The sequence below is a fragment of the Lutjanus erythropterus genome, chromosome 5 (genome assembly GCF_056507025.1).
Source record: "Lutjanus erythropterus isolate fLutEry1 chromosome 5, fLutEry1.hap2, whole genome shotgun sequence".
In the NCBI taxonomy this organism is placed as follows: domain Eukaryota; kingdom Metazoa; phylum Chordata; class Actinopteri; order Lutjaniformes; family Lutjanidae; genus Lutjanus; species Lutjanus erythropterus.
The window spans coordinates 26647794-26936151 of NC_139321.1; the positions used below are offsets into that span (position 1 = coordinate 26647794).

Consider the following 288358-nt stretch of genomic DNA (forward strand, 5'->3'; position numbering starts at 1 on the left):
CTTTCTTTTCCCAGCTGATAAAAGTACCAAGAGTAGCTGGATAAAACACTTCTTCATCTTATAAATTGACAGATATCATATGTGTAATTCAGGGCACAGTTCAAATGCAAACAAAAAAAAAAAATATGTGTTTCTCTCATTGACTACCATGCACACCAGAAGGGGCGTGACTTCAACTCTGTCATGTGAACAAGCTTAGTACCTGATGGAACCTCAGACAACTTTCTCATTTTCTGTTTCAAGTACTTAGATATGCCATGTGATAGGCTCATCTATGCTGAAAATAAAAGCAAATTTTGAAGACAGTAAAAGATGTTGCTGGTAAAAGCTACATAGCTATATAAATGCTAGCTAAATAGATATGTAAAAACATGTACATTAGCAACTAGTTAGCAAGCACTTAGATAACATTAACCAAATTTCTTGACTATACACGTCCCCCAGCAACATCTTTTAACCATCTTCAAAATTTGGGCTTTCTTTTAATATAGACAAGGCTAGCACATAGCTCAATATTGTAAAGATGAAAGGTGACTCCAAAAGCACAGGATCTTAGAAAGGGTCAATTATTACCAGTTTCTTTCACAAAGTTTGGGGACAAAATAAATGTAATGTACAACCTTTCCTGACACAACACATTTATATGGTGCCATGATGCTGCTGAGGCAGTTAACATGTAATATTACAGCCTACTATAAATATAGATGGGCATTTACAATGTAATAGTCTTAACACGTCAACTGGGATGTAGAACTGAACCTTGAAATATGTATAACACTGAAGACAAGGGTGTCATATTCTTACATAATGATGATGATGACGATGATCTCATATTCTTTTATTGTCAGCAGGCTTGTCAAACATTTCAAATCACAGGATCATTTGATCCCATATGTATGTCAAAAGCTTTAGTGTCACTTCTGGGTACACGTGACAGAATTCAATTAAAATATTCTCATATTCTCATTTTGGGAACGTGTCACATATCTGATGTGAAACAGTCATGAAACTTACATCAGCTCCCACATGTCTGATCCAAACTGGATGGTGAGAAAAGAGAGGGGTGGGATTATGTCTTCTTCCTGTCTTGGCAGCAGTGTCTGACACATTATATAACCATTGTTTCCTTTGGATTGTGTTAATTAAAATGACTTTGAAGTTGAGTCAGAGCTCAGATGCTAAATGAAGCAGCCAGTTGACAATGTAGTGAAACTGGCAAATGATGTTATGGTCAACTGACACCGACTTAAAATGTGAGGACATTGTAAGACATGCAGGAGTTAATATACAATGGTAGAAGGTGACTAACGTACATGTAGACATGTACTGAACTGAAGTACAAATCTGAGGTACTTATACTTTACTTACACTACCTTTATATCTCAGAGGCAAATATTATACTTTATACTCCACTATGTTTACTTGACAGCTATGGTTACTTTTCACATAACAAATAGATGAAAATATATTGACCTCAAACTGAAAAGGGGCTGCTGAATTGAAACTGAATCTACTGACCTACATAAGGAATCAACAACATGTGCCAGAAGATTGCGTTTTTGTGTAGGTTGTTTTATTTTTGACATTACATTTTGTGGTTAGTATGGTGGAAAGTTGCTTGTAGTAGCTTTGAGTAAATTATCAGAATATTTATTCCACCGCTGGTAATATATCAGACGGAAATTTAATCAAGTTTACATTTTCCTTTTTATGTGACTCAGTCAAAATTAGCAGTCTTGTTTCAGGATCCAGCACCTTGGCATTGTCTCACACCACATTCAGATTGTCTCACACACACTTAAAATCCTCATGCTTTAATGTCCCTGACCTGGCAATTGACTGAGGGCTTTTTTCCCCCTCATCAGATCATAAAAGCTGCCTAACGACTTTCACACACACACAGACACCCCAAAGCACACACTCCTGCCAGCCTCCCTCCTGACAACAGGGAATCTAAAGACACAAAGGCGGGTGGGCTGGTTAGGGGGAGGCTGGATGGGGGGAGTCACACATATGTCACCAAAAGCACAGCTTGTCTGAGGGAGCTGGTGAGGTAATGAATGAGCCTTTTATCACAGAGGCATCGTCACTGGTGAGGTTTTCTTTCAGAGACAAACATTTGCTTTGCTGTCAGATAAGAAGTTGATGTCAGTTTGAAGATTTTTTTTTGTTATGTGTAAGAAAAATCTGTGTTTCAAGTGAAATTGTTGCAAAAATGTGAGGTTTGCTCCCCCTAAATCTGAGCTCCACTAACTGAAGACAGGTTTATCTTGTAGTGAAGGCCTTGGGGGTATCATCATCATCACCTCTGTAGGAAGTTTTTCCACCTTTTTCTCACACCCCACCGAGGGTCAGAGCCAATGTTTTGGCTAATTTGCAACCCAAACATATTCCTTTCCCTTTCACGGCCGTCTCCGTCTCCACCTCCCTATTGGTGTGTGAGACAGGGGACACAAGGCCGGTGCTTGACTGAGCCCTGAATGCTCTTTAGTTGTCACACTTTTCCCAAACGCCTTGCAGCTGCTCCTATTGTGGCCGCAGAGGGAGGGCTCCTTGGCTGATTCTTTAGGCCTCCTGCTGTTGCCCCGGTCTCAGATGGGTTCATAGAGAAGGAGTGTGGCCTGAACAATGGCTGATGCCATGACATCATGTTTCTTCTTCTTATGTGGGCAAAATCCTTATGCAGATAGATGGTAGGATTCCTTTGCATGGAACGAAACAGGGGAGGATGTGCACAAAGATATCTCTGCCATGCCAGTATAGGTCAGAATTACATCAGCTTTGTTTAGGTCTGTTGCAAAATGTTTTTTTTTTTGTGTGTGTGTGTGTGTGCGCGCTCTTTTTCATCTTTAGAAGCATCAAAATATACTTTAAATTGCCCAACATAGATACATACACAGATCTTAATAAGTGGCTGTTTTTATAATAAGTATTTTTATGCAATAATGATAAAGGCACACTATACAGTAAAAACAAGGTATAGATTCATAAAAACAAAACCTTTTAAATTATTATTTATGACCCATAATTAGAGACCCTGCCCTATGCCTGTATTTTTTATTTGCTTATTAGTTTGCTGTGTTCGGGACACAAAGTGTTGGTATTTGACAACCTGGGAAAAAGGCACAACAATCAGCTCTTTTTCTGGTGTGTTTACAAAAGGCAGCTGACAGCTTATTGCAAAACTAAACAGCGTTGTCTAAAATTACGATTCCCTCTGTGACTCCCTGAAGAGAACTTAATGCTGAAAGACGTAAGTGTGTTTTAATGTCTAACATGACCTTGCCAGGACAATAAAGGCATTTACCTTGGAGTTTTCTTGTAAATTTTGTGTCTGCATTTTTCCTTTTTCAAAGAGCACCTCAAACAAACTTAATCTGAGTCCGAACGTTTTTTAATTATGCAGAGGTTTGAAGTTGCAAAGTACAAATACTTTGTTACTGTACTTGAGGAGAGTTTTTCAGGTATCTGTACTTGAGTGCTTATTTTCTGGCTTACACTCCCTACATGATAACACAAATAGTTGTACTTTCTACTCCATACATTTTAAAAACAGACATGTTACATTGGAGTGTAATTATTGATTATCTTTAGTTTTTAGTGCATCGTGTGCCACCATCCCATCATAAAGATGATCATTTTCACCCTAAATGGATGGGACAATAACATGTAGGAAAGACGATTTCTTGGTGTATCTATCAGTGCATCATGCACAAGAGAAGTAACAACATAAAAATGACGAAAGATGGAACACAACAAAACAGTCCATCACAGAGAAAAGGTGAGGATCAGTTAGCTTTACATAAAAACAGCTGCTAGAAATGTCCTACAGAGGGCAACTTTTTACTTTTATACTTTGAGTGCACCCTTAAAGCCTGTACTTTTACATGTGTAAAGAAGTTCAACTAGTACTTCTACTATTACCAGTCTTTTTTCACTCAAGTATCTGTATTTCTACCTGAGTAAAGAATGTGTGTGCTTTTTCTACCTCTGTCTAAAGGTATCATTTTAAAAGCAAAGATAGAGTGAATCTATCCTTTGTGTTAGTTACCTCAAGTTATTGGGTATTATTTATATATGGGTTGATCACTAAATATTATTACAAGATTAAAATTGGTGAAAAACATAGTTATTATTAAAATTATGAATTGGCCTCAATGAATAAATCTGTCTTATGTCAGATAAAAAAGAGGAAATCAGTACAAATGTTAAGTACAAAAGTCAAATGAGATTTATTAAACAGTATAAAAACAACATTTAAAACAAACATATGCAAAAATAGATATGATAAAGAAATATATTACTTTAGTTCAATAAATATGTCAGAATGCAGGCACTGAGGACTACGTGTCCCCATTTTTTTTTAGTAATTTTGGGGGTTGTGTCCGTGTCAGTGCTGCAGTACACAGTACAGAAACATGAGGTATTTAATGGTCCATTTCCCCAATGTGTCAGGATCGTCAAGGTTTCATGATGTCTTGAAAGGCAGGTATTTGCATTTGAATTGGCAACCATTCAACTCTCAAACTGAACATGAAGATTTCTGTCACAACTACTCTGAAGAGAGGGGAATACATTCATTGTTCGTCAAAAATGGAGGAGGAACTTCCATGCCATGTTGGGCATTTAAGTTGATACTGCTTTCTTTAACCAGCACAGAAAGCAAAATGGACATTAGAGAGGATAACTCAACATTCCTGAGACAACTGTTAGCCCTCTCTGTTTTGTTTGCTTACAAATGATTATGATTATCAAAAGCAGTTGCCTTCATTGGATTAAAAACAAACAAACAAAAAATTAATCAGTCCTTTTGAATAAAGATACTTCTAACTTCCTTTACGGGAATAACCTCAGCTACCCTTTCAGTCATTTTCCAAGTCATAAAACTGTGGATGACTTGTACATTTAGGAGGTTAAACATGAATACTGCCTGATGGTAGTTATCAAATCTCCCTTTGAAATGATGAGACCATCCTACACAGATTTGGCCAGCAGCTCACAGAGTCAAATGAACTGACCCCAAACACTAGTTTCCCATTCTATCCAGTGATACCAGTATCACCATAAAAATGGATTTCAGAGTCACTCGTGAGAAACAGTTCAAGTCCAAACAGAGTCTGTGCTGCTCAGCAGCTCGGAGAGGTGGTGATGGGACTGTGGAGGAAGGACAGCTGACCAGCAGAGGCATGCACAGGGATGGAGACGGGGAAGTTGAAGACTGTGCTGCTGTTGCCGATAGCCGGGCTGCCTGCCTCTGAGGAGCAGGTAGATGACGCCAGGACCTGCGACTCGAACTGGAGGAGCTGTCCCATGAAGCTGAAGTTGGGAGAGATGATGCTGCGGCGCTGCTTGACAAACTCGAAGGCCTCGTCCAGCTTCACACGGTTGGTGCGCATGAGGTAGGCGAGACAAATGGTTGCAGAGCGAGAGATGCCTGCTTGACAGTGTACGAACACACGGCCTCCTTTATTCCTCACTGAATCTGAGGGGGAAAAGAGACGAGAAAGCAACATTAGTACACTGTGGAACATCTGTCAGGTGATGAAATGTATTTGTAAAGAATGGAGGTTAAAACTGTCACAGGAAGTGTTTGCAACACTTTCAGTTGCTATTTAAATTCAACAACACTCATTCAGACACTGGAACACGGTTAATAGGGGTGCAGGGTGTGAGCTTGTGGGGGTTATTCCCAAAGGAGGCAGTATGAATAGACAAAGAAGGGGAACAGACCCCTGCTGGGGGGTATTGATCTGGGAGGAAGGCCGACAGTGAGTGAGGAGAAATTGCCTTTTGTTCAGGCAGAACAAAGAGCGGCATGGAGGGAGCTTTTCAAGCCCAGCCAGCCTACCCACTACAAAACTAGTTTGGGGGCCACTGGCTCGCAATTCATTAAAAGGGGGCATCCCTTTTTTCTACGCCTAAGAGATGGCGATGATGTAACCACCATTGTGGTGGAGTAGGGGAGCCTGTGCCGAGCCAGCTGGTCGGTTTTGGAGGGAACTTTTTAAAATTTAAATCCAGGAGTCAAAGAGTGGAGTGAAGGAGGAGGGGGGTTGGGTGTTTGTGTTCCCTGCCATCAACGGGCTCAGGAGGTAACAGCTGTGACAGGCGCTCACACTTGGCAGTTGAGGGAGCGCGAAGGAAGTAAAAAAAAAAAAAAGGTGGATGTAACTCACCAATAAACTCGATGGCCTCATTGAACCAGGAGCTGATATCGGCTTTATGGTTGTCCTCAACAGGGATGCTCTTGTAGAGGAAGGAGTCTTCGAAGTGGTTGGGGCAGTTGGCAGAGACGTTGATTAGAGCAGTGATCCCCAGCATGTCCAGCATATCTTTTCTTGAAGCGTGGTAGGCACTGCCAAGGTACAGGAAAGGCAAGATCTCCACGGGACCGCCCTGAAGAGAGGAAAATAAACAAACAACCAGATTCAGTAAACTCTAAAACATTATAGAGTGTTATGTCCTCCGTTAAAGCTGACACAATTAGTTGTCCACTATTAAGTTAATCAGCAACTATTCTGATAATCGATTAATCGTTTTCAGACACTTTTTAAGAAATGTGTGTCCAAATTCTCTTATTTCAGCTTCTTAAATGCAAATAGCATCTGGTTTCTTCTGACATTTCATTGACCAAAAAACTAATTGATTTCAAATAATCTATTAGTTTTTTTTTTTAAGTGATCAAGAGATTAACTATAATAAAAAAATAACCATTAGTTGCAGCCTGATTATATATCAAATAAAGCTACAAACCTGGTCATATAAAGGAGTATTGCAGGGACTACAGCTTGGGTCTGCACTCTCAGGATGGCTGGAGCTCAGGGGCAAACTGAGCCCTTGTGGAGGGGAAGGTTTGGTACACATCTCTGGATACTCTGAGGAAAATGTGTCAAAACCACCTGGAAAAGAGAAATAAAAAGGAGGACTGATCAGACCACAGGACAGCACAGAGACACGTTTAAGTTTACACATTGGTCTCCAAAATGGTGACAACTGCTCATGGGGTTATTTTGGAACATTGTTTACTCCAGCACCAGCTGGTATGGTGACAGCTGTAATCCACATTTGTTGCCCCGTTGTTAGGAGACAGTGAAACAATTGTGTGTGGCTCTTTTAAACAGTCAAAACTCGCTTGTTTCTTACCTTTGAGAATAAAAACTCTGGCTCCACAGGGGTCGCGACACAGGGCCGTAACAGCCAGCATCAACGTTCCGTCCTTCTTCGCCTGGCTTAAGTCCAAACTGCGGTCGTCGAGCAGCACCACGGACTGGTACTCCCCGGACAGCAGCCGGGTCCTGGTGTCCTCGTTGGGGACGATGTGCTCCAGTCCCAGCCCTCCCCTGGCTCTCCTGCGGACTATGGTGCTGAAGCGCACGTTGGTGGAGCCCGATATGTGAGACGAGTTGAAGGACAGGAAGGAGCGGCAGTCCAGCAGCAGGCAGCCCGGGACGTCGTCCTCCAGCAAACCACGGAGAGACGCGCAGTCGATGGTGGGGACCTCCATTATGACCATAGTAGGACGGCGGGATAGAAATGTTAAATCCAAATACATAAAGCTTGACCGGCGGGAAAACAGAGCTTTAGGTTGTTGTGAAAAAATGATTTCTCCCGAAGTTACAAAGTAACAGCGGCGAGTCCTTTGTTCCTGGTAGCTTGTTTAGAAAGAAAATAAACACGCAAACAAACACAAAAAAAGTTTTAAGACTGTCTAATTTGGTCCTTTCTTCTTCTTGAGTGTATCCGGTAGTTTTGATTCTTCTTTAAAAGTTTAATATATTCAAGTTTATAATGAGTAGCTTCTGCCTTTGAGCGGTGTGAAAAGCCTTATATACGACTCGTACTTGTGAATGAGACTAAAGCGACTGACGTCAGGCGGCCGCCCCTCTTGGCGTCCTGCCAACACTGCAGACGTCATTCCCCCCCCCCCCCCCGCCCGTCGACAGGACGGAGCGGGGCACGCGCTTGTAAAGAACATTTCTGTACAGGCGTACTGCACGTAAGCGAGCACGCGGTGTGAAGAAAGTTCTCACCCGAGAGATCTCGCGAGAGTAAATATTTAAATTCAAATCTTGATTTTCTCCTAACTCTATTTCAGTGTTTTTTGGTCCTTAAAGTTACCGAGATCTTAACCACAGCGTTGTCATATTATAAAACATAAATAGTTTGTACAATGAAGAAACAGTGCGCACAAATCCCGCGAGAGTTTCACAAATCAAGGGTTTCCTCCTAGACACGACTCAAGTTTTCATCTCTTTTTCTTATCTTTTACCGTACCTTTTAATCATGTTTCCTGATTTTAAGTGACTGTGTAAAATATCCACATGTCAGCAAATAAGGAATCTGCCAAACTTTCCATGATGTTAGTGTTTAATTAGATTTCTATTTTGCCTCTTCACCTGAGAGTTGACAAATAACAAGATAATAAGTAAATATCTGCCGAGGGGCCATAAAAGTTTATTCTTTGTTTTTATTAGTCAGAGGTACATAGTGTTCAATGCCCCGAGAGCAAAGGCTAACCATAAAAGTTAATCACTGTATAGAAATCTGAAGTCCAGTAAATTTCCACATGCTGAGAAACAAAACACTGGTCTACCAGGAAGACAACAGCAGATGGAGATCTCTTGACCTGACAGTTTTGTTTCATCTGTGACCTAATTGAAACAGATGGATGAGGTGTTTTTTCCCCTCTCAAAATTTGAGTATATTTTATTAAGCAAACATGATTACAATCACTCTGGGAAACCCTTTTCATTTGTTGGTGTGGTTTGCTGACTCAGACTGGCCAGCGCTGCTGTCATAAGGAAGCAGGAGGATCATTATTGACGGACAACAAGCATCTACACTGACAAGAGGGTGTGTTGAAACTAAAGAGCAGAGTCACACCAGGGTTGTTTTGTTGTGAAACAATTGTTTACTAAGCAGACTTAAAAACAGGTAGTGTTGTGACACTGCTTTCCATTCAAAATACCATTTGAGTTTCAGCTCAGCAGTAACTCATTAGTCACACTATGGGAAGATTATGTTTCCGTTAACATATAATTTAATTGCATGAGATTAAAAAAAAGCTCTTTATCAAAATAAACTGTAGGTTTGTAACATGTCTTGGTTGACAGTTCATTTGAAATGTATTTCAAATGTAATATTCTTGGTTGAGAGATTATTCATACTCTATATATTTTTTTATTTTTGTTCCTATATGTATTACTTGAAATTGTATGTTATGCTGTGTTGCTGCCAGGCAGTCTCTTTTTTCTATACTGTGCTGTTGCGTGTTTTTAAAACTTCTGTTATTTAGCAATATTGCTCCATTAATTTGGCCACCGAGTGTTTCTCAAAGAAGAGAAACTATATAACTTATTTGCCCTAACTAGGCCAACTGACTTTTTAACTATCAGCAAACAGTGTAATATTTTGTTAACCTTAAGCTAGCTGTTTTGTTAACTTTTTGGTGAACTATGTGACATTTTGTTAAGAACTGCAAAGCAACTCCTCTTTTATACTGAGATCCTGACGGGATCTTATTTTAATTTGGGTAAGCAAACATCTCTATATTAATTCTTTGTAAACTCTCATTTTTAAACTTGTATTTAATAAACAGAGTTCAGTTTATATTGTGCAACTGAACTCTGCTTAATTTTAAATCTGAATTTAGTGATTTTAAACCCACTTTTGCTAAACTTAGTTTTCATATTTACATTTACATTATTTTAGATTAAATCAATCTTTGAACTAACAAACAAATTAGCTAACTGCAGTTAAGTCTTTATAGCTGAATATCAGGCTGTATATGTTAACAGTTTTACACTGTATACTGCCTTCAAAGATCAGTCTGACATACACTATATGGGCCATGACATCATTCTCACTTTACTGTAACTTTCAGCCTGGTGAATCCACATCCATTCTGTTTTGACCCTCTGTTTTACTTCAAGCAAAGGGAAAATGGTTGTGTTATGTGAGAAAGGAAGAGGGGGAAGGGAGGGGAAGCTCAAACTTAACCAATCACAACAGAGTGCAAAAACTCTAACCTCACACTTGTGTGAGATGAGTCAACTGTGAGGCACATGCCACAAAGCAGGAATGTTACACTACACAGGGGAGGAGGAGGACTCTGAAAACAGTCTGTACCCAAACATTTTGTCCTCAGTGTCAATGCGTCTTCCCTCCAGTCACAATGGAGGTGATGGCATTATGTGCTAGAAGTTAGGAAAGATATTAAACATCTGATGAAGGGGTGAACAAAGTTAGTACAGATGAAGCAATTGTGTATTTCTTGTAGAAAGTGTTCACCCCTCCCCTCCAATTATCCCCTTTTTTGTTTATTCACAGCTGCTGTCTGTTTCCCGTCATATTGGTGCTTTCCAAAATGTTCTAAAAAAAATATTACAAAAAGTTTGACTGCCTAAACTCATGTAACATATTTTCTTTGTTGTGCTATTTCATCGTGATACCTAAGTGTGAAACCGAAGTGTGCATTTCAGCAAAACAAAAACAAAAACGTGTGTGTGACATAATATTAAAATTGAGGTTTGAAAATAGAGACTGAGTTGTTGCTCTGTTTTGGATTCCCATAATTATGGCCCATAACCAACCATTGCTCGCATCCAGAAAGAGAAGTGAAACAGAGGATGACAGAGAGGCATTTCCTGTGGTCCAGCCATGCTGTCACTTGCTGTCATCTCTGCCTGTTTACTGTCATTGTCACTACGGGCAACGGCCGAGCCATCAGTGGGAAAATACACGGCCTATCCTGAATTCTGGTGTCTCGTCAACCAACACGTTATTTTAGCCAAAAATCTTTCAGATGAAAAAATGAAAAAGAAAAAAAAACAACAACACTTGGAAAGGAAAAAACCTTCACTGATGGAGTTTGTGGATGTTCTTGTATGACAACATACAGTTTTCACATCAAAGTATGACGTATCGCTCTCTGTTTCCTGGTTGTGATGGTCCAAAATGCCTTGACAGTTATGTCAATTTAGTTTTGTTTCACAGAAAAGAAAACCCCCTTTTATTTATGAATATTGAGCCTAATGAAAATTAACTTAACTTCTGTGTAACAAAGTAATCAGTGTTAATGAAGTGCTTGCCTGCTTTCATGTCAGCTGATCAGTGTAGTTTATGTGTTTTGGGGACAACTGAGGCATTAGATTTTTTTTTTCATAAAGGCAATATGGGTTATGGTCTATTTTTTTGGCAACAAGATAAACAAGCAGCTACCAAATGCTAACCAACATACACATTCAAACAAAGGCTCATGGGGAACTGAATAATTTAATTTCCTGTTTATCTTGTTGTTATTCCTCAAATGTGATTGATCTGTTTGCTCAGGCTCAAAGTTAAATCAGACCAGAATACACTGCAGTTACTCAAAATGCAGATTAGTTGGTAACACTTTAAGCAGCAGTAGAGACATTTTTAGTAAGCATAGACTTAATGCATTATTTATATATGTATATGTATGTGTATGTATATGTATAAGTATACACAGGTATGTGGACATATTTAAGTGTTTATTAATTAATATCAACAGTATTTTATATAATCATAACTGTTATATTCTTAAATTGTTAATCACCAGTTACACCAGGTTTCACAGGAGGAGTTATGGTAAGAAATACAGGGTAAAGTTTTGTAGATTAGTTTAAGAGCACACCCAGTGGGCACACAAATGAGTACACACACAAATAAATAAATAAATGGATGGTTTTATTAGGATGTGTTATGCTGTTGTATTATTTATTGGAGGATATGTACTGTAGGTTACCATTTCATGCATATTAATTATTTTTGTGCATATGAATTTTTACAAGATACATTTTATAGTATTTGTAGGATTCCTTTTTCCAGGCCAGGGACAACAGATGGATTACACATATATTCTATTTTTTATGTAGATAAACAAACAAATGAACAATTTTTTTGTGCGTGTGGTTACAAGGGTACCTTTTACTGTATTATGCTTATATAATATGGTACAAAGGATCTCTTCTCTTAATATGATATTTATTTATGGCATGGTCCCAACAAAATGAATGCCATATAACTTAGGGGAGATAACATACAGTGCTGATCAGAATTATCACATAATATTCGGAGAATTAATTTGTTTTAAAAAAAAATTATATAATTTACGTACTAGTACATAACATATAGGATAAAGACAACATAAGATTTATTTTAGTTAATAAAACAATACAAAAAATGATTTAAAATAAAAAAATATTCCTTTGCTTCTGTTATTTATCTATTTTATTTTAAATATTAGGAGATTTTCAACAATGTAGTTAATGTGTCTTGACTTGAATCGACAAAAGCTATAATAAAAGTGACGCTACGCTCTTGGCGGAAGAAGAATCAGAGCAAACAGGAAGTAGTTCTCAGCCAATCAGCTTGTGCAAAGCGTCCTAAGCTGACGTCAGCCCGGTACCGATGAACAACCGGTAGCACTGAAGCGAGCTGTATGGTACCTGTTGTTTGTAGCTTTGTCCGCTAATCCCCCCGTGAACCGTGCAAACACCATGCCTTTCGATGTGAGGAGGTGAGTACGGGGTTTACTCTCAGTCCGGGGCAGATACGAAGGGTCGCGGGCGGCTGGGGTGTCTGTGAGCTGTGGATGAATTAACGGCTGGCAGAGCATCGCCTCCTGATGAGCGACTCAAAGTTGTAACAGAGGTGTTTCACGTTTGGCATGAATGGGCTGCATTGTGTCAGGGGGTGAGGAGTGTGTGTGTGAGTGTGTGTGTGTTGAGTCGGGGGGAGTGATGCTCAGGTATGAGTTTCTGTCTGGGCTCCTGCGCATGTGCAGATTTCTACGGTCATCCATATGTGTGCAAGACGTGTGAACCTCAGGGCAGTTTACAGTCAACACAGTTTTGTCATAGCTAGCCATACATGTTTTACTACACATACGGGATGACCTGGTTTGGTCTCATAAATAAAGGCTTTATTATTCTCCCAATACAAAACAATGGGTCAACACAATTAAGATGATTATCCACCAGTGCACAGTAGAAAACTGGCAGTGAATAGTGAGAAATTCACCTGACCACAGAGCCATTCAGCTAATCTATTGATGCTTGAGCAACAGAGCTAATAGTCACACCTACAGGCCTGTTGAAACTGTCAATAGAGCACACCCAAATCAAAATACAGTACAGGATGTTTGCATTCAGCTGTAGTGGTCGCTGCATAATGTGGACTGTGACTGGTACTGTCAAACACTCATGGTTACAACATGCTCACTGCATAGGTTGGAGTGGAAAGTATTAACTTTGTCCAAATTAAAACAATCTAAAACTGCAGGGCTGCAGCTAATGATTATTTCCATGATCAAGGTTATTTACAATTAATCACTAAGTCTATAGCATATATGTTTTCTGACATTTTTTTTTTTAAATATAATGCAGATTGCTTTTAATTTACTTTAGTTTTAGCTGTTGAGGGCAGCATTGTATGTATATTTGATCCTTAATTCAAGTTCTATTTGTGTTTTGTATTCATGGCTATTTATAATTATTAAAAACACCAGTCAAAGTTTACTGTTTTAGTGCCCTGATGTAATTTTTTGATTTAATAAATAAAGAATATTATTTATTTATTTATTTAAACTCCCCAGTGTGTGTTTGGGCACCGGCCCCAAAAATCCAGTACCAGTTGGGCTCGAAAAGGGAAACAGTGTCTTGTTTTCTTTGACCGAGACCCAAAGATATTCACTTTACAATGACATGACAAAGAAAAGCAACAGTCCCTGCCATTTGTGAAGCTCAAACAAGAGAAATTTCTTGTATATGTCCACTTCTTTTGCTTGAAAAATCACTACAGCAGTGACTCGTTCTTTCAAAATAGTTGCTCTTCTTTTTCCTGTTGAATCACTAATTGTGTAATGAATTTCTTGTTTTAGGTGTGTAAGGCTGAGATCAGGCACTAATCAGGACAGGATTTTCATCCATATAGTAATAACTGATTCGGGCCATAATCTAGTCAAAATATTGAAGTTCTGAGATGAGATCACACCAGAGCTAAAATAGTTGATTAATGAAGTGTTTTCATGGCAAGTTATTGATATGGGTGTCTGCCATTTTGGAGGTACATTTGTTTGTTTATTGACAAAAAATATAGGCAAATATCCTGATAAGAAATATATAAGTAAGTAATATAATAATTTCAGTCTTCACCATAGTGAGAATTTGCTGCTTTTTTTCTATATGATTGTAAATGTAATATTTCAGTTTTGGACTGTTATTTGGACAAAACAAGCCACATGCAGAGGTAGACTTTGTAACTGATAAAGAAAATGATCGTCATCTCCAGAAAACACACATGAGCTGTGAGTCAAACTCATCACAGTCGTCTTTCCTACGGACCTCAGCTGTGTTGTAATGACAGAATGGATTTACCAACATGGAGGGTCTGGTGTAACTCTCGTTTGCAGTACCGCAGTAGATGACCTGTGTGTGAGGATTGTCTGACAGCGGGTGTGTCATGGGGTTACTCAGTGGTCACGTCCTGCTCTGATGTTGCACTGTCTTTGTGTCTTGATCATACATAACCTGCGTTGCAACAGTTGGAAATAGCTCAATTGACCAACTAACCAGTTGTTTCGAGGTTGCGCCCACTCAGGGGGTTAGTCAGCGGTGAGAGAGTGTGTAACGACATAGATTACCGTAGATTACCCCATGGGGTTGCGTGTATTCCCAGAGGCTACTAACTGCGAAAGAGTTCATTGAAGATGTACAGTAAATCTTAAAAAAATAGATAACAACCGGATAAGCTGGGAAATGTCGTTTTTAAGCAAACATTCAAAAAGAGGGGTTAATAGTTGATTTGTTGAGGACTATTTTCAGTTGTGGATTAATACACATTTTCTGTTCTAGGGGGTATTTATGTTAGCAGAATTACATACATATATTCAATAACTGTTGTTATTTGATTGCTGGCTTTAGACTTTTCATGGCATTTGTTGACAAAAAAAAAAAAATAAAATATAAAATATCAGCAACAGCCTTATCTTTTAAAATGAAGCCATACAAATGCTGCCCTCAGTATTATTTACAGGACTTTCTTTGTACAATCAGAGGATAAAAGTTTTTATATTGTAAGTAAAGCCACAACTGTTCTGTGATTTTATTTTCTAAATGGTTTTGTTTTTGGGAATTATATTTGTGGGAATTTTTGTGCCCAATACTGATATTAATATCAATATATATTGGCTGATTTTCTTCATACAGAATATAATATAGGCTTACAGAATACAGAATGTATGAATTAACTTACATTTTTCAACACCTGTGTGTATAATGTAGGCAGGATATTTTACAGATACAATAAAGTTTACTGTCCAAAACGATATGAAGGCACTGGACAGTAAACTTTTACTGGTATTTTTAAATTTTATGAATATCTATAAATAAAACAACACAAGAGAGAAAAATCTATGTATATATTAAATTTGAATGAAAGAAAGAAAAATGATCAAATACACACACAATGCTGTCTACAAAGCTAAAAGCAATCTCCATTATGTATGGAGCGTATCAGACAACATATATGCTGACACCGATGTAAGTGTTATAGACCAATATCAGGCCAATTTTAACTGTTAAGTGATATATATTGATCTGGCTCCAGTGATTAGAATCTAATTCTTCATCTTTTAATGTAAAAAAGTGTTTATTATGTGTAATTATTACTACTATTTTGTGACTGTTATTTATTATTTTTTAATTTATATTTATTAGCATCCAAACTGAGTTGTAATGTCTCAAACAGGACGACTCTATTCCCATCCATAAAATTTGACGGTCAACCACTGGACATTGGTCAAACGGCAAATGGCAATAACACTGTGATGAGTTATAATAGAATGTGTTTTGAGTGGTGTGTCAAGAATAATATACAGTAGTTAAGTTTCTGCACAGACAAGCTAAGATCAGCTGCTAATAATAAGGATAACGTCATCGAGAATGACTGAGCAGCAGCTGTTCTGAATGAATGAACAAGTGAATAACAGAAAGGCTTTCATCTCCGAGTTTAATTGACCTTCACAGTATTTCGTTTATTGACACACGTAGGTTTGGTTCAGCCTAAACTGATGATGTAGTTTGTTTGCTCTTGTGATGACTAGATTACAGTGACTGTGTGTTGTTTGATACTTGACACACACGTCAATCAGATGACCGAACTGAAACCTATATAAAGTAAGACGTAGGCTGCCTATAGGTGTGATCATGTGTGAAAAGAAGAACCGTAACCGTCCGTAAGTGGGTTTACTCAGCAATTCAAGAAAGATATGACCTCCTGACTCACTGTGACTCATTTGCGAGATATGGTTTATTTAAGGGTCCTTCCTTGAAAAGCGGCCCTGCGGTGTCAACAGAGAGATGCTGGTACACCGTGTCCTCACTAATCACAAAACATCTGAGCCTCTTTTTACAGAAGAGCGAGCAGTGGGAAGTGACGGACAGAGATGTGTCGACTGTAATTCAGGAAATTACAAAATATCGGAGATGTGTCGAGAGATGAACTCTCGATAGTCAACATTAATATTCATGATGACAAAGTGTTCTGAAAGGAGGAAATTAAGTCAAACTGAGTGCTCATTCAACCTAAAAATAGGTATACCTGAGTTATTCAAAGGGGTAGTTGAAAAAATTACAAAATGATAAAAAATTTAACCAGCACAATTTAATTTATGCATTACAATGGTTTAAAGAAACACACATCACTCAGTGTGTTTCTCTACAAATCAGTGAAAACAAACAAAAAGTTTTAGTGTTATATTTAAGTGTATTTTAACTTATGTACTTTAAATAATATATTTTATATGATGACATCCTGTCATCTCAGATGTCACATCACTTTAATTAAACATAACTATGTGTATGACATATATGTATTGTCATATTTTAAACATATATTTTCAACTTTACTTTTAGAAATGAAATCATATCTTTTTTCAATGTGACTAATGTTTTAAATCTGTATTAAAGTCTAATAATTTAGATATCTATAAACTAAAGTAAACATTACAGCTAATTCAATTAATTCATTATCACATTAATATACAGTATTTGTAATGTAATAAACACAATAAAACCTATGTCAATGAAATCATACTTGAGTCTATTTCACTCATTTTAGGTGTCTCTCATGTTCCTTTGAAGGTTTAAGTCTCAGTCTGGCCTTTATTTACTTTGACATATGTGGTTGCACATAACATGAAAAGCTATGCTGGCCTCTCTGTAATATTTTGAATGTATTATATCTTGAATTAAACTAACTAAAAACTAGATAAATTAATATTCTCAATAATACAACTCAGTCAGCCTCCAATATCAATACATATTAACTAGTCTGTTAACCGGCAAATAATATGGTTACACAATCTCTGTTTTACACTTCTGGGACATGGTGCATCTTTGCCATGTGAATACTAATGTAAATATTTTATCATATCAGTTTGTGCAGTGCTTGTTCAAGGTGTGGCTGGTCAGAAAGGGCTGATGTCCTGTCCCAGATTTAGTGATGATTACTCAAAATTTGTAGGAGGAGTGGCGGAAAACAAAATTCAATGACGGAAAATCTAACTAGATGGAAATGGGCGTAGCTTGTATGGATAGATTGGGTTGAACCCACAGAATCGTGTCTCTGAGTCTCTGGTTCCTGAAAAATCGAAGGATAGAGATTCCTTCCTTTATAGTCAGATATAAAAAGAGTGCTGTGACGCCATAATATCAATTTTGTCCATATCTCCAGCCAATAATGTCAAGTGTAATTCAGACCCAGTGTCTTGTGTCCAGATATATCCAGACTGTCTACTGTATATCTGTCTGAGACTATTTACAGTTCAGATGCAGCGTCAGATTCCGTCTCACGTGAGTTTCCTTGCTCATATTCGAATTTAGCAGTGGGGAACTGTGACTGCTAAAAATACATATTTGTGGTTCTACAGCAAGAAGTGAGGATTTCTGTTACTATTTATAACCTGCTCTTTAGACTTAAAAACTGTGTTTCAAAAGCAGAGCTGCAACTAACAATTATTTTCTTTATTGAATAATCCGTCCATTTTTTTTCTATTTACCATGGTCCATAAAATGTAAGAAAATGGTGAAAGAAATTTCCCCAAAGCCAGTGTGATGTCCTTAAGTGTCTTGTTTTGTCCACAGCTCAAAGATATTTAGTTTATTGTCCTAGAGGAGTAAAGACACAAGAAAATATTAAATTCGACGAGGTAAAATAAGAGAATTGGGACACTTTTTTAAATTGATTAGCAAAATAGTTGGCAGTGAATTTATGAGTTGGCAGCTAATCGATTAATTGACTCACTGCTGCAGCTCTAGCACACTAGTAATAGTGGTACTAATGGGCTGTTATCAGTGGTGTCATGTTCTCATGATGTAGCTTGAGCATTTAGGAGTTTATTAAAGTATGTAAAAATGGCATGTTTTTAAACTTACAAATAAGTATATTAAGATCTGTAATTTTTGTCTGATATAATAGAACAAGTTTTAAGTTTTCTAAAAAGAAGTATTCACACATAATAAAAATCTAATCAAGTGAAAGTTTTATTTTGTCTCTGCCAGGTTTGAAAGAAGATGACAGTGATAAAATTAACGTTTCTGTAAAAAGAGTCAACAATTTGACAATTTGAGCCTGTCAGTGGCAAAAAACAAAGGCTTTTAATAGATGTTCTTTTTATAGTGTATGATATAGTGTAGACATGATTGGGTAAATACACCACATCTCACAAACATAGCAACTTCTTCTTCCTATCTTTGCCACTTTAACCACAAATGCAGTTTCGATTTGAACTCAAGAATTGCCAAAGTTTCCATTACAACAACGTATTTTCTCTACAGGGGATCGTTTAATTGTTGAAGTGCAGCCAGAGTGATGGAAAGCAGGAAAACTAGACTTTCAAGGTTTTCACATGTTGTCAACACATCACTGTGCCCCACCTGTCTGGTGGTCTCAGGTCAGGACTGTGGCTGGGTGGAGATGACGCGAGGAAAGAGCCTCTGCCACATTAAAGCTTAACATTCAGGAAGTGTGTGTTACTCTAGAAGTTATTCTGATCCTGATACAGAGCAGCCACACCCTGAGTGCCCCCACCCAGCCACCCTCTCTGTGCTGTCTGCCCCATATATCCTGCCAGGCCAGCTATTAGCACACAGTGATCTAATACTAATGGGACAGGGGAGCAGGAAGTTAGAGATGGATGTGGATCAGAGAGGGAAGCTGGCTTAGGTGTTGAGGATGCAGGGATGAAAACAAAGGAGTGAAAGCAGGAGCGAAACAAGAAGAGCAGCGGGGTCGGCGCTGGACAGGAAGCCCTCCCTCCTGCTTCCTCCCCCACCCCGCATTGCATCAGCTGTGATTATTTCACTGGCAGCTCGCAGTGGAAGAAAATGTGAGCAGATGTGAGCGCTTTTTGGACAGCGAGCAAGTGTGAGAGGGGAGATGGAGAAGAAGAGGGAGAGGGTGGGGTTTTGCGCAGTCAGTCTGCGATGGAGTTTGGGGTCGAAAATGTTTCACTGCCCAAAAAGGACATGCGCAAGAACTCATGAACCTAAATAGTTTTGGTGTTGAGCGGCGGATTTCTCCCCCCGGTCCTCTTCTCTGCTCCCCAAATAGGCAACAACAGTTTTTCACAAGCAGAGTGTTGATTTTGTCAGGTGGTAATGATCCTCCTCCGCTTCTGATTCACTGATTTACGCACAACCCACTTTATTTTCTTCTCTAAATATCACAAAATGTTAAGTTGAAGATTTATATAAGCATAAATCTGCAGTCTAACTTCCACTTACTGCCAAGACGATCAAACCAGAGTCTATAATTTAAAGCTGTAAAGCTGGAGTTGTGTTTTAATTCCAGCGTGTGTTTATGTTGCTGTTGTATTTTCTTGTGTGTATGTTGATTGTCAGAGACCTCTGTTGGGGTCAGGTCAGAATTATAGAGCACACATTCAAAAGGAAGAGGTGTAACCCTGTAAAAAGTGTGTGTGTGTGTGTGTGTGTGTGTTGCAGCTGGCTGTCTGGACCTGTTGTGTGTAATGGCGGAGGTCCAGAGCTAACATTCCTCCACTCTTCTGTAATATCGCACAGCCTTATGGGTACAGAATGTGCTTCTTTTCTCAGCACGTAGTGTTTACGTTTTCTTTTTTTTCCTCTCTCCCCTTTCCCCTTTTTTGTTTCTTTTTCTCTCCTCAGATTTGATATCTACAGGAAAGTGCCAAAAGATCTCACCCAACCCACATACACAGGAGCTTTCAGTGAGTAGTCCTGCACACACACACACACGCACACACACACACACACACACACACACAGCAGGCCAAAACTATGAGCTTCTATTTTTGGTTGTTGTTTATTTAGATGTTTTGCTTAATCAAGTTTTTGTTGACCAGTTGTCATCATATGTGTAAGAAATCCCTGAATGTTGCCTGTAGATTGAGTGTTTATTGGTCAATAAATATATAAAATAAGGTGCAAATGTGGTACAGCATTATTTCAGTCAATAACTAAAAATACACTTTCACAGTTGACTTTAACAAGGTTTCTTTGCTGAAAGTCAGCTTAAAGGATCGATGCTACTTTAATGTCTGTACTTCAGATATGAAACTCGTTCGCCAAACTCTGAGCTTTAAAAGGTACCGACCAAATTATAGCACTGTGACAGAGTATCACTTCATGTCAACTGGTGCCAAATTTGAGAGCACGTTTGGGTGAGAGAGTAGCTCACAGTGGTGGTTAGCTAAAAAAAGGCACAAGTGCTGTTACACTTCTCAAAACTTGACGCAGGCAATACGCTCTGCAATATGTGTAATGTGAAATGCAAAGGTTGCCCCGGCAACCTGTCAAACTCGAGGCAACACTCAGTCAACCACAAAATATATCTAAAATCTGAAGAGTTTCCTGTGTTTGATAGCCAGGAAGCCAATTCCCCCGTGGCAACTGCAGCTAACATTAACACACCTGACAGCATTTATGTCAGAGAGAGTACACTGAGGGAAAATAGTAACGTTGAGTATCCATATTGGTATTGGTTCAAATGTGAATGGTAACAAACCCTGTACTGGCCAGAGGCCCTCACCTTAGCTCAGCTCAAAGGTGACCTCTATAACTCACAAGTTAACAACAAAAGAATGTATAGTAACATTTAATTTAATGGCAACTTGTCATTTTTACACTTTTCTTAATGTACAGGTTAATCAAACATGTTAATTAGTAACCATTATATGTGCTGGGAAGCTGATTTGATCTTTGGACAGAGCTAACTGGCTGTTATTCCCTGTTTCTAAATTATGCTAAAGTAAGCTAATTCCCTGCTAGCTTTAGTCACTTATTTAGTATAAGAGTGGTATTGATCTTATCTTACTCATGGCAAGAAAGTGAAAAAGCGTGCACCCAAGATTAACTCTCGGTATAAATGTTTATGTTAACCCCGTTCATAATTAACTAATTGATTATAGCAATTTGTTTTAGCCTTGAAGGGTAATATGGCAACATTTGGTTTGAATGTCTCAATATTGTTGTTGGTGTCTTGCTGTAAATAACGTGTTTTTGCTTTAAAGTAAAAAAAAAAAGCTCACCTGGTAACAGAAGCAGACTCTTTAGATTATCAGTGAACCATTGTGATGCTCCTAAATTACAATAACTAATAACTTCAGAGGCAGGCTTTTATTAGAAGGTAATAGAAAGTGCTACCAGGCGCTGCTCAGGGAGGAGTCGAGGAACAGTTTAAGAGAGGGAGGAATTGACATCTGTAATTCAAGTACCTGCCTGTCCCAGATCAGAGGTAGCGTCCTCTTGTCCTGACAGAGTCATTCAGCACGGGGGGGGGGGGGGGGGGTGTACCTGTTTTAGCACAACTAGTATGTTAAGAATGTTAATGATCATGTTCTGTCATCGCCACGGGCACCTGAGAAGTCATCAGTTGAAATCTGCGTGCATGTCCTGTCAGGTGATGTGTTTTCCTGCCTGTCATCAATACATCATTGTGTAATCAGTGATTCTATTGATTATTCACTGCTTAATGGGCAACTAAGGACTTGATGACACATTTTTGGCTCCTCAGTGATTTTGCACTGTTGGTTATTCATTGGAGAGCTGATGACACAGGAGTCAGGGTAGAGCTAAATGTCAACTCCAAACCGAAGACAGATAGGCAGAGCTGTCATTGGGCAGTGAACAGTTTCGAACAGATTATAAACACCTCCCTGCTGGATGTCAGCGAAGAGAATGAGCTCACTAAAGATATACGCACAGTTTCCACCCATGAGGAAGTGGATGGAAGTTCTTCCTGTACCAGTCAACACCCTTCCTGTCTCCATCCACTGTCTAGGGGTGAGGGCGTTGGGTTGATGTGGATATTAGACAACTGTTATTGCCTCGCCCGCAGCCACAGCAGGTCAGCTCACATTTTGGCTTGTGTGGTTCAGAGGGAACCAGAAACTGACTCCCCCTCTTCACAAAAGGCCAAATATTTGACCCCGTCTGCTTTTGTTATTCTGTTTTAGGGCAACATTCCTTTGAGTTCAATTTTTACGGTATTTACTGTGTGAACGGTACCTCTGTTTTGTCCACAGTGCTTTCCGGAGCCATTCTAGCATTGAACCAAGATTATTATAGGTAACTAAAACTAGGTCTAAAAAAGTCAGTTAACTGAAATGAAAAATAAAAGCAAGACTTTAGAAATTAAAATATTTACTTATAGAACTAGCAAAAATACACTAAAACATATACAGGAAACGTCTTTAGTTTTGGTCTTAGTCAGTTTGGTCAATTTTGTCACCACAATAAGCATGAGGTGGCACTGATGCACACGTTCATCGAGACAGTGATGTCAATATCCCTCATGAAGTGTTGTGTTTGTATTGTATTCTGAACTTCTTAAAGGACTGATATGCAACACATACATGTCCAAAGATGAGATCTGCAGTCCAAATAGTGAGTTGGAGCCATAGTCTGTATATTAAACAGAATTTCAACCTATTTATTATACAGTCTATGGTTAAAGTGAGTTGTTTTCCCCAGCCCCTTCATTACCAGACTTGAGGAAGTTAGGCAGCAGGCCAAGATGAGGACAACATTGTTTGCATGTAATTTCAAAGGAGACCATTGGTGGCTGTAGTGCTGCTGTCAGAGGAGTGTTTTAACTTAACATGTTTCTTTAATCAGTGATGACATATCATGGTCATTTTATGATTTATTACAGTTAATACATTACAGATTTCTCCTTTAAATCTTGCCCCTGACAAATGTCCCCCATATTATTAAAAAAACACTGAAACTAATAAAAAACAAAGCTAAAACCAAATATCTTTAAGTAATAAAAACTAAAGTTAAACAAGCAACCCCCTCTGGAAATGAACTGAATTAAAAAGGCATTTAAAAAACTAATGAAAAACACAGAACTATTATAACTCTGCTTTGAACTCAGTGTATTTGTTGTTCGGCTGATTTTCTGTCATAATATGTGTTGAGTAAAAAGTTCAGATTTGTCAGTGTTTGGTGGGGTTGTTGTTGGAGCCACGCCCCGGACAGCACAAAAATAAATGGCGCATCTGATTACGAAAAAGTAGGGCTAGTTTCGGATTTCAAAGACTGAATCATGGTGTCATTGTATCTGACTCTTTGTGTCACAGCTGTGAGAAAGAAGCTTCCTCTCCGTCAGAATGAAGCAACTTTTGATCCCGTGTGTGGGCGCTGGGAAGGATGAGCTCCAGTTGAATAAAAAACCACTCATGTGAAGTCTTTGTAAATCATTTGGGGCTTGTCAGTGTTTCCATTGCGGAGCTATTGAAGTTTAAATCACTGTCAGCCCATTACTCTGATCTTTAATAATCTCTTTCCAGCATTTCGCCATTTAAAGCCGGGAAGAATTACTGTACAAGTCTTTTGATGAACCTGAATTGGTGACCTATGTGTCATAGCAACACTCCCCATTGTTTGTTGGTTAAACATTACCTTATGTAAAGCTTCAACTAACCGCAGGTTTGGCCGTGATGCTCTGCCAACCACAAGGTCATGTGACTGTGTGATCTAGGAGACAGTTGCCACGTAAACAGGCCTCACCTGCTGAGTGAGAGCTTTCTGACTGGAGCTCTCGCCATACTGGTTAGACCACAGTTGCGCAGACCCAGATCAGTTCCTTCCATATTTATCTGAGTAAACACCTGACCGTGTTTTATATGACCCTGTGGCTGGTTAGTTTGACACATTAAATGAAACAGACAAACCTGGACACTTCTTCCTTTTAAGCTCAGACTTTATTCTGGCACAAACTGAACAAAAATACTTATTTACTTACTTATTTAAAGCAGCTACAAGCAACTTTCATATTGTGTTGATTTTGGAGGTCTCTAGGGACAAAACATAAAAAATAAGATGGTTGATTTTGTTTTAATATAAATATATAAACATCTAAAAAAATGAATAAAACATTGTAGGCCCGGAATAAAAATTACAGGGCCTACAGATTACAGTTTTGAGTCTACATATTTAGTTTCAAAACCTGAAGTCATTATTATACTGGTAAGAAAAGTAATTAAAAAAGTAATAAGAAAATGATAAAATGAAATGAACGTTATATAAAACAAACAATAACAGTAGAGTCAAAAAATATGAGACAAAACCTTAACTAAAGCCAATTCTAGACTTTTTCAGTGACAGGGGCCTGATTAACATCGTTCCACAATATATGTCCTACATATTTTACAGAAAGCTGACTGGTAAGTGTGGAAAAAACGGCAGAAAAGCCAACCAGTGATGGATTCAACCCGTCATCAATGGACGATATATTCGTCCAATAGGCCGACCCTAGTGTACGCTTAAATTGATATTGATCCACTGCCATCTACTGTAGGTAATACACTGACTATAGATAATTATTTCATACAACCCCGCTTCAAATAATCTGATCTATCCTTTAATAGCTATATAGAAAAACAGTCAGTATCTGTGCTGATGGTCTTATGTATGTCATATAGAAACATCAGTATTAAATTGAGCCATAAAACTCTTTGTGGTACATTCAAGGTTAATATTCCCTATTTGGTTTCTGTCTAGCTTTTAAGTTAAATCCTTAAAGCTTCTTCTCTTCCTGGTGTGAGTGACTGTCAGTGTGTGAGTTTGTCTAAGAAAACCTAGAATGAGCTGTTTTGTAGGACTTGCATAGCATGAGCTCACCTCTCTTAAAGCAGATATGCTGTAATGGACGCCTGTTGTGCTGGTATTTCATGTGTAATTAGTGTAGGAGGGACTCTAAAAACCTGCGTAATGGCAGGCTTAACACCATCAGTAAAACAGCTATTTGGGGAAATATTTTATAGCTGCTGTGATTTCATTAAATGTCAGTATGTTAGGTCAGCCAGTCCTAGAGAGTGGAACAGGCCGGCTCATTTGGCATTCACCATCCCTTGAAATGCTGCTGTAATCTGAGATTAATGTGGAAGAAGTGCCGTAAGTAAGATCAACAGCAGCTTACGTTTGAACAAGGTATTCATTCTGACTCTCTTCCTCTCTGCCCACAGTTTCCATCCTCTGCTGCGTCTTCATACTCTTCCTCTTCCTGTCTGAGCTGACGGGATTCATAGCCACTGAAATGTAGGTATCACCGCATCAAGTCTTGTAATATCCTGAAGACACACTCATCTTGAGGCTGCTCTTTTGTTGCCACACAGGCGCAAGACCTGCTGTCTGAAATATACAAGACAGGGACTTAATTATAAAAGTCATTATGATGTATTCTGATCTGCTCATGTTGTAACCAGTGAATGGAGGAAATTGGCTCTGTGCATGCGTCAGCCTCTTGGCGATGTGCAATAAAGGATGACTTTAGGAGGACGTGACAGGAAGGAAATTACACTGACACAGATACACAGATGCTCTTTCCTCAGCTGTTAAAGTGATGCACAAAGAGCATGTTATGGGTGGAGATAATTGTCTTTTTTCTTTTTTTTTTGAAACTCCAATTGACTTTTTTTCCTCACATTAAAAGTTTGGTTTTGGTTTTGTCTTATCTAACCAGTTTTTCTCTCCTCTGTCCATGGCAGTGTAAATGAACTGTATGTGGATGATCCTGATAAAGACAGTGGTGGGAAGATAGAAGTGAGTTTAAACATCAGTTTGCCAAACTTACACTGTGATTGTGAGTATATACATAATATATATACACATATACAGATCTCAATTTCTTTGCATTACACTTCCTGTTTGTATGTTTTGTTTTCCACCTGTTTTTTTTTCTTAAGAAACTACACAGTTTGAAAGTTCTGCTGCAAGGGGTGACTCACATTAAAACAATAATTAAAGACATTGTCTGACGACATTGTGAAGTAGTGTTGGATCATGGGATTGTTTTCTTCACTTTTAAACAATCACTGTAGCCGATGAAAATCTATTTGACCTGACTCAGGCATGGTCATGGACGAGGTAATAGTACAGTTTTATTGATGTTTCATTTAGTCATGTTCTCCGACTTCCTTTCTCACTCTCTGTGACTGACGTATTCCGTTTTTTCCCCAGAAGTTATAATGCCATAATAATGCTGTTATAAAGTTATAATAACTTCAAACGAAAAAAAATCAAACAAAATAAAAGAAACATAAATTAAATAAAAGAAAAATTCCTAATAAAATTTAAAAAAGATCCCTTCAGTAGTTCAACTAATTAGATTTACAGCACCAATACATTTAGAAACTGAAATATGCTGTACATATAATAATAACTCAATTTCTGCAGCTCCTTTGAAAACAGGGTTTGTAAAGTCCTTTGACAGACAAAGCGAGAGCAGGATCTCCAGGAGGCAATATAATGACAGACAACCAAACAAAGAGGTCAAACTAAAGGAAGACAAACATCATGTGACAGGAAGAGCATATTTAAAGTTTTATATAGTCTCTTCATTAGAACAAATCCTTTCCCATTTCATATTATTTTGATCTATTTTGTAATGTTTGTAGCTATTTTTTTTTTTCAAAAGAAACTGGCTTTGTATAACAGTGGATTTCTTAGGTTCACATTAGTTCTCAATTGATCTTTAAATGCTCAGATTATCAAATTACAGATAATATTTATATTCTAAAAATACATATTTTTCCTTTTACCCATTGTGTTATGTGTTCATCTAGGTTGGTTTGGTGTGAGTTTTGAGAGCTGTCTGCCAACAGGACTAGAGGACTCAGTGACTCCAGATAATCCACAGGCCTTGTTGTGAGCAGTTTCAAATAGGAATTGTTTTCTTTCTGTGGAAGAATCTTCTAGAAGTACTAGAAAGAAAGTAGTTCCGGTAAATTCTGCTGCAGTAATAAAGTAGTTCATACATGAAACTGCTCACAACAAGGTCTGTGGATTATCTTGAGTAAACAAGTCATGATTTCTGGAAAGAGACATTTCTGTTGAGTTTCAAATGTTAAAACAGTCTAGATGGATAAAAACCACTTCAAGACAGAGGATAACTGTATTTTTGATTATAGTTGAACTGTCCCTTCTAAATTTGTACATCCTCTTCCTCATCACAGAATCTGCATATTGATGGTTGTTCAGTTTTTGACATGTTAAGTTGTTCTTCAGTGGCTGTAATTTTGAAGAAAGTCGTCAATTGAAAGATTCTGGAGTGAGAATCAGTTGTTGTTTTCCCAGGTTACACATTTTTTTATGGCCTCTTGTTTACAGTGTTTTCCCCTTATCAGACAGGATGATACTTTACCCTATCGTTTAACACGGCATATTGGCAGAAGATAAATGATGCCCCAGATAAAGAAGTGGGCTGAAAAATTAGATAATGGTTTGTTTGTATGTCCGTGTTGTGGCATGCCCCTAGATAACACTTGATTTTAGCCCAGCCTCCGTCCCGCGTCACCTCTGTTTGATCTCGTGCTGCCACACAGCTGCGATCTGAGTCTGACTTGATGTTGCCTCTGATGGCTTGCTTGTTGCACTTCAGCGTCAGAGAAGTGGGCAGGCCCGAATGAAGCTTGCCAGGACGGAGAGCAGTCACCGGTTATTTGCGCCGTATGACTCCCGTCCGAAACTATGCCCAGTGACAAATCATACACACACACACACACCACATTGGTGAGGCTTGGGCAACACAAAAAACACACACATTCATTGGATTCAGAGCGATATCCAAAAATGGCAAAGCTAATAAATGCTTGTGTGAAAAATGAAGCCCAGATTTGTGTGAGAGAGGCTCTGGCATGTGGACGCGCAGCTGTCGGCCATGTGTTTAGTCGAGCTCACTCATAGCATGCCTAAACAAAGGCCGTGCCCTGCTGTTTCCAATTAAAGCTCTTGATGATTGTATGTATGGTGGTTTTGTTTATTTGCTGATTTTTGTGGAGATGTGGGGCCCTCTTATATACCAGCTCAAACACATCGGTCTAACCACAGTGCAGCTGCATGTAATGAGCAGAAATGCTCCTCAGCAAGTTAATATTGCACACCACTTTATTTTCCAGGCCTCCAAACAGGTTATCATCCATTACATATTTACTTGGAGGCAGAAATCATTTCATGATGGAAAAGCTGGCATTTCCATCTCTTATTTATCTGCTGCGCTGGGCTGTTAAGCTGCATCTCCTCTCCTCTGACCTTTACAGGTTGCCAGGTCATGATTTAACCTTATAATAACCCCCCCTCCAACACAACCACTCCGTCTGCACTTCACATGAACACACTTCACTTCACAAGGCTGCATTTGCACCAACAAAGGTTAATTTCATCAAAGATGTTAACTTTTGGCTGCTCTTTATTCCTCATCAAAACATTGCATTGTTTGATAGCTAGGTAAAGAAAATTTTTTAAAAGGTCACATTGTTTGCTAGCTAGCTAAACAGTGAAAAAAGTTATGTTTGCTAGGTAGGTAAAAATGAAAATGCTGCATTGTTTGTTAGCCAGCTAAAATGTAAAAAAATGTATATTGTTTGCTCGCTAGCTAAAAGCAAAGCAAACAAACCAAAAATATATAATTTGCTAGTTAGCTTAAAAATAAAAAACTGATTGTCAGCTAGAAAAAAGAAAAAAGTTCCATGGTTTGCCAGGTAGATAAAGTTTTTTTTTGACAATTACATTGTGTGCTAGCTAGCTAAAAGCAATATGTATATATATATATGTATATATATATATATATATATATATATATATATATATATATATATATATATATGTATATGTATATATATATATATGTATATGTATATGTATATATATATATATATGTATATGTATATATATATATATATATGTATATGTTTGCTAGCTAGATTAAAAAAAGAAAAAAAACATGTTACTTTTTTCCTAGCTAGCTTAAAGGTTGGTTAGCCTAGTTAGCCTACTAATGATGGCTCAGCAGAGAATTATTTTTCTCAATCCATCTCCAAAAGGCAAAGTTTAGTGCAACATAATTTAAATTTAAACCAAGGTTTTAATCCGGTCTAGAAGTTTATCCTTGTTGGTATAACCCAGCCCAAATGTCTTAAAAAGGAGAAACAAGCAGCTCAGACGCTCTCACAGTGGCAGACTAAACTTATATTTGTGCACTGTATTTTGAGATCTGGATAGACGTGGTGGTGGGGGGTGGGGGGGGGGTCGAGCTTGTCTTGAATGTCAAAGGTCAGACAGACGGCGTGTGGAGGTTTTAGCACAGATTCGGCAGACGTCCCTCTCTGTGTTTGCCGGCCAACACACAGCGCAGGCAGGCTCTGAAAATAGGCCACTGCCAGTGTGCCAGCTCAGGACGGCCTGCAGGAGGGGGGTCAGTGAAGCCTAGATGGAAAAACACAGACAGAGAGAGGGCAGCGGGCAGGTTAGGTGGTCTGTTTGGACGTCATGTGTTTACTTTGTTGGTCAAACTCTGTCTGCAGTGATATTCAGAGCTTTATTCTTCTCTGCCACGTTTCTAAAAAATGTTATATTATTTAATTTTCAATATCTGCTAATCTATCACTCATTTGTTTGATTAACCAATGAATCATTTTAGTCTGAACAGAAGTCAAACAATCTGGAAAAACGCCTGTCATGAGGTGGTGACGTCCTCAAATAACTTGTTTGGTCTGACTAACATGCTGAAACAAAAACATGTCTTAATTGAACTTGAAAATCGGGATTATCCTGCGCCAAACAGAAAACAAGGAAATGTTTGGCAAAGATCAATTTCAATAATCGATTAATCATTTATGTAAAAAGAAATGTTCTCTGGTTCCTGCTACTCTATGTGTAACATCATTGTAAACTGAATATGTTTGTATTTTGAATTGTTAACAGTTGTTAACTAGTTGCTGTGACTTTTTTTTGGATTAAACTAATCACTAGAACTCACTGTATATACCTAGAAAAGTCATAAATTAAGGGTATTTCTAAGCAATTCATGGAACAGAAGTGCTCATCATCCATTAGCTGAAATATGCAATTCTGACTGGAATCTCCAAAAGTTTTTGATACCAAATCACTGCTCGATTTTTTTTTTCTATGGTATTCCCCGAGGTCTTGATGTCTCAATATGGTACTTTGAAGTGATTTTTGACTAATTTTAATCAATTATCTAATGTCAAAAATGGCTAAATTGTGTGCCAAATCTGTGTAATAAATGGTATCAACCCAAAAGCTCCATCATATGTTCTAAGCCCTTATATACTCTGAACAGATGCCTAAAGAAAACACAGTGTTTATAGCAGATTAAATAAAACTTGAGCTTAAACAGCATAAATTAATCTTCAAGTCTCCAGCTTTCAGATGATGTATAAAACTTTTATGTGTACTGTTGACCTGCCGTCTCCCCCTCTAAAAATGACAGAAATTGGTCTGTGGTGGGGAGGGGAGGAGTAGAAGAGGTTAATAAAAGTGAAAGATTAATTTATAATGAATAGCATGTTAGTTGCAGTTCTAGTTTGGTACTTTTGCGTAAAAATGATTCAAGAGATGAATCAACCATCAACATTGTTAATGAATTCTATTGTAGCAACAGTTTGGATGCAGCAGAGGAAACTGTTTCATATTTTGGCTCATATTCTTTCTTGTTCACTATGTATTTAATTTCTCTCTCATGTCTCCTTGCTGTTTTTCAGTGGTGGGTCTGGACATCCAGGATGAGATGGGCCGCCACGAGGTCGGTCACATAGACAACTCGATGAAGGTTCCCCTCAACCAGGGAGACGGTTGTCGTTTTGAGGGAGAGTTCACTATCAACAAAGTAAGACCTCATCACAGAGTAGAGTGAACAACACACACACACTGCATGAATTACTTGTTTTATGGCTCTTTTATGGTTCTCCCCTTTGGAGAAAATCTGTTGTTTTTGTGCTCAGTAATTACATCATGATGGATCAGATAAGAGGCCTGGTATTTTGTGCGACTATATGTTGTGTGTTTGTCTTGGACGGGAGTTTAAACTCAGACGGTGAGACCCTACTTTAGGTGGACAAGACCGACCTGCTTCCTCCTCGGGTCTAAATTGAGTTATGTTAAATGGGATCAGCTTCGGTTACAGTGTAGTCTGGACCTTGTGAAGCCCTGCTTGTCCTGCCGCCGTCTTGTGCGTCAGTCTTTCCAGTGCGTTTAAAATGATTAACCCAGCAGTTGTACATTTAACACTCTTGCTTGTGGAACATTTGGAAATACATGAAACGTGTTAAAGTGGGTCCATTTCTCTTCCGGAGGCGAGGACCATTTAGTCGCCGCCATCTGTGTGTGTATTCAGACCTGGTCATTAGTTAACTAAATGTGTTGCAGGTGCTCATTGTGTTACAGGGCGTCTACAAGCATCAGCAAACTAAATATAAGACTTTATAATGCCACTGGTTAATTAAATTAAGGCCATTTTTTCGATAAAAAAATGAACATTGGATGTGAAAAGAAATGCATACTCTTCCTGCGTAATTCCATATATTGTAATACGTTTATTAGTGTTAAAAATATTGTTGTCCTCAATGATATTAATCACTACAGATGTCCTACAGCCAGAGTCTGAAATGAGGTTATCTCAGGGTAGCTGTCAGTATCTCTGCTGAAAGTCATTTAGGCCCCTGTATTATTACTGTGGTTATGTTTTATAGTTTACACATGGATTAAAGTAAATATGTAACCAGCATCGTATCTCATTTAGTGTACAGACAGTCTGTTGTCATAATTAATCCAGTCGTCTTCCTCTTGTAGATTGGACTGATGATTGCATGACTTTTTACAGCTTGAGTTTTGCCCAAATACTGATGGAGTTGGACACCTGCTTACCTTGCAATGTTTCCTACACATTATTTAGCCAGTATATTAGCAAAATTTGAGGCAAGGCTGAGTGGTAATGCCATATCTATATTGATCTGCAGGCTAGCAAACTAACTAGATCCTCCATGCCTTACAGACAGACACTGTAGTGGCCAGGGACAAAGTTTGCAAACATGAATAGCAAAAAGACTGTAACAGTAATGGAACATTTTTAAATTCCCCTATTGTTGATATCAGCAAAGATTAAATCAGGGTTTGTACGGCTGCTGGAAATCCAGTTTTCAAGGTTTGAAAAGTGTCTTGGAATTTGGATAAATTCCTTGAAATTGCCTGACATTGTAAATGTATTACTTTCATGATAAATCACCACCCGGGTGAATAGTTTGCGTTTTAGATACAGAAATAAAATAAGTTAGATGCTGGCTCAGCCAGGTTGTATAGGACGCCAGATCTACTTACAGACAGGTGACACATTTTGAAACATGGAACTTTGTTCTGTTTTCCTTTTAATTTGTTGCCCTTCTGTACAATACTATCACAAAACATAATATTGGTTGTTTATAGCACAATAACATCTGATGTAATGTGATGAAGAAGTGAAACAGGCATTTACCACATCTGTAAGGTGCTGGAAAAGCTTGAAAATGCACCTTGAAAATTTTTGAAAAGTGCTTGAATTTGGGAAAGCATAGGAGCCCTGTTAAGTTTTGCACTTGGAGTTTAAATCATGTTTACAGCATTCAATAAATAAACAGAATTTAAGACTATTTAACACTTTTTAAGGCTATGGTACTGACACAAATTTACCTAACTCTGTCTGTGTGTGTGTGTGTGTCTTCAGGTACCAGGAAACTTCCATGTATCGACACACAGCGCCACAGCGCAGCCCCAAAACCCAGACATGACCCACACCATCCACAAGCTGGCTTTTGGAGAAAAGCTCCAGGTTGGGACACACTAACACACACACTCAGAAGAAAAAGAAAACAAAAGGACACAGATAAGATCTCCGGTCTGGAAGCTTAACACCGATCTCTTTTCTCTCTTTTGTCATGCAGGTACAAAAAGTACAAGGAGCCTTCAATGCGTTAGGAGGGGCTGACAGGCTGGCTTCTAATCGTACGTATTCACGCTGCACATGCACTCATCATAACCACTGTGTGACATTTATGTAAGGCTGCTCGCTGACACAGAATGATGCAATGAAATGAGACACCTAGTGGACGCACTTGCATCCAAATCAAGTGGAAACTTGATTCACACAGCTTACACTGCACATCAGGTGGAAAGAGACCAGCTGATTGCGTCATTAACCAAACTACATCCATTTTTGGGCACTAAAGTTGCTTTTTTTTTTAAATTGAAATAACTCTGTTTCTCTTGCAGCTCTGGCCTCACATGACTACATACTGAAGATTGTCCCAACGGTGTACGAAGATCTATCAGGCAGACAAAGGTTCTCCTACCAGTACACGGTAGCCAACAAGGTGCTGCTGTTCTCCCTCTTTTTTCCTCCCTCCTTTCCCGTGACATCACACCTCTGTGTCATGTGTTGTTTTTTCACTTGTCATGGGAGCAGTGTGACCAACCCAACATATGGCCGGAGCATGTATTGCCGTGTTAACTTGTGCACTCACCTGGAAGTGAAAGCTCAACCCTAGTGACTGGAAACACTCCTGAGATGTCAACAAACCATAAACACACTTCTCAGAACTCTGCTGACTGACAGCTGGGTTTTTTCAGTTTGGAACAACAACAGGACAGGTCGGCCGTGACGCGAGGAGGGGGATGAGGGCCTGTGTGAAGTCTTCCGAAATCTCCCTGCCAGAGCCTAAATACAGGTCCAGCTGAGGCACGCGTCACTGCTTGGATCTCTTTCACTTGTTAAATTTCTTAATGCTGTTAGATTTTTTTTCAGAAATGTGAGTTATATAAACTCACTGATATCTGTGTCAGTAACTCACAACACATTGTGGCCTCCTCCCGCTTACCTCATCCATTTAATTCAGCCAAGATTCATTTTTAATGAATCACTTACGACTTTTGAATGACTTTATCTGAAACCAATTCTCATAAATGACTCATAAACACCACTGCTGCCGCCATTAGAGATAATAATGAAATTACAGATTGCTCTGAATTGATTTCTAAACACAATGGGATTAACTGTCTCGCTGTTGATTAAATCGATTTCTCTCGCCAGGCACGGCTCTGACTCCCATTAAAATTTCTAACACACTCTCTTCTCTCCAACCCACACAGGAATATGTCGCTTACAGCCACACGGGCAGGATCATCCCAGCCATCTGGTTCCGATACGACCTCAGTCCAATCACAGTCAAGTACACAGAGAGGAGGCAGCCCCTCTACCGCTTCATCACAACGGTGAGTGAGCTCTCCTCTGGGCTAGGCGATATTGATTCAATTAGTTTTCATTTTTTTTCTAAAGTTTTAGTTTTTAGCTAATAACCTTGCTACCTGGTGACCATAGTGAAGCATTGACCATTAAAACGGCAGATATTTCCTTCAGGAATTATGGTGGAAAACAAAAAACTGAGCTAAAAGCAGAATGAAAAGTGAAGTTAAATTCATCGGGTGCCCAAAAACACGACTCTGTGTAAATTTTAGTGTTGCGATGTGTCTGCTGGATGTGAAACAAGGGAACTGTTAGCTTATATTTTCAATACTTAAAGCTGATAATATGTTGTGTTTACAGCTTGTGCTGCTCCCACCAAAAAAATCTGTTAATACAGGTTCATTGTAAAACTATTCAATGGACACAGATACAACTATGTTTACTACTATACTTCCTATACTCTTGTGGTTTTAGGTTTCTTCTTTAATAAATAAAACTTATTTTGGTCTTAAATGTAAAGAAAATAGTTTAACATTTTAGGAAATATGCTTATTTGTTTTCTTTCTGAGAAAATATTGATGTGTGTGTGGAAAATATCAAACTTCAGCCAGCGACTGCCAGGTCAGCTTAGACTAGCACACAGAGTGGAAACAAGGAAAAACAGTTAGCTGGGCTCTGTCCAAAAAGTCATACCAGCACCTCTTTAGCTATTTAAAACGTTATAGTTTGTTAGTTTAATCTGCACAAAGAACTATTCCGTTTACTTCCTGAATTCCTTTATCTTTCTCAGCCTCCACCCCCCACCTGACTTGTCAGTTGAGGAATTTCTGGCTCAGCCTGAACCACCTCATCAGGAAAGTTTCCTGCTGACTGATAATGCGGTCAGGATTAAATTGGCTGCCTGGCTGATGAGCTACACCATTATTTGTCTTGTGTGTTGTTTAAGTTCATCATGACTTAAGGCGCTGGGTAGGATATGACTGTGCTTATAGTGTGATTATGAGTCATGGCTCAGGATTGTGAGTCAAGCTGCAGCGTGGCTCTTTGCTGGATTGCAGCACATTCTGAGGTGTCGGTGTAATGTATTGTTCTGATTTGAACGGAATTAAAAGCAACTGATATCGCGCCATTTATGACCTGAGGTGAAAACAACAAAGCTTTTAAACAGCGAGACTGACAGAGTGATGTGTTTTCTGCAGATCTGTGCTATCGTTGGAGGGACGTTCACGGTCGCAGGAATCATCGACTCCTGTATATTCACTGCTTCAGAGGCCTGGAAGAAGATCCAGATTGGAAAAATGTCATGAGGACTGCCCCCGCCCCCTCCTCGCATCTTATTTATAAGTGCAGCGTTGCTAGCCTGTTAGCTAAATCCAATCCCTGCTCAAACCAGCTTCCTTCCTTGGAGATTGTATCACCGGCACTCGATCTAACTACCAGGCTACACCACGGCTGCGTCTCAGTTACTGAAGGTCCTCTCAGGCTCCGTCTGCTCCGATGACGTGTGGACACTGACTATCACATGTCCACTTCCTGCGTCTTCGGTGTCAGGAGAGGAGGGTAGAGGAGGTGGAAGCTCTTTTGTTACCGTGGGGATGAAGTCTAAAATACTGTGCGTCAAGGTTCAACCAATGTGGGTATTTGAAGGCTGCATCTGATTTTTTTTAATGAAGTAAAAAAAAGAAATTAGCTGATATTTGTGCTGATGATGATTATTATTTTTTTTTAATTTGGTGCTAGCACCGTGTGACACAAATCTCCACGTCTTGAATCACAGGGAAATTACATTTTATGGATGACTGATTTACAGACAGAGACATAACTCCGTGTTTAAGTGAATTAAAAAAATGAAAGTTTCTATGAGGGTGGAAATAACATAATAATGAAATATAGGGGTAAAAATGGATGTGAAATGAAAAATGGAGTGATAAATTATTATATAACAGTTGAGATATGTTGAAAACAGCCAGGTTTCATCATTTCCATTCATCATTCATTTTTCATAAAAACAAGACAAATTCGCAATTTTATCACAAATTCATCAATTTAATACTGATCCCTCCCTATGACCTACATAAGCAACAAGCCCATCTGTGAGGCAGTTGACTATTTCTGTGTAGTTACTCTGCCTCTGTGTCATACTGTCCTGAGATCCAGATGAAATGAGCCTGTGTTTACATTTCCCCAGGCAAAGTCACAGTGAGCAGTGCCTTACACGAAGCAGAGGGAGGTTTTTATCCATATAAATTCATTTTGAGCTGATATGCAGTGGAAATATTACCATTTTGGTCCACGGGGGCCTACAAAATCAACAAAAATAGAAAAGTTCCTCGTAGTAACTTTGAGGAAAGTGGCATCCATGGTGGGAGTGATGAGAAATAATAACTAAAAAAAGTGAAGTGATGAAAATATTTGTGAATTGATGAATAGAGTGATGAATTGTCCAGTGATTTAATAAACTTGATTTAAATTTTAGTTGACAATATACTGTCTACAAGACACTTCTTGTTACTTCTGCCCAAAATGTCAATCAAAAACTGTCGGGTCCAGCCAGCTCTTGAGTTTTTATCTTTCCATGGTGGCTGCAGATCGAGTTAGTCAGCGGGTGTGGTTTTGGGTAGAAGTGACTAAAATTGCTTGAAGTAAATGATTATTTTTTAATGATTGGTAGACAGTATATTGTCAGAAAAGCACTGTTTCAGAGAATGTCAGTCAAATTTATCAAATCAATTGACAACGTATCAATGAATGTGTAAATCCCCAGCATTCAGAAATGAGTACTGCCGTCCAAAGAGTGAACTGGAGCCATGAACAGTACATTAAATAGGTTGAATCACTATTTAATGTACAATCCATGGCTGAAGTGAGTTGTTTCATCCCTCCCCCTCCTCCCTGGACTTGAAGCACAGGCAGGTTGTCTGCAAGCTGCAGGGACGCACAAGGCGAGTGCAACATTACATTTTGACAAGCGACAATTTCCCTCCTAATTTCTTACAACTCATAAACAAACACTTACTCATTTGGGGATGATTTGAACTCAAATAAACAAGCTAAAACAGTTGTTCCAGCCTGGAATGGAAATCTCAAAGGAGAACACGCTGACTGTAGTGTTGTTGTCGGAGACGTAGCATGTTTTCTTAATCTCTGATGACATACAGGCATTTTATGATTCAGTGCAGTAAATATACTATGTATTTCACCTTTAATTTAAAGTATTTTCTATTACTTTTTCTTGCTCCCACACTTGAGGTCACTTTCCCTAAAAGATAAATGGCAGTTTTGTATTGTGAATGAATGTAAAACAGGGAAAATTCATCATATCACAAATCAAATCACTTGATAATTCATCAATTCATGTCCATTTTTACCCCTCATTTTTCAATTCACACGTATTTTCATTAATTGACTTCTGTTATTTCCACCCCTCGTCAGTTTCAGCCCGGTTTATTGATCAACCAGTGCCAAAGGGATTAATGATCATTTGAAGGAAGTATTCTGGGTTATAAGCCTGTGCTGACCTCTGAAGTATTTTGCTAAGTCACACTGTCCTTAACACTAGATTTTGTATCATGTGATATAAATTTTTTACAGCCCATCCATTTTATCCCCGGTGTTCTGTGTAACTGTGTGCCTTTAGGTTTACTGTCCCACCGCACAGGATCATCATCATCATGTTTGTCCGTCTGTCTCAGTGGCTGCCACTGTGGTTTCACTGTTCTGTCTTGCATGTTACGCATTATGGTATCTGTAGATTCAGTTTTTTATAGATTGTTTTCAATACAATACATTGATCATGGTTTACTTTTCAGTCCATTTATACCAAATATGTCATCAATGCTGATAAAGGTTCTTGCTTTTCTCTATAGAGTTTTTCCATTCCATTTTTTCAGTTATTGGAAAGGATTTAGTGAATGTCTTGTTTTTTTTTTCTAGGAGATAAACTGATTTAGTTAAATGCTGATTTACACGGTACGTGTTTTTGTTTACTCATTGTGTTTCCATGAAGCTGTAAAGAGGATTTGGTTTTGTAAGGGAGAGAACTCGTAGGCCAAGATGTTTTTCATCCTTGGTCATTTTTTCCTTTTCTTTTCTACTATGTTGTATAAAAGACCTTCTGATCAAGGACGACGATAGTCACGAAGCCTCAGAGCTGGTCTTTCTACTGTAAAGGTCATCCATTTTGTCCTGTTTCGTCTCAAATTACTCTGTAATGCTATGTGTTCCTCAAGTAAAGGTACCATAGAAATCACTGCTGTACGCTCCATGTGATCTGTGTCTGGACACAATATTCAGATCAGGAAAAACACATGTTAATGCACCCTGATCGGATCTGTCTGATCACATCTGGAGGTAGTCTGGCTCGCGTTTTGTTCAGATCTTAGGTGACCATCTGTACACATAACATTGATACAGATATTTGTTTTTAGCTAACCTAAAATATCAGTTGTTGTTGAAATTTAGACAGCGAGAAGGCTTAAAGATACACTAATTACACCTGTATTTACTGATTTTGTCTATTTTGTGCCTCGAAAGCACCAAAAGACGCATTATCAACAGAACTGTGTTGGAAATGAAAGCAATACAGGTGACAAATCAATGATATACAGTAAGAACTGTGTGTGTGCACTCGTCTGTGCAGCCGATCTGCTCAGCATAATTTATTCAGTCACAGCGGAAGACGACGCACCAGTACCACAACACACCAGGATAAACTGACACAACAGTTTTTATACAAAGAGAGAAATAATGTATTACATTTGTTGAATTTACAAGAAAGGGCAAATAATCAATAATCCGTTGAAGACAGAGTTTCACAAAGCTTATAAAGTTTCCTTTAACTAAACAAGTTAAGTGTTTTTAAAGGAGTCTTGGGCTGGTGTGCTCCCTCACTAAGATCTCTGTCCTCCTGACCAAAACCTGCACAAGATTGGATGGTTTATTATCTGGATAGAGCTCCTGTTTTAATACCACATATAAAAAGATGGTAAAACTGACTTTTATTATGATTTTACTTCCTCACTTTTTATCCATTCTGTTTGTTTTATGATAGATTTAGTTTACAGATCTTAAAAAGAAGTCCTCATCTACCAAATTAATGTTGGACAAAGAGAGATTTTATGTATCTGGCATAAAAAGATGCAAGAAATTGTCTGATTTCCCAATAAAACCTAAAGTAGTGAAGTGATGGAGTAAACTGTGTATGGAAGTAATAAATAAATGATGAACCAGTTTTAAAGATCATTAATTCAGTTTAATATATTTATATTATTTGTCAGCCTACACCCTTTTTACCAGAAACTGACAGCATATATCCAGGTACCCTTATCAACAATTATTCATAGGAATTGAACTCTTGCCTTTGTGATTTCGTAACGTCAACTACACTCCAGTGACTGAAATCGTTCTACCTGTATCTGTCTAACCTTTATTTGAATTTTACTTCTTCACTTTTAATCCATTCTGTTTTTAAGGGTAGATTTGATGTACAGATCTCAAAAGGGAGTAATCACCTACTAAACTGAGGTTGAAAAAGGAATAATTTGACATTTACGGCCTCTGCTGTGCAGACTTTTATTCTGATTTTAATTTGGTTTATTTTTAACACCTCACTTTTAATTTCATCCTGTGCGCTTTAAGATTCACTTAGTTCATCTCAAAAGGGGATACTCGCCTACTAAATTTAGGTTTAACAAGGAATGATTTAATACTTCTGACCTAAAAAGGTACAAGAAATCATTTGATTTCATAATAAAACCTAAAGTAGTCGTGTTATGCAGTCCAGGTTGTATAAGGCAGTAATAAAGACGTGAACAACTGGATTTGAAGACGTGTATTTCAGTTCAGATGTGTTGGCTTGAACTGTTTTTCAGCCGAAACTGACAGTTTACCTAAATTTATCCAGGTACCCTTATCAACAATAATTCCTAGGAAGTGAAACTGGAACTGTTGCACCTCTGATTTCATAACATGAACCAGTGGCTGTAACTGTGTTTATGAAGAGGACTTTGCACCCAGAACGCCGCTCATTTCCCTCAGCTGGCAGCCAGAGAGTCAACACCAACCTGCAGGTTGTCATCTGTGATGTGAGCATGTGAGAGGGTGTTAAGCTGTCACAGCTGTCATCATGCTTACGTCCAGTTCTGATAAGAGGTGCTTAGTGTGACTCACTCTTTTATTCGCCCCACATCCCTCTGTTTACCTCCGTCACTTATTCCTTGTTCACGGTGTCATGTATCCAAGCGTCTCCACCTCCTCCACAGATGACACAAATCCACAAATATCTGCTCGTTTCCCTTGATTGGTCCATTACGTGGACCATCACAGAGCTTGTGGCTCTAGCTCTCTGCGGCCCTGTAATTTATCACAGCATGACAAATGCAAATTAGCTCTCAAAACATAACTGGAGTAATGATGACAGCTCCAGCTTCATATTAATCACAGAGAGAAGAGCAAGCAAGAAGAAGATAAATTTCTTTATTTCTTCCCATATGAGTCATAATTTGTACAAATAAAGGAAGAATACTCTGCATATATATAAAAGATAAAAATATAAATGTGTGAATAGAAAATACTCAGGGCTTGTTTTTGTCATAATGCTGCCACCCAGTGGCTTAATAGAGGAATTTCAGGCACATACAGCTCAGTCTGTGTTGAGGGAGCAGCCCGAGAGGAGAGAGGTCAAGTCAGGATCATTAACGTGATTTTTTATTAATATATGACTAGTTACATGTCTACATTTGGACGTTACTAAAGCCTACACACCTCCCTCCGCTCAGGCTGCATCTTTGGTGAGATTACACGTTAGAGGAGGCCGGGCAGGCGGCGTCAGGCGAGGAGAAGAAGTCGCAGAAGCCTTCCTCGGACAGGTGTCCGTACTCGTTGTTATAGAAGGTCTGTCCTGACAGCTGGCCAAAGAAGTTGGGACGGTGCCTGGAGACGCTGGCGCCGCTGCTTCGACCCAGGGAACCATGGGAGGCTGTCAGAGGCTCTGTGCTGCTGCTGCTGCCCATACGACTGGGAAACAAAGAAAAATCAGTATTATTGTCAAGTACTGAGGGAGAGCAGCAATAGTAGATGTATAGAGTGTTTAATTAAGATACGCAGAGATGAACTGATACTACTAAGACGTGTTCTCTGTGAGACATGTTTTGTACGGCACAGTGTATAATTAGTCATGACACAATACAGAGTCTATATGAACATGACAGTTACTTTTCAGTTTCAGCTGCTGCTTTCAGCAACAAACCTGCAATTATATCTAGTTTTAAAATGTAATGTTTTTAAATGTGCCTTATTACATCTTATTGTATCTTTCAGTACTCAGTTTTTATTTAGCGTTATGGAATTTTACTGTACTCAGTTTACCATATTTCTGCCTCACTGTTTCAATCTCTTGTTTCTGTCTACAGCTCTTCTAAGGACGGGTGCTGATAATTAGCATCCCTGATTAATGACACTTGCATCGTAAGGGTGTTACAATTACAATTCTTAATCAAAAATTCATTGTAATAATCAAAATCAAAAGCAGGATGGGCAATTCTCGCAGTTTTTTCTCTCTGTCTACACGCGTGTGTGTGGTGCATGTCTTAAGAAAAAACAAAACAAAGAGAATTTTAAAATGTAAATGACATTTGTCAGGGCATAGTGCTAAAAAATATGTGGGTATTGAAAATGGAATTAAATCGTGACCTGAACATCAAAAGTCAAATAAAATCATGGATTTGGAGAATCATGACAGCCACATTGCATCTGATTGCTGCTTTCCATTTTCCTGTGTTTACTGTATCTGTCTTTATCAGATAAACCATAAATAAATAAAATATTCAGACAAACATTTGACAGGATGTTACAGCGCAGTTTTGTATTCCTCAGGACTGCAAAAACCTTGCATAAAGCTGACACTTTCACACTTTACATTACTCATGTATATGCATATTACACATTCCTAGTTATTGTATATAATATTTCTAGTTTTATCTTACTTTTTTGTTTCCATTTCAGTCAATTTCCTTGTAATTACATGCCTGTTTATATGCAGTTGTTGATTACTTGTTAACTTCACACGCAGGTTTCTACTGCAGACGGTGTATTTTTCACATAATGAAAATGAGCTCATTAAATTCATTCAGGCTTTTTCAGAAAACATCTCACTGAGTAAAATGTAAGTTTTTTCTTAAAGAAAGAACAGTGGGACAGAAGGAGGTTAAATCTCTGGCTGGCTGCTCCGGCTCTGAGTGTACATGTGATAATTCATGTGATCACTGGGGAGCTGCTCTTAAAGGTTACGCCTACACTCTGCTGGAAGTAGGACTGAGCTGTTAGATAAATGTGTCTTATTCTTTTCTTTTAGCTCTGACCTTTTTTTTTCTGCTATGTTGGCTGTTTAGAGCTTTTTTAAGTGTAGCTCTCAAAACTTTGATAAATATGGTCACCGGGTTTGAATGAGTCAGGCTGTTGACTCCTACTTCCCCATGCAGAAATCGAGACTCTGCTGATGCTCACTTCCTTTACAGATCTACTGTAGTTTCACTGCGTAGGTGACATTATGAGTGATGTTTTACTGCTTCCAAGCAAGACAGAATGACTGTTTTCTCATAATGGGCCTCGTGCAGCAGCATTCACTGAAATTTATCTTAGATTTTCTTTCAATTTTCTTTTTTAATTTTCTTTCTAATTTGCTGTTACAGGAAAATCAAAATTCTTGGAAAATGTGAGCAGAGTTAAGGAGTTAAAAATACAACTTTAAATTCAGTTTAAACTGGCTTGATCAAATGTTTTCCCCTGTTTTTCTACAAACTGATTGGAAAAGATTTATATTTCTTTTTAAACGTATATTTTAATTATTTAATTCACAGCAGGGATCACTGCTAATGTTTTTTTTTTCACTTGCTTGGTCAGACAAGTGGGTCAGAAATCTACAGTACTTGCCCAAAGTCAATTTTTATTTGCCTCTGTACAAACTGTCCTATTTTTAGTGGTAATCAAATAACAAGGCTTGGAGAGGGTTAATTTAAAAATGTACTCTGATACAGTTACTGATTACCTGTTAAAATGTAGTCAGTAACCTGATCCAAGTACTTTTGAATTACCTAAAGTGAAACTGTTTAGTCTAATATGATGTTTTATGTCTGTTCTTGGTTTATTGATTGTCCAGATATTTCTTCCTTTGTTATGTGCAAATGCATGTTTGAATCAGTAGCCTTAATTATGCGCTTTTGTTAAATTTTGTATTCACTCTTCACACTGAAACTAAATGTTTTTCACGTCTGGGGCTGATTGTGTTTTCACCCACACACTACCCTGGTCACCAGCTGTACCACCTACAGTCCCAAAATATTTCTCAGAAGTACTAACAGTAGTAGTAGCACTGACAGGTTAGCCAATGAAATGGATTTCTGTGTAGCTAAATCTGGTGGATGGTCTTAACTCTAAATGTTTCTTGAAATTCTTCTTAAAAACATTTTTACAGTTGGAGGCAGAAGAGGTCACTGCACTGTGATATTCCTCTTTTCTGAATTAAAGACAAGATAACGGTGAAATTTCCACCCAGTGAAGCATTTTGTCACTAGAGGCCACGATAATGAATTGGAAACTATGAAATTAGCTGTGTTTCACTGAGACCAGACTGGTTGTGAGACTCATGAAGTGTTATAATGCAGTGTTTCTCAGCCCTGGTCATCAAGTACCCCTGCCCTGCATGTGTCCCTGCTCCAACACAGCTGATTCAAATGACTTCAGGTTGTTATCAGGCTTCTGCAGACGCTTGATGATGAGCTGATCATTTGAATCAGGTGTGCTGAGGCAGGGAAACATCTAAAACATGCAGGGCAGAGGGCCCTGAGGACCAGTTATAATGTATGCATACACTGCATGATAGTATATAGTTATTTTTATTTTAAAATGTATTTTAATAATCCTGATAAATACATGTCCATCACAGTTTCTTAAAGTCTGAGGTGACGTATTTAAATGTAAAGTTTAATATGAAAATAAACAATGGGTACTAACAAAATAAAAATAAATAGTGGACATGAATAAAAAAAGAAAAATCTGTTAGTGATTCACGAGGCCCATTGACTCTGAAACACTCTTGTAAAGGAAACTTTTGTAATATATCTGACAGACTTGACTATAACCTGACAGTCACTGTGTTGTTTCTCACCGAGAAAAAACACACAGACACTAAATATAACCGTCTGTGTATGTCATCAACTTCACACAGAATAGAGATCAGAGATTGTTTTTATGATTAACCTTTTTGAGACGGCTCCCCTGTGCTGGTGTTCAATTCTCTCAAATTCTTCGGAGGCCAGAACCATCCCGCTGTCCGTCTGGTTGTCCTGGGAAGACACACAGAGAGACACCATGTGAATTAAGTGCCTTTGGTTGACCCCGCTGCTATTTCAGTCTCTGAATACAGCAACTATTTCTGGTGATTATCCGAGGAGAACATTCCCAAAGTCGGATGACATTCACAAAATGTCACCGGCCAGTTCACATTTTCAGCCACTGATGAGGAGATAAAGAGCTTTGTTTACTTGAGGAGCTTTCTGCGGGTGCATCTCCAGGGGCAACTCGTCAAATGTCTTCACCCTGGGCTGGCACATTTTGGAGGGTCCCACAAATACACAGCCGGCAAAGGGCACGCAGTTATAATACCTGAAAATATTATCAGATTAGTGCAAGATAGAGCCTCCTGATGATGCACAAATGCAAGGAGACAGATAAGAAACAGTCAAAAATCCAGAGCGGATAAAAAAAAAATTATGTTTCATTCAGAAAAAAATAACAGCTTATCCTTTTTTATTTTGAAGTCATTTTTGTTACGAATAGGAACAATTTCAGGTTGTCAGCTGTGAGATTTCCTCGGTCAGAGGTCTGACAATTATGATAAATGGAGTCGTGAACATATAATGGTGAACATTTTATCAGCACAATTATTTTCCTTTTTTCATTTTGTTTTATTTGATTAATTATCAGTGTGAGCCGAGAGCCTGAAACTGTTCAGTAGAAAAGACGGATCAAATGTCAGAGCAACATCTAGGTAATATTTTTTATTTCCATCTCATAATATACAAAATTACATTACGCCTCCCTGTGAGGGTTTGTGGCCTCTACTTTAATAATCACTCCTCGAGAACAGTCAACAACTCTAAATAACAAATCACTGACTGACAGACTGGAGATTGATGTAAACTCCAGGAAATCTGGATCCTTGCATTAAGTAATACCACAGGGATGGGAAACAATGAGCCTCACGCAAGAACCAGAACCACTCGTATAAAAAGATTCATCATGAAGTAAAGATTCATCATGAAGTAGCACATACAAATGATTTAAGCATGACAAGCTGCATGTACATACACATGTACAGTAATTTAATTTGTACAGCAATTTGGAAAACATAGGAAACAGCTGTGCTGTATTTTCATGCAGTAAATAGCAAAGCTTTCTGTTTCATTACTGTATATTCATGTGATGAGCATATAAATGTTAATTAGATGATAACCAGCATGATAAATAAGGAAAAGGGAAAAAAATATCAGCTGTCAAAATCATCTGCTTGCAGTGATCAATTTGATTTTGGACAGATGTGATCATTGTAAGAAGTTTCCACTGTAATTTTTTCGAGTCCTGTGACTTTTGCTTCATACACTGTTTTTCTCATCTGCTGATTTTCAGCAACAGGAACTGAAGCTCCGCTGTGTAACATTATCCTTTTTACTCTTCTTCTCATTTTTTTGTGAATGAAACTTGCCCACCAAAGCAACAGCCTTATAAGGTAATTTAAGGGTGCTGATTATCCTCAAAGGCACGAATCTCCACGTCCTCGTGAACAGGTAACATTCATCTAATTGAATCAGGCATCTTACGGCAAGCTTGTGCAGATGATCGATCTGAGTTCACACATGAGCAAAGCTTGAAAGAGAAAAGTGAGACTTGAAAATGTTCATTCATGAGGCCCACTGGGGAAAAAGGCTTTTTGAACTGACATAAGGAACAAAAGCATCAGATTTCTTGTCTCCCTGTGTGTGCAGGTTGACGTCACCGTTAAAAGATAAAGCTGGTGCTGTTCTACATATTTTGTTATTGCCAAGAAATCCTACGAAAAGACCAAAACCCACTTTGCAGTAGCGCCTCTCTCAATACTTCGAAACTTTCTTTGTCCGTCTGTCTCTCAACAAAACACCCTCTGGTCTCATTCGAGTGGGGAAGTGGTGAGACTTCAACATGGACGCTACAGTCGGCAGGGCAGAGTATCTTATAGGCTGAATCTCTTCGTAACTGACTTGTTATCAGGGTTAATTCTAACATATCTTAGTAATCCAGGAGACTCTACATGAACAGCAACTAACAGTTACAACCTGCAACACGTGAAATAATAAAAAGTTATCAAACAATCATTTACTTATGTCTGTTAAGTTTCTGCATATGTGTTGCTGTTCTGACTTGAGGGGCTGTTCACACAAGTTTTCCTAACTGTAACCTCATTATTCTGATTATTCCAACATTCCACATGAAGTACCATATACTTTTAGTTTTAAAATAGACAAAGAGGGGAAAAAAATAGAACAGCTGGGGTCTGTACTTGACTAGATAAAGCGTCTTTTGGGGACTGTTTTAAGCTGTAGATTTGGCACACTGGTAAGTATTTATGGCAGCAATATGATGTATATGAAGTCAGTGCAGAATAAACTATAGTGTGTGTTCAGGGTAATTAAGGAACATTTCGCACAGGGTAACTGTGTGGATTATTGATATGTTTTGATGGTAGTGAAGAATAAAATATATCAGACTTTGGCTACAAAGATAATACTTGATCAATTATGTCACCAGATGAAATGCTTTCAGTGTTTTACTTGCTGTTTTCCAGGTCCAAGTTAGTTTAGTTTAGTTTAGTTTGGTCATTTTTTAACTTACAGCTCAAATACACATGTAAATAAATCAAATCAATTCAAATCAAAGCAAGTTGTACTAACTGAAAAGGTGTAAGCTGAAGCCTTAATAGGCCTACGTTAATTATGACGGAGAGATTGCTTTAGATTTTTAGATTTTCATTCCCTTTCATGGAGTCTAGAAGGACAGGAGGAGCGTGCACTAGTACCTGTTGGGCAGAGTGTTGCAGGCCAGTCTCAGCTCCTCTTCAGATGGAGGCCGTGATGAAACCTGTGAGAAACCGTCATCTTCTGAGCTCTGCGAGTGGTTCAGAGGGACGTAGTCCTTCCCATCCTGAGGGGAATTTATTTAAAGATCTTTAAATTAAGCTCTTTATAAACTAAAAAACATCAACTTGTTATATTAATGTCCCTCAAGCAGCAGACTCACAGGTAGGCTGTTGTCCTGCAGCAGGTCTCCCAGGATCTGCACCAGCGCTGGGAACGTCGGCCTCTCTTTGGGCTCACCCTGCCAACAGGCCAGCATGATGCCGTATCTACCAGCAGAGGGCAGCACCATCACAACAAGAAAGACTGTGGTCTCCAACCTCTCAGATTCAACTATATCCTCTCTTAAATTCAAAAGTTAAGTATTATTTTGATACTTACGAGGAAAATAACGTTTGAACTTGAGACTGGCTTGATCAAATAAAGACATTTTTGGGCTGTAAATCTTATTTGACAGCAAAAGAAAGTTTTCTTTAAGAGGCAGGTGAGTAAGAAAATAAAATAAAATCTCACACTTACATTTCAGGGGAGGCTGTCTCTGGTGCTCTCATCCTGACGCCGTCTTTCAAGCGCTTGCAGAACTCCTCATCAATCTGCACTCCAGGGTACGGAGACGCACCTGAGGGCATACAAAGAGGGAGGATGAGATTTAACATGCCAAGATAAGTTATTGAGTTTTATTTAAAGAATACATTTCTTTCTATGCAAAAGACACGTCCTAAAAGATTAACTGAGTGTGCACCGGTTTATATTTACCCAGTGAAAAGATTTCCCAGAGGAGAACTCCAAAAGACCACACGTCACTCTGGCTGGTGTACACTTTGTCAAAGATGCTCTCAGGAGCCATCCACTTCAGAGGCAGACGAGCCTGAGTGAACATCAGAACAAAACACCAGACAAATATTACAAGACAGTCACATAAACAGAAACTGACTGAAAACAAAAAACAAAAAAAAGTAGTTTCCCCACAGTAAATGGAGACAGTGTGAGGATGGCGTACATTGCCTTTCCTGACGTAGTCGGGGTCTTTGTATATGTCTCTGGCCAGGCCAAAGTCACAGATCTTCACGATGTTGTTCTCTGACAGGAGAATGTTCCGGGCTGCCAGGTCTCTGTGGATACACTGCGGATACACACACGACCACACATACATCATAACCCTGCCGACAGGTGTGTGTCTGCACGCGTTGTTTCCATGTTGTTTTTTCTGATGAGTGAATAGCTGATATGAGTGACTACATAGCAAGTTTGCTATTTTAATAATTTATTGCCTTAAAATTTGTGAGTGTGTGCATGTGCACGCCTGTGTGTGTGTGTGTGTATGTGTGTGTGTGTGTGTGTGTGTGTGTGTGTGTGTGTCTGGGTGCCAGTTCCTGGGACTGGGCTATGTCTCGGCTCGGCTGAGCTCTGTTGAATCGCTGCAGGAGATCCAACATCACTCACAAAGCTGTCAAGTAAACGTGCCAACAGGGTCATGACTGGTTTGTTGAAGTAATTTAAAGACAGACAGTTTGCTTAGAGTCCTGTCACATGATTTATTATCAGTAATAACTACTTTTGTTGTCACCATTTTAACCTCCTTTGTCATCCCTTAACCAGTGGACTCATGTGTGAATTAGATATGTGACACAGAGAATTCAGTGTTTTGGAAAAATACAACAATGATAATGAAGCATATTTTGATGGTGGGTTCAATAGATTCAAATATGATATATAATAATAATAAGATATAATAATAAGGAGGGGGCACTATTCATTTGAATTCAGTAATGAAGTACATTTACTTGAGTACTGTATTTACATACATTTTTTGAGTATCTGTACTTTACTTGAATATTTGTCTTTTTTGGAAACTTTCACTCCACTGCATTTCAAAGACAAATATTGTACTTTTGACTCCACTACATTTCTAGGAAGGTTGTTGTTACTTGTTACTTTTGGGCGAAGCAGAGCTTTGAAGTCACCTGTTGATGTTTTTTCTTTTCTAAAATGCAACTGTCCACATGCTGTGTTCCTCACAGAAGGAAACCAATCACAGTACCCGCTCTCAGCTGGGACTGATGTAAAAGCAGAAATAAGTCATCCAGGCGCTCTGTAATAAGCCAAAAAAAAATTCTCCCTCTTTCATTCAAACAAAACTCAGCAATGGCAACAGCAGGAGAAAGACAAAATTAAATCTCAAGATGTTAAGAGAAATAATTCCAGGTAGCTTTTAAAGTTGGATTGTTTTTATCAGGGTGAAAAGTACAACATAATTCATGTATATATACTGCCTCTGAAGCAAAAATTCCAATTAGATTCAGCGTGCATACTGACATTTTTGTAACACGTTTATCTTTGTTCTGAATAAACACACTACATAGTTAAAACCTGCTTAGAAATAGCGTGAAGATTTGTGTGTTTTATGAGGTAAACACAGCTCTAAATTCATTGTACAACCCTGTTTTGTGTAATGATAATAAAGTACCTTGAATCCTTTATGGTCATGTGGTTAATTAAGAAGCTTGAAGGCCTGAAAAGATGAATGATCCAAACTACAACCTGCTGCCTCTGAGACCGACCTCTGGTAACAATTCACCACAGCTCTGTCACTAATTGTCTGTGTAATGCCGTCAATTAACCTTTCTGGAGGCCAGGAACTCCATCCCACGAGCCACCTGGAAACTGTAGCAAATTAGATCCTCTATCGTCAGAGGAGTTTTCCACAGGTCCTCCACTGGAGAGAGGAGATGAGACGAAGGAAAAGGCAGTTGTGGAAAGAAAAATAAGGAAGAATTATAACACAGTTATGACAAGTTAAATAATTAACTCTTGTGAGTTAAAAGAGACTCACTTTTCTCCACAGCAGGAGTCTGATTGGGCGTGCTGGATGATTGACTCTGAGGACTGGTGAGCGAGGAGGAGGAGGACGGAGAAGGAGGGTGGCGAGCCCTTTGGTCTATTTGTCCCGCCTCAATCATCCGTCTCACCTGGCTCTGAGTTTTAGGAGAGCGATCCTGAGAGGTGAAACAATTCAATAACTCAATATCTAAAACAGAGTTAGGAAATACACTACGTTGTTGAAAAGTCTGAAATCGCCTGCCACAAAAACTTAATTCAGTACAGTGAGATAGCAGGTGACTCTGTATTTCTACAGGGCCTTTCATCGTTTCAGGTTGTAGAGAAAGATTTGTGCTTTTTCATTCAGTTTTATGCCTTTAGGTTGTAGAAAGTCCACTTTACAAATAGATGTTATTTTGAATGTAGTCTCTGCAGAAACTGAAAACTGAAAGGGACAAAGACTCCTCTGAGAATCAGCTAAGTAAGAATATAAGGACCATCAGTCAGTGGTAAAATGAACTGTGAATTTAGCATCAATATCTATGCAGATTTAAACTGGAACAGCTGCCTGTTTCACCGTCAAGTGCACAATAATGTCTATCACAAGCTTGAATTAACAGACTTGCTTCTCTAGTGAGTTAGGGTGGCCTGGTAGCTCAGATGGTAGAGCTTTTTTGAAGATCATGGACTGACAAATCAGTTTAAACTTGTTCCAATCAATCAGAGGGCCCAAAAGAAAAATAAGTTCCCAGGTTTTTCCCCGAGGAGCTCTTCTCTATCATTGAGTAAACTGATGACCCCTGACTAACTGACATATTTTATGGATATTTTGAAATTATATTCAACACATAACAGTAACAACATGAAACAACTGGTAAACTGTTAAATTAATTTGTGTAAAATGAGCAGATTTGGATGAATTTTGAGAAGATTATTTCCTGTGAATGTTTCATCAGAGTTTTTCTCATATTTTAGGAGCTTTTCAAAGCTATTCTGTGTCTGTATTATGATTTCTTTTAATCTCTGACAATCATACATACTTATTAAGCTTCTTGTTTTTTTTGATAAATTCAGTGTTTTCTTCTCTCTGATGCGTGGCCCTTGTTCTGTTACCTCTTTGGTTGTTTTAACTGTATTCTTAGATGCTGGACAAGGCTGCTGGCAGATGTTGAAGACACTGTGAACATAGTTTGTCTTCAGGTGTTCACTGTGTCCTTATTGTGTCAGATTTTTAAAACTGATATAGAAAAAATAATAATCTAAATATTAAAATTAAGAAATAATATTTTGACTAAATATTATTCTAATTATTCTTATTTTGTGGCCAAAATGACTTTAAAAGTAAATATACACTTGATGTTTGAATTTTACTGCCTCTATTTATGTTAAAATGAAGGAAAGAGGAAAACAGGGGATTCCAAACTTTTGGAGTGGTGTTATTATGTGTCATAATTTCTGAGAGGAAAATAGTGCCAGTAAAAAAGAACAGAGCAGCAAAAATATATTTACTTGCAGTGCAATACAGGAAGCATTTCTGAGAATGAAGCTGCAGTCACATTATCACAACAGAACAAATATAAACTACTTCAGTGTCTTGGGTGTTTTGGATACCCTGTATGGGAGGAAGAACTCTCTCTTGGCTCGTAGGAAGTTGGACAGGTTCCCATACTTGCAGTATTCCACTATCACCATCAGCGGACCTGGTGAGACAGACAGTCAGCTGTTTTCTTTCGTTTATCAAGACAAGATAAAGGCTATAAATGTCTCAGCACACTTTACAGCGTCTTCTCTCTCCTTAAAGTGATTTCTGCCTCTTGTCAAGGAGCTTTTCCCACCATATTCAAAATAGTGAGAGCTGTTCTTCTTTAAGGAATTTCCTGCCTGAGGTTAGCTGAGAGGCTAAACTGCTGCTTTTGTTTAGGGCAAACATTTTCAGATGTCCACCCCTCTAAAATATGCTCTGCGGGTCAAACTGATGTACGGACATAAAATTAGGGGTGTCAGAGAAAAACAGAGGCAGCTGTTCCACTTTCTCAATGGGTTTGCTCTTTAAAAATAATGTGTGGAAGCTGCAGGGGGTAGACAAAATAATGTAAACACTTCATATAAGAGGCAATTCACTCAACAGGACAAACAGCAGAGCTGAAAGAGGTCATGTGTATCCAAACTGCATGTTTATGTCATGTTATTTGATCTCACAGACACAAATGCTGCTGTTTGACTTAACTCCAGATTACACAAATACATTAATGTCCTAGGACATTTATTAATTTCTGACTCTGTGAAAGTGGTAAAATAGTAAAATTCCTCAGTCTCTTTAACCAGATCTCATACATTTAAGCTACATTTAACCCCCTGGGGAGGCCCGCCTCTCACTTCTAAAGCCTCTGTTCTAGCTTAAAGGAACATTACACAACTACCTAACTACCTTAAAATAGCAGCTTCTGAATCATTTTGATGGTACAGAGACTGAGAACGGTGTGTCTTTCATTCCCACTCCACGCCCTGCATGCCTGTTCTTGCACTGTGTAACTTGGGCTGAGTGGGTACAATCGCCTGTGGGAATGTGTACCACTTTATAGCCCAATGTCACAGCTATAAGAGGAACCTAGCTCGGTATTCTCAGTATAGACATTATGGCAGACCAGAGAGGATGCTGATGAAAAAGGCTAAGAGGATTTGTATTTGCAGCAGTGGTTTAAAAGGGAATTTCACTACAAAACTTTAGTGGTGCTGAGAACCAAAACAGTACGAACTCTTGCATTATCAGGCTTTAATTTTTATTTTAATTTAATATGCCACAGGATACAGTCTCCAAAACATATCTTTCAAAACAGAAGAAAGAAGAATCTAGAAAATGAGCTAATAGGGAGATGATCAACATAAACAAAACAACAGTCATATTTCATGAGGTATTTACATTATTCAGTTAACACAGAATACTTGGGATTTCTGCACCTAGTAATATAGCATGCCTGCCAGTCTATCTATCTACCGCTTTATGTGTTTCTTGTGCTGTTTATCCTTTTCCTCTCCTGTCCTCTCGAGCTCTTCCCAGCTGTGTTTCAAGTGACCTCTCAGAGAGGTGCACCTGACCTGGGAGGGAAATGTTAAAAAGCTCCTGTGCTTATCTATAGACATATTCATGTCGATGCCACATTGGCTGCTTGGGCTTGTTGCTGCAATATGTGAGCGTCGCCACCATATCGGTCTGGTCAAAACCGTCCCGTGGCAAATACATGTCGACGAGGGAGTTTTTTTTTTTTTTTTTCTAACTTACTGTTGTAGATCATGAACTCTTGAATAGAAAAATGTCACACTGAAATCAGTGGAGGAATGAAAGTTAAAAAAAAATATGTTTTTCCATAAACCTTTGAATATAACATGGATCATTGGAATATAAAGATACGTTTTTATGCACAAAAACAGCAGCTCCCCCCATTTACATGTTTATTCACATGTCAGTCTTGACTGGACCAATATGGCGAGACGTTGGTATGTGTGTGGTGGAGATCACTGGTCTTGCTGTCTTTTTGTTAGTCTCGATTTACTTGGTTATTTGTGTGTTGTTGCTCTACTCCATCACTATACTGTTTCAAGAAAAGCCTGACAGATTTTCTTCTGTTCAAGGTGGAAACATCGCTCAAAACAGCTGTAGAAACTGTCAAGACATGCAGCTACACGTGGATTTGAAAAATTTGAATGGATTTGTCCTCATCTAGTAGTCTACTTTAAGCTTTTGGATCAATGGTGGGGTGAAGTTCACCCTATAACCTCTACCAACACTAATTATGATATAAAATATAAAATATATAAATTGATACATATAAATGTACACTAACCGTTTGGTTTGGTGCAGGCTCCTAACAGGTTCACTACATTCAGATGGTTCCCAATGTGAATCAGTATCTTTAACTCCGACATCAAGGCCTTATGCTCGCTGGCTGTGGCTCCATCTGAAACACACACACACGCCCACAATGTGCAATGTGCAACATCATGCATAAAACAAGTCTCGTAATTTATTTTCTCTATATTATTTATTCACACCCACAAGTCATATGTTGCACATACTGCTCCATACATCAGAGTTATCTATGATCAAGAACTTCAGAGACTTCTGACAATATTTATATGCAGTATACATATGCAGTACATACAGAAAAACATCTCACCCTTCAGCATCTTGACAGCCACTGTGTCCAAACTGTTGCTCTTGCTGATGCCATAGATTGATGCCTCAATTACTTTTCCAAAGGCACCGTGGCCTAAAACCTTTCCTGTGTCAGGAGAAAGAACAGGAACACAACAGAATATCCATGCTCATTGATCTGTGCAGACTTGGTTTCAGTCTCAGAGGAATACACAAACAGTTGTGGCTGGCAGCAGTTGCAAAATGTAAATGCATCTGGCGTCCATAGACAAGGGGGAGGAATCAGAATCTCAATTGCAGCGTTTGGAAATAGCATGTCACCATAAGTTGCTCTCATGGAACAGATGCTTTTCCTCCGGGCGTTTTTCAAGAGCTCTGCTGGGAATGAGCACATATTTAACATTGGCACTTTACTTGGCAGCACTCTGCCTGGCTGGCTGCGAACCAAACTCATGCCATTAAGGGTTCTGGAAATGGAAAAGTAATTCAGTTTCATCCATCTATTCTCTCTCATCCCTGCCAGTGTATTTCCTCACACAACCCCATCTCTCCCGTTCACCCGTCTATCCATCCTTAGCTTCCACCCTTCCTGATGGCTCACCCAATCGGAGTCTGTCCCTGGAGATCTCCCACTGCGAGGAGTCGTACGGCAGGTATTCACACTGCTCGTCCAGAGGTACCTCCCCCGGGTCCATGATGATCGACAGATAGCCGGTCTTTATGTCTGCCGGGTTCACCTGAAGTTCAGAGAGAGGAAGAGGTGATGTGAGGCGAGGAGGTGCTGGAGACACAGTACACACAATAAAACACAAATCACACGAACATGTAATTCTGCTTGTTTCCTCATATGATGAAGAGCTGGTCTCCTACATGTGGAGGAATTTTTTATGTTTTTTTTGGCAGATGCTATTAGCACCTACGCATCAGCAACCAACAATAGTATTTGCATGATCATAGATAGCCACATGGCAGAGACAAACTACAATCTTTTCCACTGTTGGGATGTATGATTAGGATGAAGGGTGCTTTCTTAGGAAGTTTTGCTGTCATCTCTTTGATAGTCCTATAATGATGAGACTGTAAGAATGCATGTGGAGGAATGTGTGCATTACATCTGCAGCCTCTGGTTTTGGATGTATAGTGTGTCATTTAAAACTCAGGGGTTAATGACCTTACATGCCTTTTCTACACAATTTAGAACTGTGTCAAACTTATTTCAAGTCTATAAAGTCTAAAGAATATTTACAGAGTAGTGAGTATTTCTCAGTTTATATGAGCGGCTGCTTGCTGTTCTCACAGTATGTATATAGTGGCATTGTGCACATGTTTAACGTCATATAACTAATGCAGCCTTCTAAATAAAAACACACAGTCAACAGACATTAACAAAGGCAGCGTCTTTAGATTTAGCTCCGATTATTTTCAAAAAAATCTTGTGCATGTTGTTATGGCTGTATAAGCATCCACGCCAGAAAAAAAAATCAATAATGTTCTAACATGAAACTTTTATTGTTATAACGAGATGATTTTCATGTTATCACAAGATATTTTCATGTTATTACAACATTCACACATATTATTTTCTAACATGTTATAACTACATACCATTTGTTATCACATGAAAAGTTTCATGTTATAACTTGATAACATATATTTTTATGACACGTTATAACAAGACAAGTGTCAAAACCAGATAAATTGCATATTGTTATAACAAGACGAGTTTCTTGTTTGTATCTTGTCATAATAATGTGAAAATATCTTGTGTTAAAAAAAAATCACATTATAACATGATACTTATTTGTTTTTCTTTTTCTGGCATGGCAGCAATATCATTACATTACCACACTGACAGGACATTCAGTCTATCCTCTGGTCAGAGACAAAATGATATAATGTAAGAGAGAGGAGGGAAAAGCTTAATCTCTGCTTATGAAGCCATCTCTACATGAATCTGTTAATAGCACAGCACACTGTGAAGCGCTGCTGAGCAACTGTGTGAGGGGATCTCATATGTGTCCAAATTACGACAAATAAAAGGCAATTTGAGCCTCATTACCAGCATGCTTGTTGTTCAGGCTAATAGCTATAAAAAGACTAATTGGACTGAGTCCCAGCAGATATCAGTAAGTCTCTCACCGACTCTCTCAAAGATCAAACAGGTTGTGCTCAAATGCTGACAGACATGTTGTGAGTCAGAGTTCAAAGTGTCTCCGTCACAGTCTGTCAGCTTCTCTCTCTCTCTCTCTCTCTCACACACACACACACACACACACACAGTGAAGAGCGGTGCCCTCTGACCCGTTTCACATTGCAGAAGATGAGGATGAGCAAGGCCCAGAAGAAAACAGCGATGACTCCGGTGCCGATGAGGATTACAATCTCCACGTTGGCTTTGTCGCTTGAACCTTGACACAAAAACACAGGAAGACAGAAGAAAGTCACTTCTTTTTTTTTTTTTTTGTTTGTGTGTGTGTGTGTGTGTGTGTGTGTGGATTGGGGTGTGTGTGTGTGTGTGTGTGTGGGGGGGGGGGGGGGGGTAAAGGAAAAAGAAGAAAGCAGCATAGAAGTGGAGAAAGGTGATGAACTGAGCATAGGTGAGGAGAGAAAGATGTACTACACTCTTCCACCACCAATGATTCTACAAATAGTAATAATAATAGTAAACAAATGACAAATGCATTCAATTACAGAAAAGGTTTGGGGGAGAGCCGCCCCATCCACTGGCAGCAGAGCACAATCATGGCACCATTAGCGAGCTCCAGAACAAGCAAGGTCAGACTGGCAGTTGTAGTTATTTATATGAAATTTGAACTTAAATGTTGTTATGATCATTTTTATACATGAATTATTCATGCATTCTAAATGTTTTGATTTTTTTTTTCCTTTTTGGACTGATAGGACCAGTTTTGGGTCAGCCCCAGAGCCTTGTAGGAGAGGAGGGGAATAAGTCACTGCATGTGCAGATATTCTGAATACACTGTTTCCTCTCACACCTCCTTATTTAATCTCTCTTTGCTAAAGTTGCTCTGTACAGACTGTAGGGGGTGCTGTATTACAAACTATTGGTTCCTGGTATGAGCTCCTAACATTAAATCTTTAGGTTACAGCAACATGCTCCTCGGCCATTTACTCAATCAAGTTATTCATCAGCAGAACACTTCCAGCAAGCCTGTTAAATTATTCATTCTGAATACAAAATGTCCCAGCAGTCGATGGCTTTGATTTTATTTTGAAGAGCAGAACATAACAAAGGCACAAAAACTCCAGCAGCAGATGCGAAGGACGAAAAACCAGACCTGTGGGGATGTACTTGCAGGGCAGTGGTGATTTAAGGCCTGAGTGTACTTCAAAAACAAAAAAAAAGCATGTCAGCAGTGGCAGTGCATGAGTGGATTCAGGTGTCACAGCGATTGTATGTTTCTGTGTGTGTGTGTGAATGCGTGCATGTGTGTGTACGTAGGGCTGTCTCACCGATGACCCTGACAGAGGCTGAGGACTTGATACAACCACGCTGGTTGCAGGCGGTGCAGGTGTAAAGCCCGGCGTCCTCCTCTCTAACTCGCTGGATACTCAGTGTGCGGTTCGAATCCTCCAGCTGGACCCCTGCGAGAAGGCACGGGATTATGAGTGACACACATGCACACGTACACACACACAACGCCGTGCTTCATTCACACAACATAAACATTTCTCAAATATTCGTCACGCCACTGGAATTCAAACTATAGTGCTCATTTATAATCCCATCACCTGTCAAGGAAAGCAAAATGTCCCATCAGACCCTCTGACTGAACCCAGAGCATCAGCTGTCACTCAGTATTGACTACCTCTCCTCCACCTCCCACCCCCTCATCTCCTTCAGATGTTAAGAAGAGACACACACCGAGAAAGCTAATGAGCCACGTCTATCGGCCCACAGGGTTGCGTGTCTGTGTGTGTGTGTGTGTATTCTTGTCACTGGCTTTATTTGATACATTTGCTCAATAGTATGAGTGTGTGGGTGGGCTGGTGGGTGCTTGTCTATCTGTGTGTGTGTCCAAGGTGGCTTTTTAGAGCTGGACTGCCATGTATCATGGAAGAAAAAGCACCAAAAACCTGCAAACATCTGCCTCTATGTCTGAGTAAATATTAAACTTTAACTGGGTTGCACCAACAGAGTTGAATTTAATCTATGATTAGTATCATAATCATATTATATATCATATATCATAATTTAGCAAAAATAGGTTTAAAATGAGTAAAACCAGATTTAAAATTCAGTAGAGTTCTGCTGAACAATTAAAAACTAATCTAAAAAAACCCCTCAAATTAAAATATACAAGTAAATTTGAATGCTTTCGAGACCTCTTTTATTAAGTATAAAAGATGGGGGGAAAACCATCAACTTTCAGCTGCTCTGTATTCCTTAACAAAATATTACATTGTTTGCTAGCTGGCTATAAATGTGAGAAAACAATGGATTGTTTGTGAGCTAACTAAAAAGTTTTAAAAAGTTATACTGTTTGCTAGCTAGCTAAACATTTAACAAAACATTAATTGTTTGCTAGATGGCTGAAAAAAGAAAAAGGAAAAATCTTACTAGCTAAAAAGTCAACTAAAGGTTGCATTGTTTACGAGTCTGGCTAAACTTCATGAGTAACTGATGTAGTGGTGAGAGTGTGTGCATGAGAAAGTGGTTTCCGCTGGGTCAGCAGGTGGGCGGCTGCACTGTTGTGTAAACGTGTGCATCACACCTGTGTAGGTGTACTCATGCACCTGACATTTGGTGGAGAGGCTGGTTGTCTTTAAACCAGGAGAGGCGCGGCAGGGGTCGGCCCTCCACGTCGCACTCCATCCGCAAAGACTCGGTCACATTCACCGTCTGGTTGGTGAGGCTGCGCTTGTACCGAGGCGCCTCCAGGGCTACAGAGAAGAAAGACAGAGAAGAGAGCAGGAGAAGGAAAAGGGAAATCAACACTACGACTTGTCAGCACAGATGTGAACAGTGTACATGATATTTACAGAGGGGGGTCTCACTGGAATGTAAAAAGGGCAAAAGTCAAAAAATCCCATTAAAATGTACATCTGTCCTCCAGGCAGACACTGATGCAAGGTTACAGCACACAACACGACTGAGGCATCAATTTGTTTGTGCATTTCAGCCCTGCAGCGCCTCAGCTATGTTTTCTGTCACTACATATTGATGGTGTGCAAACACCAGGTACTCTCTCCATTATGTGTATGTGGGTACCATGCTGCGTGGGCACTTCTTTGTGAGTATTTTTAAGCCTCCAGCATCTCGGCACCAGCCCCACTGTGACCCATGTGCATTTCTGCTGCCAAGTGTTGAGCTTCTCTCTATAATTAACTGAGCTTAGAGTGACTACTCTGTGTGTGTGTGGGTGTGTGGGTGTGTGGGTGTGTCTGGAGCATTCATCTCTCTTATCCCTCACCTTTGACAGAGATGTATGTGAACAGGCACTGTTTCTCGCCGCTCCGCCTGCTCTGAGCCTCGCACACATAATGACCCTCATCAAACAGCTGTATGGAGGGGATGGTGTAGTCCAGGACCCAGCTGTTTGAGGGCTCCTGGAAGGAGAGCTGCCCATCACGGGGGCGTGCGTAGAGGTGCACGCTCCTGCAGTCCAGCTCCTGGGGCTTGCCCTGCTCGTCCTGCAGGGCCTGGGGGTCGAGGCGGTACCACTGCAGCTGCTCATAGGTGTAATTGTCAGCGCTGCAGCACAGGGACACTTTCTCCTGCTCCAGAGGATTCTCCGAGGGCTGAACGTCCACGCTGAAGCCCTCAGGTATGGCTGTGAAGATACAGAGAACAGCAGGTGCGGCGGTTAGGTGACAAGACAGAGCTTGTGCACTGGACATTCATGAAATTTATTCCTTAAAGTGTTGGTTCAACCAAATTACATGAAAAAAGATACCACTTAAATCTTGTGGTATGAAGCCATGAAGATAGTTTTGTTTTTTTTACCCAATAAAATAGAAGAGAGTGGGATTTTGTGTGTGGTACTCCCAGCGGGTGAAAGTGATTTAAAAAATTCAGCGACATAATTACTCCTTGTTACACTGGATAATCCCTTAACCAACCAAACTGTTTTCATTAGGAGTATTTCTTCTATGTGTGCATATTATGAACAAATGACACCTTGGGCACAGACACAGAGGTCCTAACCATCAGAGCATCCAACCAACATTATTCATGATTGTTTTGCAGATTTTTCTGTTGGTTGAAACTATTTTGGTCATACAAAGACGCTGTGTAAATTCTATCCACTCAAAGTACTACAACATACTGTAAATTTGATAGAGTTATTGAAAACCATCATAATGATCTGATTCAGGTTCTATTGTCTTCAAACAAGGCTATTCTGCTGTCAAACATGTTTCAAACTTCATCCATCAAACTTGGATACTCAGTATAAAAGGATCAGGAATGAAAAACATGATCAGGACTTTCCTACAATGAAAGCTGCTTATAGCGGTCACTCTTCAAACAGCGGTTTTTGTTTAGACCCCCAACACAGTTGGACTAACACAAGACTGTTCATTGGGAGCCCCAGGAGAATTCACGGTGGCCTGGCAAGCTGATTGGCCCACACTGTCAGAACAGTGTTTATAATGCAAAATGAAATGGGTAAAATAAAGTGAAAACAACAGAGGGTCGGCCATTACAGTCGATTAATCATACGCACGTACACATCAGTGCAGGAAGCGTGTGTAGTCAAGCAATGTGGTGAAAAAGTGGACAGTACAGGAGGCAGAGAGAATGAGAGAAAGAGGAAAGGGGAGAGCTGAGAGGGAGAATATTAAAAGAAGCAAAGCCTCGGAGGAAAGTGCTTCTAAATGTTATAAATTACAGATATTTCCACAAGCAATGGACATGGCTGGTACTTAAAGAAAAAATATAGTAGCAGGGACACATCATATCTAACTACCTCTTGCTAGTTGTTTCTATGTTCTAAGAAACTTTAAAGGAATTATACTGTATGTACCAGTTGCACGTGCAAAAATAAATACAGCACAATGAGTTGGGTCCAAACATGTTTATTAAATAGGCTGAAATCCTATTTAATAAATGATCTATGCTTGAAGCAAGTTGTTGCCCCCGCTTCCTCCTCTCCAGACTCGGGGGAAGCCCTGCAGGCTGCAGGAGTTCTGCCTCTAATAAATGTGAGTACAATATAAATAAAAATACAAAAGGTTATTCCAGCCTGGAAAATATAAATTTCAACAGAGGACACTTATGTATTACAGATTTCTCCCTTAATGTGCTGATGGTTCTCTTCTGTGGGACAGCCATTATGAAACAACGTGGCCAGCCAGTGGCAGACGAAAAAGTGATACAACCAGTCCAAATTCATATTATCTACCGAGAAAATGATACGAAATATGATACAAAGATGCAAATGTGGTTACAATGACATTCCCTTCTTGCTCTAGCAAGAAATTAATCAGGCAGATGAAAAATTACCTATCCACACAGCTAATTTTAGTGAAATTAACTGTTAAATTGTGTAGTGTGAGACTTTGATTATTTTTTAATTGCTCTGAATTGAAATGATGTTTCATGCAATAGGCAGCCTGCAACTAGTTGCATGAAAGTTTCACAGTGTAAAGTCAGCCTACAGTCCATGTGGTGTGAATGTGGAGAATGGTCTCAATGTTAGATTCCCGGCCTGAATTATTATCTCAGTCTGGCCCTGCAATGACCTGTTGACATCGGCTTTGTAATGGGGCAAAGGCAGAAACCTCAGAGACAACTTTTATCTGTATGGCTAAATACTTGAGGAGGGGATTTTGGGGGAGTGCACTTAATTATTCTGTGTTTGGCATTCTCTGTCGACAAATTCAGGGTGAAATCTAACCCGACCCACTTACTGGTTACGTAGAAGTAGATCTGCCGCTCATCTTTGCCGGCTTTGTTTTCAGCAGAGCACTTGTAGATGACGGAGACAGTGGCGTTGCGAATCTGAAGCCTGCTGACTATCTGTGAGGTGAGACAAGGTGGGTGAGACTTTCATTCATCAGGAGGAAACACACATATTTTAAAAGGCAGTCTGCTGCCATGTAACTCTTTGGGAGCTGACACGAAGCAGATTTTGTGCTGACGGGCCAACAAGAAGCCCAAACTCATTCAGGTGTGACAGAGAAAACATCAGTGTGCATGTGCGTTTCTGTGTGATAATTTCCTCTTATGGCTGTGGTTTATAAATGTGCAGGCATGTGTATGTGCACATATGCCCCTTGCATGTGTGTTTCTGGATGTGTTTATAAGCAGTCCTCACAGGAAGTCTGCAGAGGAAGACTGTTCTAAATATTTCTACTGTGGAAATGGCTCTTGATTGACAAATTTTGTTATGGAGCTCAGAATTCGGGACGCTTACATAAAAACATCACAGTTCACGGATAAGTCCACTTACATAAATGTCTCCTTTTCTGGGTTACATCCTAATCTTATTCTGTCATTATTTTACAGAAATTACAATCATATAATCATATTATAACATCATTTGTGTCGCTCTATTCATGAAAAAGTGGGCTTTTGTGTAGAATGGAAGTCACAATCAAAACAGCTGTAATCAAACAGCTGTAATGAACCTTTTGTCGGCCGTCCACCACTTCCACTGACGTTTCAATAGCCTCAATTTCATTCACGGCATTTTCCGAGTTAATGTCCTGCCAGTTCTGACAGTCTGCGATCCTGTCACTCCGGCCCTTCCTGTCTCGTCGGACCCTGGAGAGAAGCACAGACACACTCATGACATCTCCCCTCATTGACATGCACAGCGGAGAGTGGGCAGTGGGGGAGAATTCAGAAGCACATCAAACCAGACATCCTGAGGTTTTATGATTTCTCTCCCCCCACACACTGTGGATTGCATTTCAGATTCAAACATCAGCTCACATCCCAAAGCCCAGGCAATTATGCAGAGTGTCCTGGCAACTAATGGAAAAAATATGGTATCAATTTCTATTATGACGATCCATAGTGTGAACATCACAGCAGAACTAATGAAACATGAAATGGAATTTTGTTTTGCATTTTCTCCTAAAGGAACCATTACACTACTCTGCATTTACATCAGGAAGGTAGACAGAGTCAGATTCCTTTTTATACAAACAGTATATATACGTCATAAATAAGTCATTTACCTAGTCAGTTATTACATTCATATATGTATAAATGACTTAGTTGAAAAATAAACTTGTGTGGTTTAAAGGACCTTTCAATACTCTTAGAACATTTTATTGTCAACAAACTTCTGGTCATGGCCATTAGGACACCATGCTATTGACTCTTCCTAAGTCCTGCCCCTTTTTCCTCTGCACTCCAATCACAACTGAGCAAAGTTGGCAACCTCAGCCAACTTTCTATTTTCCGGTTTTCTCTCTTAGATATACTCTGTACTAGGCTTGTCTACTGTGTGTTGAAAAGAAAACCAAATTCTGAAGATGGTTAAAAGATGTTTCTGGGGGAAAGCATAATACTAGCTAACTGGTTAGCAAATTATTGCTGTACACTAGCTAGCTAGTTAGCCAGCGTCTTGCTAAAATTAGCTATCAGATGTAACTAGCTAGCAAATGATTTATGTAGATTAGCTAGCTAGCTACTTGTCTGATCTTTTAATCATTCTCAAAATCTGTTTCTCTCTTCAACATAAATGTGCGTGGCACATAGCATAATGAAGTAGCCTTAGTAGTAGGAAAGGATAGAACTGACCGTAGGTCCACAAGGGGTGGGACTTAGGAAGGGTCAATTGCCAACATGATAAACATTATACTTGCTAAATATCAGCATGTTAGTACATCAGTATGTTAGCACTGTCATGAACATGTCAGCATGCTGATGTCAGTATTCAGCTCATAGCACCACTTTGCAAATTGCTGCCTCAAAGAGCCACAAGTATGGCTGTAGAGTCTTCATTTTGTTAGATTAAAGTGAAAACTGGCAATTCTTCAGTCCCCTGGTGTTTCCAACTGATATTATTTTGCCACTGTGGCAAAGACGACAGGCGCTGTTGAAATCTGTCATCTTGTTGTTGTTGACATGTGTTCCCCCTTACCTTACTCAGCTATGCTTAATCATGTGATGCATTCAAATGGAGCCTTGTTTACAGTGTCTAGCCCCCTCTTGTCGTGTTGACGACATTGTGAGCTGGACGTTTTCTGAAGGTCACAAGTTCCATTTGAACACAGCAACAATGTACCCCATAATTGGAGAGGACACCTCTATGGGAGTTATTATCTGACACCACTTTGGAAATAAGAGTAAGAAAAACGGACTCACTGAAGAGGTAAATTGAAATTGTCACAATTTTGTACTGAATTTGGGAACAGACAGAAGCTATTGTAATGATGATGATAAATAAATAAATAAATAAATAAATAAATAAATAAATAGATATAGTGTGAAATTTCGTGATTAAATACTCTTACAGAGTTAGCTGGAAGTGTGGAGTGGAAAGTCAAAAACCTCTTTGGTGGTTTCACTTTAACTGGGGTTACTTATAAAATGCCTAACCCAAGCCTGTACCACAACAATAAAGTTTAGCTTCAACATAATGCCTCTCTGACTCTCCTGGATGCCTGTTGATTATGCACATCTACTGAACTTCTCTCAACTCACCTGCTGTCCATCTACTCATCAACCCAGCAGCATTTCTGCCCTGGCTCTTCACTCAATAATCCTTTGCTCAGCTTCAGCTTAAATGTCCAGTTCAGTGTTTTTCTGAGTACTATTCCTGGTGGTGATTCCTTGTTAATATTCATCGTCTTTTCCTGTGTGCTATGGTGGATCATCTGACGCCTGCTTGTCTGCCTGCTAACCCCCAAGCTAACTCCAGTCTGCCCACACCACTCACCCTCATCTGTCCATCCAGCCTGGCCCGGTTCTGCCATCTTTTTCTTTTTTTCCAACTTCACCTCGCCTCCCTAATCTCCTGTCCCCCATTTCCTTACAATAAATCTTCCTTAACTCACTGTGCCCCCGAGTTGTTTGTTGCGTTTGGGGCCACCATGACATAGCACGTTATATTATTTCATGTGTTATGTGGAGATTTTCTGGATTGTCCATTGGTTGCCTGGCAACCTCACAAGGACAACCCTACTGTAGGACATTACCACTCCCAGTGTGTCATACTGACCTACTCACCTCCTCTGAAGACCGTCAGTAATTGTACTTAAAAAGAAAAAAAAAAAATCAAAAAAGTCCTTTAACTGAAAACACATCTTGTGGTGCCAAAATGGGAGAAAAGTCCAAACAATTTAAAGTGACAGTTGAAGTGGAGTTGTATGAGGATAGTCAGTGTATTACCTATAGATGGAGGCTGACACACTCCCAGTTTGGGGCAGCAGGAGTGCCAGCACGGAAACTAAGCAATGCACTGCTGAGGACAGGGTCAACAGCAAAACAGATTTTAGTAACTGTTATAAAAGCGTTATATCACTTTCTGTCAGTCAACCAAACTCCATTGGCAAAAACTGTAATTTTAACTCACAGAGTTGTAGTTGTAGTGTAGTGTAGTTGTAGTTGTTGGTCTACTGTTGCCTCAGTCTGTTAGTTTGTTTTTGTTATTGTGTGATTTTGGGTAATCTGAACTATCCATTTAAAACACAGGTGTCGCATAATAAGGCAGCGGAAGATCAGAATCTCCCAAGTTAAAAAGACTAATTTCACCTGTTGGATCTGGTTGAGTGAGAGAGAGCAATATTTGGCTTATATAATGGCATTTTCCTGTCAGAAAAGGCTGTCGGACAGCAAGGTAAAGTGATGAAAATATTCTAAATACAGTGCACAGTTAAACTGATAGAGATTTTTTGTGTGAACCTACAATTAAGTGGCTAAAATACCTTTTGTTGCTGACTGGTAATCCTGCTGCTTTAGCAAACTGTGACTGGACCGACCACCATCTACTGTAGGTAATACACTGACTATCAGTATGTGCCTCATATAGTACCATTATCCCTTTAGCTGTCAGTGTGTGAACATTCATGCATGCAATGTGATTATACAGACACTGTCCTCATCATGTGCGACCATCCATTCTTACAAAAGACATTTCTCAAGCTTTGCATTTTTCTCAAAACAAATTAAACTGAATTCACAAGAACACTTCAGCAGGCAGCTAGTTTGACTCCACCATGCCACATTACACAAGCTGTTGTAACCAAAGATAGATTCATCCTACACTATATGTTTGACCATCAGATTCACAAAAGGGAAATTCAATTCCTATATATCAGAAAAGGTCAACACAGCCATGCTTCAATCAGGGACCATGAAATGTCACATGTGACAGAGCTGGAGCTAAAAGTTGTGTGTTTTCAGAGTATACTACATGTACTGCACTCATGTTGCATGCCCACATGGAAAGGTCAAGAGAACTGCAATAACTTCAAAAATTAAGCCTTGGAGGAAGATAGAGGCAGGTGGATATTGGAAAGATATTCAGCAGGAGCGGCCAAACACTGGGAAGGAATAGAAAATACCTGAAATCTACTGTAAATGTCTGTCTAGAGAATCCATTATGTTGTGTTTGTGGATTCAGCAGAGATGGAGAAGAGGAGAAGAGCCTGGTTTGATGCCTGGCAATAAGAGTGTGTGTGTGTGTGTCAGTGTACATGTTTGCATTTGAGCATGTGTGTGTTTGATATATAGCACCCTGATGGCCTCGAACACACTTAGGTGGTTTATGTGGATTTCAGACACACGAATGAATGTGTGTGTTTGCTCGTGGATGTCAGAAAGTGAGACTGCTGTGCACGAGCTGAAGCATGGCGGAGCAGCTGCAGGGTAACAGGCCCATTATTACAGTGTGGGGGAGGACTCCGGTTGGACATTGAACAGACGCACACTTTCTTTTCGTCTTCTCTTTCCTCTATTTACTTCTCCTTCACCTTCCTCTTTATCTCTGCTCCTTTCATCCACCTCCACAGCTTTTTCTTCATCATCTCCTCCCTCTCATCCTCATTTGGAACCAGTGTATAATTTCACACTGACTTCTTCGTCTTATTTGGTCCCCACATAACGCTTCTTGCACTGCATCCCACTCCTCTCCTCTCTGCTGTCCTGTTAGATCAAACCTTATCTGCTCCCACATTGCTAACAGAGTTTCCTGAAGATACCAGCCCTTTGTGTGTTAAGTGTGTGAATCTGGGAGACAAGTTTTTCTTACAGTCTGCTCTGCGTGGTGTTGACAACACACGGGCCCCACGCCCTCCACTGCCAGCTGACGTTAGGAGCGGGGAGACCATAGGCAGTGCATGTTAGCGTCTGGCTACTGCCACTGGGGTATGGACTGGACGGATCTGCCACTTCTTTTTCATGGATCTGTGGGGGAACTGAGGAAGAGGAGGAAGAGGAGAGCCAATGCATATTTAGGGTTACAAACTTGTCCCATTAGGTAAAACAAGGAAACACTCTGCACTAGTTGCTGGTCAGTCACAACACAAACACAAACAGAGAGAAAATCACCTTCATACACAGTTACCACAGTCTCCTGGAAATCTGGTTTGAATGTCTTTGGACTAAGGGTGCATTCCAATACCTATTCTACTATTTAGTATGCCACAAAAAAAATTACTACAGTATCTCACATGCAGTATGCTAAAAACACCAGGACATCCTACTGCATCCTGGCTCGTTTTGTAGTGTGCAAGCCAGCATGCTGTTCTGGCTATTCTGACCCACAGTAACTGTGCGGAGTAAAATATGTCATGTTGACTGAGCTGCCAAGAGAGCTCAGAAAGACGACAGCTCACTGACAGATGACAGGAATTTCGCGCTACAGACTGTGATGGATGTATAAGCGAGAGGGTAGAAGTTCAAGGTGCAATGATGACAAAGTACTGTAGTATGTCTCAATTGTATACTGCATGCAACAGAATATGGTTTGTCAGTGCAGCTACAGTATGTATTAAAGGTAAAAAGAAAAAGTATGTGATTGGTAGGTCATTCAGTCCCTCTCTCTCTCTCTCGCTCTCTCTCTCTCTCTCTCTCTCTCTCTCTCTCCTCTCTCTCTCTCATTTTGTTAAGTTTGTTTAAATCCGTAAAATGGTACTTCTCCTATTTATCATGGCCAAGGACCAAATTAACAGCATATGATAGGAAACCAATACTTGGCCATGAGAAAACAAGAGCAAACCTAGGGTCTCATTTTTAAAATGGATTCATGATCAGTTTTGATTTATATATTTTATTTTAAATAGTTATTTATAAAACCTTATTTTGACATAGAAATTACCTTTAGGCAAAATCTGGGCTTGGTGTAAGTAATTTTTCTTTATGTCAAAGTATTGCAGTTCGGGATTAAATATGCACCAAATCCTGAGGTGAACTTTGCATTAGCTTTATGAACAATGTGAAAGGAATGATGTTGATGGCTTTGTTTGTCATTAAAATGTTTAGTGCATCAAATGATATGTTTGGCCGGGCGTCATCTCCTCTAACATCACCATGATCTTTTCTTCCAAAAGTTTACTTCTCACTTTTGGTCCATGGTTATTCATGACTAGTCCCTCATTGCATTATAAGAGGAAATCACTGATTATGAGGCAGGTGCCATCAAACTGATTTAAGATTTATAGATCTAAGGTGCATAAGTTACAAATGGGCCTCTCAAAACCTGTATAAGCAAAGTTTTATGCTCAGTATATTTAATGAATTGAACTTAAGCACACTGTCGGAATTTATCTTAACACTAAGTTCAAATCTAAATCTACTCTATCATTGTGAATGAGGCCCCTGATTGGGATAAATGAAGATGAAGATCTCTGTCAGATCCACTAAAACAGAGGTGGACCATTTGTTTGTTTAAAGCCTTTAGGATGTGCATCTAACTTTTTTGTCCTTGGGATGCTTCACACAGAATAAAGTATGAGAATCAAATGCATTTAGGTGTGATTTCTGTCTCAAACTCCACTTCAGGAGCAAAAAAAAAGAAAAAAAAAAGTTTTATATTTACCACTTCTGGTAAATAATTTAGACAGTAAGACAGTACAATAGTAATTATTAAAAACCCCATAAACTAACTTTCACACAACTTTAGGTACATTGTGGCATTTGATTGTAGGGCCCAATCAAATTTTTCATATGATGATAAACTAATGAAAAGCAAAATTTCCTTTCCATTTCCAGACCCTGCTGCTCTGTCATGCAATCTATCACCATCATCACTTTGTGCATCTTTTGTTAAATGATGCAACATTTCAGCTTTTATAACCATACATTAAGTGACATGAAGCCTTTTAATGTGAAGTGTTCATCATAATACTTCCATACACTTTCTGCTCCTTTCTTGGAAAACTAGTAAACCTCTCAAACCTTTTGTAGCAGGAATATTAACTGTGGCACATCCACTGCCTCATATGCAAAACATCTGGCCTGATGTCCACTGAGGATACACGGCCCTACAGACTGGTTACCGTTGACAACAAGCGTGATGTTGAGCCTCCTCTCCAGTGCGGCGGCACTGTTCTTCAACACCACCGTGTACAGCCCAAAATCGTCCTGAAAAACATCTTTAATCTCCAAAGCGTGGTTTAGGTGCATCCTCATCCTTTTCATCTTGAACTCTGGGCGCTGGTTTATCAACTTTCCATCTTTATACCTGAACACAACACACACACACACACAAACACAGACACATAAAAGCACGCCTAGTACAGCACAGATACTCTCCAGCTGAGATTCCCTGCCCCCAAATTAATTTGTAAATCTAGGATGTATGAAGCTAATCATGCTTGTGGAAATTACCCACTATGTTTAATGAATACACCAGGGAGTCTTGTCTTACCATTGTGTTTCAGGTGCAGGGAAGGCAGACACATTTACTTGCAATTTGAATGACTTCTGGCCAGCAGTTACCTCTACCACTGGTCCACTTCTGTAGTTAAGGCTGATAAATGGTTTTTCTGGAAAAAGAGAAACTCATTAGTTTACATAAAGTAGTTGTTGTTGCAAGTCTGAGTCTCAAAGCTTAAATGAATAGTTCAGATTATTTGAAGTGGGGTTATATGAGTATTTATCTATAGTATAGATGATGGTCTTTTCATCGCTTTACCTCACGGTCAGACAGTATACCTTTTCCAGCAGAAAGCCACTGTTATATAAGCCACATACCACTCTCTCCAAACTAACCAAACTCCTTTGGCAAAATCAGCTATTTTACCTTGCAGAACACGGGACTTGCTGGTATTTTGGTGTATAAAATGGTAATTTCCTGTCTGAAAAGGTTGCCTGATGGCAAACTAAAGTGGTGAAAAAAGCGTACTCTGATAACAATTTTTGCTGCTGACTCTGTCCACAACGCAACATTGCTTAGCTTCTGTGCCTGTGCCCCTCTCTGCTTCTCTAAACTGGGGGAGTGTCCGCCATGTCTACTGTAGGCAATACACTGACTATGGATAAGTACCTCATACAATCCCATAATCTGAACTATCCCTTGAAAGAAATCTCCATTATGAGTTATCAAACAGTTAACTCCCTGTAGGCTTGAAAGGTGACTCTGGCAAGTCCTTTGTGGAGCATGGCAGCTGTGAGTCAGCTAAGACATAACAGTTACTGTGGATTCAAACAGTGACCCAGCGTCATGTCAAAACTTCAGTCAAGATATCTACAAAAGCTTCTAAAATCGTCCCCCTCAAGGCTGGTTCGTCTTGCTGTGACTCTGGGTCACCACGGGAATCACAGCCACCTTTCAAGCCTACAGCACTAAATATTTTATAGATGTGGGGTAGAATAGTCCCCCAAAGGAAGACTATATCATTCTTCATAAAAGAAATTATTAATTCCCCTCAAGTTTAATTTATAAGCAATACAATGCACCCCGGCTCAATTCAGTAACCTTAGGGATTTTTCCAGTAGAGCTTCTCTCGGCCTGACACATGTGACCAATAGTTTATGGTGACTAATGTAAGCTAATGGTAGCAAAATACATTGATATTGCTCTATAAAGAATGAATTTTAATGAATCCTTATAACGTCTGTGATCTCTTATCTTTTCCTCTAGTGCCATCGAAATTTTTACATTTGTCCAATACTTCAGTTTAATATCCAGTACTAATTACATTCCATCAGTTGTACTGTGCGTTTAGTACTAATTAGGAAATGCTAGCATGCTAACACGCTAAACTGACATGGTGAACATGATAAACATTATAACTGATTAACACCATTAATTGTTGCAAAGACTGTATAAAAAAATGGATGAAGCCACTGCAACCTCACTCATTAGTTTGTGGACTACAGTTTCGCAGCCTCAAGTCGGCATTTTGACTGTCAGTATTTTTGTTTTTTGGACCCAGAAGTGACCACATTTGGATAATAGAGTGGAGGTAAGGAAGTGCAAGGGGTAGACAGTCTATGGTCAAAACTAGCCCAGAGGACCAAGTACTGTTGGCATAGCAAAGATTAAGTTATCAACTAATGTTAGCATCACTAGCTAGCTAGCTTGGTTAGATAGGTGCATCCATTATTCATATGAGCTTTGATAATAATTGGGATTATTAAATTCTGGATAATGAAAAACAGGCTTGAAGGGACAGTTCACCCCAAAATCAAGAATATAAATTTTACTTCTGCCCTGTAGTGATATTTATCGATCTACATTTTTAAGCATTGGTTGCTTAATCTCTCAGCTGTAGAGATGTCTGCCCTCTCTCCAATATAATGGGACTCAAAGTACCAAAAAATACATGTGAAAAATTCAAAACCAGTGTTTCTTTCCAAAAAAGTTACTTGAGATAATCCCTACACCTTGTTGTAAGCAGTTTCATGAAATAACTATTTTCTTTCTAGGAAAAAGAGAGTAGTTCTTGTTGAAAGAAAGTAGTACATACATGAAACTGCTCCCAAAAATGTGTCTGGATTATCCTGAGTGACCAGTTCGTGATTTTTATTTTATTTTAATTATGATGATTATTTTTTGGTGCTTTGAACGCCACAAGCCAATTGCCAATTTATCTCTATGGCTGATATCTCCAAAACTCAGCAACTCACACCAAAACCATCTAGATGGAAACAGCGCTACATGCAAGGGGAAAAATATGACGTCTTTTAGTACAACCGGACACTGAACAAGACATTTTTAGGTGACCAAAATTAACTTTCATGAACTGAAAACACATTGTGAACAGGTCAAAGTTCTAAGTCTAAAGCACAGACAACACCCCAAAATAAGTTCATAGTGTACAGAGCCTGACTGACAAGTCACAGTGGTAGCCAGTTGCCAATGACAAAGTGACGACACCCTAAAGCATACAATTGCTTTATTGTCTTTTCTACTCTAAATGGGACCATAATTTACAATATAAGCTGTGTTGAAGAGAACTTGAAACTAGTGATTGAGGCCATAAACCCATTAGGAAACTGTTTACAGGTGTAGTAAATCGAGTAAGAAGTAGCCTCATTTTCTCACAGATTTCTGAACAATCAGACTTCTTTTTGCAACCGGTAGATTTCCCCCCTACTGGCCATTAGAAAGAATGAATGATTAAGGCAGGTATTGGCTTCACTTTTCAGACCCACTATGTTAATGTTAGCATTTATCTCAAAGCACCTCTAAGCAGAGCCTGACAGAGCTGCTAAGATGACTCTTGCTCTTGTTATTATATACAGATTGAGCTATTGAACAAGAGGAGGCCAAGTGCTAAACGTGCACTGTTCTGAGCTGGAGCTTACCATAAACTATGACCTGAGTTTGTTGGGTTTTTGTTGAATCGATGCTGGTGACGTTGCAGACGTATGGGCCAGTGTCTGTGACGTTAACACTGTGGATGGTCAGGATGCTAACAGCCTCTGTGGCGTGAGCGAGAGCTTCACGGTGGGTCTTGGTGTCCACCTCACTGTTCGTCTGGTGAGAAGAAGCAGTCTGAAATATCAGCTTTTTATTCATCGATTTCAAACAACATGTGACCAGCTTTCACTGCTACATACCAGTTTGCCAGGGTATGACCACTGAATGTCCACTCCAGCATTGAACTCCACCAAAGCTGTGCAGTTCAGGGTGAGGGCCTCCCCCACTATCAGCTCTACCGGGTCCTCAGGAAACAGCTTGACATCGTAAACCTGACTTCCTGTCCGGGAAGAAGAAAAGGGGGGCAGAGAGAAACAGGGGGACAGAGGGAGGGAGACAGTGAGAGAGGTCACGGTGACACCGTCAGCAGTTTTTCCTTCCTCGCAGGACCAGAGGAAATGACTTTCCTTTGGACCAGAGGAGCCATCCTACTATAAAGAAGCTGTCTGTCACAAGCCAGCAGTATTTCCATTCATGTGTCAAGCTATATATCAGTGAAGGAAATTAAAGTGGAATACAGTGAACCCTCAATTAAAGATAAGAGAGAAAAAGCAAGAAAGGTTTGAACACTGGCCAGCGTCTTTGATATTCAAGCCACCGCTCTCTGCAGTCACTGGAAATGACACAGAGTGTAAAAAAAGATTATGTATGCTGGTGTGATGTCTGTGCAGCAGGCTGTGATTGCCTGATTGTTTAAACGCTCCATTAGTGCTCAGAGTGAAGACTCAGTTTCTGATGCTGCTGTTACTTTTGGCCCAACAGCTTATGTCTTTCCTTTCACCCTCTGAAGTGAGAGGTGAGTGATCTCACACAACATTGCGAAGAGTCTTTGGTTCCTCTGCATGAAATCTCGCCTCTTCATCTCGGTCTCCTAAAATTTAATTATGCCTTTCCTTCTCTTCCTTTTCTCCCTTTTCTTTTAATTCTGCTAGCATAATAGCAAATGTCCGCACATAAAAAAAGGGAGTTGTTCTCAAGGAAATTACATAATGAAATAAAATCCTTCATATTGTCAGCATCAAGGCATAATTGGCTCATTAACTGCCACACAAAATTATGGCGACAATGCAGTCATTCTGGCACCACCTTCAATTTCCTTGCAAATTTCTTTTTCAACAAGAGTAGCTAGAGAATCAAATCTGATTTAAATATTTCTACTGGGTTGGCATTGTTTTTGCACTGTAGCTGCTGAAGATAAGGGTTGTATGATCCTCAACATTCAGGAAGGAACACCAGAAGAGACTGAACTCTTTAAACCTTTGGAGTTAATACAGACATAATATTTGGTAAAACTTAATTTGAAGGGGTGTGCATAAGATTCAAGTCATTACACTGTAATAACCATGTCATAGAACCTGCCATGCCCATGAAGGAGTCTTTATGATTGTTGTCATTAAGTGTCAATCAGTGAATTATGTTATTTTCGAACAATGTCGTTGACATTGTTAGAGATGTCTTTGTTATGACAACCCAACATTAATCAAGCCAATAATATCTTTGTTACGTGAATTTGACATTAACCAGGAAAAAATGTCTTTTTCATGGCAACTTCACATTAACAAGCTTAAAAAAACTGTTCAGCTTTATGTTTCAACATCACATTAAACTGTCATGTGTGGATGGTTTTGTCACTGGCCGTCATGAGAGTCTATGGTAACTTAGCTTAAAGAGTTACCTGATGGACAGATAGCAGTTAGCTAGTTTACTTGTTGCTAAAGTAGGTAAGTACACTATTGGGAAGAGAACCACCTCAAACTGGCCACCGGGATATTTTACTTTCTTCTGCCATTCTAGCGTTGTCAATATCCAGCTGAGTACAGCAAAGTAGCAAGGTGATTTAGCTTAAAGTGTTACCTGATGGACAGATAGCGGTTAGCTAGTTTACTTGTTGCTAAAGTAAGCTAATTGCTGTCTGCCATTAACTGGCTTTAGCTAGTTAGCTTGGTTAGCCATAGAGCTAGCCACCTAATTAGCTGACTCAGCCCCAGGCTGCCAGGAGCCAGACCTTGACAGCAAACCAACTTGGTACTGTATTCCCTGTCGTCAAACTGGCCACCTCCGGCTTTGTTTGCTGACTGTGTTCATTGAGATACTTTACTTTCTCCCTCCGTTCTAGCACCATCAATGTCCAGCTGAGTCTAGCTGGACTGGAGGTCACAGTCTGGCTGGGACATTAATCGAGCAAATAATATCTTTGTTATAATAACTTGACTTTTATCAAGATAAAAATGTCTTTGTTATGACAACTTGACATTAACCAAAACAACATAACCTGTCAATAACAGTGTTGACAGTGGGCAGTTTGATGACAGGGAATACAGTACTGAGGTGGTTTTCTTGCTGGGTTTTATTCCTGCACCCTGCAGCTGAGTCAGCTAATTACAGCTGCAGCTAACCACCAGCAGATGACCAGAGGTTAGGTTACTCTGGGACCAAGTAAACTAGCTAACTAAGTCATCTTGTACTCTGTCATGAAACTGGTTTTAACATTACATTTAATTACATCTTCGTGACAAATCTGAATGTACCATTTTAGTTGAAGTCCAGGAGAGATTTATGGCACAATTGCAAAAGGATTTGACAGTCTAATAAAACTTAATAACATTTTTATGACAACTCTAAAATTTACTACTGTAGATGAGCTCAAAGAAATATTAATGACATAATTATAATGGTCTCATGATGACCAGTGTCAAAAACAAACACATATAACAGTTTAATGCAACATTGAAAGCTAAACAGTTTTGTTTAAGACTGATAATGTCAAGTAGTCATGAAAGAACAGATTATGTTGTCTTGGTTAATGTCAAGCTGTCACAATAAAGATGTTTTTGTCTTTGTTAAGTCAAGTTGTCATGACAAAGACATTATCGGCTTGACTAATATCAAGTTGTTATAACAAGGACATCTAAAACAATGTAAATCTTGCATTGAAAATGACATAACTGATTGAATGACACTTGACAACAATCATAAGCATTTTTAAAGACCCCTTCATGTTCATGAAAAGTGTTATTACATAGTTATGACAGTCTAATGTTAGTCTTATGCCCACCCCATTCAACTCAAGTGTTACCAAATGTCTTTTTTACCTGTATTGTGAATCAGGTAGTTGGTGGATTGATATTCTTTGCCTCCGAGTGTGGCAAAACAGGAAACCCCAATGAGCATCGGCACGCTGTCAATGATGTGTCTTGGAATGGACCAGCCTCGCTTGTTGTCCCACGTCATGCCGCTCTTCTCCAGAAGCGGAGGATACTGAGACACACATAGAATATAATCACTTGACTTCAAATCTTCAATTAATGCATCACTTGACAGCTTCATTCTGAACAGGGGAACGGGTGATCTGCAGTGATTAATACAAACCGCGTGGAGAGTGACGTTGAGATCAGGCACTGTGACCAGACACGGCACTATGACGACCGTTGAGAAGCGTGTGATTAGAATGGTGTCCAGGTCATTCTCTGTGCCCTCGCTGGAGCTGCCTCTCTTGAGGAAGGGCTGCTCGGGGTCTGGATGCAGATAAAGACGGGGGAGCTGTTAATGGGTGACCCTGATACCAGCCGCAATAATGACAGCTATTAGGGAGCTAACTTCATGTACGGACAGCCACATATCTCACAGCCCGATAATGACCCCCAAAGACAGGCAGTATGTGACATTTATCATGATTACATGTAATGCAACTGTTCGGTCTGTACCCACACAGTAAATATCATTATGAACACCTATTACATGTCAGCTGAGAGACAGCCGAGGGGTTTAATCGTCCTCTAAACAGTTGCTACTATTTCACCCCAAGCTGTCTGTGAATGGAAAATATCGCTCTTGTGTTTCTTCCACAGCACCTTGATGTTTCCCTTTTTATAGTCTGTGACTCACAGCTACTGCTGCAGGGAGACATCATAGTAAATTGTGCCACCAATTTACATTACAGCTGTTATCACCACAAAACCTCATATTCTCACAGCATGAGCACACACTATTATAAAAATGCTTATCTCTTAGGCTTTTCTGTCAACACCAGTGACTTTTGTAAGTCAGCCAAAGATGTGTGACTACAAGCCTCCTCGCTTCTTTTATTTCTTTTTTCTTGTCATGATAAGCCTTCTATTATTTTCACACTGTTTTTTGCAGCACTCAAAGCTATGACTTCAAGCTGCTGCAAGGCCAAACAATGGGTCCTATCAAGAAGCTTATATTTCTGCCCCGCTGTGGTCTAAATACACACAGGTAACAGAAATAATACACAACGCCTCGCAGTTTAAGTTCTTCACAATAAATCCCTGCAGGTATTAGGCTGCAGTCAGTTTTGGAGGTGGAGATGTCCCGCCCAGGGCAAGACGAGTTTGAAAAGCACCAGGGATATGAGTGTGAGAATGTCAATGAAAATGTGTGCGTTTGTGTATTTTACATGAGGCTGTGTGTGTACAGTACGCTCATGCAGTCAGGTCATACTGTACGAAGTGTGTTGTAAAGTTAGTGTGAAGCAGAGAAGGGGTGGAGGCGAGACATCAGCCTGTCTAACTCGATCCACATGCGTCCCTTCTCATGCCGCCACACGCTGGGTCTAATTTATGGCTGCGATTTCATCTGCTTCTGATCAGCCCCCCGGTTAGATCTGTGGAAACTGTTTTGGCACCTTGTCAGGGGGGATAAACAGGCGTTTCACATGAGTGGACTGGTCAGCAGGATTCCCCTACATGACAATCATCTGTCTCTCCCACTCTCCCTATCCATGCCTCCTCCTACTCCTCTCCCACAGCACATGGAGCGAGGCGGGGGGGGAGTAGAGAGGCTACCCTTCAGGCCAAGCTCAGAGTCCTGACGTTGGTCTAACACAGAGGAAGAAGAGGAGATGGATCTGCATCTTAATATGATGTGAGACACAGTGAAACCGAGAGGGAAAAGACTGGTAGAAAACAACCACACTCTTAGAAACAAAGGTTCCAAAAGGGTTCTTCATGAAGGGCTGGGGTTCTACCCATGTGCTTCTCAAGAGCCCTTGTTTGACTCTTAAGAATAAGGGTTCCATTAAGAACCTTCCAGTATTTCAGGGATTGTTGAAATCTTTAGTCAAAGGTTCTTTGTACCATAATATAAAAGGGTTCTTGGTAAAACCCCCTGAGTGGGTCCTGAATAAAACCACTGGAATACAAAGAGGTTCCCCCTGGGAAGAGGGGGAAAGAACCCCCTGGGTAGGTTTTAGATAAACCCTTTGGAATATAAAAAGGTTGTTAACAGAACCCTCTGGTTGTGTCCTAGATAAAATCTGGGGGATATAAAAAGGTTTTCGGTAGGATCCTCTGAGTGGGTCCTAGAAAAAACCCTTGAATATGAAAGGGTTCTCGGGAGAACCCCTTGAGTTGATCCTAGATAAAGCCTTATATAAAGGTTCTCCATAGTTCACAGATGGTTTTACCCTTTATGTTGGGCTCAAACTCTCTGAAAGGGTTCTGCCAGAGACAAAAAAGGGTTCTCCTAGGTGGGCAAACCGAAGAAGCCTTTACGGTTCTAGTTAGCTCCTTTATTTCTAAGAGCGCATTTTATTGCGCACTTTGTATCACATTTGAAAAGTCTAATGAGGAGGCAATTTAAATATTGGAATATTAATGAATGATTAAGATCCTTTTTCTAATTAGGAGAGTTAACAAGCTGTTCATTCCTAACTTAAACAGACATTTTTCACTGCTAATTTCAGAAACATCAATCCTGCCAGTTTCCATTGTGTTACTGAGGCAAAGTCAACAACTCCCAGTTCTAGTAATGCAGGGGCTGCTTTGATACTGAAGTTACATTCAAACAGCAGATCTGTTACAGTAGGACTTCTATGGTTTTCTTGTGAACCTCCCAAAGAAAAGAGAAACTAAAGACTAAAGGCTCCACACAGCCAAGCCAAAGAGAGCAGCCAGGCAGGCAGGAGATGAAACATGCTCCCTTTAAACACAGAACAAGTTCAGACAGTTAAATGGATTCAAACTGCAGACCAACTACAAGTTATATAAAATACATAAATAAAAAGAAAAGAAAGCTCATGGTTGGAAGAATGATGTATTGTCAAAATTTCATTTTCATAGTTGATATAAACTACACTCTGACAATTACATTTAAATGAAATAAGTGAAAGATTGAAAACATTGCAATGAATAGTTTGTACTGAGCCACTGAGATGAACAAGTCATTTGAATACTCAAGTGACTTTACATCAACAGTGTGTGTGTGTGTGTGTGTGTGTGTGTGTGTGTGTGTGTGTGTGTGTGTGTGTGTGTGTGTGTGTGTAGGAGAGTGACTCACCTCTGACGAAGACATAAACGTTGATGGCAGTGGTGCCCACAATAACAGCCTTCACATCCTTGTAATAGCAGCGATAGTAGCCTGTATCCTTGGCCTGCGCCCCGCTCAGGACCAGCTTCTTGCAGTACGGCCTCCCAGGCTGCCCCGGACACTCACTGATCAGGGCGACCCTCTGCCCAGGGGGCCTGGTGGTCGGCAGCTGGGCCTGACGGTCAGTTAGCTCCTGTCCCACCAGAGTCTGATCAGGCCACGTCCAGGCCAGAGTGTGCTGTCCCCTGAGGAGGTGTCAGGTAATAGGACATGGGACAGATTTGACATATTCTAAAATTTGAAATAAAAAGAAACTTTCATAGTTTTCAAGTCTGTCTTAAAGGACAAGCGTGTAGGATTTAGCGGCATCTAGCAGTGAGCTTGCGGGCTGCGAACACCTTGTCTCGCTCTCCACTTCAAAGTACATAAGAGAACATAAAGTGGCCGTGAAACTCATGCACAATGTTGAATCTAGAGCTGCATCTAGAGACAGTGTTTGTTTTTTTGTTCTGGGCTACTGTAGAAACATGGCACTGTAACATGGCAGATGTTTGGAAAAGGGCAAGCACTTTCAAAAAACACTTGGCAGGTGACTGGATGAACCATCTGTCTATCATGTTAACAAGTTCTAATTTCAACCAAAGCTGGTTGGGAGATGATGGTTGCTCCTCTTTCAAAGAAGTAGTACTCTCCAGTTCTGATATAACTGATGCTATCGTAGTATCTACACTAACCTCCTCAGGAACTGCCATTATTTGTTCAAGATGACATGCTTACATGGATGCTTCTCGCTGTTGCCACACCTAAAACCATGTCCATAGCGGACAGCAGTTCCAGGAGTGCACCACTTTTGGCGTGGGCACAAACAAATAACCTGAGGCCTGAGAGAATGGATTCTTGTGTGATCTTGTGATGTTATGAATCCAGCTGCTTCACAGCTTAATTCAGTAGATGTAAATGGCCCATTCTGAGGTAACAAAATCACTGCAATTCTTATCTTCAGACAGAAATTGGGCACACTAGTCACTAGTTTAAATGCAGGAATGGAGAACTGGGTGTAATAATCTTTAATTGACTTGTGACTTGCCTGACCTGAGCAAGGACTTGATTTGACTTGCTTGACTTATAGCATGGACTCGACTTGATTCTCACCACAGTAACTTGGGACTTGCTGGTGACTTGCACATGTGTGATTTACTCCCACCTCTGATTTCAGGTGATTCTACACAAATTAAAAACAAACGTATGAATATTATGCTCCCTTTCTGCCATGTTCCACCAATAAATGCACATAAATCTAACACACTGGACCTTCAAGATAATTACAGCAAGCAAAAACAGAGTCAGTATGGGCACCTGGTTGTCCTCAGGCAGGTCGAAATACATGTGAACAGAGTCCTCTAAAATATTTAAAAAACTAAAAGCAATTGGGTTTCTGTATTTTTCATATTTTCGCAGTCACACATTAAATGTAAAAGTTGAAAAGTGTTTGTGTGCAGCTGAGCATATATCCGTGTGTGCATGTTTGTGTGTGTGCGTGTGTGTGTTGCTATAAATTCCTCTGTGCATCCACACATCCCTGTTTGCTTTGTGCCTTGTCACATAAATTCAGTTATGGTTGGACATGTTAACCTGGAGGCATTATGTGCGAGACTGAGTGGAATCATAATGGCTTTCTGTAAACTGATAGCTATGCTTTCACCACCTGCCTCCACCAACTGCAAATATCCACATTTGCAGACGGTGCCAAAATGTGATGACTGGAAATAACATAAATCATAAAGGGCAGTGAAAGTGTTCTGTGGGTTATTTTCTAACCAATGTAAATGGCATCTACGTATGTAGATTTTAGAAAACTGTACACTGTAAGGACTAAATCGACTAAAATGAACCCGACTTCTTCTCCCAGGAGATTCTCAGTGGTGTTGGCCACATGAGGTTTACATGCAAACAACAATTTAAGACTAGTGTTGGACAAAGTCCAAAGGTATCACCAGCTTTCCAAACAGCATTTTTTCGTACCGCAGAAACAAAACAGTTAATGGAGTGACAGCTTGGCAGCAGGCAGCACAGCAGAGATTTCATAAGGATAAAGGATGGTTATTATGAGGGAATTCATATCTCACTTAAATCAGTGTTGGCTGTGTTCTAGGACGAAAAAATATGTCTCTATTTACATTCTACATTAGATAGGTACATGTACTAGAAAATGTCCCATTTCATACAAGTTTGTCCTTACGCAAAAGCCCTCTGAGAAAAACATGTTACATAAATGAAACACTTTCTCTGACACCCATATCTGTAACACATTATAATGAAACATTATAATGTGTTATACTGTGCTTATAGCAATGTATAATTATAGTAACAAGCACTCATAAACATTCATAAAGCTTTATAAGAGCATGTTATTGAAAAGGTTTTTCCACAAGGATCACAGTGTATTATGATTCTCGTTGTTGTGATATAATATAACCATTTCATAGTGCATTATGAAGTTATTCTAAGTTATTCTATGTTGTTGCTTTAAGCTGTATAATGAATTTCCTGAGGTTGCCAACAGGCAGATATATGCTGGTTACAAGTCACTTTAGGTTTTCACTGTTTTCTTTAAGTAAAGTGAAAAAAATGTTGCAAAATTCATTTCTTTGTTTGATGGATCATAAAAGAAATTGAGTTCTCCGATCTGACACAACATTTTGATGAGGAACAACTGAATTATGTTTATGATTACAGTCACTTTACAATGCTTTATAAAAATTAAATAGTAATGTATTATAACAGTCATTATAAAACATTCTAATAGGGTTATTATGTATTTCAACTAAAATAACAATGCAATGCAATCTCTGCCACCAGCCCTGTTACTGGCAATTATTAACTATTATAATACTTGACCTGATAAGTCATTATAAAATGCTCTCTAATATGTTACCATTATTGTTTGATTATCAATATTTATACATGTTTGTATTCACAGTTCACAGCAAAATGGACACGTGGAAATGATCTAAGTCTAGACTCAAGTGATTTGCTCACTCCCAAGCTTTGTGTTTGGTTTTGTTTGTGAATATTCAGTATAAAATAAGACAAAAGTTGAGAAATCTCATAATTTCAAGGCAACTGTCTTTCACAAACTATTTGAGCTTTAGATCAAACTCAAACTCTTAAATTTTGAGGTTTAGAAAGCCAAAGAATTCTGTAAGGCAGGTGCCAACAATAATTTCTGTTGAGATTTATATATCACAGGTGTGTAAGTTACGAATGATGCAACACATCAGTGGCAGAGAAAGTATTCAAATCCCATACTTCACTTTAAGAGTAATAACACCCTGTAAAAAATACTGTATTACCTTCTTACTTTGTATATTTTCATATTACTGCAGTAAACTTTTCTTATTGATAAATTAAGCATCTTTTCACTATTTTAGTTGCTTGTGATGGTGCTCATTTTAAACAATTTTCTACAGGGCTTGAACTAATAATTACTTTTTTCATCTGATGATTATTTTGTCGACTCATTGATTAATTGTTTCAGTCTGCAATACATCCCTGTGAAAAGTATAAAGTGGTAATGTATAATCTGGATTGTCGCAGATTAGAAGAATAAAATGACATGAATTATGTCAAGTAAAGTGTAAGTATCTCAAACTTGCATAAATACACTCTACAGCTACAATATACTGCATACTGAGAATCTCTTACAGCATCTGATGTCATTATTATGAAATAAGAAGTTTGACTTTTGTCTTTGCTTTCTACCAAAACAGAGTTTTTACTTAGTGAAATAACAAACGGCAAGTCATGCACAAGTGCACATACACCGTCCCAACTCAGAGCAGCACACCCACATACCTGCATGTAATAGTGAGTGTTTCGTGGACAGGAATCACCAGGTCTTCTTTGGAGCTGTCGAGGATGGGTGGAGTCATAGAGAAGCCAATCACCAGACCTGAGGGAGTAAAACACAGCAACTGCATTAGATTCATGTTACACAGGTCAGTCAGGACCTATAGTGGTTTTGACAGAGCTGCTGGTAGGCTGTCGAATCTCCGCAACACATCAGGAATCTGAAATCTAACACGACAGCAGCTCAGATAGCACGTTGTTCATTACATTTACAAGCTGTAAGGCAATAACAGCTCTTGGTCCCTGATGCCGAGAAACACCCAGTCAAAGAAATCACGGCCCACTCATAAGCCGCTGCTGCTCCAAGCTCCCTGCTTCCTCCTCTGAAACGGCCACAAAGGCCATTTTCCCTTGATTCATTACTAATGCATTCACTTCACTGACTTGTGCTTGGTTAATATAGCCAGTCTAGAATGTCATTACCGTCCCAGAGTCCCCTCAGGGTGCTATTAGGGCTTAGTCAGACTCCACACCTACACTCTATCATATATAAAAGTGTCACCATGACTTATGCTCCACCTGGATATCATTACAGATGAAAACACACACAGGGCGATAACACAGACAGAGAGGGTATATGGCATAAGGTGGGAAAGTTTCCGTTGCATTTATGAAAGCTAATGATGTCCATTTTTCATATCAGGTTCGGTGTTTGTTTGAAAATGACTGTGATACGTGTGCAGTATTTAATATACTATATGATGGCACTTTACCAGCAGAGCGAACTAAGCTGAGAAAACTATTCAAGGACAAACTGAACCTGTATTACAGGAACTTCCTAACCTGTTTCCATCGTTAGGACCTGATTTAAGGAAAAAGTAATTACAGATAAACAGATCCTAAAACAATATTATAATTATTATAATTAGTAAGTAGCTATATTAACTGATGGTAGCTAATGGTAGTGTTCACTAACAGTGGCTAAGTGTTAGCTAACAGAAGCCAACTGTAGTTAGCGTCAGCCATCCTTTTGGCTGCTCTTTTTTTGCTTTGCGGTGGAGACTATGTCTACTATCTTAACCCACTCTTTGTCTTCTCTCCTTAATTAGCATTGATGTAAAGAATGTCTTTGGGTTTCTCTACAGATGTTACCAAAACGTCACTCACTACTAAAAGTTGGGAGCCAGTTGTTTGTGCTTCATTTTTTGTATGTTTCAAAGTCACTCATGTTTCCGTATGTTTTTTTCCTAAGTCACTGTTTGTACACCAACTTAAGATAGGAAAAGTTTATAACACAAGCATCCCAACTTCCCAAAATATTGTCTTTACTTCAGGATAACCCTTAAGCTTTCCCTTTTCTACCTGTAGTTGTTAATACAAACTAGCTATGGTCGTGCTCGCTACCAGTAACTAACAGTAGAGTTTGCTAACAGCAGCTAATGGTAGTGTTAGCTAACTTCTTTAACCATATGGCCGCTCTGTTATTGTTTTAACACAGTGGATGCAGGATACGAGAGGGACTGTTTGCTATCTTCCTCCACTCTCATTCTTTTATCTTTCATATAAATGTTATTGTAAATTTCCCAAGAATAATTTCTCTACAGCTGCCACACCTCTAATATGTCTTGAAATTAAATCCCCATTAATGTTTCAATGTATGTTTCAGTATGTTTCAATGAGAAAAACAACTGTTATCAAGTTGTTAAGCTCGGTGAGATGAGAAAAGTATAGTTGCTAGGTAACAGACATAAATATTAATAATATTAATAATAATATTAATAAGCCATGATAAGCCAGACAGAAAGTTTCTGTCTGAAAGGCTATTGTTCTGGTCTTTAATCAATAATCTCTTCCACAAAGAAGATGGGGTCAGATAGCATGTACAAGAGAGCTGCAGATGCTCATTTCAAGTCTCTGACTCACACATCTTCAATCATGTGCACTACAGACCACAGGCCAGACAACACTTCAGCACCAGCAACAGAAAAGCAGCAAGAATGATTTCACAACGGTCAGTCATGACCTGCTGCCAATCAAAATCCAAAGCTCTGGACAGCTGCAATTCTTGTACACAAACCTCATTCCACCAACACATCCTGCTGCCCAGGGAGCACAATAGAGCAAGGTTATTCTTACATAAATATTTTGTTAATCGTGTTTACAGTAAAGGCTGATCCCAGTGGAAGGAGACTGATAGGCCTGGGTTCCTTCCAGTACTGCAAACACACAGAAACTCCTTAATATTGAGTGGACAACCTTGAACACAGTAAAATGAACATATGCACAGTATTTTGAAACTTATACATTACACTTAACATTCCCAGAAAAGTTTTGAATGCTTGCTTTGCTTTCAGTAAAAAATAATCATTTATTTTCTACACTGTGCTTTCACAATACTCAAGGCCTCTTTACTGTCTTTCTTTCTTTCTTACCATAAAATCTACTATCAATGAGAAATAAATCATAAAAATTAAGAAAAGGTATAGAAGAAAAACAAAAAAATAGTTGTAAGATATAAAAAATACAAGATATTTTGCCTGGAACATTCAGACATTGGTGACATTTTTACAGTAGAATTCCCCTTTTAGCCAAGTCAATATTATAGGAGTTTTATTTAGTTTCCTGAAAGGAATAGCTTGGCATTTTGGGAAATAAGTTTATGTGCTTTTTTGCTGCCAGTTCCATTACAAAATTTTTGTTGTTTAATATGTAAGAGACAATTTACAGCAAGCAAGTTATTATTGGGAATTAAACCCCAACAAGGTGGTGCAGGATGCTGCAAAGCCTGAAGTCATGACTTTCTCATTGTATATAATGCTATTTTCGGCACAGCTGCACATTAAAGAAATCAATAATTTGGCATGCAATATTGATTTGAAAATTATTTTATTTATTTAAAAATGTTTTTTTGTCCATAGCATAGGTCTGGTTGTCATAGCAACCATCTGTTATGCAGAAATATAAGACCTTAGAATGCTGTTAGTGACCCATCAGATTTGAGCATTTAACAAAGCTGTATAATAACAATATATTAAACAAGTACACTATAAGCAGGATAATACACATATAAGTTTCAACATTTAAAAAACAAGTGGGTGTGTATTCAAATGACACATTTAAATACACACATTGACTCTATTAGCTAAATCTGTAAAAAACAACGTTATTTTTACAAGGGTGTATATTTGCCTGACTGACCCGTGGCCTGACCTTTCTGTTGGTTGCCTGGCAACCTCACAGTGAAGACAAAACTTTCTGTGCGTATTAAACAAATGAGATATATCATGTTAATTAACGAGCTATAGAAATGCTGGTGGGCAAATTCCACACATTTTACACATCAAAGTCTGCTTACAGGTGTTGGGGATTACTGAAGCATGAAAAAAGCAGTATAAATCCTTCTGTGGCTCCAGAAGAAGCAGCGCGAAGCCAGATAAACTGCTTCAAATGATGTTACTTAAGGTTGAAGACTACAAGAATAAAAAAGAAAAAAAAGACATATTAGATATCTTAGACCTCTGTTCCTCATCTCTGCTTGAGGCCGCATTAGTCGCTACCAGCACAACACACCTGAATCCCTGACTGAGCTGTCAGCAGTTGAGTTGCATTGTGAGTAATACACCAGGTTCTGAAGAAGAATGAGCGAAATAAAAATGATGATATCTCTGGTTCTGTTGAATCAATTTTGACACTTTAAGAAAACGGTGCATTATGAGTCTGACAGTGTTTGCAGTGACAATCAGTCGAGTATTCTTTAAACCAGCTGCTGGCGGTAGATTATCTACTGTACAGACATGAGAGCGGTATTTATCTTGTCATCTATTTCTCTACAAGAAAGTGAATAAGCCTTTTTTTCCCAAAAGGTTGAATATCTGCTATGTGCAGCAACATAACATTACAGAGATTTCGGAAATCGTAAAGAGTGGGGAGATTTTATCCTTTGAGGAGCTCAGCGGGAGACACAAATGCTTTCCCACAGTATCATCAGTTGAAATCAATTTTCTTAAAACTTCCCAAAGAATATTTTGAGTTTAATTATGAGACAGATAAACAATTCAGGTCTTTGGCGTCAGAGGGGCATTGTGTCACGTCTGATTCCCCGAATCTCAACATTCAGATTCAATCCCAATAGGAACAAGACTTAGGGTTTTCACTGCAGAATGAGAAAGATATGGAGGAAACCTCAGCCAGCCAAATTAAAAATCCTCCACAGAGCAGATATCACTCGCCCCAGAATTAAAAAAAAATAGCTCCTCTGATCTTAGGTGGCATGGTTGTGAACAAGTTGGAACATTGATTCATATGTAATTATGGCACTGCCCTGCAGTCGGGTCCTTTTGGACAGAAATGTTTCATTCAGTAATAATAATAATGAATATAAATCTCTCTGTGGCTTGCTTTCCCAGCTAAGGTCAAAAGAAGACAGGAAGTACGCGTACACTACCCCTTCTTGGCTGCCAAAAGAATGATTTTGTTAAATTGGAAATGTTTCATCATTACAAGGTTGCTTGAATCTTCTAATCTTGATGGTGTGGAAAAGTTGTATGCAATATCTGATAAGAAATACACTTCTTTAAATTGGGATCAAGTTTGGAAGTGCACTGCAGCATCATTCGTGAAGAAGTCAGACTAGTAACCTACGTGAGAAGACTTTGAACTGTTGGTTCTCCCTATATATATCATGAACACTTAATGATAGTGAAATGATAATTACCCGTTAGGCACTGTACTGTATATCGCCCTTCTAGAAATGTTCCAATATCATTTTTTCCCTCCCTGATACTGATTTGGATAGCTGAACTTTGCATATCAGCCGATACAGAATACTGAGTTCAATCCACTCAGTAAAGAGTCCATTTAGTTTTCCCCACAACCCAGTTCCGTCCAGTCCAGTTCACATCAGGAATGACAACTCAAACTCCATGTTTTTACCATGGATCCCCAGAAAAATAAACAAATTCATGGAATAAAAATCGAAACAACACCATTTGAGGGCTGAACTGAACTATGATACAAGCTCAACACATGCAAACTTTGTTTTGCATGAGCCGCCTTGGTAAAACCTAGAACCACAGTCAGAGATAACAGGCATCACAACAGTGCATCAGCTCTCTCTGTTAACCAAGGCACTGTGTCTCTGTTGCATCATTTTACTCTTCATCTGCACAAAGTGGATTAATCATGTGCCAACTACTTCAGTCAAGAGAAGAGGGTGGTATAATAGAGAGCTATAAATAAAATAAAAAATATATTGTGGAAAAAAGCAGCACTGTCACTGCAAACAAGGCAAAGAGGGGAATGTTGGAATAAAACTACAAATGGACCTCATGTGCTCTGTTATTGTTGCTGTTGTGGTTATTTTTTGTATGTGTATGTTTGTAAGTGTAAATAAAAAAGAATTAAACTTAATTATTTGTTGGTGTTCACCCTCTTACTTTCTTTGATAGTAAAATACATTCAAATATCATTTTTCATCTCCGCTAGGGATCACAGTTGAGAAAGCAAAAGACACGAAACAACATCTGTTTCCGTCTTTGTTCGCATATTAAAAGTGACATCATGCTAATCTAAAACCGCCATACAACCTACAAAATAACACTTGTATGAATGTGAACTGGGACAGCTAACACCGCCACGCTGACAGAAAACAAACAGGTTGAGGAGCTTAAGTGGGAAATGGTGGCAGTGCATGAATCATTCCCAGATTGGCTCCCAGCAGGGTATTCCTTCCCGATTCTCTCAGAGATCTTTAACGCTGCCCCAGAGGAGAAGTTAAGTTTTCCTAACATATTGTCTCAGCTCAGATGTGAACCCACCACCAGCTTCAGTCCCATCACCACCACCCATCTGCAGCACAACACAGCTTTGTCCACTCTTCCTCACACCTGAAATGCTGAGAAGCCGAACAGCAGGCAGTGTCAGGGAAACATACGGGGCCAACACCGGCCCCCCCAGGGCCTACAGACAAGGGGAGAGTGTGAAAGGAAATTCCTGTCAGGACCGCTCACATCTTCACTATTGTAGGAACAACAAATTTACTTCACACACACTCAGAGAGGAGCTCGCCTCCTTAAGTGCTAGCTATATCTTGACAGACAGCAGACAGATAAGTGCTGGACCGCCCACACCTTCCCGTCAAGATTTCAGACCCTCCTGTGCCCACTACGGACAGCAGACTTGGACGACCCCTCTGGCTATCAAGAGCATGTGTCAAAGCCTGTGAGCTTTTATCTAAAAGTATGACATGCAAATGACTGACAAACTTGCTGTGAGGTCAGAAGGTTAGAATGGAAATTCACTTAAAAGGGATAGTTTGGATTTTTTTTTTTTTAAATAGGGTTGTTGCAGTAGATCATAGTCAGCGGGGCCCCAGTTAGTAAAAGGAGAGAGAAGCTCAGCATTGTACTGTTGCCGACGGGGTCCGCAGCCACATAAATAAAAGCCTACCTAAGAAAAATCAATATCCAATTCAGTGCACACTATGTTCAGAATATTTTCACTGCTTTACCTTGTTGCCAGACAGCCCTTTATTTTAGCACTACTTTTTCTCACCCCTAGTCTTTCTGTATTCCTAGGCATAATGCCACCTGTCTATACTGCTCTGGGTCAGGCTGCAGATCAGCTGTTCGGGTCAGAGAGTTATGAGTTCAGACTGTAATCAAACTCTACAAATCGTTAGTTGGCCTTTATTTATCTATTTACCTGTGTAGTGAGCAGTGTCCTCTGTTAAGCCTTGCTTTATACTGCTGAACCTGTCTGCAACGGTACAATGCTGAGCTTCCATGCTAGGACTTATCTCTCCATCTACTAACTGGGATCGTGCTGACCATCTACTGCAGCTTACACTGACTATTGATAAGAATTTTATAATCTGAACTATCCTTTTAAAGCTGCACTAATCTAATATTTTATTTATTTAATCAACAATTGATTAAATTACTTTATTCCATGGCTTTGTTAAATACTCGATTGTGATTGTTCAATCACAGCATTGTGGGGTCTGTACTAACCACCTTAAAAACATATCAAGAATTAAAGGATTTCTATCTAAATAAGACACAGAAAAACTTGATGGTTTTATTTACAGCATGCTGGACTAGTGTAACAGTGTCTTAACAGGTTTGAGGAAAAAATAATCAGACAGCTGCACCACATCCAGAACGCTGCTGTCAGAGTCCTCACCAACACCAAGACAGTGGAGAATATTACATCAGTGCTTAAATTACTGCACTGGCTTCCTGTGTGTCAAAGGATAGATTATAAAATCCTATTACATGTCTATAAAGCACTGAATGGTCCTGGGCCTAAATACATATCTGATTTACTTGGACATTATCAAGCCTCAGATCACCTGGAACAGGTTCACTCGGTGTTCCCAGGATCAAAACAAAGCAAGGTGAAGCAGCCTTTAGTTTCTGTTCTCCCCACCTGTGGAACAAACTTCCTGAATACCTGAGGGCAGCTGAAACGGTCCCCTTATTTAAATCAGGGCTTAAAACATTACTGTTTACTGCAGCTTTCCAGTGAAGTAGATACGCAACTTCTTGTTAAGTTATTGTTTCTATATTTATTTGCTTTTGTTTTTGTTTTCATTTTTGTTGTGTTTTAACCATTCACTGGCTTGCTTTTAGCTTTTGTTTTTATGATCTCTAATGCAATTTTAATGTTCTTTTGATGTTTTACATTAATGTATTTCTATGCTTTTGCAAAGCACCTTGTGTGTCTGAATGGTGCTATATACATAAAATTGCCTCGCCTTGTTATTTCTAAATGGCAGACAGTTTCTATGTATCTATGTAGACTGTTGCTATGGACTTCAATAATTTTAAAATTAATAAAAAATATTGATTTTAAGCTAATTAAAGATTCTGCAACCCTAGTGGGGTTTATTTCACAATAATGACCTGCTCACTGTACATTATCCCCCACATGTGACCACAGGACACAACGGAGACATTCATGTCATAAAGTCATGTTGTTGTCAGAACATTTGACTCTTTTTCATATGGGCAGTGACGGTTTCATCATTTGAAATAGACGTATCTACTTTCATATGTAAAGGGGGCATAGATGAGCCTTTGGCTCTACAGACCATTTTGGATTCTTTTAGCTCAATATTTTCACTTTCTGGCACAACTTTACATTTTTAATTGACTCTCTGGGTTCTCGTTAGAGTTTTAATCACTGGAAACAGCTGCCTGCTCTTTTACTGCTACAGCAGGCAGCTGTTTTCAGTGATTAAAGCTCTGGTAAAGCCACAGTGCACATTCTGCCCAGTACCATACAGCAGACAGACATAGTGGAACATTTAGCAATTAAACAGATATTCTCTTCAGAGGTTGATCAAAACAGAGCTACAGGGGAGGGAATATTAGACTTACATTAGCTGGCTATACAGAAACACCTCAAATAAATGCTAATGTTGCTCCGTTGCCTTCTGGATGTGTAAAGGCAATAGTTTGCTCACATTTCTATTAGGTGATAGTATGTAAATGTTGTGTTTACGGCTTGCTGTGCTTCCCCCAAGTGACCAAAGAATTGAATTAATGCTGCTTTACAGGAGGCTTACCAGAAAAGCAATAGCCCACAGTAGCACTGGTCATTTGCTTAAACACTTAAAACCAGTCTTTTTATGTTTTTCTGACATATACCTCTTAAGGCTGTGTGAATAATGACTGTTAGTCTGAAAGGTGAGGGTGGATGGTTTGGCAACGTGGTCCCTACTAACAGTTATTGTGGTTCCTTTTAACTACAATTATACAATTTTTATCATATGAGTGGTCAGTCATTGATTACAGATTTATTAAACAGTATTTAACACTTTTGCTTCACAACAAGAAAGAATGGGTTCAAATCGCCCATGCTTGCGCGGAGTTCCCATCATCTAAAAACATATATGCTAGGTTAGTTCTCCAGTCAGTACCCAAGGGGACTGGCTTACATCTGCAGCTGGTGCCCAGGCACTGCACAGCAGCTGCCCACTGCTCCTAATACTTGGATGGTTTAAATGCAGAGACTGAATCTCACTGTACATTGTAGGTTATGCACTGCATAAATGTATATGTGATAATATAGTTGACATTTACCTTTAAATTATGTCATCCTGAGGATAGGAGCATCAGATCAGAAAACACTCCTGAGTAAACTTGGAAGGCAATGACAAATTACTTGCAGAACTTGTTGCTTTAAAGCCATGTGTGCTGAATTTGAAAATTTACAAAACACGCACTGCCACTTACACAGTTCCAACTTTCTGCACTCTCTTACATATTCAGCATGACTTAAAAGATTATGATCTATAGAATTCACATTGTAATTTTAAAGGCCCATTGTGTAAGATTTACAAGGATTTATTGGCAGAATATGACAAAGATGGAATATCGTATTTGTAAGTATGTCTTCATTAGTGTACAATCCCCTGAAAATAATAATCATTGTTTTGTTTACTTCAGAATTAAAGGTTAACATCAACAGTGGGCACAGGTCCTCCATGGAAGAGGACTCACCATTTTGCAATGCCATGCTTCAGATAAGATGTACTGTTATTGATTCCCAGTGGGCTAAATCCAATTTGACACAGCACAAAAGGTAGCTGTGCAAGAGGAAATGTATTAAGAAAAAAAAAAAGGAAATAGAATCCAGAATAAATAAGACAAGACATAAGTACTATATGCAACATAAAATAACTGGGTCATAGGACTTATTCATGTGCAATCTGACTATTCATAATATGCAAATGTCATACAGACTGTTATATGCATACAATAACCATCTTGTCTTTTTTTCTTTCTACTGCAGACAAACCAAACACTGGCTCTAGAGACGGCCTTTCGATTTTTGCTTTCACATTTTATTTCACGGCCACTGTAGATTCTCTTGCGCGCTTAGAAGGGGAGAGTGTGACAAGGTGTTCTGCAGTCTGCAAGCTCACCATTGGATGCCACTAATTTCTACACACTGGTCCTTTAAAATCAAGTCCAACATGACAGAAAAAGCACTACATATTTATAAATATATGTAAGTGACACAGGGCTGTCATTGAAAAAATTACAATACCAGTACCAGTAACCTTAAAGTGATACCAATTCCAATAGAGTACTTCATTTGATACCTTTTTTCCCACTTCAGTCAATATCCATCATGAGAATAAAAACATTCCTCAATTAATCCTTCTGCAATTGAAGCATGTATTTAATCAGATACCATGATGGTGTGTACCATACTAATACTCAGGAAAGTTTCAAACAGCACTTGACTTCACCACACCACAGACTGTATGGGTTGTAGCTGCTGAGGTAGTGGGTCAGTCATATGTTGCATGAAATTGGAGAATGCTTGCGGTGACTGGATGCAAACACAATACAAATATTTTTTTGGTTTTAGACGGGGGTTCAAAACGGATCAAATGCAGGTATTGTTTGTCTGGAGAAGCCTCTATACTACTTGGTACTGGGTTATTTTGGTTGATACCAGTACTAATACCCAGCCCTAATTAAACAGTACATACATTGGGAAAATATAGTTATCCAGTGTACTGGATACGTTTTCTCTCTGAGCGGCGTGCAGAGTAAGTGATGAGCTAAATCCCTACTGTGGTTGAGTCTCAGTGATGGATGCTTGCCTCACAATCTGTTGAGCGATCGCACACTGACAGACAGGATGCAAATTGTAAATCTTTTGGAAATGTCATGCCTGACTGGCATGCCCTGAGAGACAAGACATCAAGATGTCGGAGGTATATTTGGGAGAAAATCTGGAAAAAAAAAATGCATTGGCTTTTTGAAATGCTTTAATGTAGTAAGATAAACGGATCTGTCTATCACAATAGAGCAACAGAGCTCTGTCTGATGCCACAGGGCAAAGAAGACATGACACTCAGAAGGAGTGAAGCTAGAAGCTTTTTGAAGTTGAGCAAAAAAACGTAACAGATCATTCAAACTGATACAATTCATGACAAAAGTATTGGTACGGTGAGCTCAGCACCTCTGACATGGTCTCTTTCCAGGGTGAGTTTGAGGCTAATGTGCGCCACATTACTTGTCAAGCCTACGGATCTCCTATATATCACTTGACATCCTAAGTGGCTCTCTCATAACTGCTGAAGGAGGTGCTGCAAAGTCATAACTTAATGTGTGCTGGGTTACATATGGCTGCAGGCCAAAACAGCCACCGACTTCTCTGCTGTTTGGACATTTCAGATTGATGTGAGGTAGGAAGGGGGCATTTCATCGCCTCACACACTGTAGGTGACTCTTGCTCATGATGCTCCGGGAGCTGCTATTTTGTTTTCCCCCCCATCTTTCACAATGATGAAAATATTTCGAGCCAGATGTCAATATCTTCCATATGGATGTGCTGCACAATGTATGCACCATGTTTCCAAACTGTGAGACACCAGATATGGAGGCCTGTCAGCCTGTCAGCTACGTAAACGGTTTGAAAAAATATATAATCCCATTAGAAATTGTTTGCATTCTGTCAAATATAATTAAAAGCACACATTGCTCCAATGTACAGCTATGTGGAGCGAGTGCCAAAGAAAACCAAACACATCAATTCATACAAGTTCATGGCTGATAGCATATCTTGTCATGATAATAAACACATTTTCCTGGTGTGACCTTTCATGCTGCATTTTGTGACAGATTGTTATGACTGTTATCACTCAGTTAGCTCATTTATCTTAATATGCATTAAACAGTGAAGTGGAAAAAAGAGGTTCACAGGCTCCATATATTGTACAAGCCTTGTTCCTAAACAGCAGTCTCAGCTTCAGGGTAGTCAGCAATCAGACAGCTGTGTAGGTGGACAGTGAGTAAGCAGGGCTGCAGCTGTGAACTCTGGTTTAAGGAGACTGTGTTACCCTTCTGTACACAAGGCTGCAGCTTCAATAAGAAAATGACTCAACTCAGTCTGAGTACACTGAAAGATACACATGTAAAGCAGCAATAAATAAATAAAACATGTGTTCTTCACCACCTAACCGAATTTAAATGATTAAATTTCATCTGCTGTCTCAGTATCAAACACCACTACGTCCTGAAACATGGACGAGGATGGTGACAGGATGGTATGTGTGTCGGTTCATGGGGCTTCATGAACAACAGTTTACCGGTCTTTAACTCCACAATCTTTTCTTTTCACGTTTTGAGCAAATATTTGTTTATATATGTATCATGTATTTAAAAGAAAAATTCTTCTAAACACATAATACATGTTGAAAATTATATATATTCTGCCTACCCAGTATGCTTTGCGGGAAGCTACAACCCTACTCTTTCTCTGCTTGACTATACCCATCAAGGCTAACGACTGGGAGGAGAGCACCTCAGCCACAGCAGCTCAGTTTTGTTATCAGTGTTGTGTTCATTTATGTTCACCCGTCAAAATGTGTTTCCCCCGTATCTTAACCTTTAAATTATCCCCACCCAGAAAATTGGTGCAACAGCAAGCAAAGCACCTGTGGGAATTGCTGGCTTAGGGCCAGAAGGCCAGTCATGCTCACAGAGCCTGCTGTAAGCCAGCAGAAATGCTCTCAGGAGACTGGTCTCATTGACAAAAGGCTTTTATGTCCCTGTTGAGGGATGGTTTGTTCAAATATCACACACACACATTAAATTAGTGGTACCCGTGGTTATCTGCCGTGTTCTTCTGTGGGGTCTTTTGGAGTAATTCTATTGTTTTTATTGTAACAGAGTGTGGTCAGGGAGGGGAGCTGCTGCGGACACAAATTAAAATGGCTGCACCTGGGCCAGATGAGGACTCGGGGGACGGACGATGAAGTGCTGAAAGGGAAAGACCTGAGCACGGGCTGTGGACGGCTAAGCCTTGCAGAGCACTGATTGCTGGGGGTGGGTGCTGTTCACATGCTGATCATGGCTATCGGTGGTGAAGACAGGTAACTGGGCTGTAGAAAGATGCTTTCATGACTCAGCGTGTCAAATAAACTTCCTTCCAGTACCTGCAACAACCCCTCAGGGTAGAGTTAGGAATAACTAGGAGTGAGATTTAGGTAAGGGCTGTTGTCTTCAGTGTTAAACAACCACCATTCCACATGAAAGTCTTTCTGGCGTGACTCAGACAGAGTTATCTTCAAAACAAGGTAATGTATCAAATATATTACATTGCATTACGTCACATTCAATCAACTACCGTCCTCACTCTCTGATGTACGCAGCATGTCCCTTGTTTTCCCAGAAGTGTGTGGTAGGAAACACATCATTACTGCGAATACATTACAGATTTCTCTATTTTGAACAGTGTTGGAAACATTTGGGATAACGTAAGTACAACTCACAAAATATATAACATATATTTAGTGTTTTTGCATGTTATAATGTGGAAAAGTTAGTTTACATTATTGCTGTACCTTGCTGAACCAATGTCTTGTGTATTTTCCAACATTACATACAGTCACTGTTACATTGAGTCACAATAATTTCTGAGATATGATTAATTAGAAACTAAATTAATTAGTGACTTGTTAAAGCATCGCAGTAAATATATTGCCTGCATTAATTTTTTCAGTGTGTTATCATTGCAAGCTAATACAGTTATAAGTGAAGGTTGATTTGAAAAGTGCACAGCATTAACTCATAATGACAATTATGACAGGATTGATGTCTCTTGTCACAGACGACATATTACCAGAGACAACATATCACCAGCATGAATCTGATACTCATTATTCAAATGAATAGTCATTAATGGCATGGTATGCAAATTGTTGAGCAGTAATGTAAACATATGTAATTTGTTGAAAATTAGATAAAACATGCAAAATATTGGTATGGCCCGTTATTCACATCATTTTTGCACACCTTTTTGTAGCCAACAACATCTGACAGATCTAACTATTCAGAACGATTGCTTGGCCTGAAAACTAAAACGGATAGTGATTGGCTGGTTGACAACCACCTTACAAAACAGGGGGCAGAGAGCCAAGAAAATATTTGAGCTTGGTTCCCCTCTTTTCCCATGCATTCCAGCTGCTGGTGCAGAGATAAGCAGCAGCTCTGGGTGATTAGCTTCAACCAACAAAAAGCAAACATCAAATTTTAACCTACAAAGATAAAACACAACGTTTCCAAAGTTGATTTACTTTTTCTTCTGTCTAAACACACAGGTTTAGATGTGCAAAATCCTTCAGAGAGATAAATACCTATTAACAGTCTCTGAGTGTGTTAATCTTTTAGCCAATTCTCTACAGTTGATAATGACTCCAATGACTTTATAGTTTTTGTGATTCAGCTCATTGCGTTCACAATGTCTGACACGCTGGGTATTGTCAAAAACAATTCAACAATGACCAAAGATTTTAAAAAAGAATTTTCATTGGCAGTCATTTGACATGGCTTTGTCTCAGAGCAACAGCTCATTGAACACGTCCTTGTAAAAACTTGACTTTGCTCTTGTGAAATGTGATTTCTCTGAAAACCCGTTCTCACTGTGGGAGTATTGTGTATACCCTGCACCAGCTCCAGCTGGTTCTACCAGGTAAACAAGAGGGTTTGAGTGGCCTAAAAAGCTTCTCAGGCTGAGATTTGTTTAAAATAGCAGTGAAATAGAATAAATGATAAGTGCTTTGGTAGCTAAATTGTAATTCAGACAACAATGAGGCAGTAAAACATGCAAACCATGTGACAGTGATCATACTATACTGGTCACATTCTATGCACAGCTGGTGTTTCTGTCTTTTCTGTGCTGCATGCCTCTGCCATGATGGAAGTGCCAGATGTAAATGTGAGCAAAGAGCCATGAAGTCCGAATATTTCAAGGACAATTGTGCCTGTTCAGTCTGCATGTGCATTAGGCTTCACTTTGATGTGTCAGCTTCACATACCCGGCTGACAGGGAGGAAAGATGTGTGACTGGCTACTTGTCAATTGAAATGTGCAAACAGCACGGCGAGGGAACATCAAAAGTAGCTCCTAATTTAGGTTTGAAGAGCCAGCATACCAAGAGGTGCAGAGGACTTTTGTAACAATGCAGTGCTACTGAATATAACAAGAAATATGACAAAAATGTAAGGAAAAAAAACATTTTGGACAGTTGCAACTCCTATTATGTCTATATTCTGCTTTTAAATTGCAAAATCAGTCAAGGTGGCCAAGTGGACGGACAAAGGCACAATGCCCAGAAATGAAAAGAGTAATTTTTGGAAAACATCTTTATCTTATATCTTACCTGAGAGTTATACGTGGTTACAACATGTCTTAATGGTAAATATGTAGCTAGAACCAGCAGCTGAACTGGAAATAGGGGGAAACATTTAGCCTGGCTCTATACAAAGGTAGCTCATTAAAGATTACCTCGACTCAAAAATGTGTCCTTCATGTTTTTATGCCACCTAAAATGTCTGAGCTTGACTAGTATCTGTGCAAATGTGTCCTTAAAGAGATGTTTTTACACTTCTCTACTGAGAGAGGAGATATCGGTGCACTAAAATCAGAGATTCAAATGTACCCCTGGTAAACTAGATTTAGTAACATGTAAATGTCACTGGCAAAGAATCCTCCGGTGCAGGGTGGACCTGTCAATACAGAGGGTGAGAGTTAGCTTTAGCTGTGTCAGTCACTGCCAGTTACAAGCTAACAAGCTAACAAACTACTTAGCAACAACATAAAAGATCCTGAATACTCTTACTGCTAGTTGCCTGTGATTGTGGCTCAAACATGTATACCTGAATCTCTCCAATGTTTGCTCTTACACTAATGCTAATCATGTAGATGCGTGAACAAGCAGCAGTAGTGGGCAGGTGTGAGGCTAGATACAGTGATTTGTTTAACTTAATATTAATGATAGGAGATAATTTTTACATACTTTAAAATGTGTCTGGACAGGAACTTTAGTATAAAGACTGTAAAAGGGGGAAGCATTTTACTACCCAAAGGTAACAAAATCTTATTACAAGCACGTCTGTTTTTAGACCAGGAGCTTCCGCGCTGGAGACCAACCACAAAACAGTCTCACTCATGTAAATAGGCAAGTTGTTGTGTTCACACTTATATTTGTCTCTTGATTATCATCACCTCTGCTGAGTGTGCTTTAGAGGAGCTGTTAAGCAGATTTTATTATTTTTGGGAAGAGCTGTGCTAGCTGTTTACCACTACCTGTTTCCAGTCTTTATGCTAAGCTAAGCTAACCAGCTGTTGGCTGTAGCCACATATTTACTGTGCAGACATCCATCTTCACATATAACTCTTGGAAAGAATAAGATAAGTGTATTTCCCAACATATCATATAGAGATCCATCTTCTGCCCAGGCCTCCACTCCTGAGATGTTGGGAGGCACAGCCACTGCTGCAGACCTTGACTTGAATCTGCTGCCTGCTGTCCCTGGAGCTGCAGGGGGCCGGCTCAACTCCCACGAATGGAGACCTGACAGACAGGACCCCCCGCTGTGATGGATGAAGACCGCTTGACTCCACTGCTGCCACTGCAGGCAGCTCCTACAACTGCTACGGCTGCTGCTGCTCCAGCTGCTGCTACTGCTGCTGTTCCTGCTGCAGCGGCTGTTGTCCCTCAGACTTCCTCTGCTGACACTCTTTCTAGCAGCCTGCCCTCTGGCCACATTTTTGGCTCGCACGTCACCTGTTGGCACCCAGCTCACGCTTCCATACCCAGGCACAGCGTCCACCCTCCGTGCTCGTTGTCGGCACCGCCATCGTCTGACACATGGCGGTAAGTGTTGGCTGGGCCAGGTGGCCGTACAAAGGACATGAAACCAAACGTTGTGCAGCTGACTCACAGCACAACACATCGTCTGTAGTCGTTGCTCACATCAGCACCAATGACATCAAAAAACAAGACACTTTTGCGCAATGATACGGCACTGACACCATGTTCCTGTAACAAATACTGAAACAAATAACTGAAACAAATACTAAAACAGAGTTGTCAAGCTGTGCACCAAGGAGGAATAATATAAACAAAGCAAGTAATATAAATGCTGCTATCAAAGCTGCTTGAGGTTGACTAAAGAAAAGAAGTGTGTATATCAGCTCAGGTTGCAGCATCACAGTTACTGCCACAGAAAATCCTTCTTTATGCAGAGCTTTTTCTATTTGAGATTTCTCGTTGCTACTTTAACTGCTTTTTGTCTGACTCCTATCTGCCAACTAGCTAACATTACTTTTTCACAGTCTGGACAAACTCTGCTGTGTGGAGTACATGAAGACACCAGAGTAACACCAGACTCCTCTTTCTTCCTGTGGCACCAAACACAACACACAGCTGATCTACACACTTTATGACCACAACATAACAACATGACATAGCCACCCCTCACACATTCACTGTCTCATAATAAAAACATAGACCGTGGGGGCAAAAACAAACCATGCTATCATGGCACCACTGTTGACTCAAAATGACGTTGGTCTCAAGTGAATGGTAAGGAAAATTGAATCCCTGCTCCCCCAGTGAAATCTTTTAGAGTGGAGGCAGTCAGACTGAATATGGAAATGTGAAGTGTAATGAGCTGACAATTCAGTCTGATATCAGGCTAAAAGGTTGAATGAATGAATGAATGAATGAATGAACTATTTCTTTAAGAAAAAAAATGCATAATACTGCAACCTATTTTTTCTAAAATGCTGTAGTCACATAAATCAAACAAGGCTGCTTCTCAAATCACTCTTGCTTGCTCCTCCACTGATGCCTAGAAGTGTGTGTGAACTGACAGTGTATGAATATTTAAAACAATAGTCTTTCTCTGTAAACAAGAATCATAAAGTGATGGAAATTTCCACCTAAAAGTAGCTCTGCAGTTACAAAAGCAATGATAGTTTCTATTCAAAAGCATTATGTGCTTGTTTTGTGAGGACTTATGGCCAAATTAACTATAGAACTGCTCAAGTGGGAGTGCACTGGTATGTACAGGAGATCTTTTCCCCCATTTAAATGCTTCTGCATATGTGCGTTCATCTTATCCTTTACTGAGCTCTCTTCCAGACTCACACTGGTGGTTTTGTCACAGTCAGGGACTGAAACTGGACTTCCCAGGCAATGGAGGACACCTGCTGACTCAAGATAAATCATACATGCATGCACGCACACACACACACAGACACACACACTCACATACACACACAGAGGAAGAAGCCTAGCTGCCATAAGACACTCTAAGCCAGTTAAAAATGTAAAGCTTCTCTGACAAGCAGGCAGATACAAGGCAGGCAGGAGTCGAGAGCATCAAAAGTACCGATGAAGGCGAGAGCTCCTCTCTCCAAGGGTACGATACAGGGCACATTAAAGCTCATGTGAAAGGCAGCACTGTGTTCTTCATTGCGAGCAAATTTCCTGTTTTCTTTATCATGTTCACGCTTCTCCCACTTCCCTTTTTCATGGACGGTGAAGGAGATGTTGCCGTTAGTGTTTCCTCGCTTCTCTGTAGTTTTGTCTCTGATCAGTCACATGACAGGAACAGGAACGGGAAAAGAGGAACCGTAAACAAATAGCTTTTCTCAGACTCTCAGTTTGGCATAAAGGATGCAACGTGGGAGTCCTTCAAAAGTACAGACGCAGGTTTTCAGAGAAACAGTCGTTTTAATGAGGTACTTGTGCTGCTGCTTTGTGGTTGTCAGAATTGGCAAGTAAGGGATTACATGTAACAGGATTACATAATTAGGATACAAAAAAGATTATTGACAGGATTACAATTTTAAATAATATTTTAAAATAAAGAACAAATGCTGCCTGTAACAGTCTGTATACATTACGACTATTTAGAAGTGTCACAACAACACTGGCCTCAGAGAAACCATCGCTAACCTTACAGTCAATTCATTATCATGGCCTCTAGTGGGAAATAAAGCTTTCACTTGGTGGAAATGCCACAAATAATTTGTCTTTAAATCAGAAGAAGTCAAACAACGTCAGTGCAAGTTTTGCCCTCCAGCTGTGAAAATGCTGTCACCATCCAAGTACTCAAAGTCTAATGTAAAAAAGCACTTACAGATGAGACAAGCTGCTAACATTTGCTACACACACCAATCGCTAACTGGGGCTGAGTACTGTTTAAAAAATTATGCTACCAGTACAAATTCCAGTACCTTTAAAGAGATGCCCATACTAGTACTTTATTCAGTACTTCCTTCAATACCTTTTTTTCAAAGGTTCTTTGTTATGAAGAATGTTTGCAGTGATTGGGTTTGTGCAAAAGCATATAAATAGTCTTTTTTTCCAGACTGGTTACCAAAAGGATTGAATCCAGGTTTTGTTTGACTGGAGAAGTTTTGATACAACTTTTTACTGGGTTGTTTCATATGATTCCTCAACGGTATTGAGCACCAATATCCAGCCCTATTGCTAATGTTAGCTACACAGACCAACCGCTAATGTTAGCAACACAGAAACTATGTTTGTTAGCAAGTTAACATGTCAATACAACAACAACTGCTAAAACTGAAAAATATTTTGGGACTGCCGGTCGGGATGTTGGTAATCAGGCTGTTGTGTTGCTAAAAACACAATTAAGCCCCAGACTAGAATGAATTTATTTCACTTTACTTGAGGTTTGAATGTTAATTGTGAATAGCACCCTATACTTAAAAGTACATTTAAATGTGCATTCCAGCTAATAATGTAATTGTGCATCCACGCATAACAAAGGAAGTAATAACTGGACAAATTCTAAATAAGCTCACAATAAACATAAAACATTGGGTTAAAAAATCTCACCGTATTTAGTACTGAGGTAATCGAAAAGTAGTTATACTATTTTATATATATATGTATATTTTAACAGGTAATCAGTAATTGTATTGGAAGACATATTTAAAATAACCCTTCCAAGTCAGGTGGTTCTATATTGTGCAAAAATTATAAAATGCACTGAGAAGCCGTTTAAATTCTTCTGTCTTTACAGCTTGATGGACACTTGGTTTCAATAAAATCACAGTTAAACGTGGTTGAAAGAGACAGAAAATGTACCAACTGAAATCGAATCCCTCTTTTTCTCTTTATGTCTTAAATGGTAAAGAGCAATGTGTAGGTGATAGTACAGCCAATTATTTCAGTGACACAGTATCTGGCAAAGGGCCAAGGCTACAGCGCTCTGAAATAGCTCTGTATGTCCGGCGAGGGTTGGGAGGCCATGCAGGCCATGGAGCAGACCTGCTCTCTGGATGTGGAGTCAGCCTGCCTCAGGCTGTAACATACTCCCTCTATCTCCCTCTCTCTCTGAAAGAAATAAAGTCCACTTCCTCTGTCATCTGGACACAAGGCCGGGCCAACGCCAGGCGACGGACTGACTGGCAGCCCGGCTTTGATTTCATTGTTACTATGGAGGAGGATGACATCCACTATGTCCCTGTCCTCTCCACTATTGGGGGTGTTAGGCCTTTCCAACATCCTGCCAGAGGAGGGGTGCGAAATTAAGGATGCGGCGACAAGCCATCTGGGCCAACTTCCTATGTTTCCAACCTCTGTCCCTGACTAAATCTTCCTGTACCTGCCTCACAGGCACACCGGACAACTCAAGCACTTCCTCTGTGGTGGGTCATTTTTTTTTGCATGTCATCGTTTTTATCACTGAGAAATGGTTTCCCCTGCTGAGAGGGGAATGAAGCACATTCTGGTAAATGCTTTGTCAAACATGTTTTTGGACCAACTAAAATGTCTCTTCGAGTGCAAGCAAGTGCCAAAGATTAGCACACAGTCCACGCCTGCTGTGATGGCTCGCATGCTCCTAAAAGTCAAGCTGTGACTGCTCAGAGGCCAAACTTTGAGGAGACCCATTACTGCGCTTATTACCTAATTCCTGGAGATTCAGGTCATAAACAAGTCTTCGCTGTTGTGTTAAATGTCCTCGAGCTAAATCAATGCAGCAGCTTAAGACTGCGTAGAAAACAAGGGCAAAGTAGGGAGTGCCGGGTCAACAATTATGGTGCTGAATGCCTAAAGGGAGGGAAGCTGGCAATTTCCTCAGGCTTTGCCAATGGACTCTTTCCCATGAACCCCAAGCGACCTGCAGTGACAAGAGGTACGAGTGACCAATGAACTGCTGCACAGACTTCTAAGTCCCAATCCTGTACTGACACAGCTGCTTGAGTCTGAGCAACAATTTGAAGATAATAACGATGGAGGCTCTTGTTAAACTGATAAGAGCTCGAAATTATGCTTGTTTCTAAGCAACGTAAGCTCTTTGGAGTGTTGTAATATCCGAGTAAGTGCCACCACGTCCCAGGATCCAGTTTCTGCCTTCAGAACACGTGTAGACTGATCAGCCAATAAAGGCAATAGACGCCACAGAGTTATTTCCCTGCAGTGTCTGTCAACACTATTTATAATAAATGTCTTTTCCTTACTGGTGCAGAGTTTCATGTAATTACCCTCCCATTAGCATGTCAAGATAATTAGTGAAGTCCTCACAAGGGTAAGTATTTGTCTGTGTAATTTCAAAGCCCCTAATTATCAAGCTGAACAGAAAAAATTGCATCATTTTTTTGGTCTCAATTAACAACAGCAGTGTCATATAATTTATTTCATCTTCCAGGTAAAAAGCACTTAAGTATATAATTGTCCGCACTCTGACCCCTTTACGGGTCAGTTAATTCACTCACTGGCTCAAGTAGTCAGTAAGTGAAGCATGACTAAAATTAATTTCTGGCTGTCTTTGTGCTCTACTGGCGTTGGTATGAAACTCAAGTCTCTATAAACATGATAGAAAGGACAGAGAGAGATAGAAAGAAAATCAATAGGTTAAACCTCCCCTGCATGGTAATTATTCCAAGTGTGGGAGAGCGTTTTAAGGTCTAAGAAAAATGTGCATTGCTGCAGCAAAATGGGAGCCTGCTGTGGATAACATTTCATTTGCACAGTAGGGAAGCCGAGGACGACCATGAAGGAATGATTCTGAAAGGACATCTTTAAAATCTTTTATTGCGCAACATGGTCTTTTACGGGCAAGCCAGACTTTGACTCTGACAACAGTCCTATTGATTCTGAAAGTTGTTAAGTGCCATGATGAAGGGGCAGGAATTGTACAAACAGCTAAGTGTCCTTTTTTGCTGTGGGTCAGACCTTTTAGAGAGTTCTACTGCCATACGACTAAACCTCCCAGTATGCTTCATCAGAAATACCTTTTGGACGATTAGCTTAGGACACCCATTATCCCCCCACACCTTTCCAATGGTGGAATGAGGGGGGCGTGTGCAACAATTTCTGTAACTTTCCCAAACCGACAATTGGTCATTCACACCCACTTTATGGCATGATTGGCCAGTGTCTGTGTCTGAGGTGAGACAGGATAAAGGGTTTCAATTTCTCTCTCTAGCTCTACACAACTTATTTATCTGTCACTTGTTATGTGTACAACAGAGTACCACACTGAGAATCCAGGTCATCCAGGAGAGAGTATCTGAAAATGGCATGGTCCAGAACGGACAGCACACCTAACAAAACAGTTTTTTCTGGCTTGTCTGAGCCCTAAGGGTCTACAGCCGTGCTAGCAGCACGTCACATGACTTGGACTCACGTCAGACTCAAATCAGAAATTTGATTACTTTAGACTGGACTTGACAAAATCAAAAAAGACATGAAACTTTACTCGACTTGTGCACTCACTTCAACTTGAGCCTTCTGACTTGAAAATACTTGATACCTGACACAAAGCCCATAGATTAAAAGCCTGTTATTTAGAATGTGTGCCATGAAATTCGGGTTTAAGACATGGGACTTGCCTACGCTGCCTTTGGACTTACTTGGTGGTATGAAGGTATTATGGTATACCAGGGTACTTAGAAACCCAGAAGGTATGATTTTCAACACTGCCATCATGAATTAAGTTATTTAAAACATAGAAATAGAAGTTAACTTAATTTATTACAGTAGGGAACTTAGCCAACCGAATTATTCAGAGGTAGGAAAGAAATAATTTTCATTTCTGCTCTGTAGCCTCGTTCTCTTGTTAATTAACTAAATATAACTAGATATTGAATCTTGAAAATATTGCCATATATAGCTTTATTTTGACACGACCTCTTCCAACTATGAAAGCAGTTTATTAGCCACATGTTACATCTGTATCTCTGTTCAGCCAAATGATGTGTTGGTATCCATGGAAACAAGTGTCATCAATTTATGGAGTAAGGGTGTTTAAACACAGCAAGACTTGTCTAAGAAGACTAATTGCATATAAGACACAAAGCACTGTAAGCTAGACAATCAGTCATATATGCTGTAATGACTTCAATTTCTAGCTTTAATTACTCTTTTTTTTTCCACACAAATACCATCATATATATCGAATACTCCAGAGAAATGTCAGGAAGGTCAGAGTATGAAAAAATAGATACCACCTGAGCCTACTTGGGATCTGAGTGCAAAGATTTGAGATTTGTTTGTGACTTGCAAAACAATTACTTGGTCCAACCTCGTTAGCACTAGTCCAGCTGAACTTAAAAAACTTAGAAGATCATTAAAGTTATTACAACTGTTACTGAGAGAAACACGAATGTGTTTTTCAACAGTTATTGAGATATTTCAATCTGGACCAAGGTGGTGGAGCTACCAACAGACCAACATTACCATGCCTATGATCCATGTCTAAAAACTGGGCACAGGAAACATGGAGGGAAATGTGAAAACAAAAATACCACAGATGGTTTTCATCAACTATCTAACACCAACTTAAGACACATATTTGGCTTTTGCTGCAGATTCCTGGTGTTGAAAGAGCTTATCGCTCAGCTCTAGTCATATTTGGGGTGTTGGTGCTTTAGCGTGATGAGAAAGTGAGTGACCAGACATACAAATGCCCAAGGGGCCTCACTGCTCCATGCCAGTGATGATTGAGGCACTGGACTCCCTATTTATTTGGACTTTACTGCAGAGAGCTTCCCACACAGAGCAGCAGCGACAGCAGCATTCCTCCCTCATCCAAGCTGCTCTCCAGCTGATAGAACAAGATATTCAAGGACAGACACCGAGGGTACGCTCCTCAGAGTCCTGAGGTTGAATCCTGAGACCAGCGCTGAGAATAGGGGGATATTGTTGGCTAAAACAACTCGACCTCTATAAGTGGACGACTAGAATAATACCCAAAGAGTGAGAGTCAGATTTCTGGGATGATCTGATCAAGCGGAGGTATGCGTACAGAAAACACTCAGCTAAAAGCAATATCAACACTATGCACCCAAGACACAGAGCAAGCCAAAGATCATCTGGCTCTAGAGCTCAGCTTTAGAGGAAAAAAGAAGATTCGCTGCTTTCATATGTGGTTTCTTTGACTCAGAAGGTTTTCAAAAGTCAATTTTGCTGCAACAAAAACAAGGAAATTAAGAGGAGATGAATCAATCAATCAGTGATTCACAATTCATTTCAATAGTTGCCTATACCAGGGAAGTTGCACCAAGAATCTTTTTTTTTTCAGATCAGACAGAATTTCTGTAGCTGTGTAATAAATGTTTTGGAAGGAGCATAATTCAAACCAGAGATGGAGCGTGACAGGAAGATGGCAAAAAATGGCTCGGGGTGAAATCCTGAAGCTCCATAAATGCAGCTGCTGTGTAAATTATATCCTCTCTCCCTAAAATGACAATGACTTCTGAGCTAGCAGGTTTACCATCCACTCTCCCTCAATCTTCCCCTGCGATCATAATAATGTGAAGCCGGTGCTATCATCATGCTTGCATCAGACTCCGACTGGAAAGTGTCTCTTTAATGTCACACATTTGTATTTTGCTGAAAGGAATTTGGGGGCAAAGAGGGTTAAGGAAATCCGTCAGACTAAAGACAAATCTGATCATTTCACAATTAAATATTTAAATACGAGGTGTTTAATCTTTTAAAACAAGACTTAAAAATATCTGAGTTATTCAGCAGGAGGTTTATAAAGTCAGAGCACAGACAAAACGGTTTGCAAAAGGTAAATTGCTACATCCATGGACTATCCTTTCTATCTTGGAGTTGTTGTGCTCAGCATTCATGAGGGACAAATAGACTGAAAAGAAAAAAACCAGTGTGTCGTGACTGTTCAACTCTGCTTATTATTGAAAAACTTCAAGTTCATTTCAGTGTGAACAGGTGGGCAAAAAGCAGCAATACTGAGCAAGAAAATTGGCCTCTTTCTCTCATGTCTCTACCTTAATGTGGCACTCAGTCTCACAGGTACACACTGTGAGGACATAATTGGAAAATGTACAACTCTGATACACAGCTGGTGGAGAAATTGCGTTTGTACTGAGCATCAACTGAGAAACATGAGGGGTCTGTGTCCTGTCAGTCAACGTTACTGATATTCATTCATTATTTGTTCATTCATTATATTATTGAAAAGGTCTCTGACTAGTCAAGATTTATAACACCTCTTGGATCTTATTGTAGGCTAATGCATCTCAACTTGTCAACATACTCTAAATTTTTATGCCGTTTGTATTTCTGCTTACTCTATGACCATTGTTACTTATATAGGGGCTAAGCCTTTTTGGCTTCCAGCCTTTCCTGCACAATGCCCTAATTTTTTAAATATTCTTATTATCTTATACTCAACAAAAAATTAAACGCAACTTTAGTTTTTTCTCTCTGACATAAAAAATGTAAAACTTCTTCTGTGCACATGAGAGGTTTATTTCTCCCATATTTTGTTCACAGATTTGTCAGTGAGGACTTCTCATCCATCCACGTGACAGGTGTGACATATAGAGATGCAGATTAAAGAGCATGGTTATGACGCAGGTCTGGATTGGTCACAATAAATGGCTAAAATCTAAAATCTGCAGTTTGATCTTGAAAGGTTACATTTTTAGGCACTGAACTGTGGCTATTTCACACACAGCTACAGATACCATGTTTTTTTACGCCGCAGGGCAAAAAAGAACCCGGGCAGAGTAGGGCAGGTCATGGCTTTGTCCTCCTGGTGAAAAAATTTGTATCTGTAGCCCGATGTTAAACAGCCATAGTTCAGTGCCAAATAAATGTCTTTTTTCAAGATGAAACTGCACATTTTAGAGTGACCTTTTATTGTGACCAGTCCAGGGCAGACCTGTGTCATAATCATCACAGTTCCTTCACCTTTTTAAGTCAAACCTAAGCACTTTTTTCAAGGTGCATTTTCTAGCTTTTTGAAGCACCTTACTGCTGTGGTAAACTACATACTTAAACATACATACTCAAAATAATTAATCCACTTTTTCATTATGTTAAATCAGTTATGGTGCTATAAACAGACAAGATTATGTGTCATGATAACCTTCTATAGTAGGGTGATAAATGAAAGGAAAACACAACAGTCTCATGTTTCAAAAAGTTTGACCTGTCTCTAAGTAGAATAGTACCTATACAATCTGACTGAGTGAATATCCAACTAATTTTATTTACCTAAAAAGTGAAGTACTGAGTCAAGTAGAGATTTATTAAAAAACTAATACAATCACAATTCCAAGGACTATATCCAAAATCTAGGTACTTGTCACGCTTCCAAGGATTTCCAGCAACAATCAACTGGATTTTAACAAATCTGTGACCTCAGTTTGAGAGAAATAAACCTTTTATCTGCACAGAAATCAGTCTTAGATCTTTGATCTCAACTCATGAAAAATAGGAGCAAAAACAAAAGTGTTTATATTTTTGTTGAGAGATGGTCAAATTAACTAATTTAAACTAACTGTCAGGGCTGCAAGGGAGTCCTTCAGAAGAAAACACCACATATGCACTAATAGGCTCATCAGGTTTGTGTGATGACAGAAATGTCAGACAGAGCTTTACGACTCCAAGAATCACATTGTGGATTAATGGGGAACTGTTCTTTAAGTTTTATATTTGTTTTGAGTGCTAGAAAAGTTTGGACTGAGCTTTAAAAGAACATACAGCCAGGTGAAAAGAAGTGAAAAGAGAGGAGGGTAACTTCAGACTCAACTTTCACCAAACACTATTTGACACACATTATAAAAGCTACCATTACTGAGAGTTGATGATGTTTACTGTTACAGAGGGGAATGATTACCCTGAAATGGGTCATTCCTCTCTGAAAAAAAATGGGCCCACTATTTATCTGTTCCTCCAAATGTATGTATGAGACCCACCCAGCACAGCTCGGTGATATTTATGAAAGGAGCTGGAGCCATCCCTCCACACTGGAGTTGTGATTCGGGTAGCCATATGGCAAATTCCCCTCACAAAAGTATTCCCTGTTCTTTATGAACAGCTGTTCAACAGCAATCAGTGATGAACTTCTCAGACATACACATTCAGTCATTGGGAAAAACTGCAAAGAAGCTCAGCCATGTTACTCCCAGTCACAGTCACTGAGGCCCCTGATTCAAGTATATCACAGAAAAGAGTGGGATGAAAACAATGTGCTGTACATTTATAAATCGCTGGTGTTTTTTTTTTCAGTTTTGCAAATTTTCTAGAAACACAAATGAATAAAAAGCACATGTGGACTCAGATCACACAGAAAAAAGACCCAGAAATTAGTTTGGACTGGATGTAAGTGACATTCTCTCACCTTTCACTTGCTTTACAAAAATAAGATTACACAAATAGATCACTCTGAGGGATTTGAGGGGATCTGACCCCTGCTATACTCTCCTCCTCCTTCTCCTCCTCCACATGTCAGTCCAGTCTAAATCAGTCAGCTCTCCTCCCACTCCTGCCTCCCCAAAATGGGACCTAAATACATAAACTATCAGGTGCCACTCAAAAACTCAACATATCTCAACAGCATCTGCTCTTTTTTGTTCCCCCCCTCATGACTTTAGCATCATCAATTAACAGCTGCATCTTTATCAAACAAACACAACAACAGCATGCCTCCCCCTAGTGCCTATCTGCATGTAGACTTTGGAGACTCAACTGGGGTTCCTTATTAATCCAGTGTCACACTGAGAGGCTAAGAGGCAACTTTCAATAATGTGTGAGTGATAAATGGTGCACTTATCAAAAAATATAAAGAAATGCGTCTGCACTTTGCAAATGAAAGGGATTCAAAGTAGGTTTAAGTGCAAGGATTTCATGTTTTTGACTGATTATGAAGCATTAGCTTTAAAATTATGCAGAAATATGCCACTTAATATGCAATAAATGTAACAGAAAGTGTACAGAAAAGTTAACCTTCAGTTTTAGACCGCAGCTTCAACATGAATAAAACGCTGAAGCCTCTAGACATAAAACTTCAATCAATCTCAGATCAATTATTTACTGCAAAGTCAGCGTAAACAGTCAGCTCGACCTTTCCCTTCATTAAAAAAAAAAAAAAAAAAAAAAAGTTGTGCGGTCCAAACTTTGTGTTCAAGTCTCCTCACTCACCTGAAGCGTATGCTATTCCAATCCAAGTCCGACAGAAAAACGAAAAATCTGTCTTCATCTCCAGATCTCCGGTCCAGAAGTGCAGAGAGCTTGAGCGGTGTTTCTGATGAAAACTCGTTAGTTTTGATGCGGGTGGCGGAGAGCTGATTTGAATGAATGTCCGCGGATGGAAGTGAAAAAACTCAGGTGAACCTCGGCCAATCGATGCCAGATCTGGACTCAGCTCAGAGAGGACAGAGCCGAAAAATGCTGAGGGAGAAACAAAAAACCAACAACAAAAAAAAAAACACGTCTGTTTTTTTCCTCCACGTTTTGTCAAAAGGATGCACAAGGCACTGAATGGGATTTACAATGATTTCCTTTTCCTTTGCTCGTGACCGGAGCGCATGCACAGCCACCCATCCAGTTCATAAAACGAGCTGAATTGGAGGGGGGTGTGTTTGTGTGTTGGCGGTTGTGGGGTGTGTGTGTGAGTGAGGAGGGGGGGTCCTAACATCCATGACTAATTTCCATCCTGGATGATCCCATTCATTTCACCCTCTGCATTAAAGACTTATAGTAACCATACTGTAAAGGATAATAAAGTTTTATCCTCTATAACAGGACACCATGAAGTAGGCCTGCAATAAGAACTCTTTCAACTCAATAATGACAGAATTTACTACGCTATTCAGCAGCTGTGGATTTCCATTTGTTGCTTTGGGGCAAAACTGTTTGATATTGATTTTAATTTCATGGATTTTTCAAGGCATTTAAATCCCCCCTGACTTCCAAAGAGCTCAGCAGGTATTCCTAATGCCATCAAAAAATCATACAAAGACACCACAGGAATCCAGCAGGGTTGCAAAGAAAGTGAACACACACCACAAGACAGACACAACCCCCGGGAGGTATATTAGGAGAATATTACATGATTTCTCCTTTGGTAAAATAATCCAATGTCTGCCGTATTACACAAACTTCCTAACTTGCAGATCTTAAGCGTTTGTTAATCATGAACAAGTGAAAAGTGCTGTTTCTATCCTAATCTAAGAAGCAACAGTTTAAGCAACATAACTTCCCATAATCTGAAATGAACTCTCCTAACTGTAGGATGAGCATTAAACTGTCCTATCTTTCACTTTTCAACCTGTGGTAGTAGCTAATTTACTAACTAGCTAACGGTCATGGTCGCTAACAGTAGTTTTGGCTAACTTGTTTGATCCATATAACTCTTTTACTGCTTTTATACAATGACAGATATAGGGGAGACTATGTGCTATCTTAACCCACTGTCTTTCTGTTATCTCCATAATTAGCGTTGTTGTAACTTTCCCAAAAAGAACATCTTTAAAGTTGGTGCCCCTCATTGTTTTCAGTACAGTTGTTCTTAAGTTAACGTTCCTATCTTAATTTAAGATCTTAACGTCTTAAATTCTCCTAATGTATAGGAGCTTTCACACAATGGATGATGGAGACGACAGAGACTGTCTGTTATTTTATCTCTATTTTTTCTCCAAGGTTAGGGTTGTTGTAAATTTCTCAATATTTTTGGATTTCTCTTCAGACGTTGCCAAAACCTCCAACTCATCTGTGTTGAAATTAACTTCCTGTCGTTGTTTTTGCAATAGTGAGGTGAGTGAGGTATTATTTTTTTATACTCTTTGAATTACACATGTTGTTTGTTATTTTAAAACCTAATTTTTCAAATCAAATCAAATCAAATCACATCAAATCAATCAAATCAGCTCTCAATTTGATGTAGGTTTGTCGTCACGTACATGACTTCTGCGTGTGCAGTCTTTCTAGTAACATATCTTCACAGTCACTTCAACAGTTTTGTGGCAAACTCAAACTTTCCTGACTTGAAAATTCTGTTTTAAATTGACAAACAACATAAGGACTATAGTTCATATTTTTTGAAGTTATGGTAGTCCACTAGAATGGGCTCCTTGTGATTAAAAAAAACAGTGCTACAGTGTTAGTTGCTATAAACAATGATAAACAATGGATGCATGGATTGGGTAAGATTTCCTAACCTGACTTAAGACAGGACGAAGTAAGATAAGATATGATTCCCAAAGTTCTTTTGTAATTCCAAATTGGGAAAAATCTTATCTCATACTTACAACTTAAGAAGTTTCTGAAATATGGCCCCTTGTCTCTAACTCTTCTGACACCTTAATGTCAATGCAATTTTATCTGTTCAGGTCAAATGTCTGCCATTAATTTGAGGCAGAAAAAGTTATCTTTCTTGCTATGAACACAAATTCTTCCAGTTGTTCAATAAACTAAAGCTTGAGCAGGAGTGCCTTGGGAGAAGCTCACTATTAGAACTCTGTAATTACTCTTCTGAAGGGTCAGATGCAACGGTGCCTCAGATGAAACTAAAGTGCGCAGAGTTCTTCCAGCCTTGTCCAAGTCCTGTTAACCCCATCTGCCCACGCATCCATCCTCCTGAGGGAGTGCTCGGAGTGTGAATGAAAATCATGTACTAAGAGCGTAACAGGTCCGTAGTGAGCCACTATCTGCTCTATTTTATTTTACAGGGAGGGATTTTGGAAATTGAAAACCCATGTACCATATACACTCAGATATAAAAAGCCAGAGGGCACAAGAGGTTGGTACTTGGATATATATGCAACACATACACACACACACAGATAGATGGATAAGAGTTTTGGGTGCAGTTGGGTATTTCATTTATTAATTGTCTTATGGAGCCACAGAAGAACCAGCACACCAATTTAAGTCTATATAATCAATCCCAGACAGGTCTGCTTTCAAGCACCATGAGTGCACTATAAAATCAATAGTATGCTGCATCTGTACTTGGAAACCCATTACAACAATATTAATGTTAGCTGACTCAAGACTCCGCCGTAACTGTTGAACAGCAGTCCACCCATCACCAGCCAACAGCAGCCGTCGATTAGACATATGAGAAAAAATATTTTTTCTCAATATGATTATGTTATTCTCAATGATTTCTGAACCACGGCAGACCGGATGTCAGGAGTGTGTGGAATAACAAGGAGTCAAAGGATCATTGCGTGTTATTGTGGGCATGTGTTTCCCCTCAGATCCCTTAGGGTGATCCACCTCTTTGACCTTAAAACACAATGTTGTGATTGAATGGTTGTAATTAAAATGTTCTCCTGCTTTCAGCCGCACAGCGCCGTGGGCTTCGGGGGAAAATAAACACACTAAATCGTGTTGATAGTTTAACAAAGCTGTGTCCGGGGAGTTACCGAATCTCATTACGAATACAAAACAGATAATGTCATAAACGCATGAAAACACTTGAGTGGCCAATAAAATAATAAACTTGCGCACATAAGCATTCAGAAAAGCCATTCAGACAACAGTGATAACAAATAACAGCCCTCGTGGAGGATAGCATGATCGCCCCTGCTGCGTCAGATGAAATGGTTTCAGTCCATAATCCTGCCGGTTCCTGAGAGACAAATGAGGACTCAAGGACCCGTCCTTGAAGTGCCAGCACTCCATCCGGCCCATCCTCAGGTCAGGAAACACATTACGGATCCACAGCTACCATCATAGGAAGGATGTGGAGCATGCATGCAACCCGCTCACTCTCTCACTGAACTTCATGCTCAGGGGTCCGTGCAATACGCTGCACTCTGCCAAGATACTTTGAAGCAGCTCTCACTGTTTTGTTTTGTTTTGATTCAGGTAGCCAAAATTTCTCACGGTTGTAGGTCATGCACAAACTATCAGTCAGCAGTTACAGTGAGCTTACTGACTGGAAGACAGAGCAATACTGCTGTATGCTTACATGTAAATTATTTACTATCTAATTAGCCATGAAGCTAATGCTTTAAGTGAAATGCAGCTGGTCAATAAGTTCCTCTATAATGCTGAACTCTTGCAGCTGAAAGCAAATGTTGCCTTAAGTTAAAGTTCTTTCATTTGACTAGAATTTTTCACAATTAAATAAACCTCTTTTAATTGATTTTTTGACCACTTGGAGGCAGCGAAACAAGCGGTAAACACAATATCGACCACCTTATGAAGACGATACAGCTGAAGTGTTAGCAAACATCCAGCAGACACAGAGAAATGTTAGCATTCAAGTGTGACTGGCGTGTGTGTGTGTGTGTGTCAATGTGGCAAAATGTGGTCCAGGAGAAACCTCCTGTAAGGAGAATGACCAAGCAGTTTTGAATACTCTGGCAGGTGTGTATATGGCTGTGGACCAATTTTGTCAACATGAGAACATCTGTGTAAGATACAGTCATGAAGAGTGTATGTGGCTGAACAGTGTGGAGAAAAGCAGACAGCAGAGGAGAAAGCCAGAATAATGGAAAGAGAAAAGGTGAAAAGGCGCATTTAAAGGAGAAAAGCCAGGGAGGAAAGTGCTGCTACATGCTATAAAAATACAGATATCTGAACAAGCAAAGGATTGTGGTTTGTATTTCAAGAAAAAAGATACTAGCGGTCCTCAGCAAATCATATCACAACTACCTTTCCCATGATGATGAATTATATGTTTTTTAAAAAAACGGACTCATGCTATATAAGCAGGAAACGTGCATTGAAATAATCTGGAAAATAAAGATCTGTAGTCTTTTTCTGTCAGTTACAAAGTCTCCACTCAGAGATACCAGAGCTTCATGATGATAAATGCAAGTCCAGCAACACTGGACATTTATTCCTGTTGCCTTATGTATGGAACTGACTAACTGTTGAAACTGAAGACACTTGGCTTTTTTTTTTTTTTTTTTTTTTTTTTTTTTTTAACTAAAAGATATGTTAGTGGCATAAAGGTCAGTGTATCTGATGTATCACCCAAGTTTCATACTGGCTAAGATAACCATGTATATTAGATGTTAATGAAAAAACATACACCACATCTACCACTAATGTTAATGAGCAAATCCAGAATATGAATAGGAATATTTTCAGTGAATTTATTTTTTGTTATACAAAATAGAAAATTAAACTCATTGAAAACCATATATATATTTTTTTTAGCTAATTCCCTTTTCACCATGAAAAACTTGAGAAAGAAAAAACAAAACCCAAAACACTAATTTCTTGTTCTTTAATACCCATAAAGTGTAAACAGAAAAGATATTTCAACAAAAAGCCTACTGTCTATGTGGTCTGTTGTGAATGGAGTGAATGTAAAGATCAGCCTGAATTTCTATCCCAGTCCACTACTGGCAGGTAGTGCACAGTGGGTTTATTAGAGCTTTTTTTTTTGCTGGAAACAGCTGCCTGCTGTTGAAAATAAATTTCATGAGGGCGGCAAGAGTGAACCGAGATAAAGATGTTGGACAGAAAACCAAAACAATTGACAGACTGTCAAGCTCAAGGGAACTGCAGAGTCAGATGGTAATGCTTTGATTGTCGACTCATCTCTTTCACATTCTACTTTTATTTTTCCAACTGCAAACATAAAACATTGATTTGTGCAGCTTTAATTCTGAATGCCTCTCATGAGGCAACCGACCACAATTTAATTACAACAACTTGAGGTTTCTACCTGTTCAAAAGATTTTCCTCACCACAGTCGCCTCAGTGCTTATTTTTGATGGGAATTACTGGGTTTATACAGTAGTCTAGACCTGCTCTATATGACAAGTCAGAACTCTGTTGTAATTTTGAGCTATACAAAAGTGGATCAACTTTTCACTGAAGACGCACATACAGATACTTTCCATAGAGGACACAGGGTCAAAAAGGGTCCACACAGGCCAACGTACCGAGTCTCTCCTCTTAATCGCTTCAGATTCAATATACAGTCGTAGCTCTCTTCAATTCAGGAGATTGAGTTGATTTAAATTAGCATTTATAGGTCAAGCTCAGCGACTAGTGTCATAAGTGTGTCATAAACACACCCTTTGTGCGGGAAAGTCAGGGGTCCCCCTGCGTTGCAGTTCATTGTGCCACTTTTCCAAATGGCAGAGGAGGCAGCAGCATCCTGCTTCAGCATGCCCCCCGAGGCCCGTCAAGCAGCCCAGAGGCATCCCCACTGTCACTCTGTTTATCTGACCTTTCACATGGCTGGAGGAAACAGGACGTCGGTGCTCTTGTGTGTTTGTAAAGATAACCGAGAGCCTGCCTGCTCTCGCTCTCTTCAAGTGTCAAAGATGGCTCACGTATTCATAACTGTTCATAGATGTGCATTTTGCTTTGATGATGCTTAATAACATCCTTGATTATTTCAAGTGAGGTCATGGCAGTGTGCGGTGTCACAGCTGCAGAAAAAGATCAAAGACGACGTTTATTCAAGAAAGAAAAAGTGATTTGGCTTTTTATTTGCATCAGCAGGTTTTGCAGTAATTGTTTAGGTCTTTAACAGGAAGTGATCGACATACAATGACAACAATGTAAAATATACAACAAAGAACTACATTTTAATATTTTCCTTGAGTGATGCAAAAAATAACTGAGTGTGCACTGTATCATGTAAGTGTTCAAATTTAGGCACATATAATGTATATAAATGAATGTACAAATACTGACAAATCAACAGGTGCTGCTAACATCTGGGTGTTAATCAGTAAATGCATTTGAAATAAAAATGTGAAACAGTTTCATTTCATGTATACATCATGAAGAACCACTTAATCAAATATATAATCTCACAGTAAAGTGCACAGTTCTTTCATACCGATTAAATTCAATGGTGACTGAAAAAGAAAAATGATTACAAGTGAGTCTAAGGATTATCTGACTTGATGAGAGATAATTATTCAGACTATTATTTAAAAGGTCAGCTATCTCAACAGACAGTATGTGAGATTGAACTGTGAGCAGTCTGAAGCTTTACTATATTCATTTGAAAATGGTTAAACATTTGGTTTTAATGTGTTTCTGCTGATTTCCCCTGCAAAATGAATAAGTCTCTTCAGAACGATTACAGCACAATGGATTTTTTAGATGACTAATATGTCAATTTTCACAACATTTCTAGGCTTTTAAGATTCATTTCACATAGTAAATAGAAGTATCTGGTGATCATTAGAGCACAGAAAAGGAGAGAACAGTCTGGAATCAGCGGTGTGATAACAGTCATTGGTCAATAAGTGAATGGACAGCTCTTACATACTGAAAAGGCTTTATTGATTGGACCCGTCTCAGCCAGACAGAGCGACAGGAGGGTAGTGGAGGAGTTTGATTGGCTGAGGTTTCTGACTGCTGTCGCTGATGCAAGGGCTGAAGAAGGGGAACACCTTGCCCCTGGGCCCGCTGGTAAATGAGTAAATCAGACTCATATCGTCAACGTTGTAGAAGGACACCCTCCTCTCCTCGCAGTCTAAGAAAACCCCGACCCTCTGCGGGGAAGAGCGGAGCTGTAGCCTCGTCCAGGGCTGAGTGCCGGCTGAGTACTCGTTCCCGTTGCGAACGCGCAGCGTCCAGTAGCCGCTTTCGGGGCTCAGCTTGATCCGAGCGTGCCTGTCTACTGCCTCAGAGGCCACGCCCAGGTCCCACTTGGGTTTGGAGGCCACTTCTACCTCCCAGTAGTGTCTGCCTGACTGGAAGCCCTGGACGGCCAAGATGTTGACGCACTGGAGGAAACGCTTGGCGTGGTCCACATGTGGGATCACGACGTCACATTCAACAGCAACAGTTTTGTCCCTGGAGACGTGGATGTTTGGGTGCGCTGTGTCGATGTCAAACATTAATGGAGAAGGACCTTCGGGGTGAAACAATTCAATGAGTGATATCAGTGATAATATTTTCTGTAATAAGCTGTGACAGAGTGTCACATTTTAAATTGAAAATATATCCTATCAGTACAACAATGGTGCCATTACTGCCACTCTCTTACCACTTCAATATCTTTATATAATACTCTATAATTTTGCCGTAATTACTCCCATTGTTGAGGCGGAACCAGTTTCCAGCCCGAGTCTTTTTGTGTCTAATGAAGCGCATCAGAGGGAAAATTACCTGGCTTCAAAGACTTGAACATCTTTCTCCATGTGATGTACTGTAATGGGGCCATGTATTTGTTGCTGAAAGTGTTTATATCAAACACCGGGGCAACATCCACCTGCAAAAATGGTCTGTCGAAACAAAGAAAACATATATTTTAAGGTAATTTATTCTCAGCAGAGATTAAATAAGACTGACAGGTGTAAAAATGCCAGAGGCAATCAATCATTCATAACACTGAACACTCACCTTAGCTGTGGGAGCTAGAGCAAAGGAAATGAAAGAAAAATCACATTAACTCTGCTGCTTATAAACTGATGCCATATTCACAAGACAGATTAGATGACACCCTGTGTTTTATTTAAAGGCATAGTTTGGATTATTTGAAGTGGGGATGTGTGAGGTACTTATCAATGGTCGATGCGTTGCCTACAGTAGATGGTAGTCAGCATGCTCCCATATTGTAGAAGGAGCAGGAGTGTCGGTCTAGGAAGCTATGTAATGTAAAGCAGTGGAAAAGATCAGCAGGAAAAGCTATCTTAGCCTCCTAAAAAAGAAAATCAGTATCAGTTTAAGTATACACAATATTTAGAATATTTCCACCACTTAATATTGCTGTCAGATAGGATTTTCAGATGGAAAACCACTGTTATATCAGCCAAACATTGCTCTCTCAAAATCAGCTACACTTCTTTGGCAAAAACAGTAATTTTACCGTGCAGGAAACATGAGTTGCTGGTCTACCACTGCCTTCGTCAGTAAGTTTGTTTCCATTATTGTGTGACTTTGGCATTTTAAACAGTTACTTTGGATTTAACAAAGTCACAGATCAAGGCAGCAGTAAAGCAATAACTTCTGTGTTCTGCAAGGTAAAATGAATGATTTTTTTCTATGGAATCTGGTTGAATGAGAGAGAGAGCTATTAGGCTTATGTAAGAGCAAGTTCCCATTGAAAAGGCTGTCTGACAGCAAGGTACAGCACTGAAAATACTGTAAATACAGCGCACTTAAACTGATATTGATTTTTTTTTAAGATGGGCCTTCTTTTAGATGACTAAAATACATCTTGTCGCTTACCCTGTCCACAGCAGGACATTGCTTAGCTTTCATGCTCTGCTTCTCCAAAACGGGGATGTGTACACGGACTATGAATAACTACCTCATACAACCCCACAAATAATCTGATCTATCCCTTTAAAGTTCAGATGTGATCTACGTAGTCACAGCATGATGCACGCTTCGAGCTGAGACGTCACCTCAGTCAGTACGATGTTCTCAGTGGCAGCACTGGCCTGCTGTAGTGCTCTCATATTGTCCTCCAGTTCCCTCACGGCCCGCTCAACGGTCTCCAGGTGGCGCTGGACTTTCTCCAGCTCCTCCTCCTGCTCTCTCCTCAGTTGCTCCAGCACACAGGTCTCCTCATCATGCAGGATCTGATGGAGAGCTCTGAATTCCCCTTTGACACGAGCCTGCAGATCTGCCCCCACTCTCTGCAACCGGAAAACATGACTGATGATGCAACATCTTGCTTTCTTTGTATTACTACATTTTTCACTGAGCAGATGGAAGTAGTAGAGAGTTAGCTATGTTGTTGCCAAGTGGCTTGTTATGTTAAAATTCTAAATAACTTCTACATAAGAACACATCTCTAGAGAGACAAACAAGTGGTAATGAGGCTCCACTCCACACGCGTCAAGGATCTACAGTTTGTGGCAAACAACTACAGACTGTTTATGTAGGGAAGGATTTCCTGTCGATCATCTCCGCACAGCACGCACAACTAAGCTCAGGCTCTTATCTTCCATCTGTCTCATACATGTGTTTTGTCTCTGTAACTTCTGCCTGTGCACAGTTTGTCACATGGTGTATTTCAGTCTTGTCAATTCATTAAGCAACTTAAAGAAACATTGCTCTGTTTAGTGCACCAGGTCTTTCTGCTGGAGAAAATCTGTCAGAATCATTGTCAATGTTGTAAGACTACAGATTAGGCGCAAGGGTTTCCTATGCATAGCTGACTTACAATTCAGTCAGAGGTTAGAAAGGTATTTATACACCCAAACACAAGACCATTATGTTTTACATATCAAAGCACAACCTGTCACTTACCTCATCTGCAAACATCACTAAATATGCACAGTGACAAACTGCAAACAACCATTAAAGAGGGACATGTGCATTCTTATCTGTTAAGTGCCGCCATCCCTTCAGTTCCCTGCAGGAGTGTACCTTTATGGTATCCATCTTGTCTTTGTCTCTGCGAATACTGTTGATGAAGTCCTCCTTCTTCAGGCGATGTCTCTCCAATGTTTCTTTCAGGTGTTTCTGTGATATGCAATATGCAAATGAAGTCAGTGCGTGGACACAAACAATGGCACATACAGAGAATCAAGGAACTCATAAACAACCACCAACGTGCCTATTACTGACTGACCACAAAATAGCCCTGCAATAAATACAACTACATCAAAATGTACCATTTCTGTTGAGGCTGATACTTTTTTAGTGCTGAGTCAGCTCTACAGTCTGCTCTGAAAAAGTACTTTGTGTTGTCGAACTAAACTGCCATTTTATTGAAAGATATTTGTGTGTGTGTGTGTGTGTGTGTGTGTACTCCAGCCTTAAAGAAACAGCTTAATAACATTTTATAAGTTCACTTTTCACTTTCCAGAAGACTTGTCATGTCTGTTGCTAGGCATCCAGTAGAGACAACAGGAAGTGGCCGTACCCAGCCAGGAAATAGCCTGACACATTAAGCCCCTTAAAACTTCCACTTGTTGTTTTTATACTTCACTGTTTTTGTGGGTTGTGGGTCTACCCACAGACAGTAGAACATTAAGATGATGGGTCTAAAATATGAAGTAATTGTGGAAGTGCCATAAACCAGTAAGGGGTGACTCCTAGGTTGCAGCTGAGTTTATGGTTTCTGTCGCTAAAGATCATTTTGAAAACTATTGTCTCACAGTAAAGCAGGGTATGTTTTAGGGCGGGGTTACAGTGTGATTGACAGGTCATCAGCGAGTCCATCAAGTGTAACACGCAGGGGTTCATCAAACTCTGATCAAACTGTCAAACTACACAGCGTTGATCAAATATGGATCAGCATTCTGTTTCTTCGTTGCCACATATTTTATTGTACTGTTCAGCTGTAATGCGAAAATGATTGTGACCACGCCACTACTTTTTCCCGCTGAACAGCTGGGCCAAACCAAGCACCACCCAAGTTTGAAATACGTCACCCACCAGCTCCACACTCTAGATCATACTGTGCTTGGTCTGGTTGCAAAAAAAAAGATGGCAGCCATCATAATGCCAACCTCAGCCAGTTCACAAACAACTGGGTGATGTCACAGTGACTCTGTCCACTAATATACTGTCAATGATTCTGTCAGACTCTTTTACCACTAATAAAACAAAAGAACTACAATTTAAGATAAATTATTAGGTACCCCAGTGAGACACAATAAAATGAACACAGATCTATCAAAGTTGTGTAACAAATGCAAGAATAAAGATGATGTTCTTAAGGAAATCAATAACATAATGGACTGTTTGCACAGAAAACATTTTGAGTTGTCAGAGCAAGAAAAACACAGGTGGACTTAATAACAGTCATTAAGGCTCAGTTCCATTAGGTGTCCCAGTGACAGTGAACCAGCACAGTAGAAGGACCTCCCCTAAGTGGAATGCAGCCGTCATTAATATGCCTGGTAGTTATCTGGTATGACATGTCAAAATGTCTGCTGTTCAAGTAGTCCGTAGGCCAAACAGTAAAATTTCTCCTTAATTATGCATTTGCAGTACAGATAATCCTCACATATTCATCCAAATCCATTAAAACTCCTGAAAACCCTCCTTTTCTATGCCAGGGAACACATTTTATTTAAGTGGCTGTAAGAGGAAGCACCTAAAATCACACAGTGGATAAGTAATGTGAAAATGTTCATACCTCTTGAAGCTCTCAGCTCCTCTTTAAGAGAGGAACCTTTCAGTCTGGATTGCTTTTCACACCTTACTTGGAACCTGACTGACTGTTTGCAAACAATAACTGCGGGGCTCTGAGATCTTTCATGGGGACATCATGGGTTTTCTTTTCAATGCATTATGTTTGCACATTCTTGTTTTGCGTTGTCATTGACTTTTTCATCTGTCAGATCTGTGACAAACTGTAAACCTGTTGATGTTTAAATAATAATAAAAAAAAATCCTTGACAACAAAAATCAATTTTAAAAAAGATATCACGTGTTAATCAGAAAGCTTGGGAGGTGGATTTATTACCTTTGGACAGAGTCAGGCTAGCTGTTTCCCCCTGTTTCCTGTCTTTATGCTAAGCTAAGATAAACAGCTGCTGACTTCAGCCTTATATTTACTGGAGAGAGTGATACTGATAAATCTGCATATTTAACTCTGTAAAATAATGAATAAATGTAGCTGAACTCATACATACTTCTGTGACAGTATGTGTAGGACTACAGTATGTAGGATTTACAGGAATTTAGAATTGGATTATATGAAAATGTACAGGTGGTTTTATTATTCTGGCAGTTTCCCCTGCTGCGGTTAAGCCATATATCCTGTCATACGCAGCAATATAAAAGGGAGTGGAGGCTGAACTTTGCCCTGAGCAATACAGGCGAGATATGCTCAGGGTGGAACTACAGTGAAATAAACACAGATGTGGACTGAAACATAGAATACAATTGTATTCATCTTATATAACTCGAAGTTTAGAGAACGCTCAATTTAATCGATCAGTTTACTTTGGAGCATAAGGGTATTTGTATAAGATTGTCAAACACTTAATAACACTTTCCAGATGACCAAGAGTAATGGCATGGAAGGCAGCCAGCAGGATCACGGCTTAAACAGAAGTGTGAACTCACCTCTATGTTCTTGATGTACGTGTCCGACGTAGTGGCCCTGACCTTCTCCACCATGGCTGTCACAAGGTAGTTGGTCTGAAACTGCTTGGTGCTGAACTCCTTGCGGCACTGAGGGCAGGTTACAGGGCCCTGAGTTCCCCTCCAGTACCTGGAGATGCATGGTTTGCAGAAGTGGTGCATACAGGCCAGCATGACGGGCTCACGGAACAGGTCGCAGCATATAGCACATGTCAGGTCCTCTCTCAGGCTGCCTTTGGAAGATGTGGCGACGGCAGCAGTAGCAGCAGCCATGATGAAGGGTAATTCCCACTTCTTCGCCTGTCCGCGCTGAGGAAGTGAAAGCAGAAGCCTGGAGGTAGAAAGAGACAGGGAGAGATAAACAAAGATAAACACTCCCTTTCTGAAAACGGTTCACAGGGCAACAAATAAAAATAAAACCCTTTAGGGTTGCAACTAACAATTTTCACTGTCATTCACTGTTATTTTCTGGATCAATTAATTAGTCGTTGGGTCTATATAATGTCAGAAAATGGTGAACAATCTTGGTAGCTGTTTCCCGAAGCCCAAGATGACGTCCTCCAATGTCTTTTTTTGTCCATAACCCAAAGATATTGAGTTTACTGTCACAGAGGAGTCAGGACACCATGAAATTTACACATTTGCGAAGCTGAAACCAGAAAATTCTTACCTTTTTTTCTGTAAAATTACTCAAACAATTAATTGATTATCAAAACAGTTGGTGATTCATTTAATAATTGATTAAGAAATTATTATTTTCAAAAAAATTGATTTTTTTGTCTATAAAATGTCAAAGAATTGTCCAAACAGACAAATTTAAATTGCATAAGTCAACAGTCCAAGAAAAGTGGCAAATTTGTGCATTTTCCTAAGAATCAATGAACTGATTAATCATTAATAATAAATGAGTTGCAAAACATGTTTTTTCTCTGTTTTTCTCAGTTTCCTTATTGAATTAATGGCTTTGCCAGACAAAACAATGTAAAATGATGTGCAAATACTATTTCAAGAGTATTATTGATAAATTATTGATACATTTACATGGGTTAAGAAGGGAGCAAAATTCTCAATGGTGACTAATCAATGAATGATTAATCATCAACATTAATCATTAACATCCCTGGTCCAAAGTTCAAAGGCTCTTTTTCATTCACTGTCATAAATGACAAAAAAAAGAAGCAAAACTTAATATTTAAGAACCAGCAAATGTTTGATGTTTGACATTTTTGATTGGCAAATGACAGAAAAGAATTAATTGATTACCAAAATAATTGCAGATTAATTTCCTTTCAATCTGCTAATGGATTGCAGCTCTAAACTACCTAAAAAAGGTCTACTTTCTACAGTAACAATTACCTGTTGTCCATCACACCATTTCACTGTAACTCATTCAGTGGCTCATCTGGCTCTAACAGGCTGGGCTGTGCACCTCCTCCACCTCTCAAGTTCAATAATAACAAATCGATACTAATAACTCTCCACTTCAGCGCAGAGTTGAAGTGTAAACGACAGCCTGATGAAGTGTTCGTGTTAATCAGGGTGAGCAGGAGTAGAAATCATGTGATATATCATGAGACTGTATAAGCTGGCTTGTGGTTTGTATTTTCAAAGCAACATCAGTGGTTTGGTTTCACTCTGCTGCTGCTGCCATGAAGCCTGCTAACGTTTAGCTACATGTAGCAGCCAGTAAAAAACATAAAACAAAACCAAATTAAAACTACGACAAGGTAACGATAATTAACTTTTCGTTAGCGCTTGTATGAACTTACGTCGTTGTTGGTGTTTGGAGAAATGTGCGGCTAAATGCTTCAAAGTCGCTCCATCTGCTCTCTGATCATTGACTCGGTTGCTTGTTTGGGAACAAGACGTACACGTGCAGTGCGCATGTGCGGGCCACAGACGCGCCTCTGATTGGTCCGTACGTCTCACACAGCAAGCAGCAGGATGTGAATTAATGCAGCCAGTTACTTTTTTCCCCCCTCTTCAGACAGTTAAATCATTTTCTGTTTCACTCAGCAAAGGCTCTGCAGAGAACACTGTAATGTACAAAACAAGCATGTCTGCACTACTGCACATGTACACACCTACTTTATTATGTTTTGACACAAGCAGGACAGAAACAACAAACAACAAACAAACAAAAACAACTTGGGAAAGAAATCTCGATTGACGATATTTCTGATTATTTTCTAATTTTATTAATTAATTTCACTAATAAACAATATTTTGTAATACATGAGGGTACAACTGTTGAAAAGCCTCCACAATAATATGTTTTAAGGATATAATAGACCTTTTTCACAGCAGCCATCACATCACACATTAAGGTCCTGTTCCATTTAGTGTAGCAGAGCCATTTCAATGAGCCAACCTGCACAACAGCAGCATCCTAAGTCTGTCTGACGTTGTAACGGTTGCTTAATGAATATTAATGATAACACTTATGTTTATGCAAAATGGCTCCTGTGAAAAGGTCTATTCTGGTGGAGAAATACTAAATCTCTTTACCACAATATGATTTAAAGCATACTTTAAAACTGGGGTCCATGGACCAACTGGGGTCCTTGAGTGGGATCTGGGTGGTCCCCAGGAAAAAGAGGAATAGAATGTTTTATCTGTTATCACATTTTCTAGAAGTTGGAACAACAGAGATTGGCTGTTTGGACTGATGACTGTTTATCGTGATCCTGGTTCGATCATTGAAGACTTTAGTAAACTCAAACCTAAACACAGAATTACTCAGAGGGGATTTCCTAAAACAAAATCATCTCAAACTGCATGCCCGTGATCTAATGTGCATCTTTTATCCTGTCTATAAATCAGCTGATTATGGGCGTTCACTCTTTTAGTTAACTCAACCTGATTTTGACACTATCTCCATCAACCAGTTATCATTATATAATTTCTGTCAAACTTAAAAATCTGTTCTCTCTGCTGCTGTCAGCTGTCATTACAGGCAAAAGTAGTGGGGTTCACTGATATCAATACTGATACTGATGCTTTTCATTGTTAAAAGCAGCTTTAATGTCACAGAAGTGAGTGATATATGTCATAATTTACTATTCTACTTCTAATTATATTACAATAAAATAATTTGCCAAGACATGAGGCATTTCTTTGAGCTATTATCTGTTAATTACTTAATTACATCATGTTTAAACACGCAACAGTTTTTAAATTGTACATAAAGAAATGTTCATTATGTGAATGATCACAGTGCAGGCTCACAACAGCAGCAGAGATGCAAACAATGCAGCCTTAAGAAGAATATTCATGTGTCCAGGATGTCATCTAACATGTAATAGATGCATGTTTTGGTATCGATACTCAAGTCAGGGCTTGGTATTGGTAGTATTGATTCTTTGGGAATCGTTCCCCCACCATTATCCTTGACCCCATTCATATTGAGCGTCCAGGCCGAGCTCATCAGAAGTCTACTCCTCATCACATCCATATATTCATCATTCTCTTCATCTCATCACCACCACCTCCACTGTCTAGACCCCACACACATGTGGTTTCCTATTCCTCTTATGGCTTTACCACCCCCTAAAATATATGACGATTAGAGTCTAATCACCAAAGACTATTCACATTCTCATCCTTTTTGTGCACATCAATAAAAAATGTGTTCCCACAGAATGAAGGCTCTACTAATTTGTGCACATCGTGCACATGTGGAATGTAAACTCCCTCTCTTGTTGCTAAAACCTCCAAATTCCCAGAAACAATACAGAGGACATGACCTTGGTGTCCTCACTGCTAAGTACAGTCTTGCTTACAAGGCATGTCACTGTTTCAGGCAGATTTAATGGGATTTCAATTTCTTTATTTTCTCTTGTGCCATATTATTATATAAATATATGTATGGACGTAGATGAGAGATATTGCTGTCACCTGTTACCATCTTGCTATTGTCAGTCTGCCCTCATGTACCTGCATGCATGTCCTCTTGTTATTTTGCTGTGTCAGACTGATTTATGTATTTTATATACTGTTCATGCTTTTATGTCTGTGTTTCTCCTTGGCATGCTTTAGTTTGTTCCTAACAATGCAGCACAATGTTGTCCTTTGTCCATGTTTCTATTAAAATTAAAATCCATCATTTTATAGTAATTATTCTGCATGTCTTGTCTTATGAGTACCTGCATTGTGCTTTTTAAGAAGTACCTGACCATGTCCAATATAAGGTGCATGATAAGATATGTTAGATCATACCTGATTATATACCTTAGACTGTTCCTTCATATTCATACTCATGTGGAAGTATGGGGAAAACAAACACTAATCCAAAATTCACCCTTTAAAAACATAAGACATAAAAATTGTAAACAAAAACCATCACACTTTTTTAATTAAAAGTCAAATTAAAAGCGCTAAAATGCTAAGACTTTTTCAACTTCAAAATGGGTAAAATCATGTACAAAGTTAAAAAAAAAAGAGACTAATTTGCATATTTAGAAGCAATCAGTGACAACTATGAGTCATGGCATTATAATCAACAGAGTTACTCTGTGGAATAACTAATGACAGAATAAAAACATGTTCAACATTAAATATTTTTAAATGGATGTTTAAAAATAACATACTGAATGCATATGGAATGACTGATCAGCGAGTGGAGCTTGCGCAGTAAGACAGGTCGACAGGATGTGTAGTTTGATTTTGATTTGTACTGCTTTTTTGTTTTGTTTTTCTTGCTTTATTCTGCTTATTTGCTCTTTCTGTGTTATGAATGTTTACATTTGTTGATTTGATTCAGTATGTATGGTGAAAACTGGGGCAAAAAGTTGGAATATTTAAGCATTTCACAAATTGTATTGATGAAATATAAAACTATTTGCACCCATGTTAAAATAGACGCACAGCAGCCATTTGTCTATTTGTACCCAACCGCCTTATTTTAGCTATAAAGAATAACAAAGCCTCTTTAACTAAGAGGTTGTGGTGGGTGAATGGGTTCAGCACAGGACTTTCTTGAAGGAGTCAGAATTGTACAGAATTTGAAGCTAGTCTTAACTTATAATTTTTAGATTGAGTTGGGTTTAGGAAAAGATCATAGTTTTCCTCTGCCATGTATTTTCACTTTCAGTGCAAATAGCATCATTGGATGCCTGGATGCTTGTCTCTGCTATATACACCCAAGTGTAAATAGCCACATTTGCTATTCCACCTATGGTACATCTGCCAATATACAGAGGGGCTGGGACTTGATTATTCTATTCACTTCCTCCTACTCCTTTTTGAACACGAATGTCAATATTGTGACTTGTTACTTGTTTTTTTTGTGTGCTTCTCCCTTGAACATTTTATCATCACATTTTTACATGTTCAAAATAAAAAAATAATCTTATGCAGTATAAAGGTGTCCTGAATGATGTTTCTATTACATGAATAATATAATATTTCCTTTTATTATCATTCCAACATGTTCATAAATAATAAACGATTAATATCCCTGAAATTTCAGTCTTATATTTTGTTCTTTGGGGTGATTTGTAACATCTGTCCAGGGTCTACAGATGAAAAATAGCCTCTTGACTAACTCTTATAGATATGTTTATTTATGTGCACAGACCCTGTTAAATAAGCCAAAAGATACAAGACAGGCTCAGGCTCAGGTCAGTTTTGCTTCCCTAGACATATTGGCCTTGTCTAAGAATAAAAGAAGAGTGTAGCAGGCAGACAGGGGTGTAATTGGAGCATCCCACACATGTTTACTCCAGGAATCCAATTTGTGGACTTCACAGACTGTCCATCCTTTTAAATCAATATCTTGATTTGCTGAAGAATTAAAAGTTGTTATCTGGAGTAGGCTTCAGTCTCCACCTGTCAAGTTTAACCTGTCTGGGAAACACCAAGAGCCAAAGGAGAAAGTAGGCGGCATGAATGGGATTTCTCAGTTTGTCCATCCTCCACATCTCCCACATTAATTAATTCTCACACAGGCAGACAGGCAGAGACGGGGGATGAATAACCCAGGTAGTTTGTGCGCTGTGAGTTTTGTGGCAGTGTGACGTGAGGATGCCACAGCCTCTGATCATGGGAAGCTTGACAGAAACAGCAATCAGATGGAGAGCAGCGGACCATGCATATAAAATCCCTGGCCCATAGGTAGGGGAATTCAGAGCTCACTAATTAGGTACATGTAGATTGATACAAGCACAGGTAAATGTACGACGCTGCAAAGACCTACAGTGAACCCAGTGGTTTAACTTAAAATGACACTGCAAAGTAGAAAGGTCCCCTTCCAGGCCATGTTTTTAAAGCTTGCAATTTTTCAGAATATGTTGAAGATAAGCAAGTTTGTGGCAAGGACAGAATTCCTTTATCAGTGAAATATGCAAGCCAGGCTGAGAGAACTGTCAACCTTGACTGCAGAGTGACCCACTGCTCATGGAGGCTGTGGGGCGGCTCTCATAATTGAAAGAATAAATTGAGGCAGAGACCGGATCAATAAGGGTAATCTCTGTTGCTGAGTCAATCAGTGCACCAATTATTGCATCATCAAATAAAATCCCACCAGGAAGATCCAACGATCTCTTAAAACGTCGCTCCCTGAACGATAAATCTGAGCTGGGGTGGTGAAAGGTAACTCTTATGGCTCCAGGGAAATGCAGAAAACATGGCTCAAGGGAGACGTGATCTCCTGTTCTGTTATCAAAACCACAAAACATTCTCTTAGCAGGTGACAGTAGTAAAGCTCCTTTGTTTATGTCTCGTTTCAAGTGTGTCTGAGGGCATTCCCTTGATTATCTGAGGACATTCACACTTCCACAGGACTGAGGATGTGTTACAGAAACTTCCTATCTCGGTGATCCCATCTTAACTGTTTGGTAATCATGGTAATTACACTTTATATTGGAAAGCCATTGACCTAGATGAGCAGTTCCTTATTATGTTCCCGTCCTAATTTAAGATTGGAAATGTGTTATACAAGCATCCTAACTTCCCAAAATCTTAAATAAACTCTCCTAGCTTTAGGATAACTGTCAGGCTGTCCACATTTTCACTTACCCATCTGTCATATTGGCTAACTTACTGGCTAATGGTAGCTAACAGTAGTTTTGCTACTTAGTTTTGCTAACAGTAAGTAACAGATTAGCTACTGTTCTACCTGTAGTAGTAGCTAACTTACTAATTAGCTAATGGTAGTGTTTGCTTACAGTAACTAACAGTAGTGCTAGCTCACCTGTTTAATCTGTATGCCTGCTCTTTTATTGCTTTTACATTGTGAATGCTTAATATATCACAAAATAGACTCTCCTAGCCTTAGGATAACTGTTGAGTTAATTGTTAAGTTAAGTTATCCTAACTAACTTTTCCACCCGTAGTAGTAACTAATGGTAATGTTAGCTTGTTTAATACATATGACTGCTCTTTTATTGTCATCATTATCATTTCCCTAAAAGAATATCTTTGGATTTGTCTACAAATGTTACCAAAACATTGTTTCTGCTTCATTTTTGTATGTTTCAATGTAATGTTTGTTTCAGAATTTTTACAAAACCAATAGTTACAAAGCTGTTTAGCTCGGCAACAGGAGAAAACTAGTTTTGGTTGCTAGGAAAATAAGATAAAATAAGATAGGATTCCTAAAGTCAGGTAGGATTTGCCTCTGTGATACCTTGAAATTTGGAAAAATCCTATCTTAAGACTCAAGTCTCTGGAAGGGACGCTGCAAATACATGTAACCTTGTAGAACCTTTTCATGGCAGCCATTTTGACATGAAATAGTAGCATGAGCACAGGTGTTACCAATAATATCTACTAATGAAGGTTCTGTTATATTCAAGTCCAGCAGAGTCAGGGTGCTACACTGGAATGGGACTTTAATTAGTATCACTGGTAACACCTGTGTTTACCCATCAATTTCCTAAATATGGCTGCTGAGAAAAAGGTCTTTTGTCTTATTGCTTCAATATTCCCATCCATTTCACTGCAACCTTTGCATAAACCTGCTCCAGGTTTATCTAGTTTGCACCTAAGTTCAGACTTCTGCTTTATTATACTTTTTCTACACTGTGAACGATATCAAAATCAGCCTTGGACAATCCTTCACTACCATCCAACCATCTTTTCATAAACCGCTCGATGCTGTGCTACATTATCTGGAGGACAATGGGTCCAAGCACACTACAATATAACCTCATTCATTTGAGCCCCATGAGAACTGAAATCATTCGGGTGAGTGACACACTCAGAATACTGAAAATGCCAAACGCTATTCAAATGTGCTGCGATTCAGTAAGGTGTTTGTTTTTGTAATGATCTGGCACCCTAAACTGCCCACGCATGTGTGTGTTTACAGCGTAAACTAAAAATAATAAATTCACCAATAACTTTTAATCTAATTTAAGATGCCATGGAAAGGATCTGTGAGAGATTTGTGTCTTTATTGTTTTCCCTGGGAATCAACTAAATCTGACAGTTGCAGTTAACAAACACTGGCTTCCCGCACAGTATTATGAAACAGTGTTGTTTATGTGATTGCTGAAATTATATCAAATGTGACAGTGACATGGAGCCTCAGATGAAGCAATAGATGAGGGGGATTTACTTTTACAGTCCTGTATTGTTCCAAAGTTCATTCAAAATTGTAAGAGGAGGAAATAACAATCCTTAAAGTGGAAAGTCTGCCTGTAAATAAAGTGAATAACACGTGGAGATAAAACAAAATGTCATAACCTCAGTGATGCAGCTCTATCTGCTTTGGCATTTTAAAGGCCATTCTGTGGTATTTAAACAAGGAACTTTTACATTGTGTTGATTTTGATAAAGGCGTTATCACTACAAAATATAACACCAAAAATAAAATGATCTAAATAAAAAATGTCCCCTTGCTACCTCTCTACTGGCTTACATGTACCTCTGGCTGTAACAATGTAAACAGGCTTGTTTCATCTGATTTTAAGGAGGATCCGACCCGTGCCAGGCATAAAAATAACTTCATAGAAATAGCCAATCATCTCTCGGATGGTCTCGACTGCTCACGGGGGTCTTAGAAAGGTATCACTAATAAATTGAGACTGTTTTGGAACCGGTTAAAACTTCCTGTCGTAGCTTTAATCACATTTTAACGTGTGATGCAGTAGAAATTAAATAACATAGATGTGTCCACAGAGCGCAATCCCTGCGCAGATCTCCAGTGACGGTCCCTGCGTGGCACTGATGTGGACGCTCACTCTCGCTGAATCCTGCATGTAGACCTGCCTCAGGAACGCACAGTCGAGCCACAAGATGCGCACTGGGCGCTACAGCTTGGGAGGAGCTTCGGGATTTTTTCCCCTTGTTCCACGCCACTCTCGGGTGAAGACTCGCTTGCAAAAGGAGATATAGGGGGAAAGGTGAGTCCATTAATCTGTGGTTGAGACTTTAACTTGATATTGCGAGGCTATTTTAGTGGCAAAAATGTATCCCTGGGGTGAGGGATGTTCAATGCTCTGTTCTTTTGTGGCTGCGTAACTTGTGGTTACTGGAACTACTATATGCGCGTAATTTGGAGATGAGAGGAACATTTTCTAAGGAGGATGAACAAGTGTCCAGTTTACGGAGCGCAAGAGGCTCTTTGTGTTGGAGGAAGCGTTTTGCACCTGTCTGGTCGGTTCAATCAGCTTAGAGAGCTCTCTTGGAGATATCTGAATGCGCACTATTCAGCAAGTTAAACAAATAGCGACGAATTACGCACGAGCGAAGCATTAGTGCCTATTTGATTGGGAAGTAGGTGTCTCATCGAAATTTACGCAGAGTTCACTACAGCCCGCTTCTATTGTGGCTTTTTGTGGCCCCAGCAGGTGTACAGGAACAGATCCCTCAGAGGCACAAGCTCGTCTCAAGTCATGGATTACAATCGCTGATCAGAAAAGGGTGTTTTGACAAATTACCAGTGCTCTGTAAAGTGCATATGTCGCCTGTGGTCTGCCTGATAAATCCTGCTGCTCTGCTGTGTGCCTGTGTGCTCTGGTGGCAGGGGCTACACGCAGCCTTTACACGCTTTTTGGTTCATGGGCAGTGGCACAGTGTAGTTGTCATGACCACAAATTCAGCAGTCCCTATAGATTCAGAATTACCCTGTGAGTGATTTCATGACTCTCAACGTGTGTGTATATTATACAAAAGATCATTTGGTGCCATAAATGACAAGGAAAAGCAGCAAATCCTTATATTTAAGAAGCTGGCATCTTCAAATGTCTACCCAATACCCAATGATATTTAGTTTACCAACATAAAGGGATAAAGAAACCAGAGAATATTCACATTTAAGAAGCTTTTGTAAAAAACTACTCAAATTGATAAATTGCTTGTTAAAATTGTTGGTGATTCATTTAATAATTGATTCAAAATTGATTAATCATTGCAGCTCGTGATAATTTTCATTAATCTGCTGATTGTTTTCACACTTAATTGATTAATTATTTAGTAAATAAAATGTGAAAAATGCTCATTACAGTTCCACAGAGCCCAAAGTGATGTCTTCAAATTGCTTCTTTTGTTCAACCAACAGTCCAAAACCCAAAGACTCTTCATTTACTGTCATAAATGACAAAGGAAAGCAGCAAATCCTCACATTTATGAAGCTGAACCAGCAGCTGCTTGACATTTTTGCTTGAAAAAATTACAGAAACAATTACTCAATTATCAAATTAGTTGCCGATTAATTTTCTTCTAATCAATTACTGAAATTATTGTTGCACCTGTAATTAAGAGTAGATAGTGTAATACATACTTAAATAAGAGTCAAATTCCAGATATGAAAAGTATTTATAAAAGCACAAGTATCTAAAAGTTGACTGAATTACTGTGATTTGAGTAGTTGTAATCCATTACATCCACCCCTACAAACAATCAGTATGAGTTTCTGACAAGGACATGATCCCTCAATGGCTTCCCGCCACTGAAGACCGACACTTGTTTTTGCTTGAATGCCTGACCATGCCAAAGGTATACCTGCTGGGGATTGAACCATGAGTCTCTTAAGTGGTGGTGGGCTGGTATTTTGTCCTCCTGAAAACCTCCTGGCCCATTCTCTAACCCTCCATATGCAGCTAAGCAACAATAACTCCTGTTGTTCAAAGAAATCAATTACAGACATTCCCTTCGCAACACTGAGCGTGTTGCAAAGGGAATCAATAGATAATCAAGTAATCATTACAGCTGTACAAAGAAACACAATACAACAAAATTAATGAAAGCATTTTCCAAAATAAAATATTGAGCTGCAAATAGAACAATATAAAAACAAAGATATCAGTGAACTGAAGTCTGTGCAATGATCTGTCAAAAAATGGGCTACAGGATCCCCAGAGCAACCAAAGAGTGTCTGTCACCAAAGAGATGACCTCTCACTAAACAGTGTCCTGTTTTTGTCTCAGTAATCCCATGAAGACAACACCATTCAGGCCTACGAACACACAAAAACTACAAAAATGTCCAGTTTTTAACACTCAAAAATCAGAGAGTCAGAGTACAGTGGATTTGTTGAAAGCCTCTGGCTGAGTCTACTGTCGCTAAATGAAATTAGCATTAATGTGCTTAATGAGGATGTGGGGACTTAACTGTTACTTACAAGTCCAACACTGACAGTAGTTTTTATACATGCCATGATAAAATATTCTCTTTTTATTCAGCAGGAGCTCTCAGGTAAGTTGGCAGAAATGACAAGATGCTGAAGTACAGAGAGTATACTGAGAAGAGAGAGAGTTTTTGTGCGATATGGGCAATCTTTCAGGCAGAATTTAGGAACACAACACAATATTTCCTTTATGAGATGCAGACTGTGTTATGAGAGCAGTCTGCAGTTCTAATGATGAAGCTTTGAACTGGCTGGTCACATTGCTTCCTCCATCATCTTCCTTGGGCCTTTATAATGGCACAGGTTTTACTGTCCCTGTCCATGCTGTAACCACATGTATACATACATATTTCTATGTATATATTTATATATATATATATATATATATATATATATATATATATATATATATATATATATATATATATATATATATATACACATATATATACATATATATACATATATATGTGTGTGTGTGTGTGTGTGTGTGTGTGTGTGTTTTTAGACCACTTGTCATAAAAATGAGAAAAAAATAGTAATTTTTCAAAAACTTGTTTAAAACTAAAAATGTTATTGTTATTTATTTGGCAAATAACAAACTGAAACAACTAAATAGTCCTTTTTCACACATAATAACCAAAAACCGTAATATTTTGTATGGCTTCCTTTGGCCTTGATGACAGCTTGCATTCTTGCTGGCATTGTTTTTATGTACTTTTCCCTATGCTGTTTCCACAAATGGAACCTCATACCATAATGGAGTCTCCACCGCGTTTCACTGTGGGTGAAATGCATCTGGCATCAAAACGTTCCCCAGCTTTTCTAAGGACATAAACACGACGATGCTGTCCGAAGAGTTCAAAGTTGGACTCTTCCATCCAGAGTACCTTCTTCCAGTCATCAAATGTCCAGTGTTTGTGCTCCCTGGCAAATCTGAGGCATTTCTGGATGTTTGCAGGCAACAATAATGGGTTCTTAGCAGCTAGTTGTCCCTTTAAGCCTTGTTACGTCAGTCGTCTGCTTTTTCTCGGACTCTGATCTAGAAGCGTTTATCTCTGCCTGAAGATCAGCAGTGGTCTTCCCTCTGTCTCTAGTACTTAAAATCTTGAGGTGTCTGACATCTGCTTCATTTAACTTTGTAAGTACCAGTCTCTGCAGTTGACTCCAAAGCATACTTGACCACACTGTGAGACACTTTACGTCTTTCCCTATTTGTCTCAGAGACCATCCAGCTTCATGAAGTGCTTTAATGCAGACTCTTTAATTTTCAGTGAACTCTTGGTGTTTTACCATTTTGAACAGGAACGAGGAATTTCAAACTGAATCCACCTTTTTATACCCAAATTTGAGCCGACTCACTGGGCTTCTCTGAGAAGTCAGAAATTAATCAAGCATGATGTTCAACCACTTAAACATTTTTTTCTGTTCAGGAACGCAAGTAAATAACTATAATCGTAATCGAGAAATAATAATGTGCTCTACTGTTTTTTCAGATTTTTTTGGTAAAACGGTAAATTTGAAAATTCACAGATAACAATAATTATGTTTTAGCATTAAAAATATCATTTTGGTTGAAGAGCTTCTACATACTGGTGCATTAACCATTACAGAATAATTTAGGGCAGCTGATATATATACATACATATATACATATATATATATATATATATATATATATATATATATATATATATATATATACACACACATAACTATAGGCAAAGAAATTTTCAATATAGATGGCGTATAAGGCTTGTTTTTTTGAGTTTGAGTTTGGAACAAGTGCATACAAACAGAGCTGATTTTCTATTGATTATCATCGGTTAAACTACCGAAATGTGTTTTTCATTTTCTTAGCTTTTCCGAACCGCCACTTTCTGAATGCAATCTTGGGTAATTGTTCTAATGATTAGGGTGCATTCATTAGAGAATTATTATCTTAACTTCTAAATTGTGCTATTTCATTCTGTCAAGTGAAATACTAAATGACTTTAATAACAGCATGACATTTACAACCAACCTAAACTACCCTTTCCAGACAATGTGAGGAGAATAATGAAATTGCTGTGTATCAGTTCTGTTTAGTCAGATTTCATTATAAGTTGGATGCAGTCAGTGCTCTTGTAGTTCATCGTGTGCTGAGAAGGAAGAAGACCCTGAGAATACATGACAATACCTCATTTTGTAGTTTGAATGACATGAGACATTCATTGCTTAGTTGCATAAAAAGAAAGAAACAATCGGCCAGGAGCCAGTGGTGGAAAATAACTACATTTACTCAGTACAAGACTGTACCTTTACTGTACTTTTTCGTGCAATTTTGAGGTATTTGTTTCCACTGTATGCTACTCCATGTAGATAACTTAAGTTACTTTCCAGGTTCAGATTATTGATACAAAATGTAAAGCAACTAATAGAATATGACGTATTATTATTAGTCTACTCAGCAGTATATCACTGAAATTAGGTCCACTGTTCTCAGCTGCAACATTAAATAAATGCAGGGGAATCAAGATTTTTTTAGTCCATGGGCCACATACAGCACAATCAGATCTAAAGTAAGCAAGGGCAGTAAAACCATTGCATAATAACTTATAAATAACAACACCTCCATTTTTTTTCCTTTTTCAGTGTAAAGTATTCTGAAAATGTTCGCAATGAATGAACCACCTGCAAAACAGATGATGAACAGCCTGAGATGTCTTAAGGAAAATCAGAACAAGTTCAGTGATGTCTCAGTTTATCTATGCTCAGTCAGTTTATTGTCATTAAATTACACAGACCGCAGTGAATCCTCAAATACACAAAACAGTTATGTATTTTGGAACTGAACAATAATGTATTAGTTTACTGCTCTGTCATTCAAACAACTTGTTGGGCTCTAGAAATTCTTTTAATTTTCTATACATTTCAATTCCTGCGTATTAATGCTTCATCATTCATTTTTTTAGAGAAGCTATGTTCTCACTCTATTTTAATCTAGTAATATAATACGATTCTGAAATGGGCCATTCCGCATGATGAGTGCTAACTACTACCACTACTACCTACTACTACTACTTAACTGCTTACTAGAGTATGTCCACACTGTGGTATTGCACCACTGCCTAGCTGCGCACAGAGAGTTGGAGAATGAACCAGGAGGTATCCAGGGGGTCAGAATACAAGGCCATTACCAAAGAGATCCAAGGCTCCATTCTCAACAGTGGTACCTTTTGCACAGTCAAGCATTCAAGCAAACACAAGTGGCAGTCTTTGGCAGTGGGAACCCAGTGAAGGATCAAGCTCTTGTCACTGCACCCCAAACTGGTACTAGCTGGTTGAGACGCCTGCACAGAGAGGGATGCATAAGGTGAATGGCGGCATTAAATCTGAAGACACCGCACTGACGACTTTGACTCATTGCTGTGATGCATCAGTGTCGCCACCATATTTATCCGATCAGGACCAAGTACATGTAAACGGTTGAACTGTGTATCTCAGCTGAATGTCAGTGGGTCATGTTTCAAGGGGTTATGTTATAGGAAAAGTGGGAAAAAAGTTTCCTTTTTCTAACTTTGAAATTACGTACATCATGAACCCCTGAATATGAAAATGATTAAGTGAAATCAGTTGAGGAAGTTGTAAAAAGTAAATAAAGTTATAGTGTTCTTTATTCAGAAAAAAACACAGCTCCCCCGTTTACATTTGTTCACAGGTCAGGCTTGCCGGGACCAAAATGGCAGCAACACTGGCGCACAACCCAAAGGCCAATGCAGCGTGAGAGTATATTTGTCTATGACTGGTGACACCATGTGTGCAGTAATGCACAGGTGAGTTGACAGTGACAGGAAATGCAGACTAAGAGTGTTGGGAAATCTAAAGTGGAGAGAAAAGTGTGAAATAAATAAATTAACATGTCAATCTCAAGTGTTTTTCAGAATGACTTGCCTTGTGTCAGAAAATGCTGAGATTATTTCTTTTTGCGTTTTCTCTCCTCAGGTGTCTGCACAGCCTCGACAAAATGAGCCCACCATCCATGTCCAACAGCACAAGTGAAAGGGAGGCTGGTGAAAACAATTTCTCAATTCTATCCAACGACAGTACAGGTTTATACCCACCTGGTTTCCACTTTGACATCACCAAGCACCTCGGAGTCCAGATCACTCTGATCACAGCGTATTCCCTGATCATTTTGCTGGGGCTGCTGGGGAACTCTCTGGTCATCTATATGATTATTCGCTACAGGAACATGCGAACAGTGACCAACTTCTTCATAGCAAACCTGGCCCTGGCAGACCTACTGGTGGACACTCTCTGCCTGCCCTTCACTCTGGTTTACACTCTACTGGATGATTGGAAGTTTGGGGCAGTGTTGTGCCACATGGTACCCTTTGCGCAGGCCCTGAGCGTGCACGTATCCATCCTGACCCTGACTGTCATCGCTCTAGAGCGTTATCGCTGCATCGTCTTCCACCTTGGTCGACGTCTCACGTGGCACTCCAGCTTGCTCATCATGGCACTCACCTGGGCTATGTCTGCTGTCCTGGCAGCACCCCTTGCCATCTTCAGAGAGTACCGGCACGAAGAGATCCCTTCCATCAACCTTCGTATCTCTGTCTGCTCTGAGAACTGGCCGCACGGGACGGGCAGGGACGGAGTCATCTACAGCCTCTCAATGCTGCTCCTACAGTACATCATCCCTTTAGCCATCATCAGTTACGCTTACATCTGCATCTGGGTCAAACTGAAGAATCACGTGAGCCCGTCCAGCCGTAACGACAGCATCAATCGCCGCAAAAAGACCACCAAGATGTTGGCACTGGTGGTGGTGGTGTTTGCTATCTGCTGGCTGCCATTCCACATGATTCAGCTGGCCAGCGACCTGGACCTGGCGCTCAGGTTGAAGGAATACAAACTGATATACACAGTGTTCCATATTGTGGCTATGTGTTCGACTTTTACCAACCCTCTCCTGTATGGGTGGATGAATAAAAACTACAGGAATGGCTTCCTAATGGTGTTCCGTTGCGAGGATAAGCCAGAGTCTTTCACCGCTGAGGGCTCGTTCAGGACACGCTCCTCAAGAGGGCTGACTCTGAATGGTCGTAATGGCGGCCACCCTCCAACTGCTGTGTGAGATAATTAAAAAGCCTGCAGGATGTGATGATGACGCTATTATGATCACGTTGAAGGCACCTCTTGTTCTTGGTGCTTGTGTTTCAAAAGTAGCCTTGTGACTTGAATGGAGAGTCTATGTCACTGGAGAGGGCTCAAAGCTTTGCATGCAAATTGCTTTATGTAAGGCTCTTCTTTCCTTTGTGAATGGTACTACTGAAAATACATTTGTTGAACGTCTTCAAATATGTCTTTACAATGTTTACTATGGTGTTAATTAACTTGGTACAATGTATAATGTGTTTCCTGTGAATGCTGAACTCTTGTCGGTAAGTCATGTCCAATTAATCCAATTAATTCTGCATTTATCGCCTATCTGAGGCTGTTAATGTGCTCATGCTTATTGAAGGCAAGAGGGGGATTATTGTGACTGTGAAGTCTTAGTTCTCACACTTGTTATTCTATTTGTTGGCTGTCCAAAAGATTTGGATGATTTTCACTCGTTTAATCCAAATGCCTCATTTTGAATTATTGCCAATATTCTTACATTCAATCATTGTCCAAGGAATCCAGAGGAGGCTATCGCTAATTTTTCGTCCAACCAGAAAGTTAATTGTGTTCACCTGGCAACCAGCTGTTCCTGATTAAATGGACCGGCAGGCCATCTGTGTCCAAAGGAATGGGATTAAAAACCACTGAACTGTGTGAAGTAAGAGCAGCAAGTTCTCAAATATCATTACAGAAGCTGTTCTCGAGGATAATATGTAAAAAAAAAAAAAAAGAAAAAAGAAAAAAGGGATTTGTAGGAAGTCAAATGTCATTTCTGCACTTAGCTGCTAAATTTTCTTTTGTTTTTGGAGGAGAGGAACATTAATCAACCACAGGGCCTCTGCGCCCATATTGGGCTCCCAGTTCACAATATTCACTCATGGGCCATTTTCCTCTGACGTCACTCTCAACATGGGAAGCTCAAATGTTGTACTGCTGTGTTAAAGATCGCAAGTCGTATAAATGTAGAGAATTGACAAATCCCTCCTGATTGATCAGCAACTGAAAAGACAATGAATAGCAAAAATCTGGAGGGACATCAAGACAAAACAACAGATTTGATAGCCCATTAACTGCTGTGAGACAACAGCAACCATGAGCATTCAAACACTTCCCAGCTAACAGGGCTGTTTGAATGTTACATGATACACTAGGAAAGGCGTAAATCATTTGGAAATATCAGCGCACATCTTGAACACATTTATTTAATGCTAAGCCTGAAAGTAAAATGCACTGGATGTAATCAAGCTAGCAATGTATGCTAATGTTAACATGAGCTGTCTTGCTGCACCTGACCTCAGTCAGTTGCATTATGTGACATGATGTTCAGATTATATTCAACACAAAACTAAGTATGACAAGGAAAAATGTCAAATCTGACTATTATTTTTTAACCCAACATAAGTGCAACCCCAGTTTAGCTGCTTAGCTAGCTAACATTAATTTTAACCTGAAACCAGGAACAATACAATATTTTATCCTCCCACCCTGAGAGCGACATCAGAGGAAAATGACTGCTGTGTGAAAATGGTGATTACAGTCCTTCGACTTGTTCCTACAGGAGAATCCTTTTTGGTCTCTGGTAGAACCTTTTGTAAAAGTTACACCATTTCAGAACCCAACCTGAAGGGTTATACCTGGGAAAGGTTCCACCCAGAGAGGTTCTACAGAGAACACTTCTATTGTGTATCAGTTCCACCCAAAACCCTTTTTATATTCCAAAGGTTTTGTCTAGAACCCACATAAGGTGTTCTATTGAGAAACAATTTATTTTCCAAGGGTTTCATCTGGAACCCACCCAGGGTGTTCTACAGGGAACCCTTTTACATTCCAAGGTATCAAAACCAAGGCTTTCGTGTAGAGCCCACCCAGGGGATCTAAGAATTCATAGGAGTTAATTTCACCTATAACCATCTTGTCTTCTGAGGGTTCTATGAAGAACCATATTGTATTCTATAGAAGAGGTAAAAAAAAAAAAAAGGAATCATATAGATTGTATATTGTTGTCATCTATCATTTTAATGATCTGTTACAATTATCAATGTTTAAATAAAAAAACATGTTTTAAACATGTTTTAACAACCATGCTTTCAACAATCTTTGAAGAACTTTTTTCCCCTAAAAGACTACCATGGATGAAAAGGGTTCTTAATGAAACCTCTAGTCTTATAAAAAAAAAAAAACCTTGGCAAACCCTTTCTTCAAAGAATGGTTCTGGGTAGAATCTCAGCCCTTCAGGAAGAACCCTTCTGGAACCCTTATTTCTAGAAGTTAAAACCTGGAGCTTGTGCCTCCATGTCAAATAAATAGACCCTTAGGTTGGACAGAACTTGGACGAGTGGATAGGAGTCAAGTAAAGGTCTGTCAGATCCTCTCTGGGTGTAAAACTGAAAACAGAGTCATATTACAAAGTGTATTGAATACTAACATGGCGACTACTCAGAACCTTTGGGATAGCAGTCTGTGCTGTACCCTCCATGCTTCGGGTAATACAGGAAAGATTAACATTAACTCTAAAAACCTGACAGCTGGAAAATCCATCTAAAGACTGTCTACATAAGGGGACATAGAAGCAGTGCATTTTTGTTTGTATGAAACTGAAGTTAATAAGTCCTACACATGAACTTGCAGACATCGTTAAAAAGAGTGGGTCCAACACCATCCAATAAAGCATTTAATGAACCAGTGTCCTACGCAGTGTGATTCATTTTACAGCAGAGAAATATGAATTAGGGTTGTATTGCTGGTTTTTGACACCCACATTCCTGATTTCCTGGCTTAGCCTATATTCCTTTATGCACTGTGGATTATTATAGAAGCTCTAAGCCTTTATCAGGACTACCAGCAGACAAACGCTGAGCTTAGACCCATGGCATTAGACCCTTTGGGCATTAGAGCTAATGTGTGAAGATTTTGAAGCAGACTAGAGGTGTTTTCAGGGATGATTTTAGTAATTTTAGTACGCAAAAGATTATCCATCCGTCCCCCGGAATAGTATGCTAAAGGGGATGTACTGTATCTTAACAAAAATAGCAAGATGAGGTCAGATTAAACATAGTAATATATTTTTCTCCTTAGAGTCAAAGATGAGACTGTAGGTTTTCTTGATGGCGTCTTACAGATGCCACTTTCAGCTGTTTTGATGACATCACACTACATTTCACCCACACATTAGTTAAAATTCATGGAGAATTCATTTGCAAAAATAGATTTAAAAAACACCATTCTTGAAATGAATAAACCATCACAAGTTTGATTGATATTTTATGGAGTGCACAATGAAGAGAGAGACACATGATATCTCATTTTAAAAAAAAGAAACCAAAACAACAACATGAAGTTTGATTGATATTCACTGGGGTACAGAAAAACCCAAAGAAAACAAACAAGAAATGATTTAGGAAAATAAAAAACAAACAAACAAACAAACAAAAAACTAAGATATTACTACAACCCAACATAGTTGATATTCTCAGGAGTGCACAAAAAACAAAACAAAACAAACAAACAAACAAAGCCAGTAGTAGTTTGGTTAGTTTAGTTAGGTCACAAAACAACAACAACAACAACAACAACAACAACAACAAGTATGACCAATGTTCCCTGGTGTGCACAGTGAACAAAAAACACCATGATTTAGGAAAATTATGAAAGAGATATCTTATCACAACAAGGCCAAAACATGTTTGGTTGTTATTCCACAAAAACAAATGAATGAAATTAATTTGGGGAAATTTCAAAATAGAGCTATCTCATCACAACAAAACCAACACCAACAGTTTAATTGATTCCTTGAGTGCACAATGAAACCCCACGTGATTCAAGTAAATTAAAATCAGATTTAGATATATTTCACAAAAAACAATAGGCCTACCAGTTTAATTGATATTACCTTGAGTGCACAAAAACAAACAAACAAAAAAAAAAACCAGCACATGACTTAGACACTTAGTTTAGTAAGTTTAGTAACCAACACCAAGTATAATTCATGTTCCCTGTTGTGTACAATGAAAAAGACGTGATTTAAGAATATAATAAATATATATTATCTCAACAAGTCCATCATCAGTTTGATTGATATTCCCTGAAATGCACAAAAACACGATTTAGGAAATGAAATTAAACAAATATGTATTTTTGTAAAAGAACCCTTTCGATTCAGTGTGTTATTTTGACAGTCCCGTGCTGCCCTCTAGCGTTCAGAGCGGACGTCGCAGGTGCGCCACCCACCGGATATTACGTCGCTGTTTGACCTTCTCACAGTCCGAGTCACGTTTGACATGATTCGTGGGTGGCCGCACGGTGAAGTTCATCCCGACAGGACTGTAAAATGCAACCACGTATCTGTTGAATGTCGTCTCCACACAGGTAACTGTATTTGCCTCTGAAATGAAGTTATTATTTTGCGTAGTGAATGTCGGTCAGAGATGTTTCTGGGTCACGTCGCGTCATTCATTCAGCGGTTTGCTTCATGCTAGGCTAACGTTAGCTCCTGCCAACAAGGAAGCTACAGCATTGCGGACGTGACAGATGTGCCGGTGACCGTTATATCTGATGTTAGAAACTTCGTATTTGAATGTTCATCAGTCTGTCTCTCAATGTTAGCCACATAGCGTGTTTTTAGCCACACCTTAAGACTAATTGTGACAATGTTAAGGTATTATGAGTTTATGTGTAATCTGACAGTCAGCTGTCAGGTATGTCTCGCTGGAAAGTTCAGGAACATGAGTCTGTGAACGGCTGTGACTTGTTTTAGATGTAATAAGATATACAAAATATTAGCACAAACCTAAATGATTTTTAGTGTATATATACCATAAGGCACAGCGGTCACTGTTATTCTCGGGTATCGTGTGAAAGCCGGTTACATAATCGTATCAACCTAACAGTTTTGTTTGCTCTGTCTCCACAGGGTGTTGTCAGAGTAAACGCTCGGAACAATGGTGAAATATTACTGCTGTGCAGGTTTGCTTAAAAGCACCTGGGACCAAGTTTGTGTTGCTTTCTGGCAACGATATCCCAACCCATACAGGTGAGGAGGGCGATAAGAGTGGAGGCTGTCTGGATACGATCTCACCTCATCTTTCCATTCACTTCTTTATCCAAACTGCATTGCATAAATAAATAGTTGGGATGATGTTAGGTACTTTTACTCAAGTATTTTCATTTTTTTTTTTTTTGACACTATGACACTTTTTTACCCCACAACATCTATTTAGCAGCTTGGTACTAGATACTTTGAGGTAGGTTGGGCAGTATCAAAGTATTATTGTATACCAATGTATTTAGAAATCTCAAAGGTATGATTTTCAATGTCCTCACTGTGAATTAAGTTAGCTTAAACAAAGACTTTTTTATTGATGGAAAATAATACATATATTAAATACAGTTGGCTTGTTGCAATAGGGAACTTAACTAACAAGTATTATTTGGAGGTAGAGAAGAAATAATTGGCCTCTCATTCCTGTTCTATAGCAGTCTTTTCACTACTTGATTAAATATGACTTGATATAGACTCATCAAGGATATGTGGTTATGGACGATGGATATAGCTTGATTTTGAGATGACTTCTTCCAACTACAAGAGCAATTTATTAGCTACACCCATAAATCACCTTCATTCAAATGATGTGTTGGTATCTGCAGAAACAAGTGCCAATGGGTCCTTAAACAAAAAGTTATGGAATAAGGGCGCTTATATCCTGTCTTTTCATTATTCTATTGGCTATGAGTATTTTAACCCAGCAGGACACAGCACTGTAAGCTCAGTGGTGTCATGTAATGCTACACGATTTCTATCACCAGCTTTTATCAACTTGTTTTTTCACTCAAATGCCAGTGAAATATCAGGAGGGTATGAAGTTATGAAAAAATAGGTATCACCCAAGACCAGATGCTGCCCAAGTGAACTCTGAGGCTTGCGATTTTACATTAGTGGTTGACTGGTGTGGGTTTGACAGTTGCCTTTGCTGATATTTAGAGACCAGTGCGGCCAATAGCAGATATGTAATGCTCATTTCAGAACAAAGAAAAGTCATGTATTTAATTACATTATTACAATCTGTTAAACTTGGCCAGTTGATTTATCCGAACTGATGAAATAGAAAAGCACATTGGGTTATTATGTAGATTTGAGAATTTGACTGGTATTTATGGAAGAGCGGGGCATAGTATGTCAGAGACAATGTCATTCAACTGCTTTATTCTTTATATTATTACATACATTTAATGCTAGCCAGTAATGTTCTTAGATTAGATTTACTGTCATTTAGGATGACGAGAGAAACATGTAAACATTTAGAACTACTAAGTATAAAGTTAGCTGATTATAACACTGTGTCAGTAATAGTGATTCAGCAGTATGATATAACACTGATGAGGTGACATGGGTCATTCTGTCAACTTATGAGTCATTTTCCGCTAATACTTTAAGTACATTTTGTCTTTGAATTTCTGTTAAGTAAAATTATGAGTGCAGGACTTGTAATGGAGCAGTACAATATGTCATCTATCACTGTGGTTGAGTACACTGTTTATCCACATAGCGGTGATGTGGTGCACATGGCTGAAACAATTGTCAATTAATAAATCAAAGACTATAAATACTATATATTGCTAATTGTTTATCAATTTGTGAAAAAATGTGTTGAAAATACACTCGTCCCAGCTTCTCAGCTGATAATATTTGATAGTTTCCACAGGGAAATGATAGATTGGTAGATACATGATAGAAAATTGCATATCTTTGGGTTTTTTGGGGTATTTTTTTTCTTCCAAATGATTAATTGATAAATCAAGGAAGAAAATGTTTGAGTTGTCAATTGAGAAAATAATCTTTTAGTCACAGCCCTAGCTGAAACGATCAAATCTCCAGCAATTTTGATAGTTTTTTTAAGTCTGTTTTTTATCAAAGTTCTAAGCTGTTTCTCATATGCAAGCATTTGTTGCTCTTTTATATCACTGGAAATTAAAAACAGTTCATTTGAAGATGACATTATGTAGACTAAACAATATTATTTAATTGAAGAAAATGATTGACAGACATTTTTTTTTCACTGAAAATAATAATTAGTTGCAGATCCAGATGTTTTTTGTTATTGTTTTGATCCATAACTTTTCCTTCTTTTCCCACAGTAACCATGTCTTGACTGAGGACATAATTTTCCGAGAGGTTACTCCAAACAACTGCCTCATTTCCAGACGTCTATTGACCAAAACCAGCCGAGCGCCTCGCTGGATGGAGCGGTACCTTCCAAAGCACATGGCCAGCTCAGCGTACATCATCGAGGACTCCATTGTGGACCCTCAGAAAAGGACCATGACCACACTCACATGGAACATCAGTCACGCTCGCCTCATGGTACCACAGAGTTTGCTTCCTCAGACACTCCGCGTTGCACAAAATAATAACACGGCCTCATGATGCTTTTGTTTGTTTTTTTCCCAGTCTGTGGAAGAGCGGTGCCAGTACCGAACTAACCCTGAGAATGGCAGCTGGACGGAGATAAAAAGAGAAGCTTGGATCTCTTCCAATGTCTACGGTCTCACTAGAGCTATTCAGGTCAGTAGAGTAAAGTGGAGCGCCACGTGACGTAACAGCTCAGGGAAAGTGGTTTGTGGCGTCTGAAAGAGAGACTTGCCCACCTGTCTGTCATTCTGTAATTGGTAACATAATACACAGTGTTAAGATGCAACAGCTGAGCACTCGACGCTGTCTGCCAAAACTTTCGTTGTTGAATGATTTATGACAGAATCTGAGTGGTCTTTTATTCTTATCAGGCTCTGAGAACAAATGCTAGTAAACATGTGATGATGTGACTTACAGGCTGTTGACACGTTATTACCCGCCTGTTATTTTCTGTCGTTGTTGACTTTGTGTCCTCTCTTTCCAGGAATTTGGTCTTGCAAGATTCAAGACCAGTGTTACAAAGACCATGAAAGGCTTTGAGTATGTGCTGGCAAAAATGCAAGGTAAACTATCATTAATGATATATTAGTATATTTTATTTAATAATTTGTGTTGCATTAATAGCTGGAATCATGGTTTTGCTAATCCTATCAGTAATGCCTGTGCTTTTCCTGCTGTGGCAAGTCAAAATATCTATTATGAAAAAGGAAATAATAAAGAAGCACATGTGCTGTGATGCTAGCTGTACTGTTAATATTCAGGTTAGCAGATGTAAAGGTGCGGCTCACTTAGCAAACACATCAGTGAAATCTAGAATATGAAGAAGCCTATCTGGCAGTTCACTGTCAGTACAGGATGAGAGCGTCTTTTCCTTTGTGTGTAAAACTTAACTTCCTTAAAAGCATTCAAAGAGGGGAATAACTGAAAAGGGTTGGGAGTGAGTGCTCTAAAGGTAAAAAAAAAAATGCAAGATGAGCTGTTTGTGAATTGCGTTTAACTTATGTTTACATTGCCAGATAAAATTGCAGGCCCAAATCATACAAGATTTTACTGGGAAGTTAAGAGCCATGTTCCAAGCTGTACATTTTTCTTTTTACTTTTAGCACACACTGTTACATGCTGTATGCATACAGTTTGGACATGCAGCTTCATCATACCATTGAATTGAACTTTGACCCGCTCGCTCATCTGTCACAGTATGCAGCACAAAATGTGAAGTAAAAAGAAAATGTATGCGATTTGGAATGCAGTTAATAAGCTGTAATCTGTTTGTGAGGCTGTTAAGACCCGATATTAACCTGCGACCTTGGTGATCAGATCACAAGTCGACAGCTCTGAGTACATGAGTTTACAACTGGCATTACAATGAGCCTTCAGCACCTCTCACTTTCCTCTGCTATATGCAAATAAACACCAGGACTGATTTGTTAGTCAGTATGTCAGTATGAAGTTTTTTTTTTTCCTCAGTGCTAAACTAAACTCTCCTATCAGCTTACATGAGCCTCCTGTTTAACGTGCTGGCAGGAGAGATGGTCCATAGTGCTCTGGGATTTTATACTTGAACTCTTTCTGACTGTGTAGAAATCTGATGTTTCCACATCACAGATAATGATGAGGGCACTCATGACACCCACAAGGAAGCTTTCTGCACTTCACATCAATATGTTTTTTATCAGTAAAGAAACAACTTGATGTATTACATTTAATGCAAAATTTGCAAGAAGGTACAACTGATTAAGAATTCACCATAGCCGTTTCACTTCTCTGCTATGTATTCGAATAAATATAAAATGTAATTGTAAAATATGTTGTTTTTTATATGAGGCTCAACAGTAGTAGCCATTAATACAGAGTAAAAAGGGACGCAAAGTTTTTTACACAAAGAAAGAGATGACTTAATGTTTAACATTTGCCAAATTTACAAGACAACTGGGTACGATAACTAAGAATTTGTCGTAGACAGTGTTTCACAAAGCTTATAAAGTTTCTCCTCACTCAACAGCTCTCAAAATAGCATGTTTTTTTTAAAGGTAAGAGAGCACAAACACATAATTTGTATTAAAATGAACCAAATAATGTACTCACAGGATGTCAGTTGAGTAGGCGGTCCTTCAGTGTGGCCTAGGACGCACTGCCTACACACCACCGAAAGAATGTAGTCATATGCGGCTCAGACCACCTCCAAATGTGGTCTGAGTGATCAGATCTCAAATGCATCCTGGGGGCGTTCACATCTGTATTAGGAGCTCTCTACTTGAGGAGCAGGGCTGTGGATCACAATACCCGGAAAAGTGTGCTGGCTTGCATGCTGCAAAAATTGCAACTGGATGTAGGACCTTCTGGTGTTTTCAGCACATTGCATTTGACATACTGTGTATTATGACATACCAGATCTTTTTCTGGCACACTAAATATGGAAGTGTAGGAATTGGAACACACCCAATATATTTAGTTTGTCTGTAGTAGTAGTAGCACTGTGTCTACTGTTTATTACACAATAGAGAGGTGACATTCCTCCCGTTCCAGTGGACCACCATGGTACCAAACTTTGGATAAAGTATGATCAGTAGTCAATGGCGGGAGACAAATTGTTTTTTGATCCTGTTTGAATTGTGCCACGAACTACATACATGATGTTTGTCAATTTAAAAGATAATATTCCAAGTCAAGAAATTTGCTGTTTGTCGTAAAACTGTTAAAGTATCAGACTGAAGATTCATAATCAGAAAGACAACATACACAGCTGACGCTACATTGTCTGTGTGTTTTTGTTCCTGGATGTAGTCACACGACAGCAAGTCTTACTTGTTATTTCTCTTCTTGGCTGATATAAACACCAGGAGTCTCTAGATAAGACACTTAAGTTAAGTTAATGTTACAAGGGCCAGCGATGTTCGTGCTGATGACGTATATTGTGTGAGACGAGATGTAGTTCACTGAGCGGTTTCTATCACAAATTGCAACTTTTTTTGACTAGTAAAATTCTGTTTTAAATTCACAAACATATGAGTGATTAATGGCACAATTGAAACAGATTTTTAAAAATTTATAAAGGGGTAGCATGGCTAGAACTACATAAATATACACATATTTCAACAGACATTTTAACTTATTCTATGACTTTTTGTAGGTGAAACTCCATCAAGAACCTTAGCAGAAACTGCTACAGAGCGAGCAAGAGAGACGGCACTGGCAGCTAAGGAGAAAGCCAAAGACCTGGCCTCACACGCCCAGAAGAAACAGTACGTGTGATGAGCTACGTACGGTAGATCATCGGTTCTTTCGATAGTGGGACAGATTTGTCTTTACCCCCTCCCCATCCCTCATGGTCCAGCTGGGGTAAGACAAACCGATCCCGGTCGTGAGTAGACACCTCTGTGAGGAAGCATCCAGCTGAAATGGTGGGTGGACCATAAAAGGCCTGAGCTGGGTTCAAGAGCCTGTTCCAGCCTCCCTGTTAGTGTGATGCTGACCCGTATCCTGTACCCCTGACACCTGATCATCTCTGTATTGACCACATACAGAGATCTCAGACAGGTTCAATATGGCTCTGGGTGCCATAAAATAATAATAATATTAATAGCACTTTGCCAACCTTGGTACTGTTCCTCAGACCTTTGCTCACCTCTGTGCCCATCAACAACGTTTATGTTTTACCGAGTTCCTTTGAGTATGTTGTGCTATTTTGTAATAGCTTTGTATTATTAAGAGCTTCTTGCCCAGAAGCTGAGCTTAGCATAACACAGGATATCTGATTAATCCAAATACATGTGTATGATTTACTTCAGTTGTATGTTTTGTCTCGATCATTTTATGTTTTAGTTCAGTTCACCCGACCACACCTTAATCATCCAACCAAGACTGATTGCTTCAAGTTGAAGTTCACTGACTAAATAGGAAATGTCCATATTGTTGGCACACAACATAATAAGAAATAGTCATTTAGCACTCTTGATATCCATGGATATCAGTGTCTTTGCCTAGATTTGAAGTGTGTGTACAAAGGCAAAAATGATACCTTGTATTGTACATTCAGCTTAGATCTGTTAATACAACCCATGCAACAATGTGCTCTATCAACCCATGCAACAATGTGCTGTATCAATCAAATATCAGCTTGTCAATAAATGGACAGTTTCTTTGTAACCATCATGCTGTGATGTCTTTGAACAGTGAGTGGTATCTCTGTAGTTACCTGGGGGACGGGACATCCACAAAGGGTAGATGGATGATTTAAAAAAAAAACAGTTCTAATTTTAAGAGTTTTCTGAAATCTGTTTCTTGTCAATAATTGTATAAATTATTTTATTTATTTATTTTTTTTTTTTTTGGGGGGGGGGGGTCCTTCATAATTTGTCTTCTACCTCTAAAAATTATTCTTATAAAACAAGGAAAAAACACTCATCTTTGTTTGTACTGCAACCAGTGAAATGGAGTCACAAGCAAAAGCAGGCACCTCATTTTATGAGCAAAAAAAGGCCAGGAACCACTGACTTTCATTATTAGAAAAAAATGCAAGGGAGGCATTTTTGTAAAAATTCAACTGATATAATACAGACACAGGTATATTATGTTTTTTTGTGAATTTTCTGACACAAAATGATGAAATGCTTTGCCATTTCATACAAGCACTCACTTTCTATACGTAGTGAATGTCATTGCTAAGCAAGTTCTTATTGTTAATTATAGTTGACTTGAAGACAACAGGGACTATGGGACTGAATTTATTGCGTCGTTTTAAGAGTGAGGTGAAGTCCTCATCGCCGCTGTAACATGAGAGTTCGATCCATTCAAGACTTGATTCACTTGAGGATCCACAACTTCTTTTTGGGTATGTTCACATTGCAGGTGAAACTGCAGACTCAGATTAATTTTTTTTCACAACACTGTAAACGACAACAAACCACATGGAATCTGATTCAGGCCACTTTCATATATGGTCTGAAATCAGATCAGGTTTTTTCCACAAAAAAAAAACAGAAATCAGGTTAAATTAAAAACTCTTATGAATACAAGCTAAGAAGCCAAGATCTATTTCATGTCTATGTACAGATAAAAAAAATTAGGAAAACTGGATTCTCAGAATAACAGCATTCAGCTGAACATAACTACACAGAACTGTGTGCAAGAGTTAGAGTAGTAGTGTTTGTTTCATGTTAGTTTTGTGGTTGTTGTAGCGTCATCAATACAAATTTTTCCCACACATTTTTAAGTGAGACTTCCATTAATGCAATGTTAGAAAAGTCACATGAACTTCATAATCCAGTCAATATTGAATTTAAGACATTTTAAGGCCTAAACTTCAGAAACCCTGGAAATGCTTATAATTTATTAACTTTGACCAGAAGCAGAGATTGAATAACCCTCATTGCCTTTCTTGCTGAGATCATCAGTAATACAAGCAGAAATGGCACATAAATATAGAAAATATTTATTTGATAAAAAAAAAAGAAAAAAAAAAGCTTACACCAGTACAAAAATGCTACATAATATTACTGGGCGGAGAGACAGATGAATGCATACATAACATTAAAAGATAGTAAGGCATCTTGCATATACAAAAATGAAGGGAAAAAAAGCACCTTCAGTTATTAAATATATAGCAAAGAATATGATACATACTTGTAATACAGCATAAACTGCATAATCCTTACAAGTTGACATTACCTGCCTGACTGCTGAACTTGTTGCATGCATAATTAACATATTGACAAATGCAGAAGCAATGAATTGTACAGTTACGATAAAGAACACTTCTAAGAAACATACCAGTTACTAGCAGTGAACTTCTCTCCATATACTCTCACAATTCCTCTTTAATACAGGCATCAAAGTTCTTGCACATAATTACAGAATGAATTGCGCACAAATACACAAAAATGAGTATTTGCCAGTTACTTAATAGCCAGAAATAAATGTGCAAATATGACCGGTCAATGTCTGTTCACGGTTTTCATGTTGTTATACCCACAATCTTTTTGAAACAACATAAGTGCAATGTGAGGACGTTTTGTGCAACAGAAGAAAAAGATCAAAATAAATGAGTGAACTTACATAATAGGACAATAATACAAAACACAGCACAGATTAATGAGGTGCATACTACATATGACAATATGAACTTAGTGCTAAAGAAAAGCTGTATGGAATACTAAACCAAATCAGATTTAAGGCAGAATTCAGTATAGACATACTGTAGTAAAGAATAAGTTAAGAGTTTCAAATAAAAAAAGCCCTTATTTAGATTTTAAAAAGCCCTTAAAGATGAGTGATTTTGAACAGTTTTAAGTTGTTGGAAGTTACAAACATGTCATGGCTTTGGAAATAAACACCATTAATGGTTGATGTCAGGAAATACGTCCTGTATGCGTAATGTTACATCCATCCCAGCCCAGTGATTTTAACTGCTATTCAGTGCAAATGGACACAGCTCATTCAGAATATTTAGCTTGTAGTCTGACATATTTTGAAAAGAGAATGTCAAAAGTTACTCCTTCTGAGTACAAAAACAAAATCAAAAATGTGTTCAGTTGTACAGTAACATTTTTGTCCATTCTTTCTCTTGTTTTTTTGGAATGTTTTCTCCTCTTCCTGTCCGCCTGGCGACATTAAAACGTAGGCTTTACTGCTGTCATAACCAGGATTTGTCCATGCTGGAGTAACAGTGGTCCACATCAGTGTGTGTAATGCTCAGTCCGTCAGAGTCCACGCAGTCAAACACAATGCTCTCCACATCAACCTCCACGTCCTCTGTAAAGGTCACCAAGCAAAGATTAAATCCATTAGTAGAGCGAAATATAACAACATTAACACTGAACTTACAAACTCAGATTAAACAGATTTAATAATATAATATTATTAACAAGAATATCATGATGATATTCAAGAAAAACAAATTAATATTCTCTTGTTTTCACTATTATATTGGAGAGAAGGCAGACAGGCTGATACCTCCAAAACTCACACCAAAACAACCTAGATAGATTTATAGCACAACTGATCAGAGGAAAAATATTTGATATTGATGTGATCTCTCTTTAAATTGTTCATTTAGATGACAGAATTTTGTAAGAAGACAACAAAATATGAGTATAGTGACAATATGATTTCCCTTAAAATTATAGTTTGGATTATTTGAGGTACTGGGAGGAGTATCAGCGCTGAAGCTCAGCATGGACAGGATCAGCAACAAAACATGCGCTTAAAAAGGACCATCTCAAGTAATCAATCTCATTTTAAGTGCACGCTACATTTAATGAGTATTTTCATTGCTTTAGCTTGCCAGATCCCTTTTGATGGGAAACCACTGTTTTATAAGTTAAATATCGCTCTCTCTCCAAACCAATCAAACTCAGTTTTTAAAATCAAATCAAATCAATCAAATCAGCAAATCACAGCTTGGGCGTCACCATGACTGTGCATGAGGTGAGACCACTCCCTTGTCGGAGACCTACCTCTGTCTGAGTCGGACCTCTCAGAGGACATGGTGGACCCCTGGCTGTCGTTCCTCATCCTCTCAGATCCTCTCTGCAGCTGCTCCAGACGAACTCGCAGCTCTCTCTGCTCCCAGCGAAGCCGGCCCTTCAGCTGCTCTGCACGCTCGTCCTGCTCCTGCAGCTTCTGAAAGAGGAGAGCGCAGAGACAAAACCTCAGACACGATGAAGACAGGGTAAGCATCTGGAGACCAACAAGCACCGTTAGCAGATGCACGATAACGGGACAATAACTCTAAAACTAAAATATAGCAACATGACAAAGTAGAAGATACAGTGATTGATTTAGCCTCCTAACACCACGCCCTCACTTCTGTCAGTCTGATGTCAGGGGGTCATGTACCTTTATGTGGAGCTGGGCTCGTCTCAGCAGATTGAGGGTGGTGTTTCTCATTGAGTCAGACGACAGAGGGACCTGCTTCTTGAGCTGCTCCAAGCAGTGCCTCAGCTGAGCTCGTCTACAAAACACAACAACAGACAACAAACAACGCTGTTTAATTCATGCAAGTGAAAACAGGTGTTTATTTGTTGCTCACGCTTCCCTAAATCTGGGCACCATAAAAATTATATTTTGCTATGACACACAAATATAAGATAAAATATGTGTTATTGATCCTACAGTGGGGAAATTCACTTGTGAAAGTAGCTCAAGGATGGAAAGACCAGGTAGAAAAAGACTGAGTGATACATAAAAAAATATAAATACAGTAAGAATAAAATAAAATAAAATGCAAAATAAACTATATACACAAACTAGGCTATATACACTAACTATACTGATAGTAATAATATTACTAACAATATTATAAACATTCTAAGTTCAAGGGTATTTACATTTTTTGATCATTAAGCTCATCATTTCATTAGTAGGCTAATTAAGCCCATTCACTGGTGATATCTGTTGTCAAGCAAAAAAACACTTCATATTTTAAAAAGTTTTAACTCAGGCTGTTAAAACAGAGGAAATGTACGAGAGTTAAAATGAAAGAAAAAAGACATTAAATGCAACAATGTGTTTATTACAACCAGCTATTTCTCATCTAGAATCACAAAGGGTACTTTGTTTTTTCCTGTACGTTTGAAAATAATTCTGTAATAATTTTCTAATTGTGAAAACTAATAGAGGAGAAAAAAAGGTGCATTATTTTACACATTTAAATTCCAAACTTAAGGTCAGACATTGTAAATGTAAACATGCAGTCCCTTGGCACTTTATTTTTGTCAAATCTGGTTCGTCTAAAAAAGTATTTTGAATCGGCCTGCTCTACACTCCATCCACCTTTCACCTGTACAGACATATGGATGATTGTACAGGTTAACTGTACACAATGTGTAATACACTTATGCTACGTATTACAAATATATTATTATACTAGTATACTGCAAACATTGTAGTTTAAGATATTCCTTACCTGTTTTTTTCCAGCTCGTTGTGAACCGACCTGCATTTCAGAAAAAGAAAGTCTGTTTAGCTCTGAAATACATTTATGATAGTGACTGCCGCTTAACAATGACAGTGGGCGAGGGACTCTGCTTTATCAAACTGAAAGTCAGACAACCACACCCTCTTGTCAGTTATCTGTTATGTAATGTATTCACCTATTGCCCCCAGCAGATATCTTCTTGCTCTTCTGTTTGCTTCTCTTGTCGGAGTGATCTGGACTGAGAGGCAGGACTGAAGCATATCCATGTTCTGCCTCTGTGCAGGAAAACAATACACCATATCTGTTAGGGCTGCACAGTGACACAAGTGCAATATCCAAATCACAGAACCAGATCCTAAATTTTTAATGTACGACAAAACAGCATTATAACGAGGTACTGTAGTTCTGCATAGATGACTTAGCTAAATATATTGTTCTCCAGATGAAAGAAGACATGTTTGTTTGGTACAGACCTCAATATCACACCATCGCGATTTTGTTTTGTTCTTTTCCAGTGAACATGAGAATTGTAATGCAAAAATGATCATTTCCCCTAATCGTGACGCATATGTCAGTTTCAGTCAAAATGATTCCAATATGACTTTTTTTTTTTAACCAAATTGTGCAGCCCTAATATCTGTGTTATAAAACAGCTTGAAATTCAGTGGTGTGCAATGCGAAATATAAACGTTTCCCATTATTAACATTACTGAACCCTAGTGCTTCAAATGCATATATATTACTATCTCTTTTTAAGCTCTGAGATGATGAGGAGCACAGAAATACTCGACTGCATCATCAGTATCATCAGCTGGACGCTCTGTTTTTAGTTTTGGCGCCATCACACACTACTATTCATCAATGTAAGATTACTTTGTGTGTCCGCTTAAGTAGAAATGACTGATCCGATGCCCACGGTGTGTAAATACTGAATGAAAGTTAAAGTGTTGCTTTTCTCTGCCTCTCTATCAGCCTCAGTACTGAGCGCTCAGCGCCGCTCGGATTCATTTTCAAATTGGTCCAGATTGGCGCCTTCGAGTACAATGATGCGACCGATATGTAGGTCACTGAGTCAAATGGGAAACATCGCCGAAAATAGCCTTCTAGCGAGAATCTCGATGGTTTCTCGGACAATTGCGTTATAATATGTATTACTGTTATGTTTTGCATGCATAGTTGCTGTGGCTTCATTGTGTATTTTGTTGTTTTAACAATGACCAACTTCCTCCCTCTGTAGACTGACAGTTGTCATAAAACACTCACCTCTCTCTCGTCTCTCCAGAAACTCAGCCGCCCGGAGGAGCACCTGGATGTTGCAAACGTTTCCTTCCATGACTGTTTTTTGTTAAAACAAACAACCGTCCGCGGGTAAACAACCTACCGTAGAGCAAGCGTCAGTAGCCTAAAGTAGATGGGGCTGTCTGTGCTACGTACTCAATCCACAGGGTTAGAGACACTGCTGCTGCCTTCAAGTGCTCTACGTACACTCGGACATCTGAAACCTCCACCATGAATACGATCCGGCGGGCACCAGGTGCGTCTCGTTATAATGACATAAAGCACCACCTAAACGGTTGGCCAACATTAGTTTGTTTTTGTTATGTAAAACTACTTATATAAGTGACATGTATCAAAAAAGAAACAAAAAAGTTAAATCATCCCTTGCGTCCATACAGTTCGGGTGCATATGGCTACAGCATACTGTTTTTTTTAAGTGAAATAATTAAGTAGTAAATTACCTAATTTTACTCAACATAATTTCATAAACACTATTAATGTGATCATTATGTCAAGGAAAGATTTGCTGCTTTACCTTCCGTATCTTGATCATGAGTGTAATGGTGGTAAATACACCAATTGAAACCCCTGAACAGTATTCCACAAACTGTATACAACCTTTAACTGCTTTTGCACCTTTATATCTATACTTTATATGTTCTTACACAATATTCTACTTTATTATTGCGTATATTATTTTATACATGAACATTTTGATCTATTGTTGTTTATTTTTATTCTTATGTTAAATCAGTCTTTACTAGTTAAATGTTGTTTTTTTCAAATGGAGCATCACAGGCAAAGTTCTTTCACACAATTGTACTCATATAACCGATGCAACAATAAACATCTTGAATCTTGAGCATATGAATCTTGAAAATACAGAAGTGGCCAAACTGTGGGTACACTGTATTACATCCTCATTTATTAATGCAGTTTATCTGAAAATAAATGAGTAAACTTGCGGCACTTACTTAATGTTAAAAAGGAGGATAAGCATCGTTTACTGGGGTTTATACTCACGACGCCCGTGATTAAAATGGGACTACAAATGGGTCGTTAAGGTACTTTTGGCTATGGTTTCAAAAACTCCGAAAGCACTGAAGGCAACGACAAACGTCATTGTCAAGACCCCAGCCCCTCCCCTCTCACGGCACCTTTTATTTTTCAAACATTTATTTTATTGTTAAATAACGACATTATGCACATATTTACCCCGTGTATGAAAACCCAGAACAGTGTATAAGCTAGTCGCCTACTGTACAGCTAGCACAAAGTTGTATTGTTGTGTTATTATTTCACTGTATTACACATTTACTCTCCCCACTTACTAATGTCTGGAAAAAACATACATCTTAATCTCAACTCCAGCCCACATCCATCATTTTCTTATATATTCTATAAAATCCTCGTTTTTTTCACATTATACTGTACAGTGTATGCAGTTTCAGTTCATTAGACTGCATAAAGACAGTGTGATATGATCATATTACAGATACATTATGTTACGTACTTAAGCGAGCAAAAAAAAAAATGGTGCGTTCAATGAATATCCTCACCGAAACAATCGTCTGAGTGGCTAAAGTGAGCAGGACCTGTTTCATACAGACAAGAAAGTGGGAGGAGAGGATTGCCCTTACTAAATATGTCGCTGACTGGCTTCACTGCTTGTATCGGGTTTCAGTTGTGTTCTCTGTACGGGAGTGAAGCCGCTTTGCCAGCAGTATCTTTAACCTATGAACTCCTGAGTGTGCCAGTAGTCCGCCATATTGACTGTTGTCTTGACTGGAGGAGATAGAGAACATTTTGAGGTCCGAGAAGAAGCGAAAGTGTGCTCACAAAATCATCGAAACTGGTGCAAACTTGGCCAAAGCGTCTTATAAACTCCGTTGTAATGGCGAGGAAGAAAAGCAAGCAGCAAGGGGTCGCCCAGAAGGAGCTTGTACCAGGACAGCAGACCGTACCGAAGAGCCCAGTTTCTCCCGGCGATGCAGCTGGCGGTGGCGGCGGAGATGCTGGGCTGGATAGGCTGGCCACCACCAGGGCGAACCAGGTAGGTTAGCTAAGCAGCGAGCCAATCGCTGTTTTTAAAATAGGCTAGCTAGCCTCTGAGCTAGCACCTCTCTGCTAATCCAAGCATCCTCCATTGTGCGTTTATATTTTGTAGCGAGATCCTGCAGAGGTAAAGTTATCTGCATCCGCTGGCTGACTGAATGCTATTTTAACCTTTATGTTGTAGTGGTGGATGTAGCTGCTGTGCTCTCACGTCGTTTGATATGTACCTAATTAAATAAATAATACGCTCAACTTCGCGAGCAGAACAGGCGGCTTTGAGACAGTGTGGCTAGCATTGCAGCCCATCTCCTCTGCCTGGACAGGTGACATTGTGCCTCGGACAGGTCGTCCCATTTCCAGCGTTTACAAATCTTCATCCGCCCATCTACGCTAACCTTAGCCAGGAGGCTAACCGGGGCTATCATCTCCAGCTAGCGTGCTGCAAACGTGCTTGCTGCTGCCTACACTCTAACACATCTACAGGAACCACTCAGCCAGCAACGGCTAACCAGCTACTAGCTAATTAGCCAGTTAGCTTAAATAGATAACGGGTTCATAAATAAAGTAGCTAACTTTCAGACATGGTTCGAGTTGTTTATATTACTCTGTCATACTATTTATTATTTTTGCTGCACCGCACTCTTGTATCACAGTGTGACAGGAGCTAATGTGAAAAGTTTCAGTGCATGTAGTTATTAGCCAGTGATGCCTGGCTAAATCGGAGTTACTAACGTTAGCTTTCTAAGTTGAGGGTAACTGCTGTGCAGCTGGACCACTGTCTCCTGTGCAAACAGCCAACCTTACATCTGACCTCTGAGCCTTTTAACCTGCCTGACTGCTGCTCTGATTGAGTTATTTCATCTTATACCACATGCATAAGATGCCCGTCTAGACGCCTCTCATAACTAGAAATAAAATGTTATATTTTTTTGGCAGGATCTTGTTGTGCTTCAGTATTTGTGAGCAGGCTGCAATTAATTATTTTCATTGTTGATTAATCTGTTGATTAATTTCTCGGTTAATTGACTGGTTGCTTGGTATGTCAGAAAATGCTGAAAAATGTCGACCAGTGTTTCCCAAATCCCAAAATGACATCCTCAAATGTCTCGATTTGAGCACAACCAAAACATATTCAGTTTATTGTAATAGAGGAGTCAAGAAATCACAGAATACTAACATTTAAGAACCTCAAATCAGAGAAGTTTGACTTTTTATTCTTAAGAAATACTCAAACTGTTTAATTGATTATCAAAAGAGCTGCGATTAATTTCATAGTTTACATCTAATTGATAAATCATTGTGGCTCTAATTGTGAATAGGCTGGTTATCAGAGCTCCTTGATATAAACAATTACATTTCAATTAGTTTGTCAGATATTGTGATTGCAATATGATTCATGATTAGTGAGAATGATCATTTTTACATCACAATTTTAATTTTCACTTAGGAAAACCCATTAAAATCTTGATGTTTGTTGGGGTCTGTACCAGACATGTTTTCTTACGTCCGGAGAACGAGATTTGTAGGCCAGGGCATGTGGTTATCAGACAAGGTTTTAATGATAATGAAAAATTTTCAACACTAACTGTTGGAAATTATTATGTGGTTTATCCTGAAACTGCTAATTGATTCATCCCTTCATGTTAGCAAGGTATATCAAATTAACTGGCAAATATGTAATAATGTACACATGTTAATATGTTTTGTTATGTAATTATGTTATTAGTATTAATAATAAGTTTGTCTACCATATTCAGTTGGCATTGTTAAATGCTGTAGAGATATTCTGAGAGATGTCTTACCTGCCTTATTTTTTTCTACAGTTTAATGACATTTATGTGTCACAGATCACAGTTTGACTGGTTATCGCAGGCTAGTACTTGACCTCTTTATCCTCTCTTTCTCTACCTAGCCTATGCACACCTGCTGCCTCCTGTGCCACCGTGAATTTAAGGACTGGGGAGCAAGCTCCGTAAATGGACTCCCCGGGGGCCATGGGACCAAGCTGGCTGATGCTGTGCCTGCACTCTCCCAGGCCTTATTGCGGGAGGCACCGGGGCGCAAGCTCGCTGATGCGGTGCCCTCACTGTCTCAGTCCCTGCTGGGAGAGGTGCCTCTGTGGATCTGTCAGAGCTGCTGCAAAAGTGTGGAAGAGGAGGAAAGGCGGAGCACCCAGGAGCAGCCGACACCGGTAAATAAAAAGGGACTGATTTGGGTCATATGTCTGGATCCTTTTCAGGACTTCTTTTTACTACTTTTTAGTTAGACTGTTTTATTTTAGTTGACAGAGTAAATCTCATCTCCATTCACAATACTGGGCATTTCATTTGCATGGGCTTAGTCACCAAATAAATCAGTTTCAATGCCAACATGGATTTAATAAGATTAAATTTACTGTTTGTCTCTTTATATGTAACTTTTTGTATTAGGGTTGAACAGCTTGGTAAAAAATATCATGTTGTGATTATTTTGGTAGATATTGCGATTGTGATATGATTCACAATTAGTGGGTGTGACCTTTTTTTGCATCACAATTTTGATTTTTATTGGGGAAAAAAATTAAAATCATGATGATGTGATATTTATTGGAAGAGTTATTTGTTGTTTTTTACTTTGACGTACTTGCCCAGAGTCAATTTCGGTACAAACTGTTTTATTTATCAGCAGTTATGAAATACCAATAAAGACCAAAGTTAATAGTCATGATTAATCTAGGCCTGAAACGTCAAAAAAAGTCCATCCCAGTTTTTCAAAGCTCAGGTGATTTCTTTAAATGTCTCATTTTGTTGGTCTAAAATTCACAGATATTAATTTTGATTTGATTTCAGGTAGAAAACATCACTCTTGAAAAATTACTTTAACCATTAACCAGTTATCAAAATAGGATATAGTTTAATTTCTTTTTGAGTTGCCAGATTTACTTGCCCAACATGGCATTCTACTTGCCTGGGGAAAGTAGACAACCCTTATTGTTGAAACTTGGCTGGGGTCAGTACAAAACACAAACACACATGTTTTCTCCATCTGAAGGGCAAGATTTGTAGACCAGGGCATCTATGCAACGCTGCAGTGCATCATAATAATGTTGTTTTGTCACACATCAAAAATCAAAAATGTGCAGCTCCTGCAATTTGGATATTCCACCACATTGTGATTTCAATAATATTTCGATTAATTGTGCGACACTACTTTGTTTTGTGTCTCTGTGGCATATGTGAGGCAGGAGCAGCTATTACTTTTGCTTTCTGGGTTGTGTTTTTTACATGAGTACTTTACATGAAATGCAAATTTTGAAGACTTACTGTATCGTCTTACTAAGCTTGACTGTAGATGAACATAGTGTTCAAGGTTTTTTGTTGATGTTAAAAAAAAGTAATAAAGCAATAGGGGAGGGTTTCTTAACAGTATGCTGCAGTGATTTTTATTTTATTTTAATGGTTGTTGAGGTGGGCTTACTTAAGATTGATTAATACATTTTAAGGTGTTTTTGCTTGTCTTGTCACACACACTTTACAAGGTAATATTGGCATTTACTTGATGCCACTGGTGCCAAAATGTAAGCACATGAAGACAGCCCTGTGATTAACTAATTGTGTTTTGTTGTTTTGTGTGTTTTAATTCAGGTACCATTGTCACACTCTTCCTCATGTAAGTCCCAGAGCTGTGGGAACGGTTACCCAGAGCAAAGTACTGTGGATTGGGACCCGAGTTCCTTCCTGTCAGCCCACAAACTGTCAGGTCTCTGGAACTCTGCCCACACCAACGGAGGGGAACACTGCAACCACAACACTTCTTCACACTCACAACAAGGTCTGTCATTGCAGGGTAAAACACAGCTGCAGAAAACATGTAATGACTGTGACAGTCATCGCTGAAAACATCACAAACATAAATTTCACGCTGTGTTACGAGTTTCAGTTTTGTGAAATGGACACAAATTTGGTTAGAATCAGAGCTTGACGGCTGGCTCGTTAGCTTACTTACTTAGCAATAAATGTGTGATACATTTTTAGACACTTTGTTCAGGTGTTAGTCAACTATATTTTAGAAGAACAAAGAGGCATTTTCTAGAAGCTCACAGTGCTCTACTTTCTGAGGTCTTCAGAGCTCAGCATTATGAAAGGTGGAATAATATTTTAAGAAAAGCTCGTTGTCAAAACTACCAAGTGCAGTCAGATGGTGGAGATACGTTTAAAAATAACAGACTGACCAATTAAGATGATTAAACTGCACCATAATATAATCACCATTTGCAATTTATAAAATATTAAGAAGAAAACCTTGTGGATTATTTCTGAAATACTGTGAATCAGAGGTAATTGTCTGCCTAAACGTGCAATTATTCTGGCAAAATTTACATGCACTAGGTTCAATTATTCCATCATACTAATCAATCATCAATTCTCCCAAAATCTTCAGAGCTGCAAGAGTTACAGACTATTGCATTAGACTACTAAGCACTTATTGCGTGCCTGAATTTGCAGCTTTCCAGTATAATGAAGACTCAAACATTGACCTTCAAAAATATGTCATGTAGTGATGGTGAAAGGTAATTATCTTTCTCTGTGATTCTTTCTTGAAATATTTAACATTAATGCACACACCTCCTTAAATGGGATGGCATTTTATGGAAAAAAAAGCACAGAATGTACATGAATGTACTCTAATGTACAGAAGATACTTAACCTACAGGACTAGGTCCCTCTAATTTGAAGGAAATGTATGGATGCATGTTAAATTTAAAAAACGGGTGCGGAAAGGGAGCTGAATTACAACCATGCAGTATACAAGCAGTGTCATTTAAAGATATATTTTATGTTATAATAATAATTACATATTTATGAAACACAATTAACAAGCAAAATTACATTCCACATTAAATGTTGCCAATCCAATCACTGTCTGTTGCAAGGATGCATGGATAATATTTGAGATGTGTTAAATTTCAAGTTCAAGAATTGTTTTGTAATTCAGTCATAGCACGTTGTATTAAAATTAAGCCATGATGTGTCTCATGTTACTGATAACAGATAAAAATTGGTTTTGACTGGTGAGTGGTGTAATGTGACTACATTACAAAGTACCTCAGGTGCACTGCAAAGTTATAACATTTTCTGTCCACAACAGAGATACCAAAAAGATGCATCATAAGAGGAGAATTGAATGTGAAAATGAAACGTGTTTGTCCTGAGCTTGTTGTTTATAAAATGGGAATCACACAGTATTTCAGACTGCTGTTGTGATCTTTGCTTTTGTCTGTTTTCTTCCTGTTTCTTGGCACTCATCAAACCACTCTGCAAGGGTTACCTGGTACATAACTTTGGTAGTATTTCTAGTTTAGCAAATACTTGAATGAATCATGTGACCAAGTTACGTTTAAAGTAGAGCAGTTGAAAGTGCGTTAAAATGCGTGTTCACTGAGTGCAGCTGTGCCCTTCCTGCATGGGCAAAGTTATATTCAAAATGGTATATTTCAATTCAAATAATTAAAGTTTGTTGATGTTTGCTGGGGAACAATTTTGTCTTTCAACTTCAATAGTAATATCAGAGATATTTGTCTTTAAGTTGGAGCTACTTAGTGTACTCCATTACAGACCATTGCAGATGATTAAGTGGGCATTATGTTACAGTGACTTGTATCAACTTCCCTGCGTGGGTGATTGTCAGTAAGGGATACAGTCTCCTCTTGACAACAGAAATTAGTATGTAATTCAAATGTTTTAGTACGGCTTTCTCATTTTTATTTAGGTTATCAGAAAGGGATTTTATCCGTCAGGGCTAAAAAGTCAGTGCTGGTTTCTTTCTCCTAGAAGTGAAAAATTATTACCATTAAACATGCCTAAACATGTCTACAAATAGCAGGGAATTATTTTTACATAACATAAACTGCAGTCCAAAAAGTGAGTGTTGAATTACCTCAAATGCATTGATCAAAGCTTCCAAACTCCTAGAGACATTATTATAATTTTGTAATGGACAGTAAAAATCTTTCCACATGTCTCTCCAAATCTTTACACCCATTTATAAGTCAGAACAGACGCACAATATATAACACAATATACTAACAAAGAAATTGCTGTTACTTTGAAGTTCTGTTCCTCAGCCAAGCGTTAGTGGAAAGCATGGCTTTAAACAACAGGAATATTTCCCTTTTTTGTAACACTTGTCTTAAATCCATCAATTCCCTTTCAAATTCATTAACTATTTTTTCCATCTCCAGGTGTAACAGCGGGGTCGGCCTGTCACGAGAAAAGAGGACTTCACGAAGCACCTGGGAAATCTGCTAAAACGTCGGGGAACAAAGTCTGTCCCTACAGTCACCCATCATCCCAGAATTCCAGTGGATCATCTGCTGGGAATCCCCTGTCTACCTCAGCAGACCTTTGTAAGACCACTCCCAAGCACTTCAAGACCATGTGCCGTCGACCAACGCCACCAGGTAATACTTCCTTTCAGTCTTATGGTATGTTCCGACTGCCAGCAACAAAGTATCAGGCTACAGGTCATTTTCAATGGAAGCCAGTGACATGAGGCCAGAAACTGACGTCTGACATAGTGACGCGTTAAACAACCATCATGTCTTTGTTTGCCACCTCCAATATCCCGTCTCAGAATTCCTGTGCTGTGCAAGCAATGGGAGAAAAACCTATTTCTTGCCAGTTTTATCTAACCCAAGTCTTTTTTCTAATCGCAACATCAACAAAAAATGCAGCTTGACAATCCATGATCATTGGCTCTACACACAAGCGTTCATCGGTCTCAGCAACATTGTACCTGGCCATGTTTGGCCGTTTTGTAGCTGTGTTGATAGTAATGTGAACATTGGGTTAGGGTTCAACAGCATTTTCTTAAATCTGAACCCAGTATAGAATCACATCAAACTCTTAATGAAGCCACAGTGTTTAGGTTGAGGAATATAAAAGGAGATGAGTCCTAATAAGTTGTAGGGAGATATTTCAGTAAAATACAGTCTGGTCACTCATGTACAACTTGTCTATAAGGTTACAGTTTGTAATAAAAGCATTCATTTACTGTTATGGATACCATAATTTAAACAAAATGTAATATATTGCATAATTCTTTTCTTATTAAGCAAAACTGGCAAGCTGGTGTTTGTATTTTATTATGAAGTCAACTTCAAAGTTGACCAAATGATTGCATGGACCTTGACCACTTCCCCCTCCCTGTTATAGATTTTATGGATCTTAGGGATAGAGATAGAGATCTTGGGGAGAGATAGCAGGTCAGTGGTGGGGCTGAAACAATTCCTCGAGTAACTCAAGTAATTCGATTACTAAAAGGTTCAGTTTTCACAGCAGCAGAGAAGATGCATGTGGAGGAGACTTGTTGTCAATGACAGAGTTCATTAAAACAGTCGAAACTTACATGTTGGTGAAGGACATTGACACCAAGTGCACCAGGTGCACTTATAAGATTAAACAACTGTATAAGGAGGCCTATACATTAAACAGGGGAGTCTGTGTTTCTCTGTCAGAAACTGTCAGAGCTTCTCACAGCAGAGTGAACAGGTGAGGGAGGGAAGGAGGGCAGATTGATCACTAATCAATCGTGGATGTGGTCGACCTCTCGGACTGATTAAAAAAAAAAAAAAATTCACTTCATTCAATAAAAATTAAGTCACAAACTATACCTGAGTGTCCGCACAAATGAAGCGTCTGTGTGGGAAACACTGCAGAGTTTAACATCGTGCTGTTTACAGTCTGCTGTCATTAGTTTGACAGAGAGGGTCGTGTCTAGAAGGGAACCCTAAACCTGCGAAATCTCGCGAGAGTTTTGCAAATAGAGTTTCCTTCTAGACACAGTCGATGTCGTGGTGATGATGTTTTTAATGTGGCAATCTGCCATAAATAAAACACTGTATCCACTGAGCCACAGAGAGTCACTGAAACACTGATCACTGACCTGTTGTGATGGAAAAAGTACTCAGATCCTTTACTTAAGTAAAAGCACTAATACCACAATGTAAAAATACTTAATTACAAGTAAAAGTCTTGCATGTAATTGTTTCCTTTTTTGACAAATCAAAATTTTTTATTGCCTTTGATGTACTTTAATGGTATTCTTATTGGTATTTTTTATTTACTAAATAAAGACCTGCAAACTCATAAGAGGAGAAAAAGGTGACATGTTGGTAAACCAGTTCCCTATAGGGGGTCTGCTCCAGAAGAAAAAAATGTGATTTTAACTGGTAAACAAAGCATTCTGGTGCACTCTGCTTTGGTTAAAAGAGTGACCTACATCTTCTGTTCACAGTTTCTGCAGACATTACCACATTTACCTTAGTGCTTAAGTAAGAAGTACTGAGTAAGGTACTGCAGTAAAAGTAAAGTTACTTTATCAAGTACTTTTACTTTAGCAATTTATAATTGTTCATTTAAGAGGGCTGTCTTATTTTCTCTTTTGTATATTACTGTTGCTCTTAAATAAAGTAAAAGTAATGTAATGGGGAAAAAAAAAACAGAAGAACGTGCAACATTTCTTATCCGATTACTTGATTAATTGACAGAATAATTGATAGATTACTCAATTACTAAAAGAATTGATAGCTGCAGCCCTAGTCGGTAGTATAAGCCACATAGAAGTGGTATACATCATCTTAAAGCTGGAACCTGAAAATGAATTCAAGATGCAGCCCAGCGACACATGTCAAGTTTTTCTAGTCATAAATCTGTAACAAATTTTGTTTTCTTTTGTTAGGGATGATAAGGTTTCATCAATGATCGATTAATCAGTTGTTAAGTAAGATTTAATCAACCAGCTGTCAAACAAAGATCTGAAACACAACAGATTAATTTTATGTGTGCGCTCCACATGTTATCTAATACTCAAGTATGTCTTTTATATGTGGTCCTTTACATCTTTATGTTTCATAGGCTATGTAATGCTGTCAGAGAATATACAATATGTTGCTGTGGAAATAAATCTTTGATTGAGGAGGAAAAAATGTATTTGGTATTGTTTAATAGCATAATTTCAGTTTTTTAAATAATCATTAATTGATTGTTAATGTTACCAATGATCAATTAAGGAAAGGACTTGCGATTTGCAACGCTGGCACCTGTTCACATTTTGAAAGTTTGAGTGTATAAGGGCTTTAAAACATTACAATAAAGTATATGATGGCCATTCTCATGTTCTAACATGTCTCATAAGTTGTTGCAGTTGAAGTTTATGGGTTGATACAATTTATTATTTAGAGTTGGTACACAATTCAACCATTTTGACCACTTGACAATTTACAAAAATGGTCAGAAATCCTTCACAAATATCACATATAGACACTAAGACCTTGAGGAACACCTTTTGACATGTAGAGATTTGTGTTAAAAAAATTGATTTTTTGCAATTGGATGCCAAGCACTTCTGTTCTGGGAATTTCTCAGAAAAGATGATTCAGTGTTTGTGATCTCGTATTAATCTACATTTTCTTTGCCCAGGTGAAGCCTTCCACCCCAGTGACCACCATCAACACACAGACTTGTCGGTACCCCCCAATAGTCCCACCGGCCTGTCTTCCCAGCATTCCTCACTCCTGCCTCCAAAGCCGAACTCTGGGCAGCATGGTCACATAACTTCGTCATCTGGCACTGGTGTGGCAGCCCACGCCCCCTTCTCCCCGCTGGTACCAAACCTCCACGGCCCGACAGCCAAACTCAATTCTCCCAGTCCAGACAGCCCGACGTCAGTCCATAAGCCCAGCCCGTGCAAAAACTCCCACATTCCTGCCGTGAACACGCAACACAGCAAACTGGGCACATCTATCATGGGCTGTAACCACCCTTGTAATGGGCACAGTGCGGGAACAGTGGCCACTTCAAACGTAGGCCATCTGACAGCTGGGGCCTGCAGGTTAGTCTTACCTGCAAAGTGTTGCTGTTTGAGAAACCACTTTTGTATTTGTATTGATTCAAAATACAGATGCCTTTAGAGCCACAGTGAAGTGAAGTCAATGCCTTCTTCTTTTTGTAGGGACCAGGCATGTAAGGGGCACAAAATGACTAATGGGACGTTGTGCCACCCGTCGTCCGAGCTGGAGGAGGGAGAGGATGAAGACAGCAGCTCTGAAAGGAGCTCCTGTGCGTCCTCATCCACAAACCAGAAGGATGGGAAGTACTGCGACTGCTGCTACTGCGAGTTCTTTGGACACAATGCGGTACTTTGAACTTTTTGTGGCATCCCCTTTTAAGCAGTAATTAAGAGTTCCCTTTGTAATGTCATACTTGTTAAACTTTTATGAAAAGCTGAAATAATGAAAAGATATTAAAATGTATTTTTGGTCACAGCCTCCAGCTGCACCAACAAGCCGCAACTACGCTGAGATCCGGGAGAAGCTCCGCTCGCGTCTGACCCGGCGTAAAGAGGAGCTGCCTCAGCGTCAAGACTCAGAACTGACAGTGGCTGGTGCCATTGACAACCGGGACGTAGATGAGCTGCTAGACTTCATTAACAGTTCTGAGCCCAAACCTGTCAACAGTGCCAAGGCTGCCAAAAGGGCACGACACAAACAAAAGAAGAAGGTGTGGTAACTTTAGAAAACAATGTGTATGACTTATTGTACAACTAATTTATTTTTAATTTTAATTTGTGTCATCTTACGTATAGGGCTGTGTATTGTTTTAAAAAATTGGATACCCCGTAAAGATACAACACATTGCTTTGTTTCCAAAACAACCAAGACTTTTCCCAATATGTTGCTTAGTTATATTAACATCGATTTGTCAAAATGCTTCTTCTTGTTTAAGAAAAGAAGCCAACGCTCTGTAATGGTAAATCTTGTCTCTAAACACAAGCACCTCTACAAGACTTTTGCTCAAATAGGCCAAAACTGGCAAATTTTAGAATAGCTCTGATCAACAGATCATTTCCTTTTAGTTCCTAATGCATAGGAAGCCAATTTGAATCCTGTGTGGAAATGGACTTCACCACTAATGAAAATTACTAAGTAGAGACGGTTTGAGAATACATGAAAATCTTAAAGATTATAACTTAAATCAGGAACTAATTAATTGAAGAATCAAACAACTTTTATAGAACATTTATGACTTGTTTTCCAAATATATAAAAAATATACAAAGTGAAAGTGATCATGACACATGCATGGTTTCAAATCCAAAATGTGTATTTGTGTAGAACTGATTGGCTGTTACAACCACTTATACTACTACCACTTCTACTACTATACTATATATATATATATACATACATACATACATACATACATACTGACATCTAACCGCTAGATGCCATTAGTGTGTGGATAACAAATTTAATTTATGGATGCCATACTTCTGTAACACAGCATGGAATTGTATATATTATATTCACACACATAAAATGAGGAGCTGGGCTGGATTTGGCCTGCAGGCCTCGAGTTTGATGTGGTCTAGATACTCGGTGCTACGGGTATAATTTAGCCAATATCCCAAAGGTATTGGGGTTCAGTACACAGCCCTACTAATTTATTATCTTAGTAACATTTGGTGTGTGTGCTTATTCAAGCCCTGAAGCCTGTACCATTTCTGTTTCAGGAAAAGGCTCAGCAGGGCAACATGGGTGCTGCAGGCAGTGACCCCCACTCCAATCCATCTGAGCCTGTCGACGAGCCCATCCCCGATGGCTCAGAAGCCAGTCGGTTGCTCGACTGGCCTCAGCTGGAGCTTGAGCGTGTCAACAGTTTTCTCACCAGTCGGCTCGAAGAGATTAAAAACACCATCAAAGACTCAATCCGAGCCTCGTTTAGCATGTACGACCTTAATCTGGACGTCAATGACTTCCCAAAGAAGGCAGCCACGTTGGAGGGCAACCATTTACTGTCCCATCTCAATGGTTCCTCTGACCTGCAGCAGATAGACCTGGACCTGGCCCCTCTTTCACTGGGCACCTTTAAGAACCACCTGGACCTGGTTAATGGATGGGAGGACACAACCACTGTGTCGTCCCCCAACACCACCACCACGACATCAGGGGTCCCCGCTGGGTCCAAGGACATCCAGCGGTTGCACACTACCCCCAGTCTCTCAAAGCTGATAAGGGTTCGGTCCCCAGAGAGAAGCACTTCCACTGGATCTGACAGTTTGCCGCAGGTGCCAGCCCAAGCTACAGCTAAATCGAAGGAGGACGCCCCCGATCCCAAGAGCACGGCAGTTGGGAACGGTGGTGCAAAGTCAAAGAAGAATAAAAAGCAGCAGCAAAGACAGGAGCAGTCTGTGTCAGAGCTAAACTCCAACAAACCAACCAAAGCTGCCTCTGGTAACGAAACACAGAAAACCAATGAGTTTAAAGAAACAGCGACTAATGGCTCAAAAGCTGGAAACAAACAGCTTCAGCACTCTGCAGACAACCAGAGAAATGGGCCTAAGAAAGCTGAGGAGGGCAGATCATCCAAACATCCAGCAAACGGAGCAACTAGTGGCCTCTCGAATGCACAAAAGGGGAAAGGTGACACAGAAACACGAGGAGGTCGGTCTGAGCAGGATTCGGAAAGCAAAGCTCACTCCACCGTTTCAGCAAACGGGCAGCAACAGCAGCAACCCAAGGGGAAGAATAAGAAGAACAAGAACAAGGGTGAAAAATCCAGCAGTGCTATTGGTACAATAAACTATCTTCAAGACTACAACACTGGGTTGCTCCAACAGAAATGAATTTAATCTGAGATTATTTATAATCAGAGTTTGGTGAAACTTACGTTTAAAATGAGTAAATCCAGTTTTGAAATTAAGTGGAACTCTGTTGCACAATTTAAAACTAATCTCATTTTAGCAAATCTGAGTTTGGTGATGCCAGCCAAAATTAATTAGAGTTTAATCAGTATGACGATGCTTGCTTACCCAAGTTATGATAAATAAATGAATTCAAGTCCTTTTGGGACTAAGGAAGTACAAAAGAGGGGGGAAAGGGCTGACTTTCGGCTGCTTTGTATTCCTGAATGAAACATTTCATTGTTTGCTAACTAGCAAGAAAGTTATTTTAATTAGTTAAATTATTTGCTAGCTACCTAAAATTTAATATGTTACATTGTTTGCTGTCTAACTAAAAAGTAACCCTCCTCCATAAAACATTATATTGTTTGCTAGCCAGCTAAAAAAATATTATTTTTTTTTAAGTTCTTTTGTTTGTTTGCTAGCTAAAATGTGACATTGTTTGCTAGCTAGAAAGCTAAAAACCTATAAAGGAACTTATTTTTCTCAATCCATCTCAAAAAGGCAGCTTTTTTAAAAGTAAAACCTTAAGTGTAAGTTTAAAGTTAGCACTGGATCATATTTTTAATTAGAGTTTAAAATTTTGGGGCAGCACAATTAAATTTAGTCTAGGTTTAGAGTAAAACTTAAACTGAGGTTTAAAGAGAGGTTTACATTTTTATCTTTTTTAATTTTAAGAAAAGTTTGAAACAGTTTAAAGTTTAACCGTCATTTAATCAGGTTTGAAAATGATTCCTTGTTGTTGCAACCCAGCCTAAGACAACTTTGATTTGTTTCTTAGCTTGTATTGTTGTTAGCTGATGTTTTCATCTTTATTTTTAATGTCTAGATGACGTATTTCTCCCTAAAGATGTGGATCCAACAGAAATGGATGAGATTGATCGGGAAGTGGAATATTTCAAAAGGTAAGCTCAGGATAGCAGTGTATCAGGATACTTTTTAAAAATAGCTTTGAGCTATTTGAACTGTTGTATTGATTAACTTAAACCACATGATTAAAACTGAATTTTTTCTCTCCTCCTCCTTGTTCATCTGTCTTTCTTCTCTCTAGGTTTTGCCTTGATTCTGCAAAACAAACTCGCCAGAAGGTAGCAGTGAATTGGTCCAACTTCAGCCTCAAAAAGGTTCCTTCCAATGCAGCTCAATAACTTGGATGAGTGCCAGAAAAGAAACAACTTCACACCACAAACTCTTTCAGTAGAGCCCTATTTGGCCTGAGGCCTTCTCTCATTCCCTGTTTTCTTCTCTTCCTTACTAAGCCAAGGGACCCTGGTTCAAAATCATACTCTCCATTCAGAAGACTGAAACATAACTTGTGGCTGACAAGCCAGGGATCATTCTCAAGGCCAACTCTACCCTTTGCTATTATTGCATTGTTCACTAAATGAGAGATGCAAAAATGGAAAAAAGTCTGTTGAATCCACTGCATCCATGTGCTTACGTATGTAGTATGTAAACAATTACCTTACATGAAATAAATGTTTTTATCACAAATCTGAGACATTTTAACGTTGTTAAACTTCTGAATTCCAATCAGTTCAATTTGGTGCTGATCATACATGACATTCTACATTGCTAGTTTCACTCCCTTTACACCAGTCTCAGTAGATACTCAAGACAGTTCAACTGTCAAAAAGGACCACCAGATGAGGTTTTGACCTAATTTTATGTAAAAAAAAAAAAACAAAACACTTCTCTTCTGCAGGGAGAAACAATGGCAACTATTGATTTTGACATTGATTTTACTCACAAGCAGGCAAGCAGTTCTCAATTTGAATACTTTATTTGTGATATGGCTGCAAGGGAGGATTATTTTCATTATTGATTAATCTTCTGAATATTTACATGATTAATTGATCTCTCGTTTGGTGTATAAAATGCCATATAATTATGAAAAACGCTCTTCACAATTTCCCAGAGCCAAAAGTGACGTCTTCAGATTGCTTCTTTGGTCCAACCAACAGTCCAAAACCCAAAGACTCTTCATTTATTACAACAGACAAAGAAAAACAGCAAATCCTCACATTTAAGAACCTGGGAAGAAGCAAATATTTGGCAATTTTGCTTAAAAAAATGACTGAAATTATTTATTGATTATCAGCATAGTTGATGATTATTTTTCTTTTGATCAATTAATCTTTGCAGCTCTTATTTGTGATCATCGAATAATTAGAAATCAGTGGTAGAAAACTGAAATTACAAACACTTGACCAACCTGCTGCACTCTTATCTTATTGTATAAGATCATGAAATTATGTTAAAAAACATGAATGTTTGACAGTTTTCAATACACCAATAATGTTAATAGAACACTTCTCTCACAGGATACATTTAAAAGTATATAAATCCAATTAAGTACCAATGCAAATATGTTCCCGTGCATGGCATATAGAGCAGAAAAATCTAAATACTGTCCCCCAGTCCTGTGTTGGGCAAAGTTAAACGTGTCTGTTGCTTCAATGTCAATTCTCCCTTGGTGTTGATCTTGAATAATTCTCTCTTTGATAGTGATATCCACCATACACTCTGCCATCTGTAGTAGAAAGTCCTTCAACACGATTTTCTCACTTCTTAACTGTTATTTTAATCCCTGCATCCCCACAGTTACAGGTACACCAGTGTGCAATGTTCATTTTAACGTTGGAACCATCGTCACACATTGTTTGACGCAGTTATTTTCGATGCTTGTACATACTGAGTGATTATTTTGGGCCCTTTTGAGCCCTTGTCATGCGTTTCTGGGGGTTGTGTGTGTGTGTGTGTGTGAGATAATATTTTCAACCATACTACTCTTTTCCCTGTACTGTGACCTTGGTGGCACCTTGTACCTCAGCTAGCCTATCTTAAGTCCAAGTCTTGATAATCTTTTGATGAGAAATATCACTGAAGAGTTGATAACTTTGGGACAAGGGCCTTGGGATTTACAGCAGTAACCATGTTTTAGCTGATGGCTTTCATTGAGATGGATTTCTTTCTTGAATCTGTGCTGAGATTTTGTTTTCATATAACATCTCTGATGCTTTCCAGGTTATATTCAATTAGAGAAGATTATCTTAATGTTTCGAATGTAGATTTATACTATATCAATAATAGCCAAGTGTATGTTGGCTTGTTTCTTTTTTTAAAATTCACTTTTGATACTGTGAAAAATCTTTCGTTCAGAAAGATTAAAAACAATACAGTTTTGACAAAAATAAAGTGTGGTGTTTGCTTTCTACACTTCTCTTTTTGGTTTCGTTTCCATGATAATATCCTTGTACGATCTGCCTCTCCAGCACCAGACTTTCAAATGTTTGGACGCAGCGCCTCGATGAGGTTTGACCCTTCCAGCGCTCCGTACAGCACTAAAGCTTCCTGTGTTGTGTAAACATGTGGAGTAGCTGTATTTATTGAGCTCTGCCGAATATTTGGTCAGTAAATCTGTGGCTTCGATACATAGAGAAAGTCGCTGCATTCATTACATAAAATGGAGACGGAAAATCGACCCAAAAAGGTAAGTTTAAGCGTCGTTCACATTATGAGGAGGCTGCAGTAGCTAACGCTAGCTAAAGTTAGCCAGCTAGTCAAGCATTAGCGTTAGCAGTGTCCTTTATCTGGCTTAACGTCACGCTACGTTGTCTATTTTGCAGTCAAGTATTGAAACAGGCCGATAAATAACGTTGAACTAACATGTCTGAATAATATTTCAGTAAGAACTGTTTGGTAACGTTAAAGCTAATGTTAGACGATCAATTAGCCTAAACGCAGAGCTACAGTATCAACCGTCACTACGTATTTGTTACGTTTATGATAACACAAAAGTCACCTCAGGATATAGCCAATAACCTGAATTTGTATCATTTAACAAAATATAAGAGTGCTTGAGTGACTTTTAAGTTTACAAACAACATTCTAACGTTGAAATTAATATTGATGTGGACCTCAAAATGTTTTCGGTGTTTGGTCAATATAAAGTTATGAGACTTGCGCCAATTTACGTTTTTACGAAAAACCTAACAAGGCTAACTCTTTTGAAAACAGTTTGTACAATAACTGTTGCTAACAAGGTGTTTATGGAAGGAAACCAGAGCAGCAGAAGTAATGGCGAATAAAATAATACTAGAGGTATTCCCAATAATAAGAAATATGAATATATTCTGCAGAATAAGTAATATAAAAAAGTCTTTAAAAAAATTGTACATTTAGTGTAAAAGACGCAGGTGAAATTAATGATGCACAATATGGATTTTTGACAGCCAGTATGATAACCAAACATTACCTGCTTTTCATGGTAGCTACTAATAAAATAACCGATAATTTAATGTTTTGTGTTTTATAAAGAATGCCATGTAATGATAAGAAAAAAAATTTTCTTGTACGCACTTGTGATGAAAGGCTAAGATGTTGTTAGCAGAGATGGATGATCTAATATGCCGTAGCACTGGCGGAACCAAATCTAAGCGACATCATTACTAGTACAAGTGCAATATTTATCCACTGTCATTTAATTAATTAAATGATTTAAATTTCCCATTACATATATTGTGTATCTGTAAGTTACATGATAAAACTTTAGGTTTTGTATAAGCGGGTCACGACATGGCGTAACGACTAGTCCAGCCAGTCCTTGTAAAAGTTTAATACTGAGTAACAGGAATTTTAAAAGTGAAGCTATGTATTGTGCCCATTGCCAAGGCTTTGATGAAAGCAAGCCTAGGATGACATCTGACCGAAGTAAAAATGGCAGAAGGGTGTAACGCTTTGGCTAACTGAAATGTATGCAATTTTACAGCCCCTTGTAGATGTGTATAAATATAACAGCTGATATATGCTAAAACTGTTTTTGTTTTAACATGTAATATATCTGTATCAAAATCGTAATACTACAATGTGTGTGCAAACCTGTATCCATGTTCGGGCATGCTATGATATGGCTCTGGCAAATACATATCAATCACATCCTATAGATATCATTCTCCAGCACCACTGCACATTTGATCTGCATCCTGAAAATAACTGCTGCAACAGAGTCTAATTTTGTGCAAGCTGCCTTTTTTTCATAATGGTCACACTGTAGGGTTGAGCCATTTTTGTAATGGCAGGCTGTGGATGTGCTTGAAGGTCATTCTGGCTGACTGTGGAGGTCTAACCTCTCTTTAGAGGAGAAAACAAAAGGCAACACTACTGATAATGGTCATGTTTGTACACAGAGATCCCATGGGGAGGATGACAAGTCTGGCTCGGAAGGATTGGAGGAGGATGATTATGTTCCGTATGTTCCAGTCAAAATAAGAAAACAACAAATGGTAAGTCATTGTATACTGTCCTATTTGATGTTTTTGAAGAGAGTGAGGAGGCACCAGTCCGAACGATGCATCCAGTGATGCCTAGATGTGACATTTCTACCGTGAATAATAATTTCTTTTTCAATGTCACAGCTATGCTTGGCCTCATGTTACCATACACAAAAATGATCCCAATAAGTTCAACTGAGTAAAATATACTCTATCTAAGTTTTAAATGGATTTTCTAATGAAATGTAACATCATTGTTAGAGTTGTAAAATCATGAAAATTGCCTTTCGATTTTTCCAAATATCATATGTCCAATTACCACATAGCCAAATTTAACGCCCTTTTTTAAAACGCATCTCACAGCTTCAGAAGATGCTACGTCTCAGAGGAAAGGCAGTGGACGAGGAGCAGAAGGACAGTGGGGAGGAGCAGAGGGATGAGGATGAGGGTCTCGGTCCTCGCTCCAATGTCAGTCTACTCGACCAGCATCAGCACCTCAAGGAAAAAGCAGAAGGTATCTGGTTCAAGCGTGACCCAAAATTAATAAATAAACAAATACTTGTTGCCAATGAATGTTTTTCACACTACAACTTACTTAACATATTGTTATCATTCTGCTCATAAGATATAACCATAATATTTCTGTGATATCTCACCTGGTTCATGTTTTTGTATATTCAGCTCGTAAGGAGTCTGCCAAGGAGAAGCAGCTAAAAGAGGAAGAGAAGATTCTGGAGAGTGTTGCAGAGGGCAGAGGTAAAATCATAATGCTGTTAAGCCATGCTGAATTATTAGCCAAATACACTGTGATACACTTATAGATGTTAAGACAGTTGATTAATTAATTCTGTCTCTCCTCTGTCAGCTCTGATGTCTGTGAAGGAAATGGCCAAAGGTATCATATATGATGATCCCATAAAAACAAGGTAAATTCTTGATCAGATAATTCAATAAAGTAACATTGTTGGTGGAGGTTTTTGTACTTGTCATTTAACCTGGATGTTCTTTATAGCTGGAATGCACCACGCTACATCCTGAATATGCCAGATACCCGACATGAGCGTGTCAGGAAGAAGTTTCATATCCTGGTTGATGGAGACGGCATCCCTCCTCCAATCAAAAGCTTCAGGGAGATGAAGTTTCCTCCAGGTTACGACACAATCCCATTGACACACATGAAAAACTCAATGGGCCTCATGCAAGAACATCATCTTATTTTTATCTTCACATTCTCTTCTTTTTTTGTATGGTGGGCTCTTTTGAGCGTGTCACATCAGATTCAGAAAACACTTCAGCTTCAAGTAACTGTGTAAATGGTTTGCCTCTGCATATCTGGGCACACATTCATCAGAATTGTAAATTAACATAATTATCTCCCCGATAATGCCGTATAAGTCTACATATCACCCCAAATCAGGAGGTGTTTATTCATTAAAATGGCATCCAACAGTAAAAAAAAACATAAGATTGAGGACCTGTGGTCAGAGATCCATAAAAGAAAGTCTATCATTTTTAACAATGTTAGCAGTGGAATTAAGGGACCTGCTAAAGCCAAGGAATGGGAGAAAATAACAAGTGATTTGAATGCCTTGTTATGTGAGAGATTAATTGCTATGAAAATGGCTTCACAAAAACAAAACAAAAAAATGTTTTGGCACAGCAAGGTGATTGATGACTGCAGCAGGAGGAGGGGGGTCCAGTTCTATTACGGAGATGACGAAGAAATACTACAGGTCTGGACTAGGGATGTTAATGATTATTAATCAATTAATCATCATGAAAAATGGAACTGATTAAAAATGTGTTAATTAATAATGTATGTTACCGTTTCTCTAGATCTCACAGGTTTTTAGAGTAGTTCTTGTGTGAGGCCCATTGTCTGTCTGTCTGTACAAGGCCTTTAGTGGTCCAACGTGATTAACGGCTGACATCAGATCTGTTTGTTTTTGCAGCAATTCTAAAAGGTCTGAAAAAGAAGGGCATTGTGCATCCCACACCAATTCAAATTCAAGGAATCCCTACAGTGTAAGTGCAGTAAATGGACATACAAACAGACTGTAAAATATGTGATGTATCTTAAATATATGTAGCCTGCTGATGAATTTATGGTGTTTGTTTGTAGTCTGTCAGGTCGAGACATGATTGGCATCGCTTTCACTGGATCTGGAAAGACTTTGGTCTTCACTCTGCCCATCATCATGTTTTCCCTGGAGCAAGAGAAGAGGCTGCCTTTCTTTAAGAGAGAGGGACCGTATGGACTTATCATCTGTCCCTCAGTAAGACACACAAGACAAATCTATTACAGCAATGACACAGCTTAGAGTACTATGTAAAGTCTGACTTGTGCTTTCAAAAAATATAGTGTTAGGATTCTAACAGGGGGCTTCTCGGAGCATCAGGCTGCATTCAAGTTTAATTAAATTTGTACAAACTGCAAATCCCTCCAAAGGCACAAATAATTATGCAGCATCTCTTACTGTTACTGCACTTCAGACAGATGGCGTTTGCTGTGAGCAACCTTGCTTTTTCTGCAACTAAGCATATCTTATTTTAATACCTCTCCCTTCTTTACTCCAGAGAGAGCTGGCAAGGCAGACTCACGGCATCATCGAGTATTACTGCAAGCTGCTGGAGGAGGAGGGAACTCCTCAGCTGCGCTCTGCCCTCTGCATCGGAGGAATGTCTGTCAAGGAGCAGATGGAGGTAGTAAAACAGTAAGTAAGAGTGAAGAAAAAACTATCTGTATCTTTTATCCAGAATTTAAGCTAAAATGAATTATTCAGCGATGTTAAATCATTCAGAGGGAAACAAAATAGGCAAATGTTAAAAGTTGCAGACAGAATGCATCAGAGAAAACAGGCATTGTACAAAACATTTTAACATTTTAACACCTCTGGACCTTGGCATCAATAATGTATTTTAAAAATGCAAGCAGTAAATACTTTTTTGATTTTGATTTTCATCTGAATCTCCCCTTCATTATAGTGGTGTCCACATGATGGTGGCTACCCCTGGTAGACTGATGGACTTGCTGCAGAAGAAGATGGTGAGTCTGGACATCTGCCGCTACCTGGCTCTGGATGAGGCTGATAGGATGATTGACATGGGCTTTGAAGAAGACATCAGAACCATCTTCTCCTATTTCAAGGTGAGGTTCTCCTCTGCATTAGTGACTGCCAAGTTCCAGTTGCATATAATCAATGCAGTAGATTTTTTTCCCCTTCTATTTTTCTGTCCCAGTCCTTACAGCTCTAGCCAGATAGCTAGTTTTACAAACAGTACTCACAAAATGTAACATCAAAACTGAAATGATCTTACTAAAAATCTCCACCTGCTTTCTTTTAACCGGTTAAAACTTATTATAAATGTGAAAATGTAAACTCAGGTTCAATTCATCTGATTTCAAGGAGAATCTGTCCCAGGGCAGGGATTAAAAAGTCTTAAACTTCACATGTTCAAACATGCAAAAAAAAAAAAAACTCAGGTTTTCCAAAGCCTGTCTGGCAAGGCCCACAAAGATAATATTTGTCATATGTAGAGCCTGAGCAATATATCAGTTGCCAATATTATTGGCCTGATATTGGCCTATCACAGCTATATCAGTCTGCATCAGTATCAGCATATATATTTTGCGATATGCACCAATATTTTAGTTTTTCTAAACAGAACATAAGGCAGATTGTTTTTATTTGTTAGCTGTATGGGAAGTATTTTATCTATAGTTGATTCATTTTCTTAATTCAGATTTAATATATACATGTTTTATTATTCTAAAAATATACTGGTGATATTTTACTGTTTCACTGCCTGATACCGTTATAGACAATAAAGTAAATATCCTGCCTCCATCACGTCTTTGCCCAGAGTGTTAACCACTTTTGACAAATCATTGCAAAAAATGTTTGCTTACGTATAAACTCTATATTCCATATATTCTGTATAAAGAGTATTGGGCAAAAAAATGATTTCAACATTGTGTTTTACATGGTCTATATGTTTCAAGCATGGCAGGGTGGTGCAGTGGTTAGCACTGCTGCCTCACAGCAAGAAGGTCCTGAGTTCTAATCCCCCAGCTGGCTGGGGCAGGAGTTTCTGTGTGGAGTTTGCATGTTCTCCCCGTGTCTGCGTGGGTTCTCTCCAGGTTCTCCGGCTTCCTCCCACAGTCCAAAGACATGCATGCTAGGTTAATTGGTGACTCTAAATTGCCTGTAGGTGTGAATGTGAGTGTCTGTGTCTATGTGTCAGCCCTGTGATGAACTGGTGACTTGTCCAGGGTGAACCCCGCCTCTCGCCCAATGTCAGCTGGGATAGGCTCCAGCCCCCCGCGACCCTTTAGGAATAAGTGGTTACAGAAAATGAATGAATGTATGTTTCAAGTGGCAACAGCTTTTGTTATCATCCAAGCGCTCCACATAATTGGCTGGTTAGTTCACCTTACAGCTGCTGGGCTTCAGTCAGTTGAAACTGGATTTCTTTTTCTAGAAATCTGTAAGATAAAGAAAATTGATCCTGGGAGACCCCAGAAGGCTACCAGACACCTAAAATTGGTTGTTTCCCCCTTTAGGGACAAAGACAAACCCTGCTCTTCAGTGCCACCATGCCCAAGAAAATCCAGAACTTTGCCAAGAGTGCACTGGTTAAACCTATCACTATCAACGTGGGCAGGGCCGGCGCTGCCAGCTTGGATGTCATCCAGGTACGTTCATTTTCCCCCGAAAGAACAGTTTTCTGTCTTAATTAGGGGAATTCATTGCATTCACTTTACAAACCCACTGATGTGAACATTATGTGATGCAAATAATACATATCTCATGTGTCTGTGTTTGTGCAGGAAGTGGAATATGTCAAAGAGGAGGCCAAGATGGTGTACCTGCTCGAGTGTCTCCAGAAAACACCACCTCCTGTCAGTATTTGTACATATTATGTCATTGACGTGAAAAAAACAAAACTCAAACATGTCAAATGTTACAAAATATTGTGTGTTCATATTGACAGGTGCTGATATTTGCTGAGAAGAAGGCTGATGTAGATGCCATCCATGAATATCTTCTGCTAAAAGGAGTGGAGGCAGTGGCCATTCATGGAGGAAAAGGTACACAGTCATTAAAACACACAGCAGCCGTTAAAAGCATAGTTAAAATGTCTGCAGAGGATTACTGTATTTGTAGGAATGTCCAGCCCATCATCAAGTTCAGCTCAGAGCACTGATCATTAGCTGCATTTCCACTATATGGTACGTCTCAACTCAACTCTCGTCTGCTTGCTTTTGGTACTTTACTTCATGTAGTACTAAAGTCAAAAAAGTCTCCTTCAGTTTTACACAGTCATCACTGAGGGCATACTCACCTCAACCGTAACAGTTCTTGTATGGCAGCACGGACAGTCACTTATGCAAAAAACTGTGGTGTTTGTGTATGTCCCTGACGTTGTATTGAGCTCAACCACACTGCTGTAATGAAAGCAGCTTCTGCTGACCTTGGTTGTGTAGTCATAACTAAACAATTGATTGACACAAAAGGAGTTTTGCTGCTCTTCTAACAGAAGCCATGAAGGATGGTGTTCTTGATCTGTGTGCATTTCCTCGATAGGCCACAGTGGTTTTGTGGTCTGCCATTATTGAGTGAATACACAAATGTGGTTGCTATTGATGGTAGCTTTACTATTTAAAAATGCCAGATTGGTGCAAGGTTTCACACATCGTGTGACCAATCCAGGTACTGTCTGTTGCGGAAAACAACAAAAAAACAAGTTTCAGTTTAGGGTGTTCGTCAAGGGGCAAGATTTAAGGAGTCGTGATATATTACAATACAAATACAGCACTTTGTGAAGTTAATTGACTGACAGTCAGGTAGACATCCCAATTAACATAAACATAGAATTCTCAATAAACATATGCATCAGTGACTCCTAATGCTTGTGGTTTTGATCAAATGGACAAAGACTAAAACTAGACATTTCCTGTATATTATTATTTCAGTTAGATTTGTAAATATGCAGTATTGTTTCAGTTTTTTTTTTTTCTTAGGTCTAGTTCTAATTTTTATATCACTAAACTAAAGTTTAGTTTTAGTTAACTATAATAACATTCATCAAGATGAGTTCTACCGTGCAATGGAAACGCTTTTGTACTCTTTCAGCTTTCTTGTGGTTGCTCATTATCTCCACCAGGTGGTACCCTGTTTGCAAGTGTCACCATTTCTGCTTCACAGTTTGCACAACATTTCCAAGGAAGAGACAAGTACCACTGACACTTATGTAATGTTTCCATTTGTCATTGTCTTGCAAAACACTGATTCTGTAATAATTTGTTGTTTGTTTTCCAGATCAGGAGGAAAGAACAAAAGCTATAGAGGCGTTTAAAGAAGGAAAGAAAGATGTCTTGGTAGCCACAGACGTTGCCTCCAAGGGTCTGGATTTCCCAGCTATACAGCATGTAGTGAATTATGACATGCCTGAGGAGATAGAAAACTATGGTAAGAGGATATAAATATACAGTATGTGGCCTGGCCTTCTTAAAATTGGTCATCGGTTCTCCCTAAATATGAAATTGTCTTGTTTCAGTCCATAGAATTGGAAGAACCGGTCGATCAGGCAAGACCGGTATTGCCACTACATTCATCAATAAAGGCTGTGGTAAGAAAAACTACCAATCAAGTATATTAATACATTTTTGCACAGAGGTAGTGATTTTCAGAATATTTTCAATGTATTACAGGGAATTTGGTTAGCTTAATCCAGTATTATTGGGACAGGTCACTCTAAAATCAAAAAAATACTTATTTTTCTTCTGGCCTTTAGTGCTATTTATCGCTCTGGATAGTTTTAGTTGCTGAGTTTTAGAGATATCTGCCTTTCTTTAATAGGATGAACAACATACTTCATGAAAGACTACTTTATTTCTATAGAAAGAGAGCAGTTCCTACATTAAACTGCTCACAACAAGGTCTGGTTTATTTTCAGTAACTAGTTCATGATTTCTGCAATGAGGCAGTACTGTTGAATTTTTCACATGTATTTTCGTACAAACTGAGTGTCATCTAGTTCCATTTTCCTTGAGAGAAAACAGACTTCTCTATGGCTGATGTCTACAAAACTCTGCAACCCACACCAAAATAATCTAGACAGATACTCAGCTATACAGGCCGGAAGAAAAATATGTATTTTTGATTTTGTGGTGAACTTTCCCTTTCAATGACAATAAGTTAACAATTGGTGCATATCTTTCTCTGTAGATGAGTCAGTACTGATGGACCTTAAAGCCCTGCTAGTTGAAGCCAAGCAGAAGGTTCCTCCCGTCCTCCAGGTGCTCCAGACAGGAGACGAGACCATGCTGGACATTGGAGGTGAGACATTCACCTCACCTTTTTTTCTATGCCTATGTACTCTTAGTTATAAGTCGCTCTATAATAACTTTGTGTTTGCTTTTAAAAATCCTTTAACCTGATGTGATCATTTCAGAGTCAGAGAAACAGGGAATGGAGACCCTTTCTAACATGCATGATTGTTGTGTTTTCACAGGAGAGAGGGGCTGCACATTCTGTGGTGGTCTGGGTCATCGTATCACAGACTGTCCAAAGTTGGAGGCCATGCAGACGAAGCAGGTCACCAACATCGGGCGCAAAGACTACCTGGCTCATAGTTCAATGGACTTCTAAGAGATTTTCATCAGAGGGAAGATTCTCCAACGCTAAACGGAACTGAGACATTTCTCAGGAAACTGTCCACGTGTCGTGTCACTGAACAAAGGAAGTGTTTTTATCAACACCTTACATTTTCTGTATGACTAAATATTTGGGGTTTTTGTGTTAGCTTTTTTGCTCAAAACCTCATGCTTCTGTACGTGTAACCTTTGTAATATACATTTTTGATACCCTTAATTGTAAATAAAACTGCTCTATCTGTTCAGATCTTTTATGCTCTTCCTAGCGAAGTCAGAAGGTGTGGTGCCAGTTTTGTAGGGTGAGGAAGTTGCTAAAACAAGCAGAATAATGCAAAGGGAAGTTTGACTCAAAAAAAAATAACAGCAGCACACAGTGTGTGTGTCCTTTCTTTTGCAACAGTGAAGTTGCAGATCAAAGATAACTTGACTTTTAACCTCATGAGAATCTCACCTCAGAATGAAAACTGCTGCTGACGTAAAGGAAACAATTAGTTTCATAGCTTTGAAAATCTAAGTTTAACCTCCAGTGTAGTTACAGCTTGACCACAGAGCAACAAGGCATACTAGAGTGAAGAATTTACAGACTAAGCTCACTAACATGGATGTCATCTACAAGGAAGGGATGCTGTACCTTCAGGGGGTCAAGTTTGGAATAGTAAGTCTTGTAGAAATTTTTATAAATTCAGCATACCTGTGAAAAAGTGAATCTTGCTGCTCATTTCATTTTCAGTCAGTATGGTAACTCAACAATGCATTGATCAGAGTTAGTTAAGAAAAGGATCAGTTGGTGTTGTAAATGAGCATAAGTGCATGCAAAGATAGATTAATTACTTATAGAAGCTTAAGTAAACAATGCATTTTGGTGCACGGTGCACGACCAAATGTCTGAGCATGTAGTAAAAACTGATGCAAATGTTTGGTCCAGTAATAGTTGTCAAACAAAGCTGCATTTTTGTCAAAGTTGTAAGTCAAAACAGAATTTAATATTCATTGAGTCTATGTTTCTCAATATTTGTCATGGCTGTCACCACTGCACTCTGGCATAGATTGAACAAGTTTGCAGAGTGTGAGAAACTGCATTATTCAAGAGCGTAAGCTTCTATTTTCAAATGTCCCGAAGACATGCAGTGGGGTCGGGTACTCTGCAAAATAATAAGCGATCCTTAAACTTCCTTGGACTTGAATTGGCCATGCACTGCATGAATACATGTTTAGGGTTAAATTTAATGCTTATTTTCCACACCATTTGACGTCATAAATATCATACTGGGTGGTGCTGTTGTTCTGGTCAACGTGGAAATGATTCTGTTTGACCACATCTTAAAGAAGCAACACATGGCTGCATATATATTTCAGCTTCACAAAATGTTGTGCTACTTATTCCAGTGTACCCCACTGCAGCTGTAAATTCAGACTGAATCATGACTACAATGATGAATATCTGGTATTGATTCTACATATTATCTACTACTAACTGATAATAACAGACTGGTTCCATACTTAACCATACTTAATACTTAAAACTGAGTTTCTAGCTTGTATTTTAAGATGCTTTTATGATTCACAAAGATCTTAAAATGCTGGTCCTCAAGGATGCGGAGACCCACAGTGTGACTAATCCTATTTTGGATCAATATGACTTCATTTGTGAAAATCCCCTTAGTGGGATTTGTTTTGCCCACTGTGTCACAGACTGTAAATTTAGCTGGAAAACAATGTGGCCCTGAATGGCCTTTCACAGGAATGCCTTTTGCAAAATTTAAGCAATAGCAGTGTAACTGTCATGCACAAAGGACCACAATATTTGTTATCAAGAAGACAACAAAACCACAGTATTAAGTAATCAGATCAATGAACACTGTGTATGGCACATTTCAAACAAAGATGATCACATTGTGCTTCGTAAGAAAAAACTGTAGCTGACAAAAATAAGTTAATGATCCTATATGTAAAAGCTTGTAAAAACAAAAATATATTAAATATAGTTTAAATGTACTCTTCATAAAACCAGTGTGTATACGCTTAGATGCTTTTAGACACCAGAGGTTGACACAGTGCAGTGTCACTGACATCATTCATGTCATCTGAAGACAACGAGAAGCATCAGTTTTTCCGAGATGTCTGGTGTGAGAAATGTTTTGACTTAAAATTACCCTCAGATTCTTAACCAGAGATGTGATATTAAAGGTTGAATATACTGGATTGTTTGTAAACACACCATTCTAATGTTTCCACTCCTCCCTGGCTCAATGACAGAGAGCTATAGAGTAAATAAAATGATGGTATGTTTTACTGGCGACATAGTGTCAGTCATTTTCAATTGAAGCTGGTGACATAAAGCCAGAAACTGATGTCCGACACCCATTACTGCAAGTTGGGCGTGAGGCGCTATAAATTTGAGTCATAGTTGTATCAACCAATCATATGTCTTTATTTCGCCTCTTCAGGATCCAGTCTCTTCCTGTGCTGTATAAACAATGGAAGAAAAGCTTATTCTAGCCATCAGCCAGTTTTCAGTTTTTTTGAATCTTTTTTTTACCGCGTCAACAAAAATGAAGCTTTGACGACACGTTCGCTGTCTACGCCCAAGCACCTACTGACGTCAACAAGCTCTAAGCAGCACTTCATTGGCAACTCATCGACAATGTAGCAGGTCATGTTTGGCCATTTTGTGGCTGTGTAGCTGGTGATGTGGATGTGCAGTGAGGGAGTAGTGTTACTGAGAAAAACAGCAGTGAATCAGAGAAATAAAACATTATTTCCTGATTGTGTCATAGCACGTACGTTAAATGCAAATAAACATGCCCAAACCTGCAGGATTTGTGTGAATACAGCTGAATCAAACATTCACCATGTGCTCTGTCCTCAGTCTTCTCTGCTTGTGTGTATCTGTGTGAATCTCTCTGCAGCTCTGACAGCCAGAGAGCAGAGGAGAGAGACAGAGACGGCAATGTAACCATTTGTTGTCAAGTTTTTTAAGAAAAAAATGTACAAAAATCCTGCATAGTATGCCTTTATGAGAATAAATAGACAGTACAACAGAATAAATAAGATTTTCCTAATAATCTCTGTTTTGTCTGTTAAATGTTCAAGTCTGAACCATCCAATCACTGTTTTTAAACAGTGTCAGCAGGACCCAAATCTTCATGTGAAGCAGAAATGTAGAGCGGGGAGTCATCTGCGTAACAACAGAAACAGATGGCATACTTGCTAATGATAATGTAAGATCTAAACCAATTAAGAACTGTGCCAGAGAACCCGCTTACTAACAATCACTTTTCCCATTTCTTCCTCTGTCATTTTCAACAGAGAACATGGCGGAAAGTATGGCTGGTGCTTTTCAAACCCAGCTCCACAGGGGTTGGGCGGTTGGAGCTCTACACTGTACTTGACAACAATGCTAATGTTAGTGAACAGAAGAGAGTCGGTCGGCAGAAAACACCAGAGAGAAAAGTGGTGCGTCTTAGCGATTGCCTCAGTGTCACCCCTGCTACAAAGGAGTCCTGCCCTTCTGGGTGCACAGCCTTCTACTTAAACACCACTCAGAGCCACTACACCCTGGCCTCCACAGCAAGCCAGGACTGGGTCAGTGCCCTCTGTCTCCTCGCCTTCCAGGTATCACACGTCTCGCCTTTTGACTTCAACTTTCCCCTTTTGTTTTTATACCAGCAGTCGTGTTATCATTTGGGAAAGGTGGGGAGAAACTGTACTGACAATCAGAGATAGATAGCACAATGAGGAAGTTCATACAGTATCTGTAACTTCTGTCACTTCACTTCTCTAATTCTTGTGCTTGCACAAGCTATGTCCTTTCTTGCATCTTGGCTCTTTAAAGTCATAAACCAACGATAAGAGGATAGTGTACACTCCATATAATGTTTGCAATGCCACTGTGTTTACAGAAGGATCCTGAAGAATCAGACAAAGGGGATTTCGAGAGAGGGAACAGCTTGACCATGGAGGACAATGACCTTTACTCATCTTGGAAAACCGGTAATGCTCGTCAATCTGCAGACGACAGCTGATCAGTCAACAAGCAATCAAAAATAATTTTCCGTTAGGTGACTGCCAACAAGGTAGTTCTTTTGGAAGAGTATCAGGGCCAGGCAAAAGGAAAAAATGTGAGGAGGAAGATGTTATTTAAATTTTCTAATTCAAGAATAAAGTCATAATATCAAGAACACAGTCAAACTTTTGGTATTAGTGCCAGGCAAGGAAAAACAAATCACAAGGTTTAAGTTTCTTTTTTGAATTTTCAGAATAAAGTCAAAATGTTGAGAATAAAGTTGAATACCATTTAGAGAATAAAGTCAAAACGGTATTTCAGCCCTATTCTAGATTATTTTACAGTAACAGAACAGCAACATTGCAGAAACAGAGTCACAATGAAGAAAGATTTAATGGTAATTGATATTTCTGCAGAGAAAATCCAAAATAAAGTCAGGAGTCATGCTTATAAAAGAACTGAGATAATATTACTTCTGGCATCCTGGGATATCAAGTTCAGTAGTATAAACAGAAATGCTTTATTCATCCTAACACTTGGGATAGGTTAAATGCAGAGCGTGAATTTCCTTACAGGCAACAGGATAACTTGACTTGTAAACATGTTTTGATGTATTTCAAGATATCGGTTTTTAGCCCTCTAGTAGTTCTGCAAAGTCTGTCTGTAATCCAGGTTAAAGGTCCTGAAAACGTTCTGGGAACATGATAGAAGGACCTACATAGAACCAAAAAAGAACTTAAGTAGGTTCCCTAAAGTTCTCTGTAATATCATTAAAGGTTTTGCACGTTTTGAACATAATATAGAGATGTAGTGGGAACCTCCTACAGTAATGGTCTCATAAATGTGGTTCTTGGAATGTCACGAATATTCCCCGAAAGTCCACCAAATAACATCTGGGAACATTACAAGGTGATGTCCTTTACCCAACATAGGATGTTCTCACAATGTTCTGGTAATATACAATGTCTAGCTGGGCCGTACCTCCAGATTCTATGATACGGGATCAGCCTCAAAGCTGTTGGCCCCACTTGTTCTCTAAATTTGCTGGCAAAAGGAGCAATTCTCCAGTCTCAGCTCAGCTTATACACAAGATGAGACTAAGGTGGGAACCACATGATACGAGAGCGTAAACTGAGGGTGGGTTCACACCAAGCTTGCTGGTCCAGTTGACCTGAACTCTGGAGCATTTATCCCTTGGTCGGTTTGTTTGGGTTGGTGTGAATATGAACTCTGGTCTGGACCAGAAAAATCACTCTCTTGTCCGATTGAAGGGGTGGCCTCAGATCGCTGTCCAGTGAACTCTGGTGTGGTCCATCCTCGTACTGGTTTCTTTCAAGAACCGGACCTTTAGGTGTGAACCCGTCTTAGTGCTGCGTGAGCAAAAGATGAACCCAGAAGCAATAGCCTTAGAGGGCTGTGTCTATACTTAGAGAATCCACTTTGCTATGGTTGAGCAAAAGTTCATTTCTGGATGGGAACCACAGGTCCAAGAAAGAAATCATTTTAACCTAAACCATGATCTTTCCCGAACTGTAACCAAGTGTTTTCTGTCCCTAAATCTAAGCAGATCCTAACCATGTGTGTTGTCACATTATAAAAGATCACTTGTTTGTAAAAGAAGAAGAAACATGTATAAATTGTGTCCCTAATCTAGAGTCTAGAGTCCCTAAAAAGAAGTCATACTGAGCAAGAAACATGAGCAGTCAGAGAGTTACGCATATTTTAAACAAACCTGGGGACAGGGAACCATTGCAAAGGGAAAATACAAAAATTATATATTCTATATATATATTTATATTTATATTTTATATATATTTTAATATTTCTTTTTGCAGAGCACAATTCGACAATTTGTCAGACTCTCTGAGGAACACTATTTCTCGCCCTCTCAAACTACGTTGTAATGATGCTGCAGCACTCTGATGCCAGCAGTTAGCCTATTGAGTACAGTGTTGTCATGACCAATAGAACAAATTAGACCCAAGTTGTAAGAAACCGGAATTATCCTCTAATATGGTTGTAAGAGTAAATTGGTGAATGTATTAAAATAAACAGAAAAAAAACAAGAAAAGGCAAGCAATGAGGTTTAGATGTCATAACATTGTAAATTCAGTGCATCAGCAGAACCTTGAATATGTTTGAGCAGTAGCTACAGCCACTAATTTATTCAAACATGAACGCCAGAATGTATTAGCGTCAGCAAGCTCTGGCTTAAACAAATTTATTTCTTTTTATTTCCTAATGGATTACACTTCTGCTGAAAAATCCAGGCAGCACAGTCACATGGAGAGATTAGTGGAATGCAAGCGATTTTAAATCAGCATTTTTCTGTATGAATGTATTTGCTGTACACTTATTCCCTTTGCTGATGTATTGCTGCTTAGACTTAATATAGAAAAACTAATACTTTCCTGTGTAGTTACGCTGCATTGACCTCGGTGTGCTGTGATGTTTTAAGAGGCAAATATTCTCCTGTCCTCTCGTGTTTAGATCGGAGCCTTCCTCCAAACCAGTTCCAAGTGACTGTCCAGAGCACAGAGGCATCCAGGAGGTGCCAGCTGACCGGAGAGTATCTGGTCTCCCCAGAGAAACAGGCTGTGAAACTGCTGGATATCAAAACTGGACACATCATCTATCACTGGCCTTACATGTTCTTACGCAAGTTTGGACAGGTTGAGGTAAGGTACTTCTGAATTCCCCCTCAGTTAGAAATGAAACAAATGTGAATTTTGCAACACTTAATTTGAAGGGGTGTGCATCAGTCATTACACTGTCATAGCCCTGTCATGACACCTATCATGAACATGAGGGAGTTTTTATGAACGCTGTAACTCATTCTGTCACTTATTTAAATTCAGTGCAAAGTTGAGTTTTGTTTACGCCAACTTGACATTAACCAAGCCATAAACATTCATAAAGTCTCCGTCGTATTCTTAAAGGGCAACATGTTCATTACAGTGTAATGACAGTCGTATGCACACCCTTTCAAAAAAAGTGTGACCCAGCTTACTGGCTAGATGAATATTTTTAGTTCGTGCTGCAGTTGTTAATGTTGAAGTTTGCATTATGTTAACTGCTCTCTAAAGCATACTAAAAAGCCCCACTCTAAAAGCCCAACAAACCACAAACTGTTAGGTGGCTTAATGTCAATAACATCAAAGGTGTCAAAGAATACACACATCTTAAATTAACTTAGCTAACATTAGCAAGCTAGTCACTACATTTTCACCTACAGACTACAGTTCAAATGAAGGTATAAATATTAAATAAAAAACAAATACTAGATTAAAAATATACTTGAATAAAGAGTAGAAGTACCATTTTTAAAAAGAACATGCAAAGTACCCATTCCTTAAAAAAAAAAAAAAAATTACTTGTAACCCCTTACTGCCCTACTGTACAGTACCATACAGATGAGAGCAGTATCAATCTTCTCTTTCAACTCTCAGCAGTAAAGTGAGTTTGCATATATTCCAAAAAGTCAAACTTTTGCATTAAGATGTTCATTGATGGATGATTGCAGGGTGGATTCAGCATTGAAGCAGGCCGTCGCTGTGAGTCAGGAGAAGGAGTGTTCATCTTCCTGTCCAGACATGGTCCGCAGATCTTCCAGACTATATCGGAGCAGTGCTCTGTGGACAAGAAGCCCTATGTCCAGCCGCCCAGTGTCCACAGAAGATCACTCATTGACCACTCGCCCGTTAACCTCCCAACCACGACGAACCAGCCCGCTACTCCTCCTGTCTACAATCCCGCTGATGTTTCTGCCGACGCAGAGGACGAATCTGACAACCATTACTCTACCATTAATGACATCTCTGTACATAAAGCAAGGCGGCTATCTCTCGCCACACCATATCTTTCTAACAGCAAGGAGGCTGTGGGAGAGGAATGTGAGGATGAGGAGGAACGCTGTCATTCCCTGGAGGCTGCAAACCTGGATAATCTCACAGAGGACAGCATTTATTCCAACGTAAAGAGAGCCACGCCTCCTATTATCAAAAAAGATCTGTTCAAACCTGTGATAGATGAGTCAGAATGTATCTATTCGATTGTGAAAATGGTTGATTCTCCCTTAAATCCCCAGCTGCAGCCCTCCTCGTCACCCCTCCCTCAGCCTGATCCCCAGCCTCTTCCCTGCACACTTCCACAATCTGTTCCCTTCGTCCTACCCAAGCCCCGATACCAGCGTCAGCCCCCTGTGAATAACTATATCCAGCCAGCGTACAATGCACAGCCAGTGGATGACATGAAAGAGATGGAGGAGGCCATGAGCTCCTCTGCCCGCACTCCCCTGACAGAGCCCCCTGGCACTTTTAAACACAGGCTGGCAGAAATCATTTCCAAAGACCTGGCAAAGTTCCAGCCACCTCTTCCCTCTGGAGCGGGCAGCCCCACATTTTCTCACTAGGCTATTAGTTAACAGACAGACTAGAAGGAGCAATTTTAACCATGATAGACTGTCATAAAGCATAATTAGTTTCTTTATTTCTTTCGAATGGCCTCTGCTGGGAACATAAGGCATCAAATCTTGGCTTGCAGATGTTTGTATGTGTTTCTGCAGCAGTGGGATGTAACTAAGTAAACTAAAAAAAAACCTCACAATGAACTTAATTAAATCACAGAAAGTATTTTCACATATTTAAATGACTTTCTTTCAGCAGCGCCTTTGTTGGTCCAAATTAATTTCCCTACTTGGGTTATTTATTTGGATTGGGACCGATTTTCAATAGTAAAACTACACTAGTAAATTAAATAAGTCAATAACCGGGGTCAATAACTTCAATTAACACAAGTAAATTAGGTTGGATGAACTGTATTGACCCTTCTTACGCCCCATCCCTTTTTGCTCTGTTCTCCAATAAGCAAACTTGGTATCTCGGTCAACTTTCTCCCTTTCCTGTAAAAGTGATACTTAAGGTCACATCTTACGCTAGCTAATGTTAGTGAAATGCAAGCTAACTATCTAGCTCATGACTGATGTAACTACTTGATTAGCTAGCTAGTTAGCTAGCTTTCTGCTAACATTAGAAGCATTAGATGTGGCTTTTACTGGTCCCCCAGCAACTTCTTTTAACCATCCTAAAAATGTGGTTTTCTTTACAGCCATAAGAATAACTGCGACATCATTTAGGTACAAAAAACAAGAAAAGGGGAAACTTGACATTAAAAGGTACATTTCTGTTCTTTCAAGCTTTTTACATGTAACATCACATGTTTCGCAATGCATAACAACATAAACTCATTTTCCAGTTTATTTTGTCCAACTAGCTAGCTAAATGATTTACTAAAGTACAGTTTTAAGGTATTTGTGTGTTTATGTGTTTCCATTTTATGTCACTTTATGCTTCTATGAGGCAAATATTGTACTTTATACTCCACATTTATTTTGACAGCTTTTTAAAATATAATCAAACAAAAAAATGATTAGGTATTTTTATGTATTACCCTACCAAGCAATGGACCTTTTTCCTGGTAGCCATAGTAAAGTTAACACAGGTGTTACCAATGATGCTAAGTAACGTCTAATTCTATAGTGTAGCAGAGCCTTTCCACTGAACTATCATGCACAATAGCAGCACCGTGACTCTATTTGACCTGGATAGAACTGAACCTTATGTAGTATCAGTAATAACACCTAATTTTACTATTTCATGCCAAAATGAATGCTGTGAAAAAGGTCTATAAAGTAGTTAAAATTAGGCCCACCTTTAACATTAGTGACACTTATCTTGTAATATAAATCATTCTGAAATGGACCATTCTGCAGAATGAGCACTTATATTTTTTGGCACTTTCATTGTGTTTTTTTTATACTTTTTATTATATTTTGATGCAAATATGTTCACTTGAGAAAAAGTTTGAAAGCAGGACTTTTACTTGTTTCCTTGTAGTAGTATTGCTATTTTTACTAAAGTAAAAGATCTGAGTATTTCTTCCACCACTGCCTGTGCAACCCGTAATGTGTTCTCTGTATGTATCAGGAATACAGTTTATTCAATGGATTGTTTTTACAGAAAGATGATTCAGTTAAAGTTGATATTGAATATGACATTAGAATTATTGATAGGCTGAATGAAATCCTGACTGTTGGACTGTTTCATTATGAAAATAACTTTGACAAAAAATGTTTCCTTGGTACATTCGGGGAGTTACACAACATTTTAGCTTCTTCTCCTTTATGTTTTTGCTTCTAAATTCTCTTTCTAAAAGAGAACATATAAATCCTTCGCAAGAATTTGAAAAGACCAAGAACCCAAGTTGTGTTTTGGTGTGAACACTGAAAAAAAAAAATAGAATATTTGTTTTAATTTTTAAAAAAAGTGAGTGTCCGGCCTGCCTTACAATCTTTACTTGTCTGAATATGAAAAGACAAAAAAAGACAAAAGACAAACAACCATAACTTATCCTAAAGTGTAGTATAATAGACATACTGTAAGTTCCCATCATATGCGTTTACTTCAAACTATAAGAAAGAAGGTTCACAGAGTGGGTTTTAATTGACACAATGCATGCTGGGACATCTGCTAATATGCTGTTCATGTTCCTATAAAAACCTAATGAGTTGATTTAACTCTGTACAGTACATTCATTCAGCTTGTCATTTCAAATCAAAAGACTTCAAGTTAAAAGAACTTATATTTATTGAAAAAAAAATGTTTTGGGGGTATGAAAGTTATTTTGTTTGTGAGCTGTATTTTTGTCATACTGCCCTGACATTTTGTATAAATTAATCAAACCTAGACTTTTAAGCGACATGTTTAGCATGTGTCTAGCTCAGTGTGTCTTGCAAGCACATGATGTCCTGTCGTGGCAACATGTTGTCCCCAAGCTAAGCAGCTGCAACAAAACAGAGCACACAACTGTAGTTTTTTAACATACACAAATTATTGTAGGGCAAATGAAAGGATAGTTCACCCAAATGCAAATGTACATGTTTAATAAAGGTTTTTTGCATCACAAATTGATCCATTCTTCCACACTCACACTAAAATATAGAGATTAGATTAGCATCTGTAACATCTGCACACAGACCCAAGGTATGCCTATGTCCTACACATAAATGAACAACGACCATTATTTGATATAATAATAAATAAATACATAAATAATATTATTGTATAAATAAATAATACTTTATTATCATTGTAAAGCAATGCATATTTTCAGAATAGTATACTTATTGAGCCAGAAATCAAAAGTTAATTAGTGAAATTTAATATGTTTTTAATAAGTTGCAACCCTCCCCTGATCGTGTTGAAACTGTCCCTAAGGTTGAAACAACCAAATTTTTCCTTTCAAATAAATATTGCAAACAACATGCCATGTGTAATCATCCTTAAATGACCTGGGGAATTAGCAGACACATGTAACTTTAAAGGAGCAATGTAACTATTAATTCATTCATTCATTTTCTGTAACCACTTATTCTGGAAGGGTCGAGGGGGGTTGAAGCCTATCCCAGCTGACATTGGGCGAGAGGCGGGGTTCACCCTGGACGAGTCGCCAGTTCATCACAGGGCTGACACATAGAGACAGACAACCACTCACATTCACATTCACACTCACACCTAAAGGCAATTTAGAGTCACCAATTAACCTAGCATGCATGTCTTTGGACTGTGGGGGGAAGCCGGAGTACCCAGAGAGAACCCGCGCAGACACGAGGAGAACATGCAAACTCTGCACAGAAAGGCCCTGCCCCAACCAGCTGGGGGATTCGAACTCAGGACCTTCTTGCTGTGAGGCGGCAGTGCTAACCACTGTGAGTTATGCAGTCTAAATAGTGAGTTGGAGCTGTAGACAGTATATTAGATTGGTTGAAATCTTATTTAGTATATCATCTATAGTTGAAACGAGTCCTTTCCTCCTGCTACTTCCTGCAGGAACACTGCAGGAGTGCAGGACAAGCACAACAATGTAGTTAGTCAATGACAAGCAAAGAGTCCTACACTGTAAGTTGATCAGATGTTTGTAACTGTCAGTTGTCTGTCAATGTAAAGCTAAGCTTGTTATTCTGAAATGAAAAGACCACTGCTCTGAGTCTGCTCTGTGGCCTGCCAGACTCCACTAACACATTGTTCAGTTTAACCATTATTGACATCTAATCCTTCTAAAGGATTATTAATGATTTGTCATAACTCATAAACAGATACTAATTCATTCAGCACTGAATTGAACCCTAATTAACATGAAACAAAAAATAACTCCAGCCCTAAATAGAAATTTCAAAGGAAGACACAGTGACTGTAACCTTGTTGTCAGAGTAACAGGTATTTCAACTTAGCATGTTTCCATAATTTCTGATGGCATATCATGGGCATTTTATGATTTATTACAGGAAATGTGTTATATTTTTTTCATTGGATATATCAAGATTTGGTTGGTCTAGTCCAAATACTCAGAGAAATTCAAGAAGTGTTGCACGTGTCCCCGGTCTCCCCTACAAAATCAACTTAAAATGCACACTCATGTTTCAAGTATATCTTTATTGTAGCAAAGCAATCCTCATAAAATAGCTATACATAAATATGAAAATAATTGTTTTTAATTTAGACAGATGTCACTAACGACACTGGAAATGTCTTTAGTGATGGTTCAGGCCATAAAGTGCATTAAAAAAGGCCTCTGGGAGTTCATCATGGCCTTAGGAAGTAAAAAAAACAAACCAACAAAAACAACAACAACAAAAAACAATCAAGATCTCAGTCGCTTTTTGTGAGTTACCTGCGTTTTCATTTGGCAGTGTAAAATCTATGCTATAAAAAAATGACAGGAGAATATGTAGGACTATCTCGTGTTGTGTTTGGTCCTCTCGGTTCTTTCTATAACAGACACTGCAGTATAAACAAGTCTGTTACTGTCTTACAGTCTGATTTTCCTCCATGTCACTGAAGTGTGAAGACTCTCCATCACTGCTGCTGGAAGATTTGTTTGACCCCAGCTCAGATGTAGGTCCGACTATAATAAGGTGGCCCATAGGGGCGCAGGGGTCCCGCTGCTCTCCTGTCACCGGGTTAGGGGTCTGCGTAGTGGCTGTTGCCGGCCGGAGGGAGTGGATCAGAGTCCTCCTGGCGGTCTTACTGTCCGCTGATGCTGGACGGGGACTCCTGCACTCTGGATGAACCACACCAGCCAGGAGCTCCGACAGCTCGGTGATGTAAATCTGCGCCATTTGCAGGGTGTCATACTTGGACAACTTCCTCTCGTTCTCCAGGGAGGGGATGACGCTCCGCAACTCGTCAAACGCTTTATTCAGGCCGTGCATCCTCCTCCTCTCTCGGGCGTTGGCTGCGACGCGCCGGTGTTTCTGGGGGCCAAAGTGGCTCGTCTTTCCCTCCTGTGCTGCTGCCTTGTCGGGGTCCATCTCTATGATGTGCGCAGCGGACACGCACTCGGGAAGTTTACTCATCGGCACGAGTTTGCCCAGTGCGTCTGCAGCTCCATGCGCGTCCCTCCTGGAGAACGCATGGAGAGAATTAGAAGAAATCCAAGCTTTGGAGTTAATGTGGGCCAGGCTGAAATCCTCCATCATCATCACTGTAAAGGCCTGTGGTGGTGCACGGCAGGGAAAGGTCACACACAAGACTCTGGCTGATGCCCTCGATCGTCTCTGGAGTGGTTTGCATGGCGCCAGCATTTATACAGTCAGTCACCTTGGTGTCACTCCCTGCTCCAGCAGTCCTGACAGCCCTGCAGCCTCAGGAGGCAGCAGCCAATCGCACAACAATCCCCTCTGACCCTGTCAACGAACAATTAGACAAGGCTCCACTTTTTTTTTCTTCCATTGTCCATTGTAACTCAATCACGACACTGTTATTATCCTCACACAGAGGGGAGCCGAGAGTATTAATCATTTAAGAGCGTGGCCTATCAGTGTTGAAGAAAACTTGATCTAATGAACTTTTTCAGTGGAGTCTGGGATGAATATCTGCTGGCTTTAGGCTCTGCATAAATAAAGTAACAAGTGCACATGACAAAACTTAATTTTTACATACAATAAAACAACCCTAGGTTTTTTTTTTTGTGGTCTTGTTTTCTTTCTTTTCTTTTTTAATTATATAGTATTGTTGATGGATTTACCAAAGGGAAGCCCTGGCCAGAAACTATTTTAGGGGTCTTGGAGTTGAAATTTCAGGAATCCCTGCATTAGATATTATGTAAATTTGACTTGTAGTGCAGTCAAGAACAAACATTCAAGATTCTATCATCATCACCATCACCATCCATAGACCCCCACACCACTGCTCCCAGTCCATGGAAAATAAATTTAGACATCTTTCTCATGAGCAAAGGAACTGCAGGCTCCTTAATTGGCTCCGACCCTTGAGGGATCTGGCAGCAGCATTGAGGATTGTTCTCAAACAAACAGTAAAATGGGCAATCTTTTGCGCATTATTTGCAGAGGAATAATAAAAAGAACAGGTGGAAGGCAAGGCCTGAGACACACCTGTCTATAACAGAGCCATGATAACTGATAAGTTGTCTGAGGGCTGTTTATGAATCATTTAGCAGGATGCAAGGATCAAAACAATGTGCATAAGTAATAGGCTTAATGCAAAAAGTGCCATTATTAGGTACCACTTAACAATAAGACTACCCTTATGGTCTACAATAAGGTTATTAATTAGGTTGTAAACAACTTTATAAGCTGTTGCAACACATTAGATAAAAAGGGCCACAGTGAGTTGTTGCTTGCCAAATAGTGAGCCCTCATTTATTTGAACTGTTAAGCCTCAGATCTCATTGTTTACTGAGCTTACTCTGTCGTCTCCATCAGCAGCATTTATACCTTCAGCTCAGCTTTATCATAGTTAATCAGTTAATAAGTAGCATCTAACCACCATAGGAATATCTTAATAATAAGGATGCACAATACAGGGGCCAATAAATTATTGTTCGATACTGCCTATCACAGCCACATATGTCTATACTGGTATCATTATATTAGCTGATAAATATCAGGTATAATACCATTTTAATTTGGATTCTGGTAAAAATGCTCTATAAAAGCCAAACTATTTTTGTGACATTTTTATGATGTACTATAAAATCTAAAATAACAGTTAAAGAGTGAAAACTGTTTTTTTGTTTTTGTTGCAACAGTGATGTCGGGATTTCTCAGTTATAAATGTTAGCAACTATAGTAAGATTAATTTATAATAAGCAGTAACTGGATCTTACCAAACAGTGAGCCCACATCATGTATGAAAACCATGTTATAACCTGTTTACGACTGTTTATTAATGATTTATAAGAGTAGGTGTTTACAACCTAGTTAATAACTACATTATAAAGTATTTATGAGTAGTTGTATTGTAAAATGATAACATATAATTAGCATAAGATGAAGATTTTTTTTCTAAGTGAGACTAAATCAAGTCAGATAAATTAATTGTGATTGGTCACGTGGCTCCTGTGCATGCCTATCAGCTGTTGTCCCCTGGCACCTTAACACACACACACACACACCTCTGTGTCACAACCAGTGTCACCCACGTCTCCCATATGCTGCGCACAGCGACAACTCAGCGTTCACACTGACAGTCAGAGCTCTGACACGGAGCTAATCACTCATTAGATCATCAATTACAGCAGAGGAACCACTGCAGCACCAGCAGACCTGTCCACTGGGACGTTTGAGGTGTTGTGATGATGGTGACTTGGATAAATTTGGCATTCACTGCTCCTCTCTCTGTTTCTGTGTGTGTGATGGCTGGGGTCGAGCACTGGTAAAGAAAATCACCGTGACCTGCCTCGCCGCCAGCAGTTTAATGAGGCCTGGTCTTAGTTGAATAAATCGGCACACGCTCTTCATCCCGGGGTGTCCATTCATTCATTTTTTGGGGGGGACATGAATATTTCATTCCTTCAGCCCCACTGCCAGAGCAACAGCCTGTAACCCTGCGTGCACGGCTTTAAAAATGCGACCACACTTCCCATCTGCTGCGGGGCGTGAGCGGGGGAGTGGCAGCGGAGGCTGAGGAGGTGTGAGGAACATTTCTAAGGTCAACTTGAGTGACCTCCTGCAACAGACAGAGAGACTGATGTGTCCCACCAGGCAGGCAGGGAAGGAGTGGGAGACAACATGGCTGTCTGCTGGAGAGTTATGGCAACTTTTCATTGCTGATCCAAGCCTTGTTGGGGGGACATGTATGCAAAGTTTCCTCCCTCCCTCACAAGTTAAAGAGTTAACTGTAAGTGACTGCTGGAATTGTTGTTGGGCAGTGGCTGAGGAAATATTTAGGCTAGCTGTGTTAAAGTAAAGTGAACTTATATCATGAGCAAAATATATTTCAAATATGAAAAGTAAAAGCAGAAATTACAGCTTTGAGTGTTACACTATTATGTCTTATATTTTTGGATTGTTAATGGTGATGCATTAAAGGAAGAGTATTGTTTAATGTGGAGTTGTATCCATAGTCGGTGTATTACCTGCAGTCAGCAGTAATGAACTGCTGTGGACAAGGACAGGGACTACAGCAAAATGTATTTCAGCAATACTTTCTCAACATATCAACTTTATTCTCATAATATTGACTTTTTCAACTTTATTGTTTTTAAGAAAATATGTTATATTTATCTGCTGTAAATGCGTTTTTAAATGTTTCAATATGATCTTTATGCCTTTTTCCTTTTATTCTGTAAATCTTTTAATATGGAAAGCACTTTGTGCGTAAGCTTGAAAAGTGCTATATAAATAAAATAATAATAATAATAATTATTATTATTATTTTCAAGATTTCGACTTTTTGCACTTTTTTTCTTAACATTTTAAATTTGTTTTCAACTTGCCACCTTTTTCAACTTTATTCCCAACATTTCGACTTAATTTTCAACATTTCAACTTAATTCTCAACATTTTAATGTTATCCTCAACATTTCAACTTTATTTTTGACATTTCTCCTCCATAAGTCTGCAACTCAACATGTGAAGAATAATTTAATAATTAATGAACAGTTACTTGGGATTAATTTGAGCAGTTCTTTTGAGAAATGTCCTACTTCCTCTGTAATTAGTAACAAAATTACCATTTTTATCCCAGGGAGCGTACTAGAAAATTATTGCAAAATGACAGGCCTGTAAATGACTATAACTTCTGAAGCCTGTGTGCTTTGTACAGCTGAATCGTGGCTCTTTTATAAGATGTTGTAGAGTCTTGAGCAGGTGGACAATGAAACAGAGACACAACTCTTCAAAGTAAAGCCTCAAAAATAGAGTTGAATTAATTATAGATTGCTTGGGGCCATGGTTCCCCAACTGCGGTTCCTCAGGGATAATTGAGGAGGTTTTAAGGCGTCCCCAGTGAAATGAGGACCGCTTTAATTTCACTATTAGGCCTGCCTCATTTACTAGAAATTAGAACGATGAGACAATGTATTATTATTGGAACTGCTCTGACTCGCTCCATTATCAGCCCAGGAGTAAAGGGAAAACCCTGCCAGTCCCTGCTACAAAACATACATGCCTACAGAATTACAGGTCACTGTAGGTGGTTAAATAGCAGCCATGGAGCATGTGTTGACACAAGTGGGTGCTGCTGTGGTTGGATGGTTGGGCGTAGGGCTTGAAGTTAAGGGCCAGTGTAAACTGTTTGGAGTGTTGCCAGGTTCCATCACAGCGTCATCTGGCAGCTACAGTTGTCTATGGTACCCTGGTTGCCAAGTTGGTAACAAATTGTGAAACCATTACAGGCTATAATAGGCTATAAACTGACGTGTGAGGTTGCTGAGGTATTTTGTGCTATTTACCATCATGATAGTGTTTTTTTTTTGCATTAAGTGATGTTGTATTTGACACTATAGCCTCCCTGACAGTCTCCATTACTGAAGCACATAAATATGTATATGTATGATGGCTATGAAAGCAACTGCGTCTTGTTTATTACTTACTTACATGTGATTTGACTGGCTGTAAATATGAGTTTATAGGAGCACTTAAGAACAAACAGGTCCTTGCTGTGAACAAATTGATCTAAATTGTTTACATCCTGCTCCAGTCGGCTGTGTTCACAGTCTACCTGCACCTGTTTTATCATAAGACAGAAAGCCCAGGAGCCTTTTTCAAGAGATATCTGAAAAATTCATCCATGTTCCATTTTAGTGGGTTTTACTCAGCGATGTTGTCAAGGAGGTAAATACTCTGCTGGCTACACAAACACCCAAAGGATGGAGAGCCCAGCAAGAAATTAAATGTTTATGTATGAGTTGGCTGTCATTTTGCATACCTAGAGCAGTGTTTCCCAAACTGAGGGAGGTGTAAAGAAGGTGTAGAGTCACTGCAGGGGGGGCGTGGATGAACAGATGAGAAATATAGAATGAAACTAAGTTAAATGAAGATGATTTAGTGGAAATTTAGGGGAAATAAAGACACAAGAGTTGGCTGATGCTATCATGTTGACCTTTATTTCACTAAAACTCAACTTGAATCCTTTTTTAATTTCTTTTAATCAGTTGCTTCCCCTGGTTATTGGCGTGGTGGGGGGGTCAACTTTTTTGTAGATTTAGGCTAAAAACATGGTATAAATGATGTCTTTCAAGTCAACATAGCATGTTGGGGCTTTAGAAGACACGGAAACTGGTCATCATTCACTGACATCATTTTGGAGATTCTGTAATGCTGTTTTCCTGTGAAACTCCAGCAGTGTTTTATGGACTAAAAAAAATTAACCCGACCTTCAATCAGCATGAGGGTAAGTAGATAATGACTGAACTTTCATTTTGGATGAACTATCTCATAAAGAGTTGCTAAAGTTAAGATGTCACAAACAAAAAAAGAAAACGTTTGAATTGTTGAGAAAGAAGTTGATTTGGTGTTTCTGTTCTCAACATTTCAACTTTATTCTCAAAGGGCAAAATTAAAAAAAAAAAATCCTCCTCTTTTAATTAATTTTTCTTATGCCTGGCACTAATACTGGAAGTTTGACTTTATTCTGAATATTTCAAGTTTACTCTTGACATTTCAACAAAATTCTCAAAACACAAAATAAAAAAACTATCTGCTTTCTTTTTCCTCCTTAATGTATAAATTTACTGTAAAATAAAATAACATAAATATTTTTTCAAGTGTACCTGACCTTCTGTCTCTGCTGACCACTCTAGAGTTAACTGGAATGAATTAACTGGAAGTGTAACAATTGACATGATCTCCATTTTCCTCATAATCAGTATTAAATTGTTATTTCCGGGATAATTTCCAAGGAATTATTTGGAAATTATAGACCCATAGAGCATTGCCAAAACTGTAATGGGTTTATTACACTCTCCAGACACATTTTCATAAATGACTAAATCAAACTGTAATATTCACAAAGGCATATGCTTTTCATGTGAAATTCAGTATATAGCCTACATAGCCTATAATAAAGTCAAATACACTCTCCAAATCTTCATTTTATTGTTTTCTCTCCTTTGATAATAACAACAGGTTTAGGATGAGCTGACCTCCACAATGACGCACTGAGTGGGATTTCCTCTGCGGTCCATACAGTGAGCCCCCGTTTTGCCTTGCGTTTCTCTTGTGCTTTAATTAAAGACTGCTTAATTTCGTAACAATAGAGCGTTTCCATTTTTTTTTCCAGTGAATCATTCACCAGAACAGTGAAGCTCTTGATGTCGGAGCAGTCTGCTCTGTAATTATCCTCACAAACCGAAGCTACCGGAGGTGGTTCTGCTGAGCAAAGAGCGGACTCTTAATGCCGGGGTTTCACACGCAAATTAGGACAATTAACGGCCTCATTAATTTGGGAAAGGGGAAGTAATATTCTAGTTAAAGTAACGCTTCATTAAGTCAATGTTATCTGTGGTAGAAGGCTAATTGATGAACTCTGAGGGAAGGGCAATAATAAGAGGAGATGACTTTTTGGTTACAGTTGCGCAGAGAGGACTCTGCTGAGTCTGCAGAGCTGGATGACTTTACTGTAGGACATGTTCATTTAATACTTTTGCTATAGCAGTTCTCTTTCATCGCGAGAATACGGCCGCAAAGCCACCAAAGAGTGGAGGGTAATGTCGCGATGCCTGCAGCCTCTGAAGTCTCTGCAGGGTGCCGTCTGTGCACGTGATGCAGGGGATAGACGGGGCCCGCGGGTCAGCAGTTTACTCAGCATGACGGAGACAACAGAGCGCGTCTTAAAGACAGACCTGCACCAGTGATCACACGTGTTACCCGATACTTCAGCAAGACACGTGTCTGACAAAAACAGACAATTTAAGTCATGTTAAGTGAGCATGCCATTCAAAAATACACATTGATTAGCCCACGAGTCTTAGTCTACTGATATATACTTTGAAGAGCATCAAATATTTTGTTGTAGGCCTATTTAGGTTTGTCTTTACATGGAGAGATATCAACTTGTTCAAACTTTCTCCCCCCTAAACAATTCTACTGTTTGTTTGTTTGTTTGATTTTCAGTTTGATTTAATTTTATTATTTTTAATCATGGTTTGTAATTTTGGAGCTATTTTTGGAGATTTTGGAGACCATAATACATAGTATATTAACATATAACCCAATAAATATAACCACAGATTAGCGATTTGCCCTAATACTGTATATATGAAATAAAATGAAATAGAGATTTGTAAATGAAAGATTTAATTAATGAATTTACACTTTAACTAAACCCATTATAATTTAGTTGACTGTAGTTTGGTGGCAAAAATCTTATTGACGACTAAAACTTGACTAAAATTAAATCCATTGTGATGACTTTAAAAAAAAAACAACAAAACATTTTTGCTCAAAAGACTATGACCAAAACTAAATCAACATTTGCTGTCAAAATTAACACTGCAGACTTAAAGTGTGTCAATCTTTATAATATAATGTAGTCCTAAATTAGGGTCTAAATTATGTAGCCTACTAGATTTTCTGAGGCAGATATGAGCAGCGGTTGAACATAACAACAACTAAGAAGCCTTCTATTTAATGAAGTAAAGTATGTAAGTACAATTTTTAGATACTTGCAATTTTATTCACCCTGACCCTGCTACATTTAAGAGGCAAATATTTAGCTTTTTACCTCACTACATTTCTACGTTTATCTGATAACTACAATTACTGGTTATTTTTGTTGTTTATTTTGTGTATTTTGAGTATGGCAGGAAAGTAACTTAATAATATAAAAAGTAATATAATATTCAAGTATGTTTTCACTGGTTTATCATCACCAGAAACAGACCTGAAGACTTGTCTTTTTTTTTTTATCTTAGAATGAGGACACAAAGATGGCACCCATTCAGGCTAATGAGAGTTGCATGTCTGGTGGATACTTCGGAAAAGTTTTCTAGCCTCCAGGTTTACTTTCACAGTACGCAGCCCATTGAATATGAAGTACTGTTTCTCCTGTTGGCCCCGATGCAGCCTGAAGAATGTTGCCATGTAATGACATGACTGATTTTTAAATGTTTTTTCTTGGCTCTAGGTAAATTTTACAAATATAAACGCTACATGGATCAACATTTCATAATATAAAGAGTCATAATTGAGCTCGATTTCTGTCAACAGTTTTATAGATGTTTCTTTTACATGCAGCAAGTGGCTACTGGGAAAAATTCGAAGCAAGACTGTGTGGCAATGCCATATAGGTTCATATATTACAACCATGGTGGGTCCTCTTCTGCTTTATGTTTCTGCAGTAGCCCAGAAAGAACAAACAGCCATCGTATATTCTCCTACAGGCTGGAAATGGGACACAGATGAGGTGTTCGCAATCTGCAAACCCACTGCTAGATGCCACTAAATCCTACACACTTGTCCTTTAAATATCAATATCTAAGCCAATTATGCCAACAAAACGTCCACCAATACATTGGTAAAAGAAGTATCCTTCTCAATAAACACTCAGGGTATTAGTTACTTGTTATCAACTGATGTTTACTCCAGTATCAATAGCAAGCATTCAGTTTTGAGGAGTTTCTGTTTCCATCCATATGTCAAGTTTTCATTGACCTGTTTGTGACTGATTAGTATTATTGACTACAAAAATGCAGATGAAAGGTTTGGATATTAATTCAATAATGAATTAATTTTCTAAATCTAAGTAGATTACAGTGTAATGCATACTTAAGTAAAAGCACAAGTACCCAAAAAATGACTTAATTATAGTCACATGAATAGTTTTTATTTTTTACCTCCACCCCTGTGTGAAGAATGTGAATACTTCTTCGAGCACTGGATGTAGACAGAATCCTTGTGCATGAACATGTTCCTCTATTTTTGCCTGCTTTGGGGTAAAATAACTTTGCTACTCATCAGCGGTGTCGCTATCAGGCAAACTTTTGAGTTTGTCTGAGTACTTAATGAGTCTGAAAAGGGAAGATGTTTGAAGTGTTTTAATGGGTCAGTTGTGGGCTTTCTTTCACATATGACAAGCTAAAAATGCTCAAAGTTTCAAGTGAGCTCTTTTCTTGTAGCAGCACACCATATGGCAGATAGGCGAACGTGGAGTGGGGTGTATAGACCCACTCCATCAAAAGAAGAAGAAAGGCTTCCATACACTCGAGCTTCAGGGACTCTGAAAGCTGTCAGCGGTGGATAAACACTTACAATGTGTAATGGATGTTCAGCTTACTGTGCCTTTACATTAAGTTTTGATGCAAAAACAAGCACACAATTGAACTAAAAATATCCACAATCCCAACTGACACAGGGGATCATAGTTACCAAAACTATCCTTAGGGAGAGGGGAGTTGTTAACTTCACTTCATGCTGGTAGAAAAAATAATTTCAATCATGTGCACCTTGTAAATAGAAAATAAAAACCTATATAGCCAGTGTTGAGACAGTCCCATAATAAACCTTTCTGAAAACTAATTTGTCTTTGTTGTTCTCACAGATTCAGAGAGGTGATGATGCCATCTGCTGATTGAAGCTGTAGTTTGTGGTGTTGCTGTATGGATGGATGAAATCTTGAGGTGTTTCTAATATTTTTTTCTAATCTGGTGCACAAAATATTACAAACTAGACCTGCGACGATTAAACTTTTATGAAGTGACTGTTAAATGAATCACCAGTGATAATCAGTTAAACAATGTGAGGAATTTTTCACGAAGAAAAAAGCCAAAATTTCTGATTCCTGATTGTTAATTGTGAATATTTCCTTTTTTTTTTTTTTTTTTTTTTTTTTAACTCCTTTAGGACAGTAAAGTGGAGGATGTCATCTTGGGATTTGGGAAACACTGATCAACATTTTTCACCATTTATTACATATTATTGACCAGACAACAAACTGATTAACTGAGAGAACAATTGACAGATTGATCGACAATTTAAAAAAAAGTAACTGCAGCCTGTTACATACATGTTCAAAGTGTTCAGTTCAACTTTTACAACATGAGCTTCAAAAGGTACTGAAGTAGCACTTCACGGTATAAGTAACATATCATTTATTTCAGGGCTCTTGTGTTACACTACATTACATCATACACATGTTTATATTGTTCTGGCCACTCATGAACTTTTAATAAAAATTTCTCTACATATTTGAAATATCTCATTTAGTGGTGCAGTTTAAAAGAGAATAACCTCTGTGATCATATATATGATATATATAGATCAGTATAACAATATACACTTTCCACATCAACAAAACAACGACCCACAATCTTAACAACAGAACAAAACATGACACAGACCAACACACATCTACTCCACATAAATGGGCAAGTTCAACATCTACATCTTCATATCTGACATGTTAAATATAAATATATAAATACACATACATCATATATTACTTGAATATCACATCTCGTTTTATTGAGTTTTTAAATCACTCATCAAATCAAATTGTCAACAATGAAACAATCTTTTAATCCCAGTAGTTGTCCTAGATGGCATTATTATGCACCTGTCCTACGCATCTGTCCCACAACAAAAACAACAAGAACAAGAACAAAACACACACACTCTCTCTCTCACACACACACACCCACACACATAAAAAAAACACACACAATTAAAAAAAAACAAAAAAACAAGAACCTCAAAATGGGTTCAAGTACATATGCTGTGCATTTTCATGCAGTCAGTGGTGGTAATACTTCTCTTTTTAATATTGTTTGGTCTTTTCTATCTTTAATTTAAGTAATTGTTGGTATTTTATGGATTTTTTTATTTGCTGAGCCCTGGTTGCAAACATGAACAATGAAATGCTACTTGACAGCTAAAAACTGGAAACCTTTGGTGAATAGTCAAGTAGTAGCACAGATTATATGTAAATATAATGAGAATATGAAGGATTTATGAGTGTGTACCTGATTAAATTGACATAAAAAGCCACCTAGATGAAACAAAATAGTGTAATTTCAGCAGATACCACCAGATGGAGACAACACAACATACTTGCCACAGTCATTGTGTTATGAAAATCATACATTAAGAGCGATTTTATTGTCTAATCAAATAGGAAACCACACATATATAAATACCATCACACATTCCAACCAGCCAAATGATCCTCTGAGAGCTGATAGGGTTATTTTCCAGCTGTAGTCTGCCAGACAGACATAAATCCTGCAGGAGCTAGACAGATGTCTAAGAAGGGGATATCTCTGGAGGCTTCAGTGATGGTCAACAATCAGAAAGCTATTTACTGTGAGGATAAAGATGTGTATCTTATCATAATAAGGCCCTGCTCAGTTCACTGGGGATTACATCCCTCATGATACGGGCCAAGACAAGATGGCATCGTCTCCTCAGCACAGCAGCTGCTACTCTAAACCTTCTCTCTTGGGGGAAAAAAAATGACGATAGTCCCCAAACTTTCCCTAGTGTGAACCACAGGAATATCTCACAAGTCATTTTCCTGTCATTTTGATTTTCATTGATAAACCTTGATAAGAGAGCCTTTCCATTTGAGCTGTCAGTGTCCTGCAGCTGTCAGTAGAGAGCAGTAGTGCTCTGTGTTTGGTGCTGAGCTGCACGCAGAGCAGCATGCGGCTGTGAGTCAGTTAAGATGAACAACACTTTGTCCACTGACCTCTTTGACCTTGTGGACTGAATTAAACGTGCCACACAAAGTGAGAACCGTTATATGAAGTTATATGGACACATTGCACAATCACGCTAGTCTGCTTTCGATAAGTGAACCCTTTGAAAGTGCATGACCTTCAATGTCTGTGGAGCCTGTGAAGTCAGTGAACTGCCTTGGAAATGATGGTGGACTCGTCTTCTTCTTGTCATCTTCTCTGACTTGATCTCTCCACTCTGTCTATTATATGCAGGGGTGTTTTCAAACTTTGTGAGTTTATCACATTTCACAGACATGAGAGGTGCACAGAGACATCGTTTTTGTATCTTTATCTGCAACCAACAAAATTATCTGCATTTGCATAGAAAAGTGGATGTGGTTGTGTTTTATACTGGAAAAGTATAAACCATGCCAGAACATTTACCTGATTTAAGTCATGTTAAATCAGGCAAATGTTTTATTTTCTAACCTAATATTCACTGACAGTGTAATTGGTGTGCCTTCAAAGCATCAAAATGATTTATTATTGGCATAAATTTAATTAAAAATATTTTTCCATATCCTCATATTTTTCAGCTTGATCTCTTTCTCTCTTTATTTTAATTTTTAACTAAACACCTCTACCCCTTTAAACAGGAAAACACTGACAGCCCATCCTCACCAAAAAAACATCCATCTATGTCACATGTGCAAGCAGCTTATTCCGGCTCATACTTCCATTTACTCACCCAGTAGACAGGGGTTCACGTACTCTGTTCACAGAATTATTCAAAGTTTTAAGTGACTTAATTTTGATTATCTGCATCATCTCCATCATGTCATTTCTGTCATGTGGGTGATGTCACATCCGTCAGGTGGCGTACGTCAGGGGTTCTCAACCCTCTGTAACTGAGGGCCCACTTCTGACTCTTGAAAAGAATTTGAGGACCATTTTCCCAAGTAAATGAGAAAAAAAAAATCATGACAAAAAAGGAGAAAAATAATTATGCTGTCATGAACCAGACCCATATTTCTTTGGAGCTTTTACTGACACAGGGTTGTTTCCAACATCACTTTTTACTTTTTTTTTTTTTTTTTTAAAAGGATCAGTTTTGTGTCACTGCATCTGAGGGAATGTAGCTAGCTAAGAAAACACGTACCTGATGAAATTATTCATTTTATCTATTTGAATTATTTAGTACATTTAGATATAAAAATGCTTTTTTAAAATTACTCCAAAAACAAAAAACTTTTTTGCTAGTACCACTTCCTCTGAGGCCCACTAGATGGCGCTCTGAGAGCCACCAGCGGGCCTCAGCTCAGTGGTTGAGAATGTTGTTAACCCCAACCACGTTCTTTTCATAAACCTAACAAAGCAGTTTTTATGACTTAGCCAAACCACGCTGCGACCAATTCACAACAGCTGGTGTGGTAAGCTTGTCGCTGCCAGTACTCCCCACCAGGAAAAAAAAAAAAGTTGTACTCATACGTTCCAGTGCTCCAGTTTGGAAATGATTTTTCCCAAACAATAAGCATATTCAAATTGGGGAAATCAGTTTCAGTTTCAATAGCATTATTTCTTCTTTCCTAAATAACGTATTTGGTGCATCTTTTATCTCTAGTGGTGGAGGTAACTAATTACAACTACTCAAATTACTATAATCAAGTCATTTTTGGGTTCTTGTCTTAAAATCATAATTGAGTATTGAGTACAGTTTACATTAACATCCAGACCTTTCATCTGCATCTTGTAATCAATAAGGCTATCTGATTACAAATGGGCCAATGAAAACCTTGACGTTCAGACGAAAAACAAAAAAACAAAAAAACAAAAATACTGCAGCAGACCCAGGTTTGGAGAGGTGACTGAGCAGAACAGCACGGGAGAGCAGAAACCCCATTTGATTAAATCTGCTATTGATAATGCATTGAACATCAATAGTTCATCATAGTTTTTAGGAAGAATATTTTGCACTTTTACTTAATTTTTATTTTTACGTACAAGTACTGTTACTTATAATTGAGTGATATTTTAGTGATATAATAGTACTGTACTCTTTGCACCACTGCTCATCTCCAAACTGACAAAAGAGCAGGTTGAAGGGGGAAGAGCACAATATTTAGAAAAAAATAAGACTGATAATTATGTCTGTCATGATCACGGTCAGAGGGTTAGCTCAACAAGATTATTTCATTAGATCAGCAGTGACAGCCACAACCAACTTCAATTATAATGGTGCAATCCCTGTAATTTGGCAGTAAAGATTGTTCATCAACCTTCAGTATGGATTTTCTATGGTCGATTAATGTAATTGGATTGAGAATCGCTGATGTCTCAGTCTGATCTGACATGTGAGCCGATGTCAGATTTTCTTAGCAACAGGCTTCATCTTCATGTTTGGTGACTTTGACTTATGGGTGTCTGAGTATTTAAGCATATGTGGTGTGTGTGAAGGAGAAAAAGCCAGAAAGTGAGGAAAGAGGAAGCGCCTTGAGCGTTTACTAGGTGACAATGAAGCAGCATGTCCAGCTCTATGAGGGGGCATGTATAAATAACCTTCATTATGAAAAGAGCAATTTTCTGCACCTGCTTGCTAATTATTCCCATGCTGGCACGTTGGATTGGTGTGATCTCTCCTTTTAAAGCACTAACTTCAGATGAAGGGGGGGGTGCGATATAAGGGTGGTAAGGAGAGAGAAGTGACGGGAGGCAGAGCAGGAGTGAGACGGCATCTTAAACTGAGCAGAGCAGATTCGCTGTTATAATCTCTTCAATGATTTCCATCTCTGATGTGGGCTGGTAGGGGTGCCAAAGGATTAGTAAAGGTAGTCATGGCTCCTGCATTGCACTCGCTGTCCATCCCCGCTGCCCTCTTCCTGCTCGTACCGCGCTCAGAAGAAGATAAAATGTTGATGTCATAAATCTTAGGGTTTATCCGGGACGTATATTTGAGAGCCCGGAGGCTAAACTGAATGGAAATCATTAGCACCTTGTCCTTCATTGTGATCCTACGTCTGCAAAGTGCAAGCGAGGGTGCCAGGGGACAGTGCCATAGGTGAGCGTCTTGGCTATAGGAAGCATTGAACAGAGATGGATGAGACCAACGAGGCAAAGGTGAAAGGTCAGAAAGAAAAAAAGAAAGGGGGGGGTGCTGGTAAGAGCTGCAGTGTGTAGTCAAAGAGAGGTGGAAGCTGCTGTATCGGATGAGAGGTCTTAAGGACGTGTTATTCCTGGGATAGCTCTGTCATTTCCATAGTTTGAATAGCAGCCTGATAACAGTTGTGAATCACATCATTTTTTTCCCGGCGTGGTACGTACTGCTTTTACTCTGCTGTAACCACAAAGAGACCACAAATTTGTTTTTTTTTCATTCACACTCAAAAGAGAATTTCTGTGTCAGAGTCCTGCTGCGTTCACATTTGTGGTAGATAACGCTCCAAATTGTGTTTGTATGATTTATTCAGTTGGAGATAGACGCTAAACTGGCAGACGGGCAACACTGGTGTTAAGTGCTGACCAACATGACTGAACTTGCTGAGAGAAAACACACTGGATTTCCTGAACATGATGTTCTCTGCCACCATCATCAAAAACAAACCAGCAGACGTTGAAAATTTACCAGAATCAGTAGGCTACACACACGCGCTGTACCCTTTATGCAAATACTTGTTTTGTTGTGAAGAGAGTCTTTGATTTATTTTTCAAGTCACTTCTGAAGAAAAACATAAGATTGGTAACTGTTTCAGCTTTGATCTTTAAACCCATAATATATATAATTTCAGAATTAAAATGCTACATATGTTATATATTTTGCTGAGTTGTTTCCAATAATTTCCGAAATACAGAGAAATTAGTAATTTATTGAAGGGAATGGTGGGTTTCCTTCTTGCTGTTGATGTCTAGTTGGTATAAAACACAGGACATGTCAGAGAGTAAGGATGGAAGTTGGCCCACGTGACTAAAGGTAACGTGAATAAAACTTTAATATTACCTGGCATGTGAACATGCTTTCTGCCTGAGTCACGTCAGATAGATTTTCATCAGCTATGGCGGTTGTTTAAAAGTGAGGATGACAACTCCCATGATCCCACGCTACTTCAGGACATCATCAACCTACTGTATGTCTTTGTCCTTGTTTTAATGTGAGAGAGCTGTAGCGACAGAATTTACAGACTGTGTGTTTAAAACAGTATTTTACATTTTGGGAAATATATGCGTATTTGCTTTATTGCCAAGAGTTAGATAAGAAGATTGGTATCACACTCATTTGCATGAAAACTGTGTAGCTGGAGGCACCAGTTAGTTAGCTTAGCTTAACACAGAGACAGAAAAGAAACAGGGAGAAACAGCTAGCCTAAGGTGACCATGTTTTCAAACACTCAAACTGCACACACCATAGACCTTTTTGTCAGGATAGAGACAAAGCAAAATGCATCCTACTCTGAAAGCCACACCCACTGGTGAGAAACCACAGTGTGCAACCAAGGCCAGAAAAATTAACAGTGACTGTAGCTAGCTAAAGACATCAGCTTTCAGTCTGTCAAAAGATTATTTTAGCACCCTGTGTCTACAAGAGAGGAAAAGTTATATTGTCAAACTCAATATTGTCTGTAAGCCTTGGTGTCCCTTGTCTTTATATTGCTTTTTTTCTTGGAAATGATCCCACTCAATGGCCAGAAGTGAAATACTTTGATATTTGCAACTACTTGATCAAATCACCGGGCAAGATCATAATTTATCCAAAGATCAAAACCAGGATGACTTCGGTTCAACCTCTTGTTTGTCTGGTCAGGTTAGTAACTGTGACTTAGACATAACTTTATTGAGTGTCAGGATCCCAAAGTTTTCCCGTTCGTCTTGCTGATTCCTCACATCTCTATCCACTTTTGTCCTCTTAAAACTTTTTGGTTCAGCAGCTTGTTGGTGGTGCATCCCAGTACCCTGCAGTGTTTGGAGGGTTTCCTGTTATTTGCTAGCAGACAGACAGTGACAAGAGGAACCTTCACACAATTCCAAAGTCAATGGTGGGCCATTTCACCTCTGATGTGGGTGGGACTTAATTGCGTTCTGTCTCTCCTGGAGTGAATGATTTCAGCACTTAGCACACCTACCAAGCTCACCTTTCAACACCATGGACACCATGAATGCAGCATTTTTGTTGCTGGATACTTTACAAAGGGAAGAGTAAACCTCCTAGAGCTCTTTGGAAAAAACTGACCGGCATAACTACTGTCAGCAGAACGACTGTCAGAAAGAGTGTCGATGACTCATAGGCTAGCAACAGCCTTGACAACGATACATTGATTGATTGACACGCATACAGACAAATCAGTGTTAAATTCAGACACGTAGTGCACTGTCAGGTAATAATGAGCAGCACAGAACATGAAAATCTGTCTATGTAAGTGCTGAAAACAAAGATAATATAATATTTATATTTTAATTGTGTTGAAAACCAGGACAATCTGTTAGTGAATGTTGACAAACAAGACATTTTTGTGTTTTACAGATATTTGTCAGGACTCGGGACACCCAACTTGAAACGTGGACAATCCCAGACAAACATGAGACATCTGGTCACTGCAGGATACCTGAACTTTGTCTGAAGGTGCAGTTGTGAGACCACAATAAGGGTTAACAAATCAAATGAGATATATGTGCGTTAATAATTCAGCTTTAGGGGTTTAGTAACCTTGTGACAGAGCCAGGCTAGCTGTTTCCCTCTGATTCCAGTCGTTATGCTAAGCTTATCTAACCAGCTGCTGGCTGTATTCACATTTAGGCCACAGATATGGTAGAAGTCTTGATCCTCTCATCTAACTCTTGGCACGAAAGTGAATTTGCCTTAATGTCAGACTTCCTTTAAAAGACAGATGAGTAGAATTTAGCCTGCAGATCGTAAACACTTCTTCTCATTCTTCCCTTCCAAGCATGTAGCGTTTGGTTTGTCCAAACTGCTTGGATTAGCTTAGCACGAAACTGTTAACAGGGGAAATGACTAGCCTGACCTTGTCTGAAGGGAAAACCGTAAAAACCACAAAAGGGATTAAACAAATCAGACAATATATATATATATGTGAATTAATTATTGATCTTTAGAGGTTTTGTGAGCTCGTGACCAGTGTCTAAGTAACACATTACTGTAACTCCACTATGTTTTGTGAAAACTAGTACTGTATTCTGTTATTTTTCAAATTCAATAATGCCCTTCCAATTTCTGAAATCTAAGAAGGCTCATTACTCATTACTTTATTTGAAAAAAGCTGACTTCAGATGATTAAAGTTTATTATCATCTGACCTTTTTTATCATCATTATCATGCTTTGCCGTGACTGTAAAATAATTTCATCTTCCCCGGTTTTGCAGGGAGGAATGATAGTGGCTTCTTGGTCTTCTTGTGCTCTTTTATTAGCTCTTATCTGTGGGATGTCTCAGTTTTTCTGTCTCTGTTTTTCTATGACTCAATCTGTGTTTTGTGATTGATATCAGGTGATTTTGGTTGTGCTCTTTGCTCTTCCCTCCTTTCTGTCAGTGCATGAAGAGCTGCGTTTTTCCTGCTCTGCTCTTTGCTGGTTTGTCTGTTTCAGCACAGTAGGCCTTATTTGTCCCCAGCTTTCATCCTCTCGTGGAGAATATTAGATATTCTATGGTGCTGCACGACCGGGACACATATGAGGTTCTTTGATGCGTCATCATGCATGACACTGCAGCCGTGCGTATTTCATACTACACTGCTATAGCCTGTGTAAAGTGATATAGAATAGCCAATATAGAAAGGCGTGATGATAATAAAGTACACATTTTGAATTTCTTAAATAGGAGATAGTGGGGTAAGACGAGTTGGTGGGTAAGTTGACCCGGCCCCTATTTCTGAGCAACTGTGCACTTTTGTTGTCATGTGACTATAAATTTAAGAAGCACCCATCAGTTTTATCTGTCTGTGATGGATAAGATATCAGGTATAATAACTGTTATCCTGCTCTAGAAAATGTGTATTATACATGTTAGTGGTTTGCCCGTGTATAGAACCATGTGAATCATTTAGCTGAAGATTAGCCTGAATTGCTAAGTTGGGCAGTTTCTACTAATACTAAGGCTTGATTTGAAGGCCTTTTGAGGCTACAGTGAATGTGCCATAAATATCAAAAAAATTTTAAGCTTATTTATTGTGTTTTATTCATTCACAACTTACTTTTTATCATAGTGATAACAACTACAATGATAAGATGATGTTGGAGTTGTTTTGTCTCACTGTTCCACAGAAACACTAAAATAATTTGAATAATTGAAACAAAAAAGGTAATGCAAAAGTTACTTTTCCTAGTAGCTTTTTACTTCTAGAAGGCAGTAAGCCAGCTGGTTATTCAGTTACTTAGTAACAAGTAACTGTAACTAGTTACTTGTCCAGCACTGCTTGTTAAGGAGCAGGGCTTTGCTTAAAGCTAACTGGCTGCTAGCTGTAGCTTCACAGAGAGTAAACGGGTTTTATTGTGGTACTGATCTTCTCAAGAAGAAATAAAATGAATGAGTGGGTTTTCCCCAAATGTTGGACTATTCCTTTAAATAATTTTCAAGCGTTTTGTCCCAGCAGACAATTTAAAATGAAATCAAATTCTGAAAATGAAAATCAGTTTAATGTAAGTGTGCAACTGCCAACATTCAGGCTTTTTTTTACAGTCTCAATTTTCAGTTTGTTGTTGGGTTTGACTGAGATCCCATGACGCCGACTGTTAGGGCTTTTATTACTTTACAGCCTAAACACATCAGATTATGGCTTTTTATTGTCCCCACAGTGGAAAATAGATTTTGCATCCTGTTGTTAAATGTGCACCACAAAAGAAATGACTGGGCCAAGCCTGTCACCCACATGAGGGATCACACACAAGATAGATAGCAACCCAAACAAAGGGAAGAACATGACAAAAAACCTCAAACAAGAAATAATCTTCAGATATAAAAAGTGGCCGATCGAGGACATCTGCAGGGCATCAGTAAAGCAGGAGGGTAGAAACACACCCTCTTTTGTTTTGTTGCTTTGGGCAAGGCTTGTTTGCCCTCACACTCACTCACTCATTCTCACACACATGCGTCAACACGTAGAACAAAGCGCCCCCCGATCAAAAACATAAGTGAGTTCCCCGAGACTGTAAATTTCTGCTTTTGCTTTGACAGCCATTGTGGGGTTTTAAGCCCGTCCAGGGGTGAGTGGCATCCCTGCAAAGAACAAAGGATGATTATTAAAGAAAAAGAGCAGGGAGGTGTTGCTGAGAGGAGGTGGGGTGCCCAACATGCCTGGCATCACAAGGTCAGGAGTGATGCCCTCTGGCAGGAAGCGCTGTGAGGAATGGCAATGTCAGTCAGAAACCTCCCTCACCCCCTTGGACCTGTCAATTTGCCGGCGATAATTAATCTCTCTCTGGTTAAATATAAAGATTGTAAATCACAGCATGATCCTGCACCATTAGGGGGCCTTCATCTGTCAGCTGCAGACCTTGGCTAATGGCCCTTTGTAAGCAGAGCACTGGCTGAGGCAGCACACCAGCCAACTGCTGGTCCTGCTCATCATTTGTTTCTCGTGGAGACATCCCGCCTCCAACCAGCAGAGAGGGGGACCATCAAGCCGCAGGCGTGAAGACAGCAGTTTCAGACCACCAAAATTATCATCCTCAAAACCCAGAGCTTTACATTACGCTCATTGCTACTCTGTAGCATGTGTTAATGAGGCAGACATTATAAAGTGTTTAAATGTTAGCTCTATTAATGACGGTTGGCAATGATGATTAAACAAATCACTTTATCATGGTTTATACTGTAACTCGGTAATAAGACACTAATATGAAGAACTTTTGGGTCATCAGGTTGGTCTCTTTAGAACCTGCCACTGCCTTCCAAGGCCATATTGACAGGTGGGTGCTACAGAAAACATCATAAGGTTGGTGCAACCCACCCAAAAGTCCACAACATGTATATTAGCTTGCAAATTTCTATATATTGTAGGCCTTGTGTAGGCCAACAATAAAGTTAGGTGGGAAAACATGGCTCTGTCGTGTAAAGAATTCCCCCCAAAAATAGGCTTCAATCACTGCTTCAACAATTTGATGTCCAAGTAGAATGTATTGTTTTTGCTTGTACGGGGCTCGCGCCATCTTTTACAGCCCTGTGTACTCAAACAGCAGCATCAGTTCCTTCATGTTTACTTCTTTCTGATGCCGGATGCCTGCTATTTCTGCAACGCTCGTCCCCTTCTATTTGACTGGCTAACACCAGAAAAAATCTAAATTATTATCAGAGCAACTCCAAACTTTCCCAAACAGCTGAATTATTATGGTGGACAAATGGTTGATTAATGAATGAAATATAGTTTGTATTTACAGACCTGATGACCTATTGTAAAATGAGAAACTCATGACAGTTATGACAGGAGGAGCATGCCTAGATTGTCCTCATAAGTGGCTAATTATATGTATAAAACATGGTAATAATTTAAGTATTAACTAATAATAAAGTCATTAGTCACAACTTATAAACCATTTATTAAGTCAGGCCTAATTATATAACCCTACAGAGGTGGAACCAAGACTTGTTTCGCAAGTCACAAATAAGTCTCAAATCTTTTCAGTCCCAAACCCATTCAAATTAAAAGTCGTTCAAGTGAAGACACGAGTCACTGGTGGTTAAGTCTTTTTGATGTTGCCAAGTTGAGTCTGAAGTTATCAAATTTGTGACTCGAGTCCACACCTTTGACAGTTTCTCTGAGGCTAAATCTTTATTTAATTACACCCAACCTTAATTTGTCAAGCTTCACATCAGTCTCTTGGCTCTACTGCAGCCCTTGTTACACTCACAACTGTCACCTTTAAAAAGCAGGTAGGAACTAAAATTACCCAGAAGCAAAGGGGCATGTCACGCTTCAACAATAATGTTTTTATAATGTAGTTTATAATAAAAGGTGTGATGAAGATAAAACCTTTGGAACTATCCCACCTGAAATATGTCATCTTCATCTTAAACCACCTTCAGATCATTATAATTATATGGACTCAGTCATTCATGCATTCATGTCTGCATATACAGCGAGCAGACATACAAACAAACGACTCACTTATTCTGTGCAGCAGTTCATCTGCATATACTGGCACACTTGCCAAACCTCCAGATTTTCAAAAGGAGACTCCTGTTTTTCGTTGCCCTCTTCCTATTTCCTCCCAGGATCACAATTCTCCTGTATTCCCCTCGATTTCTGACAATTTTTCATACTTTTTTCACCCCCTTTTCTCCATCACAACCTGTTTCTGGCAGTGTACAGTGTGTGTAAGCCCTACAGCTCTGAAAGTCTACTGTCTCCACCTGGACAACACAGCTACACCAAACCAGACTAAGAAGAATTCATGTTTTAAAGGAACTTTTTTTTTTTTAAAGGAAAGGGGCATGCATTTTGCAAAATCTGTTAAATTTATTAGTTTATACAAGAGATTTATGCAAATTCACACCAGAGGAGTGACTTATTCCTTGAGATTTAAAACTAAAATTTAAAGTATTTAACATAAATGTGTTGTTTCAGTGCACTTATTATATTGTTATTTTTTTTCTTTACAAGTCACTAAAATGCAGGAAACAAACTTTCTGAAATTCAGTTTTCTTTTGGTTTTGAAATCCTCCCTATTTTTGAGGTCTCAAGGTTGTAAGTACTGGGTGACAGGAAACACAGATGAGCATCTCTGCCCTCACTCTTGACTTCTGAAGACAAAGCAGCTGCTCTGACGCCACACAGTTTGGTGACTATCACACACTGAGATTTGCAGATTTAACTGAATGGCTAATACGTAGCCTGTGATTGGTTGCGGCATCAACATAGAACATTTCAAGCTGTTCCACAGGCTGTTCATGGTCAGCGTTGATGTGTAACGAGTATAAAATATATTCAATGAGCAGAGTAATGTGTGTGTGTGTGTGTCCTTCAGATTTACACACCTCTCTGAACATCCTTGCTATTCTGCATCGTCCGACGGCAGTCAGATTCAATATCAGCGAGCATACAGCACACTTGAGCCTTTAATTACTTGTACACTGCCCTGTGACCCACTTCACGGTGATCATTATATCACTTCACTGTTGCTGTCTGCAGAGCACCTCTCTTTTTTTTCTAAACTTCCCTCTCATCCCTTTGGACTCAGCATTACATCAACCATAATAAAGTTGTTTGTTTGTGTGCTTGTAGGGGGTAAACTCTGCGATAGTCTTTGAACGAGCTGTTAGCACTGTGCACTGTTGTGCTTGTTAAATGCTTTGTTGGAAGTTTGACACTCAGCTTCTCAGGCTGCACTCAACGCTGCTGACGGTATCCTTAAGTCATGAGGCTGTTTCATGCTGGGCCCCCATGGGTGAGGGAGGGATGACAGGATAGCAGAAGAGGCAAACAACAAATGTGGGCACACACACACACACACACACATACACATACACAGAGTCACCTTTAAAGTGTATGAGAGCTCCCTGATGCCAGTGCTGCCATACTGCATGACTAATGCAGCCCGCGAGTCACTGTTTCTCCTCGCCGAGTCCCCGAGAGCTGAATTAATTGGCTGTCATCATGGTAGCTCTCACTCTTGCACACATACACACGTACACGCACAGAATGATCAAGATATAAATAAACTGAGCCAATGTGGCATTTAAGTGACAGGCAACCATAAACACTTTGTGCAATATTCAAAAGAGAGCTCTTACTTTGGGATTCCTGTCAAACATATGGGCCACCTCTCTGAAACTCACAAAACCACAAGTGTTAGTGTCTCTACACAGGTCATGTTTAAAGAAATAGTTTGCATTTTGGGAAATATACTTATTCACTTTCTTAGCAAGAATTTGATGAGAAAATCAATACCAGTCTCATGTGGACCTGAAGTTCAGGCCTGTGTTACATTTATATACTAGCAGTGGTGGACAAAGTACTCAACCCCAGTACTTGAGTCAAAGTATAGATACTCCTGGTCAAATATTACTCAACTACAAGTGAAAGTTGCTCAGTCAAAATTTTACTTGAGTTAAAGTATTGGAGTACTTGCTTTTAAAAATACTTAAGTATTCAGAAGTACATGTTTTTAAAAATACTTAAGTATTCAAAAGTACAAATTACAAAGTACATTTTCTAATATCAATACATGCTGTATTGTTTTCATGATGCATTTACAGAAGCTTGTAACTCTCTGAAACCATCTAATGATGCACTGATGCTTGTAGAACCACTCTGCTACACAAAGTCTATAGAAACACCTATAAAAACTTCAGCATAGAAATACAATAAAAAACTAAAAGGACAGTTATTGTCATTTTCTGATGTAACTGTATTAAAATCACATCATAAAATTAGATTGAAGATAACTGTGAGGAGTTCTCCAAGTCTGTTAAATAACTGAGATTTCTTTCTGTCTTCAGAGGCAGTTTATATACATGAATTATGTTGTAATTTTCACCCCAATAAAAACAATCCAACTTTAAAAGCTACTTGGAATAATTAATAATTATAATAACATCTTGAGATTTAATTTAGTCTTTCTCCTGCCGTCACCATTACCGCTTTTTGTTTGAATGAAAGAGGGAGAGCTTGCTTGTGCTTGTTACAGAGAGCGCCTGGATGACGTATGTCCACTTTTACATCAGTCCCAGTTGAGAGCAGGTACTGTGATTGGTTTCCTTCTGTGAGGAACACAGCATGTGACCAATTGCATTTAAGAAAAGACAAAACAGCAACAGCTGACTTCAAAGCTCAGTCGAAAAGTAACAACAACCTTCCTAGAAATGTAGTGGAGTCAAAAGTACAATATTTGTCTTTGAAATGTAGTGGATTGAAAGTCAGAAGTTTCCAAGAAAACAAATACTCAAGTAAAGTAGAGATACTCAAAAAATTTACTTAAGTACAATACTCAAGTAAATTTACTTCACTACTGTCCACCACTGTATACTAGTTGTGTGTTTTACTTGAAGATTTTCCCAGATCTGAATGAAACATAATTGCCACCTGGATTATGTTCAGTGGCAGTGTTCATCAAGTGACGGGAATGAGTCCCACTTGTATTGCACACGTTGTGGTCTGTAGATGTGGGCAACAGATGCTCTTCAGTTGATGTTACAGCAGGATCTTAGTTTTGGATAAATTTTTATAAAGTCAAACTTGAGTCACTTTGGACTATTTCAGTTTCAGTTCACCCAAACCTAACCTAAACACACAGGGGTTGAATTAATTAATTACATTTACTCTCTTTACTGTAACAAAATCGTTACAAAAATCATTTTACTTCTACTTGAGTATTTTTTTAATTTCAAGTACTGTCCTTTACTGTCTTTCAAGTCACATCTGGTACAGAGTAAGAACAGAAGTCACATGAGAAAGTCATGAAGAACCATGTGAACTATAAAATAAATATATTAAAACAGCATGGAAGAAGCTGCTGGTGTGTCTGCAACTGGAGGAGGTGAAAGCTCCAGCTGACACTCTGGAAAACATACTTCTTCATACTGGCTTGTGTAGTACAGAAAAGGCACAATGCAATCAAATTAAAGGTGCCATATGTAACGTTATGCATCACTAGACTATAACTACTTGCTATGTAAAGATATAATGGTGATATGGCATCCTGTGAGGAGTGTGTTCTGATGACACTGTTTACTTCGATTAAATGAAGCGTGTATTTATTTTGGTCTGAGATGTCCTAGAGGAGGTAAATATTGTACACAGTGTCTTTAGGGATGATGTCAATATGAATTATGGTTAAGATTAGCATGTTTGCATAGTTTAAACAAAAGGTTACAATAACCATTAATCAGATGCTGAATTAAATTAAATGCTAAAATGGTGATTAGCTTAACTTAGCAAATAGATTGAAAGTGGGGGGTACCAGCTAGAATGGCTTTGTCAAAAATACACCTGACAAAACTTTTCAAACTCACTAAAACATTATCTCATTTGTTTGATGTCTATAAATGCAAACATAATTTGTTGTTGTTTGTAAAGATTATGCATAAAACCTCCAAAAAAAACCTACCACATTGTCATTTCTACATTTCTGTTTGACTATGGATTAAACAAAAGAGAAACATGTGAATTGGTGAGCTTTAGAAATGCTGGTAGTTGTGTTTTTGAACTTTGGACAGAGTCAGGTTTGCTGGTCTTCATGCTAAGCTAAGCTAAGCTAAGCTAGTCACCTCCTGGATCCTGGCTGCATTCATACAATGCTGGCAAAATAGGAAAGACAGGAAAACTTCCCATTAGTGGATTCAGGCGCATTTATGCATTATTTCAAGATCGTTAACTCTATTACCGGCCTCCTAGTCACAGAATTAACAAGCTTAAATTAGCTACTTTAGTTGTGTTTTGCATTTGTAGTGGTTTGTTAACACCTGAAACCAGATACAAACAAACAACGTAGCTCATAAAGCTCTGTTTAAATGAGCTGAATCACTTTCATTAGTGTCAATATTGGATTTTATTTCAATGTTACTGCCAGAAAATGTGTTTTCGCAGCTATTTTGCCAGCAGCCTGAGACTTCTGCACTTATTTTCAACAAATGGGAGATATTGTGGGTGCCTGAAATCCCCGATACAGTATCTCAGACATTACAATTAGGCCTACCAAAAATGTTGAAATATTTTCTAACTTTTCAGCATGTGTGCATACTGTTATGAGACATCACAATCACATAACTGTAGTATTAAATACAATTTACTCATTTACTCACAGAGGGAAGCAGTCTAGATAGATGTACTGTAGATGATAAGATAAACATTTTGTGCATTGCCTCTCTGTATACAGCGCAGTGAACAGATAACCTTTTAAAGACCCTTTCATTTCAACAGCTTTGCATTCCAATTGCAATGCACTTAAAAGACAAAGAGCTCTGTCTGCCTTCCTATTTGCCTGTGCTTTGAACCATAAACAACATTTGTGTTTCTCAACAGTTTGCTCAGACTGAAAGAATAATGGAGTGTCATTCCGACCCTCTGCCTTTGCATAATACTGTCTGAGTAGTCATGCAGTATAATATCCTGTCTGTCTGAAAGTGATTCTTTTTAAAGGATTTCACTTTGTTCTGAGCACTGATCATCAGTTTAATATGGGAGGCAGCAGAAAAAACTCTCATCAGAAAGTGACGGTGATGTGTTGTGATCTGTACATCATTTCAGGCAGCGAGGCCTTTACCTTTTAATGACCTCAGATGTGTTTTACTCGCACAGCTTATGTGAGTGCGCATGTGAGTATAGGAGGGTTTGTTCTGCCTTTCCTCTCGTCCTCAGAGCTTTTCCTTTCCGTAAGACTCCAGATGTTGTCATCTACTCATTTGGGATGAGACTGAGCAGTCAGGTGTGAGAGAGACCCTTAACAACAGGATTTGAATGAAAATAAAGCTCTGCCATGTGTTGCTACATGCTTATTTACAGCTTTTTAGTGAGTTATCAGCAAAGTTGTGACTAAAGGCTGTGTACAATCAGTGCCGCTCCTTTGATGCCTGACTGGCTTCGGAAGCTTAAGTGACACAATTTGGTAATATGCTGAATAAAGTTTCGAATTACTGGCTCCCATTTTAAACATTCGAAACACTAAAACACACATCAAGCTTGTCATAAATCATCAGAAGTTGTAAATGAGTTCAAAAGTTGATTTAAGGTCATTTCCTAACAAGAAAGTCCATAAATACTGTGACGGCCTCCTTCAGCAAATAGTTACTGACTGAGTTTATGACTTAAAGAAATCATTAAAACTAAATAATTCATTGGAGGATGGCCTTTTGATGTGCAGTTGTAAATCAATGGATGGCCAAAAACCAAGAGAAGAATTTAGGCTCTCAAGAAGGAGATTCAGGTGTGTGCAGCCAAGGTTAACTGCCCCAAACACAAGGTGCCTGCATGCTGACCAATAAGACTGTCTACAGCCATAGTAGCAGCTCTGTGGGCTTGTCTTTTGGCATTTAATGACGCTTTGAGTTAAACGTTAACATCCGCCTGCTGCTAATTGGTCACACTACACAAGTTTTAAAGTTGTCAGATGGCTGTACTCTTTGCACTACACACCTTTCTGTCTTATAATTAAGAATCTTCAAGTTGTTGTGGTTTGTGCACTACATGACTGATCAGGGTCACAGAGTTACACATTTTACAAGACCAGTCTGTCTGATCTCCAAACAACATTCTGTCACGAACACACGTGTGCTGCATGCTATTATTGTAGCTGCAGGAAGTGGAGCTAGTTTGAACTATTTTTTAACTTTATAACTACTATTACTATTGTACAACTTCTTTTTGCTAATTTTTTGTGGGTCTATATTTGCTCCTCTGTCTCTTTGTCACTTCCCCAACAGCCTGTATCTGCTCTCCTCGGCTCCCCGACACAACCAGATATTAAATCTGCTTGATATCCTTTGGGCGTCTGTGACGCATCAGCGAGCTCCTGTATTGCATCTTTGAACAGTTCACACATAGCGGTCGAGCGTGGATTTGCAAGCGCCAAGCAAATGTTGATTTGCCTTTGATCTCTGGGCTTTTGTCTGTCAGAAAAACTGTAGGTGAGCAGGGCCCTTGCTCATGTGTAAAATTAGGCTATTATTGATATATGATTCGTGTATGAGGGTGATTCATCACTAATTCACTTTAATAAAGGTCCCTATGTGCATGCTATTCTCCATCCATAACCAATGAAGTGTGGTGGTGCAATATCATAAACTTCACTCACTTTAGCTAAAAGATCAGAAAAAACATTTGGAGTCCACTTGGTTCATATTTCTGTTTTGCTGTCAGCATGCAGATACTGTATGTCAAAAAGAAAAACAACAAGAAGCTTATTCACAAATTTAGAATTTACCAAAAACTCTAAGCCAATCAACTCTGAGGAGCAACCAGAGTAAGAGGCATCTTCTACTGCAAATGACACAAGGGCTAAAGGCTATTCCATCTGTGGGCTATTGTTTGACTTCACCAACCAGTCAAATTACAGTTTACATCCATGTCTGTTCATAAAATGCCTGTAGTGAAGACTTAGAAGCAGTTTAATATTGAAGTTACCACTGTACTGACCTGTAACTTTGAAGGAATTTAATACAATGTATTACATGTATTCTTTTGGCAAAAAGCTTGGCAAAAAGTTAGCACTATACATGTATGATTCCAGTGAATAATTTCCAGTAAGAAGTGAGCTGAACATTATGATGTCACAGTGAATCTGACCTTTGACCTTCTGCATATAAAATATCATAACCTCATCATTTTATCCTATTAGATATTTGTGTGTAATTTTGTCATAATTAGCATATGAGTTATGGCCAAAAATGTGTTTAGTAAGGTCATCATGACCTTGACCTTTGACCTTTGACCACCAAACTTTAATTAGTTGATCTTTGAGTCCAAGTGAATATTTGTGTGGGTTTTAAAGAAAGTCCCTTGACGTGTTCTTGAGATATTGTGTTCACAAGAATGGAATGACCTAAAAAAAAAACGTAATGCCACAAGCTATAAAAACATAAAAGAATAAATATCCTAAATGTTTTTTCAAAAATTGTGAATCACAGAGGTCCTTCAGTCAAACAGTCATAAATGTGCAGAAAAAATTAGGTTAGGTTGTTAGTTAGGTCCAGCGGTATTTGACATTGACAAGAAGTAGATCCTGTGATCATGCACGCACACACACACATGCACACATGGAAGTGATTACGATACCCTACAGATAATACTAATACTAATACTGATAATAATAGTAAAAGTAGAAACAGAGATACAATAATGCTAAAAATACTAATAGTAATAATGATAATAATAATAATAATGGTAGCAGTGGGTGCTGAGCAGCTGTTACAGTTGTCTTACAGCCACAGATCCAGACTCTACAACTCAAAGTACCTGCAGATGGTGGAAGGAGAGGAGATGAGAGAGCACAGAACTACAGGAGAGAGAAGATGTCGAGTTAGTAACAAGCATTAATGGGATGAATACATACAGATAGAGAGGGAGAAGTGGAGAGAAGAGCTCAGTGCATCATGGGAAGTCCCCTGGCAATCTAGGCCTGTAGCAGCATAACTAAGGTAAGGCTTGCCTGAGCCAGCCCTAACTGTAAGCTTTATGAAAGAGGAGAGTCTTAAGCTTATTCTTAAATGTGGAGAGGGCGTCTGCCTCCTGAGCCCAAACTGGGAGCTGATTCCAGGAGAGGAGCTTGATGGCTGAGGGCTGAAGTGACAAAACTGGTGGAACAACTGACCAAGCAACACTGACATCCAAGAGCAGTGACCCGCTCTGGGTGGCTCACAGATCGTTTCCTAATTAACAATGAAAATAAACTGACTTTCCGCAGGAAGGTGGGTCTGCCCCCCCATAACTTCCACCTACAGCGACATTTGATTTCCGCATACAGCTGACCTGCGTGGGGCTGCTGTGGGTCAGATTTGCCACTTGGGAAAGGTGTGTGAGGGAGGACAGCAAACGTGGAAAGGTCGACAACGAAGACGGGCAGTTCAATGAAAAATGGACAGATGAGTTTGCCTTTATTTTTCCACCTCACATCAGTGTTAAATCAATGAGTTTAATTTGCTAAATTACAATTGTTGTGGGCTACAAATTTCAGGCACCATCACAAGAAAACATACAAGCTTCAGTGCAGTGTTCCTGCCTTGTAGCACAAAAGATTTAGTTATCATTTTATCTGATAAATAACACTCACATTTATTAACTGGCCCGTGGCCTACTGTTATTTTGCAAAAGTGGCCCTGGACCAAAGCAGAGTATGCCTGTCATAGAGCCACCCAAGATCTTTATCTGAAGATTTCTTTCAGGTTTCAGGCATTTTTTCCAGTGTTATTGGACTGTTTCTCACACATATATATATATATATGAATGATGTGTTCATACTTCACTTTTTTATGTTATCTCGGTAGCTAAGTAACAGCTCAGTCAGGCAGCCTTGGTATGGTTCTTTATGAGGAAAGATTTTCCATAAGTCATTTCACTTCCATTCTTGTGCTCCTCCTTCAGATGCATTTATTGTATGGTTACCAGGCAACATTTACTCTGCTTTCAGAGGGCACTATGGATTCTGGTGCCTTGCTCAAGGACCTTCCAGCTTTCATGATGGGGTGAGAGCATACTGGAGCAACAGATGTGACTTCGGCTAACCTCCAGTAACAAGCTGGCAGCTGGAGCACACCCAGCTCCGAGTGGCAGGGATCAAACTGACGACACTGGTAATTGGGTGGCCTCTTTACCTCTTGGCCAACTCACCACATCTCCAGAGGCCGAACGCGCTAATTCACTTATTTCTCATCATGATCGTGGACGCCGTTGACACCACTTGAGTGAAATCAAATCATAAAACATAATCTCGTTATTCTGGTAGGTGACAAATGTAAATCCATCTAATGTGCCTCACAAACAAAGAAAACCATCACTCTCGTCTCTATTTTTCTGACCCAGCAGAAGATTCAAGGTGCTGTGCGGATGAGGATGATGTATCACTATGTCTTTTAGTTGTGAGAGGCAGAGAAATATTATCACATTAACACTTGATTTCCATTTTCCATGAATAATTTCTTTTCTGCTCCATTTTCAGGAACATATTTCATCCTTCAGCACAACTGAAGAAAACTATATAATAACAGTGATGATGCTTACCACTAAATTATGATTTACTGTTGGAATGAGACATGAAACATGCCTGAGATATGCCCTCTGGAAATGTTCTTACAGCAGTCCACTGTAATCACACAGCCTGACAAGCAGCCATTTCTATTCTATTATCAGCAACACAACCGTCCAAAGTGTCTGCTAGATGAGCTTTAATATTTGTTTATTTTCCTGCCATATGTGCTGCAACAACCCTGCCATGTGAAAATCGCTGTGGTTGTTATTCACAGGGTGTTATGATGTGATGTTTGACAACAGATTCCAAGAAATTATAAAGAAAAAAGAATTAATTCCAAGAAACAGGCTATGGGTGGGTGATAATAGCACCTTTCTATTGACGAGGCTTTCACACAGATCAAAACTTAATGGGCTTCATAATTAATAGTGATGATTCCTCTCCCCTCTGCTTAGCCTTTGTTGGGGCAAAACAAAATGAAAGGTTGACATTTCTCAGATTACTTCCGATTGATCCTGCCCATCCTACTGTGAGCGGCAAATGAGAAAGGCTAACTAGCTTTGCCTTTGAACCTGTGGACGTCCACAGGCTTTGCCATTCACCAAAGACCGAGCCGACAGGAAAACATCTCATTAAATGTGTGTTTTGCTACATAGCATGCCAGACATAGGTGCTGTTAGGCTTGTTCCTGTCACAAAAATGTTCTGAAACACTTATTGCTTGTTTCAATTTAATGTACTGCTCCCCGAGTGCAGTAACCACCGTTCTGTTACCCTCGCAAAATTGGCAGTGAAGGAATACTCCCAATGATTTAGAACTGCACTTAAAATGAGGGAACTTGTTAGGAGACAGTTTAAAAACCCTGGTTAAAATCAATGCAGAGGCAAAAATATCCTGTCTTAAAGTTATACGGTAATCATAAAGATTTGCATGAAATTAAACCCCATTATTGATTATGGCCTGAAGTTTTCCTGCAATAGACATTCAATGTATTTAAATCCTGTAAATATGTCTCTGTTTTGGCCCTGGGTTGGCCCTTCACAGACAGGATTCAAATTACCTCTATGCATGAGGGATCCACAGGATATACTGCATGTATGTTATCTAGCATTAGGTAATCCTGTTTCATCTGATGTCATTGACACTGTTCACTCTCGCACCATGTCACAGGTAGTATCAATAAAGGGAAGATCTGGCACATTTCACATGCATGTCCAGTCAGTTTTATGCCAGTTCTTTTGTGATTATGATTGGATGTAAAGTTTTCTGTTTCAAATGCAACCAATAACCTGACTCTTTTTTTTTTTTTTTTGTTCCTGTTACCCGCTGTCACCCCTCTCTGCCCTCCTTCACATGCACTCCAAGAAAATGAATGCTGGAGACGGGAGAAGAAGCTGTGTCTGTGTAGGAGGAGATGACGTCTAAAATAAAATACACAGCAGTAAATTCTCCATTGCGATGCTTCCTGAGACGGCTCGGGCCACGCAAACTTTCATAGGCACTCAGCAGGCATAAAGAAGGGCAAGCTAAGTGTAAGTGACACTAAAGTTAGCAAGCTAAGTCACATTTTTACTTGTGATAAACAGTGATGACAGGCCACACAAAGCTGTGTAGCTAAAGTATATATAATTATGTTACACCAACAATAGCTAATGTCAGCTCTGACATGAATGCTACACTATACTCTTTTTTTGGTGAGAGAACTAGAGATATGGTGTCTTGACTCAGTCTGACCCTGCCTTGGTCACTCTGGTCTTGAGCTTGGTTTTGGTTGCCTTGCCAACAACATTACCACCATCTATGAATGTCCAGAAAACTAAAACTCAAGCAGCCATTAAGAGGACCTCAGTCAAATTAATACATCAAAGTGTGTTTATAGGTCTTAGGAAGAACTAGTAAATATTTGAAAGAAATTGTATAAAGAATTTTGTGGCTCCAGAGGTCTGTCTGTTAAATGTCTGATAACAGTCTAATAAATGCTTGAATGATGTCCCTGGACTCAGTGTCAGTTGGGGCTGTTTGAAAATGAAAAATATCTGTTGGTGTGGCATTTTTTTAACTAGACCTCTATGTAACTTTACTCCATTTCAATTACAGATAAAAAAAGAGACATAATCAGATTACAAGTACATTGTACATGTAAAATTGTGATTATTAGTAGAATTGCACTTATAATAAAATTAGACATCTGAGGACGTCAACTTGAGCTCTGATCAACATTTTAGTCGTCAAGTTGCACTGTGGGTAATGTAGGCATTTGATTTTGAGAAGGAAGAATGTCTGGAATTAAATGGTCTCTCAGTGGAGTCATTTCTCACGCTTTCCCTTCATAAACTCAAAAAGTGGAAATACCTCCCCTCTTTTTGGTATCTTCTTGAGTGAAAAATGATGGAAAAAGGTGTGAAATACAGTTTTTAAATTATTAAAACATATGTGGCAAGCGTTGCTCTGTGTAATCACACAAGTGCTCTTTGGTGAGAGGATGAAACGTTCACCGTTAACCAAGAGATGTGAGCCAAGGGAAGTGTCTTGCCAAGACACAGCAACGAGATTAACAAGCCACTATTAAATGTCTCATTCAAAGAACAATACAACAACTAACAGGCATGTTTCAGCTGCTGGCCTGCATCCAGCCAGAGAAGTAGGCCACCAGACTGGACAGTGTTTGTTTAATTCAACTCCAGTCTGAATATACAGCCTTTTTAAAATTGGTAACTGGGCTGTTATTACTGACATCAACGTAGTAACAGCTCGTTGCTAGATACTGAAACAGGCAGCCCCTTCATTTGCTTTCCTCTGCTTGCTCGTTGTTTGAAAACTTCATTCTCTGTGCAGCTGTCCAACTTTTTAACAACATGAATTTGCCCACTAGCCTTCCAAACAGTGGTGGACCATCCTGTTATTTACCCCCTCAGTGTATTAAAATGCCAAGCAAGGAAATCATAATGAGTTTTTGAATCACGGTTGCTGACCAAAAGTGGGAGGCTGCAACTGCAATTTCCATTTTCATTTTCAGAGACTCAGAGAAATGCCTTCTCTGCTGTACGCTAATATGCAATGTGTCTTTTTGTGTGTGTTCATCTAAGATATTGTTTTACAGTAATTAGACTTTATGCTTGAGCGATTCCTTGTTTTAATTAAATGAAACTCAAACTGAGCAAGTGTGCCAAAAGTGTATTTTTAAGGGACGAGGGTTACTGCCGAAACAAAATAGGATCTTGGGTATTGATTCATCTGGAAGTGTTGGAGACAACTCTCCTGGCTATCCATCTGAGGCAGCTTTTGACCCAAACAATGACAGGGTGAGAACCTGTGCCCAGTTGCATAAAGTTTCAAACTTAAATTTGTCCCTTAAGCAAAATGTTTCCCTAGACTAAAGGGTTCACTTAGGAGTGTTGCAAAAAGGTTTTCTCCTTACTCAATTGTTTAGACTAAGTTTTTCATGGCATTTACTGATAATGCAGAACATGTGCACTTCTGTTTCCATGGTCACGTGTCACGCACGTCATTCATTAATGTTTGATGGTCAGTTGTTAGTAGAGGTGCATAGAGATGTGATTACCTGTCTCTGTATCTGTATTTGGATAGAAGACCAGAAGTTGGTGAGGTTTATACCTGAAGTTATGTCAAATCGAACAAATGTTGTATTTTCTAACCTAATATTTATTGTCAATGTAATTGTGAGTCCAAAGCATCACAGTGATTTAATATAATATATGGCATATAATTAATAATTAAATATATTTCCAGATCCTCATATCCTAGTTCTCATGTCACTCTTTGTCTCGTTTTTATTTTAAATGAATTAATATTTAATGACCTGGGCCCCACCACCACACTTTTAACTGGGTGGCATTGAATAATAAGAAAATGTCAAAAGAAAAAAAGTTCTATATTTCACATTGGAAATAGAAACTCTGTAAAGATATTCAAAAATGACCCTCAGTTGGAGGGAATAATCTTAAATTGCAATGATGTATTTGTTTGTCTTGATGTGTAAATCTTACTAGTTCTGTTCACAGTACTAGAATATTGTACACATTAATATTATAGTTCATAATAATATTAAAATTGTGAACTTGTATTACAATGTACCTTAATAAAAGTAAAAAAAAAGTAGTGCTCTTTACATTACTGTGTTACATTTTTTCCAAAATAATCACAAACAACTTCAAATAGAAGAAAGTCCCAAATAATATATTCAGACTCGAGTGCATCTCTGGCTGTTAGCTAGTTTAGCTAACACTCTTAGCTAGCCTGAGTTAGTTAGCTTCTCCAAAATGAACAATAAAGGCAAGAAGTAACTGACAAAATCAATGTGAAAAACTGCTCTGAAACAAACTGTAGATGAAGTCATGGAGAAATATGTAAATATTACTGTGACAACAACAGCTAACGCTGCTATATGAGACAGAGTTATGTTAATATTTGCTGGCTAGCCATAAAGTTGCTAGTGCTAACATCAAATCTTCACTCTCTAACAAGAAGCACATTACTCAGTATCCAGTCGATTTTCCCTATCCCATAAAAGTGTCTTGTTATCTCCTTCTTCTCTTAAATTTGCATGTTTTCATCTAAGATATTGTTTTACAGTGATTAGACCTTATGAGCAATTCCTCGTTTTAATTAAATGAAACTCAGACTGATGCCAAGAGTATATATATATATTTTAGGGATGAACGTTACTGCAGAAATAAAATAGGATCTTGGGTATTGATTTGTCTGGAAGTGTTGGAGACGACTCTCCTGGCTATCCATCTGAGGTGGCTTTTGACCCAAACAATGACAGGGTGAGAACCTGCACTGCAGACAACAAGCGCCAAGCAGCGAGCAATAAGCTGCATGGTGGCTGTCTTTGTGTTCCTGAAAGAAGGATTTTGTTTTTCTCCACGCGCACTCCTGTTTCCCTCTTGTCTCTTTAGATGCTACTCTTAAGAAAATTGCTCTCATATGAAAATAGCACGCCATTCTTTGTTCCTCCAATAAAAGATGTAACAGCTGCTTCTCAGGGAGTGAATTCTAAATGAGGCTTGGCATTGCCCTCCGCTGTCAGATCCCACAATGACCTCTACTTCTCCTGCTTCCTACGTCCCCTCTCTCCCCGCCTCCTCCTCCTTCCCTCTGTCATCCTCCACCTCTCTCCTCTGTCTCCCTCTACTCCTTAAGACGAGCCCCTCGTGTTGGGCGTGTTGACAGGGCTTTCTCACTTGGATGCAACCGGAGGGAAGCTGATGTGTCCTGGGCCGCGCAGGAGCATCACGGCATGTGATGGTGCCTCAGCCTCTGCTCTTAGCAGAATCCACAGGAGTGCCTGATGTGGAACAAAAAAAAAAAGCAAGGAGGCTCCTGAAAGAGTTCCTGAACAATTATTGCTGCAGTGTTGATGACTTGTGTCAAAGCACCGGGGTTAAGACTAAGGTCCTTCGTGTGGAGGTGGTCCCACTTCTGATTGCTGCTGTCACTCCTGATTGCCACAGAGCAGCACCAGCACTGAAAAAAAAGTCATATAGGAATTTAGCAGAATGAACTTATCTTTTCCTATTAACTTAACATAAATAACTTTATTCTGGTTAATTCAATCTAAAATTTCTAGTGTTTATTTTACACATAACACTAACAAATTCACATGTAAGAACTTAATCGCATGACTTGAGTGAATGTACTGTACAGAGTTCAATAAACTCATTAAAATAAGTTTCTAAAGAAACATGATCAGCTTAGCAGACTTCCCAGCATGCACTGTTTGAGAGTTAAATCTTTCCAGAGACCTTTTTTTTTAAAAATAGTTTGAAGAGAACATACATGATGGAAACTGTGTCTCTAATACACTTAGTGTATTAGAGATACAGATAAGTTATGGTTGCTTGTTTGCACAATAATAAAAACTCTGTGAACCATGATGAAGGTTAGTATTAAATTCAGTCTTCACTTATATTTAGAATCAACACTTAAAATCACTGGAAACAGTTTCACATATTATCTTTGTGCCATTGCTGGAACAGCTGCAGAACCAAAACAATATTTAACAAAAAAAAAAAAAAAAAAAAAAAAAAATCCAATTTGTTTGTACACTGTGAAAATAGCCTACCTGGACTGCCTTAAAATTTAAGTTGACTGAATTTTAAAAGACAATTTGAGATGATTTTGAATTTTTTAAATAAATGTTTCTAGTTAAATAAGCATTAGTAATTCAGCTGTACTTGAGAAAACATGTTTGAAAAGCTTAAGATATTAAGTTGAACCAACTACTCCAAAGTTACATCGATGAACTTGACATTTCAAGTTAGAAGAATTCATGTTTGTAAGTTCTACAGTGTTCTGAAAATAAGTACTAGGACTTTTATGTTTAATTAACTTCAATAAATACAACTTCTATGTTTACATTATGTTAGTGAGAAAAGATTAATTTCACTTTTTTAATTGTGTAATATTTGTCAGTGTAACATAAGAGTTGTTGATTCAAGTTAATATGTTAATATCTTCATTAATATCTTATTGAACATGTTTTCTCAAGTATAACTGAATTAGTATCAAGTTTATTTGTTTAGTGTATATTTGTGTGCTTTGAATCATTGCAAAATCACCTGAACTTGTCTTTACAAATTCAGTCACTTGAAATTTCAAGGCAGCTTGGACACTAACTTTTTTTGACAGTTAAAACAAATAGTTTATTTTAACAGCGAGGTGACACAAGGGAAACACAGCAGAGCCCTAATCCTAAACATGCAACCGCCTGAACCTTGCAGCTGGGGCAATTCAGAGGCATTTCTCATGCTGAATAAATGATTCATCCTCTGTAAAAACTTGTGATTGTCAGAGGCAGATGAGGAAATTGTGTTTGCTGGGTTTATCAGCATGTGGCCAACAGGAGGATATGATTATTGAATGACTGCATCATACATTTCTGAACATACAATGTGAAACGGGGAGATATGGAGCAAGGGAGGGGAGGCGGCGGAGTAGAACAGGGGAGATGTGACAGAATCAGGGGATGTGTGAAAAGGGAGGAAAGCAGGCTGTGGGAAGATATTTAGGCCACACTGGGGTTTTTTTAATCTCTTGCACAATATGCAGCATGTCTGCTACCTTGGATGTCCAGCTGCTGCTGTTCTCCCGGGTAAAGTGACTACAATGAAATTATGCTGCGACTCCTTATGCAGAACATGCTATTATTCTCCCAAAGCAACAATCTGATCATTCAGCATCCCTAACGAGCAGGCTCACAAATCCCCCAGTCTTTGTAGTGTTTTTCTGGATTTTGTTGCAAATTGGGCTGAGGGATTGAATCCGCTTAACCTCTCACCAGTAATCACAGGTGATTATAAGCATTTGGACATCCTGTTATTTAGAATTATAGGCAGGGGTGGCCAGTTAGGTGGTAATTACACTGCACATGGTTGCCTGACTTATATGATAGAGACGGCTGGCTACTGAACTCTGTAGTTTTAAGGGTACCGACTGAATTATATCAGTACTACAGAGTACTGATTCACATTAATTCAATCGATGCCGAATTTTGCTACCTTCTTTTGGCACATCTGGGTGACAGAGTAATAGAGAGTATAAAGAGAAAGAGGGAGAACGACAATACCCCTGCAGCTTGTTCAAGTCACAGTGAGTCAGGAGGATAGCAAGTTGGAAGCGGTTGCAAGTGTGGTTGCATTTTTCCAAACCTGACACAGACAACACTCGCAGCAATATTTGTAATGCGAAATGCAAAGCTGGCGAGGGCAACATGTCTAACCAAGCACAAAATACAGGATATCTAAAAGCTAGGGAGTGTAGTTTTTAGTTCATAGCCTGAAAGCCAAGTTCCCCATAGAAGCTGATGCTAACATTAGCACACCTACAGCTAGCGTCTAAAATCTTTACCTTAATCCTGCGTGGACAACAAAACTTTATAGCCCCTTTAACACTGGACAAAAAAAAAATCCCACTAACACTCTGGCTTTTGCCTTCAGTGGTACAGGCTGCAATCAGCATTCACTCCCAGGTCAAATGACTCACAGAAGCCATTTGACCAGAAGTCACGGCTGTTTGTCGGCTATGACACCCAGGGGACACGCTCATTTTTGCCCCTTTTCGGTGGAAGCGGCGAGGATTTGTTGCCTCCACTGGTCAGTTCTGCAGCTCTTTTGCTCGCTTTTCATATGTGCAAAATGACTTGACTCAGTCGGACTGAGTGTGTCAGCCCAGCGCAGTGGAGTTTGCACCCACTTGAAGGTGTGTGTTTACTGATGACCGCTGCTCATGTTTAGTCAAGCAGCTTAACAGTAGATAAACATTTTTTTTTCCTATGATGCTCCACAATTAATGTCCTCCCGTAATTTGTTACCTGAAAACATTTATTGAGAAGCAGCAAAATCAGGAAATGTTAGGTTTTCATCAATAGTAACTTAATATGACTCCCATTCAGCTGAATGCGAACATAAAACAGTGAAATAAAGCAGATACCTGAAAGTACTAATATCTGCGCAGGAGAGAAACTAAACTTCAAACCACAGAGATTCACCTAGAAGCTACAAAACACTGAGAGCTGAACACTGACAGGTTGCCACATGAACTGAAGTTATCAGACCTCTGCAGCAGCCACTGGTTTGACTCCCACCTGTGGACCTTTGCTGCATGTAGTCCCCTCTATTTCTACTCCCTCTAATGCCTTCCCTGTCTACTCCTCAGGTTGTAGGATTTAGTAGGGGAGAGGGAGGGATTTTATTTTACATGGTGCGTAAAATGATCTAAATAAATATATGTTGTACTTGAAAAGTCTGGATTTAATTTTACAAGAGAAAATTTCATTTTTATCACGGAGAAAGAGTAAAACACTGAAAAAAGGTGCCGCTGGGTACAGGTACCAAATGCCAGGTATGGTACGGCGTTGGTTCAAATGTGAACTGTACCCACCCTTAATGGCAGATTTTGTGCCACACAATTCTGAGCTCAATAGGTAAAAGGTTCAGCTGGACTGCAATAAAAAGAAATCACTGGGCTTCTTTACAACGACCAGGCTCCATTTTTATATTAATAACACAATAGCAAAATCAATACAACCCTTTTTCCCTTTGGAAGATATATTTTATTGGAAGCACTCATCCAACTAGGCTCCAGCATCACTTTTTCCTTGCTCCAACCCAGCAGATGGATTTTCTAAAAATTTCAGCAAACAGCTTTTCTTTCCATCTTTGTTTCCTTGACAACGCATCTAAACAAGGAATGGTCTCCCAGACAACAGGTCTGAAAGGACCAGATATATCTCCTCATAGTGTATGTGTGTGTGTGTGTGTGTGTGTGTGTGTGTGTGTGTGTGTGTGTGTGTGTGTGTGTGTGAGAGAGAGAGAGAGAGAGAGAGAGAGAGAGAGAGAGAGAGAGAGAGAGAGATTATGTGCATGGTATTTTGTTTCCCTGTTGCACTCTGCGTGACCATGGCCTTATGTGTTGATTGATCTATTTGCTGCACTGTATATTACACACACTCACAGTCTGCGGTGATGGAGATGTAATAGAATAATAGGATTATCTGTTTAGTCAAGGCTCTGCTCGTTCTAAACTGTTAACCGTGAGCCTTTGCAAGAAGAGGAACGTGCCAGAGCATGCCAGCTGGATCCTTTTCATCACCAAAACAATACCCTCAGTGTGAAACAAATAGTATTTTCGCTCGAGATGGACTGGAATATGCTCACCTCGCTGAGAAAGCTCATCCCCATCTCAGATCCGCTCACGGCTCACAGGGCCAACAATTCATCCCTCCGTCTGTTATTGACCCATCCTCACTCCCGTAGATGACTGCATCATCAGCCGACGGGATCTCTTTGTTTTGCAGAAAATGTCGTCCATCTACACCCTTGCCCACTCTACTGTATCGGTAGTTATTACAATGGAGTGTTACTATGGCTGACTCAGAGGAAAAAAAGGAAGCTATTAAAGGTCCGATTGTTTGCATTGAGGCATCATCTCTCCTCTCAGCACACTCATGTGCGTGGCTATGAAGCCATCTGCCAGACAGAGAGGTCAATATAGAGGGTGAATGCCTTTGCACGTTCATTAAAAGGAGAGGAGACATAGATGGATCAAGCTCTTAGTGGCCTCTGAGCATTAACACTGCATTTCCCACAGAATAAAAAAATAACAAAAGAAATGGATGGAGATAATCAACCTGGGGCACAAGGATTTTCACATCATCGAGGAGCGTTTCCTCTGCCAACAGAATTCATTTTATTGATTTATTCATTCAGCAGGAAATAACTGTATTCTTTATTGAGGCATAATAAATACATCCCCTGTACAAAGGGAGAGCCTTGCTCTCCCAGCAGAGTACAGACTAGTGGAAGCTGAGCCTCTGTCGTTCTGCCTTCCTGTAGAGCTTCCTCTGTCAGTATGGATTAGAGAGTAGTGAGCTGGAAAACTTCAGAGGAACTGAACAACACCTCCCATCGCTGCTCCAAACTCTGCAGCCATACACAGACAGAAGGTGATTTTTCGATATTACCTATACATATTTAACGACAGCCAAGGTTTGTATTGATAGAACTGAAATGGAGAGTTGGCGCAAGACAAATATTTCAAATATTTCAGCCCCATTTATCGACCTCTCGAGTAGGTTTGTGTCTTACATAGAGTGTGAGTACACAAGGGTAGAAGTAACTATACCATAATATTCCTTTTAAAAGTAGGTGGAAAAATGCTGAAAATGTCGGGCCCTAGCTTACACCTGGTGCAGCACACTGGCAACCGGCAGACTTGCCATTTTTGCCACATCTGCAAGATTGCAAATAAACTTGCACCTGTGCAGCCATGGGCAGGAGGTCCAAAAATGAAGGCAAAACACACAGGCACCCCTAAGTTTTTTTAACCACACAAGTATGTGGATTACTAAAGTGTCCTTTGAAAATGTTTAGCATCAGAAATAAAGTGTAAATACTGAAATAAACACTGTGCGTGAGTGTGTGTCACTGAAATTATTTGCACTAATAAGGAATAAGGAATTATTATTACAATTATAAATCCTAAAAAATCTCAATAGACCTGCAAAGTGCGAACGGGATGGGATCACAGCTGTCAGGTTGTCTTTAACAGATCAGTTAGTATGACAGCTGGAGCAGCTGGAGTGTTTGTGTCTGTGTGTTTACTGGGATCCAAAAAAACGAGGACTAAACAACTATGGTATAATATAATATACAAAACAAATAAGACGTTATATCTGACTGTCCTGATCCGGCAAGAAAAAGATAGGTGTACTTCTGTCAGAGCCTGATGCTGGTTGGATATACATGTTGGGTAACACGTACATAATTTTGCACAGGGGTTAACCAACTTCAGAAACACTTTCTGATTGTCTTTCCTCCACCCACAGTAGTGTTAGCAGAACGGAAGAGCGAGGATGTGAGGAGGAGATGAGGAGAAAAAAGAGAAGGAGATGGAGAATGGGCGGCCACGTAGCTGCACCTCAGTGTGGTTCAGGTGGGTGTTCAGCCAGATTGAGGTGCAGTTTCACAGCCGCCCTCTCCCCCATCACCCAGCGGAGCTGCCTAATAATGATGCTAATAATAATGAATCATAGAATTCAACATAATTTCAAGGTGCTTCAGTGTAAAACAACAAGTTACATATGTGCACAACATTTAAGCTTCATGTATTATAATACTTTTTGCAAGCGTTAATGTAGAATAAATGATTTACAGGTGAAACATGCAGTCAGAGGCGTCCTGCTGTTTCCATATATTGCACATCTCATGCTTTCACTTCTCGCACCACAAGATCTGTCTCCTTAAAAATCTTTTCTCTCTGACTCCTCCTGGTAAATCCACCTTCAGCTGCCAACACTGGTTAATTCCTGGTGCACCTGCTTCTTAAAGTCGATGAGAGCTGACTTTCGGATTGGTTATTGCATGTTTGGCCAAAGACGCACCCATTAATTAATCAAGCCACAGCTGATAGGTGTACCCGCTGTGCAGTGCTGGCAGGACAGGACAGCAATCCCCTGCACCCCTGGCACAAGATGGCAAAGGTGGCTGTGGACGCACCTTGTATAAATTAAAACCATTACGCCTTGCACTTTCAACTTCTGCTTTAGATCTGTGTAAGACAGGGGGCATAGTGTCACAAAATGAAAATAACTCAGTGACATGCCACTGTTTTAATACTCTACTTTTCATTTGAAATAGAAACATTTTTTCTTTCTGTAAGGAACAAAATATTTCTCAGTCTGTCATACAAGGAACATCAGAGCAAAACATATCAAGGTCGATGTCAAGTCAAGACACAAAAGACTTGTTCCACCATCAGTTTAAACTTTCTATTGTGGCATTGTGTAACAGTTTGGTTTAAAGCAATTTCTTTTTCATCCATTCATCAAGTGACTGTAGTATTCCCTTTTGTTCAAAACCAGAATGTCCTTTGCCTTTCAAGGCCAATCCTGATTCAAGAACTCCTACAAACAGCCGGTCAGAGGTACTAACATTAAACTCTGATAGCACTGCTGTGTAACAAACTGACATGCTAAGCTAGTCTATGTATATTTATACACTGTAATATTGTTGTTTTAGTGATAAATGTCACTATAGAGCTTCTTCACAGCAGCCATATTGGTACCACCCGTCGGCTAACGGGAGAAACGTCACTTACGCGAGTGCTGTATGTGTAGTCTTTCTAATTACACATCATGTCTTAAACTTCAACAGTTTTAAGAGAAAGTGTGACTGCCATGGCTTCTAAAATTATCTTTTGAAGTGACAAACATCCTATGTGTGATTCCTGGCACAATTCAAACAGGATCAAAAAAGTATTTGTCTATTATTTGTTTACAGTTCATATTTATTCTGAAGCTAGGTGATTTCTCTCTATAAGATGGACACCTTTTTCCAGTCTCAGTCAGCTCAGATGGCACCTTTAAGCCCAGACTACTGTTGGATCTAAGATTGTAAATCTATACAAATACTCTACATACAAATACAAAGTTAGAGCATGTATGATTTCAGCATTATGCTATTAACTTTGTTTTCTTCAATATCTACATGACCATTGCATTGACTTTGGAGCGGTGAGGGGACATCCTTTCTCTTGATGTGACTGTCTGTTGATGTGGCCAAAGTTTGAGCTACAGCCCAAGTGCTGGCAAGATTCAAATGCATCATCTTTTGCTGGAATATGAGCTCTGGATGCAAGCATCTTGGAGGGAAATTAAACATTGTTCATTTGCATATACTACATACTGATACAAAGCTGGTTGAAAACTGGCAAAGTTTCCCTTTAACTTCAAAATCAGTTATATTTCACATGACTGCATGATTACATTCTTCAAGAGAGCCATTGTTTTTGTGTGTTCTAAAAATTATATAAAACATGTTAAAATGAAAATCCCTGGCCATGCAAAACATATGTAATGTGGTTTCGAGCGGAAACCTCAGCTGCTAATCTGTAATCTCCCTGTTGGTGTATTTACAGCAAAGATGTTACAACATCTGAGATTAGTGAGTCAGCTGCTCAGCAGCAACTTCTTTACTGGAAACAACCAAATTTACATGATCCCATTTGTTTTCTTGTTTGCTTGTATGGATTTGATTTAAAGACAACATACAGCAGCAACTCAGTAGTTTCTGGCAGCCGGTGGTGATTGATTTTTCTTCCTTGAATGCATCGCCAAGGAGAGTTGTCAAAAATGGTGCCAGCTCACAACTCCAGCACCACATGAGGATAACATAACTTTAATAGAAACGTTAAGGTGAGAGATTGTTGACTGTGATAGTTTACTTGTAGCAGCAAGTTTCAGGTTTCTGCAGGTTAATTTACAAAGTAAACAGAAATAAATGGAAACCAAATGTCTGCCAGATAAAAATGAAAAGTGTTAGTGGGTTGATACCATTTATTACACAGAATTGATAAAAATGGTCAAATATCCCTTCAAAACACCACATTAAGACACCAAGGCTGAACACCATAGAAAAATCCATGCTGTGATTTGGTATGACAGACTTCTGACATTAGGGAGATTTCTGAAAGAATTGCATTATTTGACAATTTGACTTATGTTCTGGGAATTGCTCAGAAACACCCTTATTGTCAATATATCCAGGAAAGCCATACATCGTAGGTCATTTTATACAATGAAATGGCACCTATTGGCACTAACATCATCACACATGAATACAGCTGGGCTCATTAAATTCATAAATGTCTCAGCTTTCCATTCATACCCACTTTATGGAATTCCAACACTGTTTAGGGACTTCAGTATGCAGATATATTCAAATACCATTTTAAGAATAGGTGAAAATAACACATTTATGTTAGTATGAAGTCGGCTCATCTGTCTGTTAAAGTGGGACTCTTGGGTACCCAGAGACCCTAGTTACATTCAGGTATCTTGAGGAGAGAAGTATCTCAGTATCCCATATATATCACTTTTTACATTGTCAAAATTTCGCCTAAATATAGCGCATTATGTAGCCTCCTTCCCAACAAGCTAGCATGACATTGGTTGCCTTAGGTCTTCTAGTTTCACATGATACCAGTGTCTTTGTTCACTTCTTTTTAAGACTGACCAATTTTTACAATATTCTAATGCAGTAGGTAGAGCTGTCAAAGGCTGTTTTGTTGCCCCCTACAGACAGTATGTGCTGCATGTGTATGTAGCTGCCACACTGAATGATAATAAAGTGTTCTTCAATTTGTAGTAACTAGGTAAAACATGGAAAACCTTTGGTGTCCTTTAAACCTGATGTTTTCTCCCCTCACCAGGAGGTTGCTGGCTTGTGCAACCAGGAGACGACTCTACTGTGAACCAGCTTTAGTTCCCAGTGGAACCTCTTCACTGCAGGGAGCCAGGTGAATACCTGGTGAAACTAGATGTTTCACAAAGTTTTATTCATAAGTTTTGTGCCAATCCCCCACTGAGCGTAATGAATTATCAATGCTACACTCTCAAACACTGCCAGCATTCCTTATATGGCAGAGCACAGTGGATTGTGGAAGCAGCAGACACTCCAGCATCCAGTAAATATTCATATGGTCGTACAGGTGGTAATCTGAGCAGAGAAAAATCTGTGACCACTACATCTGTCAGTTCAGTTTGCGGTGCATCTGGCTTGTGTTGTACCAAAGCCAGTTTCTCTAAATAAAGACAGACTTTGTGCATCCCCATCTCCCACCCTCTGTTCTACACACAACACTTCCCGTCAGCGGTGCCAAGCCGCCCAAATTAAATCAGGCTTAAATAAGATATATCTCCATCTCTGTATGCGAGGATAGACTGATCCTCACAGCAGCTCTCTGACATTTCTCTCAGGCCGCGGGACGCCTCTGAAGGATTACCTCAGTGGGAGTGGGCTGCATTAGCTAGCCCATGACGACTCACTCTATTGATAGCCGTGGCAGGTACACCTCAGCAAGGAGCCCTTGTGCGGCCTGTGGAGAGAAGTGAAATGAGTATAAATTGTGGGTGTCAATTCCAAAGGGGAAAGCTGGTCATCTGTAAAAGAAAAGATGTATGAGCACATAAGGGTGGGTAATTCCACTCCTCTGCCAAGAGAGGACACGGAGAAGATGACATTCCCTCCTCTGGCCTGTGACGAGACTTCAGACTTTCTTCTTTCACCTTTTTGTGCCTCCCCATCTCTCCATTTCTCTCACTTCCTTGTTCCTATTTGCTCTCTCGATTTCATGCACACTCATATACACACTCACATGTGAAATACAAAATATGACTAATTGTATTTCATTTCATTACATTCCATTACATTCCATTACATATGGTAATGTGGTGGTATTCTGAACACAGTTGTTGTTTTAAAAATAGATTATGTTCTGGGATTACCTTATTTGTGTTTGTTTTATTTGGTCTAAAATTCAAATAATCCCCAAGGCCCAATGTGTTGGGTGCATTAAAAGAATAGACAGGATCCACACACCAAAAGAGCTCCTGTATGAAGATTTCTTAGCGTGACGTTTCAAGCTGTAGCATACAGCTCTTTCATACAGGAACTCTTTTGGTGTGTGGATCTTGTCTTTAATTTTTGTGCTAAAATTCAAATGAGACACACATTTTCTAAGTGTAACAATTTGTGCACAAAGTGGACCTGGCCAAAGACATAAATAAAAAAATGGACATTTGTCCACTTCCTCCGACTGTACAAAACTGAAGCCAAAATATTCCAGATATGAGCGCAGCAATTTTACACTGGTGATGTCATTTGGAGCCAGAGTATGCACAGTAGTGACCAGCACATTCGAGGTTCCACCCACATTGTCAGCCGACTCAATCATGGCATGAAACGCCATTTTTCTATCATCAAATCACGAATGAAAACCAAACTGATTAGAAGAAAAACACTTGAACAAACATCAGTATGATAGGAACTCCCTAACAGGACAGAAACCACCTTTAGGAAAAAAATATTTTACATGTACTTTGCTGTTTTAGTTTGGTCCAGGTCCTATCTATTAACATCCCCATCACCCCCAATGTCAAAAGATTTATGACCTGTTCTGCAGCCAGTCACCAGGGGACGAAGGAGATACTTTGGCTTTACTTTACTTTTCTGATATTTTCCATTTCTCTACATACAGTGTATGCACCTGACACACACCACAAAAGAAGAAACACACAGGCAGGACACTGTCAGGAATGCATTTGTGGCTTGGAAATATAAAGAACACTTACCTGGTTAAGAAGGTTGTAACATTATGGTGCAGTGTAATGTGGCTATTTTCACTGCATTGTTGGCTATGGACATCGGGGTGCTTGTCTCCGCCATGCCAGGCTACATACACACCAGGGTGCAAATAGCCACACTGGCTTTTCCAACCTGGCTGTAAATAGCATCTGCCCATTTTAAAAGCAACCCTCCCAACACTGCTCACAAATATCCAGACATTAGTCTCAGACAGTCAGACAGATGCACAAACATGGACACACACGCACACCCTCGTATTGATTTGCATTCTGATTTGCGTGCCGCTGAGCCATTGTTTCTCCATGTTGGAAAGTGAAGGGAGCGATGACCCAACTATCAATCAAGAGTAAGACAAAAGCAACACCTTCTTCCTCAACAGGCATGCACGCTATTTGTCAGGCGACGCATTGCATTCTCAAGGTCGCATCAAACTGACAGCTGTGCCAAAGCAAATGTTGAACACCTTTTGATGCAGCCTTTACAAATTTGTTTAATGAGGAATTGATTTTCACTCCTCTCTCCTTTTTTTTTTTTTTTCCAGGGGAACAAGGCAGGCTGTCCCTCAGGCCTGGTAACAGCAGGCGGTTCAGCTCCACAGGAGCAACAATCAGACAGAGAAGGAGAGCTGCTCGCTCCAAGAACAGGCAGTAAGAAGCAGCTCACTGGGCGGAATGACTCACAGACAGGGCCATTCAGACACACACGATGATGGCTGCAGCCTTGCCTCTTTCACAGCCACACCGGGCTGCTGGGCTCGAACGGATAGACTCCTCCGATGCTAATGTGTTGTAGCCTAATGTTGTGGAAACAGATGGAGCCTCAGTCATCAGGGTTGAATGAAACAGTAGACGGAGAGGTGGAAAACATGCTTCAGAGTGTGAGTGATCTCATCAAAACATCAGAGAGAGGGATCAAATACATCAGGTCTGCGGCTTTTAAGTTCGGCCGCCTGGACGGAGGAAATATGAATAAAACATGGAGGACGTCTGAAGTAACATGGCTGCCTACCAAATGGGAGGTTTGGAATTTCTAAGCAAAACATTTATTCATGACCAGCTCGGTGAATACAAAATATTGTTTAAAGGAGGAGAGCGGCTCTGACAGGAATAGTGAAATACAATTGATGGATCACAGCGTCATTGATTGGTTAAACACAGGGATTTATCTGCCATTGACTGAAATGCATATAAATCATCATCATCATTTCTATTCTGTACGCTAACAGCCAATGAGGGAAAAATGCCAACCCCCGAAGATGTCGTCTTGGCTAAAGAATGCGTTTGGCCTTCTTACCCTTTCATAATAACTCACAAAAGATGGTCAAGTCTTTCTAAATGGGTTAATGAAATCTCAGATTTTACCCAGCTGAGGAAGAGGCTATTGATCCCGCTGCAGGGAGGAAATCCTATATCACATTGCCAGTTCAGATTAATCACTGGACGAGCTGTATGACATTGCTTTGCATAATGGAAGCGATCACAGCCTCTCTGAGAGAAGTTCAGAATAACAATCAGGGGATGATTACTCATGGTCAGAAAACAAGCGCAACAAAAATATAAATGGAAACATGTTAACTGGTCACTTCGAAGAAGAGAAATCTAATCAAATGATTTCAAAACTTTCTCGCTTTTATTTCATCTCACTGTTTGTCTGGTGAATAATAGGCAATCTGTGTCAGTGGTGGCTGCAATAATATGTTCCAGAGAATGCAGTGAGTGGCTTGATTATTTTCATTTTGAGAAAATGACCCGTTTTTTCTTGGTGACAAACATCTTTGAATGACCTGCTGGCTCTGCTGGGTCAAATCAATGGCTTGCAACATTCACGCTAGAAAATTTCCAGGATATTGCCTCAACCAAAGGGAGGAGAAGGAAGAAAAGTAATTTTTGCTTCATGAGAAAGTGTCCCTGAACAGTCATGATTGACATGTCTTCAGACGTGAACAACTCGAGGTGCGGATCTGTCAGCAGTGATCCACACTAAGCCCTGGCAGAATAAGATGGGGATTGGAGCAACTAGAAGTCCAGCCGGGGTGGATGTCTTCGCCGTGACATTGTAGACTATGACAGCCTCCTGTTCTCGCATAGACAGGCAGAATTTATGGAAATGGAAGCGGAGTGTTGAGACGGATGGGAGATGATCATTGTCTGTCCCATGCAGCAATCAGGTGAAACCCTGCAGGGCTGAATTTAAAGCAAATGTGCCCTATAAATCTCCAGGTTTCCCTGGCCCGCCTAATGAAAACTAATAGACAGACTGTGAAAGGAGCCATCCATCCTGCTAGTTTCCCCGCCCAATAACGGGTTACTCTCCTGTTCGTGCTGAGGTAAAGCTTTAAAGTGTTTACATGCAAGTTTCTCAGGGGGGGAGTCATGTTAAAAGTAAACAAGCTCAAAACAAGGCTTCCTTAACTATTAATGACACCTAAATGTAGACATAGATCACAGCTTGTGTTAAATATGGGGTTTAATGTCTATTTAACATAATGTGGTGCGACAGCCTGAGGAGAAGGAAATGATGCTGTTTAACTGTACGGCATCCAGCAGGCTCTGTAAAAACAGATGCAAGAATGAAATTAAATGAATGAAATCTTCGGTCTAACTCCAGAGTTTCATATGAAATGTTTCAACAGGCCGTCCACTGACCAATCAGATCACTGATATAGTCATCAATCCCACAGGATCCCAACAAAGTGAGTTTATAGTAATGTAGCAAGTAATAAGGACCATTAAATTTATTGATATGCTTTTTATTTGCAGCGGATTCTCAGAATGTTTGTCAACTATGGTACGAACACAGGCACACTTTTTTTGAGCCTAACACCGCTTCCTAACTGGAAGTGATGTGAACGAGTGAGTGAACATCAGATTAATTCTTTTTTTTCCCATGATGATGTCCAAATCTGCTCTGTGCTTCAGTGAACAGGCTTGTTAGAAAAAAAAATGCTCACCCCGGTTCTGTTTTTGCAAAGTTTCACACCAACCTATTTTCTTTGCACAAAATCAATGCTGACATCCTTGACGTTTCTGTTTCGCCTCATCAAAACAGTCAACAGGGACGACAAGAGACTAATTTACAAGGTTGAGAAATGAACCACAGCAGCCTTTTCATAAGAAAATCCTGAAAAAGAACGAGGTTTGGAGGGAAAACGAGGCGCTGTTAGGAGCTACAAGTAAGTTAACTGTCCCCCAGTTATATAGAAAAAAAGCTGACTTAAGAAAATGACATTAGTTATGAACTTAAACACTTAAACACTTATTTCCATTCAATTGAGTTCACTCATTTCAGATATAATACTTTCAGTGTGAAGATGTCAGTAGAGATGTGTGTGTGTAACATAAAGGAACTACAGTTCTCATTTTGCTGTGCAGCCCTGTGTTGTGTGCTGATAATAAATGACCTTGATACCTTGAAACCTCGCACATAGCTGGAGGAGGTTAGTCAGTAGAGTGCAGATCTCCAAGAGGCAATATGAAAATAATATTTTGATGTAATTTGATGTTTACAAGCACTATTTTTTGTTGTTAACTGTAACAGATTACTGGAGTAGTTAGTCCCCAAACACTTCCAGTAGGTAAGCCTTTTTTAAACCTAGCAGTCATTTATGACTTGCGGCTGTTCGCACGGAGTGAGGGATCTGCAATTAGTATAGGTTATATATAGGTTTTATATAGGTTTTTTAAGGTTTTTCAAAAACTGTGAATCAGGAGTTTCATGAGTCTACAGTCAGAAATGTGAACAGCACTTTTTACAGAGGAGTACAGATTTGTGTGAAATGTTGTCATAATTAAAATATTAGATCTTGAGTTATGGCCAAATATGTGATTACAGAGATCATAGTGACCTTGACCTTTGACCACCAAAATCTAATCAGTTCATCCTTGAGTACAAGTGGATGCTTGAATTCCTTTAAGGTGTTCTTGAGATATTGCATTCACGAGAATGGGACAGATGGACAGATGACCCGAAAACATGACGTCTCTGGCCATTAAAAAAAAGTTTTTTCAAGCCCTTTCAAAAACTGTGAATCACAGAGGTCCTTCAACATACAGTCATGTATGTACACAAAAAAGTACGCTGATGGGTACAGTAGTATTCGAGATTAGCTCCAGGTCACATACACATTCTCAGACAGACGACTGAGTGCATGATTTCCATCAGGCGTACTAGAACTTCAGTGCAACACCCTACCAGCAATATTTTAATGAATATTGTTTGAGTATAACAGGGTCTTGGTCCTCATTCTGGTTTCCTGTCTGCCTCTTTTGCCGCAGCTTTTTCTCTTCACCGGTAGCTCTTGCACACACATAAACACTCACTCACACACACACACACACACAGGCATGGAGTATTTTCCAGTTTCTTTTGTTATATGATACTATGTTTAGTACAATGAATGCTGCCCCCACCCAACTGAGTGTAATTAAAGACATTAAAGTAAGAGCCTGAGCCTGTACAAGTGGATGTCAATTTCTTTCAATTTACTCTTTTGTAGATTGGGGGCCACATGTGCCGCGGTCCCCTGTGGCATTTACGCGCATGTACAGATGTCATTGTTTTTCATACATCTTCAGCACAGTAACCGGAAAAACAATTTCCCCAGAAACTGGAAAATTGAGATTTATTTCCATACATATCTGGGTGTTGGCGCCTGTACGTGTGCATGTTGGATGTTTATGTGTGCCCCTTTGCGTTCTATAATAACATTTTATTTCAGAGAGCAGGAACCGGGGCCCATCCTGCGTGGAAGCGCAGGGAGAGAGGCGGGGAGCGAGGGAGGCTGTCGGTGATCTCAGCCTGCAGTATCGGCACCACGGAGACGCTCCCAAATAGAATGTGACTTTGATTTCTCACCTCATTTCACTCTCAGCTGTCAGATAGGTTTCTGCTCAGATGACATCTCCTTCACAACGATGCGCAAAAATGTGGAACGGTTCAGAAATGAGGCAGCTGCTGCCCTACATGCCAGGCAGTCTCCGTGACATCATCACCTCCGCCGCTCTCCTGTGACTCAACAGCACTGACAACAACAATTACAACTACGAAACTTAAGCTGCAGCCATGCAAATGATGCACTGCACCTGTCTTAACGCCTCCCTCCCCCTCTGTTACCCACCTCTGCATCTTTGTCTGCTTCTCCGTCTCCCCGTGAGCGGCCGTGACCCATTTATCTCTCATGTATCAGCGTCTTGCTTCTACCTGTGCAGACATGTTGATGCACAGTCGTCTTCTCCTCGGAGTCTCACACATGAACTCCATTAGCGCTGCAGCATCTGCTCTGGAAAAAGACACTGCTCACATGAAAATATGCACTGGGCAATTTACTTTTTCAGTATGTTTTAATATGAGAATTCAGTACCACTTATACCTTTATAAATGATTAATAAAATGTTTATTATTAGGGTATTAATTAGGTTGTCCACACTGAAAATCATTAATAAACAATTATAAACAATGGCTTTCATACATCAGTGTGGGCTCTCTATTTGGCAAGATCCAGTTACCGTTTACTACTAATTAATGATACTAATGAATTACTAACATTTATAACTGGCACTGTCTTATTGTGAAGTGAATGCTGCAAAAATCTTAAAAAATGAGTCTCTTGGCTGCCTTAAAATATTAAGTTGATTGATCTGGAAAACACAAGTTGAGGCAAGTTTGTTATGATTCAAAACTAATCATTTTTTCTACACAAATAAGATTTTAATTCAGATGTATCTGAAAATATGCTTAAGATATCACATAAAGAACTTACAGCTGCAGCTCTCAAACAATGCATGCTGGGAAGTCTAATTTGTGATAATGTATCTTAATGATTTCACATTAAGCCAGAAGAGCACATATTTTTAAGTTCTGACGTGGTTTGAAAATAAATAGTAGAAATTTTGTGTTCAACTAACTTGAATTAAACTTGAATGTCTATGTTAAGTTAGTGAGAGAATTTCTGTATGATTTTTACAGTGTAAAATACAACACCACTTTTTAATTAATTACTACCATTTATTACTGGCAAAGGGATCCTTAATGTAAAGTGTTAAAAACATCACTATTTTTAATGACTTATATCATTATAACACCTGTGATAACAATGAGGAAGATTGCTGATATCATGATATCATATCAAGCCTCAGTGTATGACTTTGTTAACTCCTCATTTGAGGCTAGATGAAACTTTTTGACTGTTAAGATATGCCAACAGTAATTAAATGTTAAACTTATTAACAAGTATCTGATGAAGCTGACAGGTACAAATGTTGGCTGATGGAAGACAAAGTAGGCTCAGCAAACACTGAGATCTGAGGCTTAACACTACAAATAAATGTGGGCTCACTATTTGGCAAGCAACAGGTCATGGTTACCCTTTTGAAGTAATGAGTTGTAACACTTTATTAACAATTTATAAAGTGTTTAAAATAATTAATTAATTATAAACCATTTCTAAAACATTTATATGGGTAGTCTTATTGTAAAGTGGTACTGAAATGACTTTAATAAATAATTAATTAGTGTTTTATAAGCTACTAATAATGACACATTTTGGATTGCAAGGTTGTGAAAAATCCAGTTGGTACGTGTTTCTATTTTTGAAATAATGCTTTCATACACTGTCCAATGAAAACCATGTACTGTATCTCCAAATTTTCAGATAAACCGAAGGATTATTTTTTTCTGTAAGGGGTGAAAAGATCACCTCCTGCATTAATGAATATTAAATAAACTAGTTTAATGAATAAACCATTTTAAAAGTGGTTAGAATGCTGAAAACTTGATAATAAAACCTTTTTTTTAGAGATACATGGTCAAAACAGCATCATAATGTTGGTAATCCATTGATAATGGATTTCCACTTTATAATAAGGCATTAAGTCTGTAGTTAAAAATCTAAAGGAAATATTAACAAAATGTTTTAATAATAAAGTCTAAGTTGGCAGTTCTTTTCTAAAAAAAAAAAATCTAGACCCAACCAGTCAAAGTTTTCACAATCCAAATGCTGCAAATGGCAAATAAATGATCTATAAAGCATGTAAATGATTAATTAATTTACATAAATTAGTTACAATTTATAATCCCCTTAGAAAGACCGCCTTATTAGACATTATTCTCTGCATGTTACTCATTTATTTATCAAATGTGTCAGATTTCACTTTGTTCTGCAAACAGTGTTTCCATGTAACATACAGAACGGCTGTAACGAGGAGCGCAGGATGTTCAGACGTGTTGTAGGTGTATAATTGACATCAGAATATGTTTACAGTGTCTTAGATGGAGTCTGTTGTCCAATGAAACACACCTGTATCTCCAAATGTGTTGATTTAATTTTTTCAGATTAACCGAGGAATTAAAGTTAATCTACCACAAACCAATTTTTATAAATAATCCATTTAAAGAAGGAGAAGCAGAAAATTAATTTTAAAAAAGTTGACATTTTTGTAGATACTTGGTCAAAACAGGCATCTACAAAAATGTTGGTTACCAAGACTAATTATAAATGTAATTAGCCATTAATGAAAGGTTTTAATGGACAAGTCTGAGTCTGCAGTTCTTTTCAGGAAAAATATACCTAACTAGTCACAATCTAAAAGGAAAATAAATGATCAATAAAGAATGATTAAATGATTCATTAACTTTTAATACAATAAGTCACAGCTTATAAACCCTTTAGAATTTTTGACCTGAATTCTCTTATTTATTCATCAAATGTGTCAAATTTCACTTTGTTCTGCAAACAACGTGTTTGTGTAACACAGAGCTGCTCTAGGATAGGATGCACAGGATGTTCAGACATGTGTTGTAGGTGTGTAATTCACATCAGAATGTGTTTTCAGTGTTTCAGATGCCATCACTGGCCAGTGAAAACCATATTATCTCCAAATTCATTGACTTAATTTTTTTCAGATCAACTGAAGGATTAAGCTTTCAGTTAAGGGTTGGGAAAATGCAGCTACTAGAAACTAATTCAATGAATAAACCACTTAAAAAAATGATTGGAAAGCTGAAATATTAATAAAAAGTTGATATTTTGGGAAACACCTTGCCAAAACAGTGTCAAAGTGTTGCTAATACATTAATAAATGCTAATGGTTTTTCCCACATTCTAATAAGGCATTAAGTCTGCACTTGCAAATGTTAATTAATCATTAATGAAAGATTTTAAAAGTCAAGTCTGAGTCTACCTTCTTTACTAGAAAAATAAACCCAAATGGTTAAAGGGATTTTTCACAACCCAAATGCTGTTCTTATTAATAGCAAATAAATGATCCATAAAGCACCAGTATATTATTCATTAACTTATAGCTACTCTCAGTAAGGACAGCTACTCATTTATTTATCAAATATGTCAAATTTCACTTTGTTCAGCAGATAATGATTCCATGTAACATATAGAGCAGCTGTAACGAGGAGCACAGGATGTTCAGACATGTGTTGTAGGTGTATAATTCACATCAAAATGTGTTTACAGTCTCTCAGATGGTGTCAGCTGAAGGTGTCCCTGGTGGAAAATGATGAAAAACAACAGCAACAAATGGCTATTTCCAGCTAAGCCCAAACCTCCCGTGCAGTCTGACCACATACAATAAATAAGATATGTGTCTCGTTCTGTAACTCTATCCTGTCACTGTGTTCTCATCTTGAATCCCGGGGGAGTTGAACAGGATTTGGGAGTATAACCCGAGTCACCGGCAGGCTGACCGGTGCAGAGGATAAACTAGCTCAAACTGCAGTGTAGCTGGCCATAGATTTTTTTTTAGCCATCAGGGACAACTCTGCAACAGTATCTAGTGAGAACATATCTGACTCATATCTGTGATCGGCTGGCTCGGCCTGTGTAAGAGACACCGGCAAACTGCCTCTGTCCTTGTGAGGGATTATTAAGGAAATGGAGACACTGAAACAATCTGCCTGTGGCTGCCGGACCAGGTCATTTTCAAACCTGTTAGCAGTCGCCCCCGTGGTGTCGTGAGGCTTACATACCACCTGCTTGGCTTGTATTCTGACCAGATCTGCTCCACTTGGCGATGAATACTATCTGAATGAGACAGCTGGGTACTGGTAACTACTCTCCAATGTTTCATCAACAGGGATTCATGTGTTATTCATTTGCCTGGGCTGCTGGCCTGTGGCCATGTAATGACTGTTGATCACTGCAGTTGTATACTGGATTGAGATTTTTGCCGTGGTAAATTCTGCTGCTCATTATTCCTCAGACATCCCTAAGCAAGGCGCAGAGCTGCGGTTTAAACCATATGAATAACCTAATCAAGTAGACATCCTCAGGAACTATAGCTGGCTTATAATCAAATTATAATCAAATTCGCACGGAGTTTAAAAAGCATCATAAAACTCTACTCAATAATTCAAAAAGCAAATATGATATTACCAGGCCTTGTTTATAAATTCGCCACCCATCAGTGCACACTTTTTGCCCCAGAGCGACTGTGGCTGGTCCTTCAGCTGCAGAAGTCTGAGACGGCTGGCAGCCACAATATTAAAAAGGGAAAGCCACTTGCTGGTTCTGCAATATAAGTGTAAATATTGGCACCTTAGAACAGCTGGGGTATGAATAATGGAGGCAGGTTGCCCTTGGTATTCATGGGAGGGGGAAACATTCTGCCACTCAAAAACAGAGAGAGAAAGTTCACAACCTTCGCGCTGTACTTCTTTTTTCCTCCCGCGTGGATGTGCACACACGGCCGTCAGGCGCCGGTCAGAAGTTAGATAGCAGCAGTAACGCTGCCGGATGCTGGAGGACTTTGGTGGAAGTCACTTGTCTCTTTTATCCCTTTTTCCTTAAGAGGTGCATCTAAAGTGCTGCCGGAGAGGGAACTATTGCAGTTTGTGACAATAAATACATAGAAGACACGCTGCCTTTGCCGGCGAGCATCGTGAAGAGAAAAAGAGGTCAGACCCTGCAGGGTGTGAGACAATGCAGATGGGTCATTTTGCAATGACACTGCTGATCATAGCATCACAGCCCCAAAAGCAAAGTGCAATCAAACTTAGAGGAACTCAAGAAGGAAAAATATGTTTTCTTCATACTCTTGTATCTTAAAGCCTTTTAAATTGTCCACATCGATTTTTTTTTTTCCATTAAACTGATTACTGTCTCAATTCTGAATTACTGCACTGCTGAGTGGGCTGCCTCAGCCAGCGGGGTCAGCTGTCTCATTAGCCAGTAGTTAGTGACACTGGGCTGAAACGTGAAGACAGGATGAGTATAGATGACTTCTGATAAGTTGCTGTTGACAGTGGTCATTCAGTTTACTGCTGAGACCTTTAACTAAAGAAGTTAAAAGTTCCCATGAAATGGCTAGTGGAGTGATTATTGCTTCCGTGTTTCCTGTGAAACACACAGTTAACGAAGGACATGCGGACATTGATTGGCGTTTAAAGTAGCCAAAAGTGCTGTGTGCTACGGCCCAGTATGTGGTATAAGCCTGCCACTGGATGCTTGTTTTAGGATGGACTGCGGCATCTGCTATTTGTGTTTCCCCAGGAAACAACAACTTCCGAGATAGCAATCTACACACTGAAAATGATCAGCAGCTGGGTTGCTAACAGTATGACTGTAAATAAACTATCATCTGTTAGCATTTCTTTTGTGGTGATTTAGACATTTTAATGCCAGGACTCGCCTCACCACTTGCAAATGTTCCATAAAAACAAGTTCCATCTTGATACTATATTGCAGGGGCGCTGTCGCTGCATCCTGGGCTAAGCGCTGCCCAAGATGATTGTGATTAGTTTCGAGAAATGCAAACAAGCCAGAGCATTTTTACCCCTGTAATAGGATGACCAGGACCTTTCTCCATTGCTGAGTGCTGTGGAGAGAGGTCGGGCTATGTGAGACTAACTCTTCCAAGACTGAGAGCTCCTAGTGAACACAGCCAGACCAAAACAGCCACTCCAAGGGAGCCCAGTTTGGCAGGAAACAGACTGCTGCACCAAAGTGGTTTTCTTGCTGGGTTTGGCTTCCTGTGCCCTGGGGCTAAGTCACAGCTAACTAAGCTAATGGCAGTTAGTGGTTAACTAACTTACTTAAGCAACAAGTACAGCTATCTTTCCATCAGGGCACTCTGTGAACTACATTGGTACTGCATTCCCCTGTCAGCTCTGGAGGCTGTGTTCATCCCAGTGACTGTCTGTGCTCAATGGAAGCTGCTCAGTTTGGTTCTGTTGCTCATTAACGGCAGCAAACAGAGAAAAAGTTGAACAAAGTTGAAGCTGTGCAGCCGAAGGACATCAGAGGGAAACCAGAAAATATTTTCTCCATAATATATGGTCCGGTTTCATTCAAATCAGTGAATAAGGTTATAAACTTGTGCTTTTGAAGAGTGAGGCCCAGAAACAGTCCAGACTCCTCAGGTGAGAAACACTGGGCTACAGCTGTTGTGCAGTGTGTAACACATATGTGATTAAAACACCCAAACATCAGTTTTGACGTGGGACCTTTAAATCCTGTTTCAACAACACTGAAAGCATGTTGTATGTGTTATTACGCAAGGTTCACGCATGTCATGATTAAATGACTTACTTTTACTTTTACTTTTACTTACTTTACTTTGACTTACTACACAGCCAAAGGAGTGCAGAATGTATTCAGAGCTCAAAGGAATCTGCTGCTGAAATGCAAAGTTCACACCACTAAAGAAGTTATTGACTTGGTAAGTAAAGTCAATACATTAGAAGAAAAAAATCCACGTCAGATACTCTCTGAGCCACATATTCGAAGTGTTGTAATTTGTGGTGTACCCACTTTTATTGAACCCTCCTCATTTACTTCTGCCTCTACAAAGAGAGAAAAGGCGTCAATTTCTTTATTTTCAGCTGTGAGCTGGTGAAGAAGGCAATAACTAGAGCGACAGTGGAGACAGATAAACCATAAGTCATGTCACTTTCAAAATTGACCCAGATATGTAACACATACTGTCATTAGCTCTTGTCTTTTCCACCAGAATTGAAGTTTTTCAGGATGGATCTGTTCTTTAACATTAACACAGTAACTTCTAGATTTATATATGTATAAAAAGTTTGAAAATAGCTTGGCTGCTGGCTGTTATTGATACTAGAGTATCCATTGGGAACACACACACACACACACACACACACACACTACAAACAAAGATCACTTTAAACAGCGTCCAGTATCTTTCTTCTGTCTATCCAGCCAACCAACCCCAGATGTGCAGTGTGTTTTTTCCCCTGGATTTATTGTTGGTGGAGGTTGTTGGTGAGTTCCAATACCCATACTACCATACGATTTAGTGTGCCAGAAAAATATTTAGTACATCCCACTATATAATGTGTCAAATGCAGTATGCCAAAAATACCAGGATGTCCTATTGCATCTGGTCATATTCTGCACTGTGCAAGCCGGCATGCTTTTCATGGATACTCTGACCCACAATCCTCTGTGCAGCAGAAGATACATCACAATGACTGAGCTGCTGAGAGAGCACAGAGGACCAGGAGAGTATTGCTATTTGTTTAAGTATTGTAGCGTGCCTATGGCACTCACATGCTTCTCTGAATTTTGGCTCATTTCAGGTCATTTAAACTCTGTTCCTTCTATGGCAAGTCACATGCATTCATCAGTTATAATGGACCACATGATGCAATGTTAGACTGATGAACAGTTTCATCATGTTGAGAATAATACTCAACAGTCAGTCCAAATGAGCTCTTGCTCTCTTTGTTTCTGTCTCTCTCTCTGCTGTGACTGCGAGTCTGCATCACACTTTTCTCATCCAAGCAACTATATAAAAAAACACCTCTCACTGTAACTTCTTTCTGATCCGAGCCATCTATTTTAGCTATAATTTGATCTTCATGCACTTAAAAAAGGATTTTGCAAACTGCGAATATTGTAATTCCTCACTTGGAGAAATAGTGGCAGAGCATTGTTCCAGTGCAGTCTGACGGCACCACACCTACACAGATGACCGCTCACTGATGCTGCGTTCCAAATCACATATTTTTTTAAAACTTCAAATATCACACTATGGACTACAACAGACAAGGTTTTGTTTCAGCACAGTGTGATATTTTATGCAATAATTTGTGCCTTTTATGTATCAATTTGTAAAGCAAAAGTCTTTGTTTATCTAAAGAAAAGCACAAAATTCATGTGCCAAGTGACAATTCAAAATATAGGGGAATATGATGCAGTTAAGCTCTCGGGCAAGTGGTTGACTAAACTAAAAGTTATCTGCTGCTTTCATGTTTCTCATAAAAGTAAACATGGCACATGCCTTAGAGAAAGATAGCTGACATACTCTGGAAACACCAAATTTCACCTATTAAGAATGTTTTCCTTCTTAAAAAATATGTAATCTGTGGTGTTATTTACAGTTTCTATTCTCCTAAAAAGAATTTGACAATAATTAACCATTAAGGATAAGACAGTAAAGGATAGTGCTTGTTGCAGTAAAGATGGTAATACAATAGCATAAAAGATAATGGTAAAGGTCAACTTTGTCACATACACATTTATAGACAGTACAAAGTAAAGTGATATTCAGTCTTGCCATGCTCCTCGTATTGGGAACAGCGGGCAGCTGCTGTGCAGCACCTGAGGACCAACTCCAGTTCTAAGCCGGTGCCTTGGTTCAGGGTACTGACTGGAGAAGTGACCTAACATAGTGCATGTTTTTCATGATGGGGGAGACTCATGCAAACATGGGTGAACACGCAAACTCCACACAGAAAGACCATGTCTGGACTGGGATTCAAACCTTCTTCCTGTGAGGCGAAAGTGTTAAACACCGCGCCTCCCATTATCAATCATAAAACTTCACAGCTCCATTGATGAAACTACACATGATGACAGGGTTATTCCATCAGGAATTTTATGTACTATTATGTACTGTATTACATTAATTATAAAAAGCATAATAACCAGTGCCATCATCATTTTTCTAACGCTCAACCAAACCTTCACCATTAAATCACTCTGTTTTATTTAAATTTTACTACATCTACCTCAGCTGAATGTCTGTGTGTATGTCTGCGTTTGTGCAAGTGAGACGGAAGGAAGCAGACAAAATTTTCTCATTTCTCCCAGGGCAAAAACCTGAACCAAACACCATGTTCAAATAACTTTCTGCAATTTGAATGCTCATTGATCTCTTAATAACGTTTGTCTCATCACGTATTCATCAACAAACTGAGACATCATTTTAGTCCAATTACTTCTTAAATGTCACGCTGCTTAGCAGGTGCCTTGTTTCCCCTCCACAGGTAGATAAATCGTTTTTTTTGTTGCCGATATCATCAATAAGAATTAAAACTTGTCTTCACAAACTTAGAGTAGTAAAAAGTAGTTCCACATGTGTTTTGCAGTGACTGCATTTGCTGACACTCTGGCTGCTAATATGATTTGTAAGAGGAGCATAAGATGTAACATCCCATTGCGGCTGACGCATTTGAATACAGTCAAGTGATTAACAGAGAAATCATGCTTGAGTGAGCTTGCTTACCAATCTGCTCTGTGTATTAGCCAAAACATCCATATATTAAAGCTTGCTGAGCCTAATGAACATCCCGCTCTTATTGATGATCCCATTGTTGTGTGGAGGAATTTACATAATCGCTACTTTACTTAGATTAAATTTGCTCCACTAAAACATACCTCTCTTCCTCTTCACTTTAGCTGAGACTGTAATAACATTGTCTCCTGTACGCGCTTGTATTTTGAGAAGAGTTTAAAAACCTACAGTTTTTCTTTCTTTAAGTCACTTTTTTAAAAACAAATTGCGCATAGTGGAGTACAAAGTGTTTTTTTTTTTTTTTTTAAACCACTTTCCGCTCCCTGTGTCGCATCATCATTATATCTCACAATATTTTCTGCTGAGACAGGGACTTGCAGAGAGTGTTTTTATGTTCTGGGGAGTGAAGGAGGCGGAGGGGGAGGAGGAAGGAAGGAAGCCGAGAGATAATAGTTTGAAGGCTGTGTCAGTGGTAGGCAGGCTTCAGAAAACATCAGGGCAGCATTCGCAGATAAAAACAGGTATACCACCCTATCATGTCCTCCGAGCAACTGTGCTTTGATATGTTCTAAAAAATCCATTGATGTCTCTGACAGCACTTTTCCCTTTTTTCCCTTCCCCTGTAATGACGGCAGCTCTGTGATGCTCTCTGAATGTTAAATCAGGGTTGGTTTAGATCACAATCTGTGAATTCTATCAAATTCACAAGTTAAAGCAGCTACAGGGAACTTTCATGTTGTGTTGATTTTGGGGGCACCAGTGGACAAAACTGGTAGTGTTTCCACCGCCATAACTACAAAATATAACTAAAATTATCTGGAGAAAAATCTGACAGTACACTAGTGAGACATAAAAAGCAGTACTTTGTATTAAATTAGACAAAAACAAGAAAAAATATGTTCTTTATTAGACAGTAGTTACAACTAAAGTTACGCTAATGAGACGCAACAAGCTAATTTCACTTTAATTTACAGTACGGTTCTGTTGTCATGTGTCTCTAATTACTTTCTAATAAAGTTGATAATAAAGTCTAATAATGGGAAGAATGAGGGCTGGGTATCATTTACAGTCCTGTAGTAATGTGTCCTTAATCATGTCTAACAGTGGGAAATAATACATTTAAGTTTACAGAATAGTTCTGTTGAAATGTGTAACTAATTATCCTTTAAAAAGTCTAAGGGGTCTGATACCATCTAATAAACATATTATCAGTTTTCGTCTCATTTGATACAAAGTACAGCTTGTTATGCCTTATTAGTGCCATTAAGTGAATGGTGTCTTATTGAGGTATAACTCAATACAGAACATATTTCTAGTTTTTGACTAATTTGACTTTTTTCATGTATGATACCTTGAGTATCTACTAAAACAGTCCAATGACTTCTTCTTCCCTAAGCTGTTAATAATACATTTGCATGGATGCTTAATCTAGCCATCTAAAAACATCAGACTCAAACTGTTTAGTGAGAAACAGACTTTCCACTCTATGAAAGAAGAAAAACACAGTCCACAATATGATTCTTTATACTTAATTTCCTCACACAAATTTTACTGGCATTTTTGATTAGTCATCACTGCTTAAACATTAAAAATTAGCTTTAAATAAATTGTGTAAATGTACGAGTTATATGTATTAGTTTTGGTATAAGTATGTTTTCATTAGTTTCTAATCACCTGAAAATAAGAGTCATGTTTTTGTTACCTTAAAATGATCTTCCATGGAGTCCATCATGTTGCACTGCTATGTTTCTACAGTACCCCAGAAGAACAGACTAACCAAACACTGTCTCTAGAGATGGCCTTTTGTGCTTTGCATCAGTTTTGTGGCGTGCTTGGAGCTTGGTAATCTGCAGGATCACGGCTAGATGTCGTTAAATCCTATACAATGGTCCTTTAAAATAACTCCACACAGCTGGCGTGATGACAACGCTGCTGACAGGTCTCACTAATGTTTGAGCTAATGACTCATGTGACACATGCTACTCATTTTTGTTGCTCTGCCACATCTCTCCTCACTGGATGTTGCTCAAAGTTTAGTCACACACTTATGTGATAGTTTAAGCCAGTGGATTGTATTGGATTCCACTTCTTTTTTCTCCCCGATATCCGATCCACTGATTTTGGCCAGTATCAAAGCAATGCTAATACTGATCAGCACGTCTGTAATGTAAAGAAATGCTCTTCTGATCTGCATGGCGTGAATCTTTTTGTCTGATTTTAAAGAGAACACGACCTGGTGGAAGACATTAAGAATAACTACTGCACATGGAGATGGCTGATTTTCTCACTAATGGTGAAGGCATCAGTGTTTAATTGAGACGGTTTTATTACTAGTTAAAAACTCTCATAGTACATTTAATATACATATAATAATTTAACTGAGATTATGACCGTTGTGCTTGAAACATGAAAATACACAGAAGGAAGATGTAATCTCCTGATTTCCCAAGTACTGTACAGTTGCATTTTCTTTGGTTGTTTCGCCTGTATCTATTGTGTCTTTTATAATCGGTTGTGTTGTCTGCTTTTTCAGCATGTTCCTGTATTTGGCTGTGTTTTTTTTAATTTTTAATTTGGTTGTTTTGCCTGCCCTTAGTCATGGTTTCTAAATTTGTCTGTGTTTTCTATTGCGACATGTCCTTCTTTGCTATATTTGTGGTCAAAATGAATTTGCTTGAATTCCATCCATTTTCATGCGTTTACTTTAAATGCAGCACAATGAGCTCTCAAGGCCACCATACTGAAGCCCCGCATCCACCCTGAAGAAAATGTTCAAAATGGTAAATATGCTTCATTTGTAATTGTAAACAAAATGCAAATGTTGTTCAATAATAGTAACAATCTCTGAAGTGAAAATGGGAGAGACGAGTGGTTATATAAAATGTGTCAAATACTGTTTTTTTTTTTGTCAACAGTTAACCTTTCATAACAGTGAGTATGTGTTCATGGAGAGCTGCTGTAGAACTGATCATATGTGTGAAACGAAACAATGACATTTTGCTGCGTGATAATCTCTCTGATGTCGCTGTCGGTGAGCCCACTTCAGCCCTTCCCTGTTCAGACAGGGTCATGCACCCAAGCACATAATTATAAAACCATACGTGTTCTCCCCACCCACAATACACACACACACACACACACACACACACACACACACACACACACACGCATAATGGCAGAATTCCTAGCGCAGCTGAATGGAGACCCATTTGCCAATTTTTGATTAATTCGTTTGTCCGTTTACTCAAACGCATGAGGAATTCAATTAATTTCATAAAGTGGAACAATAATGGGCCTAATCAAAATAAATGAATCCACAAAACCAGATCATTGCTATTTATTACAAAAACACATTTCTCCAATTTGGTATGATGCTTTCCAATATCCATGGGCTGACCTGTTATTCCCAGTTAATTAAAAGACATACCCAGTTATGCTCAACTTAGCCCTTCTATTGGCTCAGACATATCAGAGCCAAAGCTGCTCTCACAGCAAGTTAAACAGGCATGACGCAAGTCTGGCTGCACTCACGCTTTACCTCAGATGCCATACAGTGGAGAGTCGTGCTGAGTAAGCTATGTTCAAGTAGGTCTTTATCCAAAGTAGATCTCAAAAGCACTTTACAGGGATATAAAAACAACAGGAGAGAGAAAGACAAGACAGACTAATGATCAAATTTTCATAGTTGCTATGATACTGCAAAAATGTCCAGTAATATAATGAAAATAGTTTTTACATTTTTACAGGGCTGTATGGATGATTTACATGATGCCATATACTGTAGTGATTGCAGTAACTCACTGTCAGTGTTGCTATGGAAACATATGGTAAGCCAACATTAATTAAATTATTCAAAGTTAAAAGTATTTAATATCATTATTGGTGCATTAATGTGCAAGCAGGAGTTAAATGTTGTAGATGCTCAAAGTGGAGCTGATTTTAACAACTTTCTGAACTTTACTGGTACAATTTATATCTCAAATTTATGTCTCAAAAAGAGACTGTACCAAAAAGTATACTTATTATTATTATTATTATTATTATTATTATTATTATTATTATTATAAGAAGAGGGGGAGATGTTTGACATATGGGAGGGAGTAGAGGAGAGTATTTTATTGATATGTCATTATAGTTGATTTCTGATGTTGTCCTATTTGGATGATCAGATTATTTGTGATGAATAGTCAGGTACATGATATCACCCATATCAGGCCACATATCATCTGATGTAATTCATATTTATTTTATTATTAGAATACAAGGGCATGTTTACTGTAAAACTGGTTTCCATACTTTACACCTTCATGCTTAGCGACATCTACAAATTAATGATGATATGAACTGTACCAGCTCAAGGCGCTTTTGAGATATTCTTGTTGATATTGTTTTCTTTTAACATAATGAGGAAATGTTAATAATCAGTGTACCTGGCAATTTAAAATGTTCACTGACAAAGTATTCAATTTGTTCTCCATCAGAATAGGCAATCTTGCAATACACTATCTAGACATGCTGATTACGGTATTGTTCAACATCAGTTGTTACTTGAAACATGATATTTATTCATTAATATTTAACTGTAATGATGATGTTTCTGCTGTGTTTCAGTCCTGTACTCCAGCCAAGAATTACATTGTGACAACAACATAATTAAGAAAACACTAAAATAAATGTAATTTCGAGGAGACAGGGTTTAAATTCAAAGACATCAATGCTTGGGAGCCTCATGCTTTAAAAAAAATCAAAACATAAGATTCATCCCCTTTCTGAACTACATTTGTACAGTCCCTAACTGTAGCTGTTCAATAAATGTATTCTAGTAAAAGGTCCAATATTTCCATCTCAAATATAGTGAAGTAGAATTGTGGCATAAAATAGAGATACTAATTAAGTAAAGTACATTTATACCTCAAACTTGTGCTTGCACTTAGCTAAATTAGAACAAAATATGTTGAGCAGTCCAAGTCAGAAAAGGATCCCTGAGGCTTTATTGTGTTTTTATCCTAATTGATAATGCATCATACAGTTATAGTCATTATCATTATTATTACAGAGTATGCTACTTGGTGCCTGATGTGTTGAATCCAGACAGCTGCAGCTCCTGCAGCCCTGCTCCACAGTCACAGACTGACATCGACTTGTTTTGCCTTCTCCTTTCCTGTGCTATAGACCCGCCGAGACTTGTGCCATAAGTAACCTATACAGCACCGCATGTCAACTCACAAGTGACTGCCACAAATATCAGGCAATCCGGATGAGACACTTTATCACATTTCATTGCTTTTCAAACGTATTCCAAGACAAGGACAATGTGATTTATTATTTATACTCCCAAAGCCACCTTATCCTTCTCTGCCAATGGGCAGGCTAAAAATAAACAATTCATTTAGGACTTCTAAGCACAGATAATGGATGCTTTGTGCTTTATGCAGTCTGACATTGTCATGTTAAACATTATGTGCTTTGAAGTACAGTGCATATATTATTTAATAATAAACCAAACTAAAAATTTCATTTTAACATTAATTGAGAACATCAATTCTTAATGCAGTTTGATACAGAAATGGGTAACTCTTATTTTGAAGGAGCGCGCAGTAGACTTTCACTGTCACTGATGCTGTCGTAACCATGCCATAAAACCTTTATGAATGTTTATGGCTGTTATCATAGAAAGTCATTCAAACAGTTGTGTCATTTTTAATGCAAAGTTGACATTGTTTGAGATGTCTTTGTTATGACAACTTGACATTATCAAACTAAAAGAAACTGTTTGGCTGTATGTTTTAACATCACATTATACTATCACAAGCAGTTGGCCAGTGGCCGTGACCAAACCAAAGTGTCATAAATATTTTTCTTGCCCTCAAGTAAAGTAGTACATTTTGGACTTGCTATTAAGATGTCATTAAATGTTATAAGGCGGAGACTGGCCAGTTTGACGACAGGGAATACAGCACTGAGGTGGTTCCTGTTGTAGGTTTGGCTCTTAGTCAGCTAACAAGAAGGCTAGCTCCATGGCTAACTGAGCTAACAAGCTAATGCCAGATACAGATAACAGCAGACAGCAGTTAGCGTACTTTAGCAACAAGGTATTTTTTATTTTAAGTCCAAATGGTACCACTTTACTTAGAGTCCAGGAAATTATTCATGACTCCTTTACAGAAGCATTTGACAGTGTAATAAAACTTTATAACTTTTCAACAAGTCCAAAACGTACCAATTTACTTGAGGTGAAGAAAAATACACGTGACACACTTCTAATGATTTCAGGATGGCCAGTGTCCCAACCAACCACATATGACAGCTTAATGTAATGTTAAACAGTTTGATAATGTCAGGTTGTCATAACAAAGACTTTGACAGGTTACACTGGTTAATGTCACATCAAGTGTCACAGCAAAGACAACTCAACCAACGTCACCTTTGCATTAATAACTGACAACAAATGGCACTTAATGACAACAGTCATAAACACTCAGTAAGACATCTTCATGTTCATGACAGGTGTCATGACATGCTTATGACAGTGTAATGTCTTGTTCACAGCCCTACAAGTAAAGCGTAACCTATAAATGCATAATCAAGACAGAGTCTTAGTTGCATTATCTGTGGATCCGATGCAGCCTTGAACTGTGTGTGTTTTCTGTGCCTTAGTTTAAAGCAATTACACTGTGAGAAGGCGATGTGAGTCTGGGTTACAGGACAAGGTTACCTTGCCTCGCTGCTTATCATGGAGAAAGTGGCCTGCTAGGACAAAGCAATTCAGAATTTTATTATCATTCAAATTAGAACATATAGAAGGGCTTCTATCCGATTGGTGAAATAATGGGAGTCATTTATCTAGGTCTCACCGACCTTTCATTTCCCATTCATGTCTTATTAGTGGAGCATACATCATCATCCTGCCATAATTAAAAAGAGAAAATCAAATTGATTGTGGGAAAAAAGAGGCGTATGCAGGTAGAGATTGAATAGAGCTGTGTGTTCTTTGTAGCCTTGTTTCTGTGGTGGGCTTCGAGTAGCCTTTTCTGTGGTGATTTTCTTGTGCAATTGGGGTTCTTGGTCACACAGAAGCCCAGGAGGGACACCAACCAGACGTCATAGGTGTTTATCAGCTCTGGGCTAGCCACTGCCATAATCAGAACAAAAGCATATTAGAGGCCCGGTGATTAATGCACCATGAGACTGAAGGAAAGGTTTCTCACGCATATTAGTCTTCATAATAGATTTATGAAAAACAAAATGAAAGTAGCGTGAACTGATGACTGAGATAAGACAGGATTTATTATGTGAAAATGGGTATTTTTGCAGTTTTGCGCTCTTGTTTTCGAGGCCACGCAGTACGGTGAGGAAACTATGTTATTGAATAACAGATGACAGACAGTATTTTGAATTGGAAGCGATGGTGTTGCAGAGCCTGGGACGTCAAAAAAAGAGTTTTAGTCAGACGAGACTCAGAGACATGAGATACCAGTGTGATTACTCATCAGAACCTAAACAAATTGAATATGGACGGATGTTGTTATCACTCCAATCATGTTTACAGATGTCCACGACGCATTCAGCATCAACAAATCCAGATAGGAAGTGAAGGGAAAGTAGTTAACTACTCATCACACTGCAGTTCAATGAGCATAACTCAATAGTGTGTCTCCTCTCTTCTCGATTTGAAGCTTTCAATTCACCAGGGGTCCACATTGGAGAAGATAAATGGGGTGAGAGTTACCCTCAAAGTGGCCCTAATGAGAAATCTGTGGGAGATGCTCATATTTTATCTGCAAAATAGAACAAAACAATTCTCCCCAAAGCCCTCTTAAATGCTAATTGAATAGTAATGCAATGCCTCAGGCATCTTGTTGTCAGCTCATTTGGGCAGTGATTTGTCTCAATCCGTCATAGGATTCTCACTTTTGGCACGCTCTCAATGAACTGCTCAATGTGCCATTGAAATTCAATTTCATAAATCCCTGTGCAGTACAACAGCCTCTTGCCAAGCCTGCTCTACACTTTATATCATCCCAGTTCCTCTTCTGCAGGGAGATTTGTTATTTGAAAACACAAACTTTGTGAAATCAGAATTATCTTCTTCTCTGTTTGATCTATCTCTCTGCCTTAGAAAGCAGCAGCCTGGACAGATGTCCAGCAGCTCTGCGATTCGAGTAACCTCACAGTTAAAACATATTTAATCGCCGTTCTTTGTCATGTGAAAATGGATTCCCCGAGAAACATAACAAAGTCTTATCTCACTGCCGCACTAATAAAAATGATGGATAACATGGGAGCCTGAGATGACTGGAGACAATTGGATTTCACCCACATTATGTAATTCAAACGCTGCTTGGAGAACAAGCTGGAGTCTCAGGTTCCTCCTTGACTTCTCTTCACCCAGCGGGGTTATGAGGAGGCCACAACAAAACCCTACTGTGACAGAAACAGAAACTGCCTTAACACCACAGCTGTGTGCTGTGACCACTGTTGCTTATAACACTTATAACAGGGTTACCTGCTGTACTTGTATGAAAAAGCTACCATTATAACATTACATCTAAAATATAACAAAACAAAACAAAAACAAAGTCTAAACTGTACTACTATAAATGTTTAAAGCTGCATATAATCAGTATTTTGGTTTATGGTCCTCTCATCAGCAGCTCTGATAAACCCAAATGAATCCTTATTTTCCTCCGTACCTGCTGCTGGATGTGCAAATGAATAATTCTTTGCTCACCTGTTCGCCACATCAGCTTTATACTGTTATACATCAGTGTTGTGTTTTTCTTTTGCTGCTCCAATAATGCCAAAATGTTTTTAATGCTACGTTAATGAATGAATGAATGAATAAAGTGAGTATCTGAGCTTTGAGTGATTTATTGTGTGGCTCTTAGTAAAGCCTGTATAAAGGTGTTTAAGGTGTGTTAAACACACAATATGTAAGTTCTGCCACTAGAGACTCACATTAAAACAATAACAAAATATGTTTTTTTCCGATAGTTGTGATGTAGTGTGGGACCATGGGAGTTGTTATCTTCATTTTTTAACAACCACCATAGCTAATGAAACTTTGTCCAACATGAGTGAGGCAGAAATCATGTTGATGGACAAGGTAATATTTATTTATTCATGTCATGTTTAGTCTAGTTTGCTAAATTCTTTCCTTCTTCTGACCTATCTGACATATCCTCTGCTTTATAGTTAAAGCAACAGCCAGCAGGTAACACATTGTTACCTTGAATAAATGATGTATTCCTCCACATTTGAACAACGATGTGACATTTAATACTGAAATATTACATATTACAGCTTTCACTTGTAAGGTGATGATAGCAAACTACAAACAAGACATCATGAGACTCTTAACAAAAACACTGTTTAGACCACCAAGTATCTGGCTTGGATTCAAATCAGGAAGTGCCAGATCTGAAAACACGGTCCAACAATTTATTATGCTCCATCGGTCAATAACACCAACACCTACTCTATTTTCGCTATTACCAGTTAAAGAGACAGACAGATCCCATTAAATTCAATATCTGGTAATCAATAAATGCCCTGTTTGCCCATGATAATTAATATCATGTTCATTTTTCACACACGCTGCGAGTGTTTTGCATGAGAGGCAGAAGTGATGTTTGGTATCTAAAAGCATCTTTGAAATATCTTTTACTTACTGATAAAATATGTACCGTCTCTGTTGAGCACAGCATGTCAGCTTTCATTTGCGAGCTCACCCGCCACCCCCTCGTCCCTTTTAAATTCATTTGCCACCTCTGAAGTTCAGCTTCAGTCCAGCAGTCCCTCTCAGTATGGGGTGACAGAGCAGGTTAATTGCTGAATTTTGATTGTCATGCCGTAACAGATGAACGTGGAGGAGAAAGTATGGCGTTAACAGATAGATAACAGATTGCTATCTCTTGCTCGCAGCAGTCTGGTGTGGCATAATGGTGTCAGAGTGAAGAAATTTTAATCACAGAGGTATGTAATGACATAAATCTACATATCATGGATGAGTAAAAATAATAGATGAACTCCCTGCAGCTGAACAAATACTCTGCATGTACTGTATATGTCAATGAACTGCATCATCCTTGTCTCATGATGTTAAATTTAAACCAGCTCCCATATTCCTGAGCCAGTGGGATTTGAAAGCGCCCACTCTAAAATATGACTCAGAGATTTAAAAAAAAACCACAATCATACTGTAAGTTGCAATACTTCAAAGAGTTTGACCTTTCGGACGCTTGAGGTCCAAGAAATATTGAAGACATTCCTGTGTTATGTGGCCTATCTACCACTTAGTTTCATACTTTTTCCCTCTGAAAGTATTCAAACTATTTCTGTTACAGGTTAAAGAAGAGTTTCTGTTATTTTCGAGTTCAACCTTGATTTTTTTTTTTTTCTGCAGTTATAGTAGACATCACGACAAGTCCATTGTGTTTAAGACTTTTCACTTTCTAAGGACTGCTGCTGCCTAAAGCGCTTCAAAGGGACCGGCAAATCATCCAACTTTTAAATCTAAAAAGTCTTTTTGGTCACATTTTATTTTACAGTACACAAATAAGACATGACAAGCTGTACTTTTAATTAATTTAGACAAAAACTAGAAATGATGTGTTTTTACACACTATTATACCCTTTATTAGACCTTCTTAGAGGGTAATTAGGGACACATTACAACAGAACTGTCCTGTAAACTATAGTGAAATCACATATATGGTACTTGAGACCAGTGGTGGACAAAGTACTCAACCCCAGTACTTGAGTCAAAGTATAGATACTCCTGGTCAAATATTACTCAACTACAAGTGAAAGTTGCTCAGTCAAAATTTTACTTCAGTTAAAGTACTAGAGTAATTGTTTTTCAAAATACTTAAGTATTCAAAAGTACATGCTTTTAAAAATACTTAAGTATTCAAAAGTACAAAGTACATTTTCTAATATCAATACATGCTGTATTGTTTTCATGATGCATTTACAGAAGCTTGTAACTCTCTGAAACCATCTAATGATGCACTGATGCTTGTAGAACCACTCTGCTACACAAAGCCTATAGAAATAAAAACTCCAGTATAGTAATGCAATCAAAAACAAAAAGGACAACTATTGTCTACATTAATTATATGGTATTTTTCACCCCGATAAAAATCAAACATTAAAAGCCTACCTGGAATTATTTCTCTTTTTCTAATTATAATAACATCTTGAAACCTCTTGAGATTTCATTTTGTCTTTCTCCTGCCGTCACCATTACCGAGTTTTGTTTGAATTAAAGAGGGAGAGCTTGCTTGTTCTTGTTACAGAGCGTCTGGATGACGTATTTCTGCTTTTACATCAGTCCCAGTTGAGAGCAGGTACTGTGATTGGTTTCCTTCTGTGAGGAACACAGCATGTGACCAATTGTATTTTAGAAAAGAAAAAACAGCAACAGCTGACTTCAAAGCTGTGCTTAGTCGAAAAGTAACAACAACCTTCCTAGAAATGTAGTGGAGTCAAAAGCACAATATTTGTTTTTGAAATGTAGTGCAGTGAAAGTCATAAGTTTCCAAGAAAACACATACTCAAGTAAATGTACTTTGTCTGTCCACCACTGCTTGAGACACATCTTCTTCGATTGGTCCTGTACAATTGGCAGAGTTGACTAGACCAATGCCTACTTCTTGGATCAAATCATATTTTCTGCCTGTAGTGTTACAATAGTCTCAGCAGTCACCTGTAGACAAAATGTTTCTCTGCCTCTATAATTTTGGCCTTTACTTGGTAGATCTGCTGCTGTTTATAAAAGGGGGAAGTAGATATGTGATTTCACTTTAGTTTACAGTACAGTTCTGTTGTAACGTGTCCATTATTACCCCATTATTAATAAAGTCTAGTAAAAGGTCTCATACTGTCTAATAAACAACATATTATTTCTAGTTTTCATCTAATTTGATACAAAGTACAGCTTGCTATATCTTACTGATGTACCATTAGGTGTATAGTATCTAATTAGGGTATAACTGCTGTCTAATAAAGAACATATTATTTCTATTTTTGTCTAATTTGATACAAAATACAGCTAATATGCTGTCATTTTTATTCTTTTCTGTTTCTTGCTGATGCATTTTCACGTTTCAAGCATTTCCATGACACCGTTGGCACCATATGGTGGTAGGCTAATGCACACCACTCAAGATAATAGTATTTGTTTTCAATACAGATCAGATTAATTGACCTTGTAAGATGGATCTTTGTTGCGGTGGGGACCTGTCAGGCGCCGCGTGACACAACCATCTTGTGGGTGGGTTTGTCTGGATTTGTCGCTGGTTGACACCACTAAGGAAGGGAATATTATACCACATCATCGCAGGATTAGACATTATTTTTCGTTGTTGCCGATGCCTAAGCCCTGTCTAAGCCCTCGTTATGTTTAATGGTGTGAGTTATTGCCTGCCCTGAGCATTGTAACTCACGGGACGCAGAGCATAGAACATTTATAGACCCTTCAGTCGCTATACGGGCTGAGGCCTGTTTCTGCAGCAAGCAGGGGATAAAAGAAGAGCAATATCCCTCATTGTGATGCTGCTCTGTGATACTCGCATTTTAAAGTTCTCACCTCAGAAGAAGATGATTTAAATAATTTATATCCTTTATCACATTGTTTTTGCAAACAGTCTCAGCTTCTCAAGCAAGCAGTGTTTATAGAGAGCAGTCTAGTAGGATCCACTGAAGTGAAGTGGACGGGTCGTATTAGGGGTCAACCTATTATCCCTACTAATGTGCTGTGAGATTGGTAGCTAATTGATATTGCATGCTAATTGATATTAGCGCTGGGCACATTACCAGCCTTGGCTTTACATACTGTCCACACAGATACAGCTAAGAGAGGCTGGGGGCTGTGACTCATTTAGTTCAATTTTCCTTTCTCTCCACGGTTATGTCTTGGTGATTTACATCTGATATTCTGACGCTCGGCGCAGGGCGTTAAACCACAAAATCCTTACCTGCAGAGAGACGAGGGGATGCCGTTAGCCTGGCAACTGCGAGGACCTGAGGAAGCGAGAGAGCAGCACTGCAACCAGCGGGGCAGATACAAAACAGATTCCTGTGAAGTAAAGAGGACTGTGAGCGTCATTATTCCAAATTATAACCGCATGAAATATTAAGGAAATTATTTTAAGTGGAAATCAGTGTTGCTCAGTCGGTGTGCATCTAAAACAATCTCTCCAGGTATAACATTTGAATAGAACAAGGAGTGTCAGCTGCAGCAGCGCAATTACAGGACTGAGGCGAGCAGCCATGTCAGCTTCTTACAGACGCCGAGGACCTTCCTGCACATGGCAGAAAGGCTGTGCCGTTTTTGCACATTCCTGCACAAACTAAACAGCTTTCATTTAAATAATGGTCACATTGTACATGTTTTCTTCTGTTGTTTGTATGATATTTGTTGTGTTACTGTCAATTTTCTATTTATGCTTAACTTATTTGCTTTTTTCTTCCTTTTATCTTTCTAACATTTATATTTTTCTAATGCTACTTTATTGTTATGCATACAACATACCACAGCAAATCCCTGCTTTTTAAAGAAAGCCTATGAAGAACACCAGCAGAACAATGTCAAAAACGATCATTTCAATTTATGATTTCTCCAGGAAAACAAAAAACACAACATATTCTTGTATTGTATTATAGTTCTCGCTTGATGCCCACAGTTCATTTTTACTTGTACCCATGAATTTATATAAATATATTACAGCTTTTTTTGTGGGTTATCCAGCAGGTATCTGTGGGTACATGACCCGCAGCAGGACTCTACCATAAATGTTCCTCTTCAGATGTCTTGTCTTAGGTTAACCAGCTCAATGTAGGCAACGCTATCTGAGGCTAGCTAGCAGTTAAGACAACACAATATGTAACAACACAACTTTGAGGTGTATCCTCCTCTTTTGGTACAGACTAACTGCCTCCTTGCACCGCCTGTCTATTGCATACTTGGATGCAGAATTGATTTCAACTTTCCATTTCAACTTTTCTGCTCAGACAGCAGTTCTGCACTGTTGAATTGTTCCTACTAATATTTTACAGATTTCGTCATTTTTACTCTGTGGACCTATCTTTTGTGAGTTTTCATTGTTTCTGCACACAAGCTTCCCTGTAAATTCATGAACTGATTCAAAAAAAGGAGTGGATTTTTTTGAGATATATATAAATATAGGTTAGTGTTTGAGCTGTAGCCTTATCGTGAAGCACCACTTTATTAAATTCAGGAAATTCATGACTTGTGCAGGCAGATCAGCAGAATGACTCTCTCGGGAATCTCTTACACAACTTGTTGAAAAAGCACTCATATCTAATGCATACTCCATGTGTTGCCGCCCAACACATGTTCTGTTCAAACAGTATAGTGGAAATGATTCATCTTTAATCAGTGACTCGTGCTTTTGTCAGTTTCACCTTGCTGGTTATCAGCTTCAGAACTCCTGTGAGTTTAAACTTGTAAGTTGAAAGAACATCTTAATTATGCTCACTGGCGTACTTCCCAGCATGCAGTGCATTTGAATTACCTCTCCAGAATTTTTCCTTCTTATCATTTTGGCAAAGTCACAGGATGAAGACTCATTCTGTATGTTTGCTAAGTTAATCATAGATCCACTTCTGATGAAATTAAAATTATGGTAACTATAGGATAAAATTAGTTTACACTTCTGTCCTTTGGGACATTGTTAGCTGTCATGAAAACCTTTATTACAGTCCTTAACTGCAAACTCCTTGACTTGTCATTGTTTGATGCGTGATCAGACTTCAGTGTTAGATTATTTTTTAAATTACTTTACATCGTTTCAGCCATTTTCTTTGTTAGTATTGCAGAGTCTTTGTGTCACTTAATGGTAGCTTGTTAGCTCGATCAAGAAGTGTTTTGTTTGCGTGTGTGTGTGTGTGTGTGTGTGTGTGTGTGTGTAGAGTGAATTACTTTGTATATGGAAGAAACCCTGCAGTGGTTTCCACCTTAGTTTAGCTCATTTGGGCACGTAAGAACAATCAGAAAGCAATTGTACTCAGCTGTGGAGCGGAACAAGTGGACCTTTCTGGGAATCATTTTGTTTTAGACATTGTTCACATTCAAATTTATGCTATTTTGCCAAAGTGGTGCCACTTATACAATGTGTGTTTTTTGGACAATGGCCATGTTTTTTTGTTTTCTTTTTTTTTTTTTTTCAAGTGTTTCCAAAATATGAATATGCAGAGATTCTCTGTTTTGCATGTGGCTACTTGATAAAAGCAGAAAAATCCCACATGGTGTCAGTCTTATTGACAAATTTTGACCAATTCTGTAAACCATACCTGCACCATTGTCAGCATAAAGTTTGTGAGCACAAACACTCAAGTGGAAACAGAGCTACAGTTCTCATGGAAAGATGCGACTTAAACAGTTCAGCCGTCACCCATCTATCAAAAGCAGTCACTTGGAGATCGAAACAAAGGTGAACAGTTGTGAAAACCTATTATCTCAAAAATCCATTTTATCCATATTTTTCATTTCAGGGTTCAGCTTGCAGGATGATGACTTATCTGCGTATCATTTTCATACACTAGTGCTTTGCATACAGTGGGTTGTGAGCAGGGCCACAGCTAGGATTTCAGGAATAATGAAGTCATGACTTTCCCCAGTGCGCCCCTTACCCTCCAACTTTGACCAGACAGCAAAAGGAGGGTCTCTAAATTTTTCTTATGTTTTGACTATTCAGATTTGATTTTCACTTTTTTTTTTAGCCATGCTAGTGTTACGGCTAAAGGGTTGGGAATGTTGCCCTGTCATTTGGGTGGTTAGACCACCACTTTGGCCCAAACTGAAATATCTCAAAAACTACTGAATTTGTTGGCTTGAAATTTTGTACAGACATTCATGCTCCACAGAGGATGAATTCTACTGACTTTGGTGATTCTATTTCTTTTCCAGTGGTGCCACCATCATGTAAAAATTCATTCAAGTTTGATTTTTGACCTCATACCTGCAAAACTAATGACAATGACATCAGCCTCAGCTGTACTTGTTGTTGTTGCGTTAATTAGAAACTCTTTACATGCTAACATGCTAAATTAATATGGTGAACATGGCTAACATGGCTAACATACCTGCTCATGTTAGCATGCTAAAATTCGCATTTAGCTCAAAGTACAACTGTGCATCTTGTTAATTTAGTTCTTCACTCTGCTATATTCTGCTCATTTTCAGGCTCATACATTTATTTGTGGTTTCAGGCAGAATAGGCTTACATGATTTTATGTGAAAAAAAAAAAACATTGTTTTTCTCATACTGGCCATAGCTGCAGCTCCTTTGTTTCTGGCATTTCTGGAGCAGTGCTTCCTGTAGGAGTGAGTAACTCCCTTTGGCACAGCTTTGTAACTTTGCAATCCTTTTGCACGCACAAAAAGTTTTATAATATGTTAAGGAAAGGGTAAAACCAACAAAGCATAATATGGCCACTATACTGTAAGAAATGTTTAACTAATCCATGACTTATGATGAAATACAAATACATGTGTCTGGAATAAAATTTTATGTAACAAGAATGCAACTAATTTGAACTGGAGGCCTACTAAGTCTTTTATAGATGGATGGTGTAGTGGGAAAATTATATGCTGAACTGGTCACTGTTGTTCCTCTTAGTCACTTCTCATGTATTGTCAGGCACTAACTGGTTACTCGTCCTTGAACACACAGCTGTTCTCCCTTTGGAAGAACAACTTCTGATAACACAATCACATCCTGACCCTCCCAATAAGCACTTCAGGTCCATCCTGACCCAACCTCCTTCATCTACTAACAGATTTACATTCTTGACTCATTATCAGTTCCTTTTACACTTTGTGTGACTGTGTACTGATCCTTTGCAAACCTCTATTAAAACACCACAAAGACAATCTTGGTCCTCATGCCTGTTTTCATTTTCAGATTTTGGCTGGATGACTGGATGGCTGGATAGATGGATGGATGGATGGATGGATGGATGGATGGATGGATGTACAGATAGATGGTTAGAGCCGAATTCTTTGCTCAAAGCCTGTGGATTTTCAGAGATGAGAGGCAGGGTTTGGTGGCATGTTTGTGATGGGATGTGTTGTTCTGAACATAGCTAACATGCTCTATGTGGGCCACGAGCCCCGCAGCCTTGCTGTTTGCCAAGAGTGTTATGAGACGAGATGCTGTACATGACATTCCGCTACCTCAGTTTCCATGGATACCACCACCTGATTAGACATGAAGTCATGCACGTGCCCTCTGGATTGTGACAGCAAGACGAGCCGGATGACATCTCTCCAAGAACCTGTAGTACTCTGAAAACAACAACAACAGGAAGAAAACCAGCACGACGGCGCTGTTTATCAGGCTGCAAACACGTAATCGCCTTTTATCCTGTTTAATTCTCTCAACCAGCCAGCGATGCACAGAGATGTTGACTTTCTTTCTTTCCTTTCGGTCTCCAACATTCGTTCATGATCAAATGTTTGACAATGTAGAGATGTAATCGACGTTTTTTTCCCTCTGTCTTTACTCCCTATTTAAATCCTTTATTTGCTTTTCACATTCACTGGCTCCATTCCCTATTCCCTCTGCTCAGCATGCATGAAGTGGACAGCGCAGGGGAGCCCAGAGATCCATAATCCCCCTACAGGAGAGAAGTGGATGGCTTTAATGATTTAAATCTTGTCAATGAGCACCTTCTCTGATTTGAAATGAGAAATTTGAAGGCGTGTTGGAATAAGCCCAAAACAGGGCCACACTCACCACATCAGCATTCCCCTCAATCAATGGTCATTGACTGCACCAAGTAGGTGCTTAATCATTTTTAATTAGAGATAATCAGACATCTTGTCCATTCCAGTTACAAGAGGGCAAAATCGAGGTCTGTGAGGATCAAAGTTCTCAATTTGACATTCTGACTCCAATTTCTTTAATTTGACAACATTGTTAATCCAAGATTTTTTGCGCTGTGTGGAGCAAATAAGTCATCATTGACTAACTATACATCATTACCACTTGTAAAGGAAGAAGGGGGATGTGTTCACAGCATCTTGTTGGTGTCAGTGTTTGGAAGCGAATTTGTTGTGTGACAACAACAGCGACAAAAGTGAAAATAACAGAGTGAAACTGAGAGTGAAGTGTTGCAGTCTAAATGCTCAGTTGAGTGTGTGCTGGGTGTGGCAGTGCAGTCTCTCTCACTGGTGGTATCTCTTAGTAATGAGGCCCTGTGAAGCCGCGGCTCTCACCCCTCACTGGGCCCTCATACATCATTAATGTTCCCACATCATAGTCCTGATAATTACCGGGGACGTGAATGTCACCTCAGTCGCGCCTCCTCAACAGAGGATGACAGCACAAGGTCTGTGGACTGCCAGACGTGCCATGAGTGCGTCGCGCCTCGCACACATCCTTTGCACACACACACACAATCTAAGCTGCTCCACACAGTGGCAAACATACCGATTTCACCCAAAGTGAACCATATGTGTCCTCTTATTATACTCCCAACACATGGGATGCTTGACTCCTCTGGCTTTGTTCCAGCAGACTGCTGCTCAACTTTTCTTTATCAAGACTGAGAGGCATCTATGTGTCAAAACAAAAGATTTTTTTAAAAATATATCTCTTAAAAGGAAAATGTATCACTTTTCCTGTGGATGTCCAGTCACTGTGGATGATATATGTAATCAGTTTCAGTAATAAGTAATGTGACATCACAGGATGCAGGGAGAACAATAGCTTTTGCAGCAGGAGAACTCAGCTTTCTTGGTCAATATAGCACACACTGAGGAATTTATTGCTTCAACTGCCTAAAGTTTCCATCAGCAATGACTGGACATCCACAAAAAAAATCCTTTAAAGGGTTGATTTACCCCGAAATTACAGAATAACATATGTCGTATTTCATTTTGCTCTAATGGTATCATGCCATGCAGATAGTTTAGATTTTATGTGCTAGGATTTTAGAATATTATGCCTGCAATTCTGCCTCCACCCGTCCAGTACAATGCAGCTGAATGTAATTTAATTGTGCAACTCGAGCCCAGAGGAATTGACCCTTTCTAGGTCCCGTCCTTTTTGCTCTGTTTTCCAATAACAGTTGAGCAAGCTTGGTACCCAGTGGATCCTTTGTCAACTTTCTCCTTCCCTGTTTCCACTGCTTACATATGGCTCTTCTGTGGTGAATGTTTCACATCTTAAGTCAGCTGGCTAGCATTTTTCTAACATTAAGAAGTGACCTTAAAATAAATATTGGCATTGGATGTAAATTGGTGGTAGAGATACAGAATCTATCAACACCATGGAAATAACTGACCGTTCCTACTTCCTGCCTCTTTTTGAGGAACCTCAGTCCACTTTTTATTAACAGTAGCCATCGTCTTTGCTTTAGACTGTAGATACTGTAGAAAGTCATCTGCAGTTTTTACAGAATTGTCCAATATCAATGCTCTTTCTTGTCGACTGAATTGAAAAATTACATTAAAAAAAATTAAACTGCAGCATTTCTTTCTGCAATATATTTTACCATTACTGTTGAATGGAAGATCCACAGACCATACTGTCAACAGTTTCCATTGGAACTATGTCTTCGGCAGAAAGTATTCCAAGGCAAATGGCCTTCTGTGAAGACAGTGGATTATCTACAAAGACAGGGACATTATTATTGGAAAGAGATGCTGCTTTTGAATTTTATCTGCAAATACATATTCATTTAATGGTGTAAACACCACAAACAAACTTCTGTTCTCCCACACTGTATTAGGGTGAAGGCAGAAACCTCAGAGGCAGATATCTGAAGCCTGAATACATGAAACCAAAACTTTCTGCAATGCTAGACACCACTGTGGGCGAATAAAAAAGTAATTATATAAAGAATTGGTAAAATGCCATTTAAGGTCCCCACTTTTGTAAGTTTCCTTTTCCTGACTATGATAACAAAAAAAAAAAAAAATAAATAAAAAAAATTTAAAAGCAGATAATTATTGTACTGATAGAACACTTTTGTGGAGACGAGATGTCCTGTATAATGAGCAGGGTAGAAAGTTCCACACAAGGACAGGTATTCTTTCCAAAAAAAACCACATGAATAAAGAAAAAAAAACTCACAAAATCCTGTGCAAAACATTAAAGACTGCTCATTAAATGGCCAATTCGTGTTGAAACATTTAAAACCCCCAACATGTTCTGCCATCAGGGAGTGAGACTTATCATTCTTGCTGTCAAATTACCCGTGTGACTGAACAGATGTTTGCACCTACTTCAGTTCTCCATCACTTTTCTTTTTTCTGCCTCTCTTTCTTCCCCTCTTTCTCTGACTGTGATACAGACACGTGCACACAAATGCAGCCGCACTCTTTCGCCTGAACCCTCATTTGGCCAATTACTCTGACCTTCCAAATTGCAGAGACCATCCAAAAGCCTCTTACAGTGACTGTAACATCCCCTCCTTCCCTGCTCTCTGGAGAGATATTCAGCATGCTCCTCCAACCCCACTGATAGGACAGTTTAGCTTTAAATGAGCCTGTTTTGCCTCAACACATTTCTTCCCGCATATCTTCCAGGGCTGTGGGTTTTATTGATCGCTATCCTCCCAGGGGTGTTGGTGCCTGGACTGGGGCACTCAGCAGCAGCTGGTTGGGCTGCTGATGGTTGTTAGCCCCGCTGGCTGCTCTGTTCTGGGCTTTGAGTGGTGCCAGGCTCAGCAGTTACCCTGCTCCCCTACAGCCCTGTCTGAGGACGCTTGTTAGGAAGCTGCCTAAAATAGAGGAGAAATATCTCCAGTCTCACTGCACCACTTCCCGCTCCACACGCCTGGCTGATTTAGCCGGCTGTCTGGCGCAGGGTTACCTGGTACCTAGAGCGTAGGGTTTACATAGCTGTGTGTGCGTGTGCCTGGGCGTGTACGTGTTTGTGAGTGTTAAATTGGGGCTCGTATCATCTTAAAACAAGGCTCTCTTGTGTTGTTTACCTACACACGTTTTGATTCGAGGCAGCCTACTGGGATTTCCCCCAGGATGGGTGACCATGGGGGAGCTGAAGGGGAAGTCAGGGCACATGCACTGCCTCCCTGCCACAACAAATCCTGGCTGGTTAGAAGCTCTGCACTCGTGCATTTGTTATCCGTTTTGCTGCATAACAGCAGACATATTTCTATTAATTCATCCTCTACTCTTCATTTACTATCCCATGAAGGACATTTTCATTCAATCTGGTCAGGCTAGTTTGTGTTATAAATGTTCCACTTCCTTACTGATAACCAGCATTGGGCAGTAATGCATTACTCAGTACCTCCTTACTGTAATATTTTTACTTTACCCAGTAACGAGTAGTATAAGGGATTACTACTTCCACAAGAGTACTTATATTATTATTATATTATGGTTATTAATCCAAGATATGCTGTGTTACTGCATTACTGGGTCTCATCATGACAATGATCCCCCAGAAAACTGTGTCCATTTCTGGCAGTGACATCTGGGCAGCTCCTGCAGTTAACTGAAGGTGAAAATGTGCTGTGACTTCGAGCAAAAAACTCAAACTCACATTGTCTTTGTCACATTTCACAATGCTTTGTGTGTCAGGATCTCTCTCAAAACACAATCCTATGGTATCCATAAGATTACAAAGAAGGGGATAATTAGTCGGTTGAGTCATTTTAAGATTTACTACAGATCTCAACATTATGATGTATATTTCCGGTTCTTACTTTAATGCTGAAATATAGAATGGGCACTCTAGTGCACTCTAGGGCATTCTGGGGCACTCTAGCCTATAATATATTTTACAATAATAATAATAATAATAATAATAATAATAATAATAATAATAATAATAATAAGCTCTCTTGTGGGACATTTCAGGCATTCTTCGGGGCCTCTGGTGGCCACAGGGGCCCTAAGCAGGTGTTGTGTTTGCTCATGTGTTAGGCCGGCTCTGGGTGGAAGATTGTCATTATTTTGAGTTTGTCTCAGTCAAAGATGCAAAGAACATTGTCGTCCATTGTAAACTTTGTGCGAGCAGCAAAATGCTTTGAACCAAAAAAAGGACAACATGTAATTTGATGAAGCATGTACCACAGCATTATAGAGAAAACACAATGTCAAGCTGCCACAGAGAAAGACCTTTGCTGGCCACCTTGATAGAGAATGTGTGGTGATGGAATCTAATTTACGGGCCCCGCTCAGAGAGTTGGAGTTTTGTTTCCGAAACAGCCAACATCTGGACAGCTAACAACAAAAGCTCTCTCTGGGTGTAACAGTTCACTGGATCAGCAGTTCAGGGAGGTACAAAAGTAATATAGTAACATAACAAGTAAAATAACAAATTATAAACAATACCAAGTAAGCTACATGTGAAAAAAATGGTCAGACTGCAGGAATTCATCTGCTTGTCAGCTTTGATTGGCTCCCTACCAGGTCGAGTCACTTAGTACACTGGCTGATTTGATTAATTTCAAGCTAAAGTGCAATTTTCTTCCATCAACCAATCAGTTGGTCAAAGATGTGTAGAATCTCAGTTGACCAAGATTTTCTTTGGTTAATTACAACCCTAGTAAAAAACAACTTAGTACACTTCCTGAGTAACTTACCCAACACAGCTGATAACAGTGCATTTAATTCTTGTTTTAAAACCAGTGTTTCAGTCAGTTGACAGGTAACTGAAATGCTGACCAGAGCTCATTGTTGGGGCAGATTGCAGTTTCAAACTCATTTAAATTAGTAAACTAATTAAATTGGTAAATTTAATCATATCATGGGTCCCTCCCAGCCGACTGCCTCATTAAACTACAGCTATCATTATGTTGGCCAGTACAATAATGGTTTCCCAATACAGTAGTTATTGTGGAGTTTCATGGTGCCACAGACGCTCTTCCACTAATATCTAGAAACTGTTGGGGGGTAATGCTCTTGGCAACAGTGAGGCCAGGTGGTGCGAATCAGTACACACAAACAGCCAGCCAGCCAATCGATGTTCATATAACCACCTGGATACACACACTGACATACCGCCTATCAGACAGCAAGCAGTCAATATATTTTCAATTCAGATCGCTCAGTTGAGTGCCAAATACTTCCTGGTACCTCTGCATTTCATCCTGCTCTATGACGCTCCTCAGAGAGTAATTCTCCGCAAATCACGCCTGATTCACATTGAGTGGCTTCTTGATAAAAGCGAGTTAAAGACTTGTTGTTGTTTATATTTGTTATTCATATCTTGTTTGCAAAATTTGACTTCTTTAACTGCTCTTCTACCTTTTTTAAAGTACAGCCACCACGTCATCCATCAACGCAGCTGTGTGCTGACAAAGTGTTGGCAGGCAGTGATCATATAAATAACACATGGTGAGATAAGAGTGATCCAAAATAAAGATAACTACACAAGAGATGAAATGCAAAATAATGACACATTTGATAATTTAAGGCTTTTACTGACCCTCATTAGTTATTTATACATAGAAATTGAACATTACACAAAAAATATCTCTCCTTTAATCTTTAATACTGGAACAGCTGCCCAATTCACTGTTTCTTGTTGATTTAAAGTCTGTGCCAACATTGAATGTATTTGCATACATTCCAAATATGAACTCACATATATATATTCAGGGTCTGATCTTAGGTAGGAGATCTGTGTTCCTCGAATACATACTGCATAATACCCTAAATATTTCCATGGAAACTGAGCTTGTTGCAACAGAAAGAAATGGTAAATGGGTTAAGGTGCACTGACAGTATCAGAGTTGTGAAATGTGGGTTATTGTGCTAAAGAGGCTTTTTGGTTGCACTTAATTCTGACAGGGTGTACATAAGACTGTCGTTACACTGTCACAACCATGTCATGAACTTGAAGGAGTCTTAATGAATATTTATGGATGTTGTCATTGAGAGTCATCCAGTCAATTATGTCATTTTTAATGTCAAGCTGACATTGTTTTAGATGTCTTTCTTATGATTTGACTATAACGGAGACAAAAATGTGTTTGTTATGACAATATAACATTAACCAAGAGAACATCGCCTGTCAGTACCTTGTAATGACAACTTGACATTACCATACCTAAACTATTTACTTTTATGTTTTAATATAGAGTATGTTTTTGGACTTTTGTCTCATAAAGATGTCATTAAGTTTTATTAGACTGTCAAATGCTTTTGTAGTAAAAGTGTTTGTTATCTGTCCATCAGGTGCGTCTGTAAGCTATATCTCCTTGGTACTCTACACTGTCGTCAAATTGGCCTTAAAAAATGTCAAGGAAAATATTCATGACACACTTATAATGGTCTCATGAAGGCCAGTGTCACACATATGATAGTGTAATATCATGTGAAAACATGTAGATAAACAGTCTCTCTATGTATGATAATATATGTTGTCATAATGAAGACACTGACACTTTTTTGGTTAATGTCAAGTTGTCATAACAAAGATATCTCAAACAATTTGAACTTCGCATTAAAAAGGACATAATTGATCAAATGACATTGATAAAATGTTAAAGACATCCTTCAATTCTTGAATCTTTGAATAAAGACTCCTTCATGTTCATGACATGGTTATGACAGTGTAATGAATGTCTTATACACAAATCCTCTAAATTAAATGTTACAGATGCTTTTGTTGTATACAGGAGATGATATTTGATGATGTTTGTATGTTCAGTAATAAACAAATAAATTGTTGTCCACAAATAATCACTGGCCTTGATGATTCCAGCACACTCTGCACATTCTTACAGTATCTCTAGTGACTGTGTTAACATTTTGGCAACTAAACCCAAAATATATTCATACTCTCCCATATTTTTGTCAACATGTTGGAGCAACAGAAACGACTTTTCAAGTCTGTGTTTGACAGTCTTAACATCAATATGTGTGAAAATCTTGTGCTTGAAATGTGTCATAACAGCTAATAATCCATCATGAGAGTAAATCATTGAGGATGAGCCAGAACACGCTGTCATGAAAATAAAAGCATGTGTGGTTTTTACATGGACATGGTGGTGGTAAAAAAATAAATAAATAAATAAAGAACTGGAGACACCGGGGAATTCATAAAATACTCAGACAGATTTCTGTTATTTTGCAGCTCTGTTTCTGCCATGGTTTGGGAATATTTTTTTAACCACATCAGTAGCTGAGCATTCACTCTGCACAGCAGGAGGGCGCTGTTTTCTGTCTCAGGTAATCCTGTGTGCAGAGGGTGGAATTCTGGAGCAAGATGGAGGAAAAAAGCTGCATCCCAATTCAATACTAGATTTCTATACAGTATTTTTATAGTAACTGCAGAAACACAGTTACTATACAGGGAATAAACGTACCTTTCTGCTTCCTACCAACATGTTAACACTGAATAAACTTTTTGGTCTGGAGTATCAGGACACTTCAGTGTACTGAGCGTGTCAGTTGGAACTGCTAATTAAAATATCAATAGAGATAGCAAAATTGCTCTTTAAAAATGATCACCGTCCTTGAGCCGTCTCACCACCATCCACAACATGCTTAATGTTTTTCAGCTTTTCTTTGCCCGCAATAGCTTATATTAAAACACAATCAAAAATCGTGTGTTTTTAGTGTGTACACTAACTTTTTTAAAAAGGTTAATTATGTTAATTTTCCAGTGTGAACACACTACATTATACAAACATGTTTTAAAACCTCTTTCTACTTTAAAATTAAAACACCTATCCAAGACCTACCCAAACTCATTTGAAAGTTGTTCTTGAACCATTTGGAGTACATGCATGGTTTTCTTCTCTTTTGAAAGGTAACACTCTGAAGTTTGTTCCTCAACAGTCACTGAATCACTGTAAGTGCCAGTGGCATTGAGCAATTTAAGTTTGAACTCTTTGCAGTACAAAGTTTAAAAACATGCCTG

The 288358-nt window shown here is 39.0% G+C and overlaps 11 protein-coding genes across 13 annotated transcripts; 6 read left to right on the top strand and 5 right to left on the bottom strand.

Moving 5' to 3' along the window:
• Positions 1 to 4208: 4208 nt before the first annotated feature.
• On the bottom strand, positions 4209 to 7805 carry dusp1 (dual specificity phosphatase 1). The gene is made up of 4 exons (XM_084719438.1): positions 7144 to 7805; positions 6754 to 6899; positions 6177 to 6396; positions 4209 to 5482 (listed from the first exon to the last, which is right to left on the bottom strand). Exons 1-4 carry the CDS (start codon positions 7550 to 7552, stop codon positions 5127 to 5129), a joined length of 1131 nt encoding a protein of 376 aa, XP_084575564.1. The 5' UTR covers positions 7553 to 7805; the 3' UTR covers positions 4209 to 5126.
• Positions 7806 to 12383: 4578 nt separating this feature from the next.
• On the top strand, positions 12384 to 36365 carry ergic1 (endoplasmic reticulum-golgi intermediate compartment 1). The gene is made up of 10 exons (XM_084719439.1): positions 12384 to 12541; positions 20211 to 20272; positions 25535 to 25607; positions 26057 to 26151; positions 31070 to 31194; positions 33064 to 33168; positions 33281 to 33341; positions 33609 to 33709; positions 34485 to 34607; positions 35778 to 36365. Exons 1-10 carry the CDS (start codon positions 12522 to 12524, stop codon positions 35883 to 35885), a joined length of 873 nt encoding a protein of 290 aa, XP_084575565.1. The 5' UTR covers positions 12384 to 12521; the 3' UTR covers positions 35886 to 36365.
• Positions 36366 to 41032: 4667 nt separating this feature from the next.
• flt4 (fms related receptor tyrosine kinase 4) lies at positions 41033 to 112188 on the bottom strand. Of its 2 annotated transcripts, XM_084719440.1 has the most exons (31): positions 111933 to 112188; positions 83688 to 83784; positions 79803 to 80077; positions 76875 to 77020; positions 76598 to 76763; positions 73646 to 73785; positions 73391 to 73562; positions 70506 to 70623; positions 70135 to 70319; positions 67887 to 68052; positions 63310 to 63445; positions 62590 to 62698; positions 60150 to 60509; positions 59473 to 59619; positions 58189 to 58320; positions 58014 to 58061; positions 57016 to 57122; positions 55316 to 55451; positions 54737 to 54841; positions 54404 to 54517; positions 52173 to 52261; positions 50575 to 50737; positions 50363 to 50457; positions 48742 to 48864; positions 48498 to 48609; positions 48261 to 48360; positions 47905 to 48010; positions 47684 to 47808; positions 45117 to 45237; positions 44833 to 44918; positions 41033 to 41592 (listed from the first exon to the last, which is right to left on the bottom strand). In XM_084719440.1, exons 1-31 carry the CDS (start codon positions 111988 to 111990, stop codon positions 41373 to 41375), a joined length of 4257 nt encoding a protein of 1418 aa, XP_084575566.1. In that variant the 5' UTR covers positions 111991 to 112188; the 3' UTR covers positions 41033 to 41372. The 2 variants fall into 2 exon arrangements, with proteins under 2 accessions (XP_084575566.1, XP_084575567.1); XM_084719441.1 differs by lacking the exon at positions 58014 to 58061 and having other exon boundaries at positions 111933 to 112187.
• A 5975-nt stretch (positions 112189 to 118163) lies between these two features.
• Positions 118164 to 125031, bottom strand: trim105 (tripartite motif containing 105). The gene is made up of 6 exons (XM_084719443.1): positions 124704 to 125031; positions 122049 to 122144; positions 121079 to 121312; positions 120072 to 120085; positions 119838 to 119953; positions 118164 to 119580 (listed from the first exon to the last, which is right to left on the bottom strand). The coding sequence occupies exons 1-6, from the start codon at positions 124992 to 124994 to the stop codon at positions 119021 to 119023; spliced, it is 1311 nt and encodes a 436-aa protein (XP_084575569.1). The 5' UTR covers positions 124995 to 125031; the 3' UTR covers positions 118164 to 119020.
• Positions 125032 to 133938: 8907 nt separating this feature from the next.
• npy7r (neuropeptide Y receptor Y7) lies at positions 133939 to 141736 on the top strand. 2 transcript variants are annotated; one of them, XM_084718432.1, is made up of 3 exons: positions 133939 to 134068; positions 139994 to 140108; positions 140278 to 141736. In XM_084718432.1, exons 2-3 carry the CDS (start codon positions 140074 to 140076, stop codon positions 141413 to 141415), a joined length of 1173 nt encoding a protein of 390 aa, XP_084574558.1. In that variant the 5' UTR covers positions 133939 to 134068; positions 139994 to 140073; the 3' UTR covers positions 141416 to 141736. The 2 variants fall into 2 exon arrangements, with proteins under 2 accessions (XP_084574558.1, XP_084574559.1); XM_084718433.1 differs by lacking the exon at positions 139994 to 140108 and having other exon boundaries at positions 133944 to 134068.
• A 4590-nt stretch (positions 141737 to 146326) lies between these two features.
• Positions 146327 to 152918, top strand: prelid1a (PRELI domain containing 1a). The gene is made up of 5 exons (XM_084719444.1): positions 146327 to 146473; positions 148576 to 148801; positions 148889 to 149002; positions 149334 to 149412; positions 151980 to 152918. Exons 1-5 carry the CDS (start codon positions 146382 to 146384, stop codon positions 152099 to 152101), a joined length of 633 nt encoding a protein of 210 aa, XP_084575570.1. The 5' UTR covers positions 146327 to 146381; the 3' UTR covers positions 152102 to 152918.
• A 1729-nt stretch (positions 152919 to 154647) lies between these two features.
• mxd3 (MAX dimerization protein 3) lies at positions 154648 to 159601 on the bottom strand. The gene is made up of 6 exons (XM_084719445.1): positions 159030 to 159601; positions 157942 to 158041; positions 157755 to 157784; positions 156686 to 156800; positions 156304 to 156469; positions 154648 to 155599 (listed from the first exon to the last, which is right to left on the bottom strand). Exons 1-6 carry the CDS (start codon positions 159097 to 159099, stop codon positions 155481 to 155483), a joined length of 600 nt encoding a protein of 199 aa, XP_084575571.1. The 5' UTR covers positions 159100 to 159601; the 3' UTR covers positions 154648 to 155480.
• Positions 159602 to 160458: 857 nt separating this feature from the next.
• Positions 160459 to 175317, top strand: fam193b (family with sequence similarity 193 member B). The gene is made up of 10 exons (XM_084719446.1): positions 160459 to 161097; positions 163012 to 163290; positions 164723 to 164909; positions 167320 to 167538; positions 170558 to 170969; positions 171090 to 171273; positions 171404 to 171637; positions 172649 to 173708; positions 174648 to 174723; positions 174870 to 175317. Exons 1-10 carry the CDS (start codon positions 160939 to 160941, stop codon positions 174964 to 174966), a joined length of 2907 nt encoding a protein of 968 aa, XP_084575572.1. The 5' UTR covers positions 160459 to 160938; the 3' UTR covers positions 174967 to 175317.
• A 1857-nt stretch (positions 175318 to 177174) lies between these two features.
• On the top strand, positions 177175 to 186888 carry ddx41 (DEAD (Asp-Glu-Ala-Asp) box polypeptide 41). The gene is made up of 17 exons (XM_084719447.1): positions 177175 to 177311; positions 179008 to 179103; positions 179455 to 179605; positions 179773 to 179847; positions 179957 to 180017; positions 180104 to 180240; positions 181044 to 181116; positions 181214 to 181367; positions 181669 to 181805; positions 182077 to 182239; positions 183656 to 183787; positions 183923 to 183994; positions 184087 to 184183; positions 185415 to 185564; positions 185653 to 185724; positions 186324 to 186434; positions 186610 to 186888. The coding sequence occupies exons 1-17, from the start codon at positions 177285 to 177287 to the stop codon at positions 186744 to 186746; spliced, it is 1845 nt and encodes a 614-aa protein (XP_084575573.1). The 5' UTR covers positions 177175 to 177284; the 3' UTR covers positions 186747 to 186888.
• Positions 186889 to 186908: 20 nt separating this feature from the next.
• On the top strand, positions 186909 to 195861 carry dok3 (docking protein 3). The gene is made up of 5 exons (XM_084719448.1): positions 186909 to 187406; positions 190061 to 190366; positions 190654 to 190744; positions 193248 to 193435; positions 194281 to 195861. The coding sequence occupies exons 1-5, from the start codon at positions 187350 to 187352 to the stop codon at positions 195166 to 195168; spliced, it is 1530 nt and encodes a 509-aa protein (XP_084575574.1). The 5' UTR covers positions 186909 to 187349; the 3' UTR covers positions 195169 to 195861.
• A 3365-nt stretch (positions 195862 to 199226) lies between these two features.
• On the bottom strand, positions 199227 to 200393 carry atoh1b (atonal bHLH transcription factor 1b). Its single transcript, XM_084718434.1, has one exon. The coding sequence runs from the start codon at positions 200293 to 200295 to the stop codon at positions 199615 to 199617; it is 681 nt and encodes a 226-aa protein (XP_084574560.1). The 5' UTR covers positions 200296 to 200393; the 3' UTR covers positions 199227 to 199614.
• Between the last annotated feature and the right edge of the window lie 87965 nt (positions 200394 to 288358).

Excerpts from the sequence above, each read along its gene's own strand:
- dusp1 (XM_084719438.1), bottom strand. The coding sequence starts at position 7,552 with ATGTATTTGGATTTAACATTTCTATCCCGCCGTCCTACTATGGTCATA. Across the intron at positions 6,900-7,143 it reads CAGAGTTTTTATTCTCAAAG|GTGGTTTTGACACATTTTCC; the intron begins GTAAGAAACAAG and ends TCTCTTTTCCAG. Across the intron at positions 6,397-6,753 it reads ATACTCCTTTATATGACCAG|GGCGGTCCCGTGGAGATCTT; the intron begins GTTTGTAGCTTT and ends TCCTCTCTTCAG.
- ergic1 (XM_084719439.1), top strand. The coding sequence starts at position 12,522 with ATGCCTTTCGATGTGAGGAG. Across the intron at positions 12,542-20,210 it reads ATGCCTTTCGATGTGAGGAG|ATTTGATATCTACAGGAAAG; the intron begins GTGAGTACGGGG and ends TTCTCTCCTCAG. Across the intron at positions 20,273-25,534 it reads CACATACACAGGAGCTTTCA|TTTCCATCCTCTGCTGCGTC; the intron begins GTGAGTAGTCCT and ends CTCTGCCCACAG.
- flt4 (XM_084719440.1), bottom strand. The coding sequence starts at position 111,990 with ATGAAGACAGATTTTTCGTTTTTCTGTCGGACTTGGATTGGAATAGCA. Across the intron at positions 76,764-76,874 it reads TCAACGTCACTCTCCACGCG|TATCCTCCGCTTCTGGAGAA; the intron begins GTTTGTATTAAT and ends TGTGTGTCTCAG. Across the intron at positions 44,919-45,116 it reads ACCCGCAGAAAGCTCCTCAA|GACAACCAGACGGACAGCGG; the intron begins GTAAACAAAGCT and ends GTGTCTTCCCAG.
- trim105 (XM_084719443.1), bottom strand. The coding sequence starts at position 124,994 with ATGGCTGCTGCTACTGCTGCCGTCGCCACATCTTCCAAAGGCAGCCTG. Across the intron at positions 121,313-122,048 it reads ACAAGATGGATACCATAAAG|AGAGTGGGGGCAGATCTGCA; the intron begins GTACACTCCTGC and ends TTCCGGTTGCAG. Across the intron at positions 119,581-119,837 it reads GTTCAAGTCTTTGAAGCCAG|GTCCTTCTCCATTAATGTTT; the intron begins GTAATTTTCCCT and ends TTCACCCCGAAG.
- npy7r (XM_084718432.1), top strand. The coding sequence starts at position 140,074 with ATGACTGGTGACACCATGTGTGCAGTAATGCACAG. Across the intron at positions 140,109-140,277 it reads ATGTGTGCAGTAATGCACAG|GTGTCTGCACAGCCTCGACA; the intron begins GTGAGTTGACAG and ends TTCTCTCCTCAG.
- prelid1a (XM_084719444.1), top strand. The coding sequence starts at position 146,382 with ATGGTGAAATATTACTGCTGTGCAGGTTTGCTTAAAAGCACCTGGGAC. Across the intron at positions 148,802-148,888 it reads TCAGTCACGCTCGCCTCATG|TCTGTGGAAGAGCGGTGCCA; the intron begins GTACCACAGAGT and ends TTTTTTTCCCAG. Across the intron at positions 149,003-149,333 it reads GTCTCACTAGAGCTATTCAG|GAATTTGGTCTTGCAAGATT; the intron begins GTCAGTAGAGTA and ends CTCTCTTTCCAG.
- mxd3 (XM_084719445.1), bottom strand. The coding sequence starts at position 159,099 with ATGGAAGGAAACGTTTGCAACATCCAGGTGCTCCTCCGGGCGGCTGAG. Across the intron at positions 157,785-157,941 it reads ATATCTGCTGGGGGCAATAG|GTCGGTTCACAACGAGCTGG; the intron begins GTGAATACATTA and ends TCTGAAATGCAG. Across the intron at positions 155,600-156,303 it reads GAGGTCCGACTCAGACAGAG|AGGACGTGGAGGTTGATGTG; the intron begins GTAGGTCTCCGA and ends TGACCTTTACAG.
- fam193b (XM_084719446.1), top strand. The coding sequence starts at position 160,939 with ATGGCGAGGAAGAAAAGCAAGCAGCAAGGGGTCGCCCAGAAGGAGCTT. Across the intron at positions 171,274-171,403 it reads AGTTCTTTGGACACAATGCG|CCTCCAGCTGCACCAACAAG; the intron begins GTACTTTGAACT and ends TTTTGGTCACAG. Across the intron at positions 174,724-174,869 it reads GAAGTGGAATATTTCAAAAG|GTTTTGCCTTGATTCTGCAA; the intron begins GTAAGCTCAGGA and ends TCTTCTCTCTAG.
- ddx41 (XM_084719447.1), top strand. The coding sequence starts at position 177,285 with ATGGAGACGGAAAATCGACCCAAAAAG. Across the intron at positions 184,184-185,414 it reads GGCCATTCATGGAGGAAAAG|ATCAGGAGGAAAGAACAAAA; the intron begins GTACACAGTCAT and ends TTTGTTTTCCAG. Across the intron at positions 186,435-186,609 it reads GACCATGCTGGACATTGGAG|GAGAGAGGGGCTGCACATTC; the intron begins GTGAGACATTCA and ends GTGTTTTCACAG.
- dok3 (XM_084719448.1), top strand. The coding sequence starts at position 187,350 with ATGGATGTCATCTACAAGGAAGGGATGCTGTACCTTCAGGGGGTCAAG. Across the intron at positions 187,407-190,060 it reads AGGGGGTCAAGTTTGGAATA|AGAACATGGCGGAAAGTATG; the intron begins GTAAGTCTTGTA and ends CATTTTCAACAG. Across the intron at positions 190,367-190,653 it reads TCTGTCTCCTCGCCTTCCAG|AAGGATCCTGAAGAATCAGA; the intron begins GTATCACACGTC and ends CTGTGTTTACAG.
- atoh1b (XM_084718434.1), bottom strand. The coding sequence starts at position 200,295 with ATGATGATGGAGGATTTCAGCCTGGCCCACATTAACTCCAAAGCTTGG.